The sequence below is a fragment of the Pezoporus occidentalis genome, unplaced genomic scaffold (assembly GCF_034315485.1).
Source record: "Pezoporus occidentalis ecotype Australia unplaced genomic scaffold, CSIRO_AGI_Poc_V1 ctg6, whole genome shotgun sequence".
NCBI lineage: Eukaryota > Metazoa > Chordata > Aves > Psittaciformes > Psittacidae > Pezoporus > Pezoporus occidentalis.
This window is the reverse complement of record NW_026915943.1, coordinates 4,737,879-5,026,236: the sequence shown is the minus strand read 5'-3', so window position 1 is coordinate 5,026,236 and position 288,358 is coordinate 4,737,879. Positions and strand designations below refer to the sequence as shown.

Genomic DNA, 288,358 nt, shown 5'->3' with positions numbered 1-288,358 from the left:
AGCAAGCAAAGAGATTGAAAACCAAAAGTGGGAGATCTACCCAGCACTGGAGTCACTCTGCTTTTTCAGGTATTTTTAATGCATAGGAAACTTCTCGCTATTGCAACTACCCTGAGTTATTGAGTTAGGTCTGGAATTAACGTGATTAAATGGACTACGTGAGATGTTCAGCGTGTCTTGTGCTCCTAAGTCCCTTAGGTGCTGTGAGTAACACGTCTCAATTCTAAGAAAATACAGGATTAATAGATGTTATTTCTACCAGTGCATTGTTTGGCGCTGACATTTTTCATTCAGTACAGCAGATCTTTTTCTCTCTCTTAGATCACCATGAGTAGTATAGAATATATGATTATTCATTTATATAAGTAAAATGCTACCTTTCGGTAGACAGACAAAAATAGTCTTCAATATAAAAGGCTGAAAAAACCAAAGCAGCATAGACAGTGACTGGTTTTACAGTTACCCTGTGCCCAGTCAAAACAGAACTAGTATCTACAATATTTATTTCACCGAACAATAAAGAAAAGTATAGGCAAATAGGCAAAAGTATAGGCAAAGACAGGCAAAAAGTCTCAGTTAAGCTGTGGGCGAGGTATTAATCCGTCACCCTTCTGCAGAAGTATATATGGCCTCCAAGAAAAATAAGATCCAATAAGCAACAGATTTGTTTATGGGATCTTGCTGGATTTGTTTTGGGGAAGGGGAAGCCAGAGAACCAAGAGAATAAATGTCTGTTTGTACAAAACCTGGAAGCAGGTGAAAACCTTAGGCTTTTAGCTGGAGGGGTTCAAGCCAGTGTGAATGTATCTGGAGAGAGTGGATTATCAGATGTTTTCAGGAGGAAAAAAATGTGATATCTGAAAGTGCCTCATAGTAATGATTCAGGTATTTCTGCTGTGTCACATGAAGTCCAGCCTTTTAACGTTTGTCAAGCTAGGAGACAGCAGCAAACCTTGATGTTTTATTGTGGCTCCAGTCAGAGCAGAGCCCAGCTCTGGGAGAAGCTGCACAAGAAGCAGCTGGCAAAGACAGGGAAGTGCATTTAATTTTAAAATGTCAATTATAAAATTCAATAAATTGAAACAATCTAGATTAGTGTCACTGAGGTTAATTCTTGGAAAACAGAGGTAGTGAGTGAATCATAAACCTTCAATAAAACTGAAGGTTTTCTTTCAGCACATTGGACACTCTGAAGTCTGGCTGTTTCCTGAAGGTCACTAAAGCAAGTTTCCCTACAAGGACTGACTGAAAGAATCAGGTTTGTTCAGCAAGAAAAAGCTAAATGGGGCTCTCATTGCTGCCTTCAATTTCATTTCAGGGTATAAAGAGGATGGATCAAGATTCGTCTTAGATGTGCTCAGTGAAAGCACAACAGAGAGATAACATGGCAAATGCCTACTCAATGTAAGGGGGGGGGGCGGAATCACCATGGTGGTGTCAGTTATTCAAACAGGGGACCAAAGAGGCTGCTAAATCTCCAGCTAATACAGCCCTGAGCAACCTGATCTAAGTTGGTCCTTCTCTGAGAAAAAGAGTTGGACCAGAGCCCTTCAAAGGTCTCTTCCAACCTAAACTATTGTGTGGTTCTATCTCATCAAAGAAAGCAGGGAAAGTCGTGTCCTTTTCTTCCCACCAGTTTCCAGGATATTGTGCATGCTTGGAAACTGTGTTTTACAAGAGCTTTCTAAGAAGATATGTCTGATAAAAAGTTTGTCACAGCACCTTCTCGAGAAGAGGAGGGAGATTGCACCGCAGTAGTATGAAGCTAATCATACAAAGGTGAGATTTTGTATTTGGAGTACATCTGAGAGATGTCTGGACTGACACCACTAGCACCAGAGCTGCCTGTAGGGAAAACACTCCAGTCAATAAAGAGCCGACCTTCTTCCCTATACATTAGTGAGTGAAGTAGGTTCAACTCTGAACAGCTCAAAGTTAGGAAATTGGGTGACACAAAGAAGTTGAATGCTTTTACTCTGGGTACTGCTGCACAGAATTTCACCATTAGCTTGCCGCCCTGAAAACACAGTTTCGTGGCACACCTAGCCTAATGAGCTGCCCTTTTACAAAAGGAACAATCCTGTTCCTAGTAGCCACAGTCATGTATTTCTGCTGTTTTCCTTGTGCCCACCTTGGCATGGGTCTAATCCCAAGGTGAGCTGACACGGGACCTATATTGTTGGCGCAAAAGTGAATACTTTTCTGACTACAGCTAACTTGTCTTACCGTGGATCTGGATGCGCAGCAGTGCTGGTACAAGAGCTGGGCAAGCAGGAGAACACAAACATACTGCCAAGTGTTCAGTTACAATCTCAAACTGCAGCTTGCAACGCAAATACTCATCGGTGCCAAAGAGCAATGTCAAGAGAGGCCCCTCTAAGCAGTGTGAAGGGGCCCTGCTCAGCAGTGCACTGAAGAGTACAAGACATAGCTGGCAGTCCCATTCCAGGGAGCTGCCAGGAACTGGCAGGTGAGAAGCAAAACACAAGGGCACTATTCCCATGGAACCTAACTCCTCTGCAGTGAACTTTCTAGTTTAGCAGGATTTGGAACCTATTTAGCCTCAGCTGTGTTTCCATTATGCAGCACTTCAGAGGCTCTTGACAAAGTTTGTTGTACTTTCCATTTTAGCATTAACTGCCCACATCAATATCCTGATCTAAATCATGCAGATAGGAGTTTCGCCATACAGCTCAGGAGGGTAGGGATGGAAGAACATAGCGACTTGTGGGAACACCAGGAGTCTGTCTGGCTTCTGGCACACAGCCCAGCAATTCATGTATTCAGGAGAGACCATTAGATCATTTAGCCCAACCTGCTGTATATCACAGGACATTATATTTCACCATCTCACCCTTGCACTCAGTCCAACAAATATGCATCAGGTAAAATAAACTGTTATTCCCTGTATATTTGCCAACCTGCTTGTTGTACTTTTCAATGCATTTGAAAAAATACCATTTCCAGTATCCTACAGCCTGTGGTGGAAGACTGCTTTGAGTAACCCATGAAAGGGAGGGGAAACCTTTTGACCAGTGAAGGCTGGTAAAAGCTGCTCTTTACAGGACCAATATATTTGATTAAATCAGTGTTTTACTGCAGGAAAATATTCAATTGCCAGTAGGAATGCTGAGATAAGTATATTTGAGAATCCAAGGCATGGCTCATGATTTAGTGCCTCGTGCCTGATTAGATTAATTACAATTTAATTCCAAATGCTTGATTAGTATTGCAGTTTTATGCAAGCAGTAGTGATGTATGGTGACGTATGGCGGACTTTAGGATGCCTTATAGCAGAGGTGCCACGATTACCATGCTCCTTCTCCAACCACCCCCCTAGCTCATCCCCATGTTTCATCTTCAGCCAAGATCCAGTTACCTGCCCTCTGCCACCCCATGGCTTAGCTCTCTATCACTGGCATGAAGGACAGTGCCTGAGTGCTCAAACCACAGCTAATACAGAATTTGCAAAATTCCTGACTAAATGAGGGTGCCTTCATTTAAGCAAAAGCAGTGAGACTTTTTAGGCTATGAACCTTGCAACTGTTCTCTGACAGCCCATCCTAATCCTTCATTATTTATCTCACTCTGTCTGCAAAATGACAGAAATCAGTAAACCCCAAACCCAACATTTGGGCACTCAAGAATGACCAATTCATGCATTTATGCATTTATTTCAATATTCATGCATTTTGCTCAGATGCAAGACCATTAGTTGTAATATTAGAACCAGTCACCATCTCTTGCTGACAAAAACTTAGGCTGGCAATTATCTCACCTAACTGTAGAGAAATACAGTGTAAATATAAACAGTTGAATATGTTGCTTGCATAACCAGTGCAGAGAAACAGTCCCTCTGGGACACAAAGCATCTCATCTTAGCTGAAAAAGAAAGCCAAAGACCAGTCTGGAAGGACCTGTTTGTCTCCACTGGCTGTAAAAAGAATACAGTGATTCATTCAGGTGTAGGTGAGCATTCTGAAGTTGTAAGAGAAGAATCCCAACAAGTATGATTGGAAATTGGGTCTTGCTTAGCTATAGACTTTCACTTGGAGTCATGTGTCCAATTCAGGCTCCTAGGCACAGAAAGACATTGATACACTGGAGTGAATCCAGGGAAGGCCATCAGGATAGTCAGGGGGTTGAAGGTCATGGGATGTAAGAATAGGCTTAGGAAATCAGGTTTACTTGGTCTTAAGAAGAAAAGGTAGAAGGAAGAAGGAAATCTCACTGCTACCTACAGTTATGTAGTGTAGTTAAAGACGTAAAGAAGATGGAGCCAGATTCTTCTCAGAGGTGTAAAGCAACAGGATGAGAGGCAACAGTTGTATAAAGGAAAATTTCAGCTTGGTGCAAGGAAAGAGAGAGTACCATGATGGCTCACAAAATACTGCCACAAGGAACAAGAGTATTGGAGTATCAAAACTCAACTGGACAAGTTCCTGGGCAACCTGACTTAGCTGATCCTGCTTTAAACCCCATCTGCTCATGACGATTAACTCATAGTTTCAACTTTTCTCCATTGATGAAAATTTTTTGTTTTAACTGAAAACTGAGACACCCTTGGAATCCCACAGCCTCAGGATACAGTCCTTAAGAATTCAAAACATACTCCACAAATGTGGTTAAACTAGTTGGCAACACTGGGGATTGCAGTTAATACTTGGCATTGCAGGTTATGCAGTGCAGCAGTAACAGTGCTGAGTTACCTTAGAGGGGGGTCACTCTGGTGCTGGCTGTATTTTAGCTCTTTTTGTCAGTGTGAATTAGTATATCACAAGCACTGTACCTCCACACTAAAGCAACATATATCCATACTAGTTTGCAAGCTACAACACAGATATGGGAGAAGGGCTATAAAGATGGACCAGATGGCTTGTTCAGCCTGGAGAAAAGAAGGCTCAGGGGAGACCTTATCACCATGTTCCAGTAGTTAAAGGGTGGCTACAGAGAAGATGGAGACTCTCTTTTACAAGGAGTGACATGGAAAAGATGAGGGGTGATGGGCACAAGTTACTCCTGGGGAGCTTCCAGAGGGACACAAGAGGAAATCTTTTCCCAATGAGAGCAATCATCCATTCGAATAGTCTCACCAGGGAACTGGTGGATTCCCCAACGTTGGGTACTTTTAAGATTCAGCTGGATAGGGTGCTGGGACTTCTAGTCAAGGTCATGCTTTGCCTAGAAAGGTGGGAGCAGTTGATTCTTGAGGTCCCTTCCAACCCAGTATTCCATGATTCTATGATGCACCCACTGGATGTTTTTTTTTTCCCTTGGATAAGATACAAAGCTCATTAATTTCATGGGTTCCTTCCAGTCATGTCCACTGACTCCCGCTCTGAATAGAATTGTCTTTTCTCACTGTCAGTTGTTTGACAGCTGGCAGATGATGCACTATAGGTGTGCCTAAAAACTCCAGTTGATTTAAAATATAACCCCCCATTTAAGAGGGAGAGGCTCTATTAATAGAGAAGCTCAATATTCAGTGACAAGGTGAGAAGCGCAGTCAGCAGATCTTTAAAGGGGCCTATTTGAGAGTACAGCAACCCTTACAGGTCTTGTGCATCTAGGGGCAGAATGAGAATGGGGATATGATTTTACATGGGAAGAAAGAAAAATATAAAAACAAATTACAAGCATCACGTTTTGTTGAACTTTCAGTATTCCCACTCACAGAAAAAGACTATATTCTATGTTCATAATAACTTGAAGCTAATGAAGCACAGCTGCTTTATATGCTTCAGAAGTAGATTAAGACACAACAGGATGTTCAGTAACTGTGTTAAAAAAGCAAATTACTTAATGTAACTCTACCCGTTAGTCTACAGGAAAAAAAGGCTCCATGGCAAAACTGGCTCCGTACTTTAACTATCCTTGTAATTCCTTTGGATTAACACATTCTCTTACACTGTGTTCAAAAAAGTAAGTGCAAGGATGACGACAATTAAATCTTCACAGAACCAAAGAGTCAAAGACCTTTAAGATCATCAAGTCCAACCATTAACCCAGTACTGCCCAGTTCATCATTAAACCATGTCGCCAAGCACCACACCTACATCTTTTCAATACCTTCAGGGATGGTGACTCCATCACTTCCCCGGGCAGCCTGTTCCAATGCTTGACAACCCTTTTAGGGAACAATTTTTTCCTAATATCCAATCTAAACCTCTCCTGGAGCAAGTTGAGGCCAGTACCCTTTGTTCTATCACTTGTTACTTGGGAGATGAGACCAACCTCCACTTCATTACAACCTCCTTTCAGGTAGTTGTAAAGAGTTAAAGTCCCTTTAGCAGAAATGACCAGAAACAGTATGGATATGTTCTGCAGAGGACTCTTTACAGTTAAGTGTTAAGGGAAACTCTATGCCAAGCCAGAATCTCCAGCTGATATGCTCCATGCATATGTACATCCTGTTCTAGCCATTCCTCTAGGAGCTGCAAACTGGAAGTAGGAATCACGTCAGCACCTGATGAGATCATGAATCAGGGCCCCTGGGACTGCTTCGATGCAGCAGAGAACACAATGCAGTCCTGAAATCACATTCTCGTGATGACAGTTTAATGGTTCATAGAAACAAGTGTTCTCTTCGCTACCCACAGGCAGCGTGGGTGCTCACAGCAGACAGAAAAGAAATCTATTTCTGAGGTAGAAAAAAAGTGAAATATTAAAGGTAAAAATACTGCAAGAACAAATAGGCAATTAAAAGTTATTTCTGAAATCTGACAAGCCTTCAACTTAGACAGCTCTGCCATAATAAAACCATGAAAGACTCATAAAGTGGCTATGGGAACTTCTATCAGATAGACATGAGATTTCATTGACAAGAGAACAAGAGCCAGCAGATGAATGAAGCTTAGTTCCATGACATTTGTAAAGTCTTCGAAAGTTTGATGTACTTCAGAAAAAGCTAAATATTATCACCAAAGTCAATGGAAACAAATCCCATGTGTATCCACTTATGGGAGTGGTCGGAGGGGTCACCAGGAAATTAATTCCTCAGATGCTAAAATGAATGGAAAATTTTCATGAGAAACAAAATAATGTTTGCAAATGCTCTGATTTAATCTCAGTAGCAATAGAAAACAGTTGCATGGGGAAGTTAGAGAGAGGGGAGAACATGTAAAAGTATCTGTTTAAATGTAGTATGTTTACTCTGCTCAAAGTCCCATTTGTGAAGTCTTTTAATACAAAAGAAGCATTAAATTTCTTCACTGCCCTAGATGTTGCATATTCCTGTGATTGCCCAGCACGCCTCACTATATAGCATTATGGAGGGCTACCAATTCATTAGTTGCTCCTCACTCTAAAAGACCATCATTCCTCTTTATCATTAAAACAGCTAAAGCCAGGAAGGGAGCTGCTATTCTTTACAGTCCACCAGGATGGGATACAGGGGGTAACCATTGCATCTTACATCAAGAGCCACAGGCAGAAGAGATACATGCAGGAAATAAAGCAAGTCACTTTTAAGATATGGGGAGAAAAGATGAAGAAAGATGAGAAAGTGGTGAAAGGCAGCATGCAGTGATGATGAGGCTGGGAGAGAGAGGAGCTCAGAGGAAAGACCCTTCACCTGGCAAGAGAAGGTAAATGGAGTCCCCATGAGTGGCCAAGAAGAAAGAGGAATGTGGCTGTATCACTACTGTAGGCTGGATGTGACCCTTAAAATTTCCCACCCTATTGGGACAGGCAGTTTGCCCTCTGGTTTCTAAGCTCTAAAGGCTTAGAAACCAGATTTGAAAGTAAAACACTACACACATTTACAATATTAGAACATCAAGGAGTGCTACAGATCTGACTCATATTTTGAACATGTAATGATGGCAATATTGTGACACTAAGAGCTCCAATTTACTATAATGGAATCCTCACGGAATGCGTGGTGGAAGAACACAGCTGCAAGCACTTTCATGGGGAGCGTTATATGTTTCTTTATCATTTAGGTTGGTTTAATGGCTCAGTCCTCTTTCAGGGTAAGATAATGGGAAGAAAAATTCTATTTACTTGGTGGTTATGTACCCAGGCATTACCGGAATCCACAAAAAAAAAGGTACTATTCGTCACTTTTTATTGCTTTTTAACATTTTCAAACCAGAGCCTGGAGTAAGATCTAAATCCACATTAATGGGTTTTAAGCACATTTGGCCCAATTTGATAGAAGCACCACTGATTTTTATATAAGCAGCCATCAAACAGCTCCTCCAAAAGTTGACCAAAATTGCAGAAGAGATCCAGTGCTGGATGCAGAACTATTTGTGCAATCAGCAATTAGAAGCAAAGCAGGATGATCTTAAGCTGCAAAGTTTGGTTCCAATACAGCTCCCAGCTCCCCCAAAAGCTACAGAATTTAGGACCATTTGGAGGTTCAGGGGAAAGACCTTATGGCGTGAAGCTGTGGATGGAATTTAAATTGAAATTATTTATATACTGGTTTATTTTATCCCTGCCTTTAGCGTTATTCAATAAGGCAAATTCTAACATAAATCTAAATGTGTCAGCATTGCATGAGCAGTGTCAACCCACTTGTCCTTCTGTAAATGTGGTTGCTGAAGGATCTCTACCAATGTCAGTCTTCCCATGCTAATCTGTACACCTTGGACCCAACATAATATGCTGTTTGTATCCAGAACTTCCCTGTGAGCCATAGACAAAACAAAATACCACTGAAATAACATGGAGCTCAAAGGATGGTCAAGAGAAAGATCAGGTAAAATACAGCTGAGAACTAACAGCTCCTGAATATAACGGCCATAGAAAGTCAAGTCCATCCTGTCTGTTGGTTTGACAGCTGTAATCCTTACTGAAACCTTTTGCCACTGTGGACACAGGGATGCCACCAAAAATACCTTTTAAGTAATTCCTTCTGTTAGCTCTGCTTTACCATTCCTATTTATTAGATTACTGCTTATCCTTTTTTATATCTGTTTTCAAAACAGAGAAACACAAGGAGAGGATTTATCAAAGCAAAGAATAGTTCCATGGATCATCTGCCCCTGGCTACATTGCAAACTGAACAAAAAGACTGCTAAGCTGCCTGTTACCAAAACACTTTCTAATCTTGGAGCACGCATATAATTCATGTTACAAAAATTCATGTTACTAAGAAAACATTTATTTGGTGTTCTAATGCAAAGGCCACTATTGACGACATAACCAGATTTTATCTTTGGTCATTATGGATCCAAGCCTTTAATTCTTTATTTCTCTACAGTACTGGACAGCATCTTGCTTTTGAAGATCAAGAAGCGTGGCTAGTGTTTTTCAGAGCGTATCCAACTCCAACCACTCTCAAATGTTATATACTAGGCTTACAACCATGAGGCAGGTTGCACACACTTTGTCCAGAGGACCTGGCTGCAATTGGCAGCCTGCACACGGGGAATTCATATCAGCATCTCCTTGGCCTACTGGCTTCTGTTGAGGTTTTCTGCTTTTACTCAAGGTAGGTTTTGCCTGTAGAAGGCTCCCGTCTTTCACAAGCTCCACTGCTCACCCATTGCAGTATCACTAGTGATACTGTGTGGTTGCATATTCTCACCCCACAGACCTAAGTTCAACAATTCAGATGAAAGACATTTTGCCATCTTCCTTAAATGTTTTATAAGCTTCTATTTGATGACCAATGCCCAGGTTTTTCTGTAAAAGCAATGGCTACAATTGCAAGCACAGGATTTTACTTGTCTTAAAGAATTACTTTTTTTCTCTAGCTTTATGATTTGCAGCCTTTGTAACACAAACCTCACATTTCAGCAAGTCTCTGATATGCACTAATAGTAAAAAAGAAAAATCAAAGCCTGAGCAATTTACAATAAATCCCACAAGGCTGACTGAAGAAAGTGTAACATGTCATTGCATGACTTAGGGACTGCCCTGCTGCTGGCGCTGGCTTGCCATGAACACTTAAGATTAATCCTTCCAAAACACATCTGCTTTTCACAGCTGTACTGGGTTTGCAGGGCAAGGGTTTGGTAGTGGTGGGGATACAGGAATGGCTTCTGTGAGAAGATGCTGGAAGCTTCCCCCATGTCCAACAGAATCAATGCAGCTGGGTCCAAAGTAGACCCAACAATGGCCAAGGCTGAGCTCATCAGTGATGGCGGTGGTGCCTCTGGGGGAATGCAGTTAAGAAGGATAAAAGACCTGTGCAACTGCAGCCAGAGAGAGGAGTAAGAATATGTGAGAGCAACATCCCTGCAGACACCAAGGTCAGTGCAGAAGGAGGCAGGAGGTGCTGCAGGCACCAGAGCAGAGGTTCCCCTGCAGCCTGTGGTGCAGCCCATGGTGAGGCAGTTGTGCCCCTGCAGCCCATGGAGGTCTCTCTGCTCTGCTCTCGTGAAATGTCACCTGGAGTATTGTGTGCAGTTCTGGTGTCCTCAACATAAAAAGGACATGGAACTGTTGGAACAAGTCCAGAGGAGGCCACGAGGATGATCAGGGAACTGGAGCACCTCCTGTATGGAGACAGGCTGAGAAAGCTGGGGCTGTTCAGCCTGGAGAAGAGAAGGCTGCGTGGAGACCTCATAGCAGCCTTCCAGTATCTGAAGGGGCCTATAGGGATGCTGGAGAGGGACTCTTCATTAGGGACTGTAGTGATAGGACAAGGGGTAATGGGTTAAGACTTAAACAGGGAAGTTTAGATTGGATATAAGGATGAAGTTCTTTACTGTAAGGGTGGGGAGGCACTGGAATGGGTTGCCCGGGGAGGTTGTGAATGCTCCATCCCTGGCAGTGTTCAAGGCCAGGTTGGACAATGCCCTGGGTGACATGTTTTAGTGTGAGGTGTCCCTGCCCATGGCAGGAGGTTGGAACTGGATGATCTTAAGGTCCTTTCCAACCCTAACTATTCTATGGTTCTATTCTATGGGAAGAGGGTGAGGAGTCAAGCCCTGAACCTCAAATTAAAGACAGCAGAAGCAGCAACAGACATGACCTACTCAAGGCTTTCACAAATCCAGTGGTATACACTGCCTCTGCCAGCTTAAGGGCTGCTGAAGAGGCTGCAGCACAGACTGGGCTGTCCTGTGTGTGATGCTCATGCCGCAGAGCAAACCCATGCACTGCCCTAGGGATGTGGCGGAGATCACTGCCAGCAGCAGTGCTCTGACCACGTCCCTGTGGTATGAATGCTGTAGCCCACCAGCAGCAGGTGCTGTTTCTGTGACAGGACGATATAACTTTCATATTTAGCCCTGTGCATCCTCAAGCTATGCCAGAGGCTGATACATGGCTAGCTCATAGGGCACTTCCTGATGACATGTATCCTCCGCACAGTACATCCACACCATGCTGCAGAGTTACAGGTCCTTGCATCGCTGAGAAAGAGGAAGAACTGGAGTTTAACTGCACAAAAATAGAAGACAGGTCTGATTTTTTGCCTCTCTGGTCTTCAGCATTTAATGCTTTGAAATAATTGTGCTGCTCATTTGTGCCTTACAAGATGTGTCACACAGCTAAAATTTAACAGACAAATCCCACCCCGCGGATTCTGTGAGTGAAATGGTCTGTTTGGTAGTAGCTAGGCAACGCTTTCTGAAACAAACATTACATACACCCCAGAGGCTTCTCTATAGAGAAGTAACTTCTGACCATTTCCTAGCTCATACTTCTCCATAGTCAAGAGCAGTTTGATCACTGCTGCTAGTGAACACATGGGGCTTCGCAGTGCTTCATGCAGGTTTGGGGTACAGTTTCTTTCGAGATGGGTTTGGATCTGTTTGCTGGGGCTGAGCTCCCCACCCCAACTTGTGCGTCTGGGAAATCAGACACATCACCATGAACTGCTTTAGCTCAGAACTCCCCATCAGTTCATAGCCAAAGTCAAATCTTGCTTGGGTGTCTTGTTATGGGGTTTCTTATTTATAAAATAAAACTGAAAGGAGCAGGGAAGGAATAAATCCATTAACTGTGTCCTAGTAAACAGGGGTGGGTTGTCCTTCACTGGTACACAGCACAGCAGGGGGGTTGGAACTAGGTGATCTTAAGGTCCTTTCCAACCCTAACTATTCTATGATTCTATCTGTGCACTGATTTGTTCATCCCCTAGTGATACTCCACTGTTCAATGTGGGTTTGGTACCAGTGAAGAATGCTAATTGCTGAATAACACAAAGGTCCCTGCACAGCTATTAGACGTTAATGACCTCCACTTACTACGCTGCTCTGGTTCTCAACCACTGAGCTGTAGCGAAAGGCCACACGCTCTTCCTAATCCCGCAATTAAAGTTGCAATCAAAGAAGGCATCACGGTCTCCATAGAAACAACTGAAAAACATCTCCATAGATATCATAAATAACCAAAAGGGGTCTGGTTGGAAATCTGGAATGGCCCAGGGCCTCTGCTCACCCCCCCTTCATGGGCCTGGACCTCTTTCAGCCCCCAGTGACACCATGGGATGATGATCCCCAGCTCAACCGCAGCAGGAAAGCTGGTGCCAGAGGGATGTGACTTTGTGCAGTGGTGCTAAACACACACGGAGCCCTGCAGCTCTCAGTGTATGATAGACAAACATCATCAGTGCAGGGAAAACAGAGCCCTGAATGGCATGATCAGGTCCTCATGCTCACACTTGGTTTAGAGGAGGTGGGAGGGAAGAGGCACAGCTCTCGTCAGGGCAGACTGCAGCAGTCACCAGGTCTGCTATTCTACTTGCTTATTCCAGACCAGCCACATGGTAGGAAAACCAGGGACCTCTGTGGGCTTCAGTATGGCCAGGAGAGAGACCATGAGGGAAAGAGGAGAGGATTGCCCTCTGTAGCAGCAGAAGAGAGATCATGTTAGGCACAATTCAGAAAGGGAACTCAATCTGACCAAGGACCAAAGAGAGCTTTGGCAGGAGGACACCACTGTCCTCTATGTCTTCCTAGAAACCAGACTTCTTCTAGAAAACACTGAAGAAGAGAGATAGAACTCTATTTGTGTAAGGAAGCATGAACAGGTAAGTAAGTCACATCTGGAAGGTGTTTAGGGGCAAATCCCCATTATGGGCCAAAGAATACATCTGTTGCTCACCAATGGAATGTCTTGCTTGGAGATACTCTGTGCTGCTGGGCCAGACTTGCTCTGGGACCTGAGCTGCCCTGAGCATCTCTGCACACTCCTAATGATAGTGAAATGGGCCCATCATTGGCATCTACCACTTCCCTTTCAGAGCCATTGCACAACCATATATATCATTCTTGTCCTCAAAGATTTTTTCTTGTCTGTGTTCTCCTTGATCCTTCTTACCCTTTATACGTATATCTACTCTGCTACCCTACGAGTATTTTTTCCTCCTTGCTGTTTACTGCCTTCAGGTTTCTGTACAACGTTATTCTTTCCAACTCAAATCACTGCCGAGCCATATAAAACACATTTTTAATCTTTCTTGTATAAAATATATATGTATTTCCAGACTCTTCCTTTCTAATGACACTTTCTCTGAATTCCCTTCAATTTGTCCATGTCAGTCTGGCACTGATATGCCAGAGACGGAGATACTGTTCCATCTGTGCCATATACAGCTGGATCATCACCTCCCTGGAAGATAATGGTTTTGCCTCTGTATGTAGCCCCAAAATCATACTCTTTAGTGCCAATACAAGCCCACATCTAATTGGTTTCCCACTGCTATCTGTAGGGATCTTTTTTTCATTTCTAGTGCTTTCTAAGCATCTCTCTCCAGCAGAACAGCTGAGTCTCCCATTATGTCTTCCCCAGACGTATGAGAGTGCATTTTCCAAGCTGGATCTTTTCTGTTACTAATATTCCCTATTTCTACCTTCCCTTCTACCACTTTCAGTCTGGTTAATCTTCCCAGCTCCTTGCAAGTCAGCAGCTTCGGTTCATTTATGGAGACAGTATATCCTGAGCAGAAAGCAAACCTAGGAACACACTGTGCCTTGAAGTTGACAATTTGTTCCCTCGTGAGAGACATCTGTTAGCATCTATAGATAAATGGCAGGGTTTTTCCCTTCCATGCTTGCTCCTTCCTTCTGCTTGGCATGCTGGAAAGAAGCAGAGGGCTGAAGCTGGAGATCCCTCTTCCACCCCCGTTACTCCCTATGGCTGCTAACCCATCTGTGCGAAGGAAACTGAGCTGCCCCACTGAAACTAATCCTCCTCCTCCTACCTACAGATGCTCACCCGTGTCATTTGCATGGGAGAAGAGATGATCTTGCCCCACTTGTGCTGCTTACAGCTCCTTGCAGCTCACCAGGGAAGCAACGCCACACAAATGAAACACAAATCCCAGCAGCTTCTTTCCAGGAATCCCTCCTATTTATCATTTCTCCCTTTGTTTATTACCTTCCTTACCAGTCTCAGGCAGCATAAAAGTATTCACAGCCAAAAAGAACTCCTAAACTCAGGTCTGTGATTCAGTGAATCAAAAGCTTTTCTTTGTTAGATGGTTTTTACTAGACATTCTCACTATTTCTACACAACCTCTCACTGGAGTCATTGAGGGCATGGATGTTTTCTAATCTTCCTCCTGCCGTCAGTGCTGATCATCAGTGCTTCTGTAGACAGGCTGGAGGTGTCAATTTGAAGTGCTATTCATGTGTTTTCATTCTCTTGCTCCATATGTTCCCTAGCCAGGGAGCAGGGATTTTTCTTACCAGCTGCTCTCACGATGGATCAGTCAGCATTGCATTCAGAACAACGTAAAGATGCAGACAGGAAAAGTTATAAAGTTTAAATCCTTGAAGTACATCAGTTTCAAGCAACAGGTATTAAACTTCTACCTATTCATTTTAAGTCTCGCATCATCCTAGAGTGGAAGCAGACAGCCATCCATCCCCATGAGCTGAGAACAAGCATGTGAAAGCTCCCCTTTGAGTCCTGCTGTTCCAGAAGCTGCCAGGTTTGTTCTAGAGACTGTTATTTATTGCTGGTACCAAATGTGAGAGTGCTTCACACCTGATATGAAAGGCCACAGCGTCTTCCAACCAACGGTTCCTGTGAAAGCAGTGGCAGATCTCAGCTCCCAGAATTAGCCCAAAGGTATCTGGCCAGGGAATGCCACTGGAAGCAAGCACCAAACAAAAATGGTGTTAGACAAAGCCAATGGGGTCTCTAAAAGGGAACCCATTGGGCACTTGCTGTTCAACAACTAAAGCCTGAAAGTATTAGAACCTGCTCACTCCTGTGTTTAATTAGTTGCTGCTAATGATGACTCAAAGAACCACAAATAGATTCCAGTATTCATTTTCTCACTGTTGCAGCTCACTACCCAAAAGCTGAACCATCTACTTTTACTCCCAGAGTAACAAAGAAGGGGAGAGCCTTTTAATGAAAACTAACCCAGGCTCATGCAGGTATGTACACTTCAGGCAAGTGAGCTTTTATTTAGCATTAACTTGAGTATTTCACATCACAGCATATTAGTGTGGGCTCTGCTGCCGCAACTGTTGATGGGAAAAAAGAGAGTGCAGGGACATTGCAATGCAGGTAACAAGCCCTGCAAATGAGGGGGTGAGGAGGACTCAGAGCCGAGCTTGGAGAAGTTGGGGAAGGAAGGGAAAAGGCTGAATCAAGAGATCATAGAATCATAGAATCACAGACTGGTTTGGGTTGGAAAGGACCTTAAGATCATCCAGTTCCAACCCCCTGCCATGGGCAGGGACACTTCACACTAAACCATGGCACCCAAGGCTCTGTCCAACCTGGCCTTGAACACTGCCAGGGATGGAGCATTCACAACTTCCTTGGGCAACCCATTCCAGTGCCTCACCACCCTTACAGGAAAGATGCGCTTGGGCAGCAAAATACCTTGCTATGGCACTGCCGGCTCAGGCCATGTACCACCACATTTTTTTCCCCTGAATTTCAGGTATTCCTGGCTCTTTTTCCAGGCACAATACTGCTCTGAAATGAGAGCTAACGGCATAAGACTCCTCAAAGGGCTACAGCTCTAAAGAGAAATAGCAGCCAAATGTGACGGATGAATACATCTAGCAACATGTCTTTGGAACTGCTTTTCCTACCCCTGGGGAAAAAGAGAACGTAAATTGCCAGTGAAAACTTCAGGTGTCAGGCACATGAGGATAATAAGTATGCTATTAATGTGCTAAGGAAGCAACATACCATAAAATATCCCCTTTTTCCTGACAGTAATGTGGAACAAAATATACATATATATATGTCATGTATACGTATTTATCTATACAAAACTTCAGACACTGACTATTTGATTTTATGATAACAAAAAGCGGGATATTATATGCAAAAGGGGAAGATTAATGAAATCTGCAAGCCTCAATTGAAAAGTGAGTACAAAGAGAGAGAACAGTGACCATTTATCTCCTTTTCCTGATGACATGCAGGAAAAGATTAACAGAAGGTAAAAGCAGAATCTGAGGTCAGCTTTAATTGCTTATTTGTTGCTGTGTTATGTCTGATACACCCAATGAAAATCAATGCACCTTAACACCAGAGCTTGGCAGGAATAGAAGATGTGCATCCTAAAAGGAGGAGAGAGAAAACAGTAATAATTCAGATGGAGACTGTGAGTCAGGGCAGGATTCATCTTACCACATGTAGACATCCAAAGTGTGGATGTGTGCAAGAGAAGAACTTCAAAGGCACAACTCTTCTTGTCCTGAAATCTGTGCCTGAAACACTGGATGGCTGTTATCATGAAAATGCCTCTTTCTCTCTCCATGCTGCCAATAAAACGGGTTGCCACTGAATATGTGGCAATGTTAGTCTATACTGCAGATGTCTAAAGTTACTCAAAATTAATATAGACCCCAAGTAATTAAATGATGGCACATTGACCCATCAGCAGTGTAGGGAACTTGCCCCTGGATCCTTCAGGTCTGGTCAGAGTTGTACCATCTTGTGATGAGCAGTCAGTTATGTGGCAGAGCTAAAGAGCACAGGCATGAGCCTGGAAACTGGTGGGGATGAGAACTTGAAAATGAGGCAGAAGATTTTTTCCAACCCTGTATCTGTATTAGCCACAGTAAAGTAGAAGGAAGGGAAGAGAGTGCGCTCATATAAATGCTGTCCTTCAGCTGTGGGCTACAGCACATTTAAGCAGGCAATGTATGAACCACTTCATTAAATCCTAAGAACTTCTCAGGGACTGTAAGGTAAGAGGGACAGTCCTTTGGATGCAGATGTTACACACCCTGAAGACTACCAAAGTTATTACAGTGCCCTTATATAAATCACTGTTACCCTTTCCCTTAGAACACTGCGTGCAACACTGATCACTCAGTTTCAAGAGAAGCATAGCAGAACTAGAGAAGGGAATGTCCAAAGAAGGGCAGCAAGAATGATAATATTTGGACTGTGCATCTCTGGGGGGAAAGAAACAAGAAAAGACATGAATACATAAGATGACTGAGACGAAGAGGGATTGGGTCACTCTATCTGCTTCTGTTCATACAACACATCTGAGATGACAGGCAGTTCTTGGAGAGCAAGGACTGCAGAACTGAATATCAGTTCCCTCTTTCCCTTCCCCTTTCCCTGCCCCTTCCTTACTCCCTTCCTTGGTTAGCTTTCTGCTAGACCAGGGACCAGACCACCTTCCTGCACAGCTACCCAGGCTCACGTGCCAAGAGGAAAGGGGACTGGAAGGTGTGTTGGGTTTCTGCATTCACCCAGCCCAACAACAGCGTAAGTTAAGGTTGGCTGAGTCAGTCATGATGTCCTAACTCAGCTTCTCCAAAAGGGAGCCAATATTTTTAGCCAACACAAAATTGTTCAAGTGGCTGGTTCTCAAAAAAGAATCTTCAGGACACCTACATCTTTCTCCTAGCAGACTGTGAAAAGCCAGAACCCTCTGTTTGACTCCAGAAGGGAATATCCCACAGGGGAGCCAATATTCCAACTTCACAGTTTCAAGGAAGGGAACCCTCTGTCACTGATGCAGTTCTACAAAGCAAAGCTGAAAGCACTGAGGGCAGCAGTCACACAAGTGTCATTTCATCTCTTTCCAAGCTCCCAGGTTCCTCTAGAAACTTCACATAAATTAAAACTATATTGTCTTGGCTGTGGGCAAAGCAACTGTTGGATTCTCATGATTCACATGAACCTACCAGAGGTACAGTCTCTCCATCATCTTTACCAAGTCTTGGGAAACGGGAGAGGTGCCTGAGGACTGGAGGAAAGCAAATGTCACCCCAGTCTTCAAAAAGGGCAAGAAGGAGGACCCGGGTAACTATAGACCGGTCAGCCTCACCTCCAACCCTGGGAAAGTGATGGAGCACCTTATCCTTGGTGCCATCTTAAGGCATATCAAGGATAAGAGGGTTATGAGGGGCAGTCAACATGGCTTCACCAAGGGGAAGTCATGCTTGACCAATCTCTTAGCCTTTTATGAGGAAATAAAACGGTGGATGGATGATGGCAGAGCGGTGGATGTGGTCTACCTTGACTTCAGCAAAGCATTTGACACAGTCTCCCACAGCATCCTCACAGCTAAATTGAGGAAGTGTGGACTGGATGATCAGGTAGTGAGGTGGACTGCGAACTGGCTGAAGGAGAGAAGCCAGAGAGTTGTAGTCTATGGGGCTGAGTCTAGTTGGAGGCCTGTAACTAGTGGAGTGCCTCAAGGGTCAGTACTGGGACTGGTATTATTTAATATATTCATCAACGATTTAGATGAGGGAATTGAGTGTACTATCAGCAAGTTTGCTGATGACACTAAGCTGGGAGGAGTGGCTGACACGCCAGAAGGCTGTGCTGCCATCCAGCGAGACCTGGACAGGCTGGAGAGTTGGGCAGGGAATAACTGGATGAAATATAACAAGGGGAAGTGTAGAGTCTTGCATCTGGGCAGGAACAACCCCAGGCTCCAGTATAGGTTGGGAAACGACCTGTTAGAGAGCAGTGTAGGGGAGAGGGACCTGGGGGTCCTAGTGGACGACAGGATGACCATGAGCCAACACTGTGCCCTTGGGGCTAAGAAGGCCAATGGCATCCTGGGGTGTATTAGAAGGGCGGTGGTTAGTAGGTCGAGAGAGGTCCTCCTTCCCCTCTACTCTGCCCTGGTGAGACCCCATCTGGAATATTGTGTCCAGTTCTGGGCCCCTCAGTTCAAGAAGGACAGGGAGCTGCTGGAGAGAGTCCAGCGAAGGGCAACAAAGATGATTAAGGGAGTGGAGCATCTCCCTTATGAGGAAAGACTGAGGGAGCTGGGTCTCTATAGTTTGGAGAAGAGGAGACTGAGGGGTGACCTTATTAGTGTCTATAAATATATAAAGGGGGAGTGTCACGAGGATGGAGCCAGGCTCTACTCAGTGGCAAACAATGATAGGACAAGGGGTAATGGGTGCAAACTGGAACACAAGAGGTTCCACTTAAACTTGAGAAGAAACTTCTTCTCGGTGAGGGTGACGGAACACTGGAACAGGCTGCCCAGGGAGGTTGTGGAGTCTCCTTCCCTGGAGACATTCAAAACCCGCCTGGACACATTCCTGTGTAACATTATCTAGGTGTTCCTGCTCCGGCAGGGGGATTGGACTAGATGATCTTTTGAGGTCCCTTCCAATCTCTAGCATACTGTGATACTGTGATACTGTGATGTCCAGTGATAGGACAAGGGGCAGTGGGTGTAAACTGGAGCACAGGAGGTTCCATGTGAACATCATGAAAAACTTCTTTACTGTGAGAGTGAGAGATCACTGGAACAGGTTGCCCAGGGGGGTTGTGGAGTCTCCTACGTTGGAGATATTCAAGGCCCGCCTGGACAAGTTCCTGTGTGATGTACTCTAGGTTACCCTGCTCTTGCAGGGGGGTTGGACTAGATGATCTTTTGAGGTCCCTTCCAACCCTTGGGATTCTGGGATTCTGTGAATACAAAATTTATTTTAAATGGGAAATTACAGATTAGGCAACTATTTTTAAAGTCCTTGTTCATTCATGCTGAAATATGTCTAAATAGTCCAGTTTGTCTCTAATAGATTGTAACATTTCCCATCATCCCTGATTTCCTATTTACTTCGCTTTTCTCTGCAATTTTGTCTTATTACTCTTTTAAATCTGTGCAAGGAGTCTCATTTTCCACATTTACTTTTGCTCACTTCACTTATTTCAAGAATTGTTGCTATGTTAACCATTACATTTCTTCCCATCTGTGATTTCTCTTTTTCAGGAGATAAATCATTTTTCTTTATTTGTAAAAGCTTATGATCAGTAGCTCAGTTTTTCTGAGGAAAATCTGAGTTACTTTATATGTGAAAGCTATTTATTTTATGAACAGCAGGACCAAGGAATAAAGAGCTAAAATTCTGATCAGTATACCTGAAATTGCTTGGTCCCACATTGAGTTGCTGTGATTTTAATGTATCCCCACCTGGGAAGAAAAGGATGTGATAATTTCATGCTACATCCCTTATGCAATAAAAAAAGATTTCCTGAAAAAGCATACCCTGGAGGCTGACGTCAGAGACTCAAGAGAACTAAAGAGAGCAGACGCTGAAGAACTGGAATGGTGAGGTTTAAGCAGGATGGCAGCAAGAAGCAGAAGGTAACTCGGGATAGACATCCTAAATCATTACCTAATCCTCAGCAAGTCCGTTGCCTTGTCTTTGGAGGAATAAACCAGAAAACAAAACCTAAAGTGTGCAGAGTTTAGAGATATCAGAAGAGAAAAACCAAAAATATCTTCTCTGAGATTTCAGTCCCATGAGTAAGACAGGGGAAGATTTGGACTTTTTCTTCTGCAAATTAACTGCTAGCTGTGCAACTGAAAATACCTGAACATTTTATGTCATGTTGGGTATTCAAGTAGCAGAGGACCAATGATGGGTGGATTAAGCTGACTCTCACAGGTTAAGTGAGTTTACCCAGGTTTGCTAAAGCAACCCCTGACTGCCAAAGAAATGCCTCAGTGAGAAGGAAAGAGTTTGTTCTATTTAATCAATCATTCCTCTAACCGCTGCCTTTTCTTTGGCAAGGTACATGGTAACAAGAAGCAAGCTATTAATAAATTCTAATTTACCAAAGGCATAACAAAAAGCAATGTCTAGAAGGTGCAACTGGGCAACTTCAAATCAGAAATAAGCCATACTTCTTAACCAAGAAAGTAGTTAACCAATAGATTAGTGATACAGACTACTGTGGAAGTTGCTGATTCTTCCTACCTTGATGCATTGAAGCCAAAACTGAATGCCTTTTTGGCAAACATGCTTTATCCAAACATAAACCCTGCTAGGCTTGGTGAAGGGTACTGCATAAAGGTCAATTACTTGTGATATATGGGCAGTCAGGCTAGATGAGCTAGATGGTCATCCCTCTTGGCCCTCTGCTTTATAATCTATTAACTAGAAATTAGGATTTATATACTAGAAGTCCAGAAGGAGCAACTGTGTTTGAGGTTGTACAATCACTGCCCATGGATTCTATCATGTTCCTTTTGGAACTGTTGGCAAGCATCCCTTTGTACGGGCAATACCTGCCACAGATTACAAAAGGAAAAGGCTTTAATAAATGAGAGTGAGAAGGCTGAGAGGGGAGAAACAGCATTTGTTAGCTGTTAAAGCTATAAATATTTAGGAACTTATTTCTTTGTTAACACTTAAGAGAATTCAGACACAATGGCAGTTGCCCGATGGAAACAGAGATCTTTGCAATGACCTGCTGAGAAACAACAAAAAACATGCTAATCGCTGCATAAGGTTGAACTTCTTTGACAAATTTAAAACCACTTTTCACTTTCTGTTCCATTATTTCTAACAAAAGCAAACATGAAATTTGACATCACATCTTATCCTCCACAACGTTTTATTTGGGAAGTTTAATCTAGCAAAAGAAAATCGCTCTCAGGAACTGCATTGCTGACCCATCAATTACCCTCACTGTAAAATAGGCATTTTTAAAATGTCCTAACATTTCCTCTAATGCCAGCCCTCAGAGTGAATTTACCTACAAGCTTCAATTTTCCTTTAGTGCTTAAAATGCAGCAAACATAAAGAAACAGCCTACAGGCCTGAGCACCTGTGAAAAAGCCTGATCAAAAATGGCCTTTAATACAGAGATATTGTTAAACTGAAAGCAAAGAGCAGGTCCTAGATATTTAGAGCTCTCATGTGAATATCTTCATATATATGTCATGTAATATGACAGTTTAACCAGCTTCAAAATACTGACTGTGTGTTTTCTATGCTCAATCACCCCTAACAGTGCCAAGAATAATGGCAGCACTAACACTGATCTCCAGTTATGTTTCCAAAGACTGTGTTGTGCCCTGGACACTTTGAAAATAGTTGTATAACCCTCTTCTAGATGGCCAAGAAAAGCAGATGGCAGGTTTCAGCCTGGAAATAGAAGAAATAAAGACAGATAGGGAAAATGGGAAAGAAAACCAGGTTTCAGGGTGGATGGCATGTCCAGCCTGGAAATAGAAGAAATAAAGACAGATAGGGAACATGGGAAAGAAAACCAGCATGCAGAGGTGGGAGGTTTTCTAGGAATGAATGAAAAGCATCCTCAGCTTGGTTCAAAGATAAGTGTTGACACTGAGGATACTTCTCATTGCAGCAGCTGAATGGAGCTGCTCCCTTGGGGGCTTCTTGTGTTATAAGCCATGAGCTCCCAGTGCTGTAGGTATAGAGATATCAAGACACGGTTTCTTACACAGGTGTGCAGCAATTGACAGATCTGGCTTCCATCCCATCTCTTCACTACTTTTTTCTCTCTGTCAATGCATGCTGTCTGTCATACCCCAAACTGCTGGCAGGGAAAGAAGCTGTAGCTATGAATGTGCTTGCCGGCCATGGTAGCTGGACAGCAGTAGGATGAACAACATGGAGAAGTGCAGGGGTCACATTTTCCTGGGAAGGGGTGTCGTGGTTTAAAACCAATCAGGCATAAATCACACAGTCACTCTCTCATTTCCCCCCTTTTTGGCCTCCCCCTGCTCCTGGAGGGATGGGAAGGAGAATCAAAAGAATGCAACTCCCACGGGTTGAGGTAAGAACAGTTTAGTAACTAAGGTATAACACAAATCACTACTGCTACCACCAATAATAACAATGATAAAGGAAATAACAAGGGAAGAGAATACAACACCTCACCACCAGCCGACCAATAACTCGCCCCCCCAGCCCAACCAAGCACCAACTGATAACTCTTCCAACCCCACAGTCCCTAACCCTTCCAGGTAACTCAGTTACCTCCTGGGCATGATGTCCTGGGGTATGGAATACCTCTTTGGTCAGGTTGAGTCAGGTGTCCTGTCTCTGCTTCCTCCTGGCTTCCCCTCCTCCCTGGCAGAGCATGAGGCTCACAAAGTCCTTGGTCAGACCAAAACATCAGTGTTATCAGCTCTGTTCCCAGGCCAAAAGTCAAAACACAGCACTGCATCAGCTACTAAGAAGGAGAAAAATGACTGCTACTGCTGAACCCAGGACAAAGGGTCATGGTGGGGTGGAAGGTAATTAAAATCTCAGTCTCTCACTTCTACCCAGCCACCAAATGTCACAGTCTGTGAGCATCTTTGATAGGTCAATGCTTATGGCAGATCTGAAAAACATTGGCCAATGGGAGGGAAATGCAGGTGGGGGATAAAGAGGAGGGAGTGATTGACAAAAGTGGATTGATGACAAGGAAGTGTCCTTCAACCCAAGAAGACAACCCATTCTTCCTGAAAGTACCTCTTTCTGGCAAGGCTTTTGCTGCAAGACTCCTGGCCCCTGTTCTCTAAAGAAAGAATAGGACAGATTTACCCCAAGCTCTCTTAAGTTTTAATTCACCAGTAACTACCTAGCCTTGCAATAATATGGTATTATTGTTAGCAACAGGCCCTTAGCTTTGTATTTAGTTTTCCAACAAGGACTGAGCCTTGCTGCTTGCTCTGACTGAACTTTCTTTGACGTGCCTGCAGCCTTATTCTAATTTGGCTTAGCTGATGCAGCAATTTCTGTAATTGGCCAGGTGTTTATGGCTAATTTGTTTTTCTTATGTTTATCTTTATGTGGCACAACTATAGCTTTATGTAGACAGAAATAACAAATAGTCCACATAGAGTGAGATATTTATGACTCTAACACAACAAAGTGGTGTAGAGAAATACAAGCCTGGCACAAGTAGCTGAGACCTTCAGAAAGGAAGACACAGGACATGGCACAGAGGATTACAGGCAGGGGATGGTAAGAGAGGGGGCACAGGCTGGCCATGAAGACTTCATCACTACAAACAACTCACCAGTGGTCAGTTAAAGGAAATGCAGGCCTGAAGCTGGAAAAGCCTGGGTTTAGAGGTGACAAAGAGAACACAGAAATAATACCTAACATACAAAAAAGGCACCAAATACGGAATATTTGGATATGAACTGGAGGTACAGGCCAACAGAGAATGTGAAAGTATGCTACAAAACTTAAAAACAGCCCCAAGTGGATCCTAGAGAGATGGAGAAGGAGCCATCAACACAAATATCATATTCCTTCCAGCAAACAAATCCAGTATCAGATGATTTGTCATAAGATCCCATGCTCCTCAGCACCACCACACCAAAACTGCCAACCCCAGGACCCAGAGAAGTGGAAGAGTGAGCACACCATCAGGAAAAGGGGTAGAGACTAAAAAGTGTGAGCATAACCACTGTAACTGATGTTTTTGCTGAAACAGTTGAATCACGCCTAATAATGATTTGATTCTTAAGATTTCAGTTATAGTAACAATGGCCTTACTTACAATAAAACATGTGCTTACTCTTGGCCCATAAACGAGACTTTGAGTATAATAACGCAAACAAAAGGGATTGTTGCCCTCCAGTCCCTTCCCTTGGGAGAAAACAGACACTGGAAATCTGCATCCTCTAATGCAGAGGCTCCACCTTATAGGTGCATAAGGCCCACCTTATAGACGGACAGGGTTGCCTAAGTTATCCTGCTGTTCTAAGGAGCAGATTTAAGACTGGCTAGATTAGTCACATTAATCATTGCAACATTAACACTCAGTAACAAACTGCTTTTGCCTACAGATCACAATTTATCATCTTGGGGATCTTGTACTTAAAGGCAAGGTCCCTTCACACATAGCATCTTGACCAGGAAGAACTAATGAAAACTCCCTGTAAGAAGCAAACCAACTTATTATCTCATGTTCCCATCTCTGAAACTTGCTGGTTTTACAAGCCTCCACAAGGATTCAAACGTGCTCATCAGCTCCAAGGACCCCATCTACAGGGAAAAGCATTACTTCATTGTCTCTAAAGCTGTTAGGATTTCGATATATTCAGCATGGGGCTAGAAACTAATAAAGACAGAAACTATCATTATGATTAAGGATACTGACTGTCTTCAACTAATTGCCTCAGTGCCCATTTAAAATAGTCCATTTTAGGGCTATATGAAAGTTATTACATAATTTAAAAGATAGATAATTAGCTATTTTAAACTGTCAGTATGTATAGCTTCGTTTGTAGGGGCAGAGAGGAAGGTTGAAAACATACATCTTAGGAAAGTAGACTCTTCTTCCTCTAATAAACCCGCCTCAAAGCCTAGCTCTTATACAGATGTTACAGCACTGACCCTCCTGTTGTCAAAACGAACAGAAATAACGGTGCTCCTATTTTACCAAAGGCTTTTACATTGGGTAGTTGCTAAATTCTGTCCCTCCTTCATTGTGATAAAGAAAACTGTTGCTATAGCACAAAGTGACACCAAACAGCTCCCTTTCTCTGGGGAAAAAGCCGCCTACCTCACCAAGTGTAGCAGCTTGTGACAGGTCTTTCTCTCAGATTTGAGTGAAAATAAAGCAAGTTTCAATTTTAGGCTTTAAATTCTGCTATGAAAACCTGAATAAAAAGACATGGAATACATCTAGTCTACTGCTGGCTGGCAAAGATGCAAACACAATTCTTCTAGGTCTGTACACTATTAAGACAACCCCCTCACAAAACCCTCTGGCTATCAGCAAATGAATCCCTAAATCTCAGTCAAGAGAAGAATAGCCATTTTAGGGAATTAACTGTGATCTCAAGAAGCTCCTACTTACTTTGCAGCACAGGTGAATTGGAAATTGGAAGAAATAGTGCTACCACCTTCAGATGAAAAACCTCAGTGCACTACACAACATGGCTGGATGAAATCCCACGGTGTGCTAGTGAGTTAGATGCTGTCCACCTCTTATGGCAGGCTGGAAAACAGCACACAGTCGTTACATGCCCTGCTGAGGTCTCAAAATATGTCAGCAGGGTCTCTGAGAACTGAACCAAGGGCTTATAGGTTCCTGCTCCAGCCACTGCACCACCAGGAACGACGAAGGATGAAAGTTTCAGTTATCCTGTGGACACAGAGATAACAGCAGGCCAGTTTTCCTGCTGGGGTAAGCACGTAGGCATGTGTGCAATAGTTATATACAGAATACCCTACATTTCAGGCAAGACTTTTAACTTGGAAGAAGTTAGATATGTACAAACAAGCTCAAAGCATCCATCTAACTACAGAGCAAGGCACTTCCTTAGGCTTGTGATCAAGGTATTCCTCTTCCAACAGACACATCACAGCAGTGTCTCTGGTGTCTGTCAGAAAAGAATTAATTCACAAAAGTGATACTTTACTTTTTTAAAGAAATAAATTTTAATGATAAATATTCAACATTTTAAAATGACATTTGATCTCAAAAACCATTCCTTTTTCACAAACTCTTGGAGATCAGAGTGTTAACAATATATAACTTTTCTTCATTTAAGACAGAACAGCCGATATAAAGTGATTTGTGGCTTTCAGTACTGTTCATTCAAGTCTGCAAGTTCATAAACCTGCAAACAAACAGAATTATTTCCTCAATAAAGAGGAAAATCATAAATTGCACAGAACATTAGATTCCTGCATACCACCACACCAGTCCCCTAAAAGTGAGGGATGCTGCTTCGATGCCTTCACAGCAACTTATGGGCTACACTGTCTCCAATTTTCATTCCAGAAGAAATATGCAGCTAAAAAGAATTTAGGACTGGGAAAGCTCATACACATGCTGAGCAATTCCCTAAAAATTATGGCTTACTAAGGCAATAGAGATGAGTGAGGGATGATGGAGCTGACTTATTGATGAAAGTCCATACGGTATTCTGTCACACGTCAACTTCATCATATCAATGTCTGCTTCTATACAGCTCCATGATTAAAATTAATCATGTTCAAGAAGCATGTCTCTTTCTCACTTCAGGATTCTGTTTTCTGTTGCTGATGCCTTTAAATTGTGTTTCAGGACCTTATCCAATAGTATACAGCTTTTTCCTCAAGTGGATATACTTGAAGGACACAAATATGCAGGCTGGTGTTTATGTCCCCATTCTTTATAGCAGAAGTATTGAGCTCTCCTGGATGTTGAAAAGTGCCACGGTACGAGTGATGCAGCAAACTGGAGTGGTCAATAATGGTCCTGCAGTGCGGGCTGATGACTGAAGCTGAACTGTGAAAAATAGCAGAGTAGAAGAACCTGTCAAAGAATGAATATGATAAGTACATTGAAAATTAAGCACAGTATTTTATTCTTTTACGTACATAAAAGCCATTCATTAGGTATTCAATATAGGAAAAATACTAAATAGAAGACCTTGTCAAACCCATGCACGCTGTACTTACTAATGGTAACTAAATCTCATAACGTACTGAGAACATCTTGCCCAGTGCTATTATAGAATCATAGAATTGTTAGGGTTGGAAAGGACCTTAAGATCTTAAGATTGCCTTGACTTATGCAGCTGAAGAATGCTTGCTTCCTAATTAAACTTTGATACATATTAATTCAACCTGAAAATTGACTGGATAAAAGTCTGAGTTTGCTTCAAAGATGACTTTATAGACTATCAAACCAGTTGTCCATCCCTCCAAACTGACCACGTCCAAAACTACTCAATTAAAATGGGAAACTTGATTGAGGGGAAAAAAGAAATCACATTTACATAGATTGTTATAGATCATAAGTTAATAAAGGAAGAGTTTTGCCATTTTAAAACAGCTCTAATGAAAAGCAGATTCTTCTCCCTCCTTCTTAGACCTTCAGCAATCATTTGGAAAGCAATATGCATTTTTCTGCACACTCTCCTCTAGCCAATAGACCTGGAAATCAATGGCACCAGCAGAACAAAGACAACACCCTTAATTTTTGTTGTTGCCAGTGAAAATTCTTCCCATTTACATTATTCATGTCTCATCCTCAAGTAAAGAGCCAAGTTCAGACAGTAACTGCCAAGCCCATTGCCCTTCTAAAGCGCCACATCATTTAGCAGGCATACAAGCTTGGGAATGGGGCTGAGTGCTGGGAAGCTCCTGCAAAGCCATGAGAGAAAAGGACTGCAGCTATTGCTCTTTTCCCATTCTACCTGAACCTCCTTTCATGGTGGAGATGGATTACAACCTCACCTTTCCTCTTCCTGAAAGAAAGTCATGGGATAGAGGTATCTCCATGGCATTCAAGCGTGCCATGGAAAAGGGGTGCTTCTTCTCTAAGAAAGGCAAAGCCATTGATGGAGGAGGGAACATTTTCTGTCTCTCTGTGCCTATAAGAGTTTAATCAGCCTGCTCTGAAAGCAACTGTATTTGACCCAAGATGAACAAAAGCTGCTATGCAATGCTGTTTCACATCATTGTAGCCACCCCATCTTACAAACTCAACACTCACTTTGAGAACCTGATAAATCTTAGAAGGGAGAAGACTGGGTGACACCAGCACAGCTGCCTGCTGGAAAAACTGTCAAGCCAACCTGCCTCATAACACTTTCTTTCTAGGACTACAGTCACACACACAACACACAATGCCATCTTCCTCCAGAACAACCCTTCTGAGAAGAGCTTCCCACTATACCATAAGAACAGCCAGAGGCCTCTTTGTTCCTATGGGATCTGTGAAGAAACCTTGGCCAAATTAACACCAAAAGGAGTTTTACAATAACATCATTAACAGTCTGTTACTGACAAAATCATTAGCATTGAGCATGCTCAGATACAATATTGACATACTCCAGCCAAATAAACTAAGTTAGCATCACGAGTTAAATGTCTAAAGTGCCAAATTAATGCCACACTACATTACAGAGGAAAGTTTAACAATTATAAGACTGTGTGTTAGAAGGAAGCTTTTCCCCCTAAGAGTTTGTCATTCTGCAAAGAATGATAAGAACTTCAAGGTTTAAAAGCTAATCAAACCAGTGAGACAAAGCAAGATATTTTCCTATCCAGACTACACTGAATACAAAGCTTTCCCTGAGCAACAGCTCCACCTAAAATCAAGCACTGCCAAGTAACAGAAGGGTGGGGGTTTTCTTCAAGTCCTTTTCTGCTGCTCTTTCCCACAGTAGGAGGATACTGCATCTCGCTGCAATCTCTGTGTTTCTCATAACTCTGCTGCTCTCGTCCCGCGATACAAATGTACTTTCTCTGTACTCTCAGAATCCAGGACAAATTGTACTATTAATCTTGTTTATCCACAGAATATATCAGACAGTAAGTGGATTAACTTTCCATACCCTGCCTTAGCAATGTCTGTTAGCATTGATTAAGAGACAAAGATTTAGAACAGTAGACCACTTTATAAGACAATTTCATCTTTAGTTTCTCTGCCAGTACTTGCTGGATTATTGCCAGTTTTGATTCAGTGGTGTGGACAATATAGAATAAATCACAGAATGGCTTGGGTTGGAAAGGACTTTAAAGCTCATCCAGTTCCAACCCCTGCCATGGGCAGGGACCCCTTCCACTAGAGCAGCTTGCTCCAAGCCCCTGTGTCCAACCTGGCCTTGAACACTGCCAGGGATGGGGCAGCCACAGCTTCTCTGGGCACCCTGTGCCAGCGTTTCAGCACCCTCACAGGGAAGAGCTTCTGCCTAAGAGCTCATCTCAGTCTCCCCTCTGTCAGGTTAAAGCCATTCCCCTTGTCCTGTCCCTACAGGCCCTTGTCCAAAGCCCCTCTCCAGGTTTCCTGTAGCCCCTTTAGGCACTGGAGCTGCTCTAAGGTCTCTCCTTAAGGAGCCTTCTCTTCTCCAAGCTGACCCAGCCCAGCCCTCTCAGCTGGTCTTCACGGCAGAGATGCACCAGTCCACTGATTATCTTCTTGTTCTGTCAGGGGCCCCAGAGCTGAACCATTAAAAATTACAAACCACTGGAATTCACTCTGGTTATCAATCATGAGATCACGCCTTTTTTAAAGGTACCTATGAAAGATTTGCTGAACATCCCTGAAGGAGCATATCTTACCTTTTCTTTTCCCATCAGTGCAACAGGAAGGCTTAAATTTGGTAGCCTTGTAAACCCTATTACAGTTCCAGTAAGTCTTCAAGAGCTGTAGCAAGATGTCAACCCAGTAAGCAAATAATAAGTGACAAAATGAAAAAAACAATGTTTTCTGGAACAGCTTCTTCCAATTTTACAAAGATTAAAACTTCACATGTAGTCTTTCCTAAGACTTGAACAGGTTTTCATCTAAGTGGGATGTATCACTGCCTCTTACAGAGTTGCATTTGAACTCCTGAAACCATATTGTTCCAATTTTGTATAGAGGGAGGGGAATAAAAGCCCCAGCTCTTATTAAATGAATGTAGAAGACAAACTTCTAGGAAGTAGATTTGAATACAAAGGGAAGAATACAGTGTGCAATTTCTATCAGAAAACATAAAAAGGAAGAAAAAGCAAATGACACTATAGAAAGGAAATAACCACAAGGCTTTATGTGTGCATTGCCTGGATGATGAGGAACATTCAAAGAGTTATGCTTAGACACATGGTACAAACAATCACAAGATAATCTCACAGCTGAACTGTTTGTATTGAACTGTTAATGCAACTTGTTTAGAAGGGACAAGAGAAAAGGACACTGCAGTGCACACATCAATAAGTTTGTCTGATGGACCAAGACAAAAAATGTTGGTTTCCAGCCTGCTTTGAGACAGGAAGAAAGAAAAGATGAAAAGTTTCAAGAGTGAGACATAAAATACAAGGCTTGAAATTTCTGGCTTGTGAGGAGACTGCCGTTGCAAACTGCTTTGGGTACCATGCCAACCCCCTCTGACCCACGTTATCGATAACTGTTGCTCTAGAAAGTCCAGGGAACAAACTAGCTTAACTAAGAAACAATGGCAAAGAATAACGCAGAGCTCAAGGGAGTGAGAAAATGGATTTATAGCAATCTATTATTCACTAAAGTAGAATATCTTTTATTAATCACTTCTAAATTGGTAACTGTAATAAACAGGAGCTAACAGAGACATTTAACATCAATTATTCTTCAAAGGTCATAAATAATAGAGGGAAAACAGGGATCCTTCCTGGGAAAAAACAGACATGCAGTATCTCTAAAATACAGCAGGAGCAATGAAAGTAGCTTTGTAAGAAGGTGACACACAACTACTTTGAGTTTCTGCTTCCTGTTTGCATTAAGAAAAACATTTAGGCTGCACTCACTGAACATAATTACAGATGCTTTCAAAGATCTTTAAATATTTAACTGTGCAATCTTCACAATATCTCTGCTCAATTGGTGTTGCTTTGTACCCCCATTTACATCAGAGAAACATCTTGTAAAGCTAATTTTTAAAAGTGGTTTTGTTTCTTTCATGTGGCACTGGGAACTGCAAAAACCTCTGTATAGACGCCTTTGCAGGTGCAGCTTTGTAGATGCAGACACAAATGAGAGGTTTTCAGCTCTTTGATTATCACTGCCACTCAAGCCAATATTCACTACGGGCTTCAAAACGTGGATGCAATTAAGTAAAAGGACAAAACCATATCTGCAAATTTCCAGCCTGGCCTGAGGCTCCTTCAAAGCTCAGTGTGGAGAAGGGCCTTGCTCATATCTGCACACAGGAGGACCTGGCTGTGCCAAGAGCAGACTTTGCAAGTTCTTGGCACTTCACCTCTAGCTCAATCTATTGACGGGTGCTGCTTTTCAGAGCCAAGTTTCTAAGGCAGAGGGAAGGAAAGGCAGGCAATGGGCTTATTTTAAACTTGACATTTCAGCAAAGAAAATGTACAGAATAACTGGAAAGACTTGCAACAAGCACAGGAAATTTACCCATAGATTTTGACCAACAAATTCCTGGTTGATCGAACACTAGGTTGAGAAGCTCTGTACAAAAGAATGTAAAAATAGTATAGGCAGACAAATGAACCTGGATGCTCTTAGGACATACTATTTTTTCATAGATGATCTAAAAGATAAGTCACCTGTGCCTTAATTAAACTTTTAGAAGTTACCAAATAAAGAGCGGCTGCCAGACAGTGAGATTGGACAAAAGGGGAAAATGGAGCTCCTGCTTCTAAAGCACATGCACAGAACTTTCCTCAGTCTTACTGGGTATTCTGCTTGAGCATTTGGTGGCACAAGCTCAATCTTACATGGGATAACATTTAATCAAGTTTATTTTCATTTTTTAGGCAGAAAAATAAAGCCTAATATTTGTTTTATTTTAAGCCTGACACTACCTATTGGGACTATTAGGTAATATAAAGAGCACAAACACACGCATACAAATGCACAAGAGTCCTCCATACTGCTGAAACCATAACTTAACAATAAGTGCAGTGTGCTGCAGGCATCATGGCAATGGGAACACTTATAGGATCATAGAACAGTTAGGGTTGGAAAGGACCTTAAGATCATCTAGTTCCAGCCCCTCTGCCATGGGCAGGGACGCCTCACACTAGACCATGTCACCCAAGGCTCCGTCCAGTTATATTGGTTTACTGAGTTGTGGACAGGGCAGGCTCAGCGTGACTTGGAAACTTAGTATAAAAATTAGTTGACCAGAAAAAGGCAAAAAAAACAGGCAATAATAATCATGTAATAATAACACTCAGAGAATAAAGTGGTTAAGATTACGAGAATGAGACTTTACAGACTGATAGGCGTAAAATATGACTTTACAGATGTTTATGCAGCAACGTTGCATAACATTAGTAAATGGTATTTACTATTACAATGCTGCATAAACACTAGTGAAAGTAATTTAGTACATACAAAATTCCAATTCTGGAAGTACTTGACACCAATGAAAATCCAGGAGATGAAAATGTTGGCCATAGTTGGTAGTAGCATTGCAAAGCAAAAGATTAAACAGAGCCTGGCTGGACGTTTCCTTCACAAAATGGATCCTTCAAACCCCAGGATATGTTTGCTCAAGACCATTGTTTCAGCATCTCCACTAGAAGGTTTTAAGGGAGTGCTTCCTTTGGTTAGGAAACTCTTCTGACCAGTGGCATCCCTTCTAGTCAAAGAGAATGATTATGCTCTCACTTGCTGCTCCCTGCCTCAACTGCTGACTGGTTGTCCAGTGCTACGGTACCTGTGCAGCGAGTGACAGACACTATTAAATCAAAAGCCTCAGCTACTTATCCCAAAAGTAGCATTTTTCTCATAGTCTGTACTCACATGATTAGAGCAGATAACACTCCAGCTTTTTGGCACTTCCAAAACCAGCAATAAAAATACCTCCATGGGCTGATTAAATTGAATTTAGAACTGATTTTCTTTGTTAGCCTCTTTAAGTAGCCAAATAGTAGCTACAAATGAATAAAAGCTGGCCTGCTTTGTACATGACCCGAGTTATGAGGCTAAATGGGGTCTGATATCTACTTGGAACAAAGTGAAGGGCTCAATGGTATTTACTATTACATATACACATGTGGAAATATCTGTACGAAGAGATTTATGACCCTTGCTACACCAGAAATCCTTGGGCCAGATTTTTTGAAGGCACATAAATAAGCCAGCAATATGGCCACTGGGATTTACCAAAGCATATCTAAACCTTCGGAATTCAAATTCCGCCAGAAGTCAGTGTATGCAGAGATATTTTATAGATCCTACTAGCTGCCCTCCTGCAGACACAAGCACCTAAACGTCTTTGTCATTCTGCACTGAGGCCCCATGAAGTTGCAATGAGACAATATACACCACACCAGGATTTCTTATAGGGCAAAAACATCTGGAAGCTGTAAATACGTAAGATGTCAAGTCTTTGGTCCACAAATCCACTTGAGTTAAGCTGAAATTAGTGGCACCTAGGGGCCTATGTATTTTTGTGCATCTGGCCTAAAGCTCCTATTTCATGCTAAAGTTCTTTATCATGACAAAAAAATGGAAGAACAAAGTACCAAAAAATGCACAGAACTGTCCCTAGTTTGTTTCTCAGATGTTTGTGAATTATTGGGTAGATTCATTATTAACTGGCCAAGTCAGTAGATGCTCTGTCGTGTTTGTGGATCCTTTCTGGAATCCCATTTGAACTAGGTCTAGCAGAGTCACACCACAAAATCATAGAATCATAGAATGGTTAGAGCCGAAAAGGACCTAAGCTCATCCAGTTCCAACCCTTGCCATGGGCAGGGACACCTTCCACTAGAGCAGGCTGCTCCAAGCCCCGTCCAACCTGGCCTTGAACACCGCGAGGGATGGAGCAGCCACAGCTTCTCTGGGCACCCTGTGCCAGCACCTCACCACGCTCACACTAAAGGATTTCTTCCTTATATCTAACCTAAACATCCCCTGTTTAAGTTTGAAGCCATTATCCCTTGTCATTGCTTCCAGATGCTCTTGGAGTGGTGAGATGGTTTCTAAAAGATTAAGTAGCACACAGCTGCCTAAGGGAGCACATTGCAATCAGAGACAACACTTTTCAGATGAGGTGGAGAATGGAAAAGCTGATCCATTTGTTTGTCCCAGAGTAAACTTCATAAAGGATTCAGCTCTGTACCTCACCCAATAACTAAAGCTCTTCCAACATACTTAACCTCAGATTTTTATCCTCTGCTTTTTTAAGATCTTCCAGAAGGGCAAATTAGTGATCTAATGCCAGTTTCTGAACCCGATCAAGCCTCATCATCGGTGTTACCTCATTTCAAAGTGGAGCTTCATAAGCAATTTTCCCCATAGCACAACCATGTTTGCTGAACTTTTCACTAACTCAACATTCTGGGGCTATAAAAGGCCAGGTTACTTCTAGGTAGGATGTAAAAGCAGGACTTTTCAGTGGTCATAGAAATAACCCTATGATTACAGAAAGCTTCAAGAAGCCATGAGATGTGCCTACTACTAGCAATGGGTCTACTACTAGCCAGAGAACCATTAGCATTCCTGAAAGACCAATTCAGACAGAATAAAGTCATCCCAGATGTAAATGACACTGCTAGAAATCTTTGTTAACCTGATTCCAACTTTGAAAACTGTTGACTCAACACAGCACCTCCAGTTTTACAAGGTCGGGGTCAAAGCCATATGCTCCGACAAGGGTGTGACATGAAAAACACTCCCTGTGACATGGTACAGAAGCACAAATCTGTCCAATGCAATCTGCAGACGGGTGCTGGCAGGCAGTGCTGATCAGCTGGCAAACACCTACATTCTCAGGACAGATAAGGTGAGAAGTGTCCAAAAGTCAACATATGCCAAATGATACCATCGTTCCTCAACTGGCATGCTTTAATTATTGAATCCAAAGGAAAACTGTGGCAATGCAAGGCCCTACTGCGTGGTAGTTATGGGAAATGCTGACATTTTAAATAGTGGCTGATAGTGTTCTCAGCTGCTTTTATGAGAAAGTAAACAGATAAATTAAAACTTCCTACATATGAATTTTACCACTGTGCTGGTTTTTGCTGGTGGGGTAGAGTTAATTTCCTTCATAGTAGCTGGTATGGGGCTGTGCTTTGGATTTGTGCTGAAAACAGTGTTAATCACACAGGGATGTTTTTGCTGTTGCTGAGCAGCTCTTACACAGAGTCAAGGCCTTTTCTGCTCCTCACACCACCCCACCAGCGGGTGGGCTGGGGATGCACAAGTAGCTGGGAGGGAACACAGCCAGGACAGCTGATCCCAACTGACCAAAGGGACATCTCAGATTATAGGACATCATGCTCAGTATATAGAACTGGGGGAGGAAGGAAAGAGCGGATGTTGGGAGTGATGGCATTTGTCTTTCAAGGTCACCCTTCTGTGTGATGGCACGCTGCTGTCCTGGAGAGGGCTCAACACCTGCCTGACAATGGGAAAGCAGTGAAAGAATTCCTTGCTTTGCTTTGCTTGTGTGTGCAGCTTTTGCTTTACTTATTCAACTGTTTTTAACCTGTGGATTTTGCCTTCTTCCAAGTCTCCTCCTCATCACACTGGGGAGCACGAAGGAGTGAGGGAGCTGCTGAATGGTAGCTGGTACCACCACCTCCTGCATGGTACTTAGTTGGTACCACCACCTTCTGCATGGTACTTAGTTGGTACCACCACCTCCTGCATGGTACTTAGTTGGTACCACCACCTCCTGCATGGTACTTAGTTGGTACCATCACCTCCTGCATGGTACTTAGTTGGTACCACCACCTTCTGCATGGTACTTACTTGGTACCCTCACCTCCTGCATGGTACTTAGTTGCTGGCTGGGGTTAAGCCACAACAATGTCTAAGTTTCAAGATCTCTCAATGAAGATGCTGGCACAGGCTTAATTGTATTTTGTTTTAGTCTGTTGTGAGTGCGTTGACTACCACAGAGGGAACGCAAGCACAACGTATTACTGAAGGACATTTAAAGAGTGAAAGCATGGCCACTTTGCTGCGTGTACAGCTTTGATTTACAATGTACAGAGGATACACTCAGAATTGTAAGGATAAGGCTAATAGGCTCACTGAAGATAGACAATGGCTGAAGGGAAGAAAAAGCAATCACAGAAAGCAAAATTCAATAGCAGGGCAAAGGTATAGTAACTGGTTTGAAAAGAGCTTTGCATCTCCGTGGGGCATGCATATGAGTGGAATGGCTCAAATCACAGAGTGTCTTAAGATAATTAAAGCAGATTTTCAGTGTCCTCTATATGACTGAAAATGTCAAGGTCACACATGTGGAGCATTCATTAACACACACACACACATAAGCAGAATAAAAAGAATTTAGCAAAACTTGATGTTGAGATGTTAAATATTTGATGAAGAGAGCACAGCACATAGCACAGGAGCAGGTCACATTGGTGCAAACTGATACAAGTGCAGGCTGCAGTGTTACCCATGACAAGTAATTCCACAGTTAGGGAACTTGCTCCGCATTTATATCACCAGAAGAGGTGAAAAGAATTTGTTCCACTATTTCCAGCTCCAACCAGGGAGTGAAAATAGCAGCTTAAAGATACTTGCACTGAGAAAAAAAAATGTATAGCCTAAAAATGCACAGAAAAGCATATCCACAGAGGGAAAAACTGACTCGCTATATTTATATCGACACGTAGGGTTGACATTGAGATTACTCTCACCAATCCCAAAACAGACGAAGCATCCCACCCATATCAAGTGGTGACTTAAAAGTCATTGAGGTTACACCTAATCCAAGTTCAGTGTGGCCTCTTACAGAAAGCAGGGGCAGGTAGCTGGGGAACTGTAGCTGGTTGATTATTCCTGATCGTAAATAGGTCACATATCCCAGGGATTGAAGGGCAAAAGAGGTCAATAGGGTCAAACATCATCTTGTCCATGGAAAGGCAGCAGAGATCCAAGGTGTAAGGTTAGTGGGAGCTCATGGTCAAACTGAGCTATCAGTATAGTCACAAAAGTGTGGGATAAAGGAAGGATCTGGGATGGGAGCAGACACCTCAAGAAGTACTGCTTGGTTCACTAGCAATACCGAGGAATTCCTCTGCAATTCTCCCTCCACACATGGAACACTCTCCGTAAGCCCAAACATCACATTTAACTGTGACCTATCTCAGAGAAAAAGCACTGAAACCAAAACCCCCAAACTTGGCTATCAGTGCTAACAGCTACTTGGGAAATTGTGAGGAAGAGGAATTTTTACTAGGATCAACCAAAAAGGCAAAATTCAAACAAAAAATAAAGCAGTTGTGAAAATGTGTCTCTTTTACTTAAAAATTCATTGAAATTTTGCTGTATGACTGAAACCAGAACTGGATGGGGTTTAGATGTTGTTCTCTGATTTTTCAAACTGTTCCATTTTCTGTTTCATTTCCAGTTATATTAAACCACACAAATTTGTCCAGACTCCTGACTGCTTTCTCTTCCCTTGCCTGCGCTGGATGATGTACTGAATGCAACAAATAAAACAGTTCAATCCTCTCCGTGTTTTTACATCTCAAATAGAACAGAATGTTTTCACAATTTTCACTCAAAGCATTTCATTTTGACCTTATGAATATGAAAGAAATGACCATGTTAGCACTTTACAATCAGGTGGTTTTGACTGTTCATGGGTTTTTATATCACCTCAGGATGAGATACAACTCTGAATTCCCACTTCAGAGCCCCACTATTATAATACCTTTTCCCATACCCCCTCCTCACGGTTCCTGCAGTCACTGACTCTCCTCAGACAGGGGTTTCTCCAAAAAACAACCTTCCTACAGCTGCAAAAATACCTCCAAAAGCATCTCTCAGGATAGAAAGTTCCTTACTTACAGATAACCACCATACTACTACCCGTGGTAGGCAGAGTGGGCTCTATTTTGCAGATAGGGAAACCGAGGCATGCATTTAAATGATCTGCCAGTCTGAAGGTGCATGGCAGAGTCCAGTTTGACAATGGGGAGAGGGATAAGCAAGAATCCACTGATTTACTGCAGCCATCCAATTCTCTATGATATGAATTAATATTAATGTAGGGGAGGGGAACAGCCTGGTTCCTTCTCCTGACTGAATGTTCAAGCTACTCAGTTATGACTATGATAAATGCTACCACTGACTTCAAGGAGCCTTGTGAGGAAGCAACGTCCAATTTCTTTCTGCAGTTGCAAATAACCTGTGCTCCTCTGGGGAAGATCCAAATGCTTTTTACCCATCACAAAAAGCAACAACTCTGAAGCATTAAAGGCAAGCAAGAGTGTAAGCCAGAATAATTTACACACAGAACCCCATCAACGGCAAATGCAGAACCTTGGCTTTCACTTATCTGTGCCTAACTAAGATGCATTTTTCTCTGAAGGGCTGGATGTTACAATTAGTAGCAGATATAATAAGGTATAAAATATAGTCTGGTTCACATCCTTGTCTATCCTACTGTGTGTGAGGGGCAACCTATACGCCTACTCCTATTTATTTTGTCATTGACCTTCATTATAGAGACATCCAGCAGCCCAATCAAGCAGGAGCTGCAATGGAGGCCCCCAAGACCTCCTCAGGAAGTGTTCCCATTATAGTGTTCCCATTGAGACTCTTTGGAGAAGGAAACTGGCATTTCTGAAGCTCAGCCAGTTTCTGGCAGCATCTGAAGCAAGTTACCAGTCAAACATACCACGCTATAGAGACACCGAAGATAACTTTAACCATCATCTATTTGTGTATTATTTAATGAGTGTTTTCACTAAGAAGCAGCTCTCCTGAACCCAGGAGCTTATGGGTCACTGGTTTTGGCAGCAACTGCAGTCAAATGGGTATATCTCATACCTCCTGGAACGCTATTAAATGCTAAAGGAATCACATAATACTATCCTAAGTGTCTTCAGTAGTTCTCCTGTCCTAGTTCTCCTTTACATTGAGCTGAGCTGCAGAAATGGAATTCCTAATGTGTCTCCTGTGCTAGAATAAAGGCAGTAGGGAAGTCAAGAAGAGTCTCGGGGGAGGAGAAAACAGTATTTCCTTTTTACACAGTCAGCTTGGAACAGTTATAATGAAAACTCTGAATCACAGAATGGTTTAGGTTGGAAGGGACCTTAAAGACCCAATCCCTGCTGCCATGGGCAGGGACACCTTCCATTAGACCAGGTTGCTCAAGGTTGCTCATATTCTGGTACGCTTGGTAAAACAGAATATGTATTAATGGTTCTGAGAAAGTGGCCTAAGGCAACCACCCATTCTGCAATAATGCCTTTCAAATGGGACTCAGCTCACTGCAGGGAAAGATTTTTGTAGTCTTTGTAGTGATCTATATCTGAGTTAGCAGCCTAGACAAGATTTTTAACCAGTGGAGAGAAACGCACTCTTCTGTGCCAGGTTTCATCTCATCCTGAGAGGATGGAGGAGATTGCATGATTCACACCTTAAAGGAGTTTATTTCTCTCCACCAATAATACAAGGACCCTTAGACAACCAATTCACAGAAGGTCACTGCAGACCTCCAAAATCTGGAATGATGAAGTTTACCCTGACATCACGAATTCAAAATCCATCAGTCACTGCTAAAATTCATATTGTGTCAGGATGATACTCTTCTCCTTCACTACCCATTATTATTCCACCCCACCCAAAGGTGATTAGATCATTTACACACACATATACATATGCATACACGGAGGCTCCATTCACTCTCAATCTTTACTTTGCAAGGTTATGTTTCCTTTCAGATAAAAATGAGAAGAACCTGAAACAGATAAATCACCCAAATTGAGATGCGTTGTATGATCACTCTCATGACCCTCTTTCACTTGCGCATTTCCTTTCCTTCTCTTGGAAATTCCTCTTCAAAGTTTGAATCTTATGACTTTCCTCTCTTCACTTTCTATGCTTTTCCCCTTTTCACCTTTTCTTCTATGTTTTCTTCTCCTCCTCAGTGGGCTCACTTTGAATTCAATTTCCTCAGGCCATCTCCTTTACCTTTTTGCCCTGCCTTCTTCTTTGAATCCTCCCTCTGCCCTTTTTATTCTGAGTTCCTGGCATCCTTTATCAAGACTCTGAAAGAATTTCCCCAGGAATTTCTCCCAGTCTTATTCCTGCCTGTTACTGTTTCATAGAAGAAGAAAGTTAGTTACGCCAAATCTGTGATTCTATATAAACTATTTGATTACTACTCTAACTGGTCTCAGTGACCTGCATACCTCTGCATCATTTAGATATTTATACTAAGCATACTTTATATCATGATGCACAGCTATAAAATACGATATAGAATCACAGAATGGTTTGGGTTGGAAGGGACCTTAAAGCTCATCTAGTTCCAATCCCGCTGCCACGGGCAGGGACACCTTCCACTAGACCAGGTTGCTCAATTAATCAAATATAAAATACAGATTTCCATGGATAGAGACACTGAATCAGAGATAAGGTGATCTTTATTAAGTCAACAAGCTGCTGAATGGCTAGTATATTGCAGAAGATGGTACTTGGTCTATGATATTAAGACCCCTCATTCTAGCTAAATGACTGAAAATATTATGAGTAAGTATGCGGGGAAAAGAAGTACATATGTTGAGGGTAAAGGTTAAACCCATTCAGATCCTTTCAGGGAGTTGCTAAAGATCAGTTCTGATAAGCTAATGCTTTCTGCTAGGCATAGGCTCCCTTTGATGCATGTAAACCTGAAATGTAAGACATGCACAGATAAAAGAACTACTCAGGTGTGCATTAGGAAAGCATTTAGAGCAAGTCTGCAAGATAAAGCAAGCAGAGACCTTTCTGATTTTATCTGGGTATAAGAAGAATAAGTCTGGGTTTTATCTCTTCACTTATTTCTGTAGAAATATTCACTTCTATATAGTCCATTTAGTCTTAAGTAACCAGTTTTATTTTCAGTTTATCCAGGAGCATTCTTCTCCCAGGAATGTAACCTGAGGCACTGGGACATTTTAAGCGCTGTAAGAAAGAAAGAAGTATCTTAAAATGGCATGCTAAGCAGGAAAGCTTGACATGCAAAAAGACAAAACAGAGCACAGCTAAACCAGAAGTCTTATACAAACTTTTTAAGTGTCCTTTTAGACTCTTGTAAAGAGCCTCTTTACACCACAAACCTTCTCCATCTCCATGCATCCCAATCCTGTCTTCAGACTCTTCCTGAGCTCCCACAACTATCCAACAATGCCTGTATGCGACATCGAAATCTCCATGTCACTCTCCCCACAGTGCACCTTTTTCATTCCTAAGAATTTGATCCTTTTGTTGCACAAACTAAATCCACTGCAGAGTAATGAAGTCCTTCACACACTATTACATCTAGAGGTAAAGAAGGGTACGAGGAGTGCTCTGAAGTGTGCTTCTTTCCTGCTCATCTGCATCAACCCAGTTTGAGCAGAAACTCAGCTGGTAAACTAGCAAAAATTGTGTCTGCACAGAAAAACATCCAGAAAATGCCAGCCCTATACTTCACAAAAAGATACAGAAGAACTTAAGAAATAGCTGCTGTACCCTGCTGATAGCCTGTGGATAACTGTCAACACAGACATCTCATGGACCACTATTCACTGGCTGTATAGGATGGATACAGAATCATAGAATGGTTTGGGTTGGAAAGGACCTTAAGATCATTCAGTTCCAACCCCCTGCAATGGGTAGGGACACCTCACACTAGACCATGTTACCCAAGGCTCTGTCCAGCCTGGCCTTGAACACTGCCAAGGATGGGGCATTTACCATATCCTGTGAGAGGTCAGCAAGACAAGCTCAGTGAAGACTGTTCCACCTTCTTTGGTCTCTAGAGTAAACTAAAACATTTTGGTGCTGATTACCTCCACTAATTCAGAATCCAAATGTGAACAAATGTAACCTTCAGTGCTGATGACAATGTGTTTAGGATGACAGAACCTTTGATTTCTCAAGAATGTTTTCCATTAGATTCAAAGCAGTTGTTTCTTCTTATGGGGAAGACAAGGCTTGGTGGTTATCAAGCTTGCATTAAGAAAAATCGAAAAAGGCATAGCAGCAAAAGAGGAAAACACTTTCTTCAGGTATAATGAGCATTAAATTAGCAGTTTAATGATCTCTGTAATTCTCTGAATTCAAGAAAAGCATGTGGTATCCAGCTGGCCAAACGAGATTTTGACTATGTGCCACAACAAATGTAGACTCTCGTTTAATGTCTGTGGAACCAGACCAAAACATGAATACAGATTTCACAGCAATTGAGTGAAAAACGCTTGGTTTCAGGACATTGAGCTGATCTTTCACATGTTGCAGCTGACAATCAGATGCCTTTTCAGCTGTCAGAACGTGACCTTATTCTCTGCCCAATCTGGTCCTTACTGAATGGCGACTGAGATGATGAAATTCACCTAACTTCTGACTTTCTGCTGTAAATGAACTGTAACTGGGATTTAGTAATTGGGAGTAGAGGTGTTTTTACCTCAAGAGAGAAGGGAAATGTGCTTGCCATACAAAGATAATCATTGGATTAAATGAATAAAAATACCACAGGAGAAACTTCCAGATTGGTGAATATATTAAGAAAATGAAGTCATAAATTAAATCTGGGGTTTTTTTTGCCTTTGGTGGTTTTATTTTAACAGAGTTCTAATTTAGGAAAGTAAAAACTGGATGTAAAGTTCCCACTGGCACGCGTTCTGTCTGCTCACACTGAGAACATGAAGTAATTTTAAATGATACCTTTTCTGTTGCTCAGAATGCATTGCCACATGAGAGGACTGGTCCACAATTTTGTGCCCTCAAGAGCCAATGTCCCTATTTATTTTCTCAGACTATTACTTTCCATTTTTCCTCTTCATCTTCAGAGAGCTGAAAGAGAAAAGAAAGGAACATCAACTCTTGCACTTCATGATACAGTCTTCATGACCACGTATTTCTTACACTGTGTTATAGACTGTCCTTTATTTACCAACTCAATAAAAACTGGCAGATGCAAACAACTTTGTGCTTCAGTGTAACTGCATGAGAAAAATATGTTTATTATAAAATATTGTGCAACTTAATAAAAGGATGCACTTACCATGAGCTTAACTTTGTAGATGGAGATACGACTTTGATCCCTGTTACATGAGCCAGGCGGATCAGACTGCCTAATCTTTAGGGCATCCAAGGACATCATACGCAGCAGCCGCTGGCACTGGGTGGGAGATGGTTCCATGTCTGGTTGCTTTCTTTGTGAAGCTATCTTGAAAATGAAGAGATTTCTTTTGCTTTTTTATCACCATCTTGCAAAAGGCACAGATGCAGCTACTGGCAGGATTTCCCTCTCACGGTATTGTTCCATTAATGTAAGAGTGAATTTTGGATGTATTTCATTTTCTTTTGGATTTCCGGTCTTTTAGGCTTACTTAAATCCTAATCTAACCAATTTCCAGAAGCAGACAACAGGAATGAAAAGAGCAATACTGCCTCTTATTTCCCAGGATTTTTCTATTCTGCTTACTTGTGTTCATCCTCTGGGTTTCTTCATGAAGAATCACCAGTGTTTCAGCTAAAGACAGATCTTCTAAAACCAGAGATGCTTAAGTGACATATTTCCTCTGGACAAGACAAGTCAGAATGTTAGAACTAACTAACCACATAGAAAAAAATTTCCCCTCTCACTTCACAGGTCTGTATTGACCAACAAAATGTCTTGAGTAAATGTGTACTGGGAGAAGTCTGAAGAAATGAAAGCAATCAAACAAACACGATGAACAGAAAGCATCCATAGGCGTACAGACCTAGTCCCTGTTACCAAGCTTATATAGAACTGTCCACTCCCTACCTGCATGGCAAGATCAGCATCATAGTTAGGGTTACACTAACAATATGGAGAGGAACTTGTTAAATTGAACATGCTTACCTGCCCCTGGCTACTACCCAGGCAGCATGTCAGCCACCCACACCAGCACGATGCCTGCACCCATGCAGAGACAGAGAACCAGGCACCTATGCCAAATTCATCTATTTTCAGTTATAGTGTTGACCTGCCCTGTTAACTACACTCAGAAAGGTTTGTGCATTCAAGTGATACAGAGCTAAACTCAGGGAAATTTGATTTTGTAGCATAGCTACAAATAAAACAAAACAAGTAAGGTAGAGACCAAATAAGAGGCTGTCATCCTGACCGGGAAGAAGAAAACAGCCTCTGGCTGTAAAGAAGTGGACTTATGCAAACACACAGAGTTGGCTATTCCATCTCATAAGTTAATAGTTTAAGGATGGCAGAACATCTCTTGGTCAAAAGGATATCTGCTGGCACAGAAAGGAATCAAATGCAGAGGAGTTTTCTGAAGAACAAGCTCCAGGGATTGTGCAACATGTGCAGGAGGTCAGGACAGGGTTTTCAGGGGTAGAGGAACACCACCAGCAGAACAGAGACCGCCTTTGCATTGTCCCTTCTACCTCAGCGCTCTGTAACCACATTGAAAATAGCTGTATACAACTGTATCTGAGTTGAACTTTCATTTCTCAACACCAAAAACCAATGATTAACTTCCACGAGGAAGACAGAACTCTTTGGCATATTTATAAGCCTCCATTTATTTGGATCTTGTGAAAATATGGCAAAACACCACTATGCCCATCTTTCTGCATATCTTCTTTAGAGCCTGCCTTTGCTGGACTGTCTACCCTTCCTCTCTGCTTGACTGTCTATCTTTCCTTACGTTACATTGTGAGGTCCTTTATAGCCATGGAAAAATGCTTTCACAATTATTTAGTGATCAGTATGCTTTTCAAATTTGATTTAGGCTCTTAATCAATGAAGAATCAGAGAACGCCAATGACACTAGAGCCACAAAACTGCCTGTAAAAGTTCTAGGAGTTTGCTCTTCCAGAAAGTTCTTGGGTGTCTCTGGTGTGTAGAACACAGAAAAACATGAAAATTTATAACTTACAACTATTTCTAATATTGTATAAACAAGCCTGAGTCAGGCAGCGCTGCATTTTATCTTGCTTGGGAAAAGTGTAGAGCAGTTGATTGAAGTCACAGAACCACAGACTGGTTTGGGTTGGAAAGGATCTTAAGATCATCCAGTTCCAACCCTCTGCCATGGGCAGTGACACCTCACACTAGACCATGCCACCCAAGGCTCTGCCCAACCTGGCCTTGAACACTACCAGGGATGGAGCATTCAGCTTCTTCGAGCAATCCCTTCCCTTGCCTCACCACCCTTACAGTAAAGAACTTCCTCCTTATATCTAAGCTGAACTTCTCTTGTTTAAGTTTGAACCCATCATCTCTTGTCCTATCACTCCAGTCCCTGATGAAGAGCCCCTCTCCAACATCCTTGCAGAGAATTCAGTTAAGTTGGATTAATTAACTTGAAGTGAAGGAGATGATGATTGAAAATTCAAATTTCACAACATAGAATGGAAAACCTGTGCTATTCACTTAGCAGCTCGGTCAAGTGGCACATATTGAAAGCAAGTGGGTACATGTATCTCCATTCCCGCAAACAGGAATCTATTTGTCAGCTTAATGCCTGGTTCAGTGATATATAAAATGCCTTTACGTTTTCTCACAGGAACTTGGAAAAGAAAACACTCAGCATTAAAACAACCCTCGAACATGCTGCTCTCCAGTGTACAATACAAAATAAAAGTGCACATCAAAGTTCCTCTGGTTAGAACAGGGACACTTCTTGGGAAGGAGGAGACACAGCTTCCCAAGGGAAACGACAGAATCAGGACTCAAATACCCCTGAAGCAGTACTGGAGGGGGAACTGGATGAAGTTGAGTTATCATGGTTTAGTGTGAGGTGTCCCTGCCCATGGCAAGGGGGTTGGAACTGGATGATCTTAAGGTCTTTTCCAACCCTAACTATTCTATGATTCTAGCACACTGGTGTTGATATCTGGGCTAGGAACAACTCTGAGAGGATGCATGGACATCCAGTGTGGAGGAATGACCAAAGAAAAGCTAGTTAGAAAATTTAAAAGGAAGGATAGTCCAATGCCTATGGCTTTTTCTTTAGATCCCGCTAATAATATTGGGTCTAGTCCTCTCAGAGTAAGCTTCAAAATATACATATTAGTGGTGTAAAGCCTTTAAATATCCTGTTGGATGGAATGTTTCCTTCTAGTGGTCAGGGCACCAAACCTGACAGAGATTAAGGACTGTCTGGATGATGCTCTTAGTCGTATGATTTAGTTTTAGATAGTCCTGTGAGGAGCAGAGAGTTGGACTCGATCCTTATGGGTCCTTTCCAACTTGAGGTGTTCTGTGATTCTGTAATTCTTTTCCAGCCATCAGTCCTTGCCCAGTATGAATGTCACTTATAAATAATTTTGGTTATTGCAGATCTATTTGCCAAAAAAAAAAAACCTCAGCCATGAGAAACTTTTCCCAGGTCAGGATTCCTATAAATCCCCTATTTGGATTCATGTCTAGTTTAAATCAGATCCATTCCATTTCAGTTAAAGAAATCACCTGTCAGTCCTGCTACATTTTAGATGAATAACATATAAATAATAACCTACATGCAAACCCCTAATGGAAGAAGAGCTATAAACTATTCATGGGTTATCTGCAGATGGGCAGATATACTTCTGGAAAGCATACAGGGGGTCTATAGATCATACAGACACTCTGACCTGAAATCCCATCTAAAGAAGCTACCACTGCCACAGTTCACCACTGATCAGCCACTGAAAGCCTGTCATGCGCTGGTAGACAGTGATGGATAAATTGCTTTCTTCATATGCTTTGCTCACAGTATTCCTGATATATCACAGCTTGAGCAAGACTTCCAGTGAAGGCTTGCAGGCAAGCAAACAGCAATCATTTAAAGCTGTCAGGAAGAGAATCAGCTATAAGCAAAGACAGCTGCCTGCAGCATCACACCCAAGAAAACATTTGGGTCCTTGCGGTACTTGCTGGAAATCCAGACAATGCCCCTGTCCAAAATCAATTACTTGCTACTGACCACAGGAAACTTAACACACAAAAAAATGGCAAACCGAATTAAGCCATGAAGAAACCCCACACTGAGGGATGTGGAAAAAATACGGAGAAAAAAATAGAGGAAATAATGTAAAAAAAAACAGGAAAACAGTGAAAAGAAATGGGTTAAAGTATTAGAATTGGTTTATGACACCAAGGAATTTAGGATTTATGTTTTGTGGTGCTGAGGATTCTACTGAAGGCACCATCCTAGGTACAGAATTTTATCTACACACCAGCTTCATTTTCCTTTTGCTACCATGGCCATGGCCCCATTTCTAAGTAGGAGAAACTGGGAAAACACAGGCAAGTGCAATATCATGACTCAGGGGTGATATTCCTATTACCTGATACACCATTCCGATCCTTCAAACAATGAAAACTACACCATTTTTTGGACCAGAGATGCGTTTCAGATTTCAGATTGCCTTTATCACATAAACCAACATAATCAGAATTAAAGAGGCACACTTTTGTCAATTTATTCTTTCGTCAAAAAAAACCAAGCTCTGCTTGCTTAATCTTGTTCTCTCTCCAAATCCTGCCTCGATCTCTTCCTTAGACCATCACTGTAATAACAGTGTTGTTGCTGCTATAGAAAATGTCCACCGACTCAGCACACCGACACTTGGAAAGGTGTCTATTCAGGATGGTTTATAACTGACAATGTTTTTACGAGATGCTGAAGGGCACTTCCTTCTGTAAGATACCGGGTTGCTGAGTCTTCCTTCTTTCTATTCACTATGTGAAGGTGCACATTTCCTGCTTTGTTTGGGGATGAAACAAAGAGGCATTTACGTTACCTATTGTGTTGTAATGGGTAAACGTCAGTTAAAAAACTGCATGGTAATGCAAATCTTGAAAGAATTGTTCTTTCCAAGTGCTCTGAATGTTGCTCTTATCCTTATGAGCAAGGAGCCTACCTGAGAACAAGTCTGCAGTTTCCACATGGGGCATGTGGCTGGCTTAATGGCATAATGGCAGGTCACTGGCTAAATGAATGAAATTCACAAGTCCCCTTTGCCAAGACCTTTCTTCTGATAGACACAGAATGAGGGAGTGGTTGAGGTTGGAGTGCACCTCTGGAGACCACCTACCCCAGCTCAGCAGGGTTAACTCCATCCTCAGAGCTTCATCCACTCTGGTTTTCAATACGTCTGAGTATGGAGACTCCAGTGCCTCTGCTCCACCACACACACAGGGACTGGGCGCTGACACAAAGACTACATAATCATTGACTTTCACAGCTGACCAGAGAAGCAAAGGCAAGAAAACTCATAAAATATGTATGACTTAAACCACAGCATGACTTGCAGTTTAGTACAATACAGTCCCTACCTAGTAATGCCCCAGAAATTGCTGAAACCAGAGCATATGCTCTAGTATAGTCAACCTATTGTTTTAATGTGACCTTCTGATTCAAAGTTCACATAAAGACTATCCATTTAACAGCTTCACTCTAATAAAAATTCAATGAAATAATCTTTTTAACTCTAAATCTCCGGTTTTCTGCTCACTTTTATGAGCTAAGTAGGAAATACAAGCTGCATCCTGCAACAATGCTTTAAAGAATCCCAGAGGCTGCTAGCTAAATCACTGCTCACTTTAAATATTCTGGTATATTCAGAAAGAGCTAGCTAATAGTTTGTATTTCTTTAATACCTGATCAAAAAATGAACTAGAATTTGCTGTTTATCCAAGTGTAACCCTGGTCTCCTATTATTAGGCTAATCATTGCTTAGAAAAAAATTGCTATAGTGTTTATCATGTTAGGATCAAGCTGATAAAACTCACCACAAGCCATTTAGAACAGAATACAACCCCATCAGCAGAAACTCTGACTTTTTGACTCATGCTATTTAAACGTCTGCTATGCGGAAAGTGTTGTTCATTGCTTCAGAGAACAGCTATACCATCCTTTGAGTGAGAAAAGTAATACAAGCAGATACATGCTGCAGTGGTTCTGACACAGAGCGAGGTCCCTGTCACTTCAGAACAGTAAGCAGCGATGGGAACATCATCTGCTCTGCACCATGTGTGGTGTCACTCACGAGTAAGTAAGGAAAATCGATTTCTTACTATTTGGGTTCACAGAATAGAGCCTAAAAATGTTCAAACAATATTTAGACACAAACACTTCCACATGAGAATTCCCTGGCCCTGTTCTGGGATTTCACTAAAGAAAATGTAGCTTTTTGATGCGCCAGATGTGCAGTATATTGCAAAATACGTAAGCAGAAATAAGTTTTATAGAGAAATACATGTGAGAGATATAGGCATACATTTTACTTACCATAGACAAAGTGTGGAATATTCTTCACCCCATTGTAACACTGCAAATGCATGAAAGAATTTGAAATGTGCCAGTGAACAGAAGGATTCTGCCCATTCTGTGCCGTATTTTTACTTACACTGTGAAGAAAGGTGAAAAGAGCAATCTTTCTACTGAATCCCTTTTGAACACAAACTCCATCGCGTTCACCTAGCTGAAACATAACTTAGGTTAATGGTGCCACCTGGTGACAAGACTTACTCGCTGTTCCCATACCTTGTCAAGCAAAAGAAACTCATCTGCTCTAAATCTTCCCCTCGAGAGTAACCCCCTAAAAAACCTGCATCACCTCCAGCACTTGCTTGCCCTAAGGAGCACAGTGTACTGGACACATAGAAAAAACAATGAACAATAGAAAAGAAAATATCTTACAGGCTTCCATTGTAGACACTACCACACACTTTGAGTTACTAGCTTGTAAGAGAATGCATGTAATAGCACACAAACAGGGAGAAATGACAGTGATTTATCTCAGCCTGCTGGTGATGGGGGAGCAGAGCATTTTGTCTAGCTCAAAAACTTCGTATTCACTGTGACAGTGTGTAAGACTTTGCTATCACCTACCAGGATTTTACTACTCCCATGACTGCAGCCCCTAAACAAAAAACACAGGTTCTTTACACCTTACCTGTCAGTGATGAGAAATTAACTCAGAGGCCATAAATTGCTCTGTGCATCTCTCCCTGTGCTGCAACACTGCTCAATATGATTGCAAAAAAACTTAAGGGGAGGTTCTTTTTGTGGGATTAGATTCCCAGCCTGTTTCCTCAAGGTAAATCAGGATTCACACTGCAGGTACCTGCTGAGGGAAGTACCTGGAGTGAAGAGGGAGCAAGTATTGGCCATGCTAAGCAGGGCTGGAATCCTTCCTCAAACAGAGGCAAGGTCAAGAGATGGAGTGCAGGAAAGACGTGAAGCCCGTTTGGTATCTGCCAAGGCATAAAACCAACCTATATTATATCACTATGTAATACATACAATTATATATATATAATAATAATAATAATATTATCTAATTATACTACTTTCTGTCACATGTATAAAATAGCAAAAAAATGTATATGTGGATAGCTTTAAAAACAGTTAATATTTAAAGAGGTGTTTGAAGGAGAGTAAAAGAAATGGAGATAGGAGCTTGTATTTTGCAGGAGATGCTTGGGCATAGAGAAAGACAAACTCAACAACATTTCACTCAACTTAGAGTTCTTAGAATAGTTGTACAATAAAACAGTTGTACAAGAGATAGGATTTGGGTTATGGATCATATTGATGATTTCTCTACAGCTTTGCTCATATGCAAAATACAAATTCCCAATAATCACAGCACAACCACCAGTCTAATTACATGACAATAACAGTTACACATGAAACCATGAAGTCATTTAGGAGTCTCATTGCAGCTTTCCTCCTACCCAGCTCTCACAGTATCCTATTTAGCACTTGTAGCTGCAGCACAAATGCTGACTGGTCCTTCCCATTTATACAAAAGAGGACATTAAACAGCACAAAGCTTATTTAAAGGTAGTATACTTGCTTCAGAGTTCTCCATGCTCACACAAGATTTGCTGATTTTTGCTAAACTCATCATTTTGGAAGGGCGCATTAAAGTACTGGTCAACTTCAAACGTATTCATGTGTTCCTGAAAAGAGGAAAAGTGCATCACTTCACCCCAGAACCCTTTACAGACAGGGATTTCCCTGCTATGGAACCTGATTAGGCACCTCCTTAATTTGACAAAAAAGCAATATCTCAGCTGAATGATGGATATTGTTCTCTTAGAAGCCCACTTCACAGAAGACAGTCACATGCTGCACATGCAAATTATACAAGTATCCATATGCTCCATTTATACAACTATTTAACCAAACTGGCACAATGAATACGTCTAGTTAGATAACTTGCAGTAAGTGTGCAGCTGTCTGGAAGGAGGTACAAAATCACCATCATGAAATCCAAACTGCAGCTGGCATTAATCAAAGCTTTGCCCTTGAACATTCATCACTGTGATATTGCTGTGACAAAGTGGACTTTTACTGCCGTTTGGGATGGGAAGATTTTACTTCCTTAAATAATTCAAGTTCTCTAGTGGTGCAGATGCTGTGAAAAAGGCAGTTTTCATGTTTGCTCTCAACACAGCAAATAAGCAGCGGAACACTAAAAATGCTGCGTATTTAAATGACAAACTTTTGCACGGTATGTAGGAAATCACTATTGAAAGTATTTGTCTTGAATGGAAAGTACACGTTTCTCAGATCAACGAAGTGGAGAAAATGCAGTCAGAAAAGATCTGATTGTTTGGTCACATGAAGATTTTTTACAATATTGAAAAAGTGGTGTAGAAACAGCTTTAGTCGAGATGAGGTTCTACGTCTAAAGATATGCCATTCACTACATCCTTTGACCAGCACTTGGGTTGGAAGGGACCTTTAAAGGCCATCTAGTCCAACCCCCTTGCAATAAGCAGGGACACCTTTGACCAGATCAAGTTGCTCAGAGACCCATCCAACCTGACCTTGAATGCTGACAGGGATGGGGCAGCCACCACCTCTCTGGGCAACCTGTGCCAGTGTTTCGACACTCTTGATTATAAAATATGTTTTCCTTATATCCAGTCTGAATCTCCCCTCTTTCACCTTAAAAACAATGCCCCTTGTCCTATGACTACAGGCACTACTAAAAAAATCTGTCTCCATCTTTCTTATAAGCCCCCTTTAAATACTCAAAGGTCACCATGAAGTCTCCCTGGAGCCTTCCTTTCTCCAGGCTGAACCAAGCCCAGCTCTCTCAGCCAGTCTCCATAGGAGAGGTGCTCCAGCCCCCAGAGCATTTTCATGGCCTCATCTAGATCTACTCCAATGGGTCCATGTCTTTCTTCTACCAAGGACACCAGAGCTGGATGGTGGGATCATACCAGAGTGAAACAGAGGGGCAGAATCACATCCCTTGACCTGTTGGCCATGTTCCTTTTGATGCAGCCCATCATCCAGCTGGCTTCCTGGGCTGTGTCAAGGCTTCACTTAAGACTATGAGCCATCATTACTTTCAGAGATGAATGACAACTTTCCAAAGAGTTCGGTTTTCATGTAGTTGCAAATAAAGTATGAGCCTTTTTCTGTATACATTGACTAGAAGTTAACCAGTGCTCTTCAGAGTCAACATGGTCTTTGTCCCTAGAGGCTAACAGGCCAGTGGATCTACCTGGATCCACTAAAGTCAAACCTTGCCACAAGAACGAGGTTTTGGGTGACTGCTATCATGCATGTTAGACTAGACAAATGATACACCTAAATAAGATCAGTAGGTACAACCTGCAGCAACTGAAGGCATATTCTGACAAAGCTTGTAAGGTATCTCCCAACACCCTCAATCACAAATTATGCCATGTAAATTGCACATGCTTGGGAACATCTTTTAGGACTGAGCTTGGATTCATACTTCTGAACTCTTTTAGCCTCCAGAACAGAGCAGCCACATACACTGATTTCTGGGGATGATCCCTGGGCTGTGAATCTTTCAGGAGAATGTTGGTTGGATGGGGCAAATCCTTGTCAGGAATCACTCAAGCAATTTTATAGTCTCAATCAGAAAATCCTCCTCTATGGAAACATGCCTGTTGCCAGGGTTATTCACTAATAAAGACATTTCCACATAGATTTCAGCTGTTAGTGTGTTCTCAGAGAGCAGTTTATTGGGTGGTGAGAGTGTGCACATGGGCAGTTCACTGACTTGCTGGAAATCCATACTCCTTTTATTTTAATAGAATATCTGGTTTTAATTTTGTATTCCCTTTAAAATACTGTTCATTATTGAATTAGAATCCATGAAGCCTGTTTATTCCATCATAATCAGTCAGACTGCATGTTATAAGCATGCATCCCCCCCAAAGCAAGACTGGCAGTAAAAAGTCTCATAGATGGCAGCTCCATTCACAGATAGACATAGATTTGTCCAAACTGTAAGAAAAATGCTTTCCAGTAGTTAAAAGATTTTTAAATAAGAATTTCTCATGAACAATGCAAAAATCCACATAAATATTAATAATTTGTACACCAAGAAAAACTCATTGCTCTCGTTTTCATATGTTCCAATTTCCAATTACTGCCTGACATTCTCTGACCCACTCTTGCTCTCGGTGGATCTCATATCCCATCTTCCACAATGAAGATAACAAAACCGAACAAGTACAGGGCCTCGAACTGGATCTAAATGTTCTCCAAGAGAATGAAGTCAGACAGTGCTTTCCATTATAACTTAAGCCTGACTGCCTAAATCCAGATGATCTCATGGTATATGATGTAAGCTCTGGATTCCTCAGTTAAGCTCTGTGTTCAGTCACAAGTGTCTTGCGAGGTCTTGGGTCAGTCACTAAAGCCTTTGTTTGGATGAGCTGGGTTTTACAATCAGTAAACAAAGTCCCAGCAGAGCCATGGGACTTCTCGGGAGGCTTCTGTGCTATTTAGATAAGGACATTAGATGTCTCATCCTCAGCAGGCACATGGAGTGGGATGCTGTTGAGGCCTCAAATGGAAGCACTGAACTCTAGCCAGATGCAGGGTTAGGAAGCACTGTACACAGTGTTCTTTATGATAAAATGTGGAATATTACTTATCTCCCTATTCCAGAGGAGGGCTGTGAATGTGTGGTCTTTAAAATAAAGAGGCAATCCTCTTTAAGACCATCTAAGTCTCCCAGGTTGGTTGTCCTTGTGGCAAACTCAGGTATAAACTCTCGGAATACAAAGTTCACCTCACACATCACATCCATTTTAGAATGTTTCATACACCTCGTGTTATGAGCAAAAACTAACAGTCTAAAAGGGCTCTCTAGCTCCTCATCTAATGACACTCTATACAGAAAAGCAGCTGGAGCTCCTGCTCATAAACACCTTGCTACAATTATAAGCTAAGCAAAAGAACTGGGCTTTCTAATCATAATAAACTACCAAGAAGAATGTGTGATAAAATCTAACAAGGTCTCTCTATATTGATTGTGTTAATACAAGCCTTTTAAATGACCATCTCCTGCAAAATGCCACACAACTAGTTAAGTGAAGAGTGCTTTTCTCAGGTTAAGTAGAGCACCTACACTGCCGCAATTACTGTGCTTTCGGAAAGCCTGTCCTGATTCCATCCCCATTCAAAGACGGGAAGAGAAATCATGTCAGCATTACAGCAAGTTTTGTGCGATCGTTCTCAAGTGCATTTAGCGAGCGGTGGAAACGGGCAGGCAAAAGAGCTCCAAATAAACACACACAGCATTCTGCGCAATCATCGTGCCTCTCATCCAAGGGCTTCGGTGCATTTGATAAATATTCATTAACTCACACACTGCTGCTTTGAAGTAGGCAAGGGATGTATTTAAGTATCACTTTGTTTGCTACTGAAATGCATTCCCGCTTTCCACTCTTGACTGGGATGCTGCAGCTGCTTAACAACACACATTAATATTAAATAAGAGTTTTAGAGAAGCAGCAAGGCATACTTAATCCAAAAGAAACCCCAGAGGGATTTACACAGGCAGAAAGCAATTACTTAAAGCAACGGCTCCCAAATTCCCTGGGTGATTTTGTTCTCCTTCATTTAAATCTGCTGTGGATGTTAATATTGGAGGATCTTGCAGGCAGCCTGTCACATCTGAGCTGCAGATAGGGGAACATTGGTACAGAATCTGGGCCAGAATTGGTAGAATCTTGCTTTTATGCTGACAAAATAATCCAGGGGATTTAAGTGATCACAGCATGATCATATTTAGTTTTAATACTGCTGGAAGAGTATATGAATAGCGGCTGGATTTCAGAGGATTCAATAATTAAACCCTCAAACAGCTAGTCCATGCACCCAAACACTGCCTAACTGGTGAGACCTTACTTTCAACACATCCCACCCAGTGTGGAGTAGCATACTGAGCAATGGTCATCGGCTGGCTCAGGGTTTCTGCCCCATTTCTCATGGTGGTTCCATCAGTGGGGACATCTCCTGCCAGGGCAGGGAACTCACCACTTGGAAGTCACAATCTGGGGGAAAAACATGGTTTGCGCAACATCAACTCAGCCTCATGCCCTGCATCATGGGGAAACCTCTTCACAGTCTCACAGTGCATCTAGCTGTCTCAACAGGAAGACTAAGCTAGAATCATAGAACCATAGAACAGTCAGGGTTGGAAAGGACCTTAAAGATCATCCAGTTCCAACCCCCCTGCCATGGGCAAGGACACCTCACACTAAACCACATCACCCAAGGCTCTGTCCAACCTGGCCTTGAACACCGCCACAGATGGAGCATTGGGCAACCCATTCCAGTGCCTCACCATCCTCACAGTGAAGAACTTCCTCCTTATATCCAATCTAAACTTCCCCTGTTGAAGTTTGAACCCATTACCCCTTGTCCTGTCACTACAGTCCCAGCATCCCTATAGGCCCCCTTCAGACACTGGAAGGCTGCTATGAGGTCGCCATGCAGCCTTCTCATCTCTTCAAGTTCTTGCTTGAGCAGATGGAAACAATTAGAAAAGATTCAGATTCATAACAAGACAGAATGTGTCAAACAGCCATTCAAAACCTGCAACAGTGCAGCAGAAACCAAACAGAAAGAGCAGACAGCTTTTTTTTACTGTGAAATATCATCACCAGTCTCTTCTCCTTGTGGCTAAAAGAGAGGGTGTTTCAACAAGATCGGTATAAGCTTGGTACATAACTATATCTACAAACTGCTTTACTATTTCAATAGCCTCTGTTGGAATGAGTGGAAGCATTTTGCCAAGGAAATCTCCAGTTATCCCTGTAAATATGTCATTTAAATACACTTCTGTACTTCAAATGCCATTTTTACAGGCTTTTCCTGAACTGTGTTTAAGAAGTTTAACCAGCCAGCCTGTTCCGACAGGCTATCCAAAGCATTTGCTTGGTTTTACACCAAATCCACATCAGGGCTTCCAGTCTCAGTACTAGGATTATAGTAACAGCTTAACTTGTACTTGCTTATTAACCAGAAACAATTTTGGCAGGCAAACCAAACATTTATCTTAATTGGAACCATCCCATCTTTATTTTTCCATTACATTAATAAATGAAGTCACCAGATGGCCCTCTTAGGATCATTGAGATGGGATTCTTGGGTCCTTGTGCACTTCACCACAAAGCTAAAAAACCTTAACATTGCCAGAATATGCCACGAATCATTTGTCCAGCACTGGTGCTCTCAATATGCCCAAAATACCGCCAACAAAAACCTGGATTACACAAACAGAATCCTGGGAATCAGCTCTCCCATATTCACAACATGTGACAGCAGGCCTGGGGCCACACACTACGAGTGACACACCGTGGAGCAGTGGTAGAGCAGCATTCCATTTGATACGCATTAATTACATCATCCCCATAAGAAGAATTTATTTCTTAGCAAGACCAAGTGTCTTTTACTGAACAGTTAATTCTGCAGCCAGGTATTCAGCCTGTAAGATGATAACATTGATCACCATTACATATAGTTAAAACCTGACCTAGCAGAATATTAGCTCCCTTCTCTTCAGTGTTAAGGAATGGGACCTGACCTTCGTATGGCTGATCTGAGGGAGACTGTACCAGGAAGTTCTTTGCTTGTCCCAACAATAACTCTTTTGTAGGCCCACTACTCCCACATTTCTGCAGAGAGCTTTTGATGAAAGAAAGCAAATCTTAGATGTTTTCCCAAACCCCTTAAGCTTCTGAGCACAAAACCCTTCTATATCCCCACTTTGCATTGAAAAGATTGGTATTTCCTTTAGATATACTGCACAAAACTGTAGTCTCACATTACTGTGAGAGTGCTGAAACACTGGCACAGGTTGCCCAGAGAAGCTGTGGCTGCCCCATCCCTGGTAGTGTTCAAGGCCAGGTTGGACACAGGGGCTTGGAGCAATCTGCTCTAGTGGAAGGTGTCCCTGCCCGTGGCAGGGAGTTAGAACTGGATGAGCTTTAAGGTCCCTTCCAATCCAAACCATTCTGTGATTTCATGATCCCATGCTAGGCATTTGGATGAGGTTTGGTGTTGGTGCATTTACACTACCTAGCACCTTGGAGGCTGATCCATAGGGAGAGAGTGACATACTACTGCAGCACTGATCTCAAATGGGCTCATGCATTTCTAGGTTGACAAATCCCCCATGCTAGCTGGCCGTATTTGTCCTTACCTAAAACTAAGCAAAACTTTGGATAGCTAATGAATTGCACAAGCTCCTGCTTGCTTTGTTGGGCTCCTGCTTGCTTTGCCATCATGGTATGCTTAAAGAGTTCAAACTCTTTAAGCCTCTCCAAAAGCTATTCAATGGCTGGAAGAGCATTAAAACATCTTGAATTGGAATTCAAAATACAGGGAATTCACAGGGATTCACCGGATAAACTTCATGCAGCAAAAAATAAAGCACACCTGTAGGACCCTTACACCACAATGCAACATTGTCCCTCATCCCACAGAAGCCCTAGTGATACTCACAGATCAGAATGCACTTCTGCTAAGCAACCCAAAGCATCTTGAAACAGAAAACTTAGTGTGGACAAAATAAAGTATCACCAACAGATATGTATACGGGAAATCAATGTTACCACAAGATGTCACTCTAAACTTTACTTAGGGAAGGGGTTTGACTACTTTAAAGAGATCAAAGTTACTTTTTTTCCAAATACATTTATTTTCTTCCAAATTGAATTTAATAAAACTTAAAATATAAATTACTTGCTTAAAAGGAGAAAACAGCTAAACAAACACGAGAAATAGAGTCCACCACACCAAAACTCACTGCTAAACCCTCAGAAGGCAGGCTGGGTGTGAAACGATGAGTATAAAAACAGAACAGTCTTTGGTTTTAGAGGTTGAAGAAGAATAAGAATAAAGTTACACTTCAATATCACAGGTTAACATTAGAGACTAAAACTAAGTCAAGAACGAAAAAGCAAGACTTGGGAGAGTATATGCAGTACACAATGCAATCCTGCATAGAAGCATAGAATCATAGAATGGTTTGGGTTAGAAGGGACCTTAAAGATCATCCAGTTCCAAGCCCCCTGCCACGGGCAGAGACACCCTTCCACTAGATCAGGCTGCTCAAAGCCCATCAATCCCTCTGTCTCACTGGGATTAGGTTGGATTTCTCCTGCTATCTACCTTTTTTGAAAGATACTGCCTGACACAATTCCTCCTACTACCAGCAGGCACTTGGATTCTGGGAAGACAGTGAATCTCCTGACAAATTCCCTGATGTAAATAAGCATTCATATATATGAATATATCTACATATGTTAAAATATGTAATTATATCATGTACGTGTATATACATGTGTGTGTGTATATATATACATAATATTGTGAATATATGATTTTTTTATGCAAATATACATATATAAACCCAGAAGTTTGGTGGGAGAAGGCAACAAGAGCACTCTTGAGCCATACATCCCCTATGTGATGGAAGTAGAGGACCAGCCCAGGGCATGCAGCAGGGCAGTGGCAGAGCCAGGATCTGGAAGTGAGTCCTCCAAGCAAAGACAAGCAAGCACCATCTGCTTTGACATTTCCATTATCAGTAGTGCATCAAAAATAAAGATGACCCAAAGCCCACTACCTCCAAGAAATATGCCTTCAAACTACTTATTTTGCAAAAAGAAAACCATCTAATTCAGTTAAAGCATCTAACTATTGTGACATTAGGACAAAAATCAGATTGAAGACAAAGGAAATAGTACCTTTGGTGGGGTCAGCATCTCCATTAGGCTGGTGAAGGCTGGTGTGAAGTGTTGGACAGTTTTCACCTCACTGTAAAACATGTGTTATCAATACCATCACAATGGCATTTGAAATGAGGAACTCTTTTTTTTATCCTTAAAATCTGGGAAATCATTATTAGTAAAATTAACTTCAAAACACTGATGAGGTTGTAAAGGTCACTCCCAAAGTTAGTCACAGTTTAAGTATATGGTCACATACCATTTTTCTCCCTCCTCTGACACTTTATTCAGTACACCACATAGGCCTGTTTTAGGAAGCTGAGCAACTTGTGCATCATTTATCTCAGGAACTGAAAGGCTGGGAGCAATAAGAAGATTTCTTGAAGGTTCTTTAGTTTAAGAGCATTAAACGCCGCCCCAGGAATTACATCCTACCTCTGACTCCTACAGTCACATATGCTGTTTTTCCAAATGATCACCTATCAGATCTTCATGTTTTAAGTGCCCAAAATGAGACCCTGGGACAGTCTTGCTGGAATAGTGATACTCCCTGTTGCAGCTGGAGCTGTGGTCAGACATTAAAAGTGATGTATGTGGTGATGTCTCCAATGTCGCCGATCAGACCTCAAAAATAAGTAGATATTTTTACCACTATTTCTTAGGGCTTCTATACCATCTCTGTGGCACAGAACTACAATCACCTCACCACATGGTAAATAACAATGGGAAAGCAACAGATTAAATACTCACTCATGGGCTGCACACTTAGTGAAGAAGGGTTTTTGAAGGAAACAGTTTGAGGTCAAATAAATAAGTATCACACGGCAGGTATGCACAGGAATTTAACTCAGTTCATAGGAGTTACCTAAGTTATAGCACTGCCCTACCTCTGAGCACAGAGCTATTCTCTTCTTTTCACATTGTTTTGAAATACCAGGTTATTTCTGTGTAACATAAAATAATGATAATTGTTATTATCAAAGCTATTTTCTAACGCCTGGGATTTCATGCAATAAAAGTGCCTTCATCAACTACATCAGCAGAAATCCAAACCCACACAACTATGATGACAAAATGGAGACGGGAAGAGGCAAATGAAAGACATAAATTCAGTCTGCTTTGGAAAGAGCTCGTAACTATCTCAGTGGCAGATCAGCATGACAGAGCCCAAACGCAGCCGCAGAGAATGGACCACACAACAGAATAAACACACAAGGGGAACAAAAAACAGTCTGTGGTGCTTCTTGTCAAGGCATATTTTACTACCCAAGAGAGCTCCAAAGTACAGGTTCATACTTGAGCAAACTACAGAAGGTTGCAATAAATATGCTACCCATGGTTACCTGGTATTATATGTACTTTAATTCAGGCAAGTATTAGATATATTAATATATAAATATATACACAAATATATACATATATGTAGACGTAGGATTAAGTAGTTTATTTTCATGCATTTTACTATTCAGCGCTCAATCCCAATTGCACTTAAATCAGTGTCTTTCACTGACTCCCACAACACTGGAAGAACAGGGTTATGAGAAAGAGTCCTGAGGTCCCAGCAGGGCACCAGGCAATCAATTCAGCTCATTTATAGCAGCTTTGAAAACCATCAGGTATAACACTCTTCAAGGCTAAAATGTTTCTGCAATTTCAAAGCTGCCATGCAGTTTCTGAAAACCTTACATTCACTAAACAAAAATCACCATCAGAGTCTAGCCTGAAATGACTCTGCAGACCAAAACATGAGGGAGGCAGAACAGCTCTGCTATTTTAGAGACAAAAATAAACACTGGGATTAGTGATGGAACAGCTTGCTCCAGATTATTTTCTTCCATTTTATTAGTAGATGTACAAACTACATTAGCAGGCTATAAATCCACCCTTCCTTTACTTAATGCCAAAAAAAAATCATCTATCCCATTGTTCTTTCATATTCTCTCAGCTTGGAAAAGAAGAATACATTATTCAAAATGAAACCAGATTATCTAAATGCATCTTTTAATAATTATTATCTAGTGCTCATCACAAACCAATAATAAAAGGCTATCCCTATTTAATGCAAAGAGAAAGAAAAGCTTCACACTGGGACAGCAGCCACACAGCAACAGCTGCTGCAACTGCATTATATTAATTCTAATTATACATGGAATCCATATGGCCAAGACACACTTAAAATACCCCAAAACACTACAGGAACAAAAACTGGCTTTTATTCATTGCTGCGTATTGAAAATGAACACGCTCAACAACTCTCACATTGCTCATATTAAAAACTCATCTTAAAAATGGTTTATTTCCAATGCACAGCTTTTGCATTTCGATTGAGACAAGTCCACAGAGCTTCTGAATTCCTTGTCTGAGATGTAAATGCTGGCATTCATTGGTTAAAAGGCAGCAAAACGCAAGCAGAGGGCTGCATTAGGATTACAAGTGATTATGTATTACCTAGGTTGTACCAGTGCTGTAATCAGTTTCTTCTTGTACACAGATAGACTGAGAATCAATCCAAATACCTGGGCCAGGATTCTGAATTTTTCAGACTCCATCAGCATTCATATCCATGCAATTCTTTAAGGGAGAGGTGAATAGCAAGGATGAGATCCCCATCAATATCCCCACAAATGTAAGAGGCATGTAAAGCCGTATGTATTCCCACAAATGTAAGAGAGCTTTGCTTTTAGGTTGAGGTCTTTTTCATAATTCACAAGCTTTTAATATTTAAATCCTTTCAACCAAGAACCAACCTGGGGCACCCACACAAGATTCCCACATCTTCACACACCCCCCTTCTCTCAAGACGGAACATAACCAAATTGCTTTTACGTTGTCTTGGGTGGTCTACTCACACCTCCAAGCTGGCCATCAGGACCAGGGAGCACCATGCCCTGGCTCAGTTTGTTCCTCACCTCTAACCAGTCAGGCATCACTGTAACATCCAGAAAGTCCCAAAGGGAAAAGCAGTTCTGAGATTTTCAGACTTACAGAAGTATTTCAGCTCCTCTGTCACAGACACAACTAAAAAAGACTGGGTAATATTTGAGACCTCAGTGAAACTCCCCTCCACAGATATCTTCAGCCTGATTTCCCTATAGTAACGTGATGTCTTTTTCCTGCATGTACAATGAGAGTGTTTTCCAGCTCTCACTGGCTAACTTTGAACCCTCTGCCCTATGTCAGTGCAACTTGATAGAAGTAGGGGAGCCTCACACCTCCTCCAAAGGATCTGCAGGTACCATCGTGGGAAGAGTTAGAAGAGCCAGAGAGAAATGATCATAGAATCATAGAATCCTAAAATAGTTAGGGTTGGAAAGGACCTTAAGATCATCCAATTCCAGCCTCCCTGCCATAGGCAGGGACACTTCACACTAAACCATGCCACCCAAGGCTCTGTGAACCTGGCCTTGAACACCACCACAGATGGAGCATTGGGCAACCCATTCCAGTGCCTCACCACCCTCACAGTAAAGAACTTCCTCCTTATATCCAATCTAAACTTCCCCTGTTTAAGTTTTAACCCATTACCCCTTGTTCTATCAGTACAGTCCCTAATGAAGAGTCCCTCCCCAGCATCCTTATAGGCCCCCTTCAGATACTGGAAAGCTGCTATGAGGTCTCCACGCAGCCTTCTCTTCTCCAGGCTGAACAGCCCCAACTTCCTCAGCCTGTCTTCATACGGGAGGTGCTCCAGTCCCCTGATCATCCTCGTGGCCTCCTCTGGACTTGTTCCAACAGTTCCATGTCCTTTTTATGTTGAGGACACCAGAACTGCACACAATGCTCCAGGTGAGGTCTCACAAGAGCAGAGTAGAGGGGCAGGATCACCTCCTTCGACCTGGGTGCAGCCCAGGATACGGTTGGCTTTCTGGGCTGCAAGCACACACTGAAGCCGGCTCATGTTCATTTTCTCATCAACCAGCACCCCCAACTCCTTCTCCGCAGGGCTGCTCTGAATCTCTTCTCTGCCCAACCTGTAGCTGTGAATGCTGATATTGAAGGGGAAATTGCACTGCCATTGAACCACAACAACAGTAGACCAAAATCCACTGGAAATCAGTTACATTAGATCTGCCTTTTTTCAGAGGGGGGAATAAATGGTTCACTCTGTGTGACCAAACTCTTACTGGAGAACAATACCTGCAAAACAGCCCCCAGCCCATAAGAAATAACAGCCACGCATCTTCAAACCATCCCAAAGATCCAACACTGCTACCTTTAGTTCTTTTGAAAGCACAAATTTGCTTACTAAGAGAATTGGACTTCAAGAATAAAAGCAGCTGCAGCTGTCTTCAGGCAAAACAAAAGCTGCCCTTGAATTTAAATTCCAGTTCTGCTGTAATTTATGCCGCAACAAAGAAAGATGCCAGTTTGGGAAAGTAGGACTCTGTGTGGAGTAATAACAGGCTTCCCCATTGTCAGAGATGTCGTTTGAGCACCTCTCAACTGTGACAGAGCACTGATGCGCTTCTGCACATTTCTTCTGCTCCTCGACATCTGTAACAGTCAGGGAGGGTTTCAGTATTTTTAGATACAGCGACAGTAGAATCTTCATTTCTCAGTCAGGGTAAGTCTGAATACAAATCTCTGGAAGAATCACTCCAACACATGATCCAAGGCAAAAGAAGTCAATGGGAGTTTTCCTTTGACTTTGTGAATGTTGGACTCAGGCCCTCAGTGAGAGAATTGCCTAATGTCTCAGGGCTGGACACAGGCTTGGTTGCATGGGATTAATTCCCAAGGAATTTAGTGTTGTTACAAGAGGAGAAATAGCCTGACATGACCAGAAACCAGCTCACTGAGATTAAGTCTAGAGAACAATGACATATGAGATCAGTGACCTTACATTCAGAAGCACTGTAAATAGCTAAGCACACTGAACACATAAGCAGGCTAAAAATGTCTACCAAGAGAGCACAAGCTTGGCAAGTATGAATAGATAACACCCGGCTCTGCTTTCCTATTGAAAATTGCTTTTCCTATTGAAAATTCCCTAATTGCCTATTTCTGCAGGGTTGGGGAAGAGTGGCTGTAAAGCTGCCCATGGAAAAGGACCTGGGGGTGCTGACTGATGCACGCTGAACATGAGCAGCTTGCGCCCAGGTAGCCAAGAAGCCAAGAGCATCCTGGCTTGTATCAGAAATAACATAGCCAGCAGTGCCAGGGCAGTGATTGTCCTCTCGTACTGGGCACTGGTGAGGCTGCACCTCGAATCCTGTGTTCAGTTCTGGGTCCCTCATGACAAGAGAGACATTGAGGTGCTGGAGCAAGTCTAGAGAAGGGCAATGGAGCTGGTGCAGGGCCTGAAGCACAAGGCTGAGGGACCAGGGCACGGGGGTTAGTCTGGAGAAGAGAAGGCTCAGGGGGACCTTATCGCTCTCTACAAGAGGTGGGGGTCAGTTTGTTCTCCCGGGTAATAGTGATGGGACAACAGGAAATGGCCTTAAGCTGCACCAGGATTATTTAGATTGGATATTAGGGACAATTCCTTCACCAAGAGGGTGCTCAGGCATTGGAACAGGCTGCCCAGGGCAGTGCTGGAGTCACCGTCCCTGGAAGTGTTCACAAACCATGTAGATGAGGCCCCTTAGACATGCTTAGTGCTGGCCTTAGGCAGTGCTGGGGTAATGGTTGGAGTTGATCTTAAATGTCTTTTCCAACCTAGAAGATTCTGTGATTCTATGAAAAGTTCCCCAGCACAGCAATCCATTTAATATCCTTTTGGTCCCTGAAACACTGACACAGACTAAGCACTGAAACATGTTTCCTCCTGGGGATTGGGAAACTGGTACTAGTGAGGACCACCATCACCTCAGAAAGGTCAATCATATTCCCTATTTTGATGTCCTCAACTCTGGCAGCTTTATCAGAAGCCTTGTGAAATTTGGCATCACCTGGCTTTCTGTGGTGCCATGAATGTCAACTTGTACATTTGCTCAAAGGAAAAAGTACAAAAGAGGTCTTAATGGTTGTGGAGGAAAGCCTGAAAACATGACTGCAGTGTTCCTTATATCATAGAAGCAAACAATAACAACCTGAGGTATTTTATAGATGATTTCTATGCCTTTTGTGAAAATCTCAAATACTTTTCAACACTGAATGCCAGCACTACCATGTATGACTAGCAATGGATTTTGGAGGTGTTGCATGATCCTGGCATTTCCTCTGACATCTATACTCGTTCTTGAACACCTACTTTGGGGCAGGCTCCATCTCCATCCCAGGACCGTGTTGTGGGTCTCCTGCTTTTCTCACCATTTATCCTGCTGTTCCCACATCTACTCCTGACCCACCTCTTTGTCTCTACTCCCAAATTGCTGTCACTATTTAAAGAGTTTCTCTTTAAACATAAAATGCCTAAACAAATTCCTTGTCTTTCCATGTACTGCCTCTACATCCTTCTTCTCTCTATATGGTCAACAGCATAATTACTCCTCTCAGCATTAAAGCCTACAGACAGGGGGGGGAATTTTTTATCATTATTCATGCATGGCTATGTCTATCAAAATCCCATTCTTCATTCTTAGCATTTCCCTTTTGTGACAGGTCCATGTTTCAGCATCTCATCAATACTCCAATGACAGGTCCCCCTCCAGTTTCTTTCATATCTAAATTATCCTTGCCCTAAGGGAAAGGGGAGTTTCAGTCTCAGCTCATAGCTTTGTAAGCACCAAAGTCAATCAAACTAGGATGAATCCATAGGAAACCAAGCTCTTGACTTGCTTCATGCTTACCATACTAATTGTTTTCATTTGTCAATGGCTATGCTAATTTTTAATAGGTAGGAACATATTAAAATAATTAAAGCAAAAGGGGACTTGCTTTGGCTCTCTTTAATGGCTATATTTTATGTCCCACTTACATATCCTATCTGTCCTACAGCACATGGAGGTTTTCAAGACATAACTAGATCCCTGGACGTTTGGATACTACTATAACACTCAGAGTTATGATGCCACTTAATTGATACAAGGTTTTAATACAAAAGTAATATGTGCTTGCAGAAGAATGATCTGTCTTCCCTTCTGACTTGGTTTAAAAGACATCAGTGCTCTTTTAAAATGGATTGTTATAACAGGGGTTATTTAAAAGTGAGCTGAATGAAGTAAAGAGTCTAAAAACTCCCTCTGGAAACACAAAATTATATCCTAAGTCTTTAAATACAGGCTGCGGCACAGATGACCGGTAAATTCGGTAATCCTTACAGTAAATGTTTACTACAGCAGTTTTAAAGACAGGAGGCTTTATAACAGCCACATTATCTTGCAGAAATGGTACAATACCATGAAAAGAAAAAGGAGGTGATGCAGATTTCAGCTGAAAAATGACATTTTAAAATTGAAGCAAAGTTACAAAAGCATGAGTTAAAAAAAAAAACCCATCAGACATGGTTTGAAAGGCCTCAGGAAATACGTCATCCAGCGCAGATTGGGTTTATCCGAATTTTAGGAAAACCTATTGGGATTAGTTTTCACCTAATGCTGCATAAGACGATTACAGCTATTTGTGGCACTTTAATTCCTGCTAGAAACAAAATGATGCTTTATAGAGATGTATCTACAAAAAAAAAATAAAACCAGAAAGCAACCCTGACATAAATCTCTTTCATCCATTCTCATTCTGCAGAATGGCCTCCCCTAAGCTGCACAATCGTGTGCACTTTTCTTAATGAAGTGAAGGCTCAGCAACTATATAGCAGAGGGTTTCAGAAACAAATTGTACTAAACTATGTATTGCATTATAAAAACCACTTAAGTTGCATACAGAACAAATGCTTGGTCATTTGGACATATGCAGATGACTATTATTACTCTCATGGTTTTCCTTTTCTGTCTCTGCACGATGCCTCCAAGATACACCATTATGAAACAACCCCAACAAATGAGGCATTTGGATTTCCACAAGTTTCATTTCCTCTTCCTTGAAGGGTTTTAAAACATAAATTTTCATATATGCCATAATTTGAGAGGACCCTGTGTTTTTAATATGAAAACCCAAACACCCTTATGAGCTCATAACAACAGCACCGTAACTCCTCACTGTGCATAGGACTGGTACAATCCTGTTGGTGAAAACAATGTGGAATTGACTTAAGGGTAATGCAACTATCTAAATATGTGTTCTTCCCCTTGCACGCTCCTTCTGAAGAGTTTCTCCTCCTGCCTCTTCTTAGGGCTGGATTTTCAAAGCATTGTGTTTGGGCCACTGGAGTGTAAATGGGACTCCAGAGACTGCAGCTTCACACAGCGCTTTGAAGATGTGCCTCTTAGCAACTAACTCAGCTGTAACTGAACACAGAAACTCTAGAAAGAAGTCCAGCAACAAGAGCAGCCTGGAGGGAGAAGTAGATGCTTTTGAACCTGAAATAAAATGTGAAAGGACAATCCTTCAATAATCCTTCCGTAAATCATGTACAGAACTTTTACTTCCCTATTTATAGTCGCTTCTTGCATGTGTAGAATATACACAGGAAAAATACTGAATCCTCATTTTTCTCATGTCACTCCCCCATTCAACAGTTAATATTTATGAAACACATTGAAGATAAAAACAATCACACACGCACATTGAGAGCCCAAGTTCAAAGAGGACTGGTTGAATCAAATCCCACAAGCACAAACTGCAGAGCGAAAGGAACTAGACAACGCCAGATCTGAAAACTGCTGCTAATTACAATTTATCTTAACTTTATCTGTTCTATTACACTCAGTTTGAGGCATCCTACTGATTTTTAAAGCATTTTGGAAGTTAATGAGAATGGAACGCACAGGTAAAGGAGAGGGATGGTTTCAACAGCTGGATTTATTTGTAAAGCAATCTAATTGCACTGAAGCTGTAGGACCTGCAAAAACTGAACTTGACACGTAAAATTATGCTAACTTTATAGCTGCTTGGCATGTGCACTTCTGCATCCAGGGTAATGATTCTGTACAAAAATCAAACTCTTCATCAGTAGTTATAGCCTAAATATTCAAAAGGCCAGTTCCATTCTGGACAAAACCAAGGCTCAGCGGCTGTAGAGACTGAGTTTTGGAATGCGATGAGCACTCAGACTCTGAAAATTAAGTCTCATTAAGATTAGGCACTCAAAAATGGTTGTTTTCAATACCATTAGACATTCTGTGAATACAAAAGACAAAGGAACACTAGCAGTACAGAACTTCAAAGGAGATCAGAAGATCTGCCTTTCTTTGTGTGGTCTGATTTATAGGTGTATGGAAGAAACTATGACGGGAAGCTAAAACAGATGTCATGGAAGTGGGGCTTTTTGAAATACTGATTATGCAAGAACTTCATTATTGATTGTGTAATAACACCATCTATGACATTTAAAATACTGGAGAGAGGTCACTCTTTTGTATTATTCCATAATCTAGACCAACCAAATAGCAAACCAAAAGATCATAATGAGAGACTTTGAACACATCTTGCAACTCCCAAATCTCTTACAAAAAGAAGCATTTAAGGACAAGGAAAAGACACCCAAAGGCCTACAAATTAAAATGCTATCTAACACCCGTAGCACCACGCTCAATGTGTTACTTTGGCGATCAAAAGATTCATATATTCTTTGGATTCAACCTTAGTGCAGCTATAATCACTTCTTCTTTTCAGACATATGTAATGCATCAGCAGCATAGCCACACACAAGGCGCACATGTTGCTAGAACACTTTGAAGGATTACTTCAAAGTACTGGAGAAGTAAATGTACAGCTAAAGTCACTTCTATGTATTTCTTTAGCACATACTTCTATACCCACAGATAATACAAACAACATAGAAATGTCCCATCCCTTTTTGACTCTTTAGTTCAAATCTATGACCATTTGGTAACTACCATTCAATTGTGAATCTATTTCCTTTTATAAAGAATACACAGCAACTAAAAATTATGTAGGATTCATAAAATAAAGCTGATCACTTTAAAGAAGCCAAGAGAAATGACAAGTAAAATAGCATTGACATGAATTAATTCTATTTGCAGGAAATGTTAGAGACTGGTATCATATAGTTTTCATAAATGCTATAGAAATTACTGAAACTCCTCCTAGACCTCCACTGCCTTCACACCAATAGCGCAGTACTGACGTGCTTCTACTTTGATGATATATAATCACCTTTTTCCCTAACTGCTACTGATTATAGGTCTGCAATGAGCACAAATTGGCTCATAGGCTTCAAACCACCACGACTTGAAGGTATGTGTGCTTCCACAAACATCACTTGTGTTAATGTGCCCTTCAGACTAGTTCTGCACAAAATGCACAGATGTTTGTGAAGGAATAAAACAATGAGAGGCCAATGCAAGGTGAGTAAGAGCGCAGAGGGAGGTAGAGCAAGGGTGATGCACAGTTACTGTCACCACTTCCCGTGACTGGCAGCACAGGCATGGCATAAGGAACAACAGGGGTGCTACAGCAACCACGTATGTTAATGACCTTGCAAACATCATATGTAATAACTTAGGGAGGTTATTTTATACAAAGCTCCAAAACACCACGTTTGATTTTGACAAATACCACCACTTACAAGGTGAAATGGAGACCTTAAAGTAAATGGAAGAAAGACTGAGCAACAGGCCAGCAAGTCCATTTTGAACACTGCATGAATGAGAACATTCCATCAAAGTTCCACTGTAACCTTAAGCATTTTTCTTGCCTCATTTCCAAGGTTCTTTGGCTGACACTTTTCACAAAACCATAATGCAAAAGACACAAAGATTTGAGATGCTACTTGGTGCCAGTGAAATCAATGAAGCTCTGGCCATTTACCTGTATGGAGATGGCTTCATCTTCAACTCTGCATAAACAGCGATATCCTACTCTGGTTCCATAACTTCCATTAAACAAAGGAATGCAGCAAGGTTTAGGAATCACCACTCGATGCCTTAACTGGCATGAGGTTTTTGTTAGTCTTTTTCTCACCATGAATAAGAAAATGCCTTTGAAACATCGGGACAATGAGTTTCCCCACAGAGGACCTGGATCATCTCAACGTGCTGTTCCATTGCAAACATGAATGGTGACCAATAAGAAAGTTACTAGGTCTGTCCTAGCTCTGGCCTTCAAGAGCATACATTTAGGATTAATCATTAGTACCTACCTAGAAGTGCCTGAAACAAGCTGCTCTTAAAGATGCTCATCACCTTTCTGATGGCTTTTTTCAGTTGTTGCTCCTCTGGCTTCCTTAGTTTTTTGCAGTATTCTTCCAGCAGCACCAAAGCTCGGTCAGTATCTAGAAACAAACAAGTACATAAAAAGTCTTTTCTTTGCTCTGGAAAGTATTTAAATGCTCAAATATTAACTTTACATTTCTAAAGGCACACTTCACACATGTAAGGAACTTTTAGAACAGATGTTGCATCCTATCATTAGCTGTACACCATCAGCAACATAGGCAAAACAGAGAGATGAACCCAACAGCAAACCAGAAGATTACTGCATGTCAGAGATCTCCCTGCAAAGGAAAAATGATCTTTTGAATGGCATCTACAAGAAGTGCTTAACTTCTATTCACCCAAAACCAGCTGGAAGCCATGGGGTTTGGACCAAACTACAACTTGCAGAAGCTTCAAATTTACAGACAATAACCATTATGGATACCCATGCAGGAGAACTGGCCTTAAAACATATACAAAGAAGGCATAGAAGTGTTTGCTTGGCATCTACAGCAGTCAGTTCTCTGTTCTCTGAATAGCAGATGTGTATCTAAAGGCAGGTGTCCAAGAGCACAGTTGTTTTTTTTCTGTTCCCTCAATACATAAAATTGCTACCTACCTCTCTGGCAAAAATGAGACTTTAACAGCAGACTTCCATTCATGTGTTGGCCCAGATGCAGCAATCCAGCCTTTCTGTAAGAGCCCAGAGACACAGAGCTCTGCTCTTCCTGCTGCTATTATCTTTGTGCAGTGATTTGCCAAGAGCATGAGTGACATCTAAATTGTAGAAAATCTAACCATCACCATCTTCCATATAAGAAAATAGAGGAAAATGGAGAATCAGACTTCACCTTCCCTTCTCCACATCCTAGCTAGCTCACAGAAATGTCCACACACACATATATATGTGACACTGAGATACCTATATAAGCTTCATTACCAGGAGAGGTTCAGACTGCTTACTTAGATTAAACTCAAACTCAATAAAGTACTGTACAAGGGCTTGGAAAGGCAAAGCAGACTGCTTTTATCATTCTCTAAATAACCTAAAGAAAACTTCCTCATTATATAAAAGTTGTCTTTGTTCATTCAAAGCTCATGAACACAATCCCTGTAGTGTGGGCCTTGTGATGTGACAGATGAGCTCACAGGCGGCAGAGACTTCTATTCTGTAAGTTGATAACATTCCTAAACTAAAAAGAAGAAATATTTAATCATGGAAGCACAGAATCATAGAATGGGTTGGGTTGGAAAGGACGTAAGATCACCCAGTTCCAACCTCCCTGCCATGGGCAGGGACACCTCACCCTAGACCATGTCACCCAAGGCTCTGTCCAACCTGGCCTTGAACACTGCCAGGGATGCAGCATTTACCACTTCTTTGGGCAACCCATTCCAGTGCCTCACCACCCTCACAGTAAAGAACTTCTTCCTTATGTCTAACCTGAACTTCCCCTGTTTAAGTTTGAACCCATCACCCCTTGCCCTATCACTGCAATCCCTGATGAAGAGAAAAACTGTTAATATTATTAACATTTAAGAAGATGCAATTTCTTTTCTTTCTCCTCACAGAAATTCTCTTTGGTCACAAGCATCTTATGAGAGAAACAAAGAACATGAATGAAAAGGTATTTAAATGTACATATATGCTCACAGATATATAAAAAATACATGTATATATCACTTGTTTATGAAGATAAGGGAGCACTTTATATCAGTGCAGACATTTATACAATGAAGGAGCTCATAGCTCTCTGATGTAATCCCACCTTGAGGCTGTCTCCAAGAGGAATCCCTTCTTTCTATGTGAGCTGCCCCTGGGACAGGGAAGGGTTAGGCAGTCGCCTTATTTTCAGCTAAAGCCAGTAGCATGCTTAGAACCCATTTGTGATCTGTAGAGACAGATCAGCTCTTTTAAAGGCCAGGTCACATCACAGGTGGGTTCCCAGCATGGGTCACACAAACCAAAAGCACAGCCTCAAAACAAACTTCTGGGTCCCAGTAAGATATGATTAGGATATCCCCAAGAAATGGTTAGGAACAGAGAACTAATTCTAATGTGAGCTCAGCTTCTTTTGCCTTGAAAACAATAATCACATTGTACCTTTCACTGGCTTCATGACTGTGTCCGACCTGCCCGTGACACATGTGCCTTCATCCATGTAATGAGAGTTCTGGTAGACCTCAATAAAATAATTTGTTAATAACTTAAAGCATGGATTTAAACTGGAAAATGGTAGATTTAGATTGGATATAAGGAAGACATTTTTCCCTGTGAGGGTGCTGAGGTGCTGGCACAGCAGTGTTCAAGGCCAGGTTGGACACAGGGGCTTGGAGCAAGCTGCTCTAGTGGAAGGTGTCCCTGCCCATGGCAGGGGCTGGAACTGGATGAGCTTTAAGGTCCCTTCCAACCCAAACCGTTCTAGGAATCTTAAGATATGATTCTGTGGATTGGAATCAGGCATTCACCTTTCCCCTAGTACAGACAGGCATATGGAATGAATACATTAGTTATATTAAAGAGAAGCAGCAAAGAGTAGTGGAAAACCGCTGCAAATTACTGAGGACATTTTTAAGAAGTGGACTGCCTGAGAAACCAGAAAAATGGGATTTGAATGCTTATTCCACACCAGACAGACACCCTACCAACCACTCTCTCTTTCTTAGTCCCTTGGTGAAGCACAGACATAAATCATTCCTTCCCTAAAGTGTATGGTTCTTGCTTTAAAAAACAGCTACAAAAAGTAGCATCCTTTGGGATTAGGAGCAGAGTTGTTCTGTTCACTTAAATCATTTCTCACCTCATCAAGATGAAAAAAGCCTACTACTAGCTGACCCCAAAACAGTGCTAAACCCTACAAACTGAACAACCAGCAACAGGGCACAATTCTAGTGTTAACTCTAAATCCTGGCTAAATCCTAGATCAAGTAATTATCTTCCTGCCTAATTTTCCTCTCTAGCTTTAATAGGATAAATTCATTTTTACTCCCTTCCTAAGCTCCTAAGCATGGACTTGTAGCTTTTTCCCACGCAATCACACTCAGTAGCAGTGTATCCAGTTTTCCAGATAACCTTTGATAGGTTGCATGTCCTGGGAGATCCAGTGACCCCCAGGCTGCCTTGCTTATGTTGAAAGCCACCACTGATGTTCTGGTGTCAGCCAGAAACGTACCTTGACCAAGAGCATTTTAACACGTCAGGGAGAGAGGCTTTGTAACTGGAGCATCCCTGAAAAGCCAAGGGCTTATGGAAACTATTCAAATTTCCAGTTATTTTGGCACTAGATCAGGCTTTCAAAAAAGCAACTTTCAGCCTTTTTGATGAGCTTTACTGGTTGTAAATCACTTGGGACGAGATCTTTATATGGATTTGTACAGTATTTAGCATGATGAGGCATAACCCTGTTCATGCGTCTGCACACCAATCAAACAGAAGCATTAAATAATACAATAATATACTATGTCTAAAGAATACTAAGTACTCTTTGCAATATAATAACCATCTTCAACTTCCAGTTATAGCCAAAGCAGATGAGAACATCCAGTACTTTGCCTTTTGGGGCCGTTTGACAGCTACAAAGCTTAAATAACATTTGGCTGCAAGAACTGACTGCCTGCACAATAGTCACATAAGAACCATATTCCCTGTCACCCAAATTAAACCAAAGTTTATGAAGCTGAATTCCCACATATCCTTCTCATTGAGAAGAATGGAGGACTGGTGATTGTCATGAAGGCCTGCATCACTCTGGGCATGGGAATACAGTATCCAAGGGACTAAAGGGTTAATTCTTAGCAGCCAAAACAAGTTCTGTACCTTACTGACAGGTAATACATACACAAATACAACCAAAACATCTTTGTTCTATGGTACCACTATTCTTCAGTGCAAATGATACCAAAGTCAAATTCAAGCAGGACCACAAGTCCACTGAATATACATGATGCAATATCCCAAGGTTTGGGCCTCCATGTGGATCCTGAGTAGGTCCTTTGTCTGCTAACAAAAGACCACAGAGAAGTCAGTGTCAGCTGTGCTCCATGAGGTTTGCTGGACATAGCTTTAGTTTTCCTTTCTGTTTCTTTGCATATTATGACACTATTTTTCTATTGATCCTATTGGCTTTGAAAGATGCCTTTGACAAAAAACAGAAGATACAGTCCTACAAAACTCACATATGTTCTAGACTTCACATATTCTGGACTTCACTTACACACCAGTCGAGTTCATCTAACTACACTTACTGAAGCATTTAACACTGATGTGTTCATTAAAACATTGTTGATATGTGTGCCTTCACATGGGACAGATGATGACACAGCCATGCCTGCCCATGGCAGTTCACACAACGTAACATCTATGGGAACAGCTGCAGGATGCAGGAAACAGTTTTCCTAATTACCTCCCAAATTCAGGCCATTTATTCTTTAGATGAAGTAAATATATGAGATCTGAAGATAATACAGGAGTAGCTATGAATTTCAATACTTAAATTGGAAAAGATTTGACTGAGAATGAATTGAAACTTTATGAGAAAGCTACAACTTACTCAAAACCAGTCTGCAAGAAGGCCCATTTTTGAAACTCCTCAAACCAGAGCATGTTGGATGATGATAACTCAAAACAAAGAAACAGACGATGGAAGCAACAAGTAATTCAGGCAGGTGCTGTTTCGTACATATTTTCTAGCCCTTAGAGCTCCTTCTAGCCATAACAAAGTCATATAGACCGGACTCTATATGGACCCGTATACAATGCTGGCCAGGACTAATCACTGTTTTTGCAGACAAACTGCTAGACTTTGAACACCCACAAGCATCCCAGTACCTAAAAGGGCTGACAAGGAAGCTGAAGAGAGACTTTTTACAAGGGCTTGTAGAAACAGCACAAGAGGGAATGGTTTTAAAACAAAAGAGGGAAGATTCAGACTAGATGTTAAGAAGAAATTCTAGATGAGCTTTAATGTCCTTTCCAACCCAAACCATTCTGTGATTCCATGATTTTACAAAGTCTGCTCACAGCTGCCGCTGCCTGCCATGGGGATATGATCCCATCACTGAACTCCTGCTATGAAGCAAGGTAGATTAGAAGATGGAGAGAAAAACACTCAATTCAATTCCAAACTCAGCAAGAACAGGAAACTTCTGCTTTGCACACGCAAGAAATCACAGCGAGCTGGTTACAGTGCCCTGCCCCGGCACAGAGCAGTAGGAGGCAGCCACTGCCTGCCAGGAAATAGGCCCACAACAGCCTGTTGGTAAGTTTAGGATCATATTTGCATTTCTTTCCTCCCACTGGCATCAGGGTTTGTGAACAAAAAAGAGTATGGAAAAATGCTGTGTGAAACAGCAACTATTATTGTTTCATCAGTGAGAGGTGTTTAACAGCAGTTAAGGTCTAACCAATGGGGTTGATAAGAGGACGGGGAGGTTTTATTTACATTTCTTCTTTTTCTAATTGTATCTGCTCCTTTTCCTAAGAGAAATTTTGATTATTTTCTGACTTGTGAAGCCTGGCACAGAAAAACACGCCAAGACATTTCAGGAAATGCTTTCCAGCTTCTGAACAACCAGAAAAGGGAAAATGTAGGGCATCAAAGCTGGAAAAGGCATCGAGAATGGGGGAGGAAAAACACAGCAGCCAAAATAGAAGTGAGAAATGCAATCAGAGCACCGCGAAAGAGAGCAAGAGAGTCTTCTCAGTGAACTTTGCTTACTTCAGACGAAAAGGACCTCAAAACCTGCTTTTACTCCTGGGGAGTTCCCACCTTTGTTAAGATGACCACTGACAGAAGCCGAGGTCTGAGCAAACACTGTTCCCTGTCCCACTGTAAAATGTGTTGATTTGATCCTCTGCTTTGGAAAGCTCAAATAATTACAATGAGTAACAGGGGGGAAGCAGGTGACTTGCACAGGGAGTGATCCCGAAGCCATCACTAACTCATTTGCCTTTCTCAATCTTCACACACAACAACAAACACAAAGGAATAAATGCTGTCAATTTGCAACACTGCAACAATTCCAGTTAAATCTTGAGAGACACAAGAAGCAGTGCACTAAGACGGTTGAGAAAACACAAGCTGTAGGCTGCAATGCTTCAGAAGGCTTGAGAATTAGTAGATAAATGACAATCATAAAATATTTACATATAAACACCAACATGAGACACAAATTAGTGTAGCAGATTGCACAGAGGGAACACAAACAGGCAATACATGGCCCTGTACAAACCAGAAAGCTCTCAGCATCTCAGGCACTTCATAACCGCAACAGAACTACCAAGAAAAGGCAACATATGGCCTATGCAACCTTGAGGTAACATAAGGCATTACGTATGTGACAAATACTATCACCCCGTGATGAGCACTCGCAACAAGCAAGCAAAAGGGTTAAAAATAACAGCTCCTGAGATCATGCACAACATATAAACCCATCTTCTGTCCTGAGAGGGAAAACAAGAAGGGTTTGGTCATTTAAGGGATTACCAGGCACGTTTATTACTGGCGTTTCAGCTTTTGGGATGAGCACATAGAGGAGATTGACATGTGGTCTGTGAAGATTAACCTTGGGCCAGTGGAGAGACTCTTTCAAGGAATGATATTTAAAGGTAAGGGTGCATTCTGAGCTGCCCTCGCTGTAACAAGAAAGGCAACGTCCCTAAGTTAACCACAGCCTTGGTGAATTCTCTGCACAGATTGCTGCCCTGCAAAACACAAACTTAGGAACAGTTTGGTTGTAAAGGGGTGCTATTCCAGAGCTTGACGCTGTCAGCAGACAAGAAATGGAACAGATAGCCTGTGAGAAGAACCGCTATGCAAGTACAACAGCATCTTTCCTAGACCAAGGTAGGATTACAGGTTCAGGTATATTAAGGGGAAAGCAGGCATCCAAATGCCAAGGGAAACTGGAGTAGAGGAAGGAGGATGGGCAGCTCTGCACTGAGCAGTGTTAAGATGCAGTTGTGTTTCTGCAGGTCCTTGTGCTCCAAATAGCTGGTGCAAAAGGCTGCAATCAAAGAGCGGAAGCTGCACAGCAGTCACTTGTTACAGAATATTGATTTGTGCAGATGATGCAGTGGAGAGGGATGAATGATCTGCAAGTCAGATTGCTCTGAGGGGCGGGAGTTATGCTGTGTCAGCTGAATTCACTGAGAAACAGGAATTACAGACGCACTGAGCCCAGAGGAGCCCTGTTAGGTTTGCAGTTTACCTCCCTGCTGTGCAGAAGGACCCAGCCTTCCAGTCATCCATCCCATAGATGAGTGTCCAACTGCACAGTCCCACAAAGTTCACAAGATCCCTCACCATCTGCTTTCAGTGCCTGGAGGTTTTAGTGGGTTGTTTCTCTACATAATGTCTTTCTTGTTATAAATCAGGACAACTTCCTCTTGTCCTCCAGATGCCGATGTGGAAAGCAAACCACCATCACTCCCTTTATAGCCTCTTCTATATTGTGTGATTTGTCCTGTCCCTCCCTTACTCAGTCTCCTTTTTTCCAGGCTGAACAGTTCCAGCCCCCTGCAACATTTGTCCATGGTTTACATCTCCAAAGCCTCTTACTCTCTTTTCTGGTATTCAATTTATCTTAAAGCACAACCTCTAAACTTTGGCTGAAGACCTGGTAATGCCACAGAACACTGTCTGGTGGGTGAAGCTGGGCAGAAACACAAATGACTGGGAAGCAATGCTAATAATATAGTGCTTAGGTTCCTTTGTTGCTTGCTTGTTAAGACTTTTTGTCTAATTTACTACAAAAAAAACAGTTTCTTAAGAAAAATCCAGTTATCAGTGATGATTAGCTACATTTGCTGTTCAAGTATCTCCACACTTGATTTTACAACGTCACCATACATTTGTTAAAGTGCTTCTTTTGCATATGTTTTAGTTATAGATACATACCTTTAAACATGATTAACCATACTCACCCAAGGAACAGGATAACTATACAAAGATCAGCAAGTGACTGGCTCAGCATAAAATCACAAACTTTTCTCCAGCATTTCTGCTTAGCAAAAAGCATCTTGAAAGTGAAGCTACATTCCTGCATTAGTGCTCATGGATGGGAATACGTGACCCCTGCAATCCCATAGATAGCATTCTCTATGCATCCCTTCCTGTAAACTACAACTAAATTGTGAAAGAAATACTTAGCTTTTAGTGTATAACCTGCTCATTCTGTGTCACACTTCAATATGGAAGAGTCCATTATCATTACCACTCTGGGACCTTGATTCTTTGTACAATCCCAGACTGGTTTAGGTTAAAGGGACCTTAAAGGTCATCCAGCTCCAAACCCCTACCACGGGCAGGGACACCTTCCACTAGAGCAGGTTGCTGTGTCCAACCTGGCCTCGAACACTGCCAGGGATGGGGCAGCCACAGCTTCTCTGGGCACCCTGTGCCAGTGCCTCAGCACCCTCACAAGGAAGAGCTTCTGCCTAAGAGCTCATCTCAGACTCCCCTCTAGCAGGTTAAAGCCATTTTCCTTGCCCTGTCCCTACAGGCCCTTGTCCAAAGCCCCTCTCCAGGTTTCCTGTAGCCCCTTTAGGCACTGGAGCTGCTCTAAGTTTTCACCTTAAGGAGCCTTCTCTTGTCCAGGCTGAATCAGCCCAGCTCTCAGCCTGGTTCCAGAGCAGGGCTGCTCCAGCCTTCAGAGCATCTCTGTGTCCTCCTCTGGACTCACCCCATCACTTCTTTTCAGGGACCTTTTCAGAAGGGCTTTAGCAACTGCTGGTATTTGCTGCTCACACCACCAGGGCCATTCCTTTTCATCAGTGAGCTTTTTTCCCAGCCATGTTGGAGGTTAACGTGGGGCCTGCTTGTGAGTGATCCTGTCTCAAATTCTATGTCCTGAGACACTCAGAGCAGATTCTGAGGCCCCGAGATTCCTTCTAAACCCACAGAAACTCTGCAATTATAAGTAGTTTCACCTGAACTACTTGTTTCTGCCTTTCAAGCATCACAGTGTTACAACCTAGGTGTAAAAATGCTTATATTAAATCAACAATGCTAATACGAAGACAGAATGAAAAATGAAGCCACTAACCCCCAAAATGATGTAGCACCAAAAGAAAACCTCTTCTTTATGCAGCGGAATAAATGTAAATTGACATCTTAACAGTGTAAAATTATTAAAGAGCCCTGCTTTGAAGAGCTTACAATCTAATTGGATGTGAAACACAAAACTAGTGGAACTTGATGTAAAGTTGCAAGAGTAAAAACCAGGAGTTATTTACTTAATAGAGCTGCTGTGATTTATTTTTCTTTTTACTTTAAGAGAATATTCAGCATAAAAATTAACATAAATGTGAAAGCTGGAATGAAACAGAAAGCTAACAAAAAGATGTCTGCTCAGGAATAAGTAACTTCCAAACTCATACAAAGTATTATATCGTATAAAAGAAAACAAAGTAGAAGTAAGTAAATTCAGTAACACTAACATCTTTCTAGTGATGAAAAATTAATGGAATGAGATTAACTTGCCTTTATTTATTATCAAAATAGGCATCATGGTCTTACATTTTCTTACATTCACACTGGAACTTTTAATTTAAGAACCTCTGTGTTATACTTTGTGTTAAAAGCACAGCTCAGTAGGCATCCAACTGCAAGGCAGCACTACTGTAGAGAACACCTAGGTGTGAAGTGTAAGGCGACTTGAATTATTCCACTACAGCATAACACAAAATATACCATACAGCCAGGGGAGAGAAGAGCCTTTTAAAACCTAAATACTGGTTTCTGTTTGTAAAACTATAAATTATCCAGATTTCCTCTTTCCAGGAAATGATTCAGTTCCCCAATGTGTTTTGAAGGAAATATTGACATCTTAATCCCAAAGTGAAGTCAGACTTAAGGACCTTTGTACCAACTTGTCCTGCTGAAGACAGTTTAATGCCCTCAAAAGCTCGTCTGGACCATAGCCATTCAGAAGCAAACTTTTTTCCCCACTTATTTTGGATGCTGGTTACTACGGTAATCACCCTGCAGGTCAAGGCAGCTTTGCTGGCTATTTCTGGGATGAATATGTCAAGAAAAAGCATGATCTTTAGTTTTCTAAAGATGTTTTTGGCACTGTTTTAATCTACAGTAAATACAAGAAGATACAATAGTAAACCAGACCTTAAATTCTTAGAAGCAGTAAGAACCTGGCATGACCTGAACAAAACAAGCAGATCTGAGTAAGGCAGATTTTGCTCATTTTGCTGACTCTGGGTCTGCAAAATCATCTTTTACAACATTTGGCCACTAGTTACAAATTCAGCTTTTTCTCTGTGGTCACCCCCTGACATCTAACTTGGCCATCTGGAACAAATACAGAAGGAAAGGAGAATGAGGAAAAATAAATGCTTATAATGCAAAATAGTTACTTCTACTAACTGCAATATGCACTTAACAGGAAAGGAGGAGAGGATGCACAGCTGCCTCCTGTGTCTGTATCAACACTATGGCTGCCTTCAGTATTACACTATTTTCCCCCATAAAAATAATGAATAGTGTTAATTTATAGTACCCATAGAACACACATCAGCTTTCATAAATATCTCAGATAAGGAGAGGCTTTTTCCACTGAAATTTATAGCAGAGACTGAGGCATCATCTGAGGCAAGTGAGTTAGTGTGGTTACCCTATGAGCTGGGGAAAAGAGGAGATGACAACTGCCAAGAAGGCAATTCAGATCTTAGGTGGGTTAAAATGCCCTTTGAAGGCGGATTTCTCTCTGCTGGCCAAAGCAGCCCTTCAGGACAACAACCTGGGCACCCTGCATAGGTGAGGGAACTCAAATGGGATGGATCTTCATTACTGCTGATGAATACCAGAACAATGGTAGAGCTGGATAAAGAATATGAATTTCACCATTCCCACTTCACTTTGCAGCCTGCATTTATGTAAAAAAGAATTGTTCTGTATAATGCCCTTTTGTGTGTAAAATACATCACTGTTTCTCACAGAGGAAACAATGCCTGGCTGGGAAAAGATTACTGCCATAAAGGCAGTTACATCTTTAAATCGAGGCTTTATGGCAAAAGCTGGCAAAGCTTAGATAGCAATTTTCTGCCACTTGTTTAACTCTTGGAAAACTAAAATTGCTCTTTCCACAGTCTGTAAAGACAACCTACAGCACTGCACTGCTCCCATTCAATGTACTGGAAAAATATGAGAAGCAGTTGAACAGAACTTGGAGTGAAAAATGCAGCCTTTTAGCCATGTACTTACTTGAGAATATCTATTCAGCTATTGAAAAGACAAAAGCCTATAATACCAATGACTTGTTAGAAGTGAAAGGGAAAAATAAAATCTCCAGCACATGCTGGATCTCTTGCTGTAAGGAGCCTACAACTACATCCACTAAGATTTCTGAGCACAAAAAATTATGACTCCTTATTGAAATTTTGTTATTTAAAAAGAAGTTGTCAGTTTTAAAGAGATTTAGGGCACCAGAACTCCAGTGCATTAATGGGAGTTAGCTTTATCTGGTGAACTTTGCTTTAGAACCTGCTGCTGAGTTGTTTTTAGACCCCTTCCTTTCAACACACCAGCCAAATAAAAGTTAGCATTACCACTACAAAATCTAGTATTTCACAAAGCCTGTCAGTCAGATTCTTCTAACTGGCACTGAAGCAGTGCACAGGGGATCAGATTGAGGCTTTTGAATTCTTGACATTGATGTGCTTAATAAAACATATTCTTAAAAGCATTTCTTTATACAAGAAATTTGGAGGACTTTCTACAAAGGCATGCAGGGATAGGACAAGGGGGAATAGCTTTAAACTGGCAGAGAGGGGATTGAGATTAGATTTCAGGTACCAGGAAGAAGTTCGTTATTATGAGGGCGCTGAGGCACTAGAACAGGTTGCCCAGAAAAGCTGTGGCTGCCCCATCCCTGGCAGTGCTCAAAGCCAGGTTGAATGGGGCTTGGAGCAACCTGCTCTAGTGGAAGGTGTCCCTGCCCATGGCAGGGGGTTGGAACTGGATGCGCTTTAAAGTTCCTTTCAATTCAAATCATTCCGTGATTCTCTGATAAGAGGTATGACAAAAAATGCTACTCCATGGAAAACAGAAACAGCATGCCTCTAGATAAACCAGCTACAAGGTGGGTGAGTTAACATGGTATTAGCAGCCCACAGGTTTCATCTGGGTAAAGATACAATTCCTCTCACTCTCAGAGATGGAAAACGGGATGAGGGCAGTATAAATCCCAACATTCAAGTAGCTCTGACTGCCTAGACACAGCCAGATGTGTAGGGACAATGACAGGGTTAGTCTAGAAGCACATGTGCAACCAGGCATCTTTATGCTGGGGTTCCTGCCATCTCCATGTGAATCACAAGCAGGGCTCCAAAACTGGAATCTGGTCTCAATCACAGAGGAGGATGCATTTAATTAGTTCTTTCCATCACTGTGAAAGGCATGAATGAATTACAGTAACATTTTATGCTCTTAACTATTCTGCAGATGAATCCAAAAGATATGCAATTACAGATCTAAATATAGTCCCCAAGAGTTAACAGAAATCAACTCAGCTAAGTAACTCAGGGAAGGAGAGAGAGAAAACATCTAAAAGCACACAAAAAAAATGACTTCACTTCGTAACCTGAGTTCACTTCTTCTTTATGGCAGTACTATTTCACTTTGAAGCAAAGCTTTCCCCCAGAAGTTCCATAAGTTAGTTACGAAGACCTGTGGTCATACATAACCTGGTTTGTTTGTGAAAGTTAAGAATCAAGTGAAAAGAATGGATTTATTTACTTCTCAATTCTTCTACTTCTCAATAATGAATTTATTTACTTTTTCATCCTGTATCATCTCTCAATGGCACTCTCCAACAAGTAACTTTGTAACTAAAATCAAATGGCTGGTTTGATTTAGAATTTTAAGCATACTTAAGTGAAAGATGAGCAACCAAAAGCCAAAGAGAAAAGGCATTTGTTTAACGACACGGCAACTCTGCAATAATCCATACGCTTGTCTCATCCTTTAGCTAAAGGGTGCACATTCAGTGCCTGAAGGCTACTCCAGTCTCCCTTTCCAGCCTTGCCTCCTGGGGGGGTTTTGCTGGGAATGTGAAAGATTATCTCCCACCAGAATAAAGTGAGAAAACAAAATCCTTTCACTGTAGTACATCAGGCAATCACACACTGACACAACCATGAGCAGAACCAGGAGCAAGCATTTTTTTTTCCATAGCTGTAAGAAAACAATACTTCCTCTAAGTTATATGACTTTTATTAAGTATGTTTTCCTTACTAAACAGACCTTGGCTTTTAAAAGCAAGATGGTATTGAGCAGCAAAGTGTAAACCAGGTCCAAAGCTATGTGAAATGTGAAGACTAGTACTGGATGTGAGAGCTCTTTCAAAGGCAAATTCACAAAGTCCATACACTGTTCTTTAGGAAGACCAGAAATGGTCAATGCCAAATCAAAAATTAACAACTTCCAGTGATAAGTATCAGGATATTTCAAACCTTGGGTTTATTTTAAAGGTTTCTCTGTCTCATTCCTGATTTTAGGAGAATATTTTGATCAAAGCCAAAATAGCAACACATAAAGAAGTGCTGAAAGGGAGAGGGATAATCCTGTCCTTGATGCTGCTATTGAAATACATACTTCTGCCCAGCCTGGAAGAGAGCATCTCACTGGGATTTCTACAGATGGCTTGGGTGGGAAAGACAATAGGAATGAACTCCCAAATACATAAGACCAGAAAGGGAAAAGAAATCAACAGCAATGTGAAGCTAGTTAAGACACAAAGTGCTGTTAAAAGCATAATGCAAATAAATGGGGAAAAAAAAAAGGGGGGAGGGGGGGCAGAAAAATCTCCTTAATCTCCCTAATAGTCAAAGGAGTAACAGGGATTACTTGTAACAATAGCGGATTTTTTAAATGGTAGCATGTTTCAAGTTGCCAGAATGCTTGTAATTACATTTAGAAAGTTAAAGTCTATTGCATGAACTAGACAAATTCAGTCATTCATTATAATGATAAAGTTGCTGATTCACTAACATTTTAATCCTGCAATTTGCATATTTAAATACATTTTAACAATATCCTTTTAATACCCAAATGCTTTCACGCTGGTAACCTCAGTACACTGGCTGATGTGGCAGTTTAAAGTATTTCAATGAGGATATTTGGGTCTCTTGAACTTATGTTTTAAAGCTGTCCAAATACATACCCTCATAAAACAGCCAAAGAATTTAAAGCCTTGGTGTACATTAAGACTGATTCAGACTATCTCAAAACAAACAGCATTTTTAAGGCCACAAGGGACCACTTGTGATTCCCATTTAACTGCCTGCACAAAGCAGCCCAGATTTCACCCTAAAAATCCAGCAGCAAGTAGAAGCTGCAATACAGCTGAACATCCGGCACAGAAACATCCTTAAATCACCCAACTCACAAGTAAGACTTAAAAGGTGGAAAGACAATCTTCCTTCTGTGAAAAGGCAGAGTGCACAAGCCTCACCAGCGCATCAGGGTGACACATTTACAGCACAGTAGGGTGAATTATTAAGGTATGGTGCTGCTTCATACACGTTCCCATCTTTACTACATATAATTGTAATTACAGGAATGACAGTCATTAAAACATTTCAGTTTTGAATATTCGTTTCTATGCTGTCATCTGTTAAAATGCAATCACTAAATCTCATTTTTTTTGCTGTCTGTATAAAAATTATCCTAGCAATCTGCACGGTTTTTATCATTATTTACATAATAAATGTTAACTCATATTTAATAATGGTTATTCCTACAAGAATCCATAGTCACAGCAACTATATCCCCATTCCTGTTGTGTAACACTGACTTTTTGCTCCTTCCCCCTCGTTTTGGTATCATCAGATCCAGGGACATCTGGATGGATGAGCCAAACACAAAAGGTTCACGTGCCATTTATTTTATGAGCACATTCTGAAATGTTAAATCAAAACCATAATTACAAGGCACCAGAAATAACCTCAGGTCTACAAGTGCTTTCAGAGTAAGAATTTGCCCACATATATTCCCCAATTCTTGTCTGAACACTGGAAACCACATTTTCCAAAGCTGCTCCTATACTTGCTGTAACCATAAACTTTAGGAAAGAAGGGGCAAAATGTAAGCCTAGTCTTTATTCCCAAATGCTGCCATACTACAGTCACAAAGGTAGTGCCTTGATATTGTATTAAAGCATGGAAAACAAAGTTAGTTCAACTCGCATTTAAAACCTCACATTCAAATCACCTTCAAAACTCAACTCTCACGACTTTTATTTCAAATGAGCCCTGAAACTTTGTTATTTTTTTATGCTGCTTCTCATGGCTGATGTTTACTCACCAAACATGTATAGACAACAGACTGAACCTATGATATTGAAATTCATCAGCGTTTGTAAGAGAGGCTTCTCACAAAATCAACTGCCCAGCTTTCCTCCTGGTGTCTGCTCAACATCTCTGATGGCTGATCTTTACAAAAATCACTATTTGAGGCCACATTTGACACTACAAGTCTTAAAACACAGCATAAAATACTTTGTAGAATTAGTATTGTAAGTGCACAGAGTTTTCTCCCACTTTCAGCGCAAAAGAAAAACCATTTCAATCCCCCATTAAAACACTTTTAATTAATTAACAGAAATGCACAATTAACACAATGAAGAGGCAATATGAGATATGAAGCTTCATAGCCCACCTTTCTTCTTGACTGGCATTCTTCTTCCTACTTCTGAATCTGGTTGCAAGTACTTTATTACTGGTATTACCGATGCACTACTGGAACCCTTTGCGAGGTCAGGAGCTGCCTATCTATTGCAAACCACTTGTGCAGTTCAGTTAGGGAACGCAGCTTCAGTCTTCACTTCTATCCAGACTTGCTGTTTTCTGGAACTGGGCTTCCAACACTTCCCACAAAAGAGGGGGAAAAAAAGGGGGGAAAAAAGAAGCTTTTTGATATTTTTTTTAAGTGATGCTTTCAATTTCTTTAAAATATATTTGAATCTATAAAAATACAAGAGAAACTGTTCCTTGGGAATACAAAACCTTATTAGAACTCCTCTTCTGGCAGCAAAGTTTGAAAATTAAAAGGTTTTCTGTAATACAATTAAGGCACAGTCCATCTCTAGGCAGCTGTCTTAATCCTCCACCTGTACATGCTCAAAACCATTATCTGCAGGACAAAAAATGCCCAAAGAATCCAAATAAGGAGGAAGACAAAACCAATCCGAAGGGACTCTTTTAACTTCTTTCACTTCTTGAATGAATTTTGCTAGCTATGCATTAGGTGACTACAGAGCAGACTGAAAAGGTCCCTTTTTCCTCACCAAACAGCCTTCAAACATCACCCTCTTACCCAACAGAAGTCACTGGGCAGTCACTTTCATTTTTATTATCTGCGAGCCACCCAGCCTTATGGTCTTTAATGTCCCTCTGATCCTCCCATGTATTAAAAGAGAGGATTGAAAAAAAACGAGGAAAGCAATCCCTTGACCTGGAATTATTAAAGTGACAGTGCTGCTCACTGGGCACTTTGGCAAAGCAGATTGCTTTTATACCGGAGTCAGTTACTTCATGCCATTTCTTCCCTTGCACAGCAGCCACCTCGTGAAGAGAGGAAGAAGAAGAGTTAGGAGAAAAGCTTCACAAAAAGGTTCATTTTCAGAGATAATGATGTGTTAAAGGAAATGAAAAGCAAGCCATGAGCGCGGTCCAGTTTCCCACTCAGAAGCGCAGCTGGTTGGCTTCAATACGAGCCTCTTTCTCTCTCTCCCCCTTTTTCTGGAAAGAAACAAAAAGAGAAACACAAACGGGATAGATTTTCCTCATCTAGCTCGTTAAGCATGAAAAAGGTGGACAAGCTCCAAACGCTTCCCGTCCCCGCCTGAGGAGCTGAGATGCACATGACAGGGCTCTGCTTTGCATCGTCTTCTTTAGGAGATGGGGACTGTATTTGTGAAGGGGGCGGCTCTGTTTCGCTCGTTACCATTCACAATTGGGATCTGTTCCCTCCAAGCGGGGACTCTCCCTCCCCCCTTCGCTTTCTCCCGGTCCAAAAGGGGACTGTCTGAAGCGGGACAGGGCTGGCTTGGTGGCTGGGATGCAGATGAACTGGAGGAGCCGGACCAGGTTAAAAGGACAATTGGACAGGCAGGAGCTGAGGGGATGAGATGGAGGTGGAGCGAAGGCAGACGCAAGCGGGGAGAGAGGGGTTTAAATGGGGACGGGACGGGGAGCACAAAGGAGCTGGTGGAGAGGGAAGAGGGGGAAGCGGGACAGGGGCGCGGGGCTGAGAGGAAGGGGCCGCGGGCAGCGCGGTGCCGGGGCCCGGGTGAGGGGAGGGGGTCAGCGGGTTACCCCGAGGCCTCGGCCTCCCCCCATCGAAGGCTCCTCGCTCCGGTACGGGGAGTCCCCGCGTCCCGGCCGCCGCTGCAGGGTCCCCGCTCAGCCGCTGCCCCATGGAGGAGCCGCCGCCGCCATCCGCCACCCCTAGCAACGAGCGCCGGGCAGGGCCTGACCCCCGCCCGTCGGCTTGCGGCCAATTGGAACCCGCCATGCTGGGCCGGTGGGGAACACCCAATCAAAGGTGTCTTCTGAAGCGCTGGGTCATGTGAGCGGGCAAGATGGCGGCGTCCAGGAGGAGAGTGTGAGGTGGGCGGAGACATGTTGTAGGTGGTGGGGCCTTCACGGCGGGACCGGCTTGGTAAGAGCGGGAATGGGAAAGGAAGAGGAAGAGGAGGAGAGGGGACGGGACGGGACGGGACGGGACGGGACGGGACGAGAAGAGCCGAGCCGAGCCGAGCCGAGCCGAGCCGAGCCGCCGGTGGCGCTGTATGTGATGGGGACAGCGCAAGGTCGTGCGGGTCGGAGCCTGCCCCCGGCGGCAAGGCCGTGAGGACAAACGCGGTGAGGGTGTGGTGCTGAGGGGGTTAATGGACGTTTGTAACGGTCGTTAACGGCTCCTAACGGCTTTCGGTGGGGTTTAAAGCCTGGGGGTGAGCCGCGGCCTCATGGTGTAACCGGGGTTTGGGGACCTCCAGCTGCCTTACAGGGGTGTGAAGGGAACAGGGAGGGTCATAGCTTCACTGTGGGTAGTTACAGCGCCCTGGCAATGGTGGTGGTTTACCTGAAGGACGCGTTTGGGCACCTGCCACTAGACACGGCCTCAGGACGGGGTGGTTCCTCTGATCCAGCAGCCCGCCGAGCCCAGATCGAAGCGAGCACCATCCTACAGATCGGCCTCAGGACACCGCCTTCAAGTCATAAAGGAAGCTAAAGGTCTAGGGAAGTAAGTCTGGGAAGCTTTTCTCTGGGAGAAAGCATCTGAATCGCTAAATACCAGGTTTAATGAGGAGCTCTTGTGGTGGGTTCCCTTCAGCTGGCTGCCAGGTGCCCGCCGCGCTGCTCTGCCTCCATCAATAGGGTAAGGGGAGGAAGTAAGGTTGAAAGCTCATGGGTCAAGATAAGGACAGGGAGATCAGCAGTTACCATTGCAGACAAAACGGACTCAACTCGGGGAAGTTAATTATTGCCAATTATATCAGAGTGGGGTAATGAGAAGTAAAACTAAATCTTAAAGCACCTTCCCCCACCGCACCCCTCTCTTCTTTCCAGGCTCAGCTCTACTCCCTACCTAATTCTGCCTCCTCCCCCTGAGTAGTGCAGGGGAACGATGATTGTGATCAGTTCATCACATGTTGTTTCTGCTGCTCCTTCCTCCTCAGAGGAGGACTCCTCATGCTCTTCCCATGCTCCAGTGTGGGGTCCCTCCCACAGGACATAGTCCTCCATAAACTTCTGCAGCTTGAGTCTTCATGGCTGCAGGTGGAGATCTGCTCCACCATGGACCTCCATGGGCTGCAGGGGCACAACTGCCTCACCATGGGCTGAACCAGGGGCTGCAGGGGAACCTCTGCTCAGTGCCAGCAGCACCTCCTGCCTCCTTCTGCACTGACATTGGTGTCTGCAGGCCTGTTGCTCTCACATTCTCACTTCTATTTAATGGCTGTGGTTGTGCAGCAGGGTTTTTCCCTTCTTAACCATGTTCTCCCAGATCTGCTACCACCATCACTGGGGAGCTCAGCCTTGGCCAGAGGTGTGTCCATCTTGGATCCAGCTGCATTGGCTCTGTTGGATGTGGGGAAAGCTTCTGGCAGCTTCTAACAGAAGCCACCCTTTAGACCCCTTACTACCTAAAACTCACCACACAAACCCAATACAACTGTATGGTATCTGACTTGATACACTTCTCTGGCTAAATGAGAGGGGGGGGAAAAAAGGTCTTATTTGTGGAATATAAAATCAGAAGATAGCTTCATGATTTCTTTAAATCCTTACAAGAAGTATATATTTCTATTCCTTTTTAATATGGTTCTATTTGACAGTTAAGTCAATTTAAACCTGGGGTATTGCCAAAGCCATTGTACAGTTAATGTCCTCCCTTGTGCTGCAGGCATTGGGGATTGTAGTGTCAAAAGGTGATCCAGCTGGAAATAAGTACACTGCCTGTCATTCCTCTGAGCAATTTTCATCTGTGTTTCCCCATCCAAGCTGCTGTCTGGCTGCAGGGCTGGAGGTGCCCACGCAGGAGTATTTAGAGGGTGAGATAGCAAGCACTGAAGTTGGCTTGGAGCAATTGTCAAAACGCAGCTGCAACATCATTGAAGCAAGCAGTTTGTTGGGGTTTCTGTAGTTATAAACATCTCAGATTTCTGTGGCTGGGTTGTGCCCTTCCTGTCCGAAAACTGCCATGGAAAATGCGTTTTTGTGGTTGCATAGTAGCAACAGAGTCTAAATGTTTATTGGCTACATACTGGGGCTGTGTAACTTTGATTCCATTGGTTTGTTCTTTATGATCCAGGACTTCAAGATGACAGGAAGAGAGTTTCTTGAACTAGATGCTCCACAGCATAGACTATATTTGGAAAGATTTCAGCGGATGGAACTCATACAAAAGATGTTCAATGAGCTTCCTAAAGCAGATCAGTAAGTGCTGGTAAAATAAATCGAACATTTCAAGTCTTTTGGAGGCTTTTCTTTTCCCTTACTCTTGAACTGCAAATCTGCCTTGCAGTTACAAAAATATTTGATGGTGAAGATGCTCGTTACTGCCCAGAGCAGCAAACTTGGTTTGTGGTTTCTAAATACAGTCACTTCACTGTTACCTCTGGTGCTGCTCAGCTGGTTTCTGGCACGTGCTCCTCAAGGCTTAAGGATCTGGGATGGCTGATCCTGAGCTGGCTCTGAGTTTTCACACAGTGCTGTGCTTGAGCTAATACGTAAGGCAGGTCCTGTTGTGATTCTGCAGGAGTCATCTTGCCTCCAGCAGGGCTGACTTGAGGCCAGAGCTGAGGGAGCATCAACCTGCCAGTGTGTGCATTTCATTCTGTGCTGTTCCCTGTTCCAGGAAGGTGAGGCCCAGGTGTCCAGGCGATTGTGATGGATGGGTCAGCTGGAGTCGTGTGCGCTCACCAGCAGGGCTCTGTGCAGGATAAAATTCACTGACTGCCCTCAGGGCCTCACAAACCACCTCTCTATGCTTTGTGATACCGCATTTCACCTTGTTGGAGCTGAGCTGGTCCAGTAAGGAGCTGTTTGCACGTCTGTATCATCTTGGATGAATTCTGTGTGAATAAGAGTAATCAGAAGCTTCTTTTATTTATTTATTTTTTTCACAGGACTAAATTGTTGGCTAAGTAATGTGCTGGTAGTAACACAGGGCCTGTCCATACAGCTGAGAGAGAAAACTGCCAAGGCTTTATCCCTCCTGTCACAGTCAGTGATGCAGCTTTGTGTAGGTTCTGCCCCCTCACATTCACCTTACAGCACTTCTTCCCCAGAAGAGCTGGGGAGACAAGGGGGAAGCAGGTACCATAGTGATGGTGTGGTAAGATCTTGAGAGAACATGTGGTATCATGGAATCATGGAATACCAGGTTGGAAGGGACCTCAAGGACCATCTGGTTCCACTTTTCTAGGCAAAGCATGACCTACAGTGGATATCCCAGCACCCTGTCCAGCCAAATCTTAATAGTGTTCAGTGCTGGGAATCCACCACTTCCTGGGGAGATTATTCCAATGGCTGATTGTTCTCTTTGGAGAAAACTTTCCCCTTCTGTCCAGTTGGAACCTCCCCAGGAGTACCTTCTGTCCCTCACCCCTCATCTTTTAACAGAATGTTAGAAGGAGCCTTAAAGCTCATCCAGTTCCAACCCCTGCCACAGGCAGGGACACCTTCCACTAGGGCAGGTTGCTCCAAGCCCTGTCCAACCTGGCTCTGTGATTCCTTGTAAAAAGGGGGTCTCCATCTTCTTTGTAGCCTAGGCCTTGGAATGAAATCACTGCCAGGGACGTGTGCCTTTACTTGAACTGCCCTGGCAGGACTTAAAAGTTTGTATATCCAGAGGGGAGCTTGCTGTGGCTGGAAGAGAAGAGGGAGCATGCTGCAGTTAGGCTGAGAGAGTGCCTGCTTGCCAAAGCTCTTGGTTTTAGCACTATGGAGCTAGTATTGCAAACAAACGAGACCCCCAAACCCCAGCCCTTCCGTCGTCCCTTTCTTTCCTTTGGTTCAGTGTAGCAGATTCTGTTGGTCCTGGGTACATTAATTTGCTCTATTTTGGCTTCTTAAACACGTTGCTAAATTTTAATCTCACTCCTCCACATTTATGTCTACGCACGGATGCATTTCCCTGCCTGGGATTGGAAACATACCAACAGGATGCAATGGCTGGGCTGCAGACACCATACCCTGGGGGCATTCTGTGAATGACCCCGGTATTGAGAGACCTGTGATTTGAAAAGCAGAGTTCTTTTTTAAGCAAACAAGAAAACACACAAAAAAAACATAGCTCCTAAATAAGAACAAGAGCAATACCTGACCAGTGACGCTCTTGTGCCATATCACATCCAAACTGAATTGTTAGTGGCTCATTTTCATGTTTGAATGAAAGTATTTTCATGTTCAAAATGGGACTAGTTGGTGTCATTGCTGTCTGGTGTTACTAATCTTTTTGGTTTGACACGATTAGCACCTACATTCTAAAGTCTTCTTTCTGTGATTAGAGCTCTATGGTCATTGCTTGATATTATTGTACATGTGAAAATGTAGAAGAATTTCAAGTGAATGGGTTTTTAAAAAGCATGGATTTTTAGTTACAAACTGGTTTAGAGATTGTCACATTTGATAATTTAGCAAATTCATATGACACTTGGCCTCATATGAATTGTGTGACTGCGTAGGCATTTTGTTTTCTTTGGGGGTTTACTGCTAAATCCAACTTATGGAACATCTTTAAAACACATTTTAACATACTATAGGCACAACCTTCCAGTTCCTCGCTTTGCCTGACAGTGCTTCTCATTCCAGGCATTTCAGACTTGTGCAAACCTAAAGCAAAGAGTTATTTCCACTAATAACCAACTGTGCCAGGTATAATCTAAAGATAACACACTCCTTCCTTCTGCAAGTCAAATGAAATCAATCACAAACTGCTCATCAGGCTTGTGAAGCAGGCACGTGTTCCCATTCCCTCGCTCCTGCTGTGATGCAATGTACTCAAATGGGAACTGTTTGTCAAGACATTAAATGCTGACTATGTCTGAGCAGACTTTGTTCTATTCTGCTTTCACCTTATTAGAGATAGCAACAGGAATAGCTGCTCTAAACTCTATGTTAAAAACATAGTAGATAACAGAACCTGGTCCCTCTGTAATTGAAGGAAAGGAGAAACTCCAGGTCTGTAAATCAGAATGTTGGACTTCTGTAGCCTTTAACTGGTGTAACCTCCTGGCAACGTAGGCCTTTCAATGCAGGTGCTCCATGCATGTGAGGAAGGCTTGCAGCCTCTCAGCTTTAGGATCACTATCAGGGATCCAGCAGGAGCTGCTTAGATCATCACTGGAAGATCTCAGTGGCCGTAGTGGTCCACTGATGTGTTCTCAAAGCTCTTCTGTTCATACTAAATTTCTACTTGTGGGTAAGCAGACTGGAAACAAGGCTTATAAAAAATATATATCTGGTTTTCTCATTTCTTTTCAGAACAGATTATCCTTATATTTCAATATTGATGAAACAGGCTCATTGGGAGAGCAAATTTCATGACGTTTCCATTAGCTATAAGAAATAAAACCTATAGAGAAGGCTTCTCAGCCTTTCTGTCACTTTATTCTTGAGGTGTGTGTAAACCCAGGCATGTAGTGAAAGACGCACTACTGGGTGCCTTTGAAAGTAGCTGCTCTGCGGTTTGTACCAGGGAGAGATTTACATCTCTTACCTTATGCAGAATACTCAGAGGTGAATTGTGGCACTGAGTAAACCAAACTTCTTTACAGTTTTTAATTGCTGAAGCAGCTTTCCTTCTTTCACAGGAATCTGTGCAATCATGGATCATACTTCCTAGCAGCAAACGCAAGCTTATGTGGCTTGGCAGGAAATAACTTCTTCAGGAACATCCTACATGTCCGAAGAGCTGCCATTATAACTGCACTGCCAATGGCCGTGCTGCCATTTATTTCAACAGCAGCAGTTTATGAAATGTTTGTGCGTCAGCCTTTATTTTCAGGTAAAAACCTCATTGTTATTCCTTGTTTTCAAAAGGGCTTTTCTTTCTGTATGCAGTGAAACCCCACAGGAGCTTTTCCTCTGCAGAACAGCGATCTTGAACTGTTGTGGTCTTGAAATGCCTCTGTTTGTAAAGCAGGGGTTGAAAAACAGTTTATCTAATGCATTGGGCAGCAGTGAGCTCTTCAAGTTGAGTGGGAAAGGAAATACATACGTTTGTTTATATGTGTTTATTAAATTCTGATACATATCACTTACCTTTAGCATTTTTGCTAAAGATGGTGTAAAAGGGACTACAACCAAGCAGTTCAGGTTTTCCCATCTGTATGATTTCATTTGAAGGTCATCTTTAGAGTGATAAATTCTTCATGGGTTGGAATGAAAGTGATACATTTGCAAAAGGAAGAGTCTTTTCAGAGCATCTTATGTACCTGTACAGCTTGGCCACTCCTGTCTAGTGTGTTTCCATAGTGTTGCATGCAGCATATAGATTAGATATCAGGAAGAAGTTCTTCTCTGTGAGGGTGCTGAGGCACTGGCACAGAGTGCCCAGAGAAGCTGTGGCTGCCCCATCCCTGGCAGTGTTCAAGGCCAGGTTGGATGGGGCTTGGAGCAGCCTGCTCTAGTGGAAGGTGTCCCTGACCATGGCAGGGGGGTGGAACTGGATGAGCTTCAAGGTCCTTTCCAACCCAAACCTTTCTGTGATCCTGTGTGGTGGAGCCATGTGGCTGTTGACAATGAAACACTGTTTGTCGTGCAGGTGATCTGAACTGTGAGGTCTGTGCTGTGGTCAGAGGAGGACTGGTCGGGGCTGTTGTGGGTGGACTCTACCCTATTTTCCTGGCTATCCCCTTGAACGGAAGCCTCGCAGCCAGGTACGTCATTAACCTGCAATTAGTGAAATGTGTCTGTTGGTCAGATCTTTAGTTCAGTTTAAAATCTGGATGTTTAGCCTGTGCACACCTGTCTTCCTGTAGGGTTTTAGTACACAGGAAGGGATTTACACTAAGGTCATCTAATTACAAGGTAAAGTTCATTAAGAGCTCACCAAGCCTCCCAAGTGAAACAAGATCTGCAGACTGATAGACTGCCAAGCACTCATGTTTAGCTGGAACCTTACAAGTGACCCACGATGTGCCTGGGAAACTGTCTTTGCCATCCTGCTAGGCCTTTCTGGATGGCCACGAGGCTTCACAGATCCTGAGCAAAGCCCATCTCCTTTCTGCAGGAGTAACTCCAGATTGGGTCAGAGCATAACAAGGAGATGGTGAGATGCCAGTTTGTAGTTAGGGTGTTTCATAGCCTGTATCCAGAGAGCTCAGTACCACCAGGTGAATTTAACATAGGAGAGAGTTAATTTCTGCCTCTAGATTTTTAATGTTAATTCTTGACATTTTGGATGGAAAAAAGATGGAAATGGAGTTTTTCCCCCTGTTTTTGCTGTTCAGGTATTCTTCATCACCCTTGCCAGGGAAGGAAAATCTCTTGCGCTTCTGGCTCAGCATTTCTCAGCCTGTCTTTAGAAAGATGAGCTTGGGTGTACTTGTACAGGTTCTGACTGGATTGTATCTTGCCAGTAAACATCATGGAATATATGTCAAAATACTGCAGCAGATAAACTCTAGCAGGGATCCTGAAGAGTTACAAGGATGAAGTTAAGCAGCTTTTCAGTTGCCTTGGATAAGTAATCATAATAAACAAAGCAAGAAGTTGTTGCTTCCTGTCTTTTTTAGTAGAAAACCAAAGGTAAGACTCAGCCATCACATTCTTGGTTGGGAACTTAAATGCAAGTTAAGTTTTTCGTTATGTCCAGCTTAGATTGTATATTTGAGTAACTGCTTTATGAGGATGGGCGGTTTTCTTTGGGAATGGGGAAAAAAGTGTTCATGTTGTCTGCTTGGTGTTTGGCTTTAACGTGGTGCTGCATCTTTTAGCAGCTGTATAAATGAGTATTATTGCAAAAGGTGGTTTTCTTCATAATGCAAACCACAGTCATTAAAAAAGAAAAGGAGAGGTGCAAGGCAAGGTCTTTCTGAAGGGGGACTTTTTACAAGGGCCTGTAATGACAGGACAAGGGGTGAATGGATTTAACCTGGCAGAGGCAGATTTAGGTTAGACATTGGGCAGAAGTTCTCTACTATGAGGGTGCTGAGGTGCTGGCACAGGGTGCCCAGAGAAGCTGTGGCTGCCCCATCCCTGGCAGTGTTCAAGGCCAGGTTGGACACAGGGGCTTGGAGCAAGCTGCTCTAGTGGAAGGTGTCACTGTCTGTGGCAGGGGGTTGGAACTGGATGAGCTTTAAGGTCCATTCCCACCCAAACCATTCTGTGATTCCTCAAAATCCAAGTATTTTTCTCCCCCAGCTTTATTCCACTCTGCTAGCACAGACTTTTCCTCACGTGATCACTCCATCAAAGTGACACAGGTCGCATTGTACAGAACTGTTGCCACAGCATTCAGGCGTGATGCTCATGTTGAGCTCTCAGCATCTCTATCAAGCAACCAAAAAAAGCCTGATTGGAATATGCTTTGTCCTTGTGACCAGTTTGCCTTGGAATTAGCCTTTTCCCAAAGCAGGGAATTATGTTGAGACTGCCTCAGAGAGCAGGTGCTGCCTGTAAAACTACTTCTCACATTAAGATGTAAGTGGTTCAGAGTAACCATGTGCTGTTTCTCTATGATCAGGAGTAGCAGCCTGATTTGTACAGGGAAGCAGCAAAGGCACACAGCCTCCACCATACCTGTGATCTGAAGTTAGTTTAGCTTTCCCTAGTTCACAATCTCACTGTATCATGCAGTGTTCCAATACTGGTCTGCATCTAAGGATCGATCTTGTCCGTACCTCTAACCCGTGTTAGAGAGCCTCACAGAGCGAGTGGTTTACGAGGCTGTGAATTACTGTTATCTCCTGAAGTCATCAGCCAACAGAACCACTTACCTGTGATAGTAAAAACATAAAATCAAACTTTTACTCTGCAGTACTATCTTTAAGAATGAAAATGAATGGCTTGGTGGTTATTGCGAGTGTTTGACAACATGTAGTTAAGACACGGCAAACAGATCCTGGTGCTTTTTAAAGTAGGAGGTTCAAAAACCATCTTCATTCCATGGGCTGCTTTCATTTTGGTATCAATTCAAGTGATAGTTATTCTCTGTAATCAAAATGCATGTTCTGGTATTTAATGGTCCAACTTGGACAAACCACATTTTTTAGATATTAATTTCTTAGGGTGAAAGGTGAAGGAACAAGAAAAATAATCCCATTTCTTAATGTTTTTAGGAAGTTGCAAAGCCTGATAACTGTTTCCAGTGTAACTGATGAATATGCGCATTGTAGATACGTATTCTAAGTGTTGGCATTGGCGATGTCAGGGATGAGCTATGTACTCCTTAGTGTTGTGTTTAGAGGAGGCAACAGTTGCAGTTATAGCCTGTGCTTCTCATTAAACTGGGGGTTCGCAAATTAAGTGTAAGACTGCAACTGTTTCAAAATCCAGCAGGACACTCAGGTGCCATCAGTGAGTTCTGTTGTATGTGTGCATGCATGCATAAGGAGTGTCCTCATGGAAACACCCGCTACCCACTTCATAGGCAGGGTACAGCATACCACATACAGCTCTCCAGAGTCAAAGGACCAGCTTTTACCTGGCTTTTGCCTCCTACTGTCACAACTTGCAAACATTGCCTTCTGTTTGAAATCAGTTACAACAGGTTTACGTTGTGTCATTTTGTTGCATAGAATTATAGAATAGTTAGGGTTGGAAAGGACCTTAAGATCATCAAGTTCCAACCCCTCTGCCATCGGCAGGGACCCCTCACACTAAACCATGTCACCCAAGGCTCTGTCCAACCTGGTCTTGAACACTCAGGGATGGAGCATGGTTGTATCCCTTTCAGTAGAAACAATCCCCGATAGGCTTGCATGTGACAGCAATAGCTTCTATGGTGTTCTTAGGAGAGCAGCCTTTAGGGATGGTGTTTATCTTGCTTGCCATCTGAACTACAGCCAGAAGCACACTCAGACTGGCCACAGAGAGGAATCAACAGAGCACCAGAAATACTAAAAAAGAACCAATTTCATCTTCCCTATGGACCATTTTTTTATGCTGAATCTCAATGTTATGATCTATTGCCCTGTAGCTGACTCCTTCCTCTCCCTGCCCCTGTCCTAGCCCAGTTCCTGGTATCCTTCTAATGACCAAGGCACAATTATTTCTCCAGATCCACACACATCACACTTAAACTGGGTGAAAAACGGTAGAATCAGCTACTGGCAATATGCAATTTCACACAGGACATTCTTCAACCACGAAGCCCATTTAAGCAGATCCCACACCAAATGTATCCTCCAGACATTTACAGCCCAACAGCAAATACAATCCCACTGACATCGATTCTCTTTAACCTCTTTGACTACAAACTCCAGAGAACTTCAGTTTTTAAGTATCACTACATTTACAAAAAAGACAAATATTAGGAAGAAGCTCTTCCCTGTGAGGGTGCTGGCACAAGCTGTGGCTGCCCCATCCATGGCAGTGTTCAAGGCCAGGTTGGACACAGGGGCTTGGAGCAGCCTGCTCTAGTGGAAGGTGTCCCTGCCTGTGGATGGGAACTGGATGAGCTTTAAGCTCCCTTCCAACCAAGTCCATTCTATGATTACGATTTTGATGAGAGTATTCTGGAGTTTGGGTATTCCAGGTTGAGAGAGAGGCAAGGCACAATAGGTAAAAAAACAACCAGTTTATCATTATAGGAAAAGATAGGGAGAAAGATCTGGCAAAGGGTAAAAGAAAGATGGATATTTTCAGTGAATGTTTATCTTACCAAAGACCATGTGAAGCCAATCAGGAAACCAGCTCCGAGAGATGTCATCACAGTGCAAGGTGGCAGGCTCAACCTTAGCAGGCGTCCCAGTGGAGGCAACATTGACCTGGGTGATGAGATTCTGCCTCCTCTTGCTGCATGAAGCTTGGGCTTTTATACCAGCAAAAATGCACACTCATTCCGACGCAGGGGGACAGCGTACATTGGAAGCAATAGCCAGCTATACAAAAAGGGTCTCCGGGGGTCAGGACTTCTAGGGGATTTTCAGGAAGGAGCCACCGTGGATCATTATCTCGTGTCTTGCAACTGGTATGAGACTCCCTTTTGCTAACAGCAGTGTTAACTCCCCTATTTTCAAAGTTATTTTCCCACAACTCGTGCCAAACAGTACTGTTCTATTTTTGTGTGTTTCACCACGGACCATTATCTATTGTCACTGACACATGAGAGGCATGGGAAACCCAAGACTCGGGAAGTACCGAGTGATGCCAAGTGCTGGAATGTGGTTCCCTGTGTTTCCTTTGACACTGTCTCTCCAGGCAGGCAGAGACTGCAGGAACACGATTTGTTTTTTCCTCCCAGATGCTGCTAAGCTCTTCAGAGGAAAGAGAGAGAAGTTAATTTAGATTATGTTAATTTAGATTGCTACTACAAGTCACAGCTCTGGAATCAAACTGTAGAGGACTAACAGAGAACTGAGCATGAAATTGCTTCCTATTTAAATACTAAACAGTCTTCAAGCAACCGTGGTGTGGAGGAGCACCAGAAGAGGACAGTGGCTTAACAGTGGTGGCACTTGAAGCTACGGAACATACAGTTTAACACCCACACACATTTCATCCCTCAACAAGGTATTTTCTACAACTGGAAGCCAAAAGGCAGAGCACACTGCAATGCTTTTCTGTTCTTAAGTAATATTTTTTGTCAATTGTTCCATTTTATCAAGCTGCAGACCACTGTCACTAGAACAGTGAACACACAACACTAGCACTACCTGGGGCCCAAAAACCAACAGGCTGTTTTAAACTGTGCTCTACAAAGTGTTGAAGATGAGAAGAAATCAAAGAGCACAGCACGTGCCTCACTCTGGAGCTTGAAGTTGTCCTTCCAGCACCCTCAAACCTTTTGCTACACTCTAGTGCTCAGCGTGGAAATAATTTGATGAAGGATTCTGGTTTAACAATATTAACCAGCCATCAAACTTCTGAACCTAAAAATGGGGCAGAGGAAGAAGATGCAATAGACCACAGAAGCTTTTATGTAACTGTTCTAGTCCTCCATGGTTTATTGATCAAACATACCCACATTAATAAATTATGAAGAAAGAAAAACAATTGTAATAAACAAGGAGTGGTGATTCCATGAAGCACAGCTCTTCAGTTCAAGGAATAACACACCTTTGTTTCATCCTCACCACAACATTAATTTGACAGACAGATGAGTAAGAACTGTTTTCCCCTACATACCCACATCCACTTTATCTTGTTTTCCAACTGACAACTCACACAGACAGCAACAACAGCACTTTCCCCTTCCTGTTTTCCCACTGTGTGTAATGAACCACTCAATTAAAGCAAGGCATTGATGAGAAGATGAAAAACACATTTGAGCCCATACATTTAAAGATCAACAAGTCTGATTTTATTACGATCTTGTATTCTTATCTGGATGGCACATAATTACAAAGAAACATTTACAATATATTTTTCAAGTATTAAGTTATGTCATTTCAAGGCTTTCACTTCAAAAAGCTACATTAATAACACACCATACAGATAGTACAGTTGGTTAAGAGTTTCAAATAACTTCCTCCCCTCTATTTGGTTTAAATATGATTCAGTAGGCACTAGAAATGCCTGCAGCCACTTACTTCCTGGGCACTTGCCCTTGCTCTTGTACCAGTATACACCATTTTGCATGTCAGAACATCAGCTACTCTCAGACACAGCACATGTGTAGTGTCTGTGAGCCATGTGCAGGTTCACAACAGAGACCAGAACTATGGCCCTGACTCCTACCACTTAGCAGCGATGCAGAAAGAAAGAATGCATATTTCAGTTAACTCAAACCCCACTTCTTGGCTGAAGTAACTGTAAAAATGCCACTGGAACATCTCATACTTGCTACATGAGCATTTCTCTTTTCATCAAGCATGTTAAACTTTAGAACTAAGCACGTTCCTGAAGCTTGAGCTTGGCAGACTAAGCCCAGGCTGAATCTAGCTCCATTATTTCCCTTCCGTCTATCAGCCAGTTCAGGTTTCAGTGGGTAACTCTGATTCTTGTGGCACTGGTGTAACCCATCCATTACAACAGGATTATACAATTCAGGACTGATTGCACAGTCCCACTGATGCTACCACTGAGGTATAAGGGAACATGTATCTCACTAAGTCTCTTTTGTGCTGGCAGTACACCCTGACCAGATGGAATTTTGCACACAGTGGAGTAAAACCTGTTTGATAGGATACTGGCTTTTATAGAAAACATCTTGGATGGCAGTAAATGATCACAGCATTCAACCTCGTTTGTTTTTGTTTAGCCAAAGACAGCAAAAGCCCTGTTACCTCTTTATTCTCATTTCTTATACTACCTTTTAAAATAAAGCAGGAAATGTGGCCAGCAGCTGGTCCCGTCTCTTCTGCCCCAACACAGCTGAATCCACTTTAGCATAAAGAAAAACAAGGATGCTAAATACACAGATACTTTATCACACAGTGATGTTTCACAAAGAAAAACCAGGCTCCTTTTATACTCATGAACACCTGATGGGGTCTAGCACCAATACAGCAAATGACTGGCTTTCACTTCCTACTCCAGCCTTAAACACAACTTTTAAGGCTTTAAGAAACAAGACTTCAGAAACACTAAATAGAATCTTTTTGTTTAAGAAAATAAATGAAAGTGGTTTAGGAAAGTGTATTCTTTGTGAAACCTCACTTTACATATTATCATTTTCACAGTCCTTCTTCCCCCAACCTGACATACATGTAAACAACCTAAACGTTAGAATACAACTGAAAAAACAACCCACTCGTCTTTTGTGATAGGGAGAAACACTGACTAGTACAAGAAAACACACACTACTGTTTGTTTGTCAAACTATTTTTCCTCCTATCCCAGTTAATTATGGAGCATCTTTCAAATCATGAGCCTCAAGATACAGATTTGCTCATCTCTAAACTGTGCTTAATTCTATCCAGTGATAGATTTCTTGATACTGTAAGAGGCTGAATTAAGAACTCTACAGTAAAATTAAGCACATGCATATACATGCAATACCTTTACAATTTAAAGCTACTGTGAAGTAACATGGGGACCTGAGTATGCAGGAGCACAGAGATGGGCTTAAGGGAAGCTAAAGTGACGAGTTACTTCAGTGCACTGCATTCTCCAAACCGCAATTCTGTTAGAGGTCCATGCAAAAATGTGACTCCTCTACATGAGGATTCCACTGTACAACTAAAACCAGTGTCTGGGTTCTGTTTAAGCAGGCAAAACTCTGCATCATGAATTAGAGCAAGCTAAGGAAGGGCTTTTTAAAGGTACCGTGCATCCCTAACACTAGATAGGATGTGAAATGAACAGGTCACAAATTCTCTCCTTTTAAAAATGCATTTTACTTACATTTTGTGGACAGTACCCTACATTAAAAGGCTGTTAATATCACATCCCCCTTATTAGCATGTTTCCCCTTTTCAGCTCATTGCTTAGTTCAAAACTCCTATTTCAAACGACAAGCATTTATAACTCCAAATGTAGCACATGTATTGGCTACTACATGCATATTCATTTAAGAAAGGAAAACAGCTAATCAGAATGATGCAATGGTAATTTGAGTTGTCATTCAGTGCTAGAAACATTTTGGCAGAGTAGGCCAAGGACCAGAGAAATCATTTCCTGAACCAGCCATTACAAGAGACTGGCATAAGCAAAGCAAGCTGTCTGATACCGCATTATGGGAATATATTGATCCTTACCAGGTTGCGAGGTGGAAAACGACTGTTCTTTAACCCCTACACAACGGAGCCTGGCAGGGCAAGCACCTAAAAGAGAAACTGTCAGAGAGGTTTTAATAGTAATGTATAACTGAGATGCAGTACAATTTCATATGCATGCTTTCTTTTGCCGATCATTACTATTTTCTTAAGTCTGTCCAGTGACGATGTCTTAATGAAGTTTTTGGTTTTCTAAGCAAGCATTTTCGGCTCCTCAGGTAAAGCAGGCTAGACATTATCTGACTCAAAGACCGGGTAGTCAACGTTATCTTTACTGGCAACTGCGAAGTGGAACCGAGCACACCTTCATGCATCAGGTCGGCATGATCTTTTCCACCCAAGTGGTGCAAAAAACGGGCTCTGGTGGCGGCACCTCTGCGTGTGTACGCAGGTCAGTTTGCATGACAATTACCGCACTGCTGTACGCAGCTCTGCACGACTCTTACACCAAACAGCCTCAGACCACCACCGTCCACACGCCAGCTTTACACGACCTTTAACCAAGGCCACCATCTGGCTCCCAACGTTCAAGAGATATTTCTTTCTTTCTTTCATTACCACGGCCACTAACGTGCCAGGCTCCCCTCCTCTGCACATCCCCCACTACCACCCCATCACCACTGTATTGATCCTTTTCCTCCGCACCATCGCCTGCTTCCTCCGCCGCGACACGAGGCCCCTGTTATAGGGGGGAGCACCCCACGAGTACTTGCAGCAGGTACTTGACCCTACATTTTGAAGGAGGCCGCTGCCCGCCGAGCACAGATGGAGCAGAACTCCACCGACACCTGATCCCGGTCCACGTGGAGGCAGATCCCGCCGGGGGATGCCCACTCCTCCTCCGTCTCCGTCACCACCGCCGCCTCCTCCAGGCTGGCAGGCCGGGAGCTGGGCAGGGCGTAGTCGTGGTCGCTGCTCTCGCCGGCAGGCTGGAGCTGGTGGTGATGGCGGCGCGGGCTGCCCGTGTCCCTGAAGAGGCTGGTGCTGAGCTGCAGCCCGCCGGCGCGGATCCCGGCTAAGCGGCTCAGGAGCTGCCCTAGGGCGCTCTGGTTAGCCAGCACGGCCCGCAGGTAGCTGCTCTCCCGCTCCAGCTCTCGCAGGCGGCGGCTCAAGCCGCGGTTGCGGTCCCGCAGCTGCCGGTTCTCAGCAGCCAGGCCTTGAAGGCGGCTCTCCAGCCCAAGCACGTACTGCTTCTTCTTCAGCCGGTTCAGCCGCGCCGCCGCCGCCGCCTTCAGCCGGCTCCCAGCCCCGCCATTCCTCCGCCCGACCGCCGCCGGCCGCTGGCCCGGGCCCGGCGGGGGCAGCGGCTCCGGTTCCCCACAGAAGCAGCCGCTCAGCTCCGCGTCCAGGTCCCAGTCCGGCCGGGCCGCCTCCAGCAGGTCTCCCAGCTCCAAGCCCGGGAACCAGTCCTCTTGCTCCCACACCTCCAGCGGGCCGCCGGGTGCCTCGGGCTCCTTCTCCTCCCGCCGCGGCGGCTGCTGTTGTTTGGGCCGCGCTGGGCCCGGGTCCCCTTCCCCGCCGCCATCCCGCCCTCTCGGGGCCTGCCCCGCGCCGGCTAGCGGCCAGACGGCACCCGAGGGGCTCGCCCCGCCGGAGGAAGCCGCCAGCAGCTGGGTGAGGCTGTGGCGCATGGCGGCGGGCGGGACACAACGGGAAGGAGCCCGACGAGAGCGGCAGCGGCCTCGTCCCCGGCCCGGCGCTCCCGCCGCGGTGCCTGTCGGGAAGCGGCCCGCTGTGAGGTGGGGGGGGGCGCCAGGCGACGGCGCCCGCGCGCGGGAAAGCGGCGGCTGGAAGGGGAGCTCCAGTGTGGGGGGAGCCCCTGTGCGAGGGGAGCCCCAGTGTGAGGGGAGCCCGCGTGGGAGAGGAGCCCCAGTGCGAGAGGAGCCCCAGTGTGAGGGGAGCCCCAGTGTGAGGGGAGCCCCTGTGTGAGAGGAGCCCCAGTGCGAGGGGAGCCCCAGTGCGAGGGGAGCCCCTGTGTGAGGGGAGCCCGTGTGGGAGAGGAGCCCCCCATGTGTGAGGGGAGCCCCAGTGTGAGGGGAGCCCCAGTGCGAGGGGAGCCCCAGTGCGAGGAGAGCCCCTGTGCGAGGGGAGCCCAGTGCGAGGGGAGGCCCTGTGTAAGAGGAGCCCCAGTGTGAGGGGAGCCCCAGTGCGAGGGGAGCCCCTGTGTGAGGAGAAGCCCCGGTGCAAGAGGAGCCCCAGTGCGAGGGGAGCCCCTGTGTGAGGGGAGTCCCTGTGTGAGAGGAGCGCCAGTGTGAGAGGAGCCCCCCTGCAATGGAAGCCGCAGTGTGAGAGGAGCCCCTGTGCAATGGGAGCCCCAGTGTGAAAGGAGCCCCTGTGTGAGAGGAGGTTCTGTGCAATGGGACCCCTTGTGCAATGGGAACCCCTGTGTGAGGGGATGTGGCGGCTCTGTCACCCACAGCCCCCTCAAGGGCAGGACGGGGGTGTCCCGTGGGGCTGTGGTGGGTTGGGGCTGTCACAGCAAGAGGCTGGCCCCTGCTCATGTTTAGGGTTTAGGCACTCTCATATTCAGGGGAGGGAAACGGGCACTCCCCGGTGCATGTCAGCTGGGGAAAACAGAGCAGCCAACGAGAGTCCCAGGCTTATGAGGAGAGATTGCAGGAGCTGGGCCTGTTTCGTCTGGAGATTGTAGAATCAATCAGGTTGGAAAAGGCCTTTAAGATCAAGGCCAACCATTCCCCAGCACTGCCAAGGCCACAGCTAAACCATGTCACCGAAGGCCTTGCCTACACGGTTTTTGAACACTTCCAGGGACGGTGACGCCAGCACTGCCCTGGGCAGCCTGTTCCAATGCCTGAGCACCCTTTAGGGAAGGAATTGTTCTTAATATCCAGTTTAAACTTCCCCTGGTGCAGCTTGGTTCAGTTCCTGAATCATGACCATGTATAGAATCACAGAATGGTTTTCGTTTAAAGGCACCTTAAAGCTCTTCCAGTTCCACGCCCCTGCCAAGGGCAGGGACCCCTTCCACTAGAGCAGATTGCTCCAAGCCCTGTCCAACCTGGCCTTGAACACTGCCAGGGATGGGGCAGCCACAGCTTCTCTGGGCACCCTGTGCCAGCACCTCAGCACCCTCACAGGGGAGAGCTTCTGCCTAAGAGATCATCTCAGTCTCCCCTCTGGCACGTTAAAGCCATTCCCCTTGTCCTGTCCCTATGGCCTCTCCAGGTTTCCTGTAACCCCTTTAGGCACTGGAGCTGCTCTAAGATCTCCCCCTTAAGGAGCCTTCTCCATGCTGAACCAGCCCAGCTCTCTCAGCCTGGCTCCAGAGCAGAGCTGCTCCAGCCCTCAGCATCTCCATGGCCTCTGGACTTGCTCAAGCATGTCCACATCCTCTTAATTTTAATACATAGATGCTGCTAAGTGGGATTTCTTCCTTGGAGCCTCAGTGTTACCTGTTACATGCCCAGCCTCTGTTGAACTTCAAGGAAGAATCAAATACAAAAGGGTCAAAAGGGGCTGAGCTTTTGTCCATCTTGGAAAATAATGTGCTTTTAACTGTAAAAAGTGAAAATTATGATAGAGCAGAAGTTAGGACCAAATATATCAAACTTGTACTTTACATTTTCCACCCTAATCTCATGTCTCAGGTTTGACTGGTTCAACCATCCCCGTTCAGATTTAACGGCTCTTACTTCTATAAACGCATAACAAAGAAACAGGCTACGGAACTCTTTGTAGGCTGCTTTAAGCCAGCAAGTGCATTACAGAGGAAGCAGATGATCTCGTGGAAGGGAACAGCGTGCAGTGGTGTGCCATGAGAGGCACTGAGAAAGCTGTAGTTACGCAACGAAATGACGGAGTTTGACATTCAGCGCTTTCTCTTTCGCCAGTAAATCCTCACTGTGCTTCCTGTAGGCATTGAAGTGCAGCGCGAGTTCATTGTAGGCCTGCTTGCTGCTTTCCAGTTCTCGCTGCAGCTCCTGCACCTTCAGCTCACTGTCCGCTGCTGCTGCCTCTTTCGCCACGCACTTCCCTGCTTTCCGCTTGGCTTTCTCTGCCGTCTCCAGCTTCTTCCACAGCTGCTGAATTTCCTGTTGCTTGTCCTGCAGAGCTTTGCCTCTCTCCGTGGCCAGGTTCACGAGCTGCTTTTTCTCCTCATTGGCCCTCTGCAGCCTGGCTCGCAACTCGCTGTCCTGGGCTTTCTGCTGGCTTTCCATGTGCTCTGCCTTCACCAGGGTTTGTTGGTGCTGCTCCTGTAGGCCTTGCAGCTGGTGCTTTAAGGAATCAACCTCCCAGGCGTAGGCACTGGCTTGCTGGCTCTTAGCTTCCAGCAGCTCCTCTTCCCGCTCCTGCGCTCTGCAGGTCTCATAAGCGCATTTCTCCTGTAAGGAGTCTAACTGCTCTGAGAGCTTCCTGGCCTGGGCAGCAAGCTGGAGCACTTCAGCTTCCTTCTCCTTCATAGCTTGACCAAAGAGCACTTGATTCTCCTGCCGCAGGCGCTTGTTCTCCTCCTGCAGCTGCATGTTCCGTTCCCGGTGTTCGTCCTTGAGCTGGATCATTTTTTCATGGTTGTCAGCCAGATCCTTGAAGCGCCACTCCAAACACTGAATCTGCTGGGTCTGGACTTTCATCTTTGCAGCATCCTCTCTCCTCAGTTTCTCCAGCTCCACGTTTTGTTGCTTCAGGACTTTGCATTGTTTGTATGCATCCTCTGCTTTTTTCTTCAACATACAGATGAGGTGATGCTGTTCTAGGTGTGATTGTAGCAACGCCTTCTCGCTCTTCTCATCTTCGGGGCTCCTACAGAGTTCTTTCAGGCCCTTTGTCAGATCTTCAATGACTTTTCTCATCTTTGAATCACTTGTGGAGTTGGCCATTGCTGCTTCTCCCCCATTCTGAGCCATGGAGCCCCTGTTTCACACAGATGAGAAGAAAAAAGATGAGTCTATTGGAGTGAGTTCAGAGGAGGCCACAAGGATGACCAGAGGGCTGGAGCACCTCTGCTATAGAGACAGGTTGATTCAGCCTGGAGAAGGCTCTGGGGAGACTTTAGAGCAGCTCCCAGTGCCTAAAAGGGCTGACAAGAAACCTGGAGAGAGGCTTTTGACAGAGGCATGTATTAGCTTTGCTAATTATTCCTTCTCAAAGTGGTGGTGTTGTAACTACAAGAACTACTATTATTTTCAGGTAAAAAGCTTGTAAAAGTGATAAAGCTGTAAATAATTCCTTAAGCAATCCTTTTCCTCTGCTTTTAAATTCTCCTACAGATCTGGTGTTATAAACATGAGTAAAATATGAAGGGTTACATTGAGCTTCATATTGATTTGTAAGATTTTAATGGTGTATCACTCATTGAAAATAACTGAGTAACCTTATCCCATACTTAGAGATTTATGAATGAAATAGAAGATCTGTAGGATGCTGATAATTACCTGATGCCCTGTGGTACAAAGTCTTTGTGCCTGGAGAAATGGTTCATCCTTTGAGTTTTGACACGCATTTGCTGGATTATTTTAGGCATGTCATTTTTGAAGTCTGGCTCCTCATGTCATAATAAGGGAAATATTTATATTACATTAGCACCAAAGTCATTACTGGTGCCTGGTTGTACGGCAATGTATCCAGAGATACAAAATGTTAGTCTAAAACTAAACTCAAACCAAGTTTTTCATTCATATGCAGACCTTAAACCACATGGCATGTGACACAGCATGCCAAGAACCAGGCTTTGTGAATTCTGGGCTTTGACTTTGGCTTTGAGGTAAGGGGAGGATGGAGGAAAGAGCTTAAAAAAGGAGGAAAAGTATTGTACAGCAAAACTGAGTTAATGCTGTGGAGCACAGACAGCTTCAGAGCTGTGGTGACCATTAGTGTGGACACAACATCCATCTCCACCATCCTGCACTTCCCTATTCCTGTTGCTACCTTGGGTCTTGCCAAAACATTTGGAAGTAACAGAGGAAAGGGGCAAGGACTAAAAGGTTTAGGCCATCCAGTTGAAGCACAATGCAGAGCAGCTTTTGAGAAGAGATAAACATTTTCTTACCCGGTGTTTTCTTTCCCCAGCTGGTTTGTTGTCACTACTGCAGGGGGGTTTCTGTCTCCTTGGAGATCAGAGGTGGAATCCGGTCACCATGGAGCTCCTGCCTTTGTCCTGGCTACCTGGAGCTGGGCCAGTGGCTGAAAGAGCTGGGAGTTTCTTAGCAAAACAAACACTGCAAACGCTCTCGAAAGTGCACAGATTTGGTAAAGGGAAGAGGATTTCCACACGTCTGAAGAGCTCTCCAGCTTGTGCCCTGCGCATGCCAGAGGAGCTCAAAGTCACAGGCCCCATGGTAAGTAACAACACAGCCCTCACCCTGAACAACCTGCGGCTTTATTGAGCAGTGAATGAAAAGCCTGGCTGATAGGATAGGGGAGGAAAACAGCTGGAAGGAAAAAGTCAGTGCAGGTGTTGCTGACTCCACGGGAAGAGGATACAAAGCAGAGGACTGAGTGATGTGGGTAGGGGATATGAAGCAAAGAAGACAAGGAGGTTGTAGTACCAGATCCTTCAAAATGGGTAAAATCAAAGCAGGTTTGTGGGCTTGCTTGCAGGAGAGGGTTGTTTCTGGAAGCACAGAGTGTAACAGGAGAGCTGGGACTTTGATGCCTGGTCTATAGGGAGCTGGTGTAACACATATGCACATGTATAGGCATATATGTATATGTGTACCAAAACCAAACAAAAACTATTCCAGGCTGAGGCAAAGATGAGCTTATAAAGTGAAGGAGGGAAGAAAAGAAATAACAAAACACACCAAACCCAAAAGGAAAAAGGTAGGGGGGTGGTGGTGTCGTATGTGTTTCTCCAGACAAGAATGAATGTAAAGACATTCTAGGTGTACAGCTGCTTTGTCATAAAGGTGAACTGGAATAAAGAATCAAAACATAGTTATTAACTTATCAAACTGCCCTTGAGTAAGTAACTACATACCTTTAAAGCTTCTGTTATAGGTGAGTAAAACCTTTCACCTGCATAGCTGTTCTGGTTTTAAGAAGCTGGTTTCTTGAAACTTTCTGGCCTAATCAACTTTGTAAACACGCATTTCCCTGTCAGCACATTATCAGTGTGGAACATACCACTGTAGTTCAGAATGACTATGGGTTTGGTGGAAAGCTGTGTTAGCATGTGAGCCACGATCAGGGAAATGTCAAAACCCACCAGTAATAGCTTTTAAACAGCAAATTGTGCAAGTCTTCGGTTAGATGCTTAACACAGAATTCCTGCTGGGTTACCTTATTAGATGCAGCCATTACTTCCAAGCACCTTTTAATAAATCAAGATAATATCCTTTAGCAGGAGGCAAGGTTGTAATGTTTCTACTCTATAATTAAATGCTACAGCATGCATAGCATCAGCAAAGCACCTTTTGCGCTGATAAAGCAGTTTGGTTTGTAATTTTCTCTTCACCTCACCAGGTGAACAGCTGTGACTTTTGTGTATGACAATAGTAAAATGGTGAAAAGATAAGCACAGCTGCTAAAGCTCTGCTGAAAATCATCATCGAATCACAGACTGGTTTGGGTTGAAAGGGACCTTAAAGCTCATCCGGTTCCAATCCCCTGCCATGGGCAGGGACACCTTCCACTAGAGCAGGTTGCTCCAAGCCCTATCCAGCCTGGCCTTGAACACTGTCAGGGATGGAGCATTAACCACTTCTCTGGGCACCCTGTGCCAGTGCCTCACCACTCTCACAGTGAAGAACTTCCTTATATCCAACCTGAACTTCCCCTGTTTCAGTTTAAACCCATCACCCCTTGTCCTATCGCTACAGTCCCTTGTGAAGAGTCCCTCTCCAGCATCCATCCAAATGTAGAACCTCAAGACCTGGCCCTACAACTGAAGTCCCAAAGCTATTTTAATGTAGCAAAATAGTTGAGCTTCACAGGAAGCACAACAACAACGATGACAATGACAAACTAATCCTGTGAAATTGTAGGTCATGTTAACAGCAAGCTATGTTTTCATGTGAAAATGAATTCATATAGGCAGTGAATGCAAATGAACTGGTGCCTCTCTGCTTTTCCAGAACCACCACCCTTTCAGGAGCAGCTCTTTCCAAATACAGAAACAGAGTAGCTGGTGTACCACTGAAGTGCAAATCCATTGCTCTGAAGTGCTGCATGCACCCTGCCCTCTTAGCCACACCAGGTTAAGGTTTTGTTTCTATCTGGCTTAGTGTCACAGCCACCAATCTCATCCCAAATGCCCGAAGCAGTGAGATATCAGGACTGACAACTACTTAATGGCATTTGTAAACCTGGCTGATGGGAGAGGCAGTGGGCTCCCTGGCAGGGTGAATGGCACCTTCTCTTTTCTCTATTCCTAGTGTATAATAAATACCAAGTAGCATTTCAATTTCCTTTCCCCTCCAACTGAAGTGCAGGATCTCACCAACTTGTAGACACAGCTGGAGCACATAAATGTGCATTTATTTGCAGAAACATGTTCTATCTGAAGTTTATTACATCACATGCTGAGTTGCTAACATAAACCACTGGGGTTTAATAAACACTAAATTCCTGTTTAGCTTCAATAGGCTTCTTTTATTAAAAAAGTAATACATTGGGTATTTTATGCATTTATATTACTCTAATAGCACACATTTCTGCAGGTCCCAGTCCTACTCCCTGTACTGCAAAGCTCCCTAAACCAGGGCCACCAGAACCCCAGTGTTCTCCTAACGGTGGCGCTGAAGCACAGATAAATTATAGCCAAACACCAAGCTCACGGCTATAGATACAGCTGAGTATTCCTTACAGAATAAATACCCAACACACTGGTCATCGCTAAAATTGGCAGGTTTAGATCCTTTAGAGTAGTATCAGAATAAAAAAAAAGAAGTTTTGCCTCTCTGCCTCCAGCATTTAAAAGTGAGGATTGTACATGAGCAAAACAAGCCACATACAAGCAAAGTTGTATAACCCTGATTTTTATAGTACATTGGAACTAAGAGTCCTCTGCACCTTGACAGATAGGACACTGTCAGTGTTCTTCATGCTGCTTTCACTGTAGAAGTGACTTTCATATCCTAGAAACGTACAACTGCAACTAAAGGACCTAGCATGGCATGATGAGGATCCAACACACCCTGTGAGTATGAACAAAATGCAACTTGTTGCTGTCTTATTAAGAACACCTCATGAACAATCCTGGGGTGTAGAGAAAGAGCTGACTCAGGGGTTTTGCTGGTAATCTAGATTATTTAAGGGATCACTTCTGTTCGGCGACACAAGCATCCGGGCAGCATAGCTACCTCTACCACTGAATTCTTTAAGTGCCACCTTCTTTAAGTCCTTTTCAGTGAATAAGAAGTGAAAGAATCCCTTAAAAATTTACATACTAATCTTCAGGCAGATATTTAATTTGAAACATGAAGTGACATTTGACAGCACAAAACCAGAAGAGCAGCTGAGCAGAGACTGTCAAAGAACTACTGTGTTCCTCTTCCAAGTTTCACCCCTACACCTTTAATTTTATTGCCAAGGTTTCTTTTGGACACTAGCAATTAAAAAGCCACCTTATTTTGTCAACTTTGCAACCATTAGCATCCTGAGAGGTAGCGTGTCTTCTATCCAAGTGTTTGGAGAGTTCATCATCTTCTCCCAGAGGGCAGTTTCTGCTGAAGTAGAATCCATCCAATCTACTGTAGTCCCATAGCTTCTGCCTGGAAAAATGTCAGTTAAGAGGAACATTACTTAACGTGTTGCAGAGTTAGAAGCAGGCAATCATGTTTGTCTGTCTTCTAAAACGGTTTCACCTTCTCAGGTGGCTGACCCAGTATTTTGAAGAACCAGTTCTACATTTATGGAATTGTACAGTTCTATCAAACACATTTAGTCAAGAGTTTCACACAGAAACTTGGTCATCTTTCATGTTATCCTTAGCCTTTTTGCCATAAGATGTAGGAACTTGGAACAATCTGGTCTAGTGGAAGGTGTCCTTGCTCATGGCAGAGGTGCTGGAACTAGGTGGTCTTTAAGGTCCATTCCAACCCAAACCATTCTGTGATTCTATGAATATCTGAGAGGGTTTAAGAATAAAACAGGACACTTATTTTGTACAATGCTGGAAACTCTAGAATTCAAATTGAGATTTACTATCCCAATTTGTATTTTAGGTTATTCTGGTGAACCATGGTAACTTGGGAAATTTTTTTCTTGTCTTTGCTTGGAAAGACTCCAAACACATCCTCCCCTCAGACAATGAAAGGGACAAATACAATGACAGGGAAAACACACAGTTCTGTCTACACATTTTATATTGCCCTCATGCTGAAAACTTGTTTGCATTTCTAAGTTTTCCTCTCCAATGTCTTCAAATCTTATCACACATTCCTGATCTATCCTTTTATCTCCACCCAATACATTCCTTACACCTCATACTTAGTGTTTGCATGAGTCTGTAAGACGTTATCAGTATTTTGGATGCATGTTCTTGTGCTTCAAACAATACCACATATAATGTATGGCCAGGCAAAGGTTTATTTCCAGTATTTCTCCTTATTTGTCAGTCATCCTAACCCTCATAACACTACTGAGATTTACATTTCAAGATCTGTGCTCAAAATAGGAAAGTTACTTGTCCTGGGTTCAGCCGGACATGACACTGAATGAAACTCTTCAGTAAATAACTAACTGAAAGGCTGTTGGGTGATCTTTGCAAAAAGAGAAGAAATGGAAAGGAAGAAGGGAAAAAGGAGAGCCTGCATTTTGTACATTAAGGTTTAATGTGTTAGTTGTCCAGTACCTGTTCCAAGGCCTATTCTGAGACCTCCCAGAAAGTGGTTGGCCAGTTTGTTGTGGTCCCAGACTGTGAGTTCTACACAGGCTTCTTTCAAATCTTCTGGTCTAAAGCCATCATAGACCATGGTGTGGTTGAATATGGGGTTTGTAGTTTTTGCCACTGTTCTTGTTTTCTGGCGGCTTTTTCGGCTGGTGTCTGGCAGAATGGTACTTCAGGAAGAAAAACCATTGTCAGTTTGCACTTAAACATCAAACACAGACAAAACCTACTGATTAACAGTGCCCTTTGCATGTTAGGACATGACTGAAGATGCTTTAGCATTGTGGAGATGAAGTCAAAGGTCATATTCTCAGTCCAAGAAATACTGGCAGCATGTATCCACCCCTGTGCTTCAGCAGATGGAAGGGAAGAGGAGGTCAGGTGAGGAAGAGGCAGAAGTGATTTTATTTATCACGAATGACACTGAAACCTTTTGTCCCTGATGGGGATTTCCCACCCACCTCGTTATTCTTGTCTCTTCACATTTTCAGTCTGTACATGGAAAGGAAAGAGGAAGAAATACCACAATGCTTCTCACTTCTGTCTCCTCCCTAGATTTGCTAAACTGAACCAGGCTCCTGCACAAACACACCTTACTTAAATGCAAATAAAAACAGGCATAGTTGTGAGGAGCCCTTCCCCCTACCGAGTAACTGAGCAGCAGAATGGAAGAGCAGATTACACAGGAAGCTTTCCCAGTCTGTTCTAATCGGTTCAAGTTGTAAACCCTGCAGGACAATTTGCATTACAATCAAGGAGAATCAGAAAGTAATTAGGTGGTTTTTCATTTGAATGTAGAAACATGAAGATAAGATTAGAAAACATAACAGTAGCATTAGTAGGCCATCACGTTTGATGACTTTGACCCCGGTTCTTACCACTTAATAAAAGAGTTGAGCCTATTGCCTCTCAGAAGAGGAAGGTCATGGCATTCTTTGACCCAGATGTGGACCTCACCAGTAGGTACAGTCTTTTTCACTGCAAAGGTAAAACATTAATGAAGCCTTGCAGATCCCTTTTAAAGGTAATTTCCATGATGCAGCAGTTCCTGTCCATTTGTAGAGGGGATATTTGGCCTAGACTCTCATTATACCTTAATTCAACCAACCTCATAAACTGCAATCTTCATCCCATCAAAATACAGCAAGACCACATGATGTCTGTATTCCCATTCAACCAACCTCAGAAGCTGCAATCTTCATCCCATCAAAATACAGCAAGACCACATGATGTCTGTATTCCCACTTCTATTCTCTTACAACTAAATACATAGTATGAGTCTCCTCCTCAAAGCCTCCTAGGTAAGGATGTCACAGTCTATGTGATGTTAACATTTATTGATGCTTGGACTTTCAAATAAGCTCTTTTGTGCTGTGACTATATTCTTATTGACTGACTGGCTGGATTAAAGACCTTACCTCACTATCAGATCAGCAGTTATCAGTTGCCAGACAAGATTAAACCAAACAGAGCACAGAATGCTGCATTCTGAATACTTACTGGTATTTTCTACTTCTAATATCACTTGAATTCAGTGTGTTATCATTGTTTATGTAGCAGATCACAGCACCTGCCTGGTGATTTATAATCTCTAAAATTATTAGTGAGATAATGGAATTTATTACATATACAGACTATGTTACAAATCAAAGATTACAGCAGTGAAGTCATTTCTTCTGTAGTAACATTAAAACCAACAAAAAGATCCTAAAATGATCTTTGGATCCTAAACTGAATTTGTGAGCAAGGTGGCTGTAGAAGGAATAATTCTACTTTATATTGAAACAAGGTGTCTGAAATGGCTGAGTAGAAACAACTAAACCCCCAAAGGCTTAACAAACCCAAAGCAAGAAGCAAAGCATACCTCCAGCAGGGTGTGGGACATACAAAAGGGCCAGTTTCATCTCCCCTCTGTTTTCTAGTTGAAGAGTCATTGTTGAAGTCTGAAATTTAAGAAGAAGAAAACCCCACAAATGTCAAAGTTTGCACTTCACAAAGAGTTTGCTCTGCAAAGTTTTCCGCTGGAACAAGCCTGACTTCTACAGGAGGCAAGTTTTTTTCTTGTTCCATACCCATTAGTCTTTCCTCAGTTTACAGGACATGAGAGATTTTAGGGCATGTTCATCCACTTGCAGTGACTCAGATGACACACAACTCTTTCACTAAAGCAGAAAACACGACCCAGGAGAGGCCAGAAGGCTTTGAGGATGCAGCATTTCCACTGATGTGCCCTTATTTAAAATCAGAATGTCTGCTCTTTCAATCAAGAAACTTACTGTTTGTGCAACAGAAAATGGACTTTTCTAAAGTCATTCCTATAGGAATGTATTGCCTCATTTAATACAATCTGAAACGCAGCCTTAGCAAGAGTTAGCTTGCAAAAAGGCACAAGAATGTGTCATTTCTTCATAGTCATGGATTATCTGAGGATGGAACAGGATCCCTGTTAACATTTACCTACCCAGAGCAGTTTTAAAATCAGTTGAATTCAACTAGTGCTAAGGACCACCACGACATTCCTGGTTTGTTCTGTAAATTATTCAACTTTGGATTGAGCTGATTTTGGAATGAATTCATGAAATAAATTCAAGGAAAAGAAGAAGAAATAAAAAAGGAGAAAAACAACAACAAAAGAAAGCAGAACGTCTGGCAGTGGCTTACATGAAAGCTTAGATCTTGGCTGAAACCCATTAGCAAACAAGACACACACAAACATAGAAGTCATCCTTACATCTAACATTAAAATGCTGCTGCACTTGCCCCGTGTTCTGAGGAGGTTTGCTTCGTATTTGGGGGGAAAATGCCTTCAGGTATCTGCTGCAGCAACATGATGTAAGTGAAAAACAACTTGAAATTCTTACTCCTTACACTATGAGAAAGCTATCCCTACTATAATAATAACTAGCTACTTACTAGACTAACAGAAACCTCAGAACTGGATGTTTCATCTACCAGAAAAGAGGCATTTATGATTATAACAGACACCAAACCCACAGAACACACAAGACCAGGCATAACTAAATAAAGACTCGGGGTTTTGCACTTACACAGTGGAAAATACAGAACTGACCCACCCATAGTGACCTACCCTTGGCTTGAGTGGAAACCAGTTGATCTGCTTGTTGGATTTCTCATTCCAGTCCCATGTTCCTAAATCCAGCTCCACTTCTCCAAGGAAACTATTCCTCCCAAAGGTGTCATTGTGCCACACAGAGATATTGAGGCTTTGGTATTTTAGGAGATCCTTCTCAATTTTATACTGCCAGGAGGAAGAAATGAAGGGGAAAAAAAAAAAGCCGGATTTTTACCAGTGCTATGTCTGAAATGTGGCTGGGTTTATACACCCATAGCTGCTCACTGCTTCCTTTCAAAACAAAACTCTCTTCATGTTTTACTTTTTATTTCATAGGATCACAGAATGGTTTGTGCTGGAAGGGACCTTAAAGCTCATCCAGTTCAACCCCCTGCCATGGGCAGGGACACCTTCCACTAGAGCAGATTGCTCCAAGCCCCTGTGTCCAACCTGGCCTTGAACACTGCCAGGGATGGGGCAGCCACAGCTTCTCCGGGCACCCTGTGCCAGCGCCTCAGCACCCTCACAGTAAAAAACTTCTGCCTAAGAGCTCATCTAAATCTCCCCTCTGTCAGGTTAAATCCATTCCCCCTTGTCCTGTCAATACATGCTCTTATAAAAAGCCCTCTCCAGCTTTTATTTGTCAGCCCCTTTAGGCACTGGAGCTGCTCTAAGGTCTCCCCTTAAGGAGCCTTCTCCAGGCTGAACCAGCCCAGCTCTCTCAGCCTGGCTCCATAACAGAGGTACTCCAGCCCTCGCAGCATCTTCATGGCCCTTCTCTTACTAAATGTATGAGCCCTTATGTCATACTGAGTTTGTATTTGTGAGAAATATACAACCACCAGTGTTCTCCTGCTGTACCTAGAGTACACTGTGGGGTTCACCTATCAGTGCAAGGACACAAGTACTTCTGCAGAGCAATCCCTGTCACCCTAATGTCTTTTGAGAGCATCTACACCTGGGCCTAAAAGTTAAGGTTCCTCCTCCTTCATGCATGTAGTATTCCATATGTAGGAATAGTTAGATAAATACCCGCAATATTTCATTATAGACTGGATTAAAAGTTTTCTTTTTGACAGAAGTCTTCCGTTTGCCCAGCTTGTATTTCTCTGGAAGCAAGTAGGTCTTTACATACCTAAAATTTAAGACAGGCTTGTTAGAAGGGCAAAAAACCCCCCACCCTTTCTAACTTCCCCTTCCAAAAGACACAAGTATTTTCTTATGAAGTCAAATAAATCCACTTAATAGCCATTATATTGTTCAAGTTGTTACATTTAGGAAGTGAACAGCAGTGGTGAAGTGTAACAGTAGTTTCCGAAATGGGACATGGGTCTCCTTCTACCAGGGGGAAATGTGTTTAAATGTCTCCTCAACATATACCAATACAGAATATTTAACTATAATATGCCCAGATACAGGATTTATTTGCTCTAATCCTGTTGGAAACATCAAACCAGGATTTATCATCTGGAAAGTTGAGTTTTAAAAGACTTTCATATTCTTAAAAGTTTGAGCTTCCCATGTTGGTACATGCACCAATTTATAGTGGCAATTCTACATTCAGAGTGGAAAACCACATGAAGCACATTATAGTCTCTTCATTTATTTATCGAGTTGTAAACTCCAATATAGAGATTGGAATAAAACAGCAGTTTTCATTTTCACATTAAAGCTTCCATAAGGAAATCAGTATCTTCTGTGTACTCACGGGTCTGAACGCTGGCGCTTAACATCTGCCACTGCCAAGTCTTTGCACTGGCAAATAAAGATGTGAAGCTCCTTCAGCTGTTCCACATAATCAATGGCAAACTGGATGTTCCCCTTCACATCAACATTGCCAAAGTCTGCGCTATAGATGCTCATGAGGCTTCCGCTCACCTGTGCCAGACAAGAGGAGAAACATTTTCCAGGCATTGCATTTAACCACATACTTCAAGATTAGGATAGAAGCTGTGCTCAGAATTCCGACAGTAAAGAAATCAGCTGTGTCCCTTTAAATGTAGGAACAAACTAGGGGACACTATAACAAAAGATTCTCAGCAAGCAGAAAGTTATTTGTAAGTCAAAGGTGTTAGGCCAAGTTTGCTACAAAAACAATGTGTTTATTGCCTTGAAATAGATGAAGTAAAGTGATAGGATGCTGCAGATCTGGGGACTGTCTGTGATCAGACCTTTGAAATATTACTTCTAGATCCCTTCAGCTGATCTTCCTTCTGCAGAAAGCAGAGCTCGAGAATTTAGGGCAACAGGCCTTTAGAAAACGTCAACAAAAAGATTAGTGCTAAAGCCTATATGGCTGAATTATGTACCTAAGTAAAGCACTGAAAATTAAACATGAATATATAGGAAGAGAAGAATGTAAGATCATTTTTAGTCTCAATATCCTTCCCCAAAATTCCCCAGAAACTCCATAGAAACTAATAACCTGGTTAGCTAGTTCATGGACTTAAACACCCCTGTACAAATACTGCCTCTTGCTTTCAGTTATTTCTCCCCCTCCCCCTTCCTCCTTACTATTTGTTCTATATAAATTGTCCCTCATTTTCAGCTACAAATGCAAGCTCTTGGGGTAAAAGCTATCACTTTGTTCAGTGTTTATAGAGGGGAGTCCTGAACAAGCTCCAATATATTCCTAAAGAGCAAAAGTAAAACCAATTCTATTTTATCTGTTTTAGGCAATTCCATGCAAGCGTTCACATAACAGAGAGGGAAGGAAGGAGAAAGAGATGCCAGGAAAGGTAAGAGGAATAAGAAGGGAGCTGAAACAATACTGAAGAGATTACCAAAAACAAAGTGCCATTAAAACAAGGCTGTGGTTTACGTACAGAGGATAAGGAGGCCATGCCAGAGGAGCCGCTAAGATTGGTTAGAGAGCTGGGACTCTTCTTGATTCTGCCAAGGGAATAACTGCTTTCTGATGCTGTATCTGTCTCTCTGTCATCACTCTACAAAAACAGCACAGAAAAAGCCTGTGTTGGTTCTTCAGGGTTACAAAGAACATTAAATACAAACAAAAACAAACAGATTTTTAACGCAGACTGAGGCTCAGTGAAAACCTGAATTTAAATCCCCTGGTTGTGCAACATGAGTAACCAATAGTTCTTGAATTAGGTCATGAACTTAAAACTGAAAAGGGTATTTTCTGATGGAAAGCCTACAGTGAAAATTTAAAGCAGTAATGCAACCAGGTTTGGGCTTTGGCTTTAAATCTCAAATAGCAAGGAAAGAGTACAATTTGACTGGGGCAATTAAACTCAGCTTCTCTACTTCACCTTGCAAGTGGTAATGCTCAGGTCTTTTACCAGTCACTTTCCGTTACATAGCAAATACTGTCAAGTCTGTACCCTCTCTTGAAGGCAGCTAGCTGGAGGCAACATGCACTCTACAACAGCAGTGGATACAAAGAGCCTTTCTTGCAGGACACTAAGCAGGGCCCTGCTTTTCCCTCAAGGAACTGCAGTTGTGGTTTACCTCGTCGTTACCCAGTTATGTGCTTACAACCCCATTCTGTCTCAATGTCATTGCTATACTGAAGAATCCATACTTCACTTCCCATGTGTGTCTTAGCATCTTCCTTTGCAAGCTGCTGAAGAAAGCAGCATCTTCCTGCTGCATTCCACCTAATTTACAAGGCTTCCCCCGTTTTATAAGGTTTTGAACTGCTTTCATAGCTCCTCTACTAGCAGATGCAAAATTAATAAACAACATCTACACACACTAAAGAAAATGGATATTTACAGACATAAACAAATAGCATATAAGCATTTTGAGTAAGACTTTATGAAGATCTGCTAATTGTAGCTTTTATGACCATGTCTGTACCACTAGGCAAAAGCAGGCCAAGATAATTCCCCAATTCAGAGGCCAAAGGTAAGGACTGACTAATGCTCATCATACCCAGGGCAGGGATCCTTGAGAGGCAAATTGGTTTGGAGAGAGATATTTTGGACTATCAAAAAAAATCCAGGGAGTGAAGTAACAGTTAAGCATTGTGAATAATCAGCCCTGTTCCAAAGAGTCCATAGAAGACAGGAAAATCCTAAGCTCCCTTATGAAGAATATATGACTTCCCTAGGACCATTTTAGCTGCTGTCCATGGTGCAGGTCAGCAGGACAATGGAACTTACCTCTTCCTGTAGAAATGATGGTACCGACTTGCTCAGTCCTTTGAGTTTTTCAGGACTGGAAAACAACTTGTCAGGCTGTGAAGACACTGTGGAAACTGAAGAGCAGCAATTCAAAAGGCTTCAAAAATACACTTGTACATCAAAACAGTGACTTTTCACAACATGATGTGGTTAGAAATAAACTTCTGGTGAAATACATGCACATGCATAACCAGTTTACAGTCTGGATGCAAGGTTGGTTCTCCCCAACCCTCCCATAGGACTCAGAAGCTATCGTTAGGAAGCATAATTCACTTTAACAACTTCTATAACACTGACCAAAGAACTTTATCTGGCGGGAGCAGAAACACTGACATTGCTTGACATGATGTGCAAGCCTGGGTGCTGCAAGCAAGCTCTGATCAAATGTGGTGAAGAAAACATTGTCAGTTTACCTTCTACATTTTCTTTCTAGAACAAGGATAAATGCAACACTTATGTACTAACCATCCCTCACTGACATTAGAATCACAGAATGGTTTGGGTTGGAAGGGACCTTAAAACTCACCCAGTTCCAACCCCCTGCCATGGGCAGGGACACCTTCCACTAGAGCAGCTTGCTCCAAGCCCCTGTATCCAACCTGGCCTTGAACACTGCCAGGGATGGGGCAGCCGCAGCTTCTCTGGGCACCCTGTGCCAGTGCCTCAGCACCCTCACAGGGAAGAGCTTCTGCCTAAGAGCTCATCCCAATCTCCCCTCTGTCAGGTTAAAACCATTCCCCCTTGTCCTACCCCTACAGGCCTTCATCCAAAGTCCCTCTCCAGGTTCTTGTAGCTCCTTTAGGCACTGGAAGCTGCTCTAAGGTCTCCCTGGAGCCTTCTCTTCTCCAGGCTGAACCAGCCCAGTTCTCTCAGCCTGTCTCCATAACAGAGGTGCTCCAGCCCTCACAGCTTCTCTGTGGCTTCCCCTGGACTCACTCCAATCTTGGAACGATTACAGTCATCATAAGGTTCTTGGGAAGAAATCAGCTAAAGTCTGTTCTTTACAGTCTCATTAACTGCAGTAGAAACATTGTGTAAATCAATTTGGTTTTAGACCTGAGGAAAGAAGTTTCAAGTACTCCCAGTTCATTGTAAGATGCATATCATTAATGATGCACTTTTTCTGCAGTCCATCTCTTCGTCTGTATACCTCTAATAAAGCTCACTGCTACACTCTTTCACTATACAAAGCTTAACTGCACAACTTAGTCTTGCAAAAAAAAACAGTTTGCAGTAAGCCCATGATACTCAGAATTTTCCATTCTTTAACCCAACTTATATTTAATAATGCACTAAAGCTCTTTATCTGTGGACTGGATACACATTGTTAAATGCATCAAGACAAGTATTTGGCAACAAACAGCCAGCTACAGGGACACGTATCTATTACACAGAGTGAAACACTGCAACACTGTTTGCAAGGTGTGAGTTAAGCCTTTGCAAAGCTGTTGCTGGATGAAGCTCAAGTAGCGCTCAACATGCCAGTTATTTTCAGTATGCAGTTAAGACGCAGTTTCCACACTGAGCACGAATGTAGTCCAGATGTATAACTTGTTAGTTGTTAAATAACAAAGGATTTGTGATGTATTAGTTTAAATATCAGTGGAGAAACCTCCCCATTGTCTGCTGGAAGGATCCTGTTACTCACTTCCCGTGGTATTTTCATTCCTCTCTTGATGCTGATCAGGTTTCGGACCTGCTCAGTGCGGTATTGACAACAGTCATTCAGTGGCACAAACAGCTTTGCAATGTCAATAAATAGCATCAGCACATTTTAGATGTGGGATGTTTTTGACCTCCCCAGACCCTGTATGTTTCTGTGTTTTACACTGATCTTCTCCTTTGAGAGGCTGCATCATAACTAGGGTAACACGAATGTACAAGCTAAACAAAGCAAGAAGAACTTGCCTTACTCTATGTGCACAGCTATTCATTTGGTTGTTTGTCATTGTTGCAAAACTTCACTCTCAAAAAGCTTAAGTTCAAAATAAACCTCTCCTGCCTTTTCAGATAAGTGTCTATACATTCCATCCTGAACATAAAACATGCTTTCAGTAGGAGTCTCCATTTGAAAGCAAAGTGCAGTATGGTACTGAAGTCTCGTGTTCATTTTCTGAACGGTGCGTGCATTCTGTCATGCTACAATCATACCATTTATACTATAGGCAACTAATATGCAAAATGCCTTGAAGCATCTAAAACATGACAATAAATGCAACTGTGCACAACTATTTTTTATAACTGTAATGCTCCAGTGCAGTAAGGAAAGAATTGTGTGTTATGTTCTACCATATTCAATGTAATGTAAGGGGTTTCCGTTGTGTTTATCTTGATATTGAGCAGCTTTGCTTTTATTTTCTTAGATTTGGAATTTCTAAATGTATATAGGAAGAATTAACAGCAAGGCATTTGTAATGCACTAATGGACTGATGATAGCTACCATAGCTGACTCAGCACTTCATCTATTGCTTAGAGTAATTCCATTTTGCTAGATTGAGATAGAGATTATAGGAGAGGCTCCTTTTCATCTGAGTAATTCCACTTTGCTGGAGGTTCCTTTTCAACTGATGCACTCTGAAGGGTGTTTTGCACTAGCAAAAGGCATCTTCCATCTTACAATGCAATGAATGAACAGACAAACTCATTATTTACTTAAGCCAAGTCTTTCAACTGAGCTACTGTTCAAAGCTCACAATAATTTCAGTAACTGTTTCACAGGATGAATGTCCAAAGGCCAAAACAATACACTCCTAGGTGGCAGAAAGTTTCTACAGATATAGCAGGACATAACATCAGTATATTCCTGAAAATGCCACAGTGAAAGTGTATAAACACATTTCAGTCATGCTGAAGTTAATCAAATCTAGAAGCACAATTCTCGGTCTAAGAAAATCTTTCACTAGCAAATAGAGGCCATTAAAAAAAAACAACAATAAATTTCCATGCAGACACAAAAGATATTTACCATCTTCAGCACTAAGAGCTAATTCTTCCTTTGGATTATTTATTTTTCCTTTATCTGTGCAGGAAAAAAGTAACACATAGTTAGGAATTTTGCTATTCAGTGTGATAAAATGAATGGCAGTGGTAATCACAGAGCTAAGAGTGGTGAGGACATAAAGTCAAACGAACCAGCAGAGCCATGGAAATGGTTAAATTCAAGAGATGCTTTCTACTTCACACACTACATGAAACCTATGTCCAAGCAGCAGTCTCATGTTGACATGGTTTGTCAGTGTGCCATTGTGACCGTGTTAGTGCATACCTAAACCCTAGAATCTAGTTAGAAGCAGGCAACAGCATAAGTAGTATTAGCAGAGTGTTTTGCCAATGATAGCCAACATCTTTCAAAATCTACACTCCACATTTCAGTGTATATGAAGTTCAGTTTATATCCTCCCCATTAGTCAGGGGATGAGCTTGGAAACACCCTGGGGCAGTGGGAATAGAGACAGGAATAATGACTAAAACTAAAAACCTAAAAAGGCTACAAAGGGAATTAATTTTAAGTATAATCTTGTTTCATCGTATTCTCTTAGCATGATTTTGGGATATTAACTTAATTAGAAATAATTAATTAAAACCACTACTAAACTAAGATGATGTTTTCATACTTCCAATAATTTGACCCAAGAAACAGCCAAGAGGCAATGGCAGCTGTTGCTCACTATGGATTTGTGTAGTTGCCAGAACTTTTAATAGTGAAAATCACTATTGATTTCTGATCACAGAAAAATCTGTGATCTAGAATCACAGAGTGGTTTGGGTTGGGAGGGACCTTAAAGCTCATCCAGTTCCAACCCCTGCCACGGGCAGGGACACCTTCCACTAGAGCAGCTTGCTCCAAGCCCCTGTGTCCAACCTGGCCTTAAACACTGCCAGAGATGGGGCAGCCACAGCTTCTCTGGGCATCCTGTGCCAGTGTCTCACAAACTGTTCAAGGAACGCTTCACCACTCATTAACACAGTGCATTTTTGGAAGATGTCTGCTTCATGGACCAGTGTTGTTTCAAAAGTAACACAAAGAACTGAAATCTAAACCTTGTGAGAAAAGAACATGGTCCTAAAGTACAAGCTCCATATAGCTCATTGAGAAACAAAGACAAAACCACTACTTGGCAAAGCTGTATGGAAGACCAGCATGAACATATTTAAGCCAAACTGGGGTCATGGGAGACACACAAGCTTCGTGCTCACTTGAGGTGGCTGATGGAATGTCCTCTAGACTTTTGGAAGGCATTTTCCTATCTGCACTCCTTTTCAAAGCCAGCAAAACAGGGTTTAATTCTTCTGAACCTGTTACGAGACAAAACACATGAACACTGCACATACAGAGATGCCACAAGCAAGTCACTAAAAATACAACCATGGATTGCTCATGAGAATCTATTTTGACTGTTAGCAAAAACTGACTGTTCAATGGAAATGCTAAATAAGTCCAAAATAAACAAAATGTCTAATTTTAAGAGTCCATTTGCTGTCTTTAAAGTGTTTTGCCCATCGGTACAGAGGTAGGTTGGTTGATATACCTTGTGTGGGTATGTGTCTGCACTGAGTAATAAGGGGGTTTGGAGCAATTATGGCACTTAACTGGCTAAGAATAATACAGACTTTAGCCATTTTGTAACTATCTGGGTATGAATCAGCACAAAAAAAGTTAAACAGTTTTAGTTTTTTCACCAGTTCAACTTTGTTCTATTTTTCTCCCCAGGGAAAGTAAATTTTGTTTCAATACTGGAGTAAAAACCACAAAACCACCCAGCTGTGGAGGTATTTGGATCCCTGAAGTGATGCAATTGTCTCCAAGGGCAGAATCAAGACAGATCGAAACCTCTGAGACCCTGTCTCCCCCCTACTCCCTTTTCTCCTCATCAGCCAACCAACCAACCAAGCTTACAGTGCTGCTGTCCGTAACAGGTAAAACCAAATTATCTTTCATTTTTCATTTGTCTTGAGCCTTTGCTGGCTTCCATTGGAATCTCACTTTCAGAACAGGCTCAAGAGTGAGTTGGCAGGCCCTGGGAGCCTCACACATTGCTCTCATTTGCTGGCTGAAGAAACCATTCCCAGCCTCTCAGCATGAGATTAAAAAGGTTAAATTATTTCCCTACCTTGTGCTTTTTGATGAGTATCACACACTACACATTGACTAGAGCTGCCGTTCAACCAAGTAATGAGAATCCCAGTAAACAGACCATTTATATGACCACTTTCTACTGCAGCAGGCAGCAATGCTGAATAGCCCAGAGTGTTGGTGTTGTCTTTATATCCAGCCACTCCAATGATGAGAATTTACCTTTGAAGAACACTTGGTCACACTAAAGAATGAACTCAGTCAGTCACTGATTTTTCCCTCTCTTTTAATCCAGTATATTTAAAAGAAATACCAGAATCTGAGTGTTACAAAGTTAGTAATTTGAAGGTGATATCACAGGGAGGAAGAAAAGGGTAAATCATGAAGACTGATGCAATTGATTCACACTGCTGAATTCCCCTCAGCTAAAAAGTTTGCCCAAATGTAGTAGGTGCGAAACACTTTCCAGTTAAAGGACCTCATGATTCTTCCCATCCTTCCCAAAGAACTATCTAAAGCATTCAAGTAGGAAATAAGTATCACCCAGACTTTGTGTGAATGCATTTCAAGTTGGCTACTATAAAAAATTGTAGCCATGTTTAACAACCCAGCACCATGAATTTTAGAAATCAAACAGCTCACGAGTCAAACTGGTTCCAGAGTGGGAATCAGATTGTTCATCAGAAGAACTGGATCCCAGGTCTGAGCCAACCCTTTCCTCTTCATCATTATCCTCATGTGGAGACGTGAGGCAGAGGCGAGCTCCTCCTGGCTGGGGGGAGCTGCTCTCATCTCTAAGTGGTGTACCTCCTGTCCTGAATCCCAGCAGCGCTTTAAAGTCTGAGCTCTTTTCAGAGGCATCCAGGGATGTGCTCTCATCAATCCTTCCTTTCTCATTTATCTTGAACGGCTTGATTTCAATCACATTGGGGTCTCCTTCCAAGGGGGGAAGATCGACTGGAGCCGTGTTTCTCTTTTCTAATGTATTAACAGCTCCATTTCTTTTAAGAGGACCAGAAGTTTCAGTTTCACTTACTGCAAGATCATTTACTGCAGCTCTGATATTTTGTTCTGGAGCTCTTCCTTTGATAGCTGTCTTCATCTGTGTATGACAGCTACTGAAAGCATGACATGGCTGTGACATTGTCATGAAGACAGTCTCTTTTTGTGAGGGACTATGACCCCCAAACTCTTCTTGCCTATGTAACTCCCTGGATATCGGACATGAAGCTTCAGATGCTTCTTGAAGAAGTTCCTCTAAAGAGCACCTGAATTCCCTGAATTTTGCAGTGTTTGAAACTGAAGTTTTTTCTACTGTTTCTTGTATTTCTTGAGGAAGGTCCCTCTCTCGATGTGGAGTGTGCACACTTACGCTACTCTGTATTTTACTTTCCATTTTCTTATCCCTATCTCCCAGCACAGAAGCTGGTGTTTCAGAGACATTTTTTGGCAGCTTCTGCAAATTCACATCAAATGCTGCATATTCAGCCTCGGACGCTGCAGATCTTTCCATGGTATCACTGATTTCCTGCAGCAGCTCTCCATCAGGCTCATAGGTTGTGCTTTTAACTTCCACCTCAGCAGCCCTCCATATTGCCCTGTCAGAACGTTTTGGTTTAGGAGGTGGCACTTCAGAAGCCTCCTTCAATAACTTCTCTAAAGCAAAGCTCAAGCCACGGACCTTGGATGGGGCAACAGATTTTTCTATGGTCTCACTGATTTCCTGCAGCAGCTCTCCACCAGGCTCACAGGTTGTGCCTTTGAGTTCCACCTCAGCAGCCCTCAGCACTGCATTGTCAACATGTTTTGGTTTAGGAGGTGGCCTTTCAGAAACCTCCTTCAGCAGCTTCTCTAAAGCAAAACTCAAACAACTGACCTTGGATGGGGCAACTGACTTTTCTATGGTCTCACTGATTTCCTGCAGCAGCTCTCCATGAGGCTCACAGGTTGTGCTTTCGAGTTCCACCTCAGCAGCCCTCAGCACTGCATTATCAACGTGTTTTGGTTTAGGAGGTGGCCTTTCAGAAACCTCCTTCAGCAGCTTCTCTAAAGCAAAACTCAAATAACTGACCTTGGATGGGGCAACAGACTTTTCTATGGTCTCACTGATTTCCTGCAGCAACTCTCCACCAGGCTCACAGGTTGTGCCTTCGAGTTCCACCTCAGCAGCCCTCAGCACTGCATTATCAACATGTTTTGGTTTAGGAGGTGGCCTTTCAGAAGCCTCCTTTAGCAGCTTCTCTAGAGAAGAGTTCAAGCCACCGACCTTGGATGGGGCAACAGACTTTTCTATGGTCTCACTGATTTCCTGCAGCAACTCTCCACCAGGCTCACAGGTTGTGCTTTCGAGTTCCACCTCAGCAGCCCTCAGCACTGCATTATCAACATGTTTTGGTTTAGGAGGTGACCTTTCAGAAACCTCCTTCATCAGCTTCTCTAAAGCAAAACTCAAACAACTGACCTTGGATGGGGCAACAGACTTTTCTATGGTCTCACTGATTTCCTGCAGCAACTCTCCACCAGGCTCACAGGTTGTGCCTTTGAGTTCCACCTCAGCAGCCCTCAGCACTGCATTATCAACATGTTTTGGTTTAGGAGGTGGCCTTTCAGAAGCCTCCTTTAGCAGCTTGTCTAAAGCAGAACTCAAGCCACTGACCTTGGATGGGGCAACAGACTTTTCTGTGGTCTCACTAATTTCCTGCAGCAACTCTCCATTAGGCTCACAGGTTGTGCTTTCGAGTTCCACCTCAGCAGCCCTCAGTACCGCACTGTGGACACGTTTTGGTTTAGGAGGTGGCTTTTCGGAAGCCGCCTTTAGCAGCTTGTCTAAAGCAGAACTCAAGCCACTGACCTTGGATGGGGCAACAGACTTGCCTATGGTCTCACTGATCTCTTCAGGCTGACCAATAACTTCTTGGCATGTGGATTCTACATTACAATTAATTTGCAATGTACTATTCATGTCAGTGGGTACTTTCATTCCCCCCCTTCTGTATTCAGAAGGCTGAGATACAAAGGGTTCTCTGAGCAGGTTCTGCAAACCAGCTTTAAGCCTCTGAGAACCCTCAAGAGCATCATCCTTGTCTGCTGCCCGAGGCTGTAGAGAGAAAGCCTCAAATTCCCTAAACAGTTTCGTTAGGCTTCTTTTGTTTTCATGCTCACCTGTTGATGGCACATTCACTTTTCCTGTTCTTTTGCCTATTTCTTCGTTTTGAGCAGCAGGACAGGAGTCATGGCTTTGTTTCACTGTTCTTTCAAAGACCTTGCACTGATTTGAGTGAAGAGTTGGCTGTTTCAAAATGCTGGTTTTTAGGTTCAAGCTAGATGACATCTCAGAGGCTTCCTTTTCTAACTTCTTTAGGCCTAATTTAAATACATCCAGCTCAGCTCTACGTAGAACCATTTTATCCACAGTCTCTGCAACTCCCTCTTTAGGGAGACTGACACCTAATGGAGAAGACTTCTTCACTTCTTCTGTGGGTGAACATAGACAATCATCTGCTGGTGTTGTCTTTAAAACTTCTTTATCTCCAGGCAGTTGGATTAACTGCAACAAAACAGGCTGTTCTTTTGATGAAACGATACTTTTTTCTACACATTCTTTAACTTCTTGCTCTGGAAGACCCATCTTTTCCTTGGGTTCTGAGATGACCACCTTTCTGTCCAGCTGTGACATTGTCTGTGTCATATTCAGAGCTTCCAGGGTAGCAGATCCTAGAGGCAGTTCACACAGCACAGAATCAGGTTTCTGTTGGTTCTCTCTCTCTGACATTTGGGTTTGTTGTTGGATTAACTCTTGCTTGCTCACATTATCTCTGCCTTCTTCATTCTCCTTTGATTTTCTCTCATGGGTTATTGAACTAGTATTATTAGGCAAAGAAACATCTCCCCTGTCAATGCTACTCTCTAATTTAGCTCCAGTATCCCAGAAGTTTCTCAAATTCTGGAACTGCAAAGGATCCGAAATTCGATTCTTGGACTTCTCGTTGATTTTCTCTTTTAAAGACAAAATCTGGAAGTTGGGTTTCTGTTGGGAGCAAGCAGAAGCTCTTCCTTTAAGTGCTTCTTTCTCATTTTTGTCTTTGCTTTGTGGGGAAGCTGAAGTGGCACCAACTCTTGGTTGCAAGTCACCAGCCTTTGGTAACTCTGTATATTCATGAACTTCATCAGACGGAAATGTTCTTTCTGTCTCTCCAGCTGCATGGCCTGGTCTAAACTCAAAAGAGTTTTGATGCTCATTTTCTGAAGCCTGGCTTACACAGCTTGGTTCAGCACTTGTTGGTGTATTCTTCCTTTGATCATCCAATCCACTAGGTACATACCCTGCAGTTGATTTTATTTTGTCACTTACCCCAAGACCTTCCAATGCACCATCACCTGATGCATTAGTATTGACACTAACTTCTTTCACCCCATGACTGGGAGTAGTTTGACCCCTTTCCCAGAATGCTCTGATTTCCCTTATTCTTCTTCTTACTCTTATTGCCTTCTCTGACTCACATTTCTCAGCTGGTAGCTTGTCTTCTTCATGTCCCAAGAGATTTGATTTCTCATTTTGTCGCTTGCTTTCTTGACCATGCTCTTCTTCAACTCTTGTACAGTCAAGTTCAGTTAGCGATTTGCCATGTTGCTCCTCATTCTCTTCCTCTTTCTTAGGTTTTATCCTCCCTGTAATCAGTTGTGTATCTCCTGACCTAAGTGATGTAGGTGAAATACTGCTGTGTTGTTTAATCTTTCCAGACAGTAACTCTTCCGTAACTCCTGTTTTTCCAGCCATACTGGGCCCACTGTGTTCTGAACGAAGAACTGGTGTTCTGGCTGAGAAGTCCACTTCCTCTTTGGGTTCCCTGCCTTGGGATCTAGCTGACACAAATTTCCCATCTTCAGCATCAGAACTTCTTTCAAACCCATCTAAAACTTTTGACACAGATTCATCGGCCACTTTGAGTTCATCAGCATTTTTGTCAGGCTTTAAAGTGGTTTTAGCATCTTGCTCCTCAACAAGATCAGGCTTACCTTGTTGAAGACTCGTAGAATTGGTATTTGACACCTCATGTGCTTCTGTCTTAGCAGAAAGCTGATGTTCATCTGCAACAAACAGACTTATCAGTTAGGAATCAGACACATGACTCTACAAGTGCTTGATCTAGCTTAAAATCTCTGTTAGCAGAGAAAAGAGTTCTCTGTCCTTGTGTTTTAGGAAAGAACCATACTGCAGGAAAGAAAATGAAAAATAAATTCCTGCACCAAGATATCCTCCTGGAATCATATCACTTTTGAGGGTGTGAGCTGATAAAACTGGTTATCCCCATTCTAAAGGGAATGGCTTCATGGAGGGAGGGAGCAGGCAGGCAATCCAGCATGTCTGTGTTTAGTCCCATGAGCAAATCCCCAAGTCACAGCTGGATTACTATTAAGGACACTCAGCAGCAGTACACCAAAAACACTTCAGTTCCTGTGCAGGCAGATCTATCAGGCCTCATGACAGGATTTTTATCCAAATGACGTCACTTCACTTTCATCATCCACAATAAAGGTGCCTAATTCAGGCTCTATTCTGATTGTCAATTTGAAGAATGTCAACAGAAGATCCTCTAAAAAATACTGACTACATTAGAACATTAAAATACAGAAAGTGATTTAGTATTTAATTCTGCAGTATGTAGCACATTCATACACTCACAGAATGGTTTAGACTGGAAGGGAACTTAAAACTCATCAGTTCAGCCCCTTGCCACAGGCAGGGACACCTTCCACTAGAGTAGGTTGCTCCAAGCCTGGTCCAACCTGGCCTTCAACACTGCCAGGGATGGGGCAGCCACAGCTTCTCTGGGCACCCTGTGCCAGCGCCTCAGCACCCTCACAGGGAAGAGCTTCTGCCTTATATCTAATCTAAATCTCCCCTCTGGCAGGTTAAAGGCATTCCCCCTTGTCCTTTCCCCACATGCCCTTGTGAAAAGTTGCTCTCCGTATATACTTCCTTGAACACTTCCTACTATTTCCATTTCTTAGTTGTCAATTCCTAGATACACGTGATTCAAACATTAACGAATCCATCCTATATGCTATTGCATTCTATTCATCACTCCTATTAGTCTCTTACCAGTAAAGTCTTTGTGTGATTTTGATTCATGGCGTGAGATCTGGTTGGGTTTATTCTCACATATCTCATCAACACTCGGTTCATTATTGCTATTTGGCAGGATATTGCTGGAGGTCTTCTGTGGAGTTTCAAGTTTCTTAGGAGTGACAGTCTTTGTCTGCAAGGTTTCATTGGTCAGGAAGACTGGCCTATTACTGTCACAAAGGCCGGATGCCGATGTATCTTCTTGTAAGCCATCTACTGGCTTTATTTGTAAAGCCGATGAATAGGTTCCCAAAGGATTTCCAGCAGAAATGTGCTTATTCCCAGATGAATCTGATCTAATAGCATCGTTTCCACCACTTTTTATTTCATCAGAGTCTAACAAACCAAACTCTCCTGTTTCTCTACCATGGTGTGGCTGTGGGCTTTGCAGAGGTTCTTCTTTTCTTGTGCTAGAAGAGAACCTGACTTGTTTCAGTTTTTCCAGTGAAATTTGTGTGGAGTCTTCTGCTTCTTCCCTAAGGGAATTCTCAGCTTCTCCTTCAAATATAGTTGCAGCAGGAAGACCATTCTTTTTCTGACCATCTAACACCTGACTAACACGAACTTCTGAGTCAGTGGAACTGGAGCTTGAGCTGCGCTTCAGAATGCCCCTGGGTGGTGTAGCGATGCCATTCATCCTTTCAGTCTGCTTGGCTGCTTTTGGAACAAGGTCTTCTCTTTGTGACACAGGATCTGGTGCTTTGTGAACTAGTTTCCTAGCTTTTGGGACAGGACGCTTCACTGCTTTCTGTGATTCATCAATAGGTTCCACAGAAGGTTGCTTGTGCTTCTCTGTTTCCTCACTGTGTAAGTTGGGTTTAGTAGGTTGGCTCTCTTCTGAGGGTGACAAAATTTCTGTAAGACATATATAAAGGAGAAATCATGAGTATATATGACATTCATCTGCATAAGCAGAGGTATACGACACAGTGCAGGTCTAGAACGCAGTGAGTAGATTGATTTATTAAAAACATTTGCAGTAAAGCATAAACAGAAATTCAACACAGGTGTTGATTTTGTATGTATGCAATAGGAAGACTTAGTAGATGATGATCCTATAGTTATTTCTTATTCTAGAAGTATGAACTATTTGATGATTCCAAAGATGGAGCACACCAGTTTTTCCAGCATCTTTATTCCTGCAAGGCACAAAGTTTACAGGGAAGGGCAGCTTCTGAATACACCTCTTCAGGTTCAGAAGATAAACAGCACCCTCCAGAAATGGGAACAGGCTATTTCTACCTTCATCTGAAACAAGGGAAGGTGCATGAATGATCTCCCAGTAAAGAGATGGTTTTTATTCCTAGTGTTCAAGTTTTCCTTTTCTTCTTAGCAAGTTTCATAACAGAGACATCAGAGTCATTTCCACACATAAGCCTGTAAATTAGAACTTCAAATGCCTGTGTTGCAATATATCACCACTCATCTACCTGCTTGCAGAGAATACTGCAGGAAAGGGAGCACTGGAAAATAAACAGGAATAAGAAAACAAAGGAAACAATAAAGATCAGAGAGAGTTGGGCTGCTTCTGTTGAGCCAACAGCAGCAATGACTGGAAAGACATAAAGATAACTATGCCAGATTCAGGGAAATTTCTCTCTTTAGCCATTCAGGATAAACAGCCCTTTTGGATGGGGTGTTTAATACTGACTAGAACTGTGAGTAAAAGAGAGGAAGCAAAACCCATTTACTCCCATAAACAGCCATTTCCTGAGGATATTCACATATTTTACATGGGGTTTGAAATGACCTAGTTGATAACTCCAAGCAGTTAAGATAAAATAGGTTTTGATATCTTACAAGAAGCAGCAATGAAAGTCAAAATAGTTTCCACATAGAATACCATGAAATCCACAGTCAGATGCTGAGTAAGTGCATTTACCCTTCTTTGGTAGCTGAGGTAGAGTGGCTGGTCTGTTTTCCAATTCCCCACTGTGCAAGTTATCACCTGATGCAGTGGAATTAAATGGGTTTCTCCTTTGCTATAAAAAAGAGAATGAACATTATAACTGTAGTCAAATTGTTATATCCATTCAGTCTTCACACAGTAAATCAAAGTGCAGGGATTGCCTCACTACCCTGTCAGCAAAGAGCCTGAAAACATACCTCTAAAATTGGCTGCATGACAAAACACCTCAACAATATAAGCCAGGAAACTATCAGAAGTGCTTGTGATATAGCCTCATCTTGTTCTTGCTCCACCACCAGCAGAGATAAGCCAGCACTTTAAGACACTTGAAAAATCCCAAGCTGTAAGCAAGTTAAACAATTTTATCTCTAATTCTCTGACTTTAGAGATCTCACAACACAGCAGGGCAATTCTTTTCAGAGCTTGAAGAGGCTGGAAATAACGTCAAGCACAGACAGCTGCTTCCTATAGCCATAAGAGCAATTCAGCACTGAGTTTTTAGTGGTTTTCATTATCTCCCTCCAATTAAAAAAATTCTCATTTTTTTCCAATTTATAATCTTTCTTCCTCAAATCTTGAATTATCCTTACCACTGAAGCAAAGAAACACACAAAATGTAAGAAAACTGCTGCTATATTCAATACCAGTCATACCTTTACTGAGAAGACTGCTGCCTTCATAGGTCTCTCCTCTGGTTTGTCCAACACAGAGGTTATTGTTTTAGAACTGCAAAGAAAAAAGCACAGAACACCTTCAGCAAACAGGACATACTTTAAACCTTTTTAAAAAGCAAAACAAAGATTCATTTGTACATAGTCAAATATAACTTCTTAGCACTTCAAGTTTTCTATTTAGCCTGTTCTCATGAGACTCAAAAGCAAACTTTTGCCTTTCCATAGCAAGGGATATTCTTGCTGCTTTGTTTCCTTGCAGAAGCTTCTTTGCTTTTTAAAGAACTCAATACAACTTCTAGTTGGCATAACAAAAACTATCTTTGACACTTCTAGATCTTTGAGCAAACATATATACATATATATATATATACATTCTCCAAACAATACCATCTCCATCCCTGTCCTACATTTATCCTTCTAGGAAATCAAAGTGAAGGGAAAAAAAATTCTAGCTCTCAAAGAGCTCAATATTGCAACTTCCAAATTCTTTTAAAAAGATCATGTCATGTTACAATTTTTAACCTTAGTCCACAGAATCCCAGACTGGATTGTGTTGGAAGGGACCTTAAAGCTCCTCCTGTTCCAACCTTCCACTACAGCAGGCTGCTCCAAGCCCCATCCAGCCTGGCCTTAAACACTGCCAGTGATGGGACAGCCACAGCTTCTCTGAGCACCCTGTGCCAGTGCCTCACCACCCTCACAGGGAAGAATGTCTTCCTTATACCCAACCTAAATCTCCCCTGTTTCAGTTTGAACCCATTACCCCTTGTGCTTTCACTACAGTCCTGATGAAGTCCTAATATTTTAAGTGTGAAAACACATCTATTTAAAGAAATTTTATTCTGCTGAACTGGAGTTTGTGCTCTTGCTTTAATAAAGCACTTGAATTTGTGGTTTTGTTTTTAAGAGCACCTGTGTGCTCCTGCACTTGGTATCTCAATCTCCACCATCAATTACCCAACAGGACAAACAATATTATGTTAAAGTCCAGGTTATGGACTTCAACCCTTCACTCATTTTAGACAAGGAAAACACTGATATGTATCCTGGGCTGCAAGCAACCTGTAAGACATTCTTTGGTCAGGTGGGGAGGTAATTAAGTCTCATGGAACACACGCACAATCCCACAGTGTTTTAACGCAATGCTACTTCAGACTTACCATAGAATAATTAGAGAGCTGATAATTTGGCATTGCATCCAAAACCCTGCTCTAAAGAAAACAAAATAGAGAAAAACACACACCCAGGATCCTATAACTAAGTTTCATAACAAAGGCTCTGAAAATATCAACCCATACAATGGAAAAACTGAACAAACAGTTCCCTGATATGCCGCATTCACAAGGCTAATCTATGAAACTGTGTGAAGCCAAACTGATAATTACACCCAGATTAAAGAATTCCTGCATTGCGATTCAGCAAACTAAAGTGCTGAGAACCTCAGTGGAGGCCCAACTCCACACAGACTGGACAGCACTGGACAGAAACAAAGAAGTAACAAGGCAAAGGCAAGAGCAAAGATGGAGAAAGGAGATACGGAATTGCAGGCTTTGTCAATACAGTCTACTTACAAATGGCCTCCCATTAAGAAAACAAAACAAAAATGGCCTTATCTAAGTATCCCAGCACCCCTGTTGCAGAAAAGTTACATGAAGTTATAAGGAATAGGGCTTTTGTGCAAGCTTCCACCTTGCAGAACACTTGTCGCCTGTTCAATGCAGGCTAAGAGTATTCCCTAGCCTAGGGAAGAAAGCAACCGCTAAATCTCAATTGGAAAGATAAACCCCTTTTAACACTGCCTCTTTTGGGCATATAGACAGATGGTATCAGGGAACAGAGGTAATATTGACTGACTGAGTCACCCTGTGAAACTCTTTCTGTGCAAGGTTACACCTTCAAAGCCTGTAAAGGCTCTGGCATGCAAGAGAACCACAGTGATACAAAGCCAAAGAGAAAGATAAAATTAAATGTTTACAGCTTCATTTCTGAATTCAGATATTTGGGGGGGTGGGATGCAGCCAATTTTAAGAATATAGTTGTGGGGTGATTTCTGTTCCAACTCATAAAGCAGCACCTGACTCAGCAGCAGATGAACTGGCTGAGGGCTGGTTGTGACCCTCTGCAGTTTACAAACACATCTACCAGAATGGAGCTTTCTTCATATTTAAGTAAGAATTAGTTTTGTTTAAGAATAGGATCCGGAACATAAAGTCTGAGTAATTTGTTCATAGAATCAGAATGGTTTGGGCTGGAAGGGACCTTTAAAGCTCGCCCAGTTCCAACCCACTTCCACTAGAGCAGGTTGCTCCAAGCCCTGTCCAACCTGGCCTTGAACACTGCCAGAAATGAAGCAGGAAGAACTTCTTCCTAATACCTAACTTAAATCTCCCCTCTGTCACTTTAAAGCCATTCCCCCCCATCCTATCCCTACACACCCTTTTAAAAAGTCCCTCTCCAGATTTCTTGTATTACTCTTTATCAATCATGTACTGTATTTGTGGAGCTCTAATGGAGAATAACATTCTAAGGCTGTACTTTTAAAGTATCATCATGTTTTCCTGGTGTACAGGATGACAAGCAAAATACTCTAAAAGGTATATTAAACAGCAGCATGTCTTGTGCTGTGCCTAAAAAGACATAACTCCATAATAACTTCTGCAAGTAAAAGCCACATGTAAAAAAACCTACATTCAGTAACAACTGTCAGCATTGTCAGCTGACCTGAGGGGGAAGTTAAGCTCTTTCTTGTGATAAGCAACATTTATCATCCTCATTGTATAACTTGATTTTTCAGGAAGTCTGTAACAAAGCAGTTTATCTGAACTTTTTCAGCACGATTTCAGATGCATTTAAGACAAAAATACCCCTTGGAGTTCACCAACAATGATATGTAAAGGACAGGTAGGACCAGCAATGCAAGCCAGAGTTGTTAAGACTTACACCAGCCTTTGGTGCCATTCACTATGAAGTGGTTGCCCCATTTGCAGACCATGAAAGCAAAAGATTCAATTGCTGTTAGCTTCTGTGCAAGGGCAAAGGAGGAGACAAGCTTTGCTGCAAAGAGAAAACAGATGAGGTACAGAGAAGGGCTTCAAAAGACAGACAAGAAAGTGAAAGCTTAACAGAGCACATCAACAATACAACCAGAATTAAACTAGTCATCCTAAGGAGTAACTCTGGCTCTTACGTCTCTCTACTCCCTGAAAGCACAAACAGTAGTAGCTGTGTTACACCCTGCTTCTTGTCTCCTCAATGGAGCTGAGGAATCTGGCCATTTAAAGGCATCTAATTTCTACCTGCTTTGCCCTAGCTAAGAGATCAGCACTCTCCATTTCAAATGCAGGCTTTTTGAAAGCTTCACACAAGCCAATGCATTACTATACACAGGTATTTTAAAGAGAACACGGCTGTTAAAGACCAACTCAGGATATTTCAAAACAAAACTAAGCTGTTTGGGGTGTTCGCAGACTTGAGATAGAGTGATTTAATACCAAATCCTCTGTAGTTCACGAACTATCATCCAGCATTCCTGTAACAACTACAGCCCGGGCATAACCAAACCGACTATCTTCCCTTATTCTGAATGGAAACCTCTCACTTCCAGAAAGGCATTTATTTTTCTTGGTACAATCTGACTTATTTTCCACAAGAATCCAAAAGATTCTGGTTTTTTTTCCATCTGAAATACATTTGGTTTCCTTAAAAAGTCTCAGATTATTAAATGTGCACCCCAAAAACCTTGGAAAATTCTAAAGAGTCATTTCTCAGTCTTATTCTTTGTATGATCCAAGCTTAATCAAGAGTCTGGTCTTATTAAGTGGCTGACTGAAGGGATGCAGGGGTTATTGTGCCCCTGTTACTAACTGTGAAGGACTGATCATGGCCAACCATTGTATCTAGAAACTCACAGTCTTGCTTCTGGGAGCCAGACTAACTTGTGACATGAGGACATGTGTGGGACCATTCTACACACCACTAACAACTTTTGCCTCAGAGAGGTAAGCTGAAGGTTGTTCTGCATTTGGATACAGAACAATTAAATGCATGACTCTGGTTTATCAAACTTCCACATGCATTGATTCCTTGGGCAATAATGAGGAAACATTTGATGACCTCTGAAGTAAGAGGCAAGTACAGTATTTTGGATGGAATTTACAGCTTACAAATTTCACCAGTCCTGATCACACATACTAAGTGTGATTAAACAGACAACTTACCTTGAACTGGATTTCAGTTGTTCCTCTTCTTCTTGGTGTTCCACAATACCATGTAGTTCTGGCAGCACAAAGACTTCTTTATTAACATTGCTCACCCAGCTGTTCTTCACTTTGTTTGATTTGCTCTGACTCACTTCAGCTAAAACATGAAACAAGAATATTGTTGTCTCCCCTATGTTCATACAGGATTTTTTGAACCATCACATACAAGTATTTGCATTCAGTCCTACAGCTATTGCAAAGTCCTGTACTTGAACTGTGCTCAGAAGCAGATCTGGTGCCATCTGAAAAGACGGGTGTTTTAATATTACTAGAAATCATAAAATTGTAGAATAGTTAGGGTTGGAAAGGACCTTAAGATCATCCAGTTCCAACCCCCTTGCCATGGGCAGGGACACGTCACACTAAACCATGTCACCCAAGGCTCTGTCCAACCTGGCCTTGAACACTGCCAGGGATGGAACATTCACAACCTCCCTGGGCAACCCATTCCAGTGCCTCACCACCCTAACAGGAAAGGGTTTCCTCCTTATATCCAATATAAACTTCCCCTGTTTAAGTTTTAACCCATTACCCCTTGTCCTGTCACTGCAGTCCCTAATGAAGAGTCCCTCTCCAGCATCCCCCCCTTCAGATACTGGAAGGCTGCTATGAGGTCTCCACGCAGCCTTCTCTTCTCCAGGCTGAAGAGACCCAACTTCCTCAGCCTGTCTTCATACAGGAGGTGCTCCAGTCCCTTGATCATCCTTGTGGCCCTTCTCTGGACTTGTTCCAACAGTTCCATGTCCTTTTTATGTTGAGGACACCAGAACTGCACACAATGCTCCAGGTGAGGTCTCACAAGAGCAGAGTAGAGGGGCAGGATCACCTCCTTCGACCTGCTGGTCACGCTCCTTTTGATGCAGCCCAGGATACGGATGCTTTCTGGGCTGCAAGCGCACACTGAAGCCGGCTCATGTTCATTTTCTCAGCAACCAACACCCCCAAGTTTTTCTCCGCAGGGCTGCTCTGAATCTGTTCTTTGCGCAAGCTGTAGCTGTACCTGGGATTGCTCTGATAATCATAGAATCCCAGATTGGTTTGATTGGAAGGGACCTTAAAGCTCACCTAGTTCCAGCCCCCTATCATGGGTAGGGACACCTTCCACTAGACCAGGGTACTCCAAGCCCCGTCCAACCTGGCCTTGAACACTGTCAGAGATGGGGCAGCTACAGCCCCTCTGGGAACCTTGTGCAGCACCTCACCACCCTCACAGGGAAGAGCTTCTTTCTTATATCTAATCTAAATCTACCTGCTACCCCACACTAAGGATTCCTTAGTGTACAAAACTAAGCAAGATTTTTGTTTTCACTATCACTATCCATAACTGCAAGCAAAAATATCTTGACATCTAATGAGTCATTGAAAGCAATCAATTGTACATAGTTCTGAATGTACCAGTACGCCCCTTTGTTCAAGTAACAAGACTGGGGAGTAATTACCCTCCTTTAACATAATGTGGCTTTAATTACTTTCCTTTAAACTATAAATCACTGTAAAATTGAGCTACAGTTTTACAGGTGATTTTCATAGCCTGCAAATTGAAAACCAGCCAAACCCACAAACACACCGCACTAACCTTTGATTTTTTTAAGTCTTTTCTGTTTCAGGCCTTTTCTTGTCAACTTAAAAAGCCGAAACCATCACACTGTAACCTCAAACTGATTAAACTGCCCTTATCCCTCTGGGAATATAGGATCTTAGAAGGTGTAACATTTCAGGATTAGACACAGGAAGACGAGGCTAAGTTGTGGTTACAAAACCTATAGAAAGATAAAGGTATACAATATGCTGTAATGTATACACGGCATTGACAGAAATACTTACTTGCTTCAAGAGCACACAGCAAAATCCCTTAATAGAACTTTAACTATCAGTACAAGAGGATAAGAAGAGTCTTGCCCTTGTAAGCCAAAAGGATTTAGTAAAACTAGAGGAGGTAAAGAGGGATGAGGGTCAGTTTCTCTAAGAAACAGAAGAAAAATTCTGTCCAAATAATAACAAAATGGAGCAGGACTCCCTAGATTAGAAAGTCAGATGTTGAGAGATTTCTAACAGAAGTCTACAAAATCCTGTATGCTGTATTATATATGTTTTTGTGAATAGAGATCAACTGTTCAGTTGGCTTCCCAACGATAACGGTGATCAGTTCAGTCACTTCTTATGTGGAAAACATGCATTTTAAAATGCCTCAGACAGGACATGGTGAACGTTAGAGGCATGGCTTTAAAGAACTTCTTAAAGAAATTAATGGGGAAAAATAACCCAGGAATACCTCCTCTACATCAAAACAGTCTGAGGTGCAAGTGTTTGCAGGCTGGTCCTGGCCTTGGAGCACATGCGTGCTGCCAGGCACCCAGAGCTGGGTGCTGAGCTTTTGATCTGCTCCAGCAGAGCAGCTCCTATGTTCTCTTTTGGTTTGTTTCTCTCCAAACAATACACTGTATTTATTTCTAATGTCAAATACAATGCATTATCTTCCCACACTCTGATTTTCTTAAAAGAAGAGCTTCAGAATATAGTATTTATTATCAAGTGAGCCCAAAGCTCATCAATATCTCAATTTACACACAATACACTACTACCTATTTGTACTATTAAATGAATGTCTGCAACTTATCTGGTACATGAACACAACTGGCTTTAACAAACACTTCTAATAGATCGTCTGGGGGCACCCACCATGATGTAGGGGATGGTGGGTGTATTTAAAAGTTAATGTGGACACAGAGTGCCAGGTCTGGCTGCCAGAACTCCAGCACGGATTTCAGTAGTTACAACCTCTAGCTCGTGGTGCCAACCACTGAACTTCAGAGGTCTCAAGAAGCACCTGAAATCTTGGAAATTTATACATAAAAAGCAATTCCCTCAATCTCTGATTCTTTGCATGTTCCAAGACAGCTCAGAGGGCCTCAAGAATAGAAGTAAGAAGGCATCAGGAGTGCAGAGAGCTTATAGTCCTACACAGAAACACAAGACAGTCCATCCTGTTAGTCATCACACAGAATCCTCTCTTTAAATGGGGAGAAGAAAGTTTACACTGCAAACTCATGGGAAATCTCTTTTTTGCATCATTTTCTGGTAATGGACACCAATATTCTTGTATTTCACAGACAACAGAGTCTGAAGTTAGCAAAGCAAAAACCAACCTTCTCAAAATGAAATGTAAAGCAAATGCTTACCAGGATGTGCAGGCTTCCGGCGCATGGAAGCTCTGATAATATCTGCTCCATGTACCGTATCTCTGTGCCTCTTGGACTTGGCTTCGTAAAACCACTGCCCGCTCATGTTCTTGAGCTGAACATCATCCTTGACTTTCTCTGGTAAACGCCTGAGGGGAAAAAGGAATAAGTGAGACAGGCAATCTACTTACCTGTGTTAACAGAATCAAAGTCAGATTTTGGGGGCTTTGGGGAAGCGGGTTGTGATTTGGGATTTGGTTGGCTGGTTTGGGTTTTTTTCATGCTATCTCAGCACACTATTTCCATCTTGTGATCTGTTAGTTCCTTAGTTAATTATGAAGGATGACAACTAGCTGGAAAGAGAAGCCTCAGCCCTGTTACCCTTAAAGCTTCAGCTGAAACAGCTCTTACAAAAATATATGTGTATTTTGCCACGATAAATTCTCAAGCAGAGAAAGCTCTGAAGGAGTCTCCACTAACTGCAGATCTTGAGTTTTGCCTTCAAAGGATAAAACTGAGATAAGCTAGCAGGGCAGCTTTAGAAGTCTCTGTCAAAATTAAGTCTGTTGCTGGTTTAGGGCTCAGAAGGTGCCTCTTTAGGATCTTCATAGAATCATAGAATAGTTAGGGATGGAAAGGACCTTAAGATCATCCAGCTCCAACCCCCCTGCCGTGGGCAGGGACACCTCACACTAAACCATGCCACCCAAGGCCTCGTCCAATCTGGTCTTGAACACTGCCAGGGATGGAGCATTCACAACCTCCCTGGGAAAACCATTCCAGTGCCTCACCACCCTTACAGGAAAGAATTTCCTCCTTATATCCAATCTAAACTTCCCCTTGTTTAAGTTTTAACCCCTTACCCCTTGTCCTATCACTACAGTCCCTAATGAAGAGTCCCTCTCCAGCATCCCTATAGGCCCCCTTCAGATACTGGAAGGCTGCTATGAGGTCTCCACGCAGCCTTCTCTTCTCCAGGCTGAACTGCCCCAACTTTCTCAGCCTATCTTCATACAGGAGGTGCTCCAGTCCCCTGATCATCCTCATGGCCTCCTCTGGACTTGTTCCAACAGTTCCATGTCCTTTTTATGTTGAAGACACCAGAACTGCACACAATGCTCCAGGTGAGGTCTCACAAGAGCAGAGTAGAGGGGCAGGATCACCTCCTTTGACCTGCTGGTCACGCTCCTTTTGATGCAGCCCAGGATACGGTTGGCTTTCTGGGCTGCATGCACACACTGAAGCCGACTCACGTTCGTTTTCTCATTGACCAACACCCCCAAGTCCTTCTCCACAGGGCTGCTCTGAATCTCTTCTCTGCCCAACCTGTAGCTGTGCCTGGGATTGCTCTGACCCAGGTGTAGGACCTTGCACTTGGCATGGTTAAACCTCATGAGGTTGGCATCAGCCCACCTCACAAGTGTGTCGAGGTCCCTCTGGATGGCATTCCTTCCCTCCAGGGTATCAACTGAACCACACAGCTTGGTGTCATCGGCAAACTTGCTGAGGGTGCACTCAATCCCACTGTCCATGTCAGCGACAAAGATGTTGAACAAGACCGGTCCCAACACCCATCCCTGAGGGACACCACTCGTTACTGGTCTCCAGCCGGACATTGAGCCATTCACCACAACTCTTTGTGTGCAGCCATCCAGCCAGTTCTTTATCCACCGAGTGGTCCATCCATCAAATTGATGTCGCTCCAATTTAGAGACATCATGTGACACTGCTTTTATACACACATCCCGAAAAGGTATTGGAAAGATGGTTTTATTTTTTCCATAGGTTATACAAAAATCCTTGTAGAAACACAAGTTACAAAGGAAGACAGCATCTCATGGAAGAAACAACAAAATAAGGTTGTGCAGTTTATTCATCTACAAATCCCAGACTGGTTTGTGTTGGAAGGGACCTTAAAGCTCATCCACTTCCACCCGCCCCGCCACAGGCAGGGACACCTTCCACTAGAGCAGCTTGCTCCAAGCCCCTGTGTCCAACCTGGCCTTGAACACTGCCAGGGATGGGGCAGCCACAGCTTCTCTGGGCACCCTGTGCCAGCACCTCAGCACCCTCACAGGGAAGAGCTTCTGCCTAAGAGCTCACCTCAGTCTCCCTTCTGGCAGGTTAAAGCCATTCCCCTTGTCCTGTCCTTATAGGCCTTGTAAAAAAGTGGATCCACCACATAAACTGCAACCATTTTAAATACTGTGAAGCACATCTTTAATAATTTGCTTTCAGGCTGCATGGTCACTCTGCTTCTATGAAACATTCTTTGAGGAGGCTTTGTTTGCCATTTGAGAGGTTGCTGTCTTTCCTCATTAGGAATATAACACATAAGGCATGTGCTCATACATGGCCTGGAGACTAACCTGAACACCAGGAAAGTTACTAGACAGCTTTGGAGAGTACTTGATGAAAAAGTCAAGTCAGGCTTCATCTGCCTTCTCTGTTTATGTCCTTTCCTGCAGCAAACAAGCTAATAACAGAGCTCAGGGGAGAAACCAGAACAAATCAAGTTAATTGGAGACTTTAAGACCAAACATTGTCTACATTGCTGCGGGATGCTGCTATTTTCTACAGGCCTGATGGCCAATCACGGAATGGTTTGAGTTGGAAGGGACCTTCAAAGGTCATCTAGTCCAACCCTAAGGAGGTTCATGCCAGTTTTATCTTGTCCATGAGATTAGGAGAAGGAACTTCCAGTGCTACCAAGTAGCTCTGATGACAGTGTTCATTGTAGGTTGAAGATTTGACTGTCAAGTACACACAACCATTCAAAGCAGAGAAAGGGCACTGAGACAGTCCCAACCCCACACTAAGACCATTCTCACCTACCACTCAACTTCTCCTTTATCCAGAAATGAAAAGGCTTATTTGAATGCATCAGCTCTATTAGCATTTGAATACCTGAACTTTTTTTTTGGCAGCACTGTCAACAGTCTGTCCCTCCTGGGTGTTTAAAGAACTTCCCTGTCTCCAATCAGCTACACACAGCTGAGGCTGCAAGGAGTTGAGGTCACCACTGGCATTTCTAATGCCAAGATTCAACAGTCCGTAGCATGACTGGGCCATTTAAGATCTGGCCCTTCCTCTTGCTTATAACTCTAAGAGCCAAAATACATACCTCTCATATGCTGCAGGTCTTCCAAGTTGGAGCAGGAACAGAGCAGTAGCTTCTCTCTGTCCTCAAGCAAACACATTACTCAGGTATGAGCCAACTCCTTGTTGTTCAGGCAGTTTATGAACACAGCCAGCAGGAATAGTGGAATGCAAGCAATTTTTACACAGACGATTGCTTCTCCCTTTCACCTTCTTTCCCCTGTGTTATTTGTCTTAGAACAGACGCTCCTTAGGGCTGGGGATGGGCTCTTCAGCTGTTTGCACAGCCTGCAGGGCAAGCAGAGCTCTGACCTCAGCTAGTGCCGCAGGGCAGTGTGACAACACATGCCGAGGGAGGTGCTCTGGAGGGATGGCACTGAGTCACAGGACAGGTATTCAGTGCTCTCACCCCGAGGCAGTCTTTTACCCCAGACACTGCTCACTCCGTTCCCCTCTATTCAACCACTGAAACTAGGGTGTGGTAGGAGAGCTGTACAAGTCAGCTCACACCAATCAGAGCCCTATCCACTGTAGAAGTGGATGGGACTCTCGGGTGTGTCAGCCTATGTACCTGCTTGTGGGACACTCAGAACTTTGACTAACATAAGCAGGACAGAGACAGAGGATTTGTCATGGCTCTGGACTCATTAAACATCACTCATGGCAATTGTAGCTGGATGGAAGCAAATGTCAGGCACCTTGCTCCCACCCCTGCTTATGGAGTTAACTGTACCTTAACTTCACCAGCTCAACAGGCCTTATAGACTTTGGGAGGTAACTGTGCTGCTAACAAAGGTACAAACCTGCTCTCCATCTACAGTACTTCCTTTACAAGTGACCTGTCTGGATTATAGGGTTTGTATGGTAAGAAGTGACAGAAGCTCATAACTTGTAAACTACTTTTGCCTTCTCTTCTCACCTTCATAGCACTTGACCTTTGCTGGCTTGGCTTACTCATCTACAAGAGAAGTATTTAGCCTTTCAGTTCCATCTTTTGAGGAACTAAGAGCAATATTAAAGCTTTTCCTAGGCATTGCCTAGCCACAAATAAAGCAGCAGATTTCCATCCTCGGACAGTTAGCTCTAGGTCTTGGCAAGGAAAATAACTTTCAAGCAGCCTGTGTGCACCAGGACATCACAGACTTGTTGCAAAACTGAGGTTAGAGACTGGAAGTTTTAGAGTGCTGCTTGAATCCTTAAGCTCTGCTATGAGCAGGCCCTACCAGCAATACCAAACTGCTGGTACTGTGTGGGTCTGTTTCACTGCTAGGCATTAGGCTGTGATTTATCTTGAAAGGAACTGTAGGGAAATGAGGCTGCAGCCAGGGATTTCCAATGTTACGTGTGCCTCCCAGCACACCACAACAAGGTTAGAAGCCAAGAGCTGATTCGACCCCAGGTTCCCAGTCAACAGAAAGGCAAACCATGTTGCCATTACCTTGTTTTCTTCTTGGTACCACGGAACTAGTGGGTACCCAGATTAAAATTCAGATTGCAGGCTCAGCTGGCAAGTTTGCAATTAGAATATGTAATAACAGCTTTACATATGTTGTAAGCATGTATCCCAAGTCCCTCAGTGGTCTCTTATAATGCCAGTTAACCCAGATTGCAGTTTTCAGAGTGAAACAGCTTAAGGTTATAAAAAGGTAGTGCTTGTTTCTTCTATAGAAACATTAAACTTAAGAAAATGAAGGTCAGTTAGAAGGAATTTGCTCCAAATCCTCTTTAAGTCTGAGCTCACCCTTTACTTAATATGATTTTTCCAACTATAGAGTCATAGAATGGTTTGGGTTGGAAGGGACCTTAAAGCTCATCCTGTTCCAACCCCCTGCCATTGGCAGGGACACCTTCTACTAGAGCAGGTTGCTCCAAGCCCTGTCCAACCTGGCCTTGAACACTGCCAGCGATGGGGTAGCCACAGCTTGTCTGGACAACCTGTTCCAGTGCCTCAGCACACTGACAGGGAAGAATTTCCTCCTTGTATCTAACCTGAAAACCTTATATCTAATCTATGCCTTGGTGAAACACTTGATGGCAAGATGACAAGACTTTCCTCCCCCAGGGCATTAAGTACTTGCAGGATTACACGGAATGGGCACACAAAGCAAGTGTCTGGCATTCTGCAGGCAAACAGAAAACCTACATGTGCATTAATGGGGCTATTTCTCCCACCTCTGGAGAATCTGATAGTGGGTTAAATCACATGGTACCATTGCAACGCAGGAAATCTATACTTACTGAGGCAACAGTCAGAAGTTAAAAAGCCATATTAGTATCCACATTTTCCCTTAAGCACACTCTTCTACCACCAAAATAAACTCCATCCACCCTGCTCTGCTGGCTGTTCCAAACAAGCACCATCCAGTCAAATAATCCATCTGCTACTAGTAAACAAGTTAGCAATTAATACTGGGAAGAAAATGTATCAGTTTCTGGTTGTCCTGGTTATGGTTAATTTTCTTAACTTCATCCCAGCCAAAACCAGGACACCAGTATAGTCCAGTGTTATCAAGACCAGTATGTAGGGTCCCTTCCTTAACCTCACCAGGTTAAGATGAGAACAGTCCTGCCTCTCCTACTGGGTTTTCATAAGGGGGCTGTTCACTGTTCATGGACCAGGGCAGGTCACTGCTACACTGGTCTGATGAACCTGACAGAAACCACATAGGATGCAGAAAAGCTCTCTGGAGGATATATATCCCCTTAGGTTTATGTTTGTCCAGTTACAAATAGAGACTTGGGCACAAAAGGACTTTGCTCAAAACAGAGTGGGTTTGGTTTGTTATAGGGGTTTTTTAATACATCTCTGGAGAGCAACAACAAACCTCCCCACCAAACCCACAGTCAGTCTTATATCAGTCATCTTTGTTAAAAAGGAGAAACAACAGCATGCACATTTTGCTAGAGGATAAAATTATTTCCTGGAAAGTCAGATTTGGTGTTAAACAATATTCATAAGGAGGAATGAATCCTAAAAACATGAGCTTAGCCTTTTCCACCTGACCAGGTGTTCCTTACAGCCCAAAGAGGAACATTCTCCTCTGGGTGTGTTTAGGTACTTACATATCTGAGAAATCAGTGACTAAATGCCACTTGATACTTTTATTACTGCCAGATCTCTCAGATATCCATTATCCTCAACTGTTTTTAAGCTGCTAAAGCTAAAAATGGAAATAAACACAGACCAAGTTTCATATATTTGAAAAAGGCTGTTGCTGAATTGATGTGCTGGATCCTGTCTGTCTTTGGCAATGGGAAATGCCTCTGAGCTGCTTCATTTCATGCAACCACCACACAAAGCCAAGCAAAGGAAGGAATGAAAGCACAGGCAGCAGACAAGCATCGGCTTATCCTCCTCTGGGGTAGTACTAAAGGATGTTCAAGATGTGATGATGTAGCATTGTCTCCTTCAGCACATCTGCCCAGCTAGAAAGAAGTGAGTCAAGCACAGGCATGAGAAAAGAGCTTACAGCTTGTCTCAGGTCTGGCTGAAGGCAATCTCCAAGCACACATCCTCATGTAGACACTCTGACCTTTATACCTACTAAGTATGCCTGAAGTCCCTGGTACGACCACCTCAGAAGGTGCCCCTTTAGGATGTTCATATAGCACTGCTCTTACACACAAGTCCCAACAGTGCGCTGGAAAGACAATGTCATTTTTTCCATAGGTTACACAAAGATCCTTGTATGAACACAAGTTACAAAGGAAGACAGCAACTCATGGAAGAAACAACAAAATAAGGTTGTGCAGTTTATTCATCTACAGATCATTGAATCACAGAATGGTTTGGGTTGGATGGGACCTTAAAGTTCATCCAATTCCAACCCCTGCCACGGGCAGGGACACCTGCCACTAGAGCAGGTTGCTCCAAGCCCCTGTGTCCAACCTGGCCTTGAACACTGCCAGGGATGGGGCAGCCACAGCTTCTCTGGGCACCCTGTGCCACCACCTCAGCACCCTCACAGGGAAGAACTTCTGCCTAAGAGCTCATCTCAAGCTCCCCTTTGGCAGGTTAAAATGACATTTAGAATACACTACACCTGTAAGTCTGGCTCCCCCAGTGCCACAGTTCAGCTACCCCAATATCTTAGATATATCCCACCCTAAGCAACATCTTTGCAGTGCCACACCAATGTATGTATTAAGGGGTTTGGCACACAGCAGTCACCACCCACCACATAAACAACTCCACATTTTCCCCTATCATTGGCCTCCTCAGTTTACACAAGGAGCAAACAATCCCCAGCATGGCCCACAGCAGCACTGCCAGGTTCTGCTGGGAAGGGCCCAGAGAACCCTGTCACAAAGGCGACCGCAACAGCTTTGTGCCTCAGACACCCTGGTGCCAGGGGCCACCCCGTCCACCACAGGAGAGTCACCCAATCACACTCCAGAACTTCACAAGATAGATATATTTCTGTTGGTCTTTCTAGAAAGAGCCTCGGACTGTGTTAGTTCTGAACTATACAACTGTATAAGGAGTTAGGGGCTATGCTGAAAATACTGCCAGGGAATTCCATTGTGTGCTTAGCCCACTTGTGTTCAACACCCAAATCCCAGCTGAAGCAGGGTATAGCAGAGGTTCCTGGACAGGAATGAGGACAACAACAAAGTCAACAATACCATAGAATGGTTTGGGTTGGAAGGGGCCTTAAAGCTCATCCAGTTCCAACCCCTGCCATGGGCAGGGACACCTTCCACTAGAGCAGGTTGATCCAAGCCCCATCCAACCTGGCCTTGAACTCTGCCAGGGATGTGGCAGCCACAGCTTCTCTGGGCACCCTGTGTCAGCGCCTCAGAGCCCTCACAGCTGAATATGCTGAAAACCAGCTTCTAGTCTAGTGCTGAACAAGCCAGGGATTACAGCAGAGTGCCCAAGGAGGCTGCGTGCGCTAGTCTAACCAGCACAGTCTTACTACAGGTAAGCAATATTAGGAGCTGTTTTCAGAGAGGGAACTCCATCAGGTGGTGTAAAATTCCAGTAGGAAGTTGCTCAAAGAGGCTTTTGTCATGTTACTGGTTTGTCCACACTCCAGGAACATGGTACAGGTTGCTGTGAACACCCTCCAAACCTCAGAATTCCTTCTAGAGGGAAAACGATCTCATTAAAAGGCTTCCATTATATACACATACAAACAGCACTTTGTCAGGGTGTGATGTTTGTGTGATGACATTCAAATCCAGATCTTGGAATCTTCCAGGTGTGCAAGGCTGTAGAATTCAAACTAAAATGCTGCATCTCCTTGGCTGGAGATACAATTCATGCAGTGTTTTAACACGCAAAAAAGCAAGCTCCATGTGCCACATCTACATAGAAACATCAGATTCATACGTAAACTTCCAACTCCTCGGAAGTTATAATATTAAGAAGCCAGAAGAGACATTTCATTGTCGAGAGAAACATGGTGATTACAGGCTGCGACAACCTGCAGTCCCTTCCATTTTCCACCACACCCTCTTGAACTACAATTACAAGAGACCAAAGAGAAGTTACAGACAAAAATACTTGTCAGCAGCCCTTTCAGACCACTACTGAGAGTGGCTTTTTGATTTAATCTGTTCCAGGAAGGGTTCCTTTCCCCACATACTGTTTTCAAACTCATCTACAATTACTTCCCCTGAGCACTCTCAGACCCGGCACTGATTTATCATTACAAGACTAAAGTCAGTGTTTTTCTACCTAAAGAAAACACCCGTTCTGTTACAGCAAAGTCACTTTTCTGCTTTTTGAAGCAGAAGACAAAACTATGTGGTGAAAACATTTCCTCAGGTTGCATTAAGATAGCAGGGAAAAAGAACTGGGGAGTATTGCCTGTAAAGATTTTACCTTCAGTCTTCAGAGAAGCAAATAACCTCGAGAGGAGAAGCACTGTTAACCAGGAGAAGCTACTACTTTGGCATTTAGTGCTCTTACTCTGAAAGAAGCAAGAGTAATAACAACATAGTGAATGCACACTGACCAAACCACCTCAAGGCTGCAGAAGCTACTCAGCAAATGAAGGCTGCTCTTGCGGCAAGTGGCAGGCTGCTGCTTCACTTCCAGGGTAGGGAATGTCTACACAGAAGACATATTTCTCAGTAGAAGTGAAGCATCACAGATGACCATGGTTGAAATAATTTCAAAACATTCAAATAGGAAATACAGGTCTTCAGAAGAAAGAATCCTGGAGATTATTGAATCAGTGAGAGAAAATTTGATCCTGCCCCTCTACTCTGAACTCATGAGACCCCACTTGGAGCACAGCGTACAGTTCTTATGTCCTCAGCGTAAGGACATGGAGCTGTTGGAACAAGTCCAAAGGAGGCCACGAGGATCATCAGGGGCTGGAGCACCTCCTGTATGAAGACAGGCTGAGGAAATGGAGGCTTTTCAACCTGAAGAAGAGAAGCTGTGTGGAAGTGTGGAAGCCTCAGAGCAGCTTCCAGTATCTGAATGGGGCCTATAAGGATACTGGAGAGGGACTCTTCACTAGGGATTGTAGCAATAGGACAAGGGGTGATGGGTTTTAAGCTTAACAGGGGAAGTTCAGGTTAGATATAAGGAAGAATTTATTTACTGTAAGGGTGGTGAGGCACTGGAATGGGTTGCCCAAAGAAGTAGTAAATGCTCCATCCCTGGCAGTGTTCAATGCCAGGTTGGACAGAGCCTTAGGCGATATGGTCTAGTGCAAGGTGTCCCTGCTCATGGCAGGGGGTTGGAACTAAATGATCTTAAGGTCCTTTCCAACCCATACCATTCTGTGATTCTCTGAAAATTCTGCCCAAGCAGAGACTTCCAACATCAGTTTGTGTTACAGCACTTGGACCTTTCAGCATCTAAGGCTCCATTTTTCATCATCTGGCCACTTGTCATTTTGTGGACCCTGTAATGGATACTTTCCTTCACAAAAAAAGAAGCTGACTATTACAGTGCTCATTCCTGAGCAGGTACCTATCTCCATTAGCTGAAACCACTACTTGACTGCTATTTATAGCTGTGTAAGATGGCTTTCTCAAAGCCATCTGGGCAATGCTGCTTTCCATGCATGCATTTCTATTCATGGCAATTATCCTAATAGTAGCTCTAGGAAAACCTCCCAGCACAGAAACACTCTAGAATAACCCCACATTGCTCCATCTGTGACACCACAAAGAAAACTGAGAGCAATTTTCTGCTTCAACCACGATTGCAAGGACATCTCTTGGTAATGAGCACAGTGCTGGTACCTCCTCTGGACTGCAGGTGCAACGCTCCATGTATGTGAGGTATAACTTCATCATTCAGACCTACTGCTGACTGCATCCATACTGACCTTGTTTAGGATGCTTTTTTTGACTCAAGTCTCCCCACTTACTACCCATTAATTCATTAATTCAGTTCGCAGAGGTTTTGGTACATGCAAACTGAATGCTGTTCGGAGGAACCCAAGCCAGGTTCATATCAAGCCAGATGTGCACTAGCTGTGCTTGGCCTGAGGGAATTGCAGGAGTCCAAATCAACACTTGGCTTTTTGGCCAGCAATGAATCATTTGTGTGTTAGAGGCATTTCACCCAGAGTCTGTGCTAAATCTAGTCCAGAGTAAAAACCCCCAAACCACATAAACAGTGCAATATGGGGCTATCAGCAGCAACTGGTTTTATCTAGTCCTATACTCCAAGTAACTTGGTGTGCGAGCTGTGTAAGCCTTCCCAGGACAATCAAGGGTGTTGGATCCCTTACCTGACTCTCTCTTCTTCAGCTCTTTTAAGCTCTGCATCCCGTTGCAACACCTTCATTATTGCCTCTTGTTCCTCCTCTGTTAGGAAGCTTAGGTCAATCATCTTGTACGTGCAGGGTAGAGTGTCCAGGAAGAAATTAAATCCTGCTGGAGAGGATAATCTTGTAGACTGCTTTAGAGGTACAGAAGAAAAGTCTTCTTCAGCAGGTACTGAGAAAGCTGGATCAGGTCACAGACAGTGGTTTAAGGAGCCCCGAGTGCTGCTGTCTTGGATATACATACTTCCCTAGATGAGAGGCTTTGGGATAAGTGTTGCATTCCCACTTGCCATTAGAATGATGTCTTCTCAGCTTGTCCACTCAGCTCTGCTTCCTGGAGTAACAGTTCACTGACCCAGCATATCCAGGGTTTAAGAACAAACAAAACATCCCCTAAAAGAGACAAGAAAGAACAAGCTGGAATATCAGGGAAGTAGATGATGCATGCATTTTTAATTAAAAGAAACAAGTTTTGCAGTGTGATTAAACTACTTTGTGAAGTTCAAATGGTCACTTCAACTCAAACCTGTTTTACAGGCCTCTTGAACGAGGTGGCCATGAGAATATACTCCCTTCCAATACAACTCACACCCTAAAACACAGAATCAAGTGTTATTCAAATGATAACAATTTAGGATAAGTCATTTTTAAGTTGTTCTTTAAGGCAGCAGAACAATTCGGAGGATAGGGAAGGGGAAACATGACAAAACAAATCAAGAACACTTCTCCCATTCATTTAAAGTAAAAACAAAACCAACATGTGGTCACAAGTATTGACATCACATTGAAGAGAACATAAGAAATCTGTGTCTGTGGCTATCATACATGGACAGGCAAGAGCCAGATAGTGTGGAATAAAAGCCACTGCTGCTTTTAGCCCTGATTCACAATGAAGCAGTGGACTGGGTGAAGCAGCATCACATGCAACTGCAACATCCACCTCCTGCCAGCATCTGGATCACTCCATGAACCCTCTTCACAGGGGCTTGAAGTTGGATTTTGCTTATTTAAAGAAAGATTGCCTGAACACCAGGAACAGAAAGCTTAAAGGGGAAAAAGCAGCCACTTGGGCTAACACTCATACACTTGCCATGCTGGTTTATTTATTAGCACATTTCTAGGACACCATTTTTGGCAAGTCACCAAGCAATCAGAAGAAAAGAACCACCCCATTAGGACAAGCCATTGAACTTTGGGATCCTACTCCACTCATGCATGCCCTGCCCTCCACACATGCCTTCCCACTCCAAGTGTTCAGACTCTTTTCCCTTTCCAGGAGATCAGAAAGATGGGAGCCGTCACAAGCCCTGGAGGTAAAACCCAGAGGAAGATATGGGAACCCTGCCAAATGTAACATGTTGCAGCAGCGAGATGGGAAGAGGCTGGGAATGTGTTAGGGGAGTTTGTATGCTCTAGTTCAAGACTTAAGCAGCATGTTCTCCATCTGGTGCAATGTTCCTGCAGGATTTTGTCTTCCATTTGTAACAAAGCTTCTCACATGCTACTCAGAACCAAAAGCAACAGGTTTAAGAGATTATTTCCTCAGAATCCCTTCAAATGGGAATTCTATAGTAGACTTGGCCAAAATCCTTTTTCCCCCAAACACACACAACACTCCTCACTGAAAGGCCAGGTACCAGGGTTGCAAAGACAATATTCTTACAGTAAACCACCTAAATTTCCTAGAAGCTGCTGCATGGAGCCAGCACTGCTATGATGTTCTGACAAGTTACCCTGAGCTCAAGAGGAAGGGAATCACTTGAGTTCCTTCCCTTTCCTCTGGACCAGCCCCTCCTTTGGGAAAGTCAAGGTTGTCACAAGCTGCAATACAACTTCATTTACAAGACATAAATGTAACTTTTACTCACATTTTACCACTAATAGTGTATAATTATGTGAGGAATGTGATCCCATGCAGGCCCAGTCCCTGCCCTACAGAACATATTGAATATATATGGAATAATTTCTACACAACCATTTTGAGTACGTGGAAGTCAATGCAGTAACATGAACCTCACTGCTATATTGAAACCAAACTGCATTTACAAGCAGTAATTTAAGATAGTGTTTTGCCTCTTTTATAGGCCATGGCTCCAGAGGACTATTCACTTACAGGGCAATCCCAACTGCCAAAGACAAACTTCTTCCCAAAAAACCACAAAGGAATGGAGCAGGGGGGAGGGCAAGGCAGGGACTCAGCTGTACCTAGAGTAATAGCTCCAGGTTACAGCCCCATAGATGTAACGGAGCCAAAGAAATAAAAGAGCTTGAATTTACTGTTAGAAGCATCCCTAGTGACAACCCTGGTGAGAGACAGAAGAGAAGTAGATGCTGCTGCTGGGCAGATCCCTATTAGGCAGCTCTCATCACAACCACCCTTTAGGTTTGCGTGTGTCCGCCTGAGGCGTCTACAGTCTGATATCTGCCATCTGGCAGACAGGATGCTGACACTGTATTGATCGAAGGAGCATGAACATCACGCAGCGAGTCATTGCTCTTGCTCCCCTGGCCACAGGCTTCAACCAGGAGATCAAAACAAGATACTGGCACTTCTCTAAGGGAAACTTCATCTCTCAAGATAACAGAGTTTCTTGCAGATGAGGAAGGCAGCTGCAGCCAAGTTAATTATGTTCCTCAACCCCCTTCTGCATGTGGTTATGTCTAGCAGCCATATTTATCTTCTCCATGATTGTCATTGTGATTTTGTGCCATGAGGTTCATATAATAGTATCTCAAACAACTTGCCATAGAATTATAGAATCACAGAATTCTATAATTCTTGGGTTGGAAATGACTTTGAGATCATCTAATTCCAATCCCCCTGCCACGGGGAGGGATGCCTCACACTAGACCATGTCACCCAAGGCCATGAACACTGCGAGGGATGAGGCATTTACCACTTCTTTGAGTAACCAAAGAAACTATATAACCAAAGAAACTATATAACTCCCTAATTAAAACCAGAGCAGATTTTAGGCTCTGCATGAACAAGAAAACCTCTTTCTGTGTTTTATGAACTCTCAACCTCAGGAGATGCACAGATACAAGTGAGTGCAAAGCGGACTTGCTGCAAATGGTTGTTAGCATTGATTCCAAGTATATTCCAACAGCTAAAAACTGCCGACTTAAGGTCTACAACCAATGCCTTCCCCCTTTTCAAATTACCCACTACCACCCCTGAAGCTCAATTCTGTTGAGCTCTTTTTGGACACTTTTTTCCTCCTAAAAGCCCCTATAAAAACCAAAAAGAACCAAGAGGTCTCAGCAGCTGGTTTGGTGCCATTGCAAGTTTGGAGTTTTCCTTTGCCACGCAAGTTTTCAGAATCAAATGAGACTGAAAGGAGAAAGAAAGCTCCACAACAGACCGATTAAATCATGGAAATGGATAGAAATACCACGTGGACTGAATTCTGGAGAAAGGCTGTCATGCTGTAGACTGACATCAGTGAGTCTTGGGATATTTGGCACGAGTTTTTCCTTAAACCTTGAATTCAACTGAAACCACACAAAAATCTTCCCTTTCATAAGACACTTCTAATCCCTGTAATAAACAGGAACATGAAATTTTTATGTAACTCATACATGAAAGCATCTCTGTTTTGACAATAAAAGGAACAGAAAGAAAACCCAAAATACAGTTTCCCCACATACACTCTTAAACTGCTCACAACTTCCAAATGCTTTATTTGGCACTCATCCGGTAACTTCTATAATTCCTCAAAGCCTCTCAGGCAATTGTACACATCAACTCCTTTAAGTAAGGCTTCATACTGTTCTTAAACACAAGTCATAACAGCAAGACAACCTTGTCCACAAACTGGTTTACCCTACAGAGAGCAGTTTTTTTGCCTCCCCTGCTGCTTTCTCCCAAATACGACAGGGGAATATTAATTCAAATAGTGCATCCCAAGCATCATGAGGTATCAAATTAAGATGTACCACAATCCTAGTTTAGATTTTAAAGTTCTCACTCGCTGTATACCTGTGGGATGTAATAACAGAGGCAAGGAAGAAGCTGGAGTAGTTTGTCATGGCTGACATTAAGCTCATCAACAGGATCAGAAAACAAACAGCAGAACCCCAGAGTCAGCTGCTCCAGCCAAATCAACCAGACTTCCTTTTGCATGCAGAAACCTCATAATAGCCTCTATTTACATTGCAAAATCACATTTCAAGTGCTTCTTGCACAGTAGACTTAAGTTGCTAGAGGTCTGCTGGAGAGAATCTGTCTCGCAGCCAATGCCTTCTAATAAGAGGAAGAAGGTGACAGCCAACCCTACACTTCTGGCTGCTTTCACACCCTTGTTTGTGCCAACTTCAACTAAAGTTGAAGAGTTACCCCACAGGCCTGGCTGAGCAGCGACTCCCACTAAAGGGGGCCTACAAGAAGGCTTTTGACAAGTGCATGTAGGGACAAGAAAAGGGGGAATGGCTTTTACCTGCCAGGGGCAAGATGGAGATGAGCTAGTAGGCGGAAGTTCTTCCCTGTGAGGGTGCTGAGGCGCTGGCACAGGGTGCCCAGAGAAGCTGTGGCCGCCCCAAACCCGGCAGTGTTCAAGGCCAGGTTGGATGGGGGTGCTTGGAGCAACCTGCTCTAGTGGAAGGTGTCCCTGCCTGTGGCAGGGGGTTGGAACTGGATGAGCTTTAAGGTCCTTTCCAACACAAACCATTCTATTATGATCTTCACCCCATAAAGCATTCAATTACTAGTAGCCTATTGACTCTGAAAAATGAGAGGGTTTGGGTTTATGCATTTGAGAGCTACACATTTTCCTAACTTAATTTCTCCACTGCTACAACATACCAGGCACTAGCAGAAAAAACTAACTGGAAGTCCAGAGATAAGGCAACAAGAAGCTGAGGAAGACAGATAAATGGAATTGTGTAATGTAACAACTTGCATCTGCAGAGAAAGTTGTTCTCAGAAGTAACTAAGTGTGGCCTGCACGCATGCTCAGGAAATAATAAACCTTTTCTTTGAAGCAAGGAAGCCAAAGAGAACACAAAGAGCAGTGAGAGCTTTGGGGAATTGGCCTCTATGACCCTGGGTGGTCACATTAGCCAGTAACAGTACTTTATGAGTCCTACAGCTTTGCAACAACAAACACATCATTACACTCTCCTGAACAAATCTGATTCTCCACTGACATTTAAGCTCAACAGTCATGGGTAACTCAACACCATTCAAGGCTTGGGGAATATAATTTGTAAGTACATGAGGCAAATCCCATGAAGAGAGAACAGCTAATTGAGCTAAATGCCAGCGTTGGCACAAGCACAAGTAGTTTAAGATGGAAATGGACATATTTGTACAGAAGATCAGTGGATGATGGATTTCAGTTTGAATAGTGGAGAAAAAAGACTTAAAGAAGGACTTAAGTCACCATCCAGGAGAGTTTTAATCAACGGTAAGGACTTGAACTTGAAACAAATACAAGAAAGGCTGCTATCATTTCAATTCTTGAAGGGGCAGAAAGGAAGAGATCATCCAGGATTCATCAGGGTCTATAGCGATAGGACAAGGGGTGATGGGTTTAAACTTAAACAGGGGAAATTCAGGTTGGACGTAAGGAAAAAGTTCTTTACTGTAAGGGTGGTGAGGCACTGGAACAGGCTGCCCAAAGATCTGGTAAGTGCTCCATCCCTGGCAGTGTTCAAGGCCAGGGTGGACAGAGCCTTGGGAAGCATGGTCTAGTGTGAGGTGTCCCTGCCACAGGCAGGGGGTTCATACTGGATGATCTTAAGGCCCTTTCCACCCCAAACCATTCCGTGATTCTATGATTCTATACCTGTAGCTGTAGCCAATCCAGCTGCTCTTTCAAGAGGTGTTATCACAGCATTTTCCAAATGATAACAGGGAAGTGTACACAGCATATTGTCTTTCCAGCAGTCTGGGATTAACTTAGAAAATAGTGTTTGCCAATATGTATGTTTAGTCAGGGGGAGGTAGAAAAAAATCTTATCTAGCTCATTGTGAACTAGGGAGTGCTGGAGGAAGAGGGACATTTGAGAATATCTATAGTAAGGCAGCACTGAAGTTGCTCTTACAAACACAGCAATGCTTCATTTTAGTCCAATAATAAAGCTACATGTTGATACTCAACAAGCCTTGCTCACTTCTTACCCTTCCTTAACAGCACCAAAATGATCCCTTACGGTTCCAACCTGCAGAATAATTGTAATCCCAGCATATTGTCACTGGCAGCTTTATGTAATGGTCTTCAGGCAGCTGGAAGAGAAAGAAATGCAACTACAGCAATAAAAGCACTTGAGAACAATTTCACTTTTCTCCAGGAGCAACTTCTCTGTTGCTTCACAGGACTCTGCCTGGGATTTACTTCTATCCTTTTCTGATAAGAATTCAAGACTTTCACCACTTTGAAGACTATAGAGGCAAAAAATAGTTGTGTTTTACACAGAACTGACCCTGACCAAGACAGTGAAATGTTAAGAACAGAAAGAGGATAAAAGTTAACAACTGAAAATTGGAAGAGAAAGGAATAATTTGTTTTGGTTGTGGCCTAATCCCTCTAATCACATAGGGCAGCTCGCCAGTTCTTTCATAAGGCTTGGATACTGGCAGCAATACCCAGGAATGTCAATCTCTGCACCTATTATAGTATATAACCATGTACCTATTATGGTATATAACCATTAGGCCAGTGGTTTCAAGAGGATGTGGTCTCTGGAATAAGAGGTTTGTAAATTAAAGAGAAGCCTCAGAGAAACACACCTACATTTTTCTTTTCCCTGTGAACAATCTTTGTCAGACTAACTATAGATGCCATTTATTTCACATTACCATAAGTATAAAACTACTCGAAAAGAAGTAACATTTAAAGCAGCCTCAGAATTAGAGATTCCAGCAATTTATTAGCACTCACATCAGCATCTCTCATTTTAAATTCTGAAGTTCTTCAAATCCAGTTGTATTTTCTTTGCACTTCATACCACTGGCACTTTGTTGTGGTTTGATCCCAACAGGCACTTGGTTTGAATTCATAACAGATCCTTCACAAGAACTTCATTCTTCTAAGTTGCTAATTCAACATCAAGAGTTAGAATATCAAGAATTACAACACAAAGACTATTTTCTCAGGGTAAGAGACTTAAAATGTAATAATGAAGGTGGCTCAGTCCTCTGGATGGCTGAAGGCAGAACACTATGTCTATTCTGTAACAACTATTCTCATCTCCTTTCACACTGGGAGTAGACTCCCTCTCAAAGCAGAGGGGTGGGGAGGCTCACAAGACACAAGCTCCCATTGGCACTTTCTCATTCTTCATGCCAGCACTGGCATTAGAATACTCAGGATCCAGATTTCATGTCTGGTTTGAGCACAAATTCAACTAAAGTACTAGAACATTTCAGAGGGACTGGAAGCACACTGATTACTTCGGTGGAAAGTAATCTCCTGACCATACGTATGATGATCTGACACGCTTCTTCCCTTCATATTGATGGTTAGAGTAGTGCTGTGGAACTGGGAAAAATCCCTGTTGTTAAAAGTGTTGTTCTTGGGTTTAGCAAATCTTAGCCTAAAGCAAATTAAAGTTACAACGATCCAAATATTATTCCAAGTGTAAATATTGGAGACTTCAGGGGAATTATCCTACCTTTACCCTGCTTCCTTGCTTTCCTACTATTTAGCAGGTACTTGAGTACTTCTTAGCAGGACTCTGTTGAGGCAATTATACCACTCTGGAATGGAAATGGGCAAAACAGTGTGAGTAATGAACAAGTATTTCCTACCAGTGGCTACTGGGAAGTGACACACTTCCTGCATCTTGCTCAGATAATCTTTGCTATCTGAAAGCAAAGAACTGAGCTGCAGTTTATGCAGTCCCTGTGTAGTTGGTATTCTTTGCTTAATGCAGACTTTCTAGCAAGATTTTATTAAGGGGCTACCAGCACTGGTGCAAAGAAATTTGTTAGAGCACTGTATGCTGTTCTTGTGTCCTCAACATAAGAAGGACGTGGAGCTGTTGGAGCAAGCCTAGAGGAGGCCACGAGGATGATCAGGGGCTGGAGCACCTCCCATATGAAGACAGGCTAAGAAAGCTGGGGCTGTTCAGCCTGGAGAAGAGAAGCTGTGTGAAGACCTTAGGGCAGCCTTCCAGTATCTGAAGAGGGCCTACAATGATGTTGGAGAGGGACTCTTCAACAGGGACTGTAGCAATAGGACAAGGGGTGATGGGTTTAAACTGAAACAGGGGAAGTTCAGGTTGGATGTAAGGAGAAAGTTCTTTACTGTAAGGGCGGTGAGGCACTGGCACAGGTTGCTCCATCCCTGGCAGTGTTCAAGGCCAGGTTTGACAGTCTTGGGCGACATGGTCTGGAGTGAGGTGTCCCTGCCTATGGTGGGGGGTGTGTGTGTGCGTATGGAACTGGATAATCTTAAGGTCCTATCCAACCCAAACTATTCTATGATTCTATGTTACAAATAGAAAACATGAGGTTTGAATTCAAATATTTACTTAGACTAACGCTCACTCTGCTGAGCTGACAGTAAGAGAGTTTGTAGAGCAGTTTCAATCTTGGACACCAACAGAAAGACTTTCAAGTCTACAGTTTCTGAATAAACACCAAAAAAAGTTAATTTCAAAGCCTGTCCACATGACTTTATCTCACTGTTAGGGGAATTCATTAGTCAGTATCTGTTGCACTCCTGTGACTTAATTTCAGAGTCACTGCTCTCACTCCTCCTTTGAGTGGAGTTGATGAGCTAGTTGAGCAAGGACAGCCACAACCACACTGATTTTCTATAAGACTAGGAACCCAAGGGTTAATAGGTTGCCCCTTTTACGCATCACCAAAGCACTGCCACAGCCAACTCCTCAGTCACTGGTGGCAGCACATTTCCTCTGCAGGAGGGTGCACAATACAGTGTACAGGTTGAGCACAGAAATGCCAAATCAAGAGGGTGACATTTTAAGTCATCTTTGCCTCCCGTGATGACAACCATTAATCTCAGCTCCAGAGCTTTGCCTGTAGCCCCACACAGAACTGAGATCACACAGAGCATTGCAGAAGGCACTCCATCATTCTCAGACACAACAAACTGTATAAACAAGTAGCTGTGGGAAACAACATCATCCCTTACCTAAATCTCTCATTTGTCACTGCAGCCCCCCTACTTTTCATCTAACAACTTGTTATTGTAAGTACAGCTCTGTTTCACTGATTAGTACCCTGCACAATGAGACAGTGAACAAAACAAGCCCTTTGGCTGTCCTTTCTCAGGAGATGACTGACTAACCACTGACCTTAGACACTCACTCCTGCAAGTGTTTAAGGTTAAAATTACCCACCTAATAACTGATGTAATCTGAAGGCTACTAAGGAAGGTTGGGTCAAATAATCTGGTCCTGAGGCACACACCTACCTGAAAGCAGAGCCTTATATAGAATCCAATCACCAGCAGAAACCAGGTGCCAGAGGGAAATAAAACATTCTTTAGGAGTCTTGCAGTCACAGAAACAGTAAATAAGCTAAAGAGGGTGGTTAATAAAAGCTGCCTAGTCTGCAGATAGAATAGTCACAACCAGGTCTCATCTCAGTAACCAAAATTAATTCAATCTTTGCAATGAAGTTTTTATTTCAGGGTTATTGTTGGCTTTTTTAATAGCTACATTTAAAAAGCTTACCATAGCTCCTTATTAAGAGGAAAATCAACCCTCTTCCCATGCATAAAGACGTTTTAATGGATAGCTCCATTATATGAACATTCCATCTGCTAGCAGGTTGAGTCTGGCTAAGCTGAAACCAGCAAGCAGCAATGTCAGTACTCCTTAACAGTGATATTAAATGGCAAGAATAACAGGAAGTCTATCAGCCATGAAAACTTCACTCAGGAGATTATTTGCACTGCTGGGCTGGGCTGTATCACGCAAAGCCCCGTCTTTCCCCTGACTGGTACCAGTTTCACTGAATATTGATGGCCAGGTGCAAAAAGCACGATGCAGTATGATGTAAGGAGCCTAAAAAGTCACAGGGAGAGCTACGCCCAGTTGCTATACATAAGTGAGAAGCAGGGAACAGTTTCTGTAGCAGCCTGTAGTTGCACTGCATGAGGTGCAGTGTCAAATCATGTGCATGAGTGGGAATTGCCCTGTAAATGCTGCTGAATGGCACAGGAATAGGACAGAAGGAACAGAAGTTGTGTTTGACATTTTCTTAGATACAGCAGAGTTCTGAGGCTGGGTCTGGAGTATAATACCTGTCCCTGAACAGGTATTTAACCTTGCAGGAGTGGTTCATCCTCCAAGGGAACAGTTATGCAAGGTGTTAGCTCTGCAGGAAGCAGCCAAACCCAGAGCCCCCAAAATCACTAAATCTAAGAGGATCCAAACTCACATCCCTAAAGGTTTCACCTGGCTCACTTTTAACCCTTCCTGGGGCAGCACTACCACAGATTACACCCCCTGTCTCACAGAATGACTATTAAAGTGATGTCACAGCCTTGCAAGCAGAACTAGAAAGGTACACTTCCAGTCAAGACTACTATATCACAAATCAAACCCTCGCATACATATTCTCTCTCCTCCTGTTGCTGTCAATGCAATAAATAGAATAAAGTTACATATAGCAAGGAAACCTCATACCAACCAGTAAGAAACTAGCACAGGGTGTTACTGTACCCAGGTGAGTTGGAATGACTCCCTACCAGAAGAAGGAAGCACAAATAAGTCTGCTAAAATCAGCTGTCACTCACTCACTTTATGCCCAAATAAGCTAAAGGACTGGAGACTACTAATACAGCAAATGTAACAGTACTGGCTTGACATATCAAAAAGCATAAGTGGTCTGGAAGAACAAACTAAGGAGCCTCCTTAAATTACCTTATGAGACACCTAAATCAGCTGACTTCAAATGCAACAGGGATTAAGCACCAGAAAGTTAGCAACAGCTTTTAGTAGTTATCTGTCAGACAGCCATCCTTGGTGAAGAGTCTGGTTCAAAACAAGTCACTATTGACTAAAGACTGACTTCCAGAGGACAGAACCAACATTTTAATTAAAGAAAAATAAAACTGAAACCTTTTTTTCTACTGAGAGACTATGAATTTCTTTCATGTTTCCTTGTAAATAATGCTTTCTCATGGTTGTTTGGGTTTTTTTCATTCTCTCCTATTCCTTTCCCTCATGAGCACAAGGAAAAACACAAGGTAGAAAACAAGTAATTTGTTTGACTTCATTCCACTGTTCTGCTTCCTGGTTCAGCAGTTAAAAATCTCACCTTCTGTGCAAGCATCAAAGGTTCTTTCCAAGGATTAACTCAGAGCAGTATGTCCACCTGGGAATCTGGCAAGTGTCTCCTGCAGAATAACAGGAGTTTACTCCAGGGAATGTATCTGTCCATGGTCTCTACCCAGTGCTTTAGAGAAAAGACAGATTGACCTTTTTGTCACTCATTTCTGGGGGTGATGGAGTGTTGTTTACTCTGCCCTTATCAGCATTAGTAAACAAGACCTGAAGACCTATTTCACTGAATTCTAAAAGTCTGACAGTGAAACTTGTAATACATTATTCTGGGCTGCAAGAGATGCTGGAAGGGAATCTCTTTAACATGAGACAGGTCCAATGACAGCTTCAGAGGACTCCAGAACATGCCTCACAGCCAAAGCAGGGGACTGGCTGCACCCATAAGGCAGAATCAGACTGAGCAAGATGCTTATTATTTTCTTGCCTTAAACCTAGACATAAGCACTCTAAAATATGGTACTTCGTAACCGCATATAAGCATTTTGTGCCACTGTAACATTAGTAGTATTTTACTACATAGCTATGCATGAATATACGAATAACACATAGCTGCAAGTGGACAAAGGCTTGCAGTGAACTTGCCCAAACAGTGCAAAATGAGAGCAAAGGTGTCAGGTGAAATCAAAAGGACAAAGAGAAGATGTGTCTGATGAAACCAGAATCACCTTGCAAAATAAATGAGAGGGATGTCTAGCAAAACTAGGGTAATTCTTACCCCCCAAAATAATACAAACTGTGTATGAGGCAGATGAGATCACCCCCTTTTCTCCCAGGGGAGCAGCAAGGCACACAAAGCACTAACAATAAGCAAAGAGGGATGGTAATTCAGGGAAATCACAAAATGCTCACTTTGATTTCCAGCTTCTCCTGACAAAGAGCTCTCAAGTGCTTTGCTTTGACTTTGGCAACCAAAACCATCAAGAACTGTAGTCACCAGTGCTAAACACAGTGCATCAGCTCCATGGCATTGTATACTCCTAGGTTTACTACCACTTGCAGATATGATTGTTTGGGAAAATATAGTAATAATGACCGATGATAACTAAGGCTGGAAAGCTATACTGTTGCTGTATATTAACTTGGTAAAGTGGTTTAATTCATCAGTTTTTTAAATACTCCATCACAGAAATCTCCAATTCTCCGATATATGAAAACACACATATTCTGCTGCAACGCTTTGCTTCCTTTATCAAACAAAATGAAGTTTCTTTTCAGAGCACCCTCTCAAGCATGGTTTAAGTCCCCTCATCTCACACTTTCGACAAAGTTCGAGAACACTCCTCTGTCCCCAGATTGAGTCACCTTTAGCCTGCAATGGCAACGATAAAAACAGATCCTTCTGCTCAAACAGGAAAGACACAACTGAGCGTGTTGGACTTCAGGGCCAGGTCCGATTCTACAAGTCATTCCAGAGACAGCGTGGAAGATGCAATTAATTTAGTGTTTTGAAATGAAAGGTGATTAGCATCTCTCAACTGAGATCTAAGCACCCTCTTTAAACGAGGAGAGTCCCTTTAAAACACCAGAAGCTGGGTGCGGGCAGGCTTTATCTCTCCTCGGCTCTCACTACCGGGCTCCCTCCAACAGCGCAGCGCTCGGCTCCCTTTGCAAGGCAAGGCTGCCCTTCTCCACACCGGCTCTCGGATCGCTTCTGAGGAAGGTCGCTGACAAGCGGCGCTTCCCCCCACGGCATTAAACAGGGTGAGCTCTGCCCCGTCCTCAGGGAACCGGTCCCACAAGCCCACCACAGCAACCCCACTGGAGCCGGCTGCAGAAAGCCTTAACCAGGGCTTCTCAGCTGCCAAGAGGCTCCTCCCCAGGCTGCCCCAGCACTGGGGGCACGGTTGGGGGTTTATACGTCTTTGAATTAGGAAGGCACCCTCCCCAGCTTCCGAGCCCCCTCAGGGCAGCCGCAGCCCTCTCAGCCCCGCAGCCCGTCCCTCCAGTCACTGGTTACCTCGTCCCCGTCACAGCCGCGTCCTCACCCGTCTGAGGGGAAGGGAGGCGGTGGCACAGGCAGCCCCGGCCCGCCAAGGCCGGGCCAATGGCGGCGCCGCCTCCCGCAGAGCGGGGCGGGCCCTGCACCTCCCAGCCCGGGCCGCAGCCGTGTCCGTGCCCGCCGTACCTGAGGGACCGGGCTGGTTGGAGGCTGTCCTCGGTGCAGCGGGAGCCCCCGGGGCGGGTTTAGCGGGCACTTTCTGGGCAGAAGCTCGCAGAAGCCGGCTCACACCACGGTGTGAAGTCCCTCATGAAGTCCATATCGGCTTGACTTGCCCCTCTGCCCTGAGGTAAAACAGCCAGTCCTTCACTTTACCTGGTGACAGGCAACCGAAGAGGTGTGAACACACGCCCCTGTTTGCAGTAGAGATACGGGTAGTGATAACGGAGGTTTCAGTCATCTGGAATGCCGCTGTAAGCGCTTTTCTCTTTGATTAGTGGCACAAAATACACATGCCACCATTGCAATGGATGTTTCAGCAGGACCTTCAGCAGCCAAGGCACCAGACTGAAGCCAGAGGAGTCCTTCTGGGAGCACAGTGATGGCACTGACCTCCTGTGATGAGGAAAGCCGGCCTGGTGGTGTGTTTATAGCATCATAGAATCAACCAGGTTGGACAAGACCTTTAAGGTCATAAAGTCCAACCATTACCCCAGCACTGCCGAGGCCACCACTAACCCGTGGTACTGAGGGCCTCATTTACACACTTCCAGGCATGGTGACTCCAGCACTGCCCTGGGCAGCCTGTTCCAATGCCTGAGCACCCTTTGGTGAGGAATTGTTCCTCAGCTCCATCTAAACCTGCCCTGGTGCAGCTTGAGGCCGTTTCCTCTTTCAATCCCTGAACCCTAGATCATAGAGTCATAGAATAGTTAGGGTTGGAAAGGACCTTACGATCATCTAGTTCCAAACACCCTGCCACGGGCAGGGTCACCTCGCACTAAACCACGTCACCCAAGACTCTGTCCAACCTGGTCTTGAACACTGCCCCAACTTGGGCAACCCATTCCAGTGCCTCACCACTCTCACAGTAAAGAACTTCTTCCGTATATCATAGAATCATAGAATAGTTAGGGTTGGAAAGGACCTTAAGATCATCCAGTTCCAACCCCCCCACCATGAGCAGGGACACCTCACACTAAACAATGTCACCCAAGGCTCTGTCCAACCTGGCCTTGAACACTGCCAGGGATGGAGCATTCACAACCTCCCTGGGCAACCCATTCCAGTGCCTCACCACCCTAACAGGAAAGAATTTCCTTCTTATATCCAACCCAAACTTCCCCTGTTTAAGTTTTAACCCATTACCCCTTGTCCTGTCACTACAGTCTCTAATGAAGAGTCCCTCTCCAGCATCCCTATAGGCCCCCTTCAGATACTGGAAGGCTGCTATGAGGTCTCCTAGATCATCAGTACGGGCTTCCTGCTAACCATAAATTCTTTTGTTTCCCCTCCTACTCAAACTTGGACATGGTGAAGCAAATTACTGCTTTTTAGGGAAAAATTAGTAAACATGGTGTTGGTATAAAGGTGTGGTAAATTATGGTTTTTTTCAATTTCATGTAGTTCATATGTGGCCTTTCCTGATGACAAATCAGCGACTGGATCATGCTTTTTGCGGTAAAATTCTGGCTCAACCAGCCTTTAATAAGGCTTCCACTCAGTTTACAAGGATCAAAGTGAAACGGAGACCTTGTGAAAGCTTAAAACTTGGTTTCTCCCTGCAATAATCTTCATTCAAGCGTCTCTCATCCACAGATCCTGTTTATTCATCCTAATGCAGCATGCTAAGCTGTATGTGTTCAAACCCACACCAAACTCCTGTTCAGTGCAGAACAAGAAACACCATTTCGTACATTAATTAGAAGTGGGGGCCTTTTTGCCATTCTTGGTCCATGGCATGGAACATATTTTCCTGTTGTGTTAAATATCCCTTTTCTTCCCCCCCCTCCAGCAGTCCCAAAGAAGAAAAAAGGCAGCGGTAAAACAGCCTTTTTACACCAGACACACTGTATTAGCTGGTATGCTTGGCCCCTGCCAGATGGAAATGGAACTGATGTTCTGTTTTGTCCAAACCCTTTAAATAAGAACTTTGGACCCAAGCATAGAGAAAAGCAGGTTCTTGCTGCTAGGAAGCTCCAGATGGCAAAAGCCTCCAGCACTGGGACAAGTGTCAGCTGTAGAACTGTGTACAGGGTGTGTGCTGTGTCTGTTAGAATGTGTTCTCTCCTATAATATTCATTCTAGTGATTTGTTCTTGAGATGGATTCAGATGAAATCTGTGGGATTACGTACATGAGGGCTGTCCCAGGTCAGACTGACCGCCAGTTCATCACTTGAGTGTTTGCAGCAGAGACTGAAAATGCCTGAAAGATGTGAATGGTGAGGACTCAGACTGATTTGTCACTTACTTCATACAAAGAGTCTGCAACCAGTTCACAGCCTGTCCCCATGGTTGCTCTGCACTAGTGTATTAAATCTAACTCGGATGCCACTGATTCAGCCTGGAGAAGAGAAGGCTCCTGAAGGGGAGACTTTAGAACAGCCTTCAAATACATAAGGGGGGCTTACAAGTAAGCAGTAGAGGGGCTGTAGGGATAGGACAAGGGGGATGTCTTTAAACTGACAGAGGGGCAATTTATATGAGCTCTTAGGCAGAAGTTCTTCCCTGTGAGGGTGCTGAGGCGCTGGCACAGGGTGCCCAGAGAAGCTGTGGCTGCCCCATCCCTGGCAGTGTTGAAGGCCAGGCTGGACACAGAGGCTTGGAGCAACCTACTCTAGTGGAAGGGGTCCCTGCCTGTGGCAGGGAGTTGGAACTGGATGAGCTTTAAGGTCCCTTCCAACCCAAATCATTCTGTGATTCTACGATTCCATTACTGTACTGATATTTTCCTGGCTGGTGTCTTTGACCACATCACCTCTTGCTTTAGATCCTCTGTTTGCCTCCTGGGCCTTAAGCTCTTTTCTTCCCCTGTAGACCCCTCTGCACTGTTAGGTTAAGTGATAAAAGGCTCTTTTCCATACACACAAAGGAAGGCTGAGGAACAACTGTATGCAGAGAAGTCTCAGCATCACCCTGCCCGTCTGCTCCCAAACCCATCACAGGATCTCTCAGCCCAGTAAAGGTTCATCCTCACGCACACAAATGAGCACAGATGCACAGGGGCATGTCAGGGAGCCCAAATGCCCTCTTTGAAGGAGCCACCATTCCCAGGTCTGTCCCAAAGGACCTTCATCAGCTTACAGGCTTGGGGGGATCGTTGGCTGTGGGGTGGAACACATGGTGGGGTGCAAGGGAAGAGGATTTTCAGATTACACAAGAGCTGCTATGGGATACTCAGGAAACGAGCTAACGGTGGGGAAAAAGGAGGGAAAAATCTGGGGCATCTGGGCATATACAGGCCCTTGGCACTGCTCTGTGTGCAGGAGCCCCAGGACCCGCACACAGCTCTGTCGCCTGGGCTGACCGCGCTCTCCTCGCTGAGCCGCGCTCTTTCCGCGGGCCTTTCCCCGGCGGCAGATCCCGCGCGGCCCGCCAGAGGGCGCTGCTGCACCGCGGAACGCGCCTATGGGCGGGGCGAGGCTCCCGGTTGCCTTGGCGACCGGCGGCTGTTGGCGCCGCTGCGGGCGGAGCGCGGCGGGGCCTGGCTGAGTGCGGGCCGGGCACCGGTAGCGGCGGGGCCTCGAGGGGACCGGGACAGCGTGTGGGTGCTGTCGGGGTACGGGTGGGAGCCGGGGACGCGGGGCGGTGTAGCCTCGGAGGGACCGGGAGTAGGGACAGCGTAACGTGCAGTGGTGACAATTTAGGCCTTGGGGTGCTGAGGGCCATGAAGGAGGCTTGGATGTGAGTGGTGGTAGGGTGAGGGGAGACACTCCAGAGCTTGACTGTGTAGGGAATTGTTTGCACGTGGGTGCTCAGAGTGTCAGGGGATAGCACAGGACGGCGGCTTGGGTATAAGGTGACAGCGGCAGCGGGGTCTGGTGGCTGCGGACAGGGAGGCTCTGGCCACTGTGAAGTGTTTGGTCACTGGTGATGAAGGGGGCAGTGGGGAATGCAAGGGACATGCAGGAAGGATTGCGTAGGAAGGGATTGAGGGCAGAGGGAATCATTAGCCTCCTCTGAAGACCAGGAAGGGGTTATGGTGTGGCTGCAGGGTGCTGAGGTAATTACTGATGGGCACTGAGGGAGTGGAGGCTACTTGAGTGGCAGCTGCTTGAGATACAAGGGAGTAATGTGAGTGTATGTGGGATCTCCTTGCTGCTTCTAAGGATGTCCTGGCAGTGCAGTTATCAGTTGTGAAGGTGCTGGTAGTGATAATGGGGATCTGTCATAACCTATTTGGGAGAAGAAATAGATCTTGTGCTCTGCCAATGGTTTAAATCTGCAGACAATGCTCGGTCCCCCCAAAAAACATTCCCTTCTCTCATATGTATTTTTGGTGTCTTGCAAAATCCAGCAAATCTGTTATTAGAGTATGGTTTTGTTGCCTTGTACAGCTTGGAGGCTTTCTTGTTGCTCCCTGTACGGGAAGAATTTAATAAATACATCACTGGAGCTCATCTGGGGCTGGAGTGCCAAGAAAAACCCAAAACCTTTTCAAAGTACTGCTGCTCAGACTGATTCAGTTAGTGCCCGCTTTAGGGAGGAGATTTGATTATCCATTTACTGTAAGGGACAGAAAAAATCGTTATTAATAACAACAATAATTCTTCAGAGATTGCTGTACTGATCTTACATTTCTGAGGAAAATCAGTAAAGTAAATGCTCAAATGAATCAATACCAGTCCAGTTAATTCTGTGCTGAAGAATGACAGATTTATTGTTATACTTAAAGAATGCATCCTGCACTTGTGCATTTGGGCTGGGAATTTTAAGGGGATTTGTGGAAGCCAAGTACCAAAATTCCTTTAGCAAACAGCCTGTACCAAAATTCTGAGTTATTTTTTCTTAATTTACTTGGCCTACTTTTAACATCTCAATCTTACAACAGTTGTGTGTTTAGGATGTTTAAAAGTTCCATGAAAAATATCGTATTGAATTGGTATCTGCAAAGGTTGTGTATAAATATTAAGGACTTAACATGGCTTCAGGCTCAAGTGGATGCTCAGGTAGGAAAGGATTTCTTCTTGGATTGGTAAATGTCAGGTTTACTAAGTCACTTGGTGATGGTATTGAAGTTCCACAGTAAAAACATTTTACTAACGTGTAGCAACTATTAAAACTTTGACCTGGAATGTTTCAGAAGTTCAAGGTATTGCTGGTGGGAGTCAGAAGTTTTCAGATTTCTGCAAATGGAATTAGCTGTATCAGTGATATAAATATGCAGGAGGTACAAAGACAGTGATTAATAGCTCTAGGCAATTATCCCTGAGTGTGAACTTCTCTTCAGCAGGAGAACAGGTAAAATCTGCACAAGCAGGTTTCCAGCAGAGTGGGAGTAAAATTCTTCTGGATAAAACATCACAAGAAAGATATTCCAAGGTGTGAGGAGCTGCATGCAGATATAGACTCCGAGGTATGTTTACCCTTTCTTTCACTTCCCTTGCAGAGCTGCCTCACAGTGAGCATTCCTCTTACACACCTTTCTGTGCCACACAGCTTACTGCCCTCAGCCCCCTCACTTGTTTCAGCAGCAGGATCAACTGCTCATCTAGGGTAGGAAGTTATTTTGGATACAGAAAGCCGACCTTGCCTTGCTTCAGGGCCAGCCTATGGATTAGAGTGCATCTGTCAATAGTCACTTTAACTTCATTCCCTTGATTTTACATTGATTTGGCAAGCTTGTTATGTGGCTTTCCATGGATTTTTTTTTCTGTTTCCTTGGGCTCATTTAAATTGGAAAAGTATCCAGCCTGTTGTATTTAGTCACAGTTACTACTTTAGTTACTAGTTATTCTATTAGTTGTTTTCAATTTTAGCTATTAGAGTGATAACTGTTAGAAAGCAGAATTTGAAGGCAGAAAAGTAGTTTAATATGAAAACAGGTTACGTAAAATGTTTATATTCATTTAGTAATAAAACCTCCCATGTTACATGAACTAATCTGGTTCTGGCATTTGATCATATGACCACTAAAAGTGAGTAATCTTCATAAATGCCCTTTTTTTTGTGACTTTTATTTTATATAATATATGCTACGAGTTCCATTACAGAACTGTTCATTGTCAGTGGAATCCTGAGGTTGGCAGTTGTGACAACATGCCCAGGGAATACTGCTGACATGCACAGCCCTTCAGAGAGCGGTTTTGTTCCAGCTCTGACAATGAAAACTGAGTTGCAGTGAAAGGCAAATATTCATAGTGCTAGGAGAACAGAAGGAGAGGGAAAGAGATGCATATTAACAAGGGTACTCGATAAAAGAAGCCTAATAAAGAAACAGAGACAAAGGACTGGAAAAGGAACAACTGCTTGTTTGATTTGCAAGAATGTAAAACCTAGTAACTAGTGACAGAGGCCACTGTTCTCCAATTCAGGGCAACACTTCAGGATGTCATAAAACCAAGGGCCCGAGTGCTATCCTGGGCAGGATTATTGCTGTCAAAAAGCCCCTCTCTTGTTTTGTTTATTTCAGAACAGTTAGGAACTTGTCACAAGTGACAAAGTCTGGTGAACATATGACATTTTAGAAATCATTAATTTCTCTTTATTTTTCCTTCTTTTCTGCTTGCTCTTACCTCCCTTTTAGGTCTAAATTCTAGCACAAGTGAACCAAAAAGCATGGAAGAAAAGAAGAAAGAGGAGAAACCAGAAGAGCAATTTACAGACCCTGAATCAGCTGTCCCAGAATCCTTACTAGAGTTTCAGTAAGAATTAAGATATTTATTTTTTTTAAGATATTTAACTTTTAATTGATATAGAATATGTGAATGGATAAAGCAGATAACAAAGACAACTTTTCCAGTTCAGAGCCTGAGCTGACTGACTATATTTTTCTTTCTTTCTTCCTCTCTCTTCTCTTTCCCTCTTGCTCTCTGTCCTCACCTCTATAATTTGTAACTCCTCTGTAACACTTGACTGAACAAGCAGCATAATCATAGCATCATAGAATGGCTTTGGGTGGAAAGGACCTTAAAGTTCACCCAATTCCAACCCCCTGCCACAGGCAGGGACACCTTCCACTAGACCAGGTTGCTCCAAGCCCTGTCCAACACTGCCTTGAACACTTTCAGGGATCATACAAGTGAATCTGTCACATTTTGCTTTAGGAATTATCAAGTGTGTAGTATTTATTTAACTTTCATTCCTGCTTTTTCTTCTGTATATTGAAGCATGGATTCTGTAGGGAGTTTGTTATTTTGCAATTCCAGTACAGATTACTGTTGCAGGATTGGTTAGGAACAACAGTCCCATGAATTACTTTCCTTAGTAACATCCTATCGATGACTGACAAAACTGTGGTAGTGGAGTGTTGCTTCTGGGTGTTTCAATCATCTAGATGGAATCTGCTACACAGAGTTGAGAAAAACAGTATCATCAGTCTAACTGGTTTGTAGCTTTCACCTGAGAAATAACATAGCACTATAATCTAAAGAGGAAAGCTCCAATATATATCAGAGAAAATAGCAAATTGTATTCATATAATTTTTCTTACATTAACCAGGTGATGGATACAGACTGTCACTTCATGGAAAATATTAACGTTGCAGAAATGAAGACCATAGCAGTATTCTAACTACAGAAATGGTTTAAAATGGCAGGTCATTTAGGAGGTAACACTGTGTGGCCAAGCTGTCACCTCTGCCTAATGAGTGATAGATTTTTGCTGTAGCCATATCCACATATCTCTGCTCTAGTGTCTCTAACTAATATCCTTGTACTTATTGGAAAACCTGAAGGATACCGTGGAACTTATTGGCACTGGAGGATGCAAATCTAGTAACCTTCAATGACTGATTCAAACTTAGCCAAGAAAAAAATATCTTCTTTTAAAATAACTTCATACAATAGGGAGGGGTCAAAAACCAAAACCCCAAAACAAAACTTCAAGGAAAAATAGCTGTTGAAACAGTAAAAGATACTGTGGTAATTGTAGTATTTGCTCTATTGTGCCATTTGGTGAATGAATTCTAGGATTAGAGGGAAAGATTATAGAGAATTTTGCAAATAGACACCGTTTGCAAACCAGTGTTTCTCATTCTAGAAGAGAGAATACAAAAAAAAATGCTTATTTTACAGCTGTGGCAAAGAGGATGACAAGTAGTCTATGAACATTGTGAAAGCAGCAAGCTAGTTCTCTGACAAAAATGTATAAACATACTCAGAGGATACTACTCAGGCTGCAGTCCCTATTCCCTTAGTGCTTCTTAAAGGCTGACAATTTCTTAGTGTACAAATGCAGGTTATGAAGCTCAACAAGCCACATTTCCAGAAGAATTGAATCCCATTGAATTCTCCAGTTTGGGATTCAGCTGAGCTGTGTCTGACTGAGTTGCCTCTGTAGTAGAGAAGTAAATATTTCTGGAGCACAAACCATCTTGTCCTGAAAGAGACCTCTGTGATAGGTCAGCTAAACTGCACCCAGAGAGAAGAAACCAGCTTAATCCTCTCTAGCGGTTACAAAGGAACAGAATAATCAGGGATTCTGTTTCTATGAAGGTCTAGATGTATATGGGAAATAATTTCTTTATGTGTAGTAAGCAGACAGTGGTATCTACCCAGGTGAGTCGCAATATGATACACAAACATTTCAGTTGTATTTACATCTAACCTAGTTTAAATAACATTCCTCTCCTGTTTTTATAAGGATGTCTCTTTACTCTTTTTCTGCAGAATTGAGGCAAAAGAAGAAGCAATTGATAAGGTTTTGCTTGCTTTGAAACAACTGGAAGAAAAGAACAAAGAATATTATGAAAGAGTAAGTGGCCATGCATCCTTCTCCCAGTGCATTTTATATGTGGTATTTTAACTCACAGATTCAATTTTATTCTTTTAAGCCTAATACTACATTGACTAAAATTAGCCCTCACAGTGAATTTCTTACAGTCAATGAAACTAGAGTTAGGAAGTGCTGAAAGTTAAAGTGTTATCTGAATTAAATGCGACGTAAAGCATAAATGTCCTAAATATGCAAAAAAGGAGCTGCAGGAGTAGAGCATTGCAGAATAGGGCACAGCACTCAGGTAAAGTGAGTTCAGTGAAGGTGTTCTCCAATCTAGATTTAAATTAGATATAAGGAAGAAGTTCTTCCCTGTGAGGGTGGTGAGGTGCTGCACAGGGTGCCTAGAGGAGCTGTGGCTGCCCCATCTCTGACAGTGTTCAAGGCCAGGTTGGATGGGGCTTGGAGAACCTGCTGTAGTGGAAGGTGTCCCTGCTTGTGGCAGAGGACTGGAACTAGATGAGCTTTAAGGTCCTTCCCAGCCCAAACTGTTCTGTGATTCTGTGATTCTATCAATGCATGTGAGATCCTCAGTAACTACTTAAGTATTTAATCTTACTCTGCAGCAAACACGGGTCAGCAGCCCCCTTTCAGTAGGTCACTGTGCAGCAGTATCTTCATATGTGCCTTTTTAAACAATACTGCAATATTTCAGCATACAAAGAATAAACAGTATTAACTTCATTTCTGTCAGTAGTATCAGCAGATCTAACCAAGTATTGAGCTTTGCTGACCTTTGATTCATTTCTGAGGTCATGGAATTGCACAGGTTTCTATGAGAGCTTACTGATTCTTGCAAACTTAGTTACAGTGAAAACTGAGCAAAAGAGTGAGTATCATGCAGTTGTCGAGGTGCAGTTTTTGGCACTGCTTGGTGAAGACTCACTTTCCTGTGGATTAAGATTTGGTTTGGGTCAGTTTTAGAACAAGGTTATGTGACTATTGATGGCACCTGAGTGACACTTTAAAGAACTGTATATATGAACAGTATATAAAGAACTTTAAATAAAGAACCATAATATGGCATCTGATGACTGAGACAGTGAATTTTGAAAGTAGATATATAGTTACCCAATGAAATAAATAGCTCAAAAATCCTTAAACTGGATTATGTGATTGAACACTGTTGCAGGCTGCACCACTTCCTATAGCAAGAAAAATGTCTCTTTAGCCTTCCTATGCTGATACTTGCCCTGTATCTGTTCAGACCTCTGTTTAGCTTTCCTTGGCGTTACTTTCTGTCTTGAAGCATGGATGGTGTTTCATTTGTGGCCTTAACTATCAGTGGAAGTATCATTTGGCTCTTCTCCCTGCAGACATCTGAAGTCTCTTATGGTTCTTCCCCCAGTTTGCTGCTAGTTCATGGTCTCACAAGGACTCCTTCGTATTTTAGGTTGTGCAAGGTACTTCAGGGCATACTTGAAGTACTATTTGCTTAATTTACCTATGTTTTGACAGTTCTTTGAGCTCCATCCTTTATTTCCTTAGTGATATTGTGTGGTTTAGAGTTCATCCATCCAGAAGTGACGAATGCTTGAGACTGTGTACTGAACAGTCACTGTTACAGTTATGGTATCCTTTGAGAGCAAACATATTTGAAATTACTGACCATGTAACTTGAGTGCCCCTTGAGAGGGCCATGGTAAGGGGTTATAATCACAGTTGTGGAATCAGTCAGTATAATTAATTTCAGCTCTTTACAAGACTCTCTACTATGGGTATATGAAAGTGACCTGCTTGACTGATGACATTTCTACATGAAGTTGGTACATTCTCATCAAGAATGAATGTGAAGTAAATAACTCCTACAAATAAATAGTTATTAAGCTGACCCACAGGAGTTCTACAAGGGTACCAGAAAGAATCTGACTATTGATGTTCTGCACCAAGTCCAGCAGTCATTTGTCTCCATTTCCTTGTAATAGTCTTCAAGACTGAGGAAAATTCTGAGACTTGCACACTGTTCCTTCTGCTCCACCCTTTTTGAATATAGGATCATAGAACAGTTAGGATTGGAAAGGACTTTGAGATCATCCAGTTCCAACCTCCCTGCCATTGGCAGGGACACCTTGCACTAGACCATGTCACCCAAGACTCCATCCAACCTGGCCTTGAACACTGCCAGGGATGGAGCATTTACCACTTCTCTGGGCAACCCATTCCAGTGCCTCACCATCCTCACAGTAAAGAACTTCTTTCTTATATCTAACCTAAACTTCTCCTGTTTAAGTTTGAACCCATCACCCCTTGTACTATCACTACATTCCCTTAATAAAGAGTCCCTCCCCAGCATCCTTGTAGGACCAAGATGAGGAGATACTTAGCCGAGTGGTTTTGCAGTGCATCCTGGCACTGGGTCAGATTTTACTTTTCTTCACTACTTACACTTGTCACTTTGAAAACCAATTTGAAACTGGTTTTATACATGCTTTTTCTTCTGCTCTTTCATAGCATGAGCTGCTGAAGAAGGAACTTCAAGCACGCATCAGGCGCTTACTGGAGCAAATAGACGAAGAGCAGAAAGAACGAAATAAGGAGGTTGTAACTAGGGATGATGTGGAGAAGTCGCTGATAGCAACATGGCAGTATGTTAAGGACAAAGAACAACTTCTGGAAGGTGTGCTGTGAGTTGTGGAAGTTGCAGTTGACACCCTTGGGATTTAGTACTTCTTTTTGTATTTTAAATCAAGATTCAAGTTCCTTGTTGAAGCATAGAGCTTTTCGCCCCAAAATTAAGCTCTCTCAATGTGATATGAGACTGTAGAGAGTTTGTAAGTAAATCTGTTCTTTCCAAGTGATGTAGACCACTGTGCAAGTGCAGTGGCAAGTTATGAAAACCCAATGGCTCCAATGGAAGATTATGAGGGCAGCAAAAATTACCAGTTTTTATTGTTTAGAGCCCTGGCTACCATCCCTGTGATTCTCTGTGGGACACACATGTGCATTTGGTTACATTTCAGTGAGAACTGTTGGTTCTCCTTGGCAGAAGATCAAGTTGTTTTCAGCAATGATGGTGGCCCTTGACACTGCATGAGGCCATCGTGTTGTAATGTATTGTGGGGTAGAAGAAGCACTCTTCTTTCTCCAATCCCACTGAAAGTGCCTTTATTAAAGATTTTAATGAAGTAAGAATTACAAACTATCAGTTCAAGAAGCTGGTAATGAACCTGCCTTTTGTTATTCTGATTTTCATAGATCTGCGCTCCCAAATTGAAGAAATCAACCAAAAAATCTCAGTAAAGCAGAGTGAGAAAGATGATTGCTTGGAGTATAAAAATGTAGGAAGTAAAATAGAAGCTAAGAAGATTATGAGTCTGGAAAAAGACATTAAAGAAGTCAAAGATGATTTCCACAGAGCTACAGGTTGGTTTACAGCTGTAAACATTTTTGGTCAGTTACCAGCTGCAAACACTTGCTTTACAGCTGGTGTAAAGCAAATTTTAGAGGCTTTTTGTATATTACTTGTCCAAATCAATTAAATTATATATGTAATTTGAGGTCATATTCTGATAATTTCTGTGAAGTTTTCCAAGACAGTGTACCTGAGGAGGGCTGCATAATTGTATAAAATGGAAAGCCTTTCCCTTCCCCTTTCCTTTTCCCTTTCCTTTCCCTTTCCCTTTCCTTTCCCTTTTCCCTTTCCTTTCCCCTTTTCTTTCCCTTTTCCCTTTCCTTTCCCCTTTTCTTTCCCTTCTCCTTCTCCTTCTCCTTCTCCTTCCCCTTTTCCTTTCCCCTTTCCTTCCCTTTCCCTTTCCCTTTCCCTTTCCTTTTCCCTTTCCTTTCCCTTTTTCTTTCTGCTTTCTTTTCTCCTTTCATCTTTACCCTTTCTCCTTTCCTTTCTCCCTCCCTTCCCTTTCCATTTCTTCCCTCTTCTCTCTTTTTTTCTCTTTTTTATCTATTTCTCTCTTTCTTTCTCCCTCTCTCTCTGTGAAAGTCCCTTTATTAAAGAAACAAAGTCCCAGGAATTATGAACACTTCAAGAAACTGATCAGTTTGTCTCCTGACAACTTCCTTGTCAAATACAGGCAGCCCATTTCTAAAAACTGTTCCTGTGAAGGACAGCAGGTTTCTAAATATAAGTTACATCTATTGAGGTCACCTACACATAGGACTCCCTCAGCAGTCATGCTTGAAAACGTTGACTCTGCTGCTGTTGCTTCTTATCATGCTCCAAGCACTTCACATGTGGAAAACTCTTTCGATGGGAAAGTGCTGTGAGCTCGTTCTTGGAAGTCTTTTCAGCTGAGCATGGTTGAAATGCACAAGTAGAGGGAGCTGTTGTGCCAGTGGGCTGAGCTTTGTATAGTCCCATGCATGAGGCCCTGCAAAACTGCCACTACAGACATACACAAATGCTGGGAACTGTTTCAATACTGACACAACAGTGGAATGAACTTGAGAGCTTATGTATTCTGCTGTTGAGTGCTTCACAAAGGTTTCTTTACTACTGCACTATTTTAAAACCTTTTAAATAGTTTTGCTGTTACATATCCCATGCTTCCAACACGACAAGGATGTCTTGGTTTTTCTCCTTTATGGCCCTCTCAGTATGCATAGCCACAGCCAAGCAGCTGGTAGTAACAGGCAGTGACACTGCTCTAAGGGTCTCTGTATATTCTGTGCCAACCATTACCAGGCATCAAGTACTGTGGATAAGAGCCAGATATCTTTTTGTCTTTTGAAACATATTTGATCCCAGTTAAGACCTGCACTGTGCTTTCTACATCATCAGATAGCTTGTCAGATATCCATGTCTGTATTCAGGAGAGGTTGATATTTTTCATTATGTGTTTTCCATGCTCTGAATCAATCTAAAACTTTTCTATACAGCTGCTGAGCTATGAAATTAAAAAGAGAATGGGCTTTTATATAGAATGCCAGAATGAGCCAATAGGAACATTCTGTCTGACCTGCATGTCACAGGGTTCAATTTGTGGTCAAATGGAAGTGTATTTATAGAAAGACTGTTACAGAGGTACATATAGCAGTTGCCTAGTTAACATACTAAAGAATGATGCTGCCAGTACTGGATGTTAGCAGTCTATTTTACTCAGCTTCCTAAAATCTAACATACAAAGTGGCTGGGGAGTACAGTTTTCCAGCCTATCAAAAAGAAAACAAACCCAAACCCAAAGAGAAATAAATCTAACAAGCTGACAGAGTGATGCAGCAGCAAACTGGGCTTGTTCACTCCCTAAATGTGTAACAGGTTTATGGAATAAAATAAGCATAAGTGAAGAGGTTTCTATCTCTGTAGGGCTTGATGTTGGCACAGTTCATGTGGTCTGGTGATGACAGTTTAAATAAAATTGCTGGAGGGGAGAAGAAACAAAAAAGTGCCCTACACTTACGTGAGGTGTGGGGAGAACAGTGTTGCTGTGAGAATTAAGGCAAATAGCCTCCTTAAAAACAGTAAGTATATGCGAAGAGTTCCTCCTTTTCTGCATTCTCCCATCACAGATCAGGTTGTTTAGCTGTGTGAAAGAATGAAAAGATGAATTAATAATAGTCTGTAAGTACTTTCATTTCATTCTAGATGAATGAAGTCTAGATGGCAGGTTGATTAAGGCAGGCCAGCTTTTACCATGTTAAATTAAGAACTAATGCACAACTAATGCACCTTTCATATTTGACAGCCTTTGACTCCACAGTGGGTCCATGACCATTTACAGCCAAGCCTGCAATAGGCTGTCTGCAACACAAGTGCAGAGCTAGGCTGAATTTCAAGCCTCTGGAACAAGTATGAAGTGCTTTCCTTCAAAGAAAACTACTACAATCTCATTCACTCCTTCAAAAGGAGAAAACCCAAGCAGCAGGGGGCTGTTTTGCATAGCACAAAAACAACTGAAGGGAAGGATGCAATAATTAAATAGCAAGTGACTAGAGCTGGAAGCTAAACAAATTCAGCCTGGAGAAGGGAAGCTGTGTGGAAACCTCATAGCAGCCTTCCAGTATCTGAAGGGGGCCTACAAGGATGCTGGAGAGGGACTCTTCATCAGGGACTGTAGTGGTAGGACAAGGGGTGATGGGTTCAAACTTAAAACAGGGGAAGTTCAAGTTAGATATAAGGCAGAACTTCTTTATTGTGAGGGTGGTGAGGTGTGGAATGGGTTGCCCAGAGAAGCTGTGGCAGCCTCATCCCTGGCAGTGTTCAAGACCAGGTTGGACAGAGCCTTGGGGGACATTGTCTAGGATGAGGCATCCCTGTCCTTGGCAGGGGATTGGAACTGCATGATCTTAAGGTCCTTTGCAACCCAAACCATTCTATGTTTCTATGTGATGCTGGCTGATAAATTCCAGTTTATCTATTAAATGTCAGGAGAAATGGATGTCAAATAATGATTTCTGATTTCCTTCTTTTGTTTGTTTTGAAGAATATTACAGAAATGCTTTGAAAGCAATGAAAGAAGAAAATACCAGACTGGTTTTGAAGCACATGGACTTAGTTAAGGAACAGGCCCCTGAGGTATTCCTTCTGCCTTTTTACAAGTGCTAGCTGTATCATAGTTAGGATTCATGTACTCTGCATTAAGAATTATTTTCACTTGAATTAAGACTTGGAACTTTTCTAATAACTTGAGAGTAAAATAAATGTACATTTTCTTACCAGACATGACACTGGTTATTGTTATACACACATGTACTTTTGGTTTTACATCAGACTAACAATGAATAGATGTGAGGGCATTTTCCAAGCAAGGTATGGGAAACTGGGGAACCATGCACTGACTTCAATTGCTCAAGAGCAGGTCACTTTTGCTGTGACTTCAAACAACAATTAATACACTAAGAGATTGTCTGCATTGAAATATACATCAATTTGAAAAGTACTTTCAAACTTACTTTAAAACATTTAAAATGTCAAAATAGTGCAGTCTGCAGTAAAATTTAGGTTTATTGACACATATATATATGTGTGTATATATATATATATATTGAGTCATGTCAGCCAGCTGATCTGCAAAGTATTTATGGTGAGGTCTTCTTACACTCACAAAATGCAGAGTGTACTTCAATACAAATCATTGCTTGGGACCATGAGGTATTTAAATTCCCTGACTTCAATGCTGGTATATGCAATCATGTGAGAATATAATCCAAAGGCCTGTGTTCATGGTGATCTACAGGAGATTTTCTCTCCCTAGTTGCTCCTTTCCCCTTACTGACATCAGTAACTGTATCCTTGGCTCATGAGCATGGACCTCTGCATGTTTAAGTCATTTGTCATATATCGGTTCCGATTAATTTGTGGTTTTGCTTGGGTTTTTTAATAGCTAAAGCTTTGATTTCCTGCAAACAGGAATATTTGGGCAGTAATGGGAACATAGCAGAACCTGTTAGGTGAAAAGGGAATGTCCTATCTTAATATGGGAAATTAAAATCTTGGTAAATTACTTGACATATAAACTGCACTAGTCAGGATGATGGAGAAGAAACATGTGGCCCTGGGGACTAAATCCCCTTGCGCTCTCTCAGGGGATGCTACAGGCTGTTGTGTGGATGTTTCTTAGTTGTTTCCTGCAAAAGAGCAGAAGGCTCTGTATAGTCTGCAGCACTGTCAAAGTCCAGCTTTCAGATGAGATCTCAAATTGTGTTTCCTCAGAATGCTGTGAGATACTTAGACAAAGACAGCTGCAGAGAAATTGAAGAGAATAGCTGGCTAAAAGAAGAGGTAAGAGCATCACTTGTGTGCAGTTGATCACGGTAGTTCAGTTTTGAAGCGCCGTAGTCTACAGTCATAACTGGTTCCAGTGATGAGCCTCTGAAGACTTCCAAAGGAAAAGGAGAGCAATTTTCCTGTAATTACTCTGCAGTCCTGAACAGCAAACAGTGTATGCGGTGAATAAAGGTAAAGATGAACATCTCTGTTCACCAATGAAAGAATCGTTTTCCCACCCAAGCAGTTAAGTATTTGTATCTACAAAGATAGGAATACTCTGTAGTGTAAAGTCCCAGCCATCTAAGTATTTGGAGAGTGTACATTTGAATTGCATTAAAGTTCTGGGGGTGCTGTATTGAAACAAGAAAGCTAAAGAGGGAATTTTTACAAGAGCCTGTAGAGATAGGACAAGGGGGAATGGCTTCAACCTGCCAGAGGGGAGGTCTTGATTAGACATCCAGATGCTCTTCCCTGTGATGTGGTGAGGTGCTGGCACAGGGTGCCCAGAGAAGCTGTGGCTGCCCCATCCCTGGCAGTTTTCAAGGCCAGGTTTGATGGAGCTTGGAGCAACCTGCTCTAGTGGAAAAGGTCCCTGCCTGTGGCAGGGGGTTGGAACTAGATTGTCTTTAAGGGTTTTCTCTCCAAGCTCTGATGTGAAAGCAAGAAAGAAAAATGCAGAGCTTCTGTCTACCAGACCTATGTGGCTATATGAGAAGGTTTTGCTCTCAGGGTTGCAAAGCCCAAATGTGTGGCTCTGATTGAGAGAGTTGTGGCAGTAAATGGCTGTAATAAAGGGGTGAAAGAACCAGAGATGCCTTCCCTTGCCTGAAAATGTGTCACTCTTTCTCAGCCTGTTATAGCAAAGTATGTGCTATTAAGATAGTCACTGTGAAATCTTTCCACAATGGGTATAGCCTTTCTAAGATGATCCTATTATTTTTGCTTTCATTGTCAAAAGGTTAAGCTGTACCAAAAGGAAGTGAGTGATTTGAAAGCCTCAATTCAACTCCTGGAAGAAGAAAATATCGCTCTAGTGGCAAAACTGGTTGATAGCAGACTTGAGTATCTAGGAGTACCCAGGTAAAATGAAGCCTTGACAGACTCAGAAGTGATTCATCTTTTTAAAAGATAATGCTGCCTTCAACCTTTAAATCTATTTGGGTTCACCTACAGCAAAGCCAAGTTTTCTAGTTGAGGACAAGCAGGATTTGACTGGGTATGTGTGGGACTTGTTTCTCTAAAGAATGCCTGTGCCATTGTAACCTCCTCAATACCAAAATTCAGGGAAGAAACTGGGTTCTTTAATAATCTCTTAAGACCTAACGACACTTTCTTTTAGTGAGGCTTGGAAATAGTTTCTTTCTATTGTAATTGTCTCGGACCAAGTGCTGAGTAATAGATTTTCCCTTTTCTGTTGGCAAAATGTTTAAGGATATGAAGATTAATATACAAATAAATGCTGTTTTGCAATCTCAAATGAAATAGATGACCTGGTACTGAGTAAGGCAGAGGCTTTGGGATAGGTCTATCTGTAAAGGTGTCTGTAGTATTAGTTTATTTGTATTGAAATGATCTTGTTCCCTAGAGAAATATTAATTTAACCCCAGAATACCAACATGAATGGTATCAAAAGCACAGTGTAACAATGGGAATGATCCAACTCCATTTTCCATTCCCAGCCCAGTGATTTCAGCCATATTGCAGAGAAAGGTTCCAAGTCTTAGGAAGTGACCATTTTTCTCTCCTCTCCAAACTTTGGACTGCTTTTAAGTGACAGCTGCCAGCTGTGGTTTGAATCTTGGACTGACTGGAGAATATAACATTTGTTTTCTTTTAGTCTCATGGACATAGTTGAACTGAAGCACTAAGAATAAGAAAGAGCAGCTTTTTAGCCACTAAGCTACCTGGCTGCCTGCAGTGCATTTTTAAACCATTGCGCTATTCTGCCTTTGTGGTTAAGCAACAAATGGCTTTGAGATAGGGTGTCCTCCCCCCAAAACATTGCACAGGACAATTCAGAAAGCCAATTCAGGCCTTTAATATGAGTTTTTCTTTATATTTTAATTCCATAGGCATCTTGCAGCTGGCTTGCCACATGAGTTTCTTAAGGATGGAATGAAAGCAGTAGAGTATAGCAAGTATGCAGGTAAAGCACATGCAGCTTCTAAGAACAGATAAGTTACTGAAGATTTATATGCTTTTTATTTCTTTATTATCAAACAGATGTTTGACAAGATGAACACTTGGTTTCCCACTTAACTGCAGGCACCACACCAATGATAGACTGTAGTTTAAGAAGACAAACCCACAATCTACCTGTAATACAGTCTTAAAATTGAAATTGCTGTTTAAATTGTAGAATCTAGACCTGGCCTGTAATGTGGGTACAGGACTGGCTATCTTTTGAAGATATGATTCATATCTTAATCATAGAATCACAGACTCATCGAATCCCAGGTTAGAAGGGACCTCAAGAATCATCTGGTCCATCCTTTCTAGGCAAAGCATGACCCAGACTAGATGTCCCAGCACCATGTCCAGCCAAACCTTAGAAGTGTCCAACATTGGGGAATCCACCCCTTCCCCAGAGAGATTATTCCAATGGCATCATTCTTACTGGGATAAATTTTCCACTTGTGTTCAGTCAGAATCTCCCCAGGAGTAAGTTGTCCCCATCACCCCTAGTCTTTTCCATGTAACTCCTTGTAAAAAGGGGGCCTCTGTCTTTTTAGCCACCCTTTACATACTGGAACATGCTGATAAGGTCTCCCCTGAATCTTCTTTTCTCCAGGCTGAACAGCCCCAGCTCTCTCAGCCTTTCCTCATATAGCTTCCCAGTCCTTGGAACATCTTCATGGCCCTTCTCTGGACCCTCTCCAGTCTATTCTTTACTGATCCATGTCACCATAACTTCATTGTATCTTGTCCCTGAGAGGTTACTCTTGAACTCCTTTCATTTGCACTGTACATGCACTTTACATTCAGTCTGACACTGAGACACACTGGACTTAAATGCTGAATGAATCCCTAGCAACAGCAGATGAAGCTACACAGAGCTCAGCCTGAACTGAACATCCTGGTAAGCGGTACTCAATTTGTGTCAAATCTCCACTTATTCTGGTAGGTGTGCCCTAAAGAAGGATGTACCATTAGGCAAGAAGGACCATGTGAGTGTTTTTGTCTGTTTAGGGTGTTTTCTATGGATTCCTTAGTATCACGTTTTATTTTACATCTCTATGTGAGTAGAAGAAAGAGGGGGGAAGAAAGGACACAAATCAAAAAGTTAAGCTGAAAAAACTGAAGCCATACACTTACGGATACATGGACAAGTCTGTTGAAGTTCTGACCAGTTCCAGCCATAGGTGGACCTTTCTGGAACTATCAGGCATCAGCAAACATGTTGACTAAGGCTTTTGAATTGGATATATGTTTATTTTGAGCAGTTCAGTTCTATTCCCTTTGCTAGACCCTTACAGTAGTTACTGGGAGAAGAAGGTTTTGTTCCAGTAACCTGGAGTCAAGTCCTTGTCCCAGGCAAACTCCACATTTGGCTTGGATAGCCAATTAAAAGTCTTCCCAAGCTGTTCTTTGCATTGCACTGGCCAAGCCACATTAAGGATTGCAGGCAATGCTCATACCAAGTATTAATTCTGGTCTTCATAAAGCTTAACAATTCCATACACATCATTATTCTTCTCTTTAAACAGCAGAGGCAGATGGGGATGAAAGCCTCGGAAGTGCCACAGACTCCTGTCAGAAAACAAAATCCTTTCCAAAGATTCAGTCTACATCAGACACTGAGGAGCCCCAAGAGAGTGATGTGGAGGTAGGGGAACAGCCACTCACTCCAACCCTGGGCAGCCTCTTTTATGAAGATGGAAAAGATATCCAGGTATGAATTCAAGTAATTGAGTCTCTCACTGACACATCTTTCAGTACAGAGCATGAGTTACTGCCAGCAGGGTTCTATTCCCACTGGTGTCATGGCAGGAAAAACTCCCATCTCTTTTACCAAGTGTACAATTCAGATGCGTAACCATAGGCACATGGTGCTATTTGAGGTGGTAAGGACACTCCTTTTCTTTCATATGCTGGGCCAGAAGAGCATGGGTTCTGTGTCATACCAGCCAGCATCATATGGATGGTTTGGATACCTTAGGGCATTTCTGGTACCAGAGACACACTGTTTTGGTGTCTTAGGAATCAGCATACATGAGTGTCAGGGTGAAATTCCCCCTAGAAAGAATTCTGGATGTCACCATTTGTGAATTGCACAGACTCATTCACTTCATTCATGGTCCTTCAAAATTTGTGTTGCATAGTAGCATTAAAGGGTCAACAAGGAATGTATTACTTCAACAGAAAAACAGGATAAAGGTGTTCTTGGGTGCAGAATACAGGGGTTGAGAAAATAAAAAGGTACAGATTATATGTAAATAGGCAGAGAGATCTCCCAAGGCAGAGAGATCTTCCTTCAAAAGAAGTGATGGCACCTGCCTTGGGAGATCCTTGATCCCAGGCAGCAAAACGATGCTTCCTGGGTGCCTTTGATTCTATACTCAAGTTGTGAATCACAGAGTCCCAGACTGGTTTGGGTTGGAAGGAACCTTATAGCTCATCCAGTTCCAACCCCCTGACACAGGCAGGGACACCTTCCACTAGATCAGGTTGCTCCAAGCCCCGTCCAACCTGGCCTTGAAGTGAACTGAAAACTTTGATACATTTCTAAATAAACTAAGTACTCTCAGAAAATACATTGCTCTACATTATAGATTTCTACTGTAGAGTAAAGCAGATGCTACAGACAGGGTGCAGACTGCAGGGTTTGCTGTATGAAGACATTTCTCCAGGTTTCTTTACCCTTGAATATTCAATTCAAACTTACTCAGTGATGAGTTTAGGGGATTTTAAAGAAAAACAGAAAATCCCACAACTCTTTTCCTAGAAATCTGCCATTAGTTTGATTAATACCCTGCAACTTGTGTTCAGAGAAATGACCCTGTCGCCTTGATCAGAGACTAACTTAAGCAGTGGCTCTGTCCTGAAAAGTCATACAGAGAAATGAACAACATTTAACCAAAACAGATCTCCCCACATGTTTGCTTCCTTGCTGGTGTCACCCTGGGAGATGAACACTTGCTTTACTTCTTTCTCCCTGCTGTTAGCACTGCAGAGCCCACCTCACATGAAGGCTGTAGGTGCTGCTGAGAGTCATTCCCAGGAATGGAGGTATAATTGCAGACAGTGGAGGTGCATTAGCAAGTATTAAGAACCCATTCGTTAAATAGAGGTGATTCAATAGTTGCACTGTAGCTTTCCTCCTTCCCCCTCCTGGCTTTGGCCATATGGTGCTGCTCCTGCCCTTAGGGAATCCATAGCGCACATTGGCCTTTCCTGTAGCTGATTCACTTACTAACCCAGCATCAAAACTTGCCTTTTCTTCTCCTCCTGAATTACTTTTCTGGTGGGTTAGTCAACACAAGTGAGTCAGAGGTTTGGAGAAGACCAGCACCTACACAGACGTGGTGGAAACACGTGGCTGGACTTGGAGCTCTCTCTTTTGGCAGCAGTGAGCTGTTGGATTAGTTTAATTCTTCCCACAGACCTGAACTTGAGACAGAATGTGCTTTGCAGAGAAAGGGATATAGGTGAAATCACACAGGGGAAGAGGAGGGCATTAGGGCTGCAGCCTCCTAAAATGAGCTGGCTGGTAAACCAAGCCTGTTAACACAAACATTACCCAACATACAACCCCAGGGCAGCATCTTCACCATTGCTTTATAAAGGAAAATTACTGTTTTTTTTTTTTGAAGAAAGCTGCTTTTCCATGGAATTGCACAGGAATAATATTCTTTCTTCCTAAGGAACACTTAGAACTGGCTCCTCTGGAGACAAAGCTGATGTGTGTGATTGGAAAAGCTGTGCCTATTCATGAACAAGCAGAAGAAATGCCAAGCAGAAGGGGCACAGAAGACGGCATGGGTCATAAATCAGACAGGCGCATCACAGCTCGGATGATCAGGGCTTTATCTAAAGAAAAGGTTGGTTAAGAACAGACAAGCTGTGCTGTTAACCTGGGACTGTAACATTCTCAGTTCATTAAATATTTGCTCTGCTCTTCAAGGAGCATGTGGCACTGGGCTTTGTGAGAACTCTTTTTGAGTGCCTGGATCATGATTTACAAGTTTAAGTTTAATGCAATGTATGTCTGCATGCAGATGGGCATGGAGAGGGTGCTTTCCTTACCAAAGAGAGAGCTCTTGCACATTTTATGGGCTTCTCAGTCATAGAATCACAGAACAGTTTAGGCTGGAAGGGACTTTAAAGCTCCATCCAGTTCCACAGGCAGAGACACCTTCCACGAGAGCAGGTGGCTCCAAGCCCCATCCAACCTGGCCAGGGATGAGGCAGCCACAGCTTCTCTGGCCAACCTGTGCCAGGGTCTCACCACAGTAAAGAATTTCTTCCTAATGTCTAATAGGAAATGTTCCTAATTTTCTTAATATATTCTTTGGAAATGTCTGATGACTCCATGTAGCTGTACATACATCTAACAAAGGATTCAAGTTAACACTTAGTTTAAGTGGTCCCCCCCTTGCAGTCTGTCAAATGTGGAATGCCTGCTGGATAAGACCCTGAATGGGTAAATGCAGGCTGCCATAAAATGTACAACTGTTGCAAAATACTTCATACTCTGCTAAAGCCAAATCTAGTGTATCCAAGTATAATTCAACTACTGTTAGCAATTAAATGTTTTAATGCCTTTTATCTATCTCCATAACTCCCTACTTAAATACATTGAAATAATAAAAAAATCAATTGAAAAAAAAAAAGCAGCATACAAATCATCAGAGTATTAAATATATTTCAAAATTGGCCAAATATGCTGTCTAAGGCTGCCTTTGCTTTGTGGATGGTCTCTATGAAAACACAGTACTTGCAGCACTGTGTGCAGTTCTGGTGTCCTCAACATAAGAAGGACATGGAGCTGTTGGAGGAAGACCAGAGGAGGCCACGAGGATGATCAGGGGACTGGAGCACCTCCTGTATGGAGACAGGCTGAGAAAGTTGGGGCTGTTCAGCCTGGAGAAGAGAAGGCTGCGTGGAGACCTCATAGAAGCCTTCCAGTATCTGAAGGGGACCTATAGGGATCCTGGGGAGGGACTCTTCATCAGGGACTGTAGTGATAGACAAGGGGTGATTGGTACAAACTTAAACAGGGGAAGTTAAGGTTAGATGTAAGTTCTTTACTGTGAGGGTGCCGAGGCACTGGAATGGGTTGCCCAAGGAAGTTGTGAATGCTCCATCCCTGGCAGTGTTCAAGGCCAGGTTGGACAGAGCCTTGGGTGACGTGGTCTAGTGGGAGGCATCCCTGCCCACGGCAGGGGGCTGGAACTGGATGATCTTAAGGTCCTTTCCAACCCAAACTATGCTGTGATTCTATGATCTCAGTGCATTGATTTGGTGGGGTTTTTCCACTCTCATTGCACATCCTGGACACCCTGCAGGCAGACACAATGCAGTGTGTCCTGCGTCCCACAGGCACAGGCAGTCTGCGCATTTCCCACTTACAAACTTGTGAAAGCATCGAGCAACCTGATTTAAACCCTTGATGGCTCAACCAGCTGTTCGGAATCAAGTGTCTGAAAAACTTCAACATTTTAAACAACCTGTATCTATCCCCTGTCTCAGTGTAGCCTGTAGTTCAGCACAAACCTTTCTGGTTTCTGAAGCAATCTCATGCCCAGCAGGCATCTGCATTCAGCTACTCAGACACCAGGCTCACAACCAGACAGGTACAGGAAGGAGCCTTAACCTCAGAGTGAATCTCTTGTTCATTGCCATGTAGTAAACAGTTAAATGCGTTTGGACAAGTCCCTGCTGTAACCCAGCTGAGTTACTGCAAGCGAGGTGATCTTAGGGCTCCAGTGGCCAGAGAATGGGGATGCCTGTGTGCAAGGGGGTCATGTTTTAAGCACAACAGACACCCCCCGGCAGCCACACTGGCTTTCTTGAAGTGCAAGCCCCAGGAAATGGCTTCCTTGAAAGAGAGATTTGTTCTGCTCAGTGCTTAGTTCAGTTTTTGGTTTAGTTGTAGAAATAGAATATGGCTTATGCTGAACAGCTTTTCAGTCAAAGAAAGGCCTGTCCTCCTCCCCCCACTCCCCAAAAGACAGCAGGGAGATTTAGATGAGATATAAGGAAGTTCTTCCCTGTGATGGGTGTGAGGCACTGCACCATTCCATGATCCCCTGCAGCTCCTACCTGCATGACTAGACCAGAAAGTGATGGGATCTAATTGCTTGACCCTACAGGGAAGTTGCTCAGGGGGTTCAAACCAGTGCTGTGCTGGGGTAATCAGGAACCTGGCTCACGTGAGGGGGTGCAGCCTTGTAGGACACACCACCCCACCATGCTTTGTAGGCATTTGATGGGTTGATGTTTCTCAGTTCCATCACAAGGTCTTCAGTTCTTTTACTACCACACATACACAACTTGGGTGATGCTCATATTTCCTTAACTTTAAATTAAAGGTATTTCATAACACAGGATTTAAGGGTGACCCCTGTAGGTTTTGTTCTGACTGCAGTAGTGAGCCCTCACTCCCATTGTTTGAACAGGAGGTGGAAGCATGGGCTGTACTGCCACAGTGTACTGCCATCAGCCTCTGCTTTACATGTTGCTCATTGCTGAGAGCTTTTGCCAGTAACAAATTCATCAAATCCAGATGTCTCAGTGGCTGAAGACACAGCTTTCCCCATATGAAAGACTTACACTGGCCTTCATGCTGATCCTGTAGGAATCAAGGGGATTTGGGACACTTCACTAAGCATGTTTTGCTACAGGCTGCTCCCTCTGGCTCATGCAACTGCCTGTGGCTTATACCCAAATTAGTGTGCCTCACATTTCTTTTTAACTCCCTCTCAGCCACCCAGGCCTCTTATGGGAAAAGGCTGGACAGCAATTCGAAGAGGTGAAGGTACAAATTTATGTTGTCCTGCCCGTAGGCATTACAGGCATAAGCAAAGAGATGGGCCCTACATATACTAGAAAATGTAAATCATAGAATCTCAGGCTGCTTTGGGTTGGAAGGAACCTTAAAGCTCATCCAGCTCCTTCCAATTCCCTGCCATGGGCAGGGACAACTTCCACTAGAGCAGGTTGCTCCAAGCCTGGCCTTGAACACTTGCCGGGGATGGGGCAGCCACAGCTTCTCTGGGCATCCTGTGCCAGCGCCTCAGCACCCTCACAGGGAAGAGCTTCTGCCTAAGAGCTCATCTCAATCTCCCCTCTATCAGATTAAAACCATTCTCCCTTGTCCTGTCCCTACAGGCCAGAAGCCCCTCTCCAAGTTTCTTGTTGGCCCCTTCAGGCACTAGGAGCTGCTCTAAGGTCTCCCCGAAGCCTTCTCTTCTCCAGGCTGAACAATGCGGGATACTTAACTTTTGGTCTGGTTGTTGAGAGGTTTGCAGCCTCCACCACAGCCAGGTTATACAACAAGGCAAACGTTCCACAGGCTCAGACCTGCATGTTTTGGGAAATGAGGGTAGGAGACTTGTTCTGCAGCATTTGTTCTTGTTTGGCTGCTTTCTGAGAGACAAGTTACTAAATACTCTGCTCCTGTGGGCTGAAAAGGAGTTTGCCAGAATAAGGTCAAGGCAGAAGGTAATGGACTGTAAAGTTACACTGCAGTGACAAGCAAGGAACAGGGAATCTGATGGTGTTAGTGCCACAAACCACTGATGTTTTGTAACTGGATGTTCCTCTGAAAACGACTTGCCCTTGGAGTTTAAGTGGACTGTAAAAGCACGGATGTTTCTCTGTAATACAACACTTCAGAGCTTGTGTTTGGTAGACTACCCCAAACACAGTGTTGTTTTAGGACATGACATGGTAACAAGATGCCAACAACCGTTCCCATATCAAGGCCAGGTTGGACTGGGCTTGGAGCAAGCTGCTCTAGTGGAAGGTGTCCCTGCCCGTGACAGGGGGTTGGAACTCGATGAGCTTTAAGGTCCCTTCCAACCCAAACCATTCTATGATGCTTTATGGTCCACCATCCATCTCCAATGAGCCATGGAAAACTGGGACTTGACACGGTGCTGGATCTTTTCCTCACTTTTAGTGATTAAAGTGCAGCGAGAGGCTATAAAAGTCAATAAACAATATAAAGTATATCAAATGATGCTTTTCTAGAAAAACAGGACTTGAGCACTTGCCTTAGCTGGTGGTAGAAAGTTGAGCAGTTACCACCCAGATCCACACTGTGAAAACAAACCCAAGACCCTGCTCTCCTCCCACACTGCAGCTGCCGAATACCCAGAGCCACGTGCTTGCATCCAACAGCTTTTCAGCACCATTATCAGCTCTCACACAGGACTTGTAAGGGAGCCAGCTGGTTTGTTCCAAGGCTTTTGATCTTTGTCTCAGGAAGTGCCCTCAGCAGATAAGCAAGAATAGAAACAAGAAACATGTTTTACTCAACTCATCGACTGATTTGGACTCAATGATCTTAAAGGTCTCTTCCAACCTAGTTGATTCTATGATTTGTTATCTTGAGCAAGACATCTCCCAAGACATCCCAGAGGTGAGATGGATGTGGTATTTACCCAGCCTTCAGATACAACAGGGTGCCAAGCGGGTGTCATTAATGTTGCACCTCCAGGGAAACCTGCTCTATGTTCTCTCCTCCCTCACTCTGATCTGGCCAGCTCAGAGCCTGTTCCTGTTTGAACATGCAAGCTCACAGGTATTTCTTGGTGGGCAAATTCAGCAAGAGATATCAAGACTTTCTGCTCTCTCTGCCTCAGCACAACTGAGCTGCAAAGATCAAGACCAAAGGTTGCCAACAGGCCAAAGAGAAAGCTCTTGGGTGGTTTACACACGCTCCCATTGATGCTTTGTCTTTGTTTTCTGCATTTGGCACATTACTTCACTACCCCTCACATTGTCTTGTTAATCTGCCACCTCCATCAGCATTTACTCTTGCTGAAGGGCTCTTCAGCAGTCAGGAGAGGCTGAACCCACCAGCTGACAGCACATAAAGTGAGGTAAAGACAGCTTTTACATGTTTCCTGAGGTACAGTTCTGTTTGTGACTTTGGAACAAAGAACAGAAGCAGCAAACAAACTGAGATTTGCCTTCAGATGAAGATTCTACGCTTGGGCCTTTAGAAAACCCAGGAAGTTACCCAGCTGCTCAGGTTCTTCTGGCAAGAGTAATTCTCTCAGGAGGTAAATCCAGTTGTTTTATTTATATGGTTCTCTTATTTTAGCTATTGTGATATGCTAGTTTCCATCACAAAGCTCTACGAGGAACCGTGTTCCTCTAACAAAGCACTCCATCCTCCACTGCATGCAAAAAGCAGGCAGCTTTCCCAGCCAGAGTTTGCTCTTCTATGTTAAGTAGTGCTTAAACTCAGTTTTGAGGAGAACCAGGTTTCCATAACATCCCCCTGATTCAAGATGGCCACTAACCCAAAACAAACCAGTCTAGTGGCTACGCTTTCTAAACCGAGCTACAGCCGAGTGTTGATCCAGCACTGCTGAAAGCAAACATGCTTTCAAGAGGAACAAAGTAAATGGGATTGGGAATTTTCCTCAGGAAAATTCTAAAGCAGTTTGTCTCTGAAGAGTAAACCAAGAGTAAGGTTTATCAGCAAAGCTTCACCCACACAGAAACTGTGTATAGGACACAGAGCAACTGTGTGCAAGCAGTGATGTGCAACGGATGGAGATCCATCATCCCTGCGGAAGTGGTCTGGGTTGTTGAGGGCATTGATACCCACAAGATTTGTGAGCTCGGGGCCACAGCCCCACAAAAGCAGGGCCAAGGGCTTAGAACCATCCAAAACTAACCAAGCAGGTCTGTCCTCAGCCAGTCACCTCAAGGCAGGGGTTGAAACCACTGCATGGGGAGCATCACACACCAAAAGGTGACAAAGCTGGCATGTTTTTATCATGACCTGTCACACCAGGCTGTGGAGGAGCAGGAGGAAGGTCTAACCTTTATCTTTCACACAAGGTCTGGACTGTGCACCCTAAGAGGACACAGACACCTTTTCCCATCTGACTCCCAAATCAGACAATTCCCATTTTTGACATTCTGAGTGGTAGCCAAAACTGAAAGGACTCTGTGCCCTGGTGGGACAGTCCCACAGCAACAGCCTCAGCTGCAGGAAGAGTCCAGTGATCTGTGTATGAAACCCCCCAGTGTGGGTATGTGCATCATGGGATGTTCAGAGAATTCAACTCTACTGACATGGTCTGGGGTGAGGTGTCCTTGCCCATGGCAGGTGGCTGGAACCAGATGATCTGAAGGTCCTTTCCAACCCTGTTCTGTCCTTTCCAACCATTCTATGATTCTGTGTCCTTATGTACATCCTTCAGGACAAGCCTCAGCTGAGAAGAGGGAAGTCCCAATTCTGTCACATCTCCCTGTGACAATAACTAGTGTCTCATTGCCAATGATGGCCTTGGCAAACCATCTGAAGCTTCTCCAGGATCCTCACCTTCTGCTGGAAGATATGGGAAGATACCTACATAATTATTTAGGGCATATTTATGCTTCTTGCTCAGTTCCAAACAGCACAAGTTTATTGCCATGAATACTCTGGAGAAACTAGGTGGTGGTGATACAGCAGATGTGATAAGGAACCAGGCTCTTAAGGAGACCACTCACTACAGTGCAGCTAAGGCTGTCTGCTACCGCAGTGCCGGGAGGGTGTTGTACGGATCAGGTCATCCTCAGGCTCGCAGCGCTGCCTTTCCTGTAACACAATATGCACGTGTCAAATACATTTGGTATTTTATTAAGTAAACAAAGCAGTTATCAGTGCACATTTTTAAGCAGCAAATAAAGAAAAGAAGCACCTCAGACGTTCATACCGTAACAAAAGGTGTGTGGAAGCTGCATTTTATTGGAAAATCCACCCAGTTTTGCTAACATACAGTTTTAATATCTTAAACAAAAATAGAATCTGCAGAGACAATGCAGCAAGTATGCTCGACTCATGTACAGAATTGCTTTCACCTCCTGGACCGTCCTTCTGAAGGCCCCAAACTCCACCCCAAGGTTCTGGTGTATTTACAGAGAGCACCGATCAACAGTGCGGCTTTAAGTCTTCGTTAACTAAACACCCATTAGACACACGTAAGGAAGCTGCTTCCCCCTTGGTGTTTGTAGCTTTTAAAAGGTACGTGATCAGAAACATGGCACTTGCCAAATGAAAAGGCTTCTCCCCCTCCCCAAACACCATCTTTTTTATTACAGAAAAGAAGGGAAGTCATAAAGTGAAAGCAATTCCTCACATTCATTTTGGAAAGGCCTTATAATGTCAACTGTAAAAATAATGACATGCCAAGCACAAAGCAATAAAGTTCCTTCCCGATGCACTAATGCTGAATTAAAAATGTAGTGCTTCTCCTAGTCAGGTAACTGTTCCCTTGCAAAGATCCGAGGCACGGAATTGACTATCAGGATTAACGTGGTTTTACAGCTCTTCCCTAATTCCCACTTACACTGAGAATTCATTAGATTCAGACCTTGACAGTATTTAGTGCTCTGTGTGAAAAGCGTTCTGAATCAGATTCATTCTTTGTGGAGATAAATCAGACATACTGTATACATCCATACTCATTTCCAGAAGGAGGTTGGGGGGAGGTTTGATACAATATTAATGTTAAATTGATAATCATAAATAAATACAAACAATAATACATAAGGAGTGTCTACTGCAAACTGAATATAGACTTGTTTAAAAAAGTTAATTTCCATTACTGCTGTGCCTACGTGTGTGAGGACTGAAGAAAAGGGAACTGCAGAATTAAGAGTTAGGATTTGAGCCTCCCCTGCCCCAAGTCTTGTTACAGTAAAGGACACATCCCCATTCCAGACAGCATTCCCAAACACCGATCCCAGTTTCTCAAAACCGAGGCTTCTCTTTGTGTGTTACCCATTACGGATGCTGTTAGAAGCTGGGAGTACTGAGGTGTCAGTCACCAGGACAAAAACCAGCTCTGAAGGCTGAACTGATGGCGATTCTTGGCTCTGTATCATGTAGCGACGTTTTCTTATGGAGTCATCCCATGTTCCTTCATTGCTCTTCATCATTTCACTGCACCACGGAATGGAGGAGGAGAGTTGGAGAGACTGAAGTTCACTGTTTTTTCCTGGAAGTGGGGGTTTACTGGTGAGCACATCTGTTTGGAAACGTTCCTTTCTCTTCCGTCTAACACAGTTACATAAACTGGATCTGGAAAGATGAAAAACCCTCCCGTTAACATCCAACGGAAGAAGACTTCACTAGAAACCCGTGTGTTCTTCAAGCACTGCTGCCCAAGCTACCCCAGGAGCTGGAGTTTCAGACAGAAACAGACATTTTACAAGACCAGGGCCAGAAGACAACCAAAAGCCATCGGGATGTTTTTCCAGCTACACCACCCTGCAGAACATCCCTTTGTTTTGGGTCCCTTGTCCAACAACAGAAGTCCTCACTAATCCACACAATACTGTCACCAGTGGCAGTGTAACACAGATCAACATCGTGATGAAGAGAACCCAAGGTCACTTCTCATGCTGAACCAGAGCAAGTGCACAAAGAAAAGGAGATGCTGCCTGCAAGGAAGCCTACTCTTCCTTTACACTACATAGCCTTGAATCTTTCCATGGTTTCACTCCCTTTAGTACTTAATTCCCCCCTACCCCTGAGTGATAACAACAGAAGAACTCCAGTGCACATCTGTACAAAACATAACCCTTGCACACCCAACACGAGCACCTTCTGCATGAAGTCAACTCTGGTCAAGCAGTCTGAGGAAGGGCACAAGTAAATGGTATTTGCTGCTGACCATGAAGCCTAAACATGAAGGTCAATACTAGGGAGTGCCAGTTCCTGCTCCCTAACTGCAGCAAGGGCCTTCTGTGAGCTGGCTCAGAAGTGAACACTCAAGCTTTATTTCCAATGGACTGAAGCAAAATGACTCGATGGGGCCTTTAAATCACTGCAGGTGAGTGCGCTGAGCTTCCAAGTGACTTCCACAGCGCTTCCAACTCAACTCATTTTTCTTCAGAAACAGTTCTAGTCATGGTAATGAGACTTTTAAGCTTTGTTTCATATCACAACAAACAGCATCTCCCCAGAGTAACGGACAATACCTAAGTTGTTCTACAAGAAATCCTGGAGAGAGAGCTCTGCAAAGGGATCCTTTCCTGAGGCTCTGTGAGGACTCTGACTGGAAGGGCTGGATGCTGCAGACAGCTAGTAGGAAAGACGACAGAGAAAGGGAAAGAAAAAGAAAAAAGGTCTCAGAATGACAGAATATGAAAGCTGAACGTGTAATGAGAGGACAAGGGCAGGTTTAGAGGCAAACTTGGCAGAAATCAACTGTTAAAACAAGGTGTTCGGTCACATGGAAAACACAAAAAGCCTCTTCAGTGGTTGGTGTAATGCAGAAACAAGCTGGATGTGGCCCTCTGGAAAGGAAACTTCTATTGGTGTCTGCCAAAGCAGCAGGTAACCTCGTGCTTCCAGAGGGGCTTTCTTCACAAGAGATGAAGCCTGACTCTGGTGACTGGCAAAGGCAGGTCCTGCCAGGGACAGAGGAGGCTGTGGGTCCAGCCCTGGTGAGGCTGCTTTCCAGATGCCTTCTCCAAAGGAAACAGCTCTCAGCATCTTTTCCTCTCAAAACAGGATGTCTACAAAAAGAGGCTGGAGAGTAGATAACGGATAATTCATAATTTGGGGCCTAGAAGGAGAACAGGGGACACGTGCTGGGGGTAGATAAAAAAGAAGGCAAAAATGTGTCAGTTGCTGCTGTTTTAGGTGAGAGCTGACAACTGAGACCAACAGTCCATCTGCTAACCCAAATCACATCCTACAGCCCTATTTAAAGCATCACACTACAAACATATCAAGCATGTAATTTACTAGCAGTTAATACTGGCCTTCCAGCTCCAGGGACCAGCAATCTGCAGGCTGTAACTGCAGAGTATCTGCTGTTTGATGATTTATTTAGCAGTTTTCCTTCTTACTGCTTTTCCAGCTACAAATGGTGATTTATTAAACTCTATTTGCCTCCCCCCCCATAGAACTTGCATGGTTTCGTAGTTACAGCTGGAGTCAGCTGTCTCCATTTCAGGTTCCATCACTTTAATGGTTTACTCACAGAATGGTTTGGGTTGGAAGGGACCTTAAAGCTCATCCAGTTCCAACCCCCTGCCATGGGCAGGGACACCTTCCACTAGAGCAGCTTGCTCCAAGCCCTGTTCAACCTGGCCTTGAACACTGCCAGGGATGGGGCAGCCACAGCTTCCTGGGACATCCTGTGCACTTCCCTTTAAGCACTGGAGCTGCTCTCAGGTCTCCCCTTAAGGAGCCTTCTCCTCTCTGGGCTGACCCAGCCCAGCTCTCTCAGCCTGCCTCCAGAGCAGAGCTGCTCCAGCCCTTGCAGCATCTCACAACCCTCTTAAGTCACTACCACCAGCACTTACTTGCACTTCATACCCACTGCAAAAACCATCGCACGAAGATGTCCCTTTTCTTTGGAAGCACAGAACATCTGCCAGCCTGTGCATGGCAGGGAACATGCTTATGGGAACTGCTTGCACAAGTGCCCAGCGTGTAAATACTGACACTGCCCATTTAAATCCTTCATGTTAACATCTCTCTCAACCAGGTGAGGAGTAGTTCTTTCATGATCAGTACTCCCTCTCTGCATTGGAATCTTTCTCTCCCTCTCAAAACCCCACTCCCAGTGGGCACTCGGATCCAGTCCCCGTAGCTTATGGAAGGAGTTATGGGACAGAATGGGAAGCGCTGGAGAAGTAGTTTCAGCATGGCAGAAGTTCCCCTTTTAAACTCAGTTCTTCCCTCTGGAAAGCTGTAGCTCACATACCCCACCACTCTCCAGGATTTGAGCTGGACTACACAATGTAGTCCTATAGTCATGACGAGAGCAGGACTTGTCTGCTGTCACTCCATTTCATGACACATTCTTCCTCTTCACAGTCAAGCGGCTTGAAGTCACACATTAGAAGTCCTGGTATATTGAGCTGGTGAATCTCCCACTGACACTGAGTCCAAAGGGATGCCCCAGTTTGAAAGCAGTGTGGAAGACTGGCAGGTTTAGAGCTCTGTCACTGTGCATGTAGCCAGTAACAGGGGTGGAACTTCAGGAAGCCTCTTCAGGTTAAATACTGGGAAAACAACTTCAGAATGCTACTTCCTAGGTGCCATGGCCAAATTCAGACAGGACAGTATCTTACAGTAAATACGTACATTAACAAGATTCCTCTAATTATTAAAAAGCCCTAAAAATACTTGTGGAAAGTACAATTAGTTTCCTACACTACATCTATCCAGAATCCAGGATAGATCTATCTGAAAACCAGAACCTCCTGCAGCAGTTTCTAAGGAGAAGCATCTAAACCAGCAGCAGCCTCAGTTTCTCTAGTGCTAACACATCCAGAGCTGTGGATTTAGCCTCCTCACACCTGGCACTTGTGTGATCTGAAGTGCCATGTCCTGTACTGCACCAGCCCCAAAGCCTCAAAGCTTGATCTCCCCTCCAACAGCAGCTGGCACTTCTCGCTGCCTCCAACTGACCCAAAAGCTCCCTGGAGTCACAGCAGGACAGAACCACCCCATCCATAGGTGCTGGTTATGCTGGTTCCCATTGTTAGATGGGTGCTGATTCCTCATTAAACAAGTCTGTCAGGCTGCTTTAGGATTAACGTACTGAAAGGAGCACCTGGAAAGTCTCTGGCATGAGTCTGTCCTGAACCTCATTCCCTGTTCTTCCAGTTTCAAAAACCCAAAACAACCAAACAGCAGCCAAAGAACCCACCAAAACCAAACCCCGACAAACCCAACTTACTCATTTGCACATGCACCTCTTCCTCAGCATCACCAGGTGATCCCTCCTACTGCCCTTCCTGTACAACCCAGTGATGGTAGCAGCTGGGGGGGGTTCCATTCACATAGATGCCAGCAAGAGGACGAGTAATTTCTTTATTCTCTTATAAATATTATACTTTACCCAAATGCCTCCCTTCTCGGGGCTGGGTCCTTTTGGGGTAACCAGAGCAGAGTATGTAACACTTAAAGCACAATGCATCAGTATTGTACCAGTCTGTACAATGCAGCGTGGTCATGGTTGTGGCGAGGACTGAAGCATGTGCATGATGCTACTCAGGCCTTCCAACAGGTAACTGCTGTACATCATGAGCTGTATGACAGCATTTGGAACTGGCTTGTCTGAATTACCCTGCACTGGGTGCACTGTACCACATCTGTCACCATTCCAGCTGCTCTTTAACCTTGGTTGGACCATTGGCTCAGCCTGTCCCCCACACACACAGGAACACTCATCCCCTGACAGCTAAAATTTAATGAAACCACTCCGACCTCTCACTGCTGTGGGCAGCATGATGTAATATAACTGCAGAGAGGAATCTGTTGCTATTTTATCATGATGAAAACTCATTTTCTTTAAGTGAAAAGTACTGAGCCACATCAAGGTACGTGGTTTCAAAGAAAAAAGGCACACACCAGTCTCTATGGAGTACTTCCTGCACCCACGTTGGCAAAGCAGCGACAGCTCCAGTCTCGTTCTCAATTGTTGCAAATCATTTTGCCCTTAAAAATGCCAACCCCCCCTCATTTTTTGATAGCAACAGTTAGAAATGAAGTTGCAAGCACGTAAACAGAACACTGGAATGAGAAGCAAAATGTCTGGAGGAAGGAAAAGTATATTGAGGACAAATCCCTAAGTGTATCAAGTTAGGAATGTCAGTTTGAGTTAGGAAGAACTTACACCTCAAATAACTCATAACCTGATGTAACTTATTAGTTATAGAACTTAGAACTGTCATTATAACTGCACAACGCTGGGCTGCCCAATTTACCAGCCTGTGCACACAACAGGAGGAGTTCCCAACACAATACAACGTGGCAATGTGATTTCTTAGCAACAGCTTTATATCTCTCACGAAGCTTTTAAATACCTTCTAGTTTCTTGACTGCAGACAGCAACCAAGAGCTATCAGCAGACGAGAGGCAAGTGACAGAATCTGGTGCTTTAGGTGTGAATATGAAAAACACTACAGGTTTTGACAGGCATGACACCATGGACAAAACCTGGATTAGAATAATGGTGTTTAGAGGGATCCACATGGGACGAAGGCAGTTTGAACTGTGTGCTTCCAGATAACCATTATCTGCTCTTTAAGCTTTGTTTACTTACCCCAGGAACACACATTTTTACTGCTTTATTTACTTCTTTAATATTTCTGGCAAAACAAGAGCACGAACTAAACCCAAACCTGTACTGCCCCTGTACTGGGCACTGCTGATTAGGCACCTCCAATCCTGTGTTTAGTTTTGGGCCCCTCACTACAATGATGGGGCAGCCACAGCTTCTCTGGGCACCCTGTGCCAGCGCCTCAGCACCCTCATAGGGAAGAGTTTCTGCCTAAGAGCTCATCTCAGTCTCCCCTCTGGGAGGTTAAAGCCATTCCCCTTGTCCTGTCCCTACATCCCTTGTCCCAACCCCTCTCCAGGTTTCCTGGAGCCCCTTTAGGCACTGGAGCTGCTCTGAGGTCTCCCCTTAAGGAGCCTTCTCTTCTCCAACACTACTAAATAATAGTAAATTGACATCAGTAAACGTCATCTCTGCCACAGCTGGGGAAGCAGCTCTCAGAAGCAGCCTTTGTTTCACTGAGGTTCCTTTAAAGGGATATCAGACCTCTGAAAGCTCAGTGCCTGCGAGCAGCACAGACTCTGAGTCTCAGGGAGAGCCCTGCTCGGTCACGCAGCAAACGCTGATTCAACGGGTGTGTTTCTATCAAATCAATTCTCACCGGAGCCAGGCTGTGAGATAAGCACCACAAACAGCTCTGCACACCCTACTGTGACTAATTCCTCCTTCTCCTGTTATGACAGCGGCTGCGGTTCAACCTAGACCAAGCCCTGCAACCTCCAGTGAAGCAGAAAGGCCTGGCCTGGCTCCTCAGACCCATCAGCCTGTGTCTGACTCAGGCAGGTTATTATTTAGTTTTGGTTTTACAGGATCATTTCAAATATGATTTTTTTGGGAACTGCAGGGAAAACTCTTTCCCTTGAGGATTAACTCGCTCTTTATTTATGAAGAGCCACAAACACTTTCTCCCACCCTGAAATAACATAAAACCCATGTGAAAGATACCAAATCACTTAAGTGGCAGGGAATGCGCAAAGCATCTCTCAGAAGCCCAAGAGAAAGTTAACAGAGATTGCATTTCCAGCTGGAGAACTCCATCAGCTTCCCTTTCAGACAAAGCCTTTATAAAATAAGTACATTAAGAAAACGATCTATCCACAAGGCTCTATTTTAAGGAAGACAATGGCCACACTGCCCATTGAAGCACACAGCACAGCCTCTCCTGTTAACGCATCAGATTTGGGCAGTAGAAAACGTTTGAGGCTCTTTTCCCTTCCAACCTACTGCCGAATTCTCTCCCCTCTGAACTCCAGAACCAAAGCCCATAAACGCCCCAATGCACACCTACATTACACAGACGTGGCTTTAAACAGTCACCTTTAAAGACTGAGCTCTTGATAGGAAGATCAAAACACAGACCCAATATATTACACTGCTGTGTATTAAAGTCATTGTGTTCAGTGTGAACTTTGACAGTTTTACTGGTAAGTAAAACCCACGCTGCTCACACTGGAGTTCCGCCTGCCAGCTACACTCTGCCCCTAACTGCAGCTCACACACACAAAGCCTCAATGCTCTCAGGACTTTCTGAATACACTGTGAAGGTGTTTGCTGTTGTCCATCTCTTCTTCCCCCCCTTTTTAAATGCTTTTCCTACTTCAAAAAGCTATTTTGAGATGGCAACTGGGTTAAAAAGATGTGAGTTCAGACAGAAACCTCCCAGTGACAGAAGTTTGGTGAACAAGCAAAGAAAGGAACACATTTAACTCCAGTATTCATAAAGTCAGCTCTTCTCAATGATCAGAGGACCCCTCCAGCACACTCCCTCGTTCCAGCACATTAGAAAATGAGTCTCTACACAACACAAGCAGCAGCAAAACAGGCAATTTAAGGAACACTCCACTTAGAACCATAGAACACTTAGGGTTGGAAAGGACCTTAAGATCATCCAGCTCCAACCCCCCTGCCACAGGCAGGGACACCTCACACTAAACCATCTCACCCAAGGCTTTGTCCAACCTGGCCTTGAACACTGCCAGGGATGGAGCATTCACAACCTCCCTGGGCAACCCATTCCAGTGCCTCACCACCCTCACAGGAAAGAACTCCTTCCTTATATCCAATCTAAACTTCCCCTGTTTAAGTTTGAACCCGTTACCCCTTGTCCTATCACTACAGTCCCTAACGAAGAGTCCCCTCCCCAGCATACCTATAGCCCCGCTTCAGATACTAGAAGGCTGCTATGAGGTCTCCACTTAAACATAACACTTTACAGGGAAGGGCCAAAATGGTTGCTGTAGCTATTGAGCATCTTTCCCTGTGCTGTAAACACTGTCTCTGCAAAATAGTGGAGGAACACAAAGACCTCCAGAGAACACAATGGTTACAATGGGATGAACGTGTCACCTGCCTCCCCCTGAGGGTGGTCAGTACCAACAACCAGGAGTCTGGTTGCAGTTTCACGATCTTTTCAAGCTTACCTATAACGTTCATAGACCTAAAAGGCTACATACACCCTGTTTGTCCCCTGAGAAATGCTCTAACCTAAGTATGAGGCTTATACTTAAAGTTTACAGCTACTGCCAGACTCGGTTACTTTATATTCTAATACTTTTAGGGGTAACAGGCTGAGAAACAGCAGTTGGTTTGGGTTGGAAAAGACCTTAAGCTCATCCAGTTCCAACCTCTGCCATGGGTAGGGACACCTCACACTAAACCATGTCACCTAAGGCTCTGTCCAACCTGGCCTTGAACACTGCCAGGGATGGAGCACTTACCCCTTCTTTGGGCAACCTGCTCCAGTGCCTCACCACCCTCACAGTAAAGAGCTTATTCCTTATATCCAACCTGAACTTCCCTTGTTTCAGTTTAACCCCATCACCCCCTGTTCTATCACTACAGTCCCTGATGAAGAGTCCCTCTCCAGCATCCTTGTAGGCTTGCTTAGGAAAGCGCTGCAATACCACAGACTCACACACTTGGAGATAAAGCATCACAGAACGTGACTTTGGGGAAGAAACCTGTCTTCAGCAAACAGCACAGATGTTAACTGTCCTCTTCCTAAAGAGCTGAGGATAACCTCAGTCACGTTCCCCCAAAGCCAGTGCTTTAAACCCTTATCCTCTGCTTCTCTAAGGCCACACTTGATGCTGCCAACCTGGAGCTAAGAACCTAGGAAGCAATCCTCACATCCTGGGCTTGTGCAATACATTTATCCAACACAAGAAAATACCAACACACTTGTAAAGGAGCTGACCCAGCTGCAGTTTGTTCCAATATGGCACCAATGACTTTGGATATACACACCTGTGCTCCTGGGACAGGGCCGAAGGGGTTTGGTGGTCTCATGACTGGCTGACTGTATATTAAAGTTGGCTGTGTCATTACTGGTATGCCTCCCATCTGCAGTGGCTACAAGAGATCCAGACAGCATCAAATCACACACAGCATCAACACACCACATGTATTATATTCTGTGACTGAAGGAGAGAAAGAAAAATGGCACATGGGTGAAAAGCCTTGGTCAGATTTAACAGATGCAATCAGGAAGATCTTTCTACACTATTCTGCAAATAAAGGTTACTAGTAAGGAACATTAGAGCCTTTTCAAGGAGCACTCTCGATAGCAACTGAGCCCATTTAATCTCTTGCTGCAGAGATCTGAAAAGTTAAAATACTTGTTTAAGCACAAGCATTTGTGCTGGTGCTCTTGCTCCCAGACTGAGGTTGGAGCCTCTGAAAGCACAAACACAGATACCCATGCAGAGCTGAGCTTAAGAAAACCTGGGAGCTGAGAACTCAAACACGAAGTGTCATTATGCAGTCTTAGTCTAAAAGTGTTACTGATGCTCTGGCTGAGCCAAAGGAAGAGTTTAACCTATATTAATGGTCTTGGAAGTCAGGTTTTATTTAATGTAAATGCCCATCTCTGGCACTGCTTTTGGCAATGCTCTAAGGCTTGGGTTGATACCCCCTACCGGAGCAAGCTCCATTCCCAGCAGCTTTTCCTTGACTAACCCTGGCACTCCTACTTTTAAACCCCACAATGAAAGCTGCCTTACAAACCATGCAAGACTATTTTATGTACAAAGTCCCTCCCCAGCTTTCTTGTAGCCCCTTTAGGTACTGGAAGGCTTCCCCAGCTGCTGAATCAAACTAAGAAAGCTCTTCCAGCACCATTGGTGCAAAGCTGTGTAGATCAACTCTGAATCAGCACCGGTGGTTGCTTAACCATGATGACTTTGCACACCACCACGCTACAGGAGTTCACAGTGGGGAATACGTTCCTCTCTCAGAAGACCCTCAAGGACACAGATGCTGTTTTCACACTTGGCTTACTGAGTGCACACAAGTTATATATTACTCATTTGATGGCATGATGACACATTTAACTTGGTTTTGTATGATGCTAATCTTTGAGCCGTGCAACGGAGTTACTGTTGTAAGGAAGTTCTCTCCCCTTTAATTCACCCAGCAAAGCTGTGCTACATCAAACCAGATTAATAAGGAAGAGTTCAGGCCAATCGTTTCAGGAGTTGGACATAAGAACAAGAATTCCAAGAACAAGAACAAGTTCCAATTCAAAGTTGCTTTTCAGGGCAACAAGCAGCAAGGTCAGGTCTATGTCAAAAGCCTTCCAGTGCTGATGTGCCACCAAGATTCAATCTCAACCAACACCACAACATAGAATCATAGAACAGTTAGGGTTGGAAAGGACCTTAACATCATCAAGTTCCAACCCCCCTGGCCTTGGGCAGGGACACTTCACACTAAACCATGTCACACAAGGCTCTGTCCAGCCTGGCCTTGAACACTGCCAGGGATGGAGTGTTCAAGTGCCACAACTTCCCTGGGCAACCCATTCAAGTGCCTCACCACCCTCACAGGAAAGAATTTCCTCTTTATATCCAATCTAAACTTCCCCTGTTTCAGTTTGAACCCATTACCCCTTGTCCTGTCACTATAACTAATGAAGAGTCCCTCCCCAGCATCCCTATAGCCCTCCTTCAGATACTTCTTGTCACAAACTTGCAGTCTTATAGCAGTGATCATCACCAACACCTTTTACTGAGGTTGGCAGCAAGTATTTGTGGAAGGTTTCACTTCACAGGTAAAACATTCCTGTTGTGAATGTAGCTGGTTGTACCCACATGCTGCACTTGTTCCCATGATACACTGATTTCTACAATACACTTATTTCTACGCTAATAAAGCCAATGAATTTTAAGGAGTTTATGAAAAACTAAGTGAGGTAATTTCAGACTCCAATTTCAGACAAACCCCACTGAAGCAGTTCAGAAAAACAGGACTTCATGATTTGGTGAAGAATAAACTGGTAAGAGCAGAAATTCAGTCTTCAGAGAAGCAGTTCAGAAAAACAACTGCTACCAAACCGTAAGCAATCAAATCTAAAGCATCCCGCTTGTGCTGCAGGAATTCCACTCACCATTCCATAGCCCATCATTCCCGTTGGTGTTGTGGCAGGATACGCCATTACAGGTGGTGCCTGGTGTGAAAAACAGGGGTGAACTGAGAGGAGAAGAGAGCAGCTGCACACTGGTAAGACATTGCGTTCTAAGGGTCAACTGCAGCACTTGGCTTGTTATCAATACAGCAAAGAAGAAATAGGATTTACAGGCTCGTGTTAAGAGTGTATCCAAATTATTTCATCTGAAATTTAGCACCTACAGTTCCTATTGGCAAACCTATGGTTATGTATTTGCTTTTCACCTGTCAGGCTAACCTACACTGCAAGCTACCATTCCCTCAGCATCCTGTTTAAAGAACACAATAGGAGACACAGATAAGTTTATTCAGGAAGCAGAAGCATTTTTTTAATCCCATAAAGTATATCCTTATATCTCAGTATCAGAAATTATGGCACACAAGGAGCCTTAAGAGTGAATTTTACAGCTGGAAAGAGCAAATTACCATTGCTTCTGCTGACATTCAGGGAATTCTCTCAAGCCAGGATGTATACACTATGGGGATTGTCCTATCACGCTTCAATAGGAATCCAACATGAATATCCAGCTTCTATCCTCTCTCACTTACCCTGAGTACAGTGAATTTGAAGAGGTTTCATGTCTCTTAGTACTTTGCAGATATGTTTGTATTAACCTTAAGATAAGCCAACTTTATGAAGTTACAGCAAGATGCTGTCAACAGACAAAACCTGGGGTGAGGCTACATTCTAAGCAGCTTGGCAACACACACATAGAAAACCAGCTGATAACTCAGAAAGGAAAATGTATTAAAGACAGCTCTTCATATTCCTTGTTCTACATTCATTATCCTCTTTCTAAATTGGTATTAACTCTTGTAAGGACAAAGGAAGGTTTGGTTTTCTTTCAGCCTATATAAATATGCAGGTAACTTGCTGTCTATCCACTCTACCTCCTCTTAGTCTCTCCTTTAAGAGTCCAATTTCCACGCTGTTGCTGTGGGGATTACTGTTTGTGACAAGGCAAAGACAATACGCATTTCTTGGTACACAGATTACTGATACAGAGAAGAGGTAAGTGACAAAGCATTAAGAATACTGGATTAATTAAAGCACGTCAATTGTAACATCAAGAGCAGGACATCAGCAAAGCTGCTGCTGAATTCAGTTCTAAGGTATCGGCTGCCTTTTCAGACATAGTAGCCAGTCCCTGGCATTTCAATTGCCATTGGAACAGATTTCCCCAAGCAAGAATTATCTAGCCCATGTACTATCCATCTATTTCATAAGGCTGGTCAAACTACCCTGCAAATACTTCTGCTACACAAACATGCTGACTGAATTCAGCTTTGAGTGCTCAGACCCACCATCCTTTCAGTTAGAGTTACCCTGCAATCAGAACAGAGCACAGGGAAAGACCAATATCACTACTGACAGAAAGAAAAGACCTCCTTTGAAAGGAGAGACTGCATTCCTCAGACGGCAAGCACAGGTTACTGCCTGCCTTTGTAAGCTGTCAGCATGGATCTCATTCCACCTGAGCATTAATGATATATTGGTCTCTCCCCGCTTAAAACAACGTGAAAACCAGTCAAGATCTACCCATCCAGGTGGATAAAGTGCCAAGTATAACAGAAGCCCACGAGGTTTCATGCAGTTATTCAAACACAAACATTTTGATCTTCATTCAGAATTCACCAAGTGCATTAAAGGCAGCACAGACACGCACACCCCAGCTCTCTGGCAGCAAATGGGACAGTTTAAAGCAAGGAAAAAAAAATCATCTCAGTGTTTCCCATGCCATCATTCGAGTCAAGAGGCCGCAGACCACCTATGGAGTTGGTGTATGCTAGGGAAAGCTCCGATTCTTTGGCACACCAAAGATTTTAAAATGAGAGATGTGTCAATAGCAGGAAGGTTATGAGGTTCTGCAAGAGCAGTGGTTAATATCAGCATGCCAGTCGATTGCAAAAAAAGGCTGTGGGTTGTTTCACTTACGTATTGTGGAAAGTGCATGCCATTCTGTATTCCCCAGGGAGAACAATTACATAATGCAATAACACTGGATTAGAAGCAAATACTTACACAACGGAATAAACACAGAGAGCATTTTAGTTCACAAATACATTGTCTACCCTGACACGTTCTTGTAATTCAAGTCATTCGCTGAGACAACAGACACCTGTGATACTGTCGCTGTTATTAGGATTGTAGCTGGTTTGCACAGTCCATTTATTTGGTATATGCCTTTTTGCCAAGCCTTATGTTCAAAAGCATATCTATTTAGCAAGCAGCAGCAACTCCACAATAAATAGACCAGCAGAGGAAAAACAAACTTCAACACACCCCCCCCTTAATTTCTGTTTCAAGATTTTTAGGTTAATAGAACAGTTTCACAGGCAGAGAAGTGTCTCAACAGTATCTCTACTAATAAAGGCTGTTTGAGGTAATGACTTATCACAAGAAGATGTATATACAAAGACATGAGTTATTAAACAGATTCAAGCACACAAGTAAACCACCAGTCATTAGAGCAGGTGAGTAGCTGCAGTTTCTTCAGTATCTACATGCCCTCCAGTGAGGTCCACAAGCTTGACTCATTGACTCATGGAATGGTTTGGATTGGAAGGAAGCCTTAAAGCTCATCCAGTCCCAGCCCTCCTGCCACAGGGCAGCCACAGCTTCTCTGGGCACCCTGTGCCAGCGCCTCACCACCCTCACAGGGAAGAGCTTCTTCCCAATATCTAATCTACATCTCCCTACATAACACAAACACAGTATGATCCTATCATATGGGACACCCAGTAGGGAAGAGGTGGTGGATCTATGGAGACAAGTGCTCTGTTTCCAAACCCACAGTGGTGTATTATTATGCTGCACATTCAACCTCTCCCAGTCACAGTCAGATGCAATAAACCATCAGGGGCGTTTTGTTACTTGTTCTGTCCGTGTACCGTTCTCCAGGTCACTGGTGAGAGGATAAGTAGGATTCACATGCAAAACTGTTCTGTTAGCATTGTGAAATCTACTCATGTGAACTCCTGACATGTAATGAGAACCCTTGCTCTACCTGCTACCCCAAAATCCTCACCAGTACTACCTGCTACGATAGACACCATGAAGCTGATCACCAAAACTGACATGTCTTAAAAACAACTGCAGACATCAGGGCAGGGAAGCAGTAGTTATGCACATTAAGAAAGCTATAGCCCAAATCACTGCACAGACAACTTTACATGTATCAAGGGGATTAATCTTAGTCTGTTATCAGCCCCAGAGCAGGCTAAGGTGTAATGGAGACATACTTGACATATCGGTGCACCTGAAGAATGTACTTTTCATGCTCTATTTTTTTAGACTGAAATGTGGGGCACTCCAAATCTCCCATAATTCAGTTTTATGTCCTTTAATCACAGAATGGTTTGGGTTGGAAGGGACCTTAAAACTCATCCAGTTCCAACCCCTGCCATGGGCAGGGACACCTTCCACTAGAGCAGCTTGCTCCAAGCCCCTGTGTCCAACCTGGCCTTGAACACTGCCAGGGATGGGGCAGCCACAGCTTCTCTGGGCACCCTGTGCCAGCATCTCAGCACCCTCACAGGGGAGAGCTTCTGCCTAAGAGCTCATCTCAATCTCCCCTCTGGCAGGTTAAAGCCATTCCCCTTGGCCTGTCCCTACAGGCCCTTGTCAGTGAAACACAAAGGATGCTATCTTGCCATGAGAGAGGCTGGTCAAACACTACTGAAGTTTATGCTGAACTTGTGTATGTCACATCACAAGTTACCTACTAGAACAGCACAGCTAACAAATACAAGTAGCACAAACATCTCAAACTGACCACTTTGTCAATTTTCTACTACCCTTTCCTGCAGCTATAGAACACTTTCAAACTCCTCCATTACACATCAGCCCCACATACTTAAGTTGAAAGAAGCTCACTACTTTAAAACAAGCATTTGCTTACCAGCGTTGGGGCGTTCCACGCAGTTGTAGGTGCAATCTTGGGTTGCCAGTTGGAACCTCCTGTTAGTTTCTTCTCACCTGGCTGAGTCCAGTTTACATCACTTCAAATAAAGTTTGTAAAGGTTTGTTAGGAAACATTGGATTTTCTTATAAAACTCCCTTAGGTAAACACCAATTCCTCATAGAAACCTGGCTTCTTTTGTTAGAGAAGCAGCTCATTTAGCAAAGGAGTTTATAAAAGGTATCTCAACAGCTTCTCAACTGCCTAGAAAAGTCAGGTTCAACACAGGCCCGCTCAGCTTTACCTAAGCTCAGTCAAGTCAGAATCATAGAATAGTTAGGGTTGGAAAGGACCTTAAGATCATCTAGCTGCAACCCCCCTGCCATGCACAGGGACACCTCACACTAAACCATGTCACCCAAGGCTCTGTCCAACCTGTCCTTGAACACCACCAGGGATGGAGCATTCACAGCTTCGCTGGGCAGCCCATTCCAGTGCCTCACCACCCTCACAGTAAAGAACTTCTTCCTTATATCCAATCTAAACTTCCCCTGTTTAAGTTTGAACCCATTACCCATTGTCCTATCACTACAGTCCCTAATGAAGAGTCCCTCCCCAGCACCCCTATAGCCCCCCTTCAGATACTGGAAGGCTGCTATGAGGTCTCCAGGCAGCCTTCTCTTCTCCAGGCTGAACAGCCCCAACTGTTCCCCAGTACATGGAAGCCAGTCTAGCTGACTTTCCTTGGGTCAAGGTAGTTTAGTTAGGAGCAAGTGCATAGATCTGTGAATTTCAGAGTTGGCACAGATGATCCTGCTAAGCCTGACATTTGCCAATCATATTCTCACCTTTGCTGCTATACATGTACACTATGCTACAATACACCCTGCTTCAAAATCCACTTGTCTAAAGCTCAACCACAAGCTGGATGCTGTAATTGCATAATCTTTAACACAGCTCTGCACACACTCAGATCACACAAGCATTTAAGCATTTAAAGCATTTAAGACTTGCAAAGATTACCTGCAACTACAAACATTATGATGAACTTATTTCCTATATATATAGAATGACAGAATCATAGAATAGTTAGGGTTGGAAAGGACCTTAAGATCATCCAGTTCCAACCCCCCTGCCATGGGCAGGGACACCTCACACTAAACCATGTCACCCAAAGCTCTGTTCAACCTGGCCTTGAACACTGCCAGGGATGGAGCATTTACACTTCTTTGGGCAACCCATTCCAGTGCCTCACCACCCTTACAGTAAAGAACTTCTTCCTTGTATCCAATCTAAACTTCCCCTGTTTAAGTTCTAACCCATTACCCCTTGTCCTATCACTACAGTCCCTAATGAAGAGTCCTCCCCAGCATCCTTACAGCCCCCTCCTAAATACACAAAGCTTGAAAGGAATCAGAAACAGGAGGACGTCTTGCCTGCTGTGGTCACTATTATTACCATTTAGTCTTCAGCCACCTTCCAATAGCTCTCAATAATTCATAATACTTTGTATGAGAAACCAAGTACAACCCGAAACATGCTCTGTAGGTTACCATTATGTTCTAATGCACAAGTTTGAAACTTTGCTGCTATAAAAATTTACTATCAATAGAAATGCTCAATTTTGGATACTCACTTTTTAGTAGTTCCATTCCCAATGCCCAAATCTGTCACAAAGTAGAAAAAGATACACTGAAGTTCTATTCATTTAAAAGAATTAAGTAAGTATTTCTATGTTAATAGTTCAATACTTACTGCCTACAAGATTAGCTAAAGATGAATCCAGGTCATCTGACACTAGTTTGTTAGGTGGTACTTTGGCAACTGGAAGACTCTGGTTTTGAGAGGCCACTGTTGGTTTTAGGAGACCACCCAGCTCATCAAAGCCTGGGAATGATAAACAGAGAATAAGTGATTTGAATCCCAGGCCTCCCATGAATGTCATGACATCCAATTAGACAGCAAGTTCAACGTAACAGCTAGAATACAACATTCAACCTAATGATGCTACACTACACAAGGATGAAACTTATGCCTCTTGATAAAGGAGGTATTTACTACAGAAAAGACTGTTCACTTCTTTAGTTTAACCTATGTGGCATCAATTTTACATGGAGTGGATTCACAATGACAGCAAACCAATCAAAATAGAAACCAAAGAATAAAGCAAGCATTGCAATCTTATAAAAAGTCTTTGCATTTGCTTTTAGTGGGTCACTGCTTTGCCCAAGAAGAATCTGATGTCAAGAGTCCAGTGTCAAAAGACCAGAAGTATTTGCTTCCCAGATGCTCAAAAGAACAGAGAACTATGGCTACAATCCAAATTAACTCTGTACCTTGCTTAATTTATCATTTTCCGATATAATCTTAACATCAAAAAAGTAACAAAGAAGGAAATGTATTGCAGATACATAAAATAAAGGTGCAACTTTACCTCTTCAAACCACACGCTACAAATACAGACTCGATTTCAGCGGACAGCACATAAAACGAAGGCTGTTCACCGTGTGAGGTTTTAATGCACAAAACATTGAAGTGAAGGAAATCAATGTAAGTATTTCAGCAGGGTGCACATAGAAATAGTGTGTAAGGAAAAATCCTTTGATTAATAAAGAAAAACTTGATGAAGAACGCTGCCATTGCCCTTTTAAAGTCAGCTTTCTGCAGCTGAAACAGTCATAGTAAGAGATCTATACCTCAAGAATAAAGAAAGTCAGGACCTATGTCATCTATTTCAGTAAGTGTCTTACCACCAGAGTCTAGGACAACATTAGAGGATTTGTTTCCAAACACAGACTCAAAGTCGACATTAAGGCCAGCTGATGGCTGTGGTTGAGCAACAGGAGATGGAGTGAACCCTGTGGCAAAAAGAAAGAAGTTGAATGTTTTTATACAGCATTTCCCATGAATCCACCTTCTTTATGCAAGGCAAATATGCAGAGTATTTAAGGTCCAGATTACACCCTGACACCGAGAAGTATGTAACGGAAAGAGCTGGAAGCACTTTAGTTGAAGCTTATTTGGAGTTACTCCTCCAGTGAAAGGTTCTGTCTCAAAAACTGGACAGAACAGGCCATATAAAACCCCACTCCTTTCCCAAACTGCTAAATCTCTGGATTAACTATTCACATCTTCCTTATTCTTTCACCAAGTACTTACAGTAAAGTTACTAAGGAAATAATCACCATGCTTCCCCAGGAAAAGAAGCTGGTTTGCACAGAATCTGTTTGAAGATTATTCCCTCCACATGGTACATTAGTTGAGCAGTTCTCTTGAGATACAACTGGAGTAAGACCCAAACCATCTCAAAGTGCCTGACTAGTAATGCCTTTGATTAGATATTCTGAATACTAACAGTGCTTATTTAGGTGCTAAATAAGCACTATTTTCATAGTGCTTATTTAGGGTTTCTTTGACACACATTTTGCAGGTGACATGTTTTGCAGATACGTTTCTAGCAATTACGGCAAGAGATGGGTAGCTGAAGCCAAGTTTTGACTCTTATTCCTGTCTGAAGTACTCCTCTTGTCTCCTTCCAGGTATCTCCAAGGCATTGTTCTCCAAATACACTATTCTTTTCAATAGTGTGAACATTTATTGCAGTACAAAACATTGCTTCTAATGTTCTGCAGTGTTAAACTGATAGTTCAATAATATGGAATCAAATGCTGATTTGCTTCCAGAACTGCGGGTTTTAACGTTATCTATGTGGTCATGCACACAGGAGTGTATGTCCAGCATCCAGATATTCAGGCAACTGCAGAACTAATTATCACTTTATCTGAAAAGAAATGCCAGCTTGTAAACCAGCTCTTTGGTTTCTAACAGAAGTGTTGAGGATAAAGGGAAATAAAAGGATCACAATTCAGCAGTAAAACATCGCAGTGAACAGAAACAACCGATGAAGAATACTTGGACTTCATTTAGCTTGCTGTGACAGCACCTCATCTCAATCTTGCTGTTTTCCTCCAATAAGTCACATTTCACCTAAAACTTTAATAACTATAGGATGCTATCCTTGAACATAAATGTCACAGTCATTTGGATTACCTGTTCCTTCCTATTTGTCGGAAAGGAACATACCCCTTGTAACTTAAAAGCATCCATCGCTAAGTTAACTTCAACAGTGTACTTTTCGTTAAAAGCAAATGAAAGAGCATATAGCAAAACATGGGAAGCAGTAATGTGATAGGGAGTAAATAATCAACAAACCAAAATGAGTATCTTTAGGACAAGGGTATACCGTCAAGTTGTAACAAGCCATTTCAGAGACTCTGAACTGCGGGTAGGAATTCCTTTGATGGGATGTCCTGCAACTCTTAAAACCGTGCCTGTACCAATAGAAAACTTGACTTACAATAGCTCCTATTTTTCTTTAGGGAAACAGCCTTAACTGATACAAGCTGAGTTTCCTGCTCTCACAATTTAGGAAGTTTCAAGCTTTACAAAGCTAACAAGATGAGATAAGCCAGAAGACAAAACAATACACAGGTCTCCTTTGAATCAGCCTCTGAACGAGATCAAATCCTGCCCCGGTATCAACCACCAGCCCAGGGCATTTCCTCTGAAAATGGATGTTTTGAAAGGTGCAAAGGTCAGTATTTTAGTGGAGTTCCTTTAAGAAAATAGGCCAAGACTTGACAGAAACTAATCCTGCTTTTTGGGTATGGAACAAAGGGAACAGAGTCATACACAGTATTTAACCTTTCGTCAAATGACTCTAGCTAATTTCTATTCAAAGACTCTAAACCAAAATGTGACTTTACAGTGCTTTTAAGAACTAACTCTTCCAGAAACCATTTACTGAAGGTATTCCTAAACCTTGTATAGCAATAATGTTGACACTCCTTATTCACCCTGGTTTAGATAGATCATCATCTGCCATAGCCCACAGCCTGTCCAGCAGCTGTCAAGATGGCATTCCAGAGCCAGCATCAGTACTGGGTCACTATACAGGTGTTACACAGCTGCACAAATGATTAGGCTGTAGTTTAATGCAGCAGATACCTCTTTCTCAAGTTGTGTTGTAAAGCTTTGTGCTCGCTTAGTGCACTGTTTAAGAGTGATATATCAACAAAAACACCACAAGCAGCAAGAACATCCCAATCCCTTTGCCTTAAAACCAAAGGGACAGAGGAAAATAAGAAGGTACTTTTAACATGCAGGTTGGTTGTGTGGTACGTAGCAACATATAAGCTGTAAGAAATCCTGAAATGGAGAGATACTCATTTCATGTTTAGACTAAATAAGCCTTAGTTTAGCATTAACTGAAAAAAACAGGTACCATTTGTGACAATGCACCTTGTACAAGCACACGAATGAAAGCTGGAGCGGCTACAATAATGCACTTCTGTAGCCAACAACATGCCTACTAGTTCTAGGCACACAACATATCCAAACTCGTGTGTTTGTGGAAAGGCTGTATCCCATTACCTACCTCCAAATAGACCAGCTACGGAAGAAGGCTCATTGCGGAAATGAGAAGCATTAGAGTAAGCTTGAGGACCACAAAAAGAGTCTGATAAGGCGTATCACACAAGAGAGAAAGCCAGGAAAGGAGAAGAGGAAGAGTTACAGAAAGAGAAGCAAGATACACTGTTCATCTGCTATTCAAAAACCGTATTTCAGGTCAGTCTATTAAATCCACATATACACTGATAACATAGAACCGATGGAATGAAATCAATACGCATCACACATACAGTGAGAAACAGATTTACATTTATCTATAACACAAAAGGGGAAAGCATGGTTTCAAAGTTACAGCTATATTAGGATAAATACCTTTCTTTTAAAGCAAATGCCATCTTTTACACTCATGAAAGGAATAAGTGTAAAAGCTTCAAGGCATTTTTCTTATACCTGAAGTATAAGGACACAGCCCAATAGTAGATTCATATTTGGTTGCCACAAAGGGATTTAGTTGAGTAAACGGATTGTAATGATCTAAAGAACCAGAAAGAGTTATTTTAAATCCACATTCACTTTGCCGTAGCACCTTGTTTGTGCTATAGCTAAAACTGCAGTTATATATCACACGTGTGTCTACCAGGAAGTCACACTTTGGTCTAGATGTATCTTTAGAGAATGAGACATCGGAAGGGAATGCAATGTAGCAATGCCATCCACCTCCAGTGACTTCAGGGCTCCCATGTGCTGAACACTACAAAATCCAGTCAGTGCCAGAAAACCCCTCCAGGCTGCTTATTCCCAACCTTTTGTATGACTGCAGAACAAATTATGGAGAGGAAACTGATCTGACTGAACAATAACCTTACTAAATCCAGCTGTATTTCAAATAATAATTCTATTAATTATTAATTAACGCTGCTTCTAATTTCAAATACTAATTCTAATCATTCTCTCTATTAGCCTCTAGAATGTAACTGACAGTTTATTATGCCATAGTACCACCTTACAGTACTTACACTGCTGCCTCAGCCAACTAAACCTCCCTGGGAATTGTGTAGAGAAGTTCACAACGACAGTTCTTGTGCTTGGTCTTGCTTGTTTTCTCTTTTCCCTAACCAAACACAAGCTAGGGAACGTGGTCACTAAGGTGACAAACTATAGAGGGCATGAATGTCTCTAAAGAGAGCCCTTGGTTTATCTCTGCTAACAAGTACCAGAGATCATCGAACAGTTTGGGTTGGAAGGGATCCTCAAAGCTCATCCAGTCCAACCCTGCTGCAACGAGCAGGGGCATCTTCAACCACACCAGGCTGCCCAGCCTGGCCTTGAATGTCTCCAGGTATGGTGCATCCGGCTCCTCTCTGGGCAGCCTGTGGCAGTGTTTTACCACCCTCATTGTAAAGAACTTTTTCCCCACATCCAGCCTGAATCTCCCCCCTTCTAATTTAAAACCATCACATCTCATCCTATTGCAAAAGGCCTTGCTAAAACGTCTCTCCCCATCTATCCTATAGGCCCCTTTTAAGAACTGAAAGGCCACAGTAAGGTGTCTCCAGCATCTTCTCTTCATTAGGCTGTACAATCCTAACTCTCAGCCTCTCTTCATTGAAGTGCTCCAACCCTCTGATCACTTTTATGGCTCTTTTCTCTAACATGTCCACATCTTTCCTGTACTAAAGACTCCAGAGCTGGATGCTTCAGGTACTTCAGGTGGGGTCTCATCAGAGCAGAGCACATAAAGATCTCTTTGTTATAAGAGTCTAGATTCTTCTGTGATCAATTCTACTGGGGTTCAACCAGCAAAAAGCCAGCCTGTGGTTCAGCACAATTACCTTTAAATGCGGCTTTGCTGAAGAACAGAACTGACATGTAAGTAATTGATTTTTAGTCTGTGAAAGCCAACTTAATTCTTCATATTGAAAAGTAATCAAATTACTATGCAGCTGCACCAGCAGAAATGCTAGGAGGATTTCTTATACAACAGCCATGCTGAATCACCTCCAAAGGAAGATTTCAACAGGTTTAAAGAGGTGAATCATTAGTTTATTGCCTTGTAGGCAAAGGGTTTGAGGAGACCATGCACCAGAATGTGCATGGCTTTATTGGTTTTGTTAATGTCAGCGTGATTGGGGGGGAAACATCCACTTCCAAACCCATCAGATTAAGCTCCTATGTTAAAAAGCCTAAAAGCAACATTTCAACCTAAGGAACAAAGTAGCAGCATCTTCTTTTCCTTCTCAGGCATGTATTTTACCTCAAAATTCCTATGCATAGAACCACAGTCAAACAGCTGCTCTAACTAGAACTAAGTTCCTTTACATCAGGTAGAATCCCATTTAGGCAGCCAAGCAAGGATTTTAACTCCATTTTTGTGGCACAGTTACTAAATCATAGCACAAAATCAGCCCCAAATGACCAGCTTTCAGTTTCTGAAAGGCCCCACCAATATAGTTTAGAAACTGAAATAATGTTAGTTTGTTTTAGGAAATAAGAAATTAGTTTAAAATGGTACTTTACCAACAAACATTTCATGTGTGGGTGTCCTACTGGTGAAAGTAGATACCTCAGAAGACACAGACAGATGAGCAGCATCGTTAGTTTTTGTAAGGAAAGGATTTAGGTTTGGAATGGCATCATCAACACTATCAACAGTAGCAGAAAAAGGATCTGTTCAATTCCAGAGAGCAAGAGAAAGAAGAAAAGGGAGATGAATTTAGTTACATGCTACTTCCTAGGTATAGAAGAGTAAGAGTTATGAGGAGTCTAGGAAGTATAGCTGCTGCCTGACAACCCTACCCTTGGGATGACCTGGTTTCCATTTTCAAGGTGTCCAGTATTACCTGTTCTCTGCTCAAGAAAAATACTACAGGTATTAGTTACACATTTCCTTTTTTGCTTTCTCATTAATACCACCTTGGTCATATAAGCTGTGCTTCTTCCCGAGTGTGTTTTGTACTGGAAATTAATATGTTATTCCTCTTTAAATACACTCACTTCTTGGTTCACTAAGTCATATCCTGACGCTTGCAATGAATTCTCTGGAGGAGAGACTGCTTCTCAGCGTAACCGAAGCCCAGGTGCAAAGCAAGGATTCGATGCAATACCACGCTGAGGATAGCTTTAAAACCTGAACAGACAAAACCAACAGAGCTGCATTTTCTCTTTCTTCAAACTGTGTTTGTGGACTTTGCTGTTGTTGTTACTGAGCATTGCGACATCTTCAAGAGCTATGAATATGCCAAGGTAGCATGCGGGACTAAAGCCCTTTCCTTACTACCTGCGGCATCAGCAAGTAACAAGCTTGTTGTGGATATAAAAGGAGGCAAAATCCTGTGAGCAGTGATGAGGAAAACGTTCCTTATTGAAAACCTGTTGGATCCTACTGGGGGATGAAGAAAACACAGATCTAGGCGAGCCACATCCCAAGGGATATAGGAGGGTTATATGTTCTCCTGAGGACGGATACAGCTGCCAAGCTAAAATACTCCTGTACTCCAGAATTCAACAGTTAAGCAGGATACAAAAGGCAGCTACAATACTTGTTGGCAGAAGGAGCTGTGGTTTAGCTGTCTGGCATTAAAGCACACAGATCCCTGATGGAAAACTCGAGAACTCACTAGTGAGATAAGGAAGATGATGGTTTGGGTTGGATGGGACCTTAAAGCTCATGCAGTTCCAACCCCCTGCCATGGGTAGGGACACCTTCCACTAGAGCAGCTTGCTCCAAGGCCCCTCCAACCTGGCCTTGAACACTGCCAGGGATGAGGCAGCCACAGCTTCTCTGGTGCCTCGCCATCCTCACAGGAGAATTATTTTCTTTCCCTGAATCTGACCCCTGACTCGTAGCTCTGAATCCCACAGAACCTGCTTGATAACATGCAGCTTTAGGTTAATGCAACTGCTAAAGAAAATGAAATTTTCAAACCAGGACTGCGTTATTCTTTGCAGGCTTAACGTAGACTTTGATTCTCTGCAAGCTCAAGATACCTTAGTAAGACCTGACTGCTCTCCCAGATTGCTTGGCTCCATTGTAAGAATGAGCAAAGTACCTTAAAAGGCCGCCTAAATCATTCAGTCTGCAAAAAGACAGTGTCCAACACTGAATGAAGTGTAAGTGGAATAAGCTTACATAGTATCTGTAAGAGACAATACGAAGTTTTGTATTGCTGTCATATGTTTCAGATGGTAATGCTACCACCTAATCCACTCGTGAGCATTCCAATCAACGATCACCTAAACCCGAGTCCTTGCTTCTGAAATCACTGCTTAAAACCACTGTCTCCTTTGAATGCTATTCTTGAAGCTGTAGAATAAACAGATGTGACAATCAACCAGGTCAGATTATCCTTTCACCAGCTCCCGCTTGCTTTTTTCTGTTGCTGCTTCACATTCTTCTGATTCTTCCGGTTCTCCTTGTAATTGGAAAGAATCCAAACAAGTAGTGTGGAAATAACAATACTAATCAGCCCATGATAATGAACTAATACATTGGTTTTGCTTCTGAAGTTTAAGTACTAACTGACAGCTGGCAAATATAGCAGACACAGCTTGAATGGTCTCCAAACAACCCCAATGAACAGCTCAGATATAATAACATAAAAGAAGCCAAGAAGGACAAAAAAGTTTTAACCTGGTTTGTTTGAAACTACGGTCAAGTGGAATTATTTCACACATGCACTCAACAGGAAAATCACTACATACTACTTCTGCTCACAAATCCAAGGTTGTGTATGGAGTTCCATGTGTTTTGACTAGTAAGACAATGCAATACAACTTCACATTATCAAGATCATCTCAGAAATGCCATCTGTTCTCAGACTCTTTGCTCATCTGCCTCATTCTGACTCTCATTCAGCATGTTCAATCTTGTCCAAGCCTCAAACTTGCCAATGCTATGAAAACGGTAACTGAAAATTCACTGGGTTTGGGTAATTTATAGCCTTGTTTATTCCGATTCCAAAAATCGCTGTCTCTCCTTACAGCAGCACCTCAATGTTTCTAAAGCCCAATTTCATCCTTGAATGCACATGGCAGCTGCTGGTGTCAATGGAATTCCTCTGCACCTTCAGGCTATCATTAGGCATTAATAATTCAGGTGCATTTAAAAGAGTAATTTGAATTTTGCAAACCTCAACCTTCAAGTTATCCCACCAGAAGCATTTTACCTGAGAGAACAACGACAAAGGCTTTTCAGTGGCACCTCTTACAGTTTGAGAAAAGTAAAGTGAAAACATACAATTACAGAACTCATCCTCTGGGAGTTTTTACCCTTGTGAGCTTTAACAGCTTTGGAAGCACAAGGCAAAAGGCAAATATAATGTTTTTGGAACAGTTTACCCTTTTATAACACACCTAAGAGCTGCTGCATGAAGTGTTTAACAGTAACTGATTTTAGTCCATTGCAAGTCATAGGTGGTCTGATGTTCTGTTCTCAAAGTCACCATGTACACCAAATACAAACATCATCATGTCAGAAAATTACCTAAGGGAGGGATGCTGGGCACTGGGTAGAGCACAGGACTGGAAATAGTTCAGGTTCCATTCTTGGCTCTGCCACTGACTTGCTGTATGACTTCAGACAAGTCAGTTAACCGCTCTGATTTCCCCATCTGTAAAATGTGGAAAGCACTTCTTATCTACCTCACCTGTGTGAAGTGAGTGGTCATGTCTACAAGGCTGAAGAGATTTGGTTTTGCTTTGATGAAAATAACACAAAAATGGTGATTCCAGAAGTTTTAGCCTAAAATTTCAGCAGATTTTTCACAGTTAACGAGGTCTTAGAAGTATTTAGGTATGTTCCAATAATAAGCAGATAGATCACTGACTGTTACTGAAGACTTTTACCAGCAGTAACACAACATTGAACCAACACAGACTTTCAGACTCAGGTTCATAAAGAAACGCTAGATTGTGATGTGACCTTTGAGAGGAAGATAATTCCCCTTTTATCTCTCACCCATGAAACAAACAGAAGCTGAAACGGAAGATGCTTCCCAGAAAGCAAACAAGATGAGCCAAGACATTTTTCTCCATTTCTAAAATCAAAGCCTATTAAGCACTGAGATTTGTATGCATAACTCAATATGCTCCTCACTGCATCTCTCAAAAGATGCTCTGCTCAGCAAAACTAAAGGCCAAGTAAACTACTTGATTTATTCTGAAGCTCCCACTTATATTAGTGTTGCCTCTGTCTATCAAAATTGTGTGTTATTTCCCTACAAACAAATGCAAGATACAGAGAGTACACACAGCAAAAGTAAATAGGAAAGTAGGGTACATACACTGCTTACTATGACACTGTATTAGATGACTGGAAAGATGTTTAGGGAAAGCTATAGCTCAGAAGAAAGGAATAGTGAAGTAAAATTCCAAACAGGATCATTCTGATGCCCACAAAACTTTCTGAAGCAGCAACTCCCAATTTTTCACATCATAAAAGAAAGCATTTTTGCAAGCATCTGATTTATAAAGAAACATGATCTGGAAAGAGCCACACAGTTCACAAGTTGACTATTTTATTAAGTGTTATTTATGCAGAAAAGTAAAAAGAAACATCTTCATAAGAGATTTTTAATCCTCCAGCAGTATAACCAATGGTGCGGTAAGGCAATGTTACCAGGACCAGAAGTATTCTGGAACACTGCAAAGCAGCAAAGAGAAAACCAGCTTTGAGTAAATGACTAAATGCTCTGGCATTCAAACTAATCTTGAAGTAACATGACTTTCTAGAATGCTCTTGCTTACCTCTTTGGTTTAAAGACTTGCGTGTGTCAATATGACAATCTAATGTCTCAGTCCATCCTAGTAACTGGGCACAACAATAATTTGGGTGTTCAGAGCAAAGAGTTCCATATAAATTTTGTCTCTTCTAGACATCCAACCACAGCTTTGTGCTAATTTGCCTTTGTAGGTAAGTGAAATACAGCACAGAATTTGTAAAGAGGTGCTTTGCGTTGTTCTCAATAACTAACTCCAGCTTTTCCTTCCTTCTATGCATAGCTGTCAACTGCCTCCTATCAGGCATCCCCCAAATGGTGCTTATTTTCACTGCAAATTTGATTGAACATTAGACAAAGTTTAAAATGTGTATTAGAAAATTCTGCATTCAAGTTCCTGTGTGTGCAACATGGGGTATGTGGCAGACCTCACAGAACTGACTTCTCACAGCTAAGGTTCTGTACCTTCCTATATGATTCATGAATACAGAGCTGGTCAACAATTAAAGTAACTCTGCCATTAAGAACTTTCATATTCATATTCTCTGTAATCGCCAGATGCTGTGTTAATTTAATCCATACCCAGATTTCACTTTTTCTGCTCCCCTGTAGCTTGCCTTTGCAAGATCACTGTCTTTAAGAAAGAAACAGCTCACAGACTAGGGCAAACATTTACAGGGACAGGGCCACAGCAATTGGAACATTAACTAGATTCAGAGCTCTTACCTCCCCAGGTAGTTCCTACTTGTGGAGCAGCAGATACAGGATGTACAGATGGTTGAAAAGTTGGCTGCAAATCAAGCAGATCATTTGGCAGCTTTGAAGTGCTACAAAGATAAATACAACTGTTTGAACTACAGCGATTTTCAATACATTGCAAATGCTAGTGGCTGTCAGTGGCGAGGAAAGCTTTATTACAAAGTGGCTGTTACAGAATAAACTTTGAACTAAGCCAAAATCAGAAAGTCTGGTGTATTTCCTATTTTCAGTTCTGTAGAAGACTGTTAATAAAGCCACTATAGTTCTATGTGATGCCAAGTGAATTTTGTCAAAGCTGTCTAAGACATAAAGACAATCAGTCTTCGCATCTTCCTCTCAGTCCAACAACGGGGCTAGAGCATGTTATGTTCAGCAACCTTCAGCAACTTATAAACAACCTCATGAAAGCCCTGCACCATGACAAAGGCAGACTGAGAATGAACTCTAACGGGCTGCAGCACCAAATGTTACACCTAAATTTCACAACTCCCACCTTTCCACTATCAACCAGTGGTGATAAACTGGCTTATATCTACTAAGGAACTTTGGGGAAGGCAAAAGAAAAGAAACCTTGAAACACTTGATCACACTGAGTCATGTGAGTGACAACTCATTTAGATACACATTTTAGACTACTGAAAACCAAACTGAGACCTAAGAACATCACATGGAAATGAAGAGTGAAGTCTTTATACAACTGCTGTAGTGACTTCAAGAGCCAAACAGAAACAGTAAAATTCAGCCTCCCGCAGCAAGTTAATTCCATACTTTGGATTTGCCTTGGAAAAAGCAAAAAAGTAAAAAAATGAGTACTGGTGTTCACCCAAAACTTTTCACCACACAAAATGAGCCAAAATGTGCACATAAAGCTGCTAGTGCGTACAGAAGCTAAGTTACTGTGGCATCCAAGCATCACTGAAACTTACATTGGCACCAGGGTTTAAAGGCTGGTAGTGACATCCTGGACCTCTCTATATTCTCTTGCTGACCCAATCATTTGTCTCATTAAGTTTTTACTATTTCATTTCCACAGTGATTCAACCTGCATTTTGCCACTACTGCTTCTAGTAAAAAGCAGCATGGTCTGGCACAGCCCTGTAACATCAGCAGCAGAACCAAGATCATTTTCAAGGTAAAGCTTGTTCAAGTTAATAATAGGGATTAATTGGACACATTGCGTCTAATAGCAAGCAACTGAATGCATGACCCAGCACATCCCCTGCGTGGCAGCTCCTGCTATAAAATCTGCTCTTTGCTCATAGCAGTCATACTGCCAGCAACTGAATTCAAACATGAAGACAAACTAGCATTTGTTCTTTCAGAAGAAAATGCTCTTGTCTTCACCATGTAGCATTTCTGGCTGTTTGAAGAAGCTTTATCAGATGTTTCCATGTTTCAGACCTCTTAAAAAGCAAGATCAGATATTCAAGTTACCAGTCCAAAGCATACACCCATTTCAAGGATTTCTGGCCTCTAAAAAGCAATTTGAAAGAACATCTTTTTCCAAGGAAGTCTTTCAGTTACTAACACTGACATTCTCTAGCTCCTTATATGTGATTCAGCTATTTTGCATGCATTGGTTTCATACAGTAGCTTTGTAACGGGGAAAGAAGGCTGTCACCTTCTGCAACTGCTTGATTTGACAGGTATTTTACACAATGAAGATCACACCCTTTCTCACACCAACAGTTCCTGCTAGTCAAAGACAAGGATTAGCGTACAGCGAGCACTCTTGCACTATCTTTGCAAGTCCTTGCAGACAGAGATGTCCCAGATAGAACTTAAGACTGCAAAACCTGCCTCTCTTCTTTCAAACCCTGTTTCAGGCTTTCCTTTCTCTGAAAATCTACCACAAACATTTGTTACTACTCTACTTGCAAAGACCTAGAACTGCAACATGAAATTCAGTATCATCTTTTTTGATCTCCCAAACTGAACTTCTATTTGGCTTTTCCCAAATGAATGTGTGTAAGGTTCAACACTGTAAGATACCACATCACTAATGTATCTATACCCAACCAATGTACATTCTACAGCAGAAATACAGAGGGACCACTAGCTGCAGTGCAACCCACAGTGAAGCATACCTGTTGGAAGAGCTAGGGGTAGAAAAAACATCAATGGCTGGTGTAGTCATTACGCTTCCTGCTGCAGTAGACACAGGAGAAGCTGCAGTTGTTAAAAAGGTATGAGGTTTCTTTGCAAGTTCTTTTAGACGTTGCTCCTGTTGGGAAAGTGAGCTGGCATAAGAAATCCACAAACAGCATTTGTATATCTGACTTCGGAGGTGAGTAAAGCTTTTAATTTATCCCACACACTAGTGACAGCTACTTATAGTTACCAGAGTCAGTGGTGCCACCAATCCTTCAGAAACCATTTCATCAACACCCCCCCCCCCCCAAATTGTATGCTGTATGCACATAAGACTGTCCTTCCAGCACTTGCCAACAGTACATATTCAGTATTAACAACTCTGTTTTTATCCTTTGCTCCTTTAAGAATCTCATCAAGCTATCCACAAGAACACAGGGGAAGCATTTTCAATTTAAAACTCTGTAAGCTTACCTTTAAAGCTTTTAAGCGAGCCTGTTCTTCCTCTAATGCAGCTTGTTTTTCCCTTTCATCTACTTTTGTAAGGAACAGGTCTGTGTTTGCAAGGGAAGACACTGCATCGAAAAGCGTGATAGCCCTAAAGTAATTGGACAGGAGAAAAGCTGGCTGTTAATAGGTGACACGTGACAGGAACACCTAGAGAACTCCTCGCTGGCATCCACCCAGTCTCCTCCTTAACTCCTTTATAACATTAATTATATCTTACACGTACAATACAAAGTGGTAAATTTAAATAAGATACGGCATATGAACTGCAAAGTGAAAATGCCTAGAAATCATGCTATCTACTCTTTTACACTGGATTGGGGATTTTCCCCCTTAAATATTTCCCCTCCAAACTGCAGCACAGAATCATGTTTGAAGCCTTTGCTCTTTTTCTGTTTGCCTAAAATGGCATTATTTATAGACACATGGGAATATCTGATAATCTGGGCTCCAATTCAAACTGTTGCTAATTCAAACAGGTTTAGTTAAGGGACTATCCATACACCTAGCATGTCCCACAGGAAAAGTTTGCACTCTATCATCATGTTTAAGAGTGTGCAAAAAAGATCTGAAAGAACTTTTAAAACAAACTCTTACAACAGGAAGCAAGTACTCTGACAAGTAGTTGATAAAACAGAGCTCACCCCTAATATTGTCACTGCTATAAGAAGAACATATATTAGTGCTTTACTTTCTGAACATGCATTAAAGAAATGCTTTTGAATTGGGCAGGTCTTCCCCCCTATATTAAGCTTTTTAAAATTTAAACAATGAAGTTGCCTGGAGGGCTCCTTTAGAGTGCACTTTGTGTTTCAGCAAGCCCGCAAAATCAGTGAGTACCTTTTACTATAGGCACTGTGGCTTTAATCCCCAATTACTTTAAAAATCCATTCTTAATGTAAGGACTTCTGGAAGCATTTTCTTGCTTTTGACAGAAAAGGGACTAAACTGAAGATATTAAGAGTCTAAATGCGCCATACCTTACAGAGTGTAATTATTAACACAAAATTAGCATTTGCAGGCTGCAAACGGACAAAGAACTTAGTTTCTCCTCAGAACTTTAAGATTAGGTGTTAAAAGTATAACTACGACATGATGGATTCTACAGCAAGTGACTACAGTTCCTCAGATTCTAGTTCTGTTGACCTGGAAAAAGCTACTCAGCAAAAGATACAACAACTTGCTTTTCTATCATTGCTAATACAATATAGCCTAAGCAAACCTTAGTTTATAATGGATTTCACATTCAAATCAATGTTTAAAAGGACAAGGGCATAAGCACCTGATTGCAGCTGTGCAATCTTTGATTTTCTTCCCTTCTAGAGAAGCTAAATGTTGTTCCAAAGCATCAAGAAGGCTACTCGGTGCCTGCAAAGAGAGACATTCAGGAACAGACTTGAAGAATCTAAGGCGAAGAAAATCAGTAGTTAAAAGACTTTGAGAGAATGCAACTGTAGGGTGACTGATACAATGGCTCGGGATACTTACACCACATCTTGGCATCCTGCACATATTGAATTACCTAAAATACCAGGTGATGTACTCTCCTCACTACATTACTCTGGCATAATGACTCACCAGTAGGTATTCAAATATGTCAAGAGATGTTAAAATCAACAGCTGGGAAGCAGCAAGCAGACAATCGGAAGCAGTCAGTATTTCAAGAGGCACTAAAGGAAATTGTACCTAAAGTCATTTCTACGTACACACTCTGCAAGCCTTCACAATGATTTAAGTGGGCATTTAACCAAAAACCACAACTTCCTCATATCATGTAAAAGCTTCATGATGTGAACTCACAGATATTAATTATGTCTTCAAGCACAACAGAAATAAGGTTGTCTTAAAACTCAGACTATGACAGAAATGATGTAGAATATTTAACAACAGATCACTGCATATAAAAGCCAGGCTCTGACAGGGTTTGGATTTGATCACAAACTTGGAAATAACTCGGTGACAAGACACATAAAAAAGCGTAAGTGCCAGACCATAATGCCAAGTTCTTCTGATTATACAACCCCAAACAGACATGTACTGGCAAGCATAATAGGCTTATCTACCTGTGAGAGATCTGGTATGTCTCCTCTGTCAATTCCAACTTGCTGTAATAAAACAAACGAGCAAAATGAACCGGTTTGCTTTTGTTAAAGGCAGAGATGCTTAAAAATCAAACAACGTTAACATGATGTAAAAGGCACAAAGCTGTCCATATACATTTTAAATCTCCACAATCTGAACTCTATAATAGTTAGTTATAACAAATTCTTCTGTTAAATGTATATGCATTTGAAGTAGGCATGTTACAGATTTTAACAGATACCACCTTAAAATAAAACAGTAAGAATCAAGTGTTTCGGAGTTCTAAGCCTAAAGAAGTTTGCCTATCCCACAATTTTCATGGCAAACTCTCAGACCTACTGATCCAGAGCATATATTTGCTGAAACAAAGAACCTTCAAAGTTCTGTGAAGCAGCTGTTTTCTAAAATGCAGATCAAACTTAAAATGTTCTGCAACAGGATATATTGCTACGATAGAAAGATTAATACTCTCAACTGAAGATAGTATCTATCTCTGCTACAGATACTGTGTCAGGACAGACTCTGAGACAAGCTTTATGGCTTGATTAAGAGATATATGAATAATGAAGGAAAGCAAAACAAGAACAGAAGCACACTTCAGCTGAGGAATTCCATCCTATTACTATATCAATTCCGCAACACTTCAGAAATGAGAACACAACAGAGTAACTACAGTGAAAAAAGAACCACAATACAATATTTTGCAAGGTAACAGCTTTTCCCCCTGTGAACACACCTGTAGCCAAGATATCTTTAAAAGAACACTCCCATGTTCATTCATTTCCCTCAATTTCTTATTTGTGAGTGGTTATTTCATCTAAAACCTATGGCAGAATTGCAGGTTTCCAACTAGAATACAGCTAGAATCATAGAAAGCAGCGAATTACCATGATGGGACTTCCTTCAAAACAAAGTTATTCTTCAAAGAAAGCTCACAATTATTAGGTAGCCAAGGACATTTTAGAATGCATATTTATATATCTCCATCAGATAAAACAGTAATTATTTTGCACTCAGCTTTTCAATACAGCCCTCAAATGAACTAATCACCAGGATAGAGGCTGATGAGGTGGCCCTTGATGGAACTGCAATTAGGCTGGAAGGAAAGAATATCTGCTTTATGAGAAAATGAGCACTTGTATAAGCTATTCCAGATACAAGGCATGATATTGGCTTATATATTGACTTAAATATTGGCTAACTGACATTTACCTCTGCAACTTTAAGGAACTCTGAGATCCGTGTCATTCTAGTGAGGAACTTCTTATATATATCAAGGCCTTCTTTGCACTGGTTCTTTTTCATATCAAAGTATTTTTCTACAAAGAGTGAGAATACTTGCATTAAATGAGAAACCAAGCATTCTGCAAAGGATATGCGAAGTCAAAGCATATAAACCAAGACAAACTGAAAACAGCCTGCAGATCTGTTTGATTATGTTAACTGCAGAGGTCACTATGCCTAACTTGCACCAAGTGACAGAAGCTCCATCGAGCACAAGCTAATGCTCACATGCATGCAAACACCTTACCTTGCAGGTACTAGATCTCACAAAAGCATAACCACCCTGAAGAGGACAATCAAATTTAAGAATAGGTCACCCAAGGAAATGCAAATTCATCGTCTTGGTTGAAATAAGGTGATTTTACAACCTGGCAGTCAGACATCTACTTTGTTCCAGTGGCCTCATATCAGTCAAGATTTGGATGTTTTCTGCCAGACTGATGCCTCTTGTTACAATGTGGTCTACAACAAGGTGCAATTGATTACAAAACTGAAAGCAAGAGGGTCCCACTCTCCTTGAATTAGCACTTTCAAGGCCTGTTTCTGTATTAAGTTTCACTCCAAATGTGAATGAAAGCAACTGCGTCCTCATTCTTACTGAGGGAAGAGAAGTAGACAAGGGCTTCAGACTGCCAGGCTTCAGACAGTCCTTTACTAATTCTGATTTTGCTTTCCATTTTGCAAGCACAGGGTAACACCAGCAATCAGGCAGCTTGCTCCAATCACAGAATACAACCAAACCAAGCAAACCAACAGATTACTTTCAAATTTAGGCTCCCCTGCATCTCCAGTGTGTGTGCAAGTGAAAGGGCCTGAACCCTGAATTTGCAATTCCCCTTAAAACAGAAGATATGCTCTAGAAACAGAAACCAATCAATCATTAAAACCAAGCAACATTCAAATTTCAACAGCTAAACAATCACAGATGGTGTGACTGCGAATTTGTAACTGACCATAGCTTATTCCACTTAAAAAGAAACAAAACCTGATCTTGTTTCTTAAAGGAAAAAAAGCCCATCAATATCATGATTCAGGTTTGCAAGCACTTCAATGAGACAACAAAAAAAAGGAACAACAAACCCACAATAAAGCAGTGCAAGTGAAGAAAATCCTGACTTGGCTTCACTTTCACAACTTTACCCATCCCTGTGTACAGTGCAATGGAAAATGCAATTGGACAGAAAAAGACTTGGAAATATTGGTGTTATTTCCAATTCAGATTTATTTTGATGTTTCACAGTAAGACTATTTCAACTTCTCAGAATTACAGCTCTTCGTAATTGCTCACTGAGCATCCTCCCCAGAGTTTAATGTTGCAGAAAACAGTTATATTTACCTAAGAGGTTAATAATCCCTTCGTTATATGCCGCAAACAGTCTAATGGCATCTTTGAAGAGGAGCATGAAGGCAGCATTAATTACACCATTTGTAAGTTCATTGCTATTGACCTAGGAAGATCAGAAAACAAAGTTAATTTAACTGAATTGATCCCTTATTGGAAAACTTCTAGTTGAACTCCAATTCTCTATCCCAAGGCATGCTTTCCATTCATCTCATGGGCTATTAGTCGAAAATAGCAGCACAGCACATCAACACAGGCTCAAATCAAATCATTTTGGCACATATTTTTGTTAACTAATGTTAACTAACTATAAGACAGAGGGCAGAAACAATCAACTTTTAAATGAACAAACAATTCTTATACAGTAAGAATACACAACAAACACTAACTTAGCATGAGGCATTCTCTCCAGTGAGCAAATACTTGTTTTCTTCTGATTTCTTGGAAGTATACCAATGAAGAAAACACTTGGTGCTCTTTAAGCTGTGCAGATAACATGGAAGCATGTTCAAAACCTTTAATCTTGACCTATTTTACAAGCTTGTGCAGGTTTGTACAAAGCCAGCAGTATACATGAGACGTGCATATATTGCTAAACTTACATTGAAGTCGAGAAGTGCATCCATTTGATTTTGTATAATTGGTACAGTTTTTAGGAGTTTTTCTGTGCTCATCGTTCTCATCACCCCATCAGCCCTGTTGGACAAAACAAAAGAACATTCTTCACCTGAATTTTGAAGTCAATTGTTACTGAGAAACAATGTAGAAAATAAAATAGGTCATCAGAGAACATTTAAATCATTGCCATTCAAAGCAGGCATTCTGGTGTTCAGGAATGCTGTCTAGCCAATACAACTGTAATAACCAGAGTGTATGAAAGCAACAACTTGTTTGGCCAAAATATGAATCCAAGATGAGTTTTTATTCAGAGGAAATTAAACTGATAGTGCTCAGAAATATATATAGAGAGCAGAGATACGATGCATCAGGTAAACATAAAACAATTCTCTGAAGATTATTTCTGAAGCTCATTTTTACCTATGCTTTTTCCAATCATCCGATGGTTATTTTGTGTCAGTTTGAATGGTTTTCTTTGCAACTAAAAGCAGTCAGAAAGACCAAACAAACATGGCAATGTTTTTCAAGACCAGAAAGTTTATAGACTACACAACACTTCCTTTTAATGGCTGATTAGGAGTATTTGGTTGTTTTATGAATTGTTCAGATTTAATAGACTAAGATTGGCTGCGTATTTGAAACAACTCATCAAATGAATACCAAAAATACCCCAAGGAAAGCCACAACTGAGGAAGAGATTAAATCACCTCAGTGACAAGAAACAACTGTTTTCTGTAAGGCAAATCAGCCTGCCTTGCAGTTAGTTCATCAGCATGCACACAGCAAACCAAATGTTTCCAGCAAGCGCATGTCTTGCGGTGCATCTGCACAGAAAGGCTGTGGCTGCTCTCCAGGCTGGAAAGCAGTGAGGAGCACGCTGCTTCAAACCTTCTACTCGTTCTGTATACTCCATCCTAACAGCAAACAGCAATTGCAGTTAATGTGGCAGGGCAAGGGTGCAGAACCCTTGAGGAAACTGAGGTGTGGAAAAGGCAGACTGTTGCCACCACAAGTGATTCTTGCTGGCCTGCAGAAGGACCTCCAGGCACATGCTGTGGGCTAAATAATTCACCTCATAAGGCCTGAAACACCTGATTGTAAACCAACTGTGTAACAATCAATAGTGTATCTGCAGCCACCTGACCACACACACATCACATATGTGGAACATGCTGAGTGGTTTGCGTGGCTGGGATTCCAACCATCTCTAAAGGCAGAAGGAGCGCAAGCATTCCTCTTTTATTTTACCATCATACTTCAAAACTAAAGGGACTCTATGCTATTAGCAAGGAGGCATAAGGGATTTGGACACTGTTCTGCAGCCAGTCCCAAATGCCTTTGTGACACTAATGCAAGGTATCATTGGACAGCCAACTAATGCACTTGGATAATTTAACAGTTTAAAGTTAAGATTTTTGTGGGTTAAGAATTAAGCTTTTAGCTTCCATATAAATTAACCTGTGTAAAGATGATAAAGAATGCCCAAATGTAAAAATAAGTTAGAGTTTTAAACTTTAAAAAGCACTGTATGCAGAGATAATGGAAAAAGATGGAGAGACTTGTAACCATCACAAGCTCTCCAGCCTTCTGATGAACGAGATCTCCAGGTTAGTTCTATCATTCACTGTAACATGCAATTACCTCAACTACTGGTGCTCTGCACTGTATTATATGTAAAGAAGTACCTAGTCTCAAACAACTAATTCCTCTTCAAGAAGCTCACTTTCCAGGGAAAATTTTAATTCCTATACACCAAGTATGAATTGCACTACATTACCAAGGTTGTGGACTTTATATGGAGGTTTTGGGACACGAACAGAGAAACACAAGGAAGGACTCAAGGTGTTTCACAGAACACTCATGTCACAGTTTCAGCTGGGATATACAGACTTAATTTTCTTCCCAGTAGCTGGTGCAGTGCCGGGTTTTGGATTTAGTCTAGGAATAATGCTGATAACACACCAGTGGTTTAGTTGTTGCTCAGCAGCACTTACCCTGATGAAGGACTTTTCAGTCTCATGCCATTGAGGAGGGGCACAAGAAGCCGGGAGGGAACAGAGACAGGACACATGACCCAAACTAGCCAAAGGAGTATTCCATACCACAGCATGTCATACCCAGTACAGAAATTGGGGGGAGTCACCTGGAAGGGCTAGATCACTGCTCAGGTCGGGCTTCATATTGGTCAGCGGGTGGTGAGCAATTGTATTGTGCATCACTTGTGTTTCATGCATTTAATTCCTCTTTTTCCTTTTAAAAATTGTATTTTACTTTATTTCAATTATTAAACTGTTCTTATCTCAACCTGCAGGTTTGACTTTTTCCTGATTCTATTCCCCATCCCATTAAGGGTCTGGAGGGAGAGCGAGTGAGCTGCTGCGTGGCACTTAGCTGCAGGCTGGGGTTAAACCACAACTTTTAAACATCCCAGAGCTAGAAACACAAGTAAATTGCATAGTTCCCTATACTGCATGCAAGACAAAGTAACTTTGTGATGCATTGTGAAAGATTTATCTAAACTTCTACTTGGTTTGATGCATACCATTTTTCATTTCTTCATATTAAACTGTTAATGTCTAAAGAAGCCAAATCACAACAACTGAAGTAAGATATTTTTGCAATATACATAACTGAGCAATGGAGCCTTTCTGTGTCATGGGAGACGTTCAACTGCGAAAAGCAGACCTTACTGCTCTACTAAGCTGGAGCCAACTGCGGTATTTTCCACTCTGAGGTTTTGCCTTATGCCCTGTAATTCAAAATAAGTAAAACAAAACACAGCTCTTACCCTCTTTTTACTTTTGTGAAGTCAAAAGCCACTTGTCTATAGGAAACTGCCTTTTCATTCAGATACCTGCTATACCGTCTGATAAACGTTGACATGTTATAACCTAAAAAACAAGTTCCAGAAGCTTATTACTTATCCTGTCAATTAAAGAACAAGAACTTCAGTCTAAAAGTGCAAGACATTAACTCAAAACAGCTTCATTAGCTATACAAAAGCAGGCAGTAATATAGTCTGTTATGAAAAACAGTGTACATCATCGTATCTACCATGTCAGACAACACGAAAGTATCTAGAAGACCTGACAAACGTGTAAGTTTACACTTTACTTCCAAAGAAATTACTTCCAAAAGCAAAACAAAGTATGTTTATGCAAGTTCTCTCATAGTATGATAGAAATTGCTATCAAATAAATTGGACAGAGCCTTGGGTGGCATGGTTTAGTGTGAGGTGTCCCTGCCCATGGCAGGGGGGTTGGAACTGGATGATCTTAAGGTCCTTTCCAACCCAAACTATTGTATGATTCTATGTTTCTACATGCATTCATGAAAATGTTCACATCGGCTGCACAACATTCTCTCGTTTGGAACTGAATAGAAATAAAGAAAAGACATTGAAGGAAATATTAAGACATGACAAAAAATTCTTCAATGTTAAGACAGTGGCAATAGGAAATGGTTTGATAACTGTCAGTCTAAGGATAAAGACCAAGATATGAAATCTGTTTGTAAATTATACTGAGACCTTGGAAGCTAAGACTCACTAAAATGAAGCCATTTGTAGACCCTTGTTATTACTGAGAAAGATTTGTCCCCAGGCCACCACCCTGTGTGCCTGTTTTGTGGCAAAAATGAGAAGTAGCTATAGGAAAAGTAATGCAGAAGGTAAGAAACCACCTCAGCAGACAAAGACAAAAGCAACATTCTTCCCTGTGAGGGTGCTGAGGCACTGGCACAGGGTGCCCAGAGAAGCTGCGGCTGCCCCATCCCTGGCAGTGTTTAAGGCCAGGTTGGACGGGGCCCCCGCTCATCACAGTGGGTTGGAACTGGATGAGCTTTAAGGTCCCTTCCAGTCCAAACCATTCTGTGATTCTACATATGACCAGAACTGCACTGAAATGCAGCTAAGAGTTTGGAACGGTATTTCACCTGGAAAATCTGAACCAGAAAAACACTTATTTGCCCACAGAATTAGCCTCAAAGATGGACGGAATGGCCTGTGAACAAAAAGTTAATTTTTTCATTTAGACACAGTTCTTTGTCTCACTGACACTGTATCCAATGTACATATGATGCATTTGTTGAAATGGAAGCTGCCAGTCAAAATATACCTCTTTAAATGGAGAAATCTCTTCAGAAATAAGAGGAACAGTCAGATCTGTTTAGCTAAACAAGTTAGAAACAGTTATAGGTAAAGCCTTCCCTGAAAGATACAGCCAATTCCTCCAGCAGACAGCTTCTGTCATGCCACAACAGCACTGAAATTAAGAAATGCTGTTTGGGGTAAAACAGACAGAGAAATTACTTCTGAAATGACAGGACCCATTAGAGTCACCAAGTTGCACTGACTGTCCCCCAGCACTCTACCCACTTGTAATGAAAAAGTCACCTTACCTTGCAATCCACTCTTGTCTAGGAAATTGCTCAGATTAAACAACGTGTTTCTGGACGCCAGATACTGGATAAAACGCTGGATGAAAGGAAATATTGGAATGCTTTTACTACGTTACCCGTGAGCTGCAACTGAGCTAACAGTATTAGGAACTCTTCTTAGCCAGCTTACAAAATTCAGCTTTTATACTGTGAGACTGATGTGAAATCTGGAAGCTATGACAAAAACTCAGGTGAACTTTCAAAAGAAGCTACTTATAATTTTCTATGTAAAAACCTATGATAAATCAAAGTGAAGGAGATATTGCACAAAGGCCTCTGACTCAGAGACTTTGTTTATTTGAAGCCAGAATACAGAACTGGAAACTTCTGACCAAATCCCTCCAAATACATTCTCATTTTACATGCTCACAGTTGTTTCACTGACTTCAAGTCTGTAACAGTTGATTTCATTTTACCCATCAGCCAAAGCTAGTTGATAATGCTCAGCATGCATGTGTAATGGTACTTAGCTTAAATATGAAAAAAGGTGATATAAATGTTAGTTTGCTTATAAATCAAATGCTAAATAAACATAAGAATCCATACAAAGCATTAACACAGTATCACAGTTAGTACATCTTATTAGTTACACCTAATTCTGAATTAGGTTTCACAACGTGATTTTCATCTTGTAAAGACATTCCAGACCACTGGCACCACATCTTAATTTAGCAGGAAAAATAGCTCTGTCATATGAACCATTGTATAGAGAGCTGTTATAAAAACAAACCAAACATTCACTTGCAATAACATTTTGACAGAGGAAAAAAATAGTTCTGATTAGTGTAACATATACCACTGAATTATTTTTGTTGGCATAAATAGGTTATGTTGGAAAAAGACTGGAGAAATGTAAAGGCACTTCAGTGCTCTGCTGTAGCAGAATTCAGCAAAAGCTGCAGAACCAAATGCTTTTCAGGTTTTTTGCAAAGGGATTTACAGATTCTCTAAGAACTTGTAGACATTTTCATCATTTCAAGCATTGGAACAGGCTGCCCAGGGAAAGGGTTGAGTCACCATCCCTGGAGGTACTGAAAAGTCGTCTAGGTTTGGGAACATGGTTTAGGGGTAGACTTGGCAGTGCTGGGTTAAAAGCTAGACTCAATCTTAAATCTTTTCCAATCTAAACAATGCTCTAAGCACTCAGTTTCCATGTTCACTGATCAAGAACTATTTCTGTGTGTGAAAAGTTTCATCTTGAGCGCCAATCTAACCCTCACTACTTCTATAACACATTTAGGAAGCAAAATTTGGCAGTTTTATTCTTAAAATACAAAGTATTTCAGACAGTGAACTCATGAAATACCTTTTAATTACTATGAAGTATATTGGCATCAGTTCAAAAATGTATATGACCCACAATGCAAATACACCAAAAGCATATAGACTATTTTGGGAAGTGTCAATTATCCCAGCGACAATGCTTAAAGTCAACATGAGAAGTCTGCCCTCTTGTGGCTTACTTAGCTTCAAAGAACAGATTTTCACCAAGGCATACTCTGCAGCTAAGGTGCAAGAGAAACCATTATATATAACCCCACCCGGAGCCAGCCAGTCAGCCAGCCAGAGGAAGCAAGTAAACAACCTATAAGAACACTGCAGCCTGAAATGAAGTTTGGGTTCTTTCTACAAACTCCTACTTGTAATTACGTAAAGCTATCCCTCTTAATTCCAGTATTCATATCTTTACTGTTAGGGTGGTGAGGCACTGGAATGGGTGGCCAGGGAAGCTGTGAATGCTCCATCCCTGGCGGTGTTCAAGGCCAGGCTGGACAGAGCCTTGGGTAACATGGTTTAGTGTGAGGTGTCCCTGCCCATGGCAGGGGGGGTGGAACTGGATGATCTTAAGGTCCTTTCCAACCCTAACTATTCTATGATTCTATGATTTTTGCCTTATACTGACTGCTTGCAGTAAAAAGGAAGGTTTAGAAACACTTCCTAAGGAAGCCTTAAAAAATAAAATTTTAGTTTGTTTTTTTTAAATGCAGAAACTTCCAAGATGCTGCATTTTCCATTTGAAAAAATAAGGCCCCAGAGGAATTCCAGTTGTGAAACAAACCAAGCTCATTCCTTTTTGTGTAAACTCGGGTTCTGTTTAATTGTTCTACAGTATTTTATGCTATTTTGGTGTTCAAAGTCAAAGCCAGCTCAGAGGCACACATTCATCTTCACTGCAAAGGGCTAAGGGGTGATAATGGAAATCAGTTCCGAATCAAGTTATCAGGGAAAAAATACCATCTGGATTAGCTGGAGCATGAACCTGAAAAAGCTTCCACATCTTCAGCTTCCAGAATCCCATTCCAAGCTAATTGCTGTTGGGTTTGGGGGTTCTTTTATTATTACAATAACACCACAGGAAAAAAAAAAGGTACCTCCAGCATTCAGGACACTGATTCTAAACTTATAAACTATATTTAAAGTAGAAACAAACTAAATAGCTAACATATAATGAGACCTGTGTTCATGCAGGGTTAAGACACAAAGAAGCAAAACTAAAGCTTTTCTTACAAAGACCATTAGTGGGAAGCATTTAGCTGACATTTATAGAAATGAAGTGCTATAACTGTTCCCAGACATATCATTTTTGGTCTTACCTCATTTCCATACACCATTAGATGATGGGTTGTGATGAGAGATTTGAAGACCACTACCCAGCTACTGTTGGTAGTTCTTTCAAACAAACTGTCTGCCAACTGGGGGATGTTCACATTCATCTCATTTGTGCACTGGATTAAATCTGCAATACAGGAATTTTCGTTATTATTATTGAGTTCTGTGAAGGAACATCAGTAACATACAAAAATACCAGTACATTCATTTTATATAGTGATATTTCCTATGAAAGCTGAGGGGCTTTCTAGCAAGATAAATAATTACTTGAAAATCACCATGGTACTGGGCTACCAGAAGCTTGTAACACAAACTCAGGTCTGCTCAGTGCCAAGATTCCAGGTATTGAATTGCTTTAGCAGTTGCCTTAGAAGGTGCTGGAAGAGAAGTACCATAGTGACTTACACTATCTCTGACTAACAACTCCCAGCTTTCAAACATCTAAAGCATTAAATAACAAAGTCATTCCTACACGCTGTCATTTCATTAAGTTTTACTAGAAGATTAGGACTAGAATTAACTGTAACCTCTGATTTCTGGCCTTTTAATGGACCTGTAAACTCTGCTAGCCATTGGTTCAATGTGAGTAATAGAAGATTCAAATATTGCTTAGTCTTGATACAATGCTATCAACACCTTTAAAAGGGCAGAGGAAATGTTAAGTGAAAAAAGAAGCCTCTAGCTACAACGCCAGAAGCTTGGCAGATGAATTTAGTTATAAAGTGGGGTATTAACTGAAAAGATTAGCTAAAACAAAGCTAGCCAATTCCTGTCCAACCTGGAATTCCAGTAGACAAGATCCAGTGACTCTTCTAACAGCTGTTAAAAAGTTACCGTGCCCGCCTTTATTCTAGCTTTACTACTGTCACAACTGTATAATCACAGTTAGCCAAACTTACAATACAACTAATGTAATAATATATAATAATGCAGTAACTAATTGCCAAATGCTAATGAAGGAAGCTATGACTTAGGATCACGATGCTGCAGTGACAAATACAACACAAACAACTACATTAACATCTGGATGTGATGTAACACAGCTTGCCAGCATTTAATACAAAGCTTAACTTAAAGCAACACAGCACTGATGACATTTTACTACTGTTACCACCCCAAAAATAAAACAGTAATTTTCACTCAAACTGCCAAAGGTCACAGCTCAGTAAAGATCAAGACATGACTAATCTCTGTGCCTGTCTATGGCACAGGGCTTATTCAAGTTACTAAGACTAAGTAAAAACATCCATTTAATCTTTAACCTTTGAAGACAGTTTTATATCTGAACGAACAACCACTCATCACAGAGGACTTGTGAAAGACGGGATCCTCCTTCAGCCTGAGAAGCAGGGAAGTGTGGCTACCACAAACTCAGAACTACCATGGTCAGGACTGAAAGGGCTGCTGCTTACAAGTTACAGTATTAAAGGAAGCAAAGCAGGAAATGATCTCTACATTCAAAATGCAATGAGATGGCGAGATTAGATGTTCCTTTATCTACAAGTAAAACTGTGATGACTACAGGCATTCATGACCTCATTTTTAAGTCAGGGTTATCTATTATTGGATGATGATTTGGGGCTGTTAAGACAATGCAAGGATATTACTCAGCAAGAGATCTGCTCTGAACTGGATCATTAAAACCAAGCCCTGCAGCATCCTGATCTTCAGGTCCTCCCACCTAAGTAACAACACAAGCAGTTTTGTGCAAGGCTATCCAGCAGGAACACACATTCAGTACAAAGGTATATGCATCATGGGATGGCAAGTCATACATGTGGGCATAAGAGGTGCAAGAGCATATTAGAAAGTGAGAACTTCTATTAAATGCAACATTTGCCAACAAGTCAACAGTGACAGAGGTGCCCTTTAAAAATCCACTATCTAAAATCAGTTAAAAATCTCCATTCTGGATGATATTTGGTGCTGGAATAAATGTCTTCTGAAACACCACTGGACTTGCAAATGATGTTTTGGTATGTGTTGCAGTGCGTAAAAGAAAACAGGCTCTGTAACCCAGCAGAAAATCATCCCTCACAGGAGTGATGAGTGCTTATGTGAAAAGCATATGAATGACCTTGGGGGGCAGGGGGAGAGAGGGCAGGCATGCTAGGAAGGAGAACTAATAGCCAGCTGGGAGAGAACATAGGCAAGAACTGAAGTACACAGGCAAGCATGGCCCTGACTGGAAGGGAGTGATGCCACAGTTACTACAAACTAAGTTTAGCAAAAACATGAAGTTTCTTTCCCTGCAAAAACACAGGTTGAGTATCACAGATACTTAATAACCTGCTATATCTCAACAGCCCAAAATGCCTACATCATACACATTTCAGAAGTGTTACATCTACCTAAAGGTTCTTTGGGTGTATTTGCATGAGTGATGTTAATTAGGTAAAGAAATATTTGCACAGTTAAACCCAAATTACATCAGCAATTTTTGTGCTAACCATAGCACAAACCCAGCAGACAGCACCCTGCAGCCCACACTGCCTGTTCGGGAATACTGTCATATTCAGCGTTCCTGCTTATTTATCCTATTCCCACAGACACCCTTCATTAAGGGAAAGGAATGAATATATCATTATTTTCACATCCTACACTTTACACAACTCGTCTCACACCCACCTATGAAAATAGTAGCTATGTGTTTTGAAACCCAAGTGCCCAAAGCAACAAATCTCAAGACTGCTAGTTACCGGCTATGGTGTCAGCTATATATACCACAGGCAGGTATATAACCAAAGGGCACAGCACTGAAGGGAACAGCTTTAACCTTAGAAAAGAACAGAAAAGAAGCAAAGAAAAAGCAAGCAAACAACAAAGCAGAACCTTTGGTGAATTAAGTGTGATGACTGTTTCATCTTTGATCTTCTTTTCATAGGAGAGAAGGAGCAATTGAATTAGGATTGAACACTAACCCCCATCAATACTACAGAAAGGAAGGTCACTCTCCTGGGAAGCAGAAACTATCCCAAAGCTGCTAAAGCTTCCACAGCATAAGATACAGTGCATACAGATATTAAATAATAAACATTGATCTTTGTTTCAAAGGCAGCAGTTCACTGCTGAGAACTGTAAGTTAAGCTTGCAGCTGTCTGGGAAGGTTGTATAAGGGAAGCTCAGACAGCCAGGAATGCAGAGTCATACCCATGGAGGCAGAGACAGATCAGAGAACGGCCATAAGCACAGAACAGATGAGGCACAAGTGGCTGAAAGAGGTGGGTTTATTCCATTGGCAGAGCATAAGACTAAAGGCAGAGAGAGGGCAGACTCTGCCAGGGATGGGGCAGCCACAACTTCTCTGGGCACCCTGTGCCAGCACCTCAGCACCCTCACAGGGAAGAGCTTCTGCCTAAGAGCTCATCTCAATCCTCCCTCTGTCAGTTCAAATCCATTCCCCCTTGTCTTGTCCCTGTGTGCCTTTGTCAAAAGTCAGTTCAGTGGAACATGAAGATTGCCATCTTGCTGTGACAGTGGCTGGTCAAGCACTACTTAAGTTTATGCTGAACTTGCGTATGTCACATCACAAGTTACTTACTAGAACAGCACAGCTAAGAAAAACAAATACAAGCAGTACAGACACCCCAAACTGACCACTTCAATTTTCTACCACCCTTTTACTGCAGCTATTTTAAAACGAGCACTTGCTTACTCACTGAATCCATATTCATGTTTGCTAAAACAGCTAAAACCATAAGACTGTTCTGCTGCAAGACTCAGCAGTTGAGCTTGTCCAGGATCAACTGCTGCAAAATAAAGGTGTTTAAAATACTTAGGTGGAAATCACTTGGGAATAGAAGTTATTCTAGACTACACAATGCCTTCCTAAATTGGGAAGCTACAGTAGAAGGAGGGATCTATGGAAAATCATCTCCAAGTAGAAGCTGCAATGAAGGAGCTTATTACCCCAGTGCTGATGGAAAATGTTAAGGTAAACCATGGCAATAGATAGGTCTTCCAGACTGGCTAAGTTTGGTCTAACACAGGTCCAAACCCAAAGTATCTTCACAATAAGAGCACTCTGATCTTCCCTCATACGTGGATGCTGCAGTTTTCATGAAGTTGACTGGGAAATGACTAAGAAAAATGCACCGCAATCCTGGGCAGCCGCTCACATGTGATATTCAGGCTAACTACAACTAGAAACTAAGTCACAAGTCCTGCCAAAAACTTGGGCAGTTTGCATTGTAAGAATTAGCCCAATTAATTCCTTTTTAAAAGGTATTACAGAGCTCAAAAAGAAGAGCAGATCACTTTACTACTGCTCCTATTCAAAGGAGCCAGCTTTCACGCTGCAGCCAGCCTCTGCGTGGATGGCATGTTTGCTTCTTATCCTTGCTAGAGATATTACTGTTGTAAAAACTCAGTGTCTCCCCACACAGCTTCTCACAGGAGTCAAGCCTGTGGCTGAAAGTCCACCCACAGCCACAGAAATTGGTGTCACAGATGCAGAATTGCAACTGAGTGCAAGAGTCAATATGGAAATGGTCAACTGAACTCTTCAAAAGGGGCAAAATTCACCTTAGTGTGTATTTTAACTTCACAAACACACGCTAGAAGTATAAGGCACAATTAAAGACAGGCATGTATACCATCACCACATGAAACAAATGCTTGTTCTCCCATGCCAATGTAAAATCAACATACAAAAGACACTATGGATGATTAATCAAACCACATAGTCACAGCTTGAGTTTATGTATCAGAATATACACAAGCTTAGCTCCAGGTCCAAGAGGAGTCTCCAGTTCATTCTGTGATCTTCCACAAACACACATGTACACAGCTAGGCCCAACAAGTCCTATATAGGAATGGTTCTTTGATTATGAACACTACGAAAGTACAACCCTACTAAAGTGGGCAAATGGCTCACTTCTTTGTATCATTACCTTTGGACACTGTTAAGTATCTCCACTCTACCACAAGGTACTGACAAAGACTAAAGGTCATTCTGAACAGACAACACACTTTTCAGGTAGCACATGAAGCTTTAATTCAGATAAACTCAATGCCCAGACAAAGAAAACATTGTGATAAAAGAAATACATATATAATCACACGTGAAACTCACAAGTAATTGTTAATATCCTGCTGTTCCAGAACAGTCAGAATAAATCTACTCTAAAATAAATACAGTCAGAATAAATCTACTCTAAAATACATACAGTCAGAAGTTCAGTTTACCAGGAGAAGTGAAGTTATCAAACAAAGTTGTCAGGAAGCTCTCACTTGCCTTAATACTTCCCTTTTTTCTTAAGAGGATGAACGTCAAAAACCATTATTAGCATTTAAATACTTATCAGTGGATCCAAACTACAAGCCAAGCATGCATCAGGTCAAGTTCACCTACCCAGTAAATTTATGACTGAAGCCAAACCACACAGCAAAGCAGTTTCTTTTTTTAAATATAAAAGGAAAACTGAAGCATTTTTTGAAATAGGTAATTATACTTAAGAAATTATGGCCACATAGAGAAGTTCAATAGAACACAATCACCTATTTAGCACACGTGGTGCCTTTCAAGCTAAAGAGGTAATACGCTGGTGACTGACGTTCCACTTGCACAAGGGAACACTTGTGGCTAATGACTATTGGTGGAATATAGGACAGTGTCTACACTTAAAATAATCATACTCAAGAGGGTGCATTTGCTTATGATCAATTCCCCTTTCACCTAAGGCCAGAAGAAATGATTGTAGCAAAGTGCTTAAGCTAAAGATTTAAAAACCTATTGATAGCTTATTTCTTTTTCCTTAGGGGTACAGTTTCTCCACAAGATGCAGCATTCAAACCTGAAACACTTTTGCTTCATTACACTTTTGAAAACCACGTACATTGGGGAAAACTTCAGTGCCTCCACTTAACCCAGAAGCTGAAAGAAGATGATACAGGTGTCTGCTCTGCTAAGACACAGGTTCAATTCCCTTCTCCAGCTGTCTAGATTTCAACTCATACAATGGTTTGAAGGGACCTTAAAGCTCATCCAGTTCCAACCACCTGCCACAGGTTGGTGAGAGCCAGCATGGCTTCACTAAGGGGAAATCCTGCCTGACCAATTGGGTGGCCTCCTATGATGGGGCTACAGAACTGATGGACAGGGCTAGAGCAGTTGATGTCATCTACCTGGACTTGTGCAAAGCACTTGACACTGTCCCACACGACATCCTTGTCTCTAAATTGGAGAGACATCAATTTGACGGATGGACCACTCGGTGGATAAAGAACTGGCTGGATGGCCGCACGCAAAGAGTTGTGGTGAATGGCTCAATGTCCGGCTGGAGACCAGTAACGAGTGGTGTCCCTCAGGGATCAGTGTTGGGACCGGTCTTGTTCAACATCTTTGTCGCTGACATGGACAGTGGGATTGAGTGCGCCCTCAGCAAGTTTGCCGATGACACCAAGCTGTGTGGTTCGGTTGATACCCTGGATGGAAGGAATGCCATCCAGAGGGACCTTGACATGCTTGTGAGGTGGGCTGATGCCAACCTCATGAGGTTTAACCATGACAAGTGCAAGGTCCTACACCTGGGTGGGAGCAATCCCAGGCACAGCTACAGGTTGGGCAGAGAAGAGATTCAGAGCAGCCCTGCAGAGAAGGACTTGGGGGTGTTTGTTGATGAGAAAATGAACGTGAGCCGGCTTCAGTGTGTGCTTGCAGCCCAGAAAGCCAACCGTATCCTGGACTGCATCAAAAGCAGCATGACCAGCAGGTCGAAGGAGGTGATCCTGACCCTCTACTCTGCTCTTGTGAGACCTCACCTGGAGTATTGTGTGCAGTTCTGGTGTCCTCAACATAAAAAGGACATGGAACTGTTGGAACAAGTCCAGAGGAGGGCCATGAAGATGATCAGCACCTCCTGTATGAAGACAGGCTGAGGAAGTTGGGTCTGTTCAGCCTGGAGAAGAGAAGGCTGCGTGGAGACCTCAGAGCAGCCTTCCAGTATCTGAAGGGGGCCTATAGGGATGCTGGAGAGGGACTCTTCATTAGGGACTGTAGTGATAGGACAAGGGGTAATGGGTTAAAACTTAAACAGGGGAAGTTTAGATTGGATATAAGGAGGAAATTCTTTCCTGTTAGGGTGGTGAGGCACTGGAATGGGTTGCCCAGGGAGGTTGTGAATGCTTCATCCCTGGCAGTGTTCAAGACCAGGTTGGACAGAGCCTTGGGTGACATGGTTTACTGTAAGGTGTCCCTGTGCATGGCAGGGGGGTTGGAATTGGATGATCTTAAGGTCTTTTCCAAACCTAACTATTCTATGATTCTAAAAAATGCCTTCCTTTGATTTTGTTAGGAATCCATTTACAGCAAGTATTGGTGGGGTGAAGTTTCATTTACTTTTACTATTTCTAACAGTTGCTACAGGTTTAGGATTAACATTCCCCTCGACCTCCTCCCTAAAAGAGCTAATGATCTATATGCCCATATTGATATTAAACAATCCTGTGATAGGTTGTGGCAGGGCACATCTTTGCTTTCCAGAAGGACATGGAAAGTGTTATGCAATACGGAAAAAAAGGTGTTATTGAGGGAAAAACAGTCACTGCAGTTATATTCATGTAACATTTGTCAGGAAATCTCAAACGAAGTAGAAACTGAACTCAGGCACATAGCAGTAAAGTCTTCCATGAGCAGTTTTCAGTCTGTCGTTTATTGAACTAAAAGTTCCTTTAAAAAAAGTGGTTTGTATGAAATGTGACATAAAGGATCAGAATTACCCAACCTCTGTATATTACATATGATTTCCTAGTTGTATCCTTTTGTTCAGATTTCCAGATCATCTGCCTTCCTTGAACAGAAGGCAAGTCAAAATAGCTCCTTGTTCCCAAATGTCCAAGAGAAACACATCAAGGGGAAGAGGTTTTTCAACTGGCTGCTGCTGACAAGTATTTTGGATTATGCAGGTTATTTTTTCCATCCACCTTGACAAGCTGATTATGGGAGTTTATTCTAATTTTACCCGGTTACAAAAACAAAAACAAAACCCACACATATGCCAAAAAACCCAACCCCAGACCTGAAATGCGTTCACAAATATATACTACTTTCGTTTGAAAGATGTATGAACTCTTGCAAACCCCCTTGGAAACATTTATAGAACCTTTAACATGCACTGTTCTTCAATACTTAAACACTACAGGATTTAACTGTGCCACAAAAAGGCTTTTTGACACATAAAACCCCCAAGAAATCAGGAATACTGAAATAAGAACAAAACACAGATGTTGTCTGTAAAGTGTGTTATTAAAATCTACTTTGATACATTAGCATTTCTGAACCCTGATACATTCAAATCTGATTCTCCACATTCCAACTGCCATTTTAAACCCAGACTGCTTCAAGTAAGCATATGGCAAATTTCAAACTTTCCCCCCTCTTCCATAGGTGACATCCTTATTTAAATGTGGGAAATAAGATTAGGAAGGTCCTGAACGTAAGTAAGTAATTTTCATTAGAGAACCAAACCATCTGTTGAAAAGCAATACTCAAAGTAGCTCTGAACAGGCAGGTTTTATTTAATTTAAGTTTGATTTCTCCCTCAAAGAGATACATTTGGTACACTGAAAATGAAACCTCTGCCAAAACAAAGAAACCCCAAATGGCATCCTGAAGTGACAGAGCTAGAAACTGAGTGATGCTACATTTCAGTCTGAGCCACTAAGTGAAATTTAATGTCCCGGCAGAATATTCTATAAGCAGCATGTATTTGAGAACTCAGTGAATACTTAGATGTTGTCATAATTATCAGAAAATACCTGAATGTGCAGGTAAAATTGTATTTGTCCTAAATTTCATGGAATGATGGAATAGTTAGGGTTAGAAAAGACCTTAAGATCATCCATGCCATGGGCAGGGAAGCCTCACACCAGACCAAGTTGCCCAATGCTCTGTCCAATCTGTCCTTGAACACTGCCAGTGATGGAGCATTTACCACTTCTTTGGGCAATCTGTTCCAGTGCCTCACCACCCTCACGGTAAAGAACTTCTTCCTTATATCTAACCTGAACTTCCCCCACTCTTTCAGTTAAACCCCATCACCGCTTGTCCTATCCCTACAGTCCCTGATGAAGAGTCCCTCTGCAGCATCCTTGTAGGCCTCCTTCAGATAGTGGCAGGCTGCTCTGAAGTCTCCACGCAGCTTCTCTTCTGAATAACCCCATTTGTACCAAATTGCTTTACCAGAAGTTTTCTACAGCAGCCTTAGAGGTGGCTTCACCCAAGTCTCTTCGAGACAGGGTGGATGAGGAAATCTGGACCATGCACTGCTCATAACTGGCAATTAAAATTCCAGTTGCCAGTTCTTCCTGTGCATATAATGGCATCTTAGTTGCTACATACACTGACTCAAGAAACAATTCATGGAAGAGTTAAAGAAATCTGAGAAGACCCACTCTGTTCAGGGCTTTCCATGTTTAAAAAGATATGTGATTTATATTATATAAGCAGAAATAAAAAACACAGGAGGCAGGTTTAATATAATGTTGAATAACTTGTTCTACAGCCAACATTTTACATTTTCATTTCATCAAGTCGCATCTTGTCTTTTTCTTCCAATTCAAATACGACTCATGCTCTCCTCCTACTTAAAACTACACCTTGTAATGGCAGTTCTTCGAAACTAAGAATTTAAAGAAATCTATCAGTAACCCTGTGAACTCAGCATTCCTGCCTCAGGTATCTCTGGCTAGACTTACTCCTACAGCAACACCTTGACTAACCTATACTTCTTATGACAGGCTAAGAAAGTTGGGGGTGTTCAGCCTGGAGAAGGGAAGCTGCGTGGAGACCTCACAGCAGCTTCCAGTGTCTGAAGGGGGCTACAAGGATGATGGAGAGGGACTCTTCATCAGGAACTGTAGTGATAGGACAAGAGGTGATGGTGTTAAACTTGATCAGGGGAAGTTCAGGTTAGATATAAGGAAGGAGTTCATTACAGTGAAGGTGATGTGGCATTGGAAGAGGTTGCCCAGAGAAGGGGTAAATGCTCCATCCCTGGCAGTGTTCAAGGCCAGGCTGGACAGAGCCTTGGCCAACACGGTCTAGTGTGAGGCGTCAATGCCTATGGCAGGGGGTTAGAACTAGACCTGTAAAAACTAACAGACACTTTCTGTGAAAAACAGTAAAAATGGGTTTAGCCGGACCACTGCTTCAATGAAGACTTGCTGACTAACAGCAGGAGTGTCTACCAAACCTCATCAGCAAATAAAGCATCAATAAATCAAACAGCGAGAGAAGTTAAAAATAAGGGAAGCACAACTCAAGCCAATAGATAGGTAACACTGACAAACAAGATGTTTTGTATTATTGGTTTTATTTTTCATCTTAATTCCCACACAGCAGTAGGTGCCAAATGACCACTCTGATCCAATATTCAGAATAATTATTCCAAGCTCTCCACAGTTAGAAATCCTGCTGAAATGACAGTCTGGCTAAGCTACCTGTACAGAATCCATTACTCAGAACAGAGTGGAACATCGTCTCCCAAATCATTTCCTACCTTTAAACTTGCTGAGTACCCCCCATCACACTTGAAAGGCTACCATGAAAATTCTGTCTCAACAGCTCCAGCCACATATTGGAAATTCAATACTCAACTTCAACTACACTTGTCTCATTAACCCAGAAACAGCTACAGGCACATTTACACAAGCCTAAGTGTACCATATAAACAAGCTAGAGCAATTTAGAAACTGAATATACCAACATCACCATCCTTCCTCTTATATGCTCATCAGATAATTTTTTCCTTGGAAAAAATGACCATTTTAAGCCATTCTGTTCATCCTGGAAGCATCATCAATGTTACACTTTAAAGTTCCTGGTATTCTGTTAAGCTCAATTTAAGCAAATAACCTGAATTGGAGATCATCACAGCAAATAAAATTATACAAACTTAGAATCACCAAGTTATAAAATAATTCACGTTGGGCAGAGACTCTGGATGTCACCTACTCTAATCCCATCTCAGAAATGGGTCCATCTTAGAGCAACCAGTGCTAAACTCCACTCGGCTACTGCAGTCTTATAGGTCAGAGCCTGGATCCTTCTGAGGAATGAGTTCTCAAAGACATCCAGTCGTGGAACATATATCAGTGACAACATGTTTTGTTCAGCTTTATGACTCTTCCTCTCCCTTTTAATATAAGGAAAAGGTTATCAAGCTCACAACTGAACAAACTTAGAGCTACTGGAGCTGGCTTTTGTGGCTACTGCTACAAGCTTACTCATTCCTTTATTTGCTACAACATTGCTACTCTTCAAACAACAGTTTAATACACCTAGATCTTGATTTAAGCTTAACACATCATGTAAGTTAGTTTTCTTAGACCTACCACAAATTTACAAGAACAGGTTGGGCTGGTTACACAGTCTAGGAGAGCCATCAATGGGGTAGCAAGACTGAGCCTTAAATTACACTTTCCTTCTGACACTAACTTCAGTGGTGGTGGGTGGGAGGACAGGGGATGACACACAGGGGACACAACCCCACACAGTTTTTCCATTATCCTACAAGATAAAAGAAATGGCTCACAGAAGACCAAAACTGGCAAAAGCCACTACAGAAGAGGAGATGATGACATGCAAGAGCAAGAAGAACAAGAGGAAAAAGGGAAGTGGACAAGTCCTCCCACATTCAGCAACAATGAGCTATCATATTACTGAACCATTCAACTATGATCATCTGCTGTTTTCCAAAGATGCTTACTTTGGACTTCAGTGGTTACCCCACATCTCCATAATTCCAAGCTTTCTTCGATCTATATCCCAAAAGCCTGATGTTCTGCTGCAGACTAAAACAAAGGAACTTCCTCTTGTCCTTCTCAGTGGAGACAGAATATCCTCCATATGCACAAAAGCCATCAATACAATGGAAAGCTACTATTTTCTACTTAATAAATATTTTTCTTCCAGAGTTCCCTAACTTTCCAGTCACCTTAATTCAGCTGATCGGAACTAGATGATCTAAAGGTCCTTTCCAACCCTAACCATTCTATGATTCTCTACAGTTTCACTATTTTAAATATAGTGTCCTAGGCTGGATACTGAAGCTCCCCAGCACCAAATATAATGAAAACAACTGTCTGTCTCAGAATACATTCTTCTATAAGCATACAAAAGGATTGCCATCTTTCCTGTGGCCTCACACTGGTGGTTTAGAATGACAATGAAATGAGCCAAAGCCTCTTCTAGTGCTCCTGCACTTTCAGATAATCCTTTTCTACTCGACTTTGACACCTTCTTTACCCATTTAGAACTTTGCCCTAGCGAGCACTAAGTACTACTCCAATTTATCAGCATAAATTTGCCTTCGACTGTTGATCTCAAGAGCAGCTGCAAACATTCCCAGCACAAAGCTACTCTCTGTTAACACATGGTGTATTCCAACACAACACAAAAGCACCAGTAGAACCAGATCCAGACATATTCTCCACTTCAAGTATCCTGCAAATTGATGACAGTGATGCAAACAGCCTATGTCAAAGCAGTTCTCCCATGAACTACTTAAAGAATCATGCAGGAAACACTCCCACAAACATGTCTGTTACCTGCATTCATCAAAATCAGACAGTCAACAGAAACAGGAGATTATTTCAGCTAGAATCACAAGTTTCATTTCAGGTGTTTACCAGGTCCTGCCAACTCGAATTCAACTAATGTAAGTAAATATTCCTTAGCATAGTGCTCTCTTTCCTCCTGCAGCGTTCCCTTCCTCTTGTAAAGGACAACAGTACTAAATATCTGTTCACAGTTACCTTGTGAAGCTTAGAGAAGGAAGGCTTTTTAATGTTGAAGCCATTTCAGCATCACTTTTCCCCCTTTTAGACAAGCATGTTTTTAACTTAATGATATGAAGTTAAAGGTTATTGATCTCTGGAATGGATGTGGCATGCTGGCAAAACATTCTTTAGATGAAGAATCATCCATGATTCCACATCTCCTTGCAGAACAGTTTTGATACAGTGAACTATGTCTAAATTAGAGATTTTTACCGATATTGTTTTTCATAAAGCTTTCTTATTATGCCACTTTAAAGAGTTGTAAGCTCTTTTCAGTACAAAAATACACATTTTTCTTACAAATTCAACACATGGAGATAGATTTTAAGCACACATAGAGTGATGTTGTTTACGCATGGCAAAGTCATGCTCAATGAATACAAGCTAAAAAGTCCAAAGAAAAGGAATCCACAGTTATACTGGGCACAAAATGTGAGCAGCAATTCCAAACTAATGTTCTAAAGGTGTCTCTAAGATCAGAATACACCAAATAATCCATGGCTCCTTGAACTGTCTTGGCTGAGGATGTGAAAGCCTGACTTTGAATCCTTCCATACATCAAAGCGGTCACATTGCTCTAATATGAATCCCATATAACATGGTAGACTCAAAGAACTCTCAAAAATTCCAATCTCCAACATGCAAAACTTATTTAACTTAGACATGCGTACCAAATTTAACACATCTACATTAAGGGGAAACCTATCAGCACGAATGAGCCAGATAAAGCTTTTTCTGCCAAATGCTGTTGTCAAACGTTCCTTCCTGCACATGATGTATACAGGGTGATTTTCAAGAAGGTTGTGAACTTCTAATTGCCTCTATTTCATAGAATCATAGAATAGTTAGGGTTGGAAAGGACCTTAAGATCATCCAGTTCCAACCCCCCTACTGTGGGCAGGGACACCTTACGCTAAATCATATCACCCAAGGCCTTGTCCAACCTGGTCTTGAACACTGCCAGGGATGGAGCATTCACAACCTCCCTGGGAAAACCATTCCAGTGCCTCACCACCCTAACAGGAAAGAATTTCCTCCTTATATCCAATCTAAACTTCCCCTGTTGAAGTTTTAACCCGTTACCCCTTGTCCTGTCACTGCAGTCCCTAATGAAAAGTCCCTCTCCAGCATCCCTATAGGCCCCCTTCAGATACTGGAAGGCTGCTAGGAGGTCTCCACGCAGCCTTCTCTTCTCCAGGCTGAACAGCCCCAGCTTTCACAGCCTATCTTCATACGGGAGGTGCTCCAGTCCCCTGATCATCCTCATGGCCTCCTCTGGACTTGTTCCAACAGTTCCATGTCCTTTTTATGTTGAAGACACCAGAACTGCACACAATGCTCCAGGTGAGGTCTCACAAGAGCAGAGTAGAGGGGCAGGATCACCTCCTTTGACCTGCTGGTCACGCTCCTTTTGATTCAGCCCAGGATATGGTTGGCTTTCTGGGCTGCAAGCGCACACTGAAGCCGGCCCATGTTCATTTTCTCATTGACCAACACCCCCAAGTCCTTCTCTGCAGGCCTGCTCTGAATCTCTTCTCTGCCCAACCTGTAGCTGTGCCTGGGATTGCTCCCACCCAGGTGTAGGACCTTGCACTTGGCATGGTTAAACCTCATGAGGTTGGCATCAGCCCACCTCACAAGTGTGTCAAGGTCCCTCTGGATGGCATTCCTTCCCTCCAGGGTATCAACCGAACCACACAGCTTGGTGTCATCGGCAACCTTGCTGAGGGCGCACTCAATCCCACTCTCCATGTCAGCGACAAAGATGTTGAACAAGACCGGTCCCAAATTTCATGCAACAGATGAATGTTTAGGATTACTTATAGAGGCATGATTTTCCTCCCCCTTTAAAGCAATACTCCTTAGGACAGCTTTTCGGATATCCAAGTATTTATCTTCTGCTAAAGCATCATCCTTGCAAAGTTCCAAGTTTTATCAATGCTGCATTACTCTTAAGACCAGACCTTGAGTTCTTCCCCTGAACAAGACTACTGCTTTAGCACCCTAAGGCTGAGAAATACACAAGACATGCTGAAACCACTGAACACTTTGCTCTACACTGAATTCCTACAGTAACTTTGAAAGCATTTTATCACAAAATCTAGGCCAAAATAAGTATTTGCTCCCACACATACACTAGCACATTATTCCCACTGAGAAGTCTCTGTAAACTTAGAGTCTTGATCCTATCTTTACAAACATGCTTAATAATGAGCCTGTGAATCATATTCTAAAGGTGATTCTTGACTGCAAAGACAAGAAAATGCCTGTATTGGCAATTCTTGCATAAGTAGTACATTCAAGCTGAGTATTTAACCCGTTGGCCTGTTTAAATCAGGGAGAAACAAGTATTATTTTTCACTGATCATATGCTAATTTTAATGTTTCATGGGTGAAATTAGACATAGCTATTTGTTCAACATTAAGTCAGCATTTTCAGAGCACATAACTGCAAACACTTGAGGATGCATCCACTTCTTTAGGTAATGAGTAGCTAGAAAGCAGGTACATACTTTAAGGGGTCTGCATAAGCAACACAGTTTGAGAATACCTTAGGGCAGGCGGCCAAGCAGGTTTTGATTTTGAGTGACAGCCACCTGAATCATTATATTTCAGTTCAATATATTAGAGTATAATATCAAATCAATACATTAAATATTTTGATAAATATGCAGTATAATATTTATAGTGTGGATAGTCCTACACAGCGGATGGCTGGAAGCACAATGAATTGCATTAGATGGAACACTTCTGTTTTGAAGAAGTCTAATTACTTTGAACACTGTATAACTTTTAGATTACTTTCATCTCCTACTGCAAACATGAAGCTATTTTAAGCTAACAGTCTGCATACGTGTGAGTTTATCCTATGTTTTTACCTGAAGGTGCATAGAGAAGGCACGCAACATGATTTATAGATAGCCAAGATACATCAGTATGTGATGCCAAAGATATCAACCCTCAGGTTTCTTCACCACCACATACACATGGAATACATTATCATGCTGTTCTCTATCTTTCTCTCTGACAAGAATAGTGCCCAAGCCATCTGCCTCTGCATACTGTAAATTTTTGGTTATAGTATGCACTTACAGACCTCTCCTTCTGCTTCAAAGGAACATAGTCTGTAAATACCCCACAGTGATTACACCTTTGTACAATAAAAAGTTGTGCTAATGGATGTGTGTTAGAAACAAGACTTGTAAAGCACATGTACAAGCTGCTGCTGAAGTGCTGATAGTACGTAGCCACTCCCTGCAGATTGCTCTGAAATACCTCCTAAACTCAAAGTACCAACAAATGCCCATACCTGGCAGCTTGCTAGCAGTGGTACAGTAGTAGCATTGTAGCCTAGTGGAACAGAGAAACCATTTTGTCAACAGCAGACACTGCAGAACAAGAAATCCCCAATGAGCACAGCTCTACAGTTACCCTGCAGCAAGACAACTTCTAGTTTTTACAAGGTGGGCCTTTAAGTAGGGTTCACTTCAGTATCGAACCCTCCTTCAATCCTACAAAGAACTCCTGACCTCAGCTTGTAGGAGTAAGTCCCATAGTTGGTGATACCCCTATTTGTGATAAAGCTAAAGGGCTGGTTTTCAAAGCTTCCAGACCCAAAACTCACCTGGTCCATATGGGATTCAGGTCAAACCTGTTGAAAAGTATACTCAAAGTACTTATGCTACCTTCCATCATCTGTGACTTCCTTAATGCTGCATTAAGGTTTAATAGAGAAAATACACCTGACTTCAGGCATAGCACATTTTGTCAATAAACACCTCCAGCACATTTCTAAACCTAAATATATATATCGTGTAAATACACAAAGTATTCACTCAAGGTAATCTATGTGTTTCTTAAATGCTTAGCTTCCATATCACTTTCTTCTAAAAGATGCATCAGAAAGCAATTTTGTAGTAGTAAAGCACCATCACTCCACAGCAAAGCGAAACTGAAACTACCACTGAGTGTTAACGCCAGCCTGACCTCTTACCACACCTCCCCCAGCGGATTTTCAAGCCCAAAATTCTCCTGATCTTCATAATTTTAGAACTAATCACATACAATCCACATTTTTTCCCCTCTTCAAATGACAGAGCTGCATCTGTAATTAGACAGTTTCACAGACAAAACCAAAGCTAAGAAGCAACCAAAGCCAAGAAGCAACCAAAGTCATCTGATACGAAGTTTTCCTACTTCAATACTTGCCTCATTTCACTCTCAAAAGTCTTACTCACCCTAGCAGAGTTGTTTGGATTATGTTATTTTGTCCCATTTTAAAATAAGACTTTGGAAATTAGATTTCCTTCTCAACAGAATCTAATTCAAAGCAAGAATAGAACATGAACGCTGAGCTAAAGGAGACACACCTCTGTACTTACTGCCATCAGTGCTGCAACTACAGATGAAGACGCAGCACTGATGATACCCACCTCCATACAACATGACCTTCTCTACATTAAAGGTTTTCCAGTTTCTTGAAAGCACTTATGCCAAAACACATCATCTACTATGGAGCTTCCCAGGCTGTGGAATGCCTGCAGCACTTTAGGTGTTCTGGTGTCCTCAGCAAACTGGAATTCTATAGGATAATAAATTCAGTGTAATTGTACAAGTATTCAAATGCATGCAGGACATGTATCTTGGCAGATAGCATCCTCTACAGCTTCACCTTCAGTAAACAGCTATCCAGTGAATACCTGGTTAAATAAAAAAAGACCCAGAAACATCATTTTGTGCAAATAAGCCTTCTTTTGACAAGAGCTCTTGCTGGTTTGTTGTACAAAAGAAGCTGTACTTGTCAATACATTCTAATGGTGAAACAGCATCTATTAAAGATCCTTTTGCCCCTGCAGTACATTGGTTAAAAACAGAACTCCACTTTTAACTGCTTTTCATATAAAGTAGCAAAACTGTGATTTTAACTTGATAAAGGGAAAAATCTGGGAAACTTCTTCACCAAAGAGGTTTAAGCCATATCCTGAAATAGTATGGTTATTAAATTATGATCTTCCAACATCATAACTATGCAAAAATGACCAAGTAACTTGAATTCATTTTAATATTGGGAGTATCAAAAGCCCAGTGCATAAACTTACTGCAAGTGATGCATTTTCTGGCACATAAAAAACAGAAGTCCAAATATATGATTTTTTAAATATTATTTATTAAAAGAGAGTGCTATAGACTTCCTTATAAATAGCAAGATGCTCACCGGTCAGAAGAAAACTCCTCACACATTAGGCGTCAGCCTAGATTCTTACTATGAATTAACTTTACACACATAATGCTACAATTCAGCTACGTAATATTTCCTATTCTGTGTGGAAAACCTTTGTATCTTACATTTCTGTTGATCTCTAAGGAAATACTTAGAGCAGTGCCCTGTCAGATGATTGCTTCCTGATTTAGCTGACTAAACAGGTCTCAGTGAAAACTGCAGCTCTCATTTAAGAGCTTATATGTGACAAAAGATGTAGCCCAACAAAAGGGGGGAAAATAAAGCAAAGTCAAGAGAAACACACTGCTAATGAACAACAAAATGATTTCACTGAGTGAGTTACGCTGGGGAATACTTTTCCCCTCCCTGTAGTTTCTATAGAAGCTGGACAACCCCAAACCAACCACCCTCAAGATTTTACCATTAAAGTTCCCTCCACTGGCAATAGAGAGGCAATAAAAACACCTGTCCAAAGCTTGCTGCAAAGCTTTCCTTCCCAAATCTCAGTTAACAGACCAAAGAAAGAAGCAATTTAAATCATCTGCTTTTATATCACATGTCCTGATCTGAATGTTCAAAGCAGCAAATCCTCAAACTTCAAATATTTACCGTTCAATGAAAAAATCAAACACCAACCTACAAAGCAACTGGCAGAAAATCACACAACAGCACAGGTTTACACAGTTGGGGACTTGGGCTCATACCTCACAGATCAAAAAGGCCAAATTTTGGACCCCCTGATGATACACAAAACAGTCTGAATACACAGAATGTGTTTAAGGTTTATCTTTCTCTATGCTGAAGCAGTGAAAGAAAAATAGCGGGCTTTGTAACAAAGCATGTAGTATAAAGTCCGAACTGAATTCTAGACATCAAATTGTGTTGCTGTCCGCTTTTTCCTTGCTCTTTCCCCTAAGCCTCACAGGTGATTTCTTTATGCAAAAGGCCATCTGCATGCCAGCCATGTCTATATGACTTCTGTCTACTCTTGTGGGACTAATCTTCATTTGTCCCAGCAGGAACAGGAGAAAGCATAACAAAACCCATGAAGCCGCTCCTTCCATACTAATGTATTTGGTGAAGGGCAAAATTCCAGTAATTCTGGTTAAAAAAATATCACTACTTTCTAAATTAAGATTTTTTTTTTAAGCAACTAAAATCCAAGTTACCTGATTTTACAGTACTTCTTGTAGCCATTTTAACGCAAGCTCCATCAATTCCATACAATCTATTTCACACTGTGCACTTAAAGTAGCTGAACTCACTGACAGCCACTTCCATACTTTTCCTTTTGACCAATTCAGGATTGGATTTTGACATTAGTTGTTAGCAAATGGGATAAAACAGAGCCCCAGAGCTCAAAGAACCAGTGAATGAAAAAAAATCACCCCCTTCCCCACCAAAACACGGGTATCTCCTCAGAACTGTTCCAACTGACACTCACGTACACCTACTGTGCAGCACTCCCATGATGGGAGACAGTCAAGTAAAGGAACAGCTAAAACCTTCCATACTATTAATAGGAATGTTGGAAATGCCTAATTTAGCTTTTACTTCCTTCTTCAATTTAGACTAACATCTCCCATGGGATATATAGAGCTCCCGGAGCAAACAAAACTCATCCTGGCTCATCCCAAGTACAGCTTCAATGCACATTTGACAAGGACCCTTTTACAAAGGCACAACACCTGAAGGAGCAAACCCATCTTTTACAGCCCATAGCAAAACTGCTCAAAGTTTTACAATACAGGGCAATTGATGCAGGTTAGGATGGAGCAGAAATGGTCTTCACTGAACATGGAAGTGAAAACAAAGCTGTATTTTTCCAGCACCACACATTAAACTTTACTGATTTTCAATGGATCAAGCACATGAACTTACAAAGGGGAACCCACCCTCTTACAACAAACCTGAGTTTCATAAATCCAGATCAGCTTCTTTCTCTCATCTCTTGGTTTTAGAGAGCATTCCCTAGCACTTTATGTGCTTATCAAGTTTCACAAAGTTTCAGAGCAAACATGGAGCTTCAAACCCTTAAGTTTGAAACTGGACTGATAAGGGAAGCTGTACACAGAGAACTCCTCTGTATCCCACAGCTTTCAGACTGGAATTTCTCTATTTACCATGCACAAAGCCACGTCCCTATCACAAACAGCCTCTAAGATAAACTCAAGCCAAGAGAAGAAGTAAATAACATCTGTCTTTTGGTCCTCAGTAAAAGATGATTTCAGTCAGATTCTATTTTTAAAGTGAAATTGTTTCATAAAGAAAAGCTGTTAATGCAAAAGAATTTATTCCATTTACTTCAAAGTAACTTTTATTCACTGGTGAAAACCTCAGCAGAGCTAAAAAGAATATGGAGCTACAGTAAAACTAGGCGCTGTAACATCTTGTGTCAGCCCTGCTATATATACACCAAGAGACCACATTCCTGTCTACAAAGGCTCCTCACTGACAGTTTAAAATAAGGACAGAAGTATCTCCTCCAATTCACTATTCTATTTACAGATAATTAAATCTGAAGAAAGTCTCCTCATAAAACAACTGTGTGTAAACAAAAAGCAAACCTCAACAAAACAGAACATCAGCTCCTGGAAATGTAAGAGCTTCAAGTTCATAACAACGCAATTCCAAACAGCAGAGGTTGAACCAACTATGCTGTTCCCTGCTATTTGACAACCAACACAAAAGTTTCTCTGAATTTCCATCTCCTCCACACCAAATTCAGCACTGAAACAAATTTCACATATTCCAGATTTTTTAATGCGAAGTAATGGGCTGGGAAATTTACTTAATTTATGGTTTAGCTTTAATTACACTTGAGAGGCTTAATGATGCTACCGTTGTGGCAAAGCATTCCAACTGAACGCATCTAGAGGAAAGTCTGAACTAGCTCCCTATTAACCATCAAGAACTTAAATATAACAGTCAGTACCCAGGCCATCCCAACACAGTGTGCTGGTCCCTGTGTTTCAAACACTTTACAACTAGGAGTTGTGCAACTGGAGCTTTTCTGTATGACAGCTAATAGAATGCTGCATTTCATATGCTTATTATAAATATCTACAGGCCAGAAATGCAAAAGTATTCAGATGTGGTTTCCATTGACTTTTCTTTCATTCCCATGATCAAAATAGACTTCATGTTTCTTTCTTGTACTCAAAGTCAATTCTGCAATGCTGTACTGTGACACTCACGACAAACACAAGCACTGCAGGGAGAAATAACTCCTACTGAATTTGACAGGTTATTAATATGTTAAAAATAATTTTATTAAAGGGATAACAAATCCAAGGTCAGTAACCTGAATAAACCCCAGCTAATGAGAGCATAGCATTACTATCATAGAACCACAGAATGGTATGGGTTGGAAAGGACCTTAAGATCATTTAGTTCAGCCCCTGCCATGACCAGGGATACCTCGCACTAGACCATACCACCTAAGGCTCTGTCCAATCTGGTGTTGAACACTGACAGGGATGGAGCATTTACCACTTCTTTTGGCAATCTATTCTGGCGCCTCACCACCCTCACAGTAAAGAACTTCTTCCTGAATTTCCACTGTTTAAACCCATCATCCCTTGTCCTATCACTACAATCCCTGATGAAGAGTCCCTCCCCAGCACCCTTACAGGCCCCCTTCAGATACTGGAAGCTGCTTTGACGTGTCCATACAGCTTCTCCAGGCTGAACAGCCCCAACTTTCTCAGCCTGTCTTCATACAGGAGGTGCTCCAGTCCCCTGATCATCCTCATGGCCTTGTTCCAACAGTTGCATGTCCTTTTTATGTTGAGGACACCAGAACTGCACAGTGCTCCAAATGGGGCCTCAGGACAGCAGAGCAGAGGAGCAGGATCACCTGCATCGACCTGCTGGTCATGCTCCTTTTGATGAAGGTATGTATCTGACTAAGCCAGGCTCAATGAAGATAGCTTTACATCAACACAGAAATGAAGAACTGCTTCATGAACTACAGCTGTATGGAGCTGCCACACATAATCAAGTAAATATTCCTAAATAGACTGATTTTTAAATGAAAGCTATTTTTAATCTCTTCATAACAGTCTATTTGCTGAATGGACACCAACAGCTCCTGGCAAATACAGAAAGGGACAGACAATTAAATCCAATCATGTTATACCACCCTTCTCGGGATGGGGACTTAACCATCAAAGAGTTTAAACAACCTTTAACATTTCATACAAAAAAATAAGGTCAGATCAAGAATAGAGTTCCATAGTCTGAAATAGGTTGCATGATGGCTGCAGCTTTTATGACAATACTGGGCAGGGAGGGAGGGAAAGGGAATAAATCAAAATCAAGTGTGACCCAATTTCCAATTAAATATCGACCCATCTGTCAGCAACAGCAGAGATATCAGCCAAACAGAATCACAGAATAGTTAGGGTTGGAAAGGACCTTAAGATCATCCAGTTCCAACCCTCTTGCCATGGGCAGGGACACCTCACACTAAACCATGTCACCCAAGGCTCTGCCCAACCTGGCCTTGAACACTGCCAGGGATGGAGCATTCACAACCTCCCTGGGCAACCCATTCCAGTGCCTCACCACCCTAACAGTAAAGAACTCCTTCCTTATAGCCAATGTAAACTTCCCCTGTTTAAGTTCTAACCCATTACCCCTTGTCCTATCACTACAGTCCCTAACAAAGAGTCCCTCTCCAGCATCCCTATAGGCACCAATATGTGCAACTGCAAACAAAACATAGGTGAAATGCTGATGTGATTTCTGTACAGGGAGAAAACAGGGGAAGAGAGGGACACAACACTACACAACAAATCTAAATCCAAAGCACAAAGCACACATTTATCCAGCAAGAGTCAGGTACAGAAACGTCTCCATAGCACATTACAGCTCCTTATCCACCCCACAAGAATCCAAACAGCAGCAGCAGTAAAGCAAGTCACAAGCAGCCAAGCAGCCCTTAAGAACTCCAAGGCAATCATAGAATCATAGAATAGTTAGGGTTGGAAAGGACCTTAAGATCATCTAGTTCCAACCCCCCTGCCATGGGCAGGGACACCTCACACTAAACCATGTCATCCAAGGCTCTGTCCAACCTGGCCTTGAACACTGACAGGGATGGAGTATTCACAGCTTCCCTGGGCAACTCATTCCAGTGCCTCACCACCCTTACAGTAAAGAACTTCTTCCTTATATCCAACCTAAACTTCCCCTGTTTAAGTTTTAACCCATTACCCCTTGTCCTGTCACTACAGTCTCTAATGAAGAGTCCCTCTCCAGCATCCCTTAAATGTCTTAAATGTCTTTTCCAACCTAGTTGATTCTATGATTCTAAGACACCAACTTTTACCTTGTGACAGCCAGGACCCTCAAACTTCTGGTCTGGCAGGTAAAGCAACAACTCATAACCAGAACTGCTCTGAGGGGATTTACTGACAGATTAAAGGCATAGAAAAATCTATGTATTTAAATAGAGATGAATGCTTAAAACATGTTTACTTCTGCTTGTAACCTGAGTTGAGTTTAAAATTTTGCATCTTACCAGCTCTGGGTCTGGAGATCCAGTTTGCTACCATAGCTTTAGAAGCCTTTGCCACGCCGCTGAATACCACTAGGTTGAGTTTGATTTGTTGGGGTGTTTTTGAGCAAAACTAATTGAGGAATAATATTAATTTCATTACCGCCTTTTCCAACTGAATTAAAAAGTCTCAGTTTTTAGAAGTTATTAATATGAAAAGCTTTTATACATTAAATACTTTACTAGGAAACAATGTTATTAAGGATTTATACCTGCTGCTTTAACTTGTGTTAAATCACTACTAAAAATTAACAAATGTTTCAACCAATAGAGATACTTTGTTGATGTCCTAACACACAGTTGGCAACTGGAATAGCTGGGCTGCATGCTACTGCAAGTACCATATTTAGAGTAAATATGCGAAATACCAGAGCAGTTTCAACCCGTGCCAACTTACCACTTCCTACATAAGCAAAAGCATCACTGCTGCAGAAGGGCACCACTGCTAGAACATATGGATGCTGGGAGTGAAGGGCTGCTTGCTTGGGAGGAACCAGTAAAGAACATTAAGTGAAGATTCCCAAAGTCTCTTTTTAGGAGAAAAGGAAAAAGGGGTTGATGTGGAGAGCTCTTCCACAGTGAATTAGCATAGGGCTGAAAGAAGTTATGTAGGCGAGTTCAAAATGAGACAGAACACAAAAGGTGGGGTTTGCAACTTTATAGACTAGGTATATGTCACACAGGAATTAAACTAAAACCACAGAATTTCCCTTTATGCTACTGTTCAGGAAACATTCTTACACTTCAGGCCAGGAATTGACAGTGCCAAGTTAAATTTTGGTATAGATCTTGTGAGCTTACACCCTCTGTTTTGAGGTAAAACTTACAAAATCCCAATTCCCTCATGTTTAATATTACAAATGATCCAGATAAGCATTACTTTAATAAAGCTCCTTTAGCAAAACAGCACAGAAGACATTTAGTCACAAATGGAAAATCCAGTGTATCTGCTAAGCCCTCACGAAAAGCTTAACTTTCTCAAGTTACTTTCACACAGCTAAATACAGCTTAGTCCCCTGATTTCTCAAAGCTCAAGGCCAGATTTCTCACATATTACTCCTAACTTCGACTTGCCATTAGAAGGCTCAGGAGTACCACAAGGTAGCACCAAATTTACTAACAGTATTTTGAGGTTTAGAAACTGCCAGCTAATTGCTATGGTTGTGATGTAAAGCTAAAGGTTAAATACAAAGTATTTCTACTTCCTCTGAGTTTAGAAAGATACATACTCAATAAAGTCATACCCTGCCTGCTCAATCCCATTTTACAATGGAGAAAACTGATAGAAGAGCAAGAAAAATACTAAACCCCCACAATTTTATATCAATATCAGCTTCTTTCCACTTGGTTGCTGCTTTTTGGCCGGTTATTTCTTGTTTACTTCTAATCCTGTGCTGATGTAATCAGTCCTAAAATCTCTCTCCTACCTAAGCCAAGATAACATTCAGCTCCAACTCACACCTACTTCCAGCATTAAGACTTCAACCAGAAGGAACTCTAACTGGTTAAACTGATGGACAAAACCCCAGCTCTTTGACACAAAGCAAAGTTTTCATTGCTGCAGCAGGAGCTTGCCAAGACACTCGGAAGTAAGAGCACATACTTGAGATTATTGCTTTAAAGTTGTATCCTGAATTATTTGGAAATGTTTAATAACTGGCCCACTACATGACTTGAAGATTTTATAAACAAGTCATTTACAATACTCACCTGATTTCTTCTTATGTGCTTGAGGAACAGCTTCTGCACAGCTTACAGAAAGCAAGAGTGTCTATGACTGACCAGTAGTAGACCAGTGGACTATATTTAAAGTAGTACATTTAAAATGTGTGAGACTTGGGGAGTGAAAAGATTTTAAAGATACTGTAAAAATTTAAGTTTAGGAAGGTTGTAAAAAAAAACAAAATAAATTAAGCTTTCAAATTAAGCAGGTGTCCTCAACATAAAAAGGACATGGAACTGTTGGAACAAGTCCAGAGGAGGCCACCAGGATGATCAGGGGACTGGAGCACCTCCTGTGTGAAGGTAGGCTGAGAAAGTTGGGGCTGTTCAGCTTGGAGAGGAGAAGGCTGCGTGGAGACCTCAGAGCAGCTTCCAGTATCTGAAGGGGGCCTATAGGGATGCTGTGGAGGGTCTCTTCATTAGGGACTGTAGCGATAGGACAAGGGGTAACAGGTTAAATCTTAAACAGGGGAAGTTTAGATTGGATACAAGGATGAAGTTCTTTCCTGTTACGGTGGTGAGGCACTGGAACGGGTTGCCCAGGGAGGTTGTGAATGCTCCATCCCTGGCAGTGTTCAAAGGCCAGGCTGGACAGAGCCTTGGGTGACATGGTTTAGTGTGAGGTGTCCCTGCCCATGGCAGGGGGATTGGAGCTAGATGATTGCAAGGTCCTTTCCAACCCTAACTATTCTATGATTCTCTAAATGGAAAAGATGTCTCTGCTTCAGAAAACATGGTTCATTTTGCAGGGAGAGCAAGAGTCAGTCATGTTAAAAGTTAACTTTCCCAGCATTCTACCATCAGTCCTTTACTGATCACGTACTTTATACAAGGCAATATACACAAAGCAAAAAAAAAAAGAGAAGTTTTAATTCCATGTTGGACAGTAAGTTGTATCATTATGCAAACTAGTGTTGCTTTGTGTGCCAAGTCACTAGGAACAGCCTAAAACTTTCACATCTACAGATCAGAAATTCATTTTAGGATTAGGAACTAAAGACTGAAATAGAGCATGAGGTCACAGGCTGAACTGCAAAGGAATTGCCTCCTCCAAGCATTGCTTTTAGAACATAGAGATGACAGCACCGTTTAAAAGAACTAAACCTCGCAAGTACAGCTCCAGCCCAAAGTTACATGACACCTGACTAACCACAGCTGAGGGGAAACAGTGACAGTATGAAGACTCACAGTGAGCTGATTGCAGGTGTCCTACAGCTTCTCCTCTTTAGTTCCTGCCTCTTACTTCATCCAAGGTAGAATATTGCTTCAGGCTAAGTAAAATAAAACAACAGCTGCAGAACTAAATGGCTATTCTTGCTGCAAATGAGCAGCTGTGGAAGAAAATTGGCCCTCTGGCAGTCTAGAGGAGGGCAATAGCTCTCGTCCTCTCCTAAAAGGCACAAGCATTTGTAAGGAATTCTAGTAAGAAGTTAGGAAAAGTTGGCTAAGGAAGGAATGACAAAGGAGTCATGGAAGAACTCAGGAAAAAAAAAACCTGAGTACTTCAAAAGAAAGTTGTAATAATGCAATTATCTGTATTTGAAATAATTACACGGAATAGTTGGAGGCAACAATGGATTGCCTCCAGGTATTTAAGTCAACTAGAAAATGGGAAGCAAAGCCACGAGAAACTTCAGGTAATCCTGCCAAACCCAGAAGGATTTGGTGAAGTACAACAATACCATAAAAGGAACATGGGTAATCTATTCCTACTGGATAACATGGTAGTATCCACAGACGACAGCAGTTAACTCACCACATCACTGAAGTAACCCACTTACCCTTCAGCATGTAAAGGCAAGTGAGCACTTAAAATACTGCTTTTCCCAGCTTTACTACAAATCTCTTGTGAGAAACAGGGAAAAGGAGTGATCCTTGTCCTTCAGTTCTGCAAGATTATCTTCTGCTTACCCCCATCTGGGAAACAGCAGCTGGCCCCAACACAGACAGAAAACAAGGCTTCAGCTGCACTTTTATCTCCACTAGCAGTAGCCTCTAGACAAAACCAAACCAGCTACACAAGCTCCCATAAGTGCAGTTTACTTTCATTTACACAGCTTCTTGCAAACATCTCCCAGTGCAGGGGAGGGTTTTGGTTTATCGTCTTCCTCAAGAACACGGATTTTTCTTCACAATAAGGAGTCAAGGAAGTTAAGCTCTGGCATAACTATAGAGAGATTTCCTGTTAAGAATGGATAATTACAGCATTGCAACTTCCTTCCAAGCCATCCATCCACATTCTCCTTTAAAGAGCACTACTCCATTAGCTACAAGCAGATGGGGTTACTATGTCGTACTCATTCAAGAACCCAACCCTGAGGATGTTTCACATCAAAGCTGTTTTAACTACACTCCACAACATGTGCTTGTACACAAACATCTTTATGCTACTGAGATATCGCTGCTACAGTGGTTTAACTGAATTGACACTGTGAAACCTTCTACTAGGCATTAACTATCGATCTTCTGGGTTTCCTAATATTAATTACCCACCACACATACATATGCAAGGACTTCCCCTTCCCTCCTTTAAAATCATCCCAAAAAAAGGAGTGAAACCCAGCAACAAGGTTTCCAGCACAATTTACATTCAAACAACCTAAAGCACTTGTTCTTAGCATCACTAAACAGCACTGAACACAGCAACAAAAAGCTAAACAGGAAAGAAAGGGTTGTATAAATCCCAGCGCACAAGGTAAACCCACAAGCCAGTCCTGAGCTCTCACTGCTCAGAGAGGTGTGAAAACTAGGACAAAGTCCTAGTGAAACTGGGTTTTCTGTAAAAGAACTATGCTTTGAGGGTTTCAAGGCTATTAAACCTGTCTGATGGCTATAAAAGCAGCAATCCATCATTACAAAAGCAGCACCTACATTACAAAACAGAATCCTTATCCCAGCTAAATGACTGGACTTTCTAAACAGGAGAAAATTAAAACTAACATATCCTGAGTGCAAGGATATGACCATAAGATGATTTTTGCTACTTATCATAAGATATGTCCATTTGCAAGTTAGAATTATTTCTGCCTCAAACAAACCAAGCAACTAAGCTTTGTAACGGGAGAGAAAAAATATCATTACTCTAAAGAATATTCTATCATCATGGGCTAAGAATGCCTTTTTACACTCTGATTATTAAGGTAATGCTCACTGAGGGAAATACAGAGGGAATATAGAAGCCTAGAATGGCGAGCACTTAAGTTTTGGAACCCCACAGGCAGTCAAGGACAAGATAAAGAAGTACAGGGATAATCATGTGCACAGGTACACATGCTAGATTTGCCCCCATTTGTAGGGGTTAACATGAGACTGAGCTAATTCAGTGTGTTCATAATGGCTCAAGCTTAGTAAAGAAAGAATCTCAGAAACAAGATCAGAAAGATACTAAGATCTGTGCAAGCCACACAAATACCACATTAGCAAGAATGCATGTCAGGGTCACAGCAAGTGCTACAAAACTCAGACTTCATTCCAGGACAGCATGAGGAAACTCAGTTTATCAACCCACCCAGGACACAACCTTTAACAAGGTAAGTTTTAGCTGTCATTATCACAACAAACACCAATTAGAGAAGTATTTAAGCAGCATGCCACCTATGAAGACAGGTATATTGAGTGTCATTCACAGGGAGATGTCAGTTCACAGGACTTCCCTAGTAGTTAACACTGTTTGCTGTAAAAGGAAGATATGTACAAATAACTCGGAGGTGGGGCTGGACTCACAGCAGAAAGCATTCATTTTTAAACATACAACCATAAACGGTATGAACAAAGAAAATCTTCAAAATACAAAACCATGTGTCATTTCCTGATGCCAGGAACAGAAAGTCCTAACAAACGTATTAGAGGCAGCACACAAAACTTAGCTACCCATGCTCTACTTTAACCACTAAAAAAAAAGAAGCGACTAGTAGTAAAACTACTTTAAAAAACCCAAGTTTACATTGCTGTGATTAAAGAAAATCTCTGAGAAAGAAACAGGAATTGGGATTTTTGACAGTCTGGAGCAGACAAGGGAAATACAGAAATGGTTTTCTCATCCAGCAGCTACCAGACAGCTTTCTAAGGAAGTTCAAGCACCCTTTTACAGCAGCATCCTATAAATCTCAATTAGGATGTCCCCCAGCAAGAGCACCACCCTGCTATACACACACCAGCCCGAAAAGCACTTGCCAGTTTGATGTTCCTTTTCATAAAGCTTACACCATGAAATAATTCAGATGCTAAATGGATTATTATCAAAACTGGAGTTTTAGCCTTATTCCAGGCTAAACCTGACAAAGTTTTGTTTCCAGAAAGCCTCCCTTCTGTTGTGTGAAATCCAGTAACACCATGACTTCATATAGAAGCCATATGACAAAGTGTCTTCTCTACCGGAGACTAGGATACTTAAAGCCTCAGCCTTCTGACCCTGCGGGCTGACCAAAAGCCACTCAGTCTTCAGTCAAGGGGTGAGATAGAAGAGGGAATACCAGAAAGAAACTGAGGTGACTGTTGTGGGGCTACCCTATAAAATTGATCATATCCCTCTCAGGTACTCACAGAACATGAACTTCTTAAAGGTTTAAGTCAGACACGCTTTGGTGAAAAAAAAGAACTACGTACAACTAATCCTAGTACTGTTATCTGGTCTTCTCGTTTGGATATAGAGGAAGCCAGAAGACACATATTCAAGACACATTAAGACCCACCATTCTCCTTACAGACGTGGGTGGGAGGAAAGGAGAAAGATTATAGATTATATACAGAAGGCAGAGCCATACATCTCCCTCCAGTATCTTTCCTTACATTATCTTTCCTTACATACCGGAGGGGGGGTGGGGGGGTGGACAGGAGATGACAAGGAGGGGAAAGAAGGGTGTTTAAAATGCCTAGAATAAATAGATGTAAGATAATCAGGTATTCAAGCCAAGAACTTCCTCAGTCCTGTAACCCTACAGCATAATGGGAGACACACTAATATGAACTTCAGTGCTTATCATTCTCTTCATAATCAGCTGGATGGAATGGAGTTGATAGAAAACATTTTAAACCCTTCCACCTTGGTTCCGTTTCAACTAGAAGCCGGAAAAAGGCCAGTCCCTGTATGGGATGTTGAGCTCAGGTAGTGAAAGGTCTAAAGAAGCCCTCTTAGGCCCATCTTCCCAAGTGAAGGGAACCGACCAGGAAGGCAAGGCTAAGACCACCACCCTTCCCGAGAGAAAATAGCCCCTCAAGCACTCATTTCACATATTCTTCTATGTGGAAGAGTTATAAGAACGATAGAGAAGCAATATTCTTTTTTCTAGTAGACTGTGGAAAAGCATTAAGATAACTGGTCAGCTATTCCTTCTTGAAACTCCCTCTATAGAATGGGGGAGTGCAGTCATCGCAAAACACAAATGAGATCAATTACTAAGGAAATTACAGCCCATTCCTCTGCTTGGCTCTCCCCGTCCAAGGAAGGGGTATGGGGCAAGTCCTGCCCTTCAGGAGCTCACATTGTCCAGGGCCCTGTGCATAGAGCCAGTAAGGCCCCTTCTGGAGAGCAGAGACACTGAACAGCCTCTCCCAAGATCTCCATCGCCACGTCCCCGACCCTACCCCCGCCATAAGAATGCCCTGCGCCGAAACACACGGAGCTCCTCCGCCTGACGAGGCTTTACCGGTGGGAAAGGAGGCATCCCCAGAGCCGGTCCTCAGCTCCACGGGACCGCGGGACAGGCCGGGCACGGGGGAAGCCGTCCGGCCGCCATCCCTCCCCGGTACTCACAGTCTAGGTGCTTCTTCTTGGGCCCCATAACCTCGTGGGTTGTGGCCTTGCAAACGGTTTTGGAGACCGCCGAGCCGGTCACGCTGTGCTGCGCCGCCGTGATGCGGTCGGTGAGGCTTTGGCCGGACATGGCGGGCTGTTGGCGGCGCTGGAACCGACAGCGGCTCCGCTGCCTCCTCAGGGGCCGGGACGGGGGGGAAGGACTAGCCGGGAGGGACGGAGCTACACACGGACTCCTCTCCCCGCCGCGCCGCAGGCGGCCCCCGCTCCGCCCTCAGGGATGGACCTGTCACCCGAGCGCGGACCCCTCCTCCTCCTCCTCTTCCTCCTCCCACCCCCCTCCCCCGGCCGCCGTGCCGTCCCCTCCCCCTGCGCGCCTTCCCCCGGCCGGGGACCGGGCGCGCACACACTGGGCGCCGCAGGAAAATGGCGGCCGCGGCGGCGCTCCTCCTCGGATCTTTCCGGGCCGCCCGCATCACGTGACCCACCCTGGCTGCCACGCCCACGTCCTCGAAGGCTGGGGGGGGGGGGTGTCGGTGTATCACGTGGTGCCTCGCGCGCCCCCTCCTCTCCCCGCTGCGCGCTAATGGCGGGTCAGGTCCCTCAGAGCCGGCGCCTCATGGAGGGGGATGAAGAGGAGGAGGAAGGGCTCAGCCCGCCCAAACCAGGTGATGCCTGAGGGAAGGTGGCATCCCTTCCACCTCGGGGCTAGGCGGCAGCGAGCGGGTGGCGGTGTCTGTGGGCCCCTGTTTGGGTCCAGCTCGCAGGGTGAAGGTGCTGTCCTGGAGGTGTGCTCTCCCTGAGGGAAGTTTTCGTCTTTCTCAGTGTGAAAAGTTGTGTGGGACCTCCTTCAGTGTCACCTTAAACTGGATGTAAAGGGGAAGTCTGCGCGCAGGCAGTGAGTTTGGCTGCTGCGGTTGTGCTTCTCCTCAATTCCCTCCATCTGAAAGGCTGCGCAAGGTTCCTCCAGTGTACCTCATGGCAAGCACAAAGAATGGGTGGGTTTCGGGCCTGTCATCATCAGCTCCCACTTTTTTGCTCCTCAGCTTCTGGAGGCTTGTGGACTGAGTTGGTGGCTCTGTCTTTGGCTTGTTAGGGTTACATAAGAGTCGTAGAACCAGAGAACGGTTTGGGTTGGAAGGGACCTTAAACCTATGCAGTTCCAACCCCTGCCACAGGCAGGGACACCTTCCACTAGAGCAGCTTGCTCCAAGCCCCTGTGTCCAACCTGGCCTTGAGCACTGCCAGGGATGGGGCAGCCACAGCTTCCCTGGGCACCCTGTGCCAGTGCCTCAGCACCCTCACAGGGAAGAGCTTCTGCCTTATATCTAACCTGAACTCCCCCTGTTTCAGTTTGCACCCATCACCCTTTGTGCTATCACTCCAGTCCCTGGTTCTCCAATGTTGTTGTAGCCCACTTCAGACAGTGGAAGGCTGCTATGAGGTCTCCACACAGCTTCTCCAGGCTGAACAGCCCCAACTTTCTCAGCCTGTCTTTGTATTCTACACAAAGTTACTTAGTGTTTCTGTTCATAAAACTTAACTAACTGTTCCATTACATTCCGGTATCTTTATGACCCAGACACAGTGAGGAACAGGTATCAGAGTTATTACCTCCCCCTGTCCATTGCCAAAGCACAGCCACAGCCTCCCAGCTATCTGCAACTTTCATTACTTGTTACAACAGGGCTCTTCTCCTTCCCAGACACACAGCAGAGAATAATACAGCAAAACCACAGGATTCCAGCAGACAAATGTTCTTCCTCTCCCAGAAGTGCTTCCTGAGGAGCTGTCTTGTAACTGTCCCTCATCCATGAAGCCACTGAAATATTTATTAGGCAACTTAAACAGCAGTAGTGTACAAACGGGCCTCAGCTCTCTCTGCTTGGCAGGATGTATAAGTAGGATTATCTGTTTATAATACATAAGGAAAATTGGTGGCAGAGGAAGGACATCTGGAGAAAGCCGAACCCAAATAATGCCAGTGCTGTACGTGTGGAAGGAGGGCTTGCACACAGAGAACTTGCTTCCTTCCTAATGCCAGGCTCTTTGAAGACACTTGTGTTTGTATCTCTTGGCTCCTTCTGAGCTGCTTCTGGAGTCCCAAGTATCCATGCTGGGGAAATAAATCACTGAAGTATACAGCAGCAGACTCTGAGATAAGGCAGCTTTAGCATAGAGCTTTGCACCATGAAAACATGCTATAGCCTCTTGACACAGCAACGCATATCGCTGTGAACGCGCCAACTTTTTGTCTTGTGTCCAAATTATACTGTAAATCAGAGATATAAATAATTTTGACACTGCTAGTATTTTTAATGCTAACTTCGGCTACAGCCCAGATTTCAACACCCCACTTCAAGCTGCTGTTTGGAGGAGTTCCATGGAATTGGCCTAAGTAATTCAGGCTCCATCAGTTCTTCTCTGATTATGCCCATTGCTTTCTCCACTGAACACTCAAACTACCCAAAGGAAGCTTGTGACTCTAGGAGTTGCTGAGACCAGATTTGGACATAATGTCTCATTCCTAACGGGGCAAAAAGTGACCTTGGTCTTAGAGGTCCAAAGCCAAAAATAAATGTAGCCTTTTTAAAGCTCTTCCTGTGCACAGAAACCTCCCAGTTTTACCCCCCAGTTACAAATTCTGCTTGCTGATTCTGTTCACAAGCAGAAATGGGAGAGACAAGTGATGGGAAAACACATCTTTGTAATTGTTTTTTGCTTTTTAACTGCTTGGGAGCCACTTGATACCAGTGCAGCAAGGAGCTTGAAGAGATTTGGAAATTGAAATCAAAGTATTAATCGCTTTTCCTTTCCAACCTGAAGAAAACAAGTTTGATTAGTTTATAACTCATTTGTTTTTTGTTTGTGTGCCTGGGTGCGCTTAGGAAGGAAAGGAGAAAGGAGCATGTATCTGAAGAGAAACTAATGCAAAGATAGGAGTCCTATATTTAGCCAAGTGGCAAACCTCAACAGCATTCTTTTCTCTTGTGAAAAGTTCTTCCAGAGTTGGAATAGAGCTCCTGCAAAACTGCTGTGTCTGCATTCACAAGGTCCCCAAAGTGTCCATGTTTCACTGGCATCCAGCTATCCTGGAAGGACACACAAGCTGTCAGGGCTGTTCCTCCCCATGTGTATTGTGCAGTGCTGCACGCTTTGCCTCACCATGACCTCTGTCATTCATTATGTATCTCACGTCCTCACAACAGTGTCATTTCTGGGCCACATTGTAATGCCTGCAGTGGGTGCTTTGATGCTCACATGGAACCTGTGCCCTTCCTGCATGCCTCATACCACTGCACGCAATGGGGAAAGCTGTGGGTTGGGGCACGCTATTGGTCACGTGTAGCTTCAGGTTTAAAGCAGGTGTTTTGGCTGAATTTTGGGTCCATTATAAATCAGCCCTTCTGGGGTAAAAAAACTGCTGAGGCAGAAAGGTGAGCACATATGAATGAACTGCAGCAGGTTCATTTCCCAGGATTTGAGGGCGTACCTGGAAGCAGCAACAAAAAAACTCACTAACCATCATTGTGAAGTGGAGGGAGCTGATGAAGAAATGTGGCAGACAGGCAATAAAGTTGAAATAGGGCTAAGCCAATGGAACAGAGATGGAAGTGCTAAGGGAGTGCTAACATGGACAGGGATGGGGTAAGGAGGTGATGGGAAGAAAACCCAGAGGCAGAGAATCCACCTGAATAAGGGTTAGGAAACACTTGCAGTGTACAAATCATTTGGGAGCATGTTACAATCCAGATGTTTCCCATGACCCATTTTAAGGATCGTCACAGCTTCATGTGCTGTTAAGGGTCGTAATATTTTACCCGGCTTTTAAGGGAAGGTGAATTTGATGTCAGCTCCAGGAATTTGACATCCAAGTTAGAGACATAAGATATGGAATAGACTGTAGTAAGGAGAAAACACCAGCTGTTTGGCTTCCCAAATCAGAGACTGGTTTGGGTTGGAAGGGACCTTAAAGCTCATCCAGTTCCAAGTCCCTGCCATGGTTAGACCTGGGTAGACCATGTTGCTCCAAGCCATGCTCCAGCTTGACTATAAGAAGAATTCAATGTAATTTGTGCCACCATAGCAAATTCATCAAATGATTTTATGGCCAATAAAGAATTTGTACTTGTAACACCTCTAAGAAGATAAACAGAAAGGAACTCAAACATGCTAAAGGTACTGTCAAAGTCACACTAGTTAGTGTCACAGTGAAATAATGTAGCCAGGCATGTGGCCCTTGTTGCTCATTCCAACATGTCTGGCAGCCAGCAGAGGTATGAGAAGGGACGGATTACATGAGCAAGACGTGGCATGACCATGGAGGACTGCTGGAATATCACAAAATGGCTACAACACACACTGAAGCTGGGGTACATTTTTAATTGATACCCATCTCCACTACTACAGATGTGCTTGTTTACACCTCCAACATTCCTCTCGCCCACACGTAACATGATTTTACTTTTGCTTCTCTTGTCTTTATTTTGTATGAAATCATGTTTCTGATCCCTCAGACTTCCAGTACCCAGCTCCTTCCTTTCCTAATGTTCACTATTCCATGTGCAGTTCATTCCTGCTTCAAATACATCACCCTCTTCCATCTGAACACCCACCTTGAACCTCTTCAGGATATTCCTGCTGAAATCACCTGTTACTCTGCATTCCTCTTACAGCACCTCCTTCTAGCTGCTCACTGCCTTCACATCTAGGACAAATCTCATCCTTGCAGGCAAAGCCAGCTTCCTCAATGCCATGTTGAAACAGACATCTCTGTTTTAATTCTCTTCAATCTTTCTGGAAATGGTGACAGCTTTGATGTTTCTTTTGTTCCTCTCAAATATCTTCCTGTGCATCTCTAAGACCAATATCCACCATCCTTCCTCTTACATAGTATTCTGAGCTCTGCAACTTGTGTCAGCCTCTCACACAGCTCCAGTTAACTAGTGGTCGATGTCCCTTGATGTTCAATTCCCCGAAATGAAACTCACTTTGTCAAGGAAGAAACCAGTTTCCTGAGAGGTCGTATAATTCTGAGAGAGAAAAGCAAGAAAAGAAGGGAGTAAAGTGAGTCAGTACCGTTTCACAGGAAGGGAGCAATCAGAACTAATTTTACTGCATTCATTTAGGAGTAGGCTATCTGGGTGGGAACTCCCAGGCCACATGAGGAGATCTAAGTAGAGGTGAAAAGAAATGATGCTTCTGAATTCTGCTGTGTGTTATAACACCTTTCTTTCCTTGCCCTGACATGAAACTTGCACGTTGCAAAATTGGTCATGTCATTAATGCTATAAGCAAATGCCTTCAAGCCCAGGATTGCTTCCTCACTGACAAATGTGTGTAACAAATGTCTTCGGGTGTGAGACAGAAAGGAAACAAACTCCCCTACATTTTGTTCACGCTTTCCAGTGGATGTGTCAAACACTGACACTTCTGAAGAGTGAGAAGTATGCTGTCCCCTGTGTTGGCCATGCATTGCCCATCAGCATTCCTAATGCACTCCCACTGCTCCTTCCTAAGGACTTTTATTTGCATGCCCCTTCTCAGCAGCAGGCACTCTCATAGTAACTTGCACAGGTGCTTCAAGGGATAAAACCAAACCTTGCAACACAGCCTTAACAGCGTGATGACTGTACCAGTATAGTGCCCCCAAATTTCATAGAACCATGGAATCACAGAGTGGTTTGGGTTGGAAAAGACCTTAAAGCTCATTCAGTTCCAACCCCCTGCCATGGGCAGGGACACTTTCCACTAGAGGAGGTTGCTCCAAGCCCCTGTGTCCAACCTGGCCTTGAACACTGACAGGGATGGGGCAGCCACAGCTTCTCTGGGCACCCTGTGCCACCGCCTCAGCACCCTCGCAGGGAAGAGCTTCTGCCTAAAATCTAGTCTCAATCTCCCCTCTGTCAGGTTAAAGCCATTCCTCCTGTCCCATCCCTACATGCCCTTGTGAAAAGCCCCTCTCTAAGATTTCTTGTAGGCCCCTCTTAAGGCAGTGGGAGGCTTCAGGGCAGACCGTTCAGCAGAACATCTTTCACACAGGAAAAACAAGTGGCCTGGTCTCAGCTAGTGACACTGTCTACAGCCCTTCCCCCTAGTTTCATCTCTAAAACCTAAGGCCTTGCTGCCAAATGCTTCATCGTTCCAGGCTGGCAGTGTTCATGAAACTTGGCAGGAGACAGCATTTGATAAGAATCCTTCTCTGGGCACTTCTGAGGCTGCGCTGTCATTCATTTCACTCCCCTGCCAGCTCACAAGCAGCAAGCCAGCAGGGCAATGCAGGAGAAACTGCATTCCTTTTGCACTCCTGTAACTGAGAAGCAGCTCCTATCATTTTATTCAGTCACGTTTGAGCCAAAAGCATGAGTAACACACTTCAGCCCCAAAGGAATATTTTTAAGGAAAGCTATAAACAAACAAAAATGCAGGGTAGGAATGGGACAGCCACTTCAGCCTGTTGCCAAGCTGTAATTGGTACTTATGCTCACACTCTTGCACACGCATACGTGCAGCAGAGCTTAATCGATTCCCTCATTAATGTTGAGGCTCATGTGCTCATGCTCTGTGTCTGGGAAAGCTTTACACCCACATGAATTTTGATGTGGAACTGAAACAAAAATGTTGATGCTGGCAATGCCAACTGTAGAGAGTAAATAGCTGGGTCCAGCCCTGCCAATGCTGACTTGAATGGGGCTTCTCACCCAAAAGGAAACCGATGTGTGAAAAGTATTCTCATGACTGGGTCTGTACAGCAAAAGTAAATCCCGGTTCCCTTCCTCATATGAATAAATCCATTTATGCCAACAAGTTGGTTTCTAGCCCTGTGTAGGTAGGTCCCACTCCCTGGTCTTTATATGAGATCTGAATCTTGCTGGCTTCAGTGAGTCAGGCTATCAGGGCTTGGCTCTGTGCTTCAGGGGTCAGTGACTGCATTTACACGTGGGCAGACTTCATGCTGATAAAATCAAACTGCTGCACTGAAAACGACATTAACTAAATGGCTCCCGACATTCTGATGGTGTATAAGCTATTCTGAATCTTTAAATCAATAGAGGATTTGTCCTAATTCATTCCAGTGCACACAAGTCCATAAATGAAAATGCTTTCCATTCAGTGAAGCAGAGGGAATGCATAAAAAAGAAATTAACTGGATATTTAAAATGGCCTTGTTTTTCAGGATCTGAAATGCAAAGAATTGCAAGTAATATTGGAGTGACTGTTCTCACCCTGTTTCCCAGTCTTATTTATTAGACCTCAAAAAGCAATCCTTTCTGAGTATCAGCAGTACAGGCTTGTCTTGGTAATGTGCTTCAGCCACCACTCCTGTCTAAAAGTAATAGGATTATATGTTCTGCTTGTTTCATCCACTGAGGCCAGGGACAGATGCAGGCCAGATATGAACAGCAGGGACACAGGCGTATGTCAGGCACTCACCTTTCTGCCAGCTTATCAGCCTCAGGGAGGACCCACAGTAGAGGGCTGAATGCAGGAGAATACATACTCAGTTCTGCCTCAGGTCCTGCCCTCTTTCTGACTCCCCATGGCTTGCAGATCATAGAATCATAGAATCAGCTAGGCTGGAAAAGACCTTTAAGATCATCAAGTCCAACCATTCCCCAGCGCTGCCAAGGCCACCACTAAACCACATCACTGAGGGCCTCATCTACATGGTATTAGAACACTTTCAGGGATGGTGTTGGGGTTGAGGTGCCAGAAAGAGAATAAAGTGATACACTGGGAACAAGTGAATTGGCAGCACTAGAGCAGTGGAGTGGGAGAGGGGCTACAGTAACACTAAAATTCCCTTAGTAGCCTGCTGGTAAATCCACATCAGTTTAAAGCTACAAGTGAATCTGGCAACAGGCTGCTGTGACTTCAGACAGAAGACACCTACTGGGTTGGAAGTGCTGTGATGTGGACCCTTCCGCTGGCAGCTGGCTCCAGGCCAACAAATTCATTCCCCATGGATCACTAAATCAGTGGAATTTTTACTGGTTGATTTTATCTGAATGCAGGAGCAAAGAATGGTAGAGGATCTGTATCTCATTTCTAATGTGTCCACCTACCTAGTTCTTGTCTTTGGACCACTTCTGTGTGCTTTCAACAGCCAATTATGCTCTCCCTTCCCTTTTCATACAGTATCCCTTTTCATAGGAAAGCCAGACATGTTGGCAGTGCTTGCTAGCAGAGGAATAAAGAAGGAATACTGATCCAAAAGAAAGGATTATAGCCTCTCAAATTGCACTGGGATATTCTCAAGTCAAACACGAACCCTGCATGTGTTAGTATTCACTTTTAACACTCTCCAATGTTCATCGCTAAAGGCTTTCTGCATTGCAACAGCAGCTGAATCCTAGGAAGAGCTACAAAAGCAAGACGCCGATGAACCTTCTGTGCACCTGTGGGTTTTAGCTCTCACAACCTAGAAAACAGTGAAAGATAAAGAGCAAAATGAATATCAGATGCATTGAATTGATTCAGATTAGATAACCCAGTTGGAGGAAACAAGAGAAGATAAGTAGTTTGTGCAACATCTCATTGACCTGAAAGATCAGATGTCTAAAACGAACATTTAACTAAGAACAGCTGTAAAGCAAACAGTAGTGTAGGCAGGTAGAACCACAGATCAAATACTTTTCAGGTCCATATTTCATCACACTCAGCATGCTTTCAGATGCCAAATTCCGTTCCTATTGAATCTATGGCAAAATGCCCACCGACTTCAAAGAGAATAGGTTTTGTCCCTGTAAGCTGAGAGTAAGGCCAGCAATACCAATGCAGTATAGGAATAAATGGAGTAGGTGAAGAGGAGGGAGGTGGTACTGCAAATTCAGTGCCTGCTTGATATAAATGCTCATAATTTCAACTTAACAATCTTCTTTTACTCTTGGGACATGGCTTGGAGCAACCTGCTCTAGTGGAAGGTATCCCTGCCCATAGCAGGGGGTTGGAACTAGATGAGCTTTAAGGTCCATTCTGACACAAACCATTCGGATTCTATCAGTCTTTTTTTTTTAGGTCCACTATATTTTAAAGCCTTTGCCTGTAAAGCTTAATGTTAATAAACATTATTTAGTGATTCTTTTTTTTTTTTTTAATGATTAAAGTGTTTAGAAACATTAGAAACATTCTTTTCAAAACAACTTTTTGGTATCACAGCAAGTTCTGTTCAGTAAAGGTCTTTAAAACTTGATATTGCTCTTTCATTACTTATGCCTACTGCTTACTGAATGTCATGGGATATGTTTATCCAAATCTATATTCTTCAGCCTTATCACAGAATCACAGAATGGTTTGGGTTGGAAAGGACCTTAAGATCATCCAGTTCCAACCCCCCTGCCAGGGGCAGGGACACCTCACGCTAGACCACATTGCCCAAGGCTCTGTCCAATCTGGCCTTTAACACCAACAGGAATGGAGCATTTATCACTCCTTTGGTTCCAACGCATCACCACCCTCACAGGGAAGAACTTCTTCCTTATATCTAACCTGAACCTCCCCTGTTTCAGTTTGAACTCATCACCCCTTGTTCTATCACTACAGTCCCTAATGAAGAATCCATCCCCAGCATCCCTATAGGCCCCCTTCAGATACTGGAAGGCTGCTATGAGGTCTCCACGCAGCCTTCTCTTCTCCAGGCTGAACAGCCCCAACTTTCTCAGCCTGTCTTCATACAGGAGGTGCTCCAGTCCCCTGATCATCCTCGTGGCCTCCTCTGGACTTGTTCCAACAGTTCCATGTTCTTTTTATGTTGAGGACACCAGAACTGCACACAATGCTGCAAGTGGAGTCTCATGAGAGCAGAGTAGAGGGGCAGGATCACCTCCTTTGACCTGCAGTCCTGAAAGTGGGTTTAATAACTCTTTGTAATTGTTTGCCATCTCTCATCATTATGGCATGTATCTGAGCATGAGCCTGTGCACGGATGTGAAAATGAACAAGAAAACAAACTACTGAACCTTTTGCTCGAGTAACTGATTTTGCATCAAACCAATTCAAATTGCCAGCAGTGTATCTGTAGTATTTTCAAAGCAGATAAAAATAGGCTTGCTGTATTCTTTAATTAGCACAGCTGAAAGTTAGCCAGATCGACTTCGGACACAGCCGGAGCCGTACAGCTTGTCCCCATTTTGTGGGGAATGAAAAGATGTGATGCTTGGCACATGAGCTAAGTGCGCTAACCAAAAATGTTATTAAAACATAGTCAACTAAATCAAATATGGTGGTTTAGCAGAGATCAGTCCACAGAGCTGGACAGAAGAGCACACTTTTAAAGCTGTGGACTACTGAAAGAAAGAAAATCTGGAGAAAGTGATAATCAGTGACATGAAGATCTTGAGGAAGACTACTTATACATTGAAATGAATAAGCTTCTTTTGACAGGCCCTGGCATTCTTACTGACACAGAGTTAACATCATCTCCTAGGAATAGTTTTGTTGATTTGGAGATCCAGTCTTCCACCGCAACTGGAACTGTAAAGTGTTTCAACTTGGGTGAGCATGTTCAAACGTTAAGGTACTAAAAGCCACCACTTTTTAATCTCTATGTGCCTGGTTGCACAAGATGGGTTTCAATGAGGTTAGGGGTGTTAATATTAACATGGAGTAAATTGTTTATGAAACAGGAACATCCGCCAAGTAAACACCTTATTAGTGCTTACAACATCTAACCTAGCTTAATCATGATGGAACTGCAGTGCCTTACGAAGCAGATACTTTCTTGTGTAAATCTAGGGTCAGAATTAAGCAAAGCAGTCATAAGAAATGTATGAAAAGTCCATAAGAAAGCCTCTGAAGAAATCAGAGGTGGGCTTCAAACCAGTCCTGTTGCAAACGTGTAAAACTGATTCTTCCTGAAACAGTGAGGACTGAATCCAGGGGAATTCCTTGAGGAGGAGCATCTCTACCCTCCCTGCAATGTTTTACTGCTTTAAATTGTGATTTGAATTCCTGCCAGGAAGGTTGTAAAGGATATTCAATAAATTAGTGCATGTGGCAGGTGCTTTCATCATTGACGTCTCTGTAGACAACCCAGTTTGGGAGCAACACTGGCCCTTGTACCAGACCGCTATGTGTAGCTGGGTACCAAATTTACATTTACTGGCCTTTTCTGTCTTTAGGAATGCTATTTTCTTGCTCAGAACTTAATTATACAGATTGCCTCATTCCCAAATGTGACATTTCCAAGCCTTGGAAGAAAGTAATCCAAACAACTTTACCAAGTTGCACCACAGGACATACCTCTTGGTGTTTCTCTAATCCAGATCATTTTGTTTCCTAGAAAGGACAGATCATCATTGCACAGTTTGCCTCTTAAAAAACTGCCCTTCAGAAACCACAGGAGAACATGAGCACTCTTAGGCAATAGTTTCCAAATTTGGGTTTCTCACCCTTCATGAGGTTTGTAGCAGCCCTGAGTGAGGTGGTGATTATAGTCAAAATTCAATCATTTCGATGGTTCCAGGGCTCTGAGCCAGGCTGGAGGGAAACTTGCGATCAGAAGAGGAGTTCTGGAGGGGAACTTGCAATCAGAAGAGGAGCTACTCAAAAGCAAAGTGGACCACATCTTACTCTTGTATCAGCTTCCATCTTTTCAAACTGTGATGATTATACACATTAGACTCTCTATAAGATGTATCTGATGGTGGGTGAAGGTTATTATAGTCCATCCAGTTTATAGCCCACTCCCTTTTTACAAGGAGTTACATGGAAAAGATGAAGGGTAATGGGTACAAGTTACTCCTGGGGAGATTCTGACTGGACACAAGAGCAAAATTTTCCCAATGAGAACAACCAGCCATTGGAATAATCTCCCAGGGAAGTGGTGGATTCCCCAATGTTGGACATTTTGAAGGTTCAGCTGGACAGGGTGCTGGGACATCAGGTCTAGGTCATGTTTTGCCAAGAAAGATTAGACCAGATGATCCTGGGGTCCTTTTAAACCTGGTATTCTGTGATTCTGTGATATATTTTAAAGACAATAAGCACCAGGACAGGAGGCAGAAAGCCAAGAAAGGCCTTTAAGACTAGAGGGGGAGGCAGAAATCTTGCCTTTCCCCAAGTCACTGATTCACTTTGCAGCACACTCCAAAGAGCTGTGACCTCTTTAGGTAAGACACATTTGTTGGGCTTCCTCCCTTAAAGATCCTTTGATCTCTTTTCTACCCCAACCCATATCCCATCAGTGTGAGGAGGTGGGATGGCTCAGTCACCCCACAGGCTCCCTGTGACTTCTGGTACGTACTCTCAATAGAAGCAGGATGCATCCAGTTTCTTTGGTAAACAAATGGATGTGCAGGACCATTTGTCCCCTCAGAGGCTTGCTAAACATCTCATGGGTAGATGGAGCATGACTGAAAACAAAGACCTAATTCCAGTGCTCTTGCAGAAACCTCTGGCCAGCACTGTCTCTTTTTGAGCAGACTGGAGGAATGCAAGCATGTGTTTGGCCAGTAAAGGAGCAGTTATATAAATGTGAATTATGAAGAGCATTTCCCATGAGCACAGGGCTTTTGACACAACTTTGATCCCATGCAAGGCACAAGGAATCACATGCTCTGCATGAGAACCACACTGGTGCTGCTCTGAGCCCTAAGAAGCTGCAAGGGCATTTGCTGTAGCACAGGAACAGAAGCAGCTTTGATGATTGGAACTGAAGTTTGCACAGCACCATAGTGAAGCAACCCTCTGTTTGATTAAAGAGTTCCATTGGTCAGAACATGTGAGTATCTCGCTTTATCTCTGGGCGGCCCATCCATGACAAAATGCAGGGAGAAAAAAAAGCTAATGAGCTTCCAAACCTCTCTCTTGTTCCCCATAATCTAGCTGAAACCAGCCATAAAATCCATGTATCTCATCTGCTCAGCCAGCTATTATCTTCTCCCTGGGTTTAAATGCCTTCCTTCAGTCTCCCCTCACCTCCTGCATCTTCCCAGATGTCTTTATTTTTCTTTGCAAGGCCAATACAATTCAGGCTACACCTCCAGAGCACACTACAGCATCACTGAGCAGGTGGGGTAGTAATGAGATGGATTGCTGAGCTAGAATACCTACAGTGTGTACTGCAACCCTGCTAGTTCTTTCACTGTATGGAGTAAATGTGCCCTTAGGTCTTCTCTGTCTCCTTCCTGACATTTCTTCCAGCTTGTCCTTGCTCCTGTGCCCTTCTCTTTCTTCCCTCTCCTCCTTTACCTTCCTCCCAAAACTGTTTGTCCTTCTCTTCTTGTGCCCCTATTCTTGGTCTATTCTGCTTTTCTCAGGACACGCTTCTTAAAGTAGGATGCATTGGAAGCTGCTTTTCCCTTCATGAACAGCAAACAAAATAGCTGATAAAAAGGAACTAAATAAAAGCCATATATATGATGTAGCAAGGGCTATTGGATCATTCCATTTTCGCTGCTGTGAATGAGGTTCTTCTCTTTGCTTTCAGTATTTTGAGCTGTCAGGACCTGACTTTCATGCTTTTTTTCCTACACAGCCAGGAAGGAATCAAGTTAAACTGACCTTTCCAAAGGGATGCTGAGAGTCTGACATGGGTAACATGACTCCAGACTCCCACAAAAATCACAAGAACTGGGGACAACCTTAGGCTTTCTTTGTTATGAATAGAGCAATGGTGTGAGGGGAGTTCTTCACCATGCCCAAAGTGAAGCCTGTCTTCAGGCCATCGGGGTGAAGGCACCAGAGGACTAATGAGCCTGTTGGCATTGCTGGTGGTTTAAGCAGAGTGTGATGCTCCTCCTCCCATTACAGTCACCCCTTCCTCATGTGCTGCCCTTGTGCATGCAGCACTTACACTGCTGGGTCATGAATCCAACTTATCTGACCAGAAAATATCATGTGGTCCTTTCTTTGCAGTTACTTTTTCAGTTGGATCAGAATTCCTTAATCCAGCCAGTGATGTGGCTCCAAAATGGGTCAGCACAGAGGGAAGGTGGTGAGAGGTAGGAGCATGCAAGCAAGAGAGCGAGTTTGGGGATATGAGCATCATGCAAGTGGTCTTTGGCAGTCCAGTGACTGAGTATTGAACCATGCTTTGGGACTGAAACCTTCTGTCTGCCTCGCCTGCTGAACTGTTACTGCATGTGGTGCTCTATAAATAATAGCTTTTGAAACTATAGCGAGGCTATTTTAAAAGAGAAATAGAGTTTCACAGTTACTGAATTTCCACTGTGATTTATCTTCCAGCCCTCCTCCCTTCCCAGTCCCCTGTGGCTGATCATCTCATTTATGCATTTAACACATGTGCAACAGAAAACTCCACTGCTTTCCTCCCCATTCTGAAAGAAAAGGGTGAGAATTCAGCCTTTCAAAATGACTAAGCAAGGCAATGGGAATTGTGCTCAGGAAGAAAGGCAGAGATCTACATTTGAGGCTTTAGAGGGTTTTAAATAGCAAGAAGGAGTGGAAGCATTTAATAAACACAATTATTAAGTGACCTTTTCATTGAAGGAGTGTTTAAATATCACTTCCTGCTCACATCCAGGGGGCTGTATAGGAGTTCCGTGCTGGCATCAGAGGGAGTTTGTAGTCACAAGGCACATGCACGCTTTGACTTAGTTAAGATATTAATGTTGAAAATAGCATTTTTATTCCAAGCAATAAAATGTGAGTTACAGCTTTGAAGATGACAGAATTCAAAGAATATTTCTTTGCAGTAAAACTCTGCCTCTGAAGGAGGAACCAATGTGTTGTTGATAATATTGATCCTGAAGGAAACTCCTTGGTGCCAGAGGGCCAGCTTTTACAAGGAGATGATTCCGTGAGTGCCGTTGGTACCCACAGAGCAGGTGATAAATACCCATCCTTCATCTATGGCTTCTAGCCATGTTACCTCTCCTTCTAGTGATGTAGTAACAAGCTCCTAAAGGGTGTCAAAGCCTGAGCTGTATTGAATATTGACTCACAAGCTGTTGGTACAGGTGAGCATGGTTTCCTCATGTCTTTGACACCCGGGAAAGAAGGTTGACTGAGAGAGCTATAAACCTCCCAGTTTAGACGTAACAGAGCGAAGGAGAGAAAATTATGACAACGTAGCATTTACATGGTCAAAGTACTACAGTTGTAATGACAGCCTCAATACCCTTGTAAAGCTAAGGAGTAAACACTGTTATCTCCACACAGAAGCCTGCCAAAGGTGATATGCCCTGGAATTTAAGTGAGATTTTCAGTTCCTCTTTAGAAACTAATAAGCAGTTGCAAGCAAGATGTAGCAGAAGTAGGGATAGATCCTGGGTCTTGCTGGCTTTCAAGCCCACACCACCAGACATCCATCACGATCTCCTGAACAAGAGGTAGCTGGAAGCTATATGAAAAGCTGGGTTTTGTTGTGTTGTTGCTGCAGAGCGGACCAGCTGTCTGGAATTTGGCTCCTGCAAACTGTCCTTCATTTGGCGTGTCCCTGAAAGGAGGTAATCCCTGTTTCCACTTCTGAGGATAACCCACAAGTTAAAACAAGTAGGATTTTTCCTTGAGTGCCAACCAGCTATTATTGTACAATTCCATATCAGATCAAAGCAAACATGACCTTAGCCCTTGGACAGTGCATCACAGCACCATACCTTTCACAGGGAAAGGAAAGAGGAGGAGAACACATACCCTGCTTTGCTCTCCAGATGTGACTGCAGGTATCTTCAAACATAACTATGTGATTGTTCCATAACTATGCAACAATCAGCCTCTGGCTTTCAGACTGATTGAGTGTCTCTCCTCCTCAGTCTGTCTCTTGGTGCTGTAAATACTGCTGTTCATGTAGCAGGAAAGCAACTGAGCCACAGCCTTGCTGGCTCATGACTGAAATACGTGAGGACAGATAGAAGCCGTTCCTCAAGTCACTTGGTCAGCAAATCAGTACAAATCTAAGCAGCCTTTATACCTTAGCAATAGTCCTCACTTCACAGAGGTGAGTTTTGATGTAAGGGATCATGTTGTTAAAGGTGACCTTCCCTCAATCTGCCCTTTCTGTGCATCACAGACCAGAGCCCACACTTGCCACCTGTAGGAAGAACAGAGGATGCTTTGTCAAGCTGTTAGCTCTGCTGTCGACATTTCTAACGCTTCACATTTTACTTGAAAGCCCAGCTTCTGGAATTGAGTGGTTATGGGAGGAATTCAATTTGTGTTTCATTTCTTTTTGTGTTCTTTATTTCCTAAGAAAGGACTTATGAATTCAGGGCTCAGAAGTTAGAAGAAAGGGGGATCCCTCTCCACAATTGCTACCTATAGGAAATGGTGAGATTTTTAAGCAAATTTCATGGTAATGAAACCTGAGTCATAAAGTTTTAAGATCTGGGCTGCTGATAGTGCCTCTTTTAATGCCCTTTGCATAGTCCCACAGACTCACTCACATCTGGTTGTAGACCAAGCGCCCAGTTTGTGGTGGGTAATAGCAGTACAACAGGTTTCCTGATACCTGCTTACACCTCAAAAGTCGTGTCGTGTAGGTATTACTTGCACTTCCACAACTAGTTATTTTCCTTCTGAGCAAAGGAAGAGCTTCAGGCCAACGTGGTGGTGGCTTCTCCCCACTTTCCTCAATGTCATGTTTTTATCAGCATTAAGATGATGAAAATATGTATCTATATACAATAAATATAAGTAATATATTTATTATGTATAAGTAATACATTTATTATATATAATAAATATAAAATCATATACAGAGCTGCTGTCAAAAGGGCTCTTTCTGTAAGGCTTCAGCTCAGCATCACTTGGGCTCTGAAAGTGATCCCTTTTCCACATGTTCCTCACACTTTTCATTATAACATTTTGAGCAATCACAGAACTCAATAACTTATCCCTCACAACACCCCCCCAGAGGTGTGCAAATGTGGTTTAGTATCCTTCTTTTACTGATGGGGAAAGCAAGAGATGGAGATTAAAGGCAATAGTCTCTCCTTTGTTTCCATTCCTGGAAAAGAGCCAAATCTATCAAATTCTGGCTGAAGGTGAGGGAGGAAAATCAGGATGGGGGGGCAAACTCCAGCCATTCCTTGGAGCCTATTAAAAGCAGTTCTGCCACAGCCTTTGGAGGTCAGGTCTCTGTGATTACAAGAACAGACAAGAGGGATCTTTGTGATGGCATAAATTATCCATCACTGAGTTGAAGGTTGCAGTTTGTCACTGCAGAGACAGGAGGCAGCCAGTCAGTGACACAGAGCTGATGAGGAGCATGTATTTACGGGGACAGTGAGGTGGCCATAAGAAGTGACAGGGCTTCTTGCAGAGTTCACTGCACTGAAGTGGACCTTGAGAGGAGAAGCTGCTGGTGAAGGAGGGGGGAACCAACACCATGAACAGCAGGATGATGCAAGGTTTGCCATGACACCAGTGAGCCCTCGTGGCTCTCACTACAGCTGAAGTGCTCCTGGCTCACAGAGGGGAAGGACAATCCATTAGGAAAGAGAAAATTACACAGATTAAATCGAGCAGGATTTGGACTGCATGTGCAAAGAGTGAACACGATATGTGATCTAAGCACAGGGGCCAGATCAGGGCCTCTCACTAAGAAGACTATATCCTGGTTGGTGAATTTCACAGGCATAGATAGGTATCTTCCCCTCACCCTTAGGACAAGGCATTCCTGGTGGGAGCTGGATAGGATTCCCTGAGGGGGTTATGAATTCTAAGTTAGATGAAGCAAATCCTATACTTAAAAATCACCCAAATGAGTCTCCAACACAGCTGGTACCTGTCAAAATATCAGTGTTCTTGCACTTCAATATGTGCCACAAACTGGTTTTCCTCCATTCAGCTGCCTGTCTCAGTAATGACTCCAGTTCCTGGAAAGGGAAGGAGATGCCTCTATCTGTCATCTGTAAGACTTGGTTCACCTACCGCTGTCATTCCAGAGGAGCAGAGAGAAATGCGTTTCCTCTGAGCTCTCTAATTCTGTAATTCTGTTTGGGGCTTAGAAAACAAGGTGATAGATGTCTTCTAAATGTCATGGGTAAGACAGATAAGTGTTCCCTCCTTAATCTAGCATTTTCTTTCAAAGTCTGCCCATCTGTTTGTTGTCTCAGCTTGTTTCTTGTATTC

The 288,358-nt window shown here is 42.7% G+C and overlaps 7 protein-coding genes and 2 long non-coding RNA genes across 42 annotated transcripts in view; 4 read left to right on the top strand and 5 right to left on the bottom strand.

The window, feature by feature from the left end:
- The window catches only part of DLG2 (discs large MAGUK scaffold protein 2), a 1,003,655-nt gene extending 915,561 nt beyond the window's left edge, over positions 1-88,094 (bottom strand). For 8 of the 16 annotated variants that reach the window (XM_062639098.1, XM_062639102.1, XM_062639099.1 and 5 more), the window contains exons 1-3: positions 87,929-88,092; positions 86,271-87,352; positions 70,545-70,676 (exon numbers count right to left, since the gene is read on the bottom strand). In XM_062639098.1, coding sequence (XP_062495082.1) covers positions 70,545-70,676; positions 86,271-86,289 — 151 coding nt within the window. In that variant the 5' untranslated portion in view covers positions 86,290-87,352; positions 87,929-88,092. Of the gene's footprint in view, positions 1-70,544; positions 70,677-86,270; positions 87,353-87,557; positions 87,683-87,928 lie in introns of all 16 variants that reach the window. The other 8 variants (XM_062639094.1, XM_062639097.1, XM_062639110.1 and 5 more) reach the window with 4 other exon arrangements.
- On the top strand, positions 49,713-51,853 carry LOC134174331 (uncharacterized). The gene is made up of 2 exons (XR_009968605.1): positions 49,713-49,827; positions 51,651-51,853. It is a non-coding gene; the product is annotated as an uncharacterized LOC134174331 (long non-coding RNA).
- A 297-nt stretch (positions 88,095-88,391) lies between the features above and the next one.
- On the top strand, positions 88,392-95,838 carry TMEM126A (transmembrane protein 126A). Of its 2 annotated transcripts, none has more exons than XM_062639222.1 (5): positions 88,392-88,477; positions 90,432-90,556; positions 93,937-94,130; positions 94,890-95,004; positions 95,578-95,838. In XM_062639222.1, the coding sequence occupies exons 2-5, from the start codon at positions 90,441-90,443 to the stop codon at positions 95,780-95,782; spliced, it is 630 nt and encodes a 209-aa protein (XP_062495206.1). In that variant the 5' UTR covers positions 88,392-88,477; positions 90,432-90,440; the 3' UTR covers positions 95,783-95,838. The 2 variants fall into 2 exon arrangements, with proteins under 2 accessions (XP_062495206.1, XP_062495205.1); XM_062639221.1 differs by lacking the exon at positions 88,392-88,477 and adding an exon at positions 88,754-88,859.
- Positions 95,839-100,569: 4,731 nt separating this feature from the next.
- Positions 100,570-104,660, bottom strand: CREBZF (CREB/ATF bZIP transcription factor). Of its 4 annotated transcripts, none has more exons than XM_062639269.1 (3): positions 103,594-104,660; positions 102,931-103,008; positions 100,570-101,614 (listed from the first exon to the last, which is right to left on the bottom strand). In XM_062639269.1, exon 1 carries the CDS (start codon positions 104,577-104,579, stop codon positions 103,677-103,679), a length of 903 nt encoding a protein of 300 aa, XP_062495253.1. In that variant the 5' UTR covers positions 104,580-104,660; the 3' UTR covers positions 100,570-101,614; positions 102,931-103,008; positions 103,594-103,676. The 4 variants fall into 4 exon arrangements, with proteins under 4 accessions (XP_062495253.1, XP_062495250.1, XP_062495252.1 ...); XM_062639266.1 differs by having other exon boundaries at positions 103,681-104,660; XM_062639268.1 differs by having other exon boundaries at positions 100,570-103,008.
- A 1,935-nt stretch (positions 104,661-106,595) lies between these two features.
- On the bottom strand, positions 106,596-110,306 carry CCDC89 (coiled-coil domain containing 89). Its single transcript, XM_062639201.1, has 2 exons — positions 108,956-110,306; positions 106,596-107,820 (listed from the first exon to the last, which is right to left on the bottom strand). Exon 2 carries the CDS (start codon positions 107,811-107,813, stop codon positions 106,749-106,751), a length of 1,065 nt encoding a protein of 354 aa, XP_062495185.1. The 5' UTR covers positions 107,814-107,820; positions 108,956-110,306; the 3' UTR covers positions 106,596-106,748.
- A 697-nt stretch (positions 110,307-111,003) lies between these two features.
- On the top strand, positions 111,004-116,876 carry LOC134174328 (uncharacterized). The gene is made up of 3 exons (XR_009968602.1): positions 111,004-111,248; positions 113,995-114,118; positions 115,660-116,876. It is a non-coding gene; the product is annotated as an uncharacterized LOC134174328 (long non-coding RNA).
- Positions 111,478-166,388, bottom strand: SYTL2 (synaptotagmin like 2). Of its 7 annotated transcripts, none has more exons than XM_062639067.1 (20): positions 166,242-166,388; positions 152,984-153,412; positions 142,182-142,330; positions 138,961-139,018; positions 134,723-134,795; positions 134,043-134,142; positions 132,137-133,015; positions 129,619-131,121; positions 125,157-125,255; positions 123,925-123,978; positions 122,607-122,654; positions 120,938-121,032; positions 119,636-119,755; positions 118,519-118,688; positions 117,843-117,945; positions 116,826-116,996; positions 115,602-115,680; positions 114,616-114,715; positions 113,702-113,907; positions 111,478-112,619 (listed from the first exon to the last, which is right to left on the bottom strand). In XM_062639067.1, the coding sequence occupies exons 2-20, from the start codon at positions 153,082-153,084 to the stop codon at positions 112,474-112,476; spliced, it is 4,254 nt and encodes a 1,417-aa protein (XP_062495051.1). In that variant the 5' UTR covers positions 153,085-153,412; positions 166,242-166,388; the 3' UTR covers positions 111,478-112,473. The 7 variants fall into 7 exon arrangements, with proteins under 7 accessions (XP_062495051.1, XP_062495049.1, XP_062495053.1 ...); XM_062639065.1 differs by having other exon boundaries at positions 138,961-139,099; positions 166,242-166,387; XM_062639069.1 differs by having other exon boundaries at positions 131,050-131,121; positions 138,961-139,099; positions 166,242-166,385.
- Positions 166,389-170,282: 3,894 nt separating this feature from the next.
- CCDC83 (coiled-coil domain containing 83) lies at positions 170,283-188,935 on the top strand. The gene is made up of 11 exons (XM_062639195.1): positions 170,283-171,799; positions 172,970-173,087; positions 175,054-175,138; positions 177,611-177,776; positions 178,355-178,522; positions 181,534-181,625; positions 182,763-182,831; positions 183,778-183,899; positions 184,892-184,965; positions 186,527-186,711; positions 188,684-188,935. The coding sequence occupies exons 2-11, from the start codon at positions 173,002-173,004 to the stop codon at positions 188,867-188,869; spliced, it is 1,233 nt and encodes a 410-aa protein (XP_062495179.1). The 5' UTR covers positions 170,283-171,799; positions 172,970-173,001; the 3' UTR covers positions 188,870-188,935.
- Positions 188,936-195,703: 6,768 nt separating this feature from the next.
- PICALM (phosphatidylinositol binding clathrin assembly protein) lies at positions 195,704-270,651 on the bottom strand. Of its 9 annotated transcripts, XM_062639155.1 has the most exons (24): positions 270,323-270,651; positions 239,268-239,410; positions 236,635-236,710; positions 235,025-235,127; positions 232,221-232,314; positions 231,613-231,724; positions 230,205-230,311; positions 228,974-229,015; positions 228,193-228,278; positions 226,878-227,001; positions 226,400-226,536; positions 224,280-224,380; positions 219,355-219,504; positions 217,288-217,371; positions 216,863-216,943; positions 214,176-214,283; positions 213,181-213,312; positions 213,062-213,092; positions 211,426-211,525; positions 209,460-209,483; positions 207,465-207,524; positions 205,325-205,429; positions 197,976-198,078; positions 195,704-197,073 (listed from the first exon to the last, which is right to left on the bottom strand). In XM_062639155.1, exons 1-23 carry the CDS (start codon positions 270,450-270,452, stop codon positions 197,986-197,988), a joined length of 2,223 nt encoding a protein of 740 aa, XP_062495139.1. In that variant the 5' UTR covers positions 270,453-270,651; the 3' UTR covers positions 195,704-197,073; positions 197,976-197,985. The 9 variants fall into 9 exon arrangements, with proteins under 9 accessions (XP_062495139.1, XP_062495130.1, XP_062495131.1 ...); XM_062639146.1 differs by lacking the exon at positions 217,288-217,371 and having other exon boundaries at positions 270,323-270,650; XM_062639147.1 differs by lacking the exons at positions 209,460-209,483; positions 217,288-217,371 and having other exon boundaries at positions 270,323-270,650.
- Between the last annotated feature and the right edge of the window lie 17,707 nt (positions 270,652-288,358).

Excerpts from the sequence above, each read along its gene's own strand:
- TMEM126A (XM_062639222.1), top strand. The coding sequence starts at position 90,441 with ATGACAGGAAGAGAGTTTCTTGAACTAGATGCTCCACAGCATAGACTA. Across the intron at positions 90,557-93,936 it reads GAGCTTCCTAAAGCAGATCA|GAATCTGTGCAATCATGGAT; the intron begins GTAAGTGCTGGT and ends CTTCTTTCACAG. Across the intron at positions 94,131-94,889 it reads GCGTCAGCCTTTATTTTCAG|GTGATCTGAACTGTGAGGTC; the intron begins GTAAAAACCTCA and ends TTTGTCGTGCAG.
- CREBZF (XM_062639267.1), bottom strand. The coding sequence starts at position 104,579 with ATGCGCCACAGCCTCACCCAGCTGCTGGCGGCTTCCTCCGGCGGGGCG. Across the intron at positions 103,009-103,680 it reads GCAGCGGCCTCCTTCAAAAT|TTTCTCTTTTAGGTGCTTGC; the intron begins GTAGGGTCAAGT and ends CCTCTCTGACAG.
- CCDC89 (XM_062639201.1), bottom strand. The coding sequence starts at position 107,813 with ATGGCTCAGAATGGGGGAGAAGCAGCAATGGCCAACTCCACAAGTGAT.
- SYTL2 (XM_062639065.1), bottom strand. The coding sequence starts at position 153,084 with ATGATTGACCTAAGCTTCCTAACAGAGGAGGAACAAGAGGCAATAATG. Across the intron at positions 131,122-132,136 it reads ATCACACAAAGACTTTACTG|ATGAACATCAGCTTTCTGCT; the intron begins GTAAGAGACTAA and ends TGTTTGTTGCAG. Across the intron at positions 115,681-116,825 it reads GGTTTCCACTCAAGCCAAGG|ACTTCAACAATGACTCTTCA; the intron begins GTAGGTCACTAT and ends CTTAAATTTCAG.
- CCDC83 (XM_062639195.1), top strand. The coding sequence starts at position 173,002 with ATGGAAGAAAAGAAGAAAGAGGAGAAACCAGAAGAGCAATTTACAGAC. Across the intron at positions 173,088-175,053 it reads GAATCCTTACTAGAGTTTCA|AATTGAGGCAAAAGAAGAAG; the intron begins GTAAGAATTAAG and ends CTTTTTCTGCAG. Across the intron at positions 175,139-177,610 it reads ACAAAGAATATTATGAAAGA|CATGAGCTGCTGAAGAAGGA; the intron begins GTAAGTGGCCAT and ends GCTCTTTCATAG.
- PICALM (XM_062639155.1), bottom strand. The coding sequence starts at position 270,452 with ATGTCCGGCCAAAGCCTCACCGACCGCATCACGGCGGCGCAGCACAGC. Across the intron at positions 217,372-219,354 it reads CACACATGAAATGTTTGTTG|ATCATTACAATCCGTTTACT; the intron begins GTAAAGTACCAT and ends CTGGTTCTTTAG. Across the intron at positions 213,313-214,175 it reads TGTTGTCCTAGACTCTGGTG|GCTTTGATGAGCTGGGTGGT; the intron begins GTAAGACACTTA and ends TATCATTCCCAG.